This window comes from Rhinolophus sinicus, linkage group LG14 (genome assembly GCF_036562045.2).
Source record: "Rhinolophus sinicus isolate RSC01 linkage group LG14, ASM3656204v1, whole genome shotgun sequence".
Classification (NCBI taxonomy): Eukaryota; Metazoa; Chordata; class Mammalia; order Chiroptera; family Rhinolophidae; genus Rhinolophus; species Rhinolophus sinicus.
This window is the reverse complement of record NC_133763.1, coordinates 41,622,413-41,903,995: the sequence shown is the minus strand read 5'-3', so window position 1 is coordinate 41,903,995 and position 281,583 is coordinate 41,622,413. Positions and strand designations below refer to the sequence as shown.

Sequence of the window (281,583 nt, the reverse complement as noted above, 5' to 3'; positions counted from 1 at the left end):
TCCTTTCTTCCACTATAGAATTTATCAATTTGACTGTTAGATGTGTGACTCCTTCTTTCTGCCCCGGGGTGGAGGCTAGGTTTTAAACAGCTCTGAATTCTCCAACACTAGCACAGGGTTCCTTTAATTAAATGGTTTCTCTGTGAATTTACCCCACCTCTTGCTTTGGACTGGAAAGTTTGGAAGGCAGCTCCTCATTCTTCGTGTCCTCCCCACTCCAGCTTTGCCCACAAGTCCCCACCACTGGGGTAAGACAGATCCTGAGATGTCCCCTTAACTCAGGAAACAGGACCAAATTGGTTGAAAAATAGTGATTCTTTTTTTCACTCAAAATGATTTGGTTATAAGGGCTGTGAACTAGGACACCTGAACTCTAGCAGATTCTGATGCTAATTTGTTTGTTAATATGAAGATCATGTTTCCGTGCTTCAGTTCACTCACCTCTAAAATGGGAATGGCACTTACAGGCTGAGCCTACTATTCCACCAGGACACTGAACTCAAATGTGATAATAAAGTAGAAATGCCAGCAGAAAGGCACAGGAGATGGAGATGGGGGCGGGGGGGGGGGGAGAGCAGGAGGTCACTGGCATCAGGATGGTGCATGTGTAGCAGTGGGTCTGTGCAATCAGAGGCCAGGTGAGGGCCAGGAGTTCTCTTACTCAGCCTAGTTTTGGGAACAGGAGGCAGCAAGCTAGGAAACAAGCAGAAGCAGCACAGAAGTTTGCAGAGGTGGTAGTTGAAAAAGGAACAAGCTCAAACCTTTTCCCCCACATGTGAAACAAGTCAGTCGTTCCTTTAACAAAGCTCAAGTGCTGCTGTTACTAAGCTCACGCATTTGCCTGTCTTTTTTGCCCTAGTTGTTCTTTCACTGGCTGCTTATGTGGAGGTAGTAGAAAGATCAGCTGGTGTGTCTGTGTACTAAGCTCTAGGACCTGGAATGAGTTACTTAACCCTCAAGCCTCAGTTATCCAGTCTGTAAATTGGGGACTAAGCATTTACCCTGACGTCTGGTGAGAATTAACTGGTATGAGCCACATAAATTGACTAGCATGGTTCCTGGCGGTCCCTTGCTGTGAACAGTGCAGGCTTCAGCACAGCTCTGGCCTAGGTGTAAGTTACCAATATTGCAGGAAGGCTAGGGCAGGTCTCATTACTGAAACCTTATAGCCAAGATTCCAAGACACTCACAATTTCAAAGACAAGCTCTAGTTTTCCCTTAAGCCCACAAGCACCTGCCAATTTGTGATTGGGAAAACATGATCACCACGGAAGGCACCTTGGTGGCTGCCTATTTCTCCATCAGCCCTGAGAAGCTGGGCTCCAGGCCCAGTGCTTCGCATACAGATCCCCAGATATGCAGCTGAAAGGAGGACGATGCGATGGTCGTGGCAGCTCAGGGTTCCTGGTAGGTGGGGACCTAGGTTCTACCTTCCCCTTTCTTAGTCCGACTGGCCCCCGGTGCACTATCCCAACTGTAAAACGAAAGAGAAAGTTACAGCCTCTGCGTTCAGTGGTTCCCTACCTGGGCTGCACATTACAATCACTCGAGGACACTAAAAAATCTTCATGCGTGGATAGCAGTCCAGCCCAATTAACTCAGGATTTTTAAAAAAGCTCTGTAAGTAAATTCCCATGTACACGACAAGTTGAGAACAGCTGTTCGGGATCAGGGTTTTTCAAACTTGGCAGATAATGACAATCGCGTAGATTAGTTTAAAAGTTTCTCAGTCTCTGGAATTGGCACTATTACTGGAACTTATGGATTCTAAGACACACCCTTTTAATAATGTGTATATTTGAACATCTTTGCAATCAGAGTGATCTGGCATCTAAGCTTTGATGAAATACAAGCATCTCAGGTGATTCTTACAATGATTAGGCAAGTTTGAGGAAAAGCCAGTTCCCTAGTACTCCCTAGACAGTGCTTCCCAACCTTTAATGTACTTGAAGTCGCTTATGATCCCGTTAAAAAAGCAGGTTCTGAATGAGAAAGTCTGGGTTAAGGCCTGAGATCCTGCATTTCTAACAAGCTCCCAGGTGACCTGTGCTGGGCTTTGCACCACGTTTGGGTAGCAAAATTCTAAAGTATCTCCTTCTGAGGAGACTCCTCTAACAACACATTTAAGTAAACTGAAAGAATTGGCACAGAGATATATGACCAATGGAGAGTCTTTGATACATGTCTGTGAGGTGATTGCTAGACTGCATTCCAGCAATTATGAGGCAGCACGAACCCCCACTCTAAAAATCAGCATAGTTCACTCAGCAAGTGAAACTGGGCCTTGGGTGGCTTTAGTGGATAGAGGGGAAGGAACACCATTCTCTTTACCATATACCCTTTTTCCTTCCTTCCTTCCTTCACCAACTTTTATTGAGTTTATGTCCAGTAGTAAACCACAAGGTCTGAAGGATTCAAAGATGAGTCAAATGCGGCCCCTGATCTCCAGGAGGAGGGAACTCAGTCTAGGGGAAACCCATTTGTAAAACAGACAAAGGACAATGTGGTAAGTGCTAGTAACAGAAGTATGCACAAAGAGATGAGCCCGCCTAAAAACAATGCTAATAGCTTTCGGGTGCAGCAGTCACTGGAGGAGCTGGAAGAAACATGTCTAATCTTTTCAAGGAAGGGCACCACCCCAAACAAAAAGTCCTTGCCAGGACCGGCCTGCGATGATGGAGGAGTGTGCACTGATGCCTCGAAGCCTTTGAAACCAAGACCCTAGAATCTGGACTGAGTGGAGCTTCCTACGTTTGGTGCCTCTAATCTCTAGCTCTGAGATGCAAGGGAATCGGAGGAACGGACTTTTAGGGGATCAGCCTTTCAAAAGGATGGGACAGCCATTATCTGATTCCAGAGCTCCAGTACCCACATCCCATCTTCCTGTGTCAGAATCCAGCAGATCATTTTCCTAGTCACAGAAACACTTGAGTCTCTGCCCTTTGTCATACTGAGCTCTTAATTGGCTTGGCCCATCACACTGCTAGATATAAAAGCCTCAATCCCCAGACTAAGTAGGTCTCCAGCTGGGGTAGGAGTCTGAGCCAAGACGGGCAGGTCCAGGAACCTGCAGCCGGCTCTCTCACGCAGCCCCTACAGGCCAGCTTTTTAGGAGGCCTGAGAACCTGATACTGGATCCCAATTTACTTTTTCCTTATCTTCCATCTCATTGCCAGGAAACCCTAGAAGAGAAGCTTAAGGGCCGGAGAAAGCAGCCCAGGAGGAGACAGCAGAAAGATGGGGAGTGGAATCAGTGCTGAGGACAAAGAACTGGCCAAGAGGTCCAAGGAGCTAGAAAAGAAGTTGCAGGAAGACGCTGACCAGGAAGCGAAGACCGTCAAGCTGCTGCTGCTGGGTGAGCGATGGGAAGATGAGCCAGGGAAGGAGAGGCCCTGCTCCTGTCTGCTTCTCCTGGATGGAGGTGGGTTTTAGCCCATCCCACGGGGAGGAGCGAGGGCAGGTCACTTCTCTCTCCCCATCCAGTCTCAGTCTAGGGGGTCAGGAGCTCCAGGGCAGGGCACGGCCACCCCAGGGAGATGCACAACTCATCCTTAAATCAGGATCAGTGCGAGGCCCAGGACTGACCCTCCCGTCTCCAAATGTAACCAAACCTAACACCTCACGGCTTGGCAAATACCAGGAACCCTGGGCTTGCAGACACTGATCCAATCTGCAGTCAGAGACCTGAGTCAAGGACTCAGAAGTCCTACCATACCATCAGTGTCAGGTAGTCTGAGGGAGAGACCCACTGCCCAGGATACTGGTTCCTTCTCCTTGTTCTCAGTACAAATTTTAGAAGTAGGGAAGCCCTGAGAGGGCAGGAACGGAGTCTTTGGCTACAGCAGTGCTTTCCTGGCTTTCTATTCAGTCGCTGCCTCTAAAGCCCGTGCCAGATGGGAGCTCATCCACTGGATGAGCTCCTAAGCAGATCACAGGTCTGGGCTGAAAAAAGAAAAGCACCTCAGTGGTTGGTCAGAGAAATTGATCATGGATGTAAATAAAACAAGACAACAGAATTTGGAACACACGGCTTAGGGGAGAAAAACCACCACCCAGTGGTAGTACAGAGGCAGGCAGCTGCTGCAGCAGGCTGACTGGCGGGCTGGGCGGGCTTTCCAAGCCCATGAGCTGCCTGGGACCTGGAGTCCCCTGCTCAGGCACCTCCTCCCCTCCGTCCCACCCACTGCTGACCTGTGGCATGACCCTAAGGACACACTGAATTGCGTATCTCTGTAAGCTGGACCCAGACTTCAAATTGCCCAGGAGGCTACAGAAAGGGGAAGGCATAGCAAGGCCACTGAGAGATCTTTTAAGACTAAGCAGCTTTCTTCTCCATTCAGGACTAAGAGGCTTACAGGAAACACGCAAAGGCTAAGTGGGAAGGGGTTAAGGCACAGGGGTAGTACAGACTGGGGGCAGAGGGCTGAAGGGGTGTGTGGGTTTTCGATGGAGGAAGAGCAGAGTGTGAATGAGGATATCGGGGCGTTTTTGTCAATAAAGGGAACAGCACGGTGATGAAAAAAACAAACACAAAACCAACAGTATTTTAGTGAGGTGATCCAGCTCTCCCCAAATCTGCCCTACAATCATTCTCCTGAGTAAAAATGGTCAGAGGAGAAATGTGTTCAAGGAATTCTCCTGACTCTATCAGTGATTCTCAATGAGATTTTGCCCGCTCCCCACCACACCAGCCCCACCCCCACTACCATGGAGACATTTGGAGTTGTCACACTGGAAGAGTGGCGTGCTACTGACTTCTAGTGGATAGAGGCCAGGAATGCTGCTAAACACTCTACAATGCACAGGACAGACCCCCACACAACTGCCATCCAGCCCAAAACGTCAATAGTGCAGAGGCTAGGAAACTCTGCTCTAAATCCAGGTTGAATGGCAGAAATTGAGGGCAGCAATCATCCCTACACGCTGTCCCCTAACAGCTCCCAGGCAAGCACAGGCCATCTCACTGGAGGGCTGGGGAGAACTGGTGGAAATCTGAAGCATAAGCATTTCTTCCTGCAGGTGCTGGGGAGTCGGGAAAAAGCACTATCGTCAAACAGATGAAGTGAGTAGGAACAAAGCCCTGAAGGACTGAGGGAGGGCGAGGAAGTCAGAGCCAGTGGAGGAGTGGAGGAGGGGCTCTTCAGCCTTAAGGGACCCAGATATAAAGGGTATAAAGGACCCAGTGCCCCTCATCCGCACGCCCTTTGCCCCTCCCTCTCCACTTCGGGACAGCAGTAGGAATAGAGCGATTGGGTTCTTATCACCCTATAAGTCCTCCCAGATTCCCAATCCCTTAGGTCTGGTTACTCAGGTCCAGCTAAGGGCAAGGTGTGCGCTGCTTGCAGAATCATTCATCAGGATGGCTATTCGCCAGAAGAATGCCTGGAGTACAAGTCCATCATCTACGGGAACGTGCTGCAGTCCATCCTGGCCATCATCCGGGCCATGTCCACACTGGGCATTGACTATGCTGAGCCAAGCTGTGCGGTAGGTAGTTAAGGGTGGACGGAAGGGCTAACGAGAACAAACAGACCAGTGGCCAACAAGCTATGAGGAAACAGGACAGAAAAGTTTGGTGTAACTAAAATCCCACCTGCTGAGCTCAAATCTTACTTCAGTCCTGAGAAGTATGCAATTCCCAACTTTATGATGAATGTTTGCAAAAGTCTGCTCAGCTTGCTTTGCTTTTTTGTCTTATCATTTAAATTGCTCCCCTTGGGCTCTTCGCCCTGGCCGTGGAACTTTTATAAGCTCAACACCTGGTTCCAGCATTGGCCTTCTCCTAAATTCAACAAAGGTGGTGGGTTCCTGTCTGCCATCTTGTCTATTTCATGGTCAATCTGGTTCTTAACCTTCCAGTCTCCCTGCAACAGAGGACCTATTTTTTGTTGGCGACAGACATTTGGACTAAGGATGGGAGATGGAAACACCACCGAGGAAGCCCCTGGGACAGACTGCTATCTGCTAGCCACCACAGGACTGGATAGATTTCCACCCTCTATGTCTCAGAAGCCCACTCAAAAATTAATCAGTATGTTTCTTTCAATAGGCTTTTCACTGGACACTGTCTCCACTTCAGGCTTTGGGAGCCATGCAAAATGCTTTCCTTCGAGCAGTATTCCCAGAAGCCTCCTGGGAAAGCCCTGACTCCTGTGTGGTTCTCAGCCAAATTTGTACCTTACAGGAGGATGGACGACAGCTCAACAACCTGGCTGACTCCACTGAGGAGGGCACCATGCCTCCTGAGCTGGTGCAGGTCATCAGGAAGTTGTGGCAGGATGGAGGGGTGCAAGCCTGCTTCGACAGAGCTGCAGAGTACCAGCTCAATGACTCGGCATCTTAGTAAGACTGCTTGGGGACGGGGAGGGATGAAGCGCACGCCACATCCTAGGAGAACGTGTACCCAGCCTAAAATCCCAGGCGCTGAAAGCTGCAGGCCCCAGGACTGAATTCAGCCTGTGTACCCGTTGTTAGGCTGCAGCAGTGTTTTACTGTGTGTTGAATTTAATGCCTGTAGGAAGGGACATCCGCCATAGTTCCCACTCCTCTGTACTGCTTTACAACCAGCTCAGTGCAGCCTACAAAGCTGAAGACCCCAAATTCAACAGAGGTGCCATTTAGCAGCCCTCTTAATTCATACCTGCAGCCTCTCCTTTCAGAACCATGAACACTACGCGTAGACTGTTCTTCTGCCACACGCTCCCAGGAGGCATGTGATTCATGATGGCCCTCTCAGGGCTCAATTTTCTAGCTGGTAACCCAGGCTCAGGCCAATAACCAAAAATGAAAGTCTCCTGCACCCACAGCATCTTATGTCAGGGTGCTCGGACATGGGACACAGAAATTGCCAGAGCAAACCAAAGGAAGTTGGTCAGAGAGTAGAGAGAACCATCTTTGCAAAGCTGGTTCCAAAAATGTAAGATACACAGAGTTTATCAATCCTACCTCAAACAGCAAAGTATCATAAACGGGCATGAGCTTCCAACAGACGCGGGCGTAGCCCTTGTTCTGTCACCTAATCTTGTAATAAGGTTCTTATCTTTTACTGTCCCCAGAGCACTCTCACTCACCCAGAGGCCCAGGCACTGCCAGGTATATCAGGTACACCACCTCAGTGCATCTTAGCAATAAGCCTTCAAGGTAGATAGCACTTTTTATTAGTCCCATTTATCGATGAAAAGCTGAGGTTCAGAGAAGTTAACTAACTTGCCCAGTCATATAGATAAATGGCAGAGGCTGGATTTAAATCCAGGTCTACTTGTCCACAAACTTGAATGTTGTTGTTAGTTTTTACAATATACTGCAATCTTGACAATTACGTAACTCTTCTGAATGTTTCCTACATCTGTAAAATGTGACCTGATGCTGTCTTAGGAGATTAAATGAGAATTTAAATGTGAAAATGCCTGGCATACCAGAGGCACTTATTTTCCTTCTCTCTTTCTCTGTCACCTCATTTCACATCTGTCTTCCTCTTGCTTCCACCTTCTTTTTAAAACTTTTTTATGGTAACTGTCAAACATATACAAAAGTAGAATACAATGAGTCACCTGGCTTCAACTGTTATCAACTCATGACCAGTCTTTATTTCTTCTGCATCTCCCACTGGATTATTTTGAAGTAAATCCCAGGTACCCTATCATTTGTCCTAAAAATTTCATTATATACTCTAAAACGAAGGACTCTTAAAAAAGGAACCACAACACAATCATTACACCTAAATACTTAATAATCCCTTAATGTCATCAGATATCCAAGTCAGTGTTCATTCAAGTTTCCCTAATTATCTCAAATGTTTTCCCAACTTGATTCAGGATATAAACAAAGGCCCATGCATTGCAGTGATTCACGTCTTAATGTCTCTCTAGTCTCTTTAATCTATTGCTTCTTGATGGAATTTTTGGCACCCATTTGAGCCACCGAATCTCATTCAAGGGTCTAGAAAACTTTGTAGCCAGGCGAAATGCAAGGAAAAGTTATCTGATTTATGAGTGGAATCCCTGCCTCAACTGGGCTTGGCCCTTGGACCATCCCACACTTCCTTTTGGAAGGACACGAGGATTTGAAGGAAAGAATCCTAGATTTAACAATATGGATTCCAGTCCTGGTTCTACCACTAAGTTAGCTGTATGATTTCGGGTAAGACTCTTTACCTTTCTTGGCCTGGAGAAAATGACATGTCATCAGTGCCAATCCCTTTCCTCTAGCTACCTGAACCAATTAGAGCGCATTGCAGCCCCTGATTACCTCCCTAATGAGCAAGACGTGCTTCGATCCAGAGTCAAAACCACAGGCATCATTGAGACCAAGTTTTCCATCAAAGACTTGAATTTCAGGTGGGTACATGGTCCCCTGAAGGCACCACAAATACCATATGGTTCCCTGAGGGCACCTACCAAAAAAGGACATGGGCATGCTTGTTGCCCTTCACTAAAGCCCAATCTGAATTAGTGTCCCACTTCTCCCCCTTTTCCCATTTCGCATCGTGCTAACTGGCCCCATAGTGGCCACCTCTCCAGGGTAAACACCTGGCGTGTGTGGGTCATAAGCTGGGCATACCCACGAAACAGCTGTTCCTCCCCTCAGGATGTTTGACGTGGGAGGGCAGAGATCAGAGAGGAAGAAGTGGATCCACTGCTTCGAGGGCGTCACCTGCATCGTTTTCTGTGCAGCCCTCAGTGCCTACGACATGGTGCTCGTGGAAGATGACGAAGTGGTGAGTGGCCTCTGCACCAAGCAGCCTTGATGCAGTTAGTTCCCCCATGACCCCCCCGTGAGCTGTGTCACTCCAGTTGGGTGATTTCAGTCAACACTGACCGTCGTAGACCAACTCACACCTCAGACAAACGATTCCACAAACCCTCTTCTGTAAGTCCTAGGTTAGTACTTTAGAGCTCCAGACTACTGAAGGAGCTTGGTCTCAGATGAGACATCCAAGGATCACTTGGACAGCAAAGCTCATAAAAGGAACTGATTATTAAAGGACTATGGGATTATCAACTCGGGAAAGCACAGGAGTTACTTAGTAACCTCCCGGCTGCCTGTGGAAGTGAAGGATAGGTGCAAATGACAGAGCAGAAAAAACACTGTGATGTGTATCTTTATGCAACATGACAGAGGGACTGAACTAGTAACCTCTCTTGGCAGCCTAACTATCCACCGAGTGACTAAGGAGAGACGGCAAACCAGGTTTCTCACATGCCACTTAAATTGGCAGCTGGAGGATTCCCTGAGGGTGATTCTCTTGAGCCTTGCAGTTTTACAAGACAGGAGCTCTGCAGGACAAGCGTCAGCCCAGCCAGTTACCTTCCGAGTTTGAGACAGGATGTCAAAGGCGTGGCTAATGTTAATTTTCCATAAGCACCTGCTCTGTAAACGGAGGCCCACAGCTTACTGATAGAAGACAAAGCTTCTATCCTCCTACCCCTTGTTCCAGTTTCCCCTTCTCCTTTGCAGTTCAAGTTCACATTAGAGCACGCTAAGTGTTTTCTTAAATGTCTTACAGAGCCATTCAGTTTCCAAGATCTCTTCCATCGTTAACCCAAAAGTCTAAGAGGTCTTAAAGGGTTTTGCAGGACTATTAGCAATGAGAAAAGGCTCCGTATTAGATTTTTCTTTATTACTTGAAAAGATTGAGCCCACGTCAGCTAATAGCCTACCTCCAGACCCTAAAAGCCTGCTGGTCTGGGGCACTGGGCAACCTCTGGACTCTGCAGGTAAGTAGCACCGTTTCTTACTCATTCAAAGTGGCAATCAGGAAGGAAATAAGGCCGAAGGGCTTATGGTGCAGCACTAGGAAATTCTCTAGCCCTCACCATTAGGCACCAGGGCCAAAGAATCCCTATGACATTCCTGCCCAAACTGAGATGCAGGACTCTGTAACAGAAGCCTATCCAAATCATGCTGGAGACACAGATGGACACAGGCTAACTCGGGCGCAGTCTCAACCCTGGACAAGCAGCACGCATGAATGTCAAAGTCCTTAGCTGTGCCCTGGCTGCCAAAGATGTGCATAGTGTTTTCTGTACACCTAGATGCCTCCATGATCAGGGCCACTCGACATACCTGACCTCACTTAGCTTTCGTAAGAACACTATGAGATAGGGAAACTGAGACTCAGAAAAGCTCGGTAATTTTTCCCAAGTCACACAACTATGACAGAGAGAGGATTAGAAGGAAACCGGATTTCTCTGGCTGTACTACTCCACGCTAAAAAGAGATAAGCTACTCCCTACCTTTCCTTCTACATTTGGGGCACTAGTCGCTCCAAGAACAGGAGGTGGACACAGACCTTCATAAGCCCAATCTGATATCTCTGATGGTATTTCCTCTTAATAGAATCGTATGCATGAGTCGTTGCACCTGTTCAACAGCCTATGTAACCACAAGTTCTTTGCGGCTACTTCCATTGTTCTCTTTCTCAACAAGAAGGACCTCTTTGAGGAAAAAATCAAGAAAGTCCACCTCAGCATTTGTTTCCCAGAGTATGATGGTAAGTGTCAAGGGCTCGAGACAATGGTAATGCTCTTAGTAATGACTGGTGATTGCCTCACTTCCGAGACCCAGAAGACAAAAAGGAACTTGTCTTTAAGGAACTAAGTGTAACTTCCTTGTTTTGCAGAGGTGATGATCCCTTTTCCCTTTAACACTCATTCCTCTTATGAGCTTTGTGATGTGCAAGTGATACTCGGATGTCTAATCTGAGAAATGCGGGCATTCAGTTATAGGTTTAAATTCAGATGTCTCTGGAATAGAGCAGACATTAAATGCAGGAGAGCCACCGACTATTAAAATGATACCTACCAGAAATCAAGGGTGGAGACCTACGAGTACATACGTCTCTCCTCAATTCCTTTGCTTAAGTGAGAAACACTGAGTGTAACGGAGCTGTCTGACAGCATTGTGAGAATCAAGTCAGTCACCTAAAAAGTAAGTGAGCAACGAAGGAGGGTTCATTTACCCCACTTCTTCTCTATTTTTCTGGAAAACCAGGGAACAACTCTTATGAGGATGCAGGGAATTATATCAAGAGTCAGTTCCTTGACCTCAACATGCGAAAAGACGTCAAAGAAATCTACAGTCACATGACCTGTGCTACAGACACCCAAAATGTCAAATTTGTATTTGATGCAGTTACAGACATTATCATCAAAGAAAACCTCAAGGACTGCGGGCTCTTCTAACCCTCATCATTTCTCAAGTAGACTGTCTATAAACAGGCTTGGAATCTGGGTAATTTCAAGCAGAAAATTACAGGTCGATATACCATGGCATGGAGAATGCATTCTCCCTTGGAGATGGGAGTATGCATGATTGCACTATGTCTCACATTTCTTTTCAAAGTGGGATAGCTAGTGCAGTTTAAAGAGCACAAGGCCAAGAGTCAGAAGACCCGGGTTCCAGTACTGGTTCCGCAACTTACTACAAACTGTAAATACTTCATTTCTTGGAGTCTTGAGTCCCCCACCTATTAAATGAACATAATTTCTCTACTACTTTACAGGGTTATTCTGGTGATCACCAACAAAACTGAAGGGAAGGCACGTAAAGGTCACAGAAAGCAAGCCTATCTAAAAGCTGCCATTTATGAAATCCAACACCAGGTTTTAGATGAACTATTCTGAGCAAAACAGCACAACAAATGAACAAACCCAAAGAAAAACAAAACCTCAGTAAGCTACCACCTGTTTTACTAACAGACCTCTATGTGCCTTAGCTTAGAGACGTGGATCACCAAATAGATGTGGGTTTCTTAGTTTCTAAAGCCCACACCTAAAAACAATCATCTTTATTAAGAATAGACTATCCCTCTGCCCCCAAGCTGCCCCACAAGCCTGAGTTTCCTTTATTTCTGTAAGTACCTGTTCCTCAGCTGTACAAGACACTTTCTGATAAACTTGGAGGACATCAACACACCCCCACTTACCGTACTGATTTTATTGCTGCCCCTTCTCTATCACAGAATTTACAGTAAGTGAGCAATCCTACAATTCTCACTTCAACTGCTTCATGTTTCAGGAGAACAAATAAGGTATCTGATCTTGCTTTGGGCAATAAAAATCTATGCAGTTGGGTCCATGTGACGCCTGGCTGTAAACATTTCTTCTAATAGACCAACAAGAAAATTATTCCTTTGAACGCCTTTGAGGGGAAAGGAAGCTTGTGTTTATCTTGACAGGAGGTGGTGAAGTCAAGTATAGATTTAGCATTTACAACTACTAGGGAGGAAGGCTCTTGGCATCAAGATTTCGTATATAACAGTCAATTAAAATGAAAATATGCTCCTTGCCAGAAACACACATTCACACTTAGGCTGCTACTAGCAATATTGATACTAGAAAGCCATATGAGCTTGAAATACACTGAAGAATAAATTTGCAGCTGTTAAAATTGGCTTCATTTAATAGCCTTTCTGATTCCTTGAAAAGAAACCAAGTTGGGAGAATCACCAGAAAAATGAGGGAAACTACTTTGCCCACTGCCGATTAAAACACTTGAGCCAAACAAAAAACCCCTGGCAATAGTTCTTGCATCCAAGAGCTATTCAGAGACGATTCTGAACAGCCTGCTCCACTATCCCTAACCTGTTTGCTGTAGTGCTTTAGTTTTGCTTTAGCTCTACAGACACAGGTTCTGAGTCTATTTTTTGGTATCATGCATCCCTCTGGCAGTCTGGTGAAATCTATGGGCCTCGTCTCAGAATATTTAAAGACATATAAAATTCAGAGAATTACAAAGAAAACTAACACACTGAATACAGTTCTATCTTTGCTGATCTGCGGCAGGTTTAAAATCCTCACTATACCATGGCCTTGTTTATACAGGTCCCAACGTAATTTATCCCATTTATTCCATCTTCAAATGGGGTAGCCCCACTTCCCCCAAATCATACCAGATTATTTCTAATTTTCCAATTATGTTTATTTTCAGAGTTGCCTGGCATACCATACGTTCCACTAAGTCTTGTTTTTTGTTTTTGTTTTTAATTTACTGAACTAGGTGGAGATATTGTGTTAAACAAAACAAAACGTTTCTACCCTTCACGAGGCCTTTTCTAACATCCTCAGTTTGTTCTCTGTTGGACCCAGTGGGCTCCTATGCTGTTCCTATATACCTCCATCAGAGTACTCATCACTAGTTGTTCAGTTCCTCAATTAATTAGGCACTCCCTGAAGCCCGCGACCATATTTTGTTACCTTAATGTCCTAATTGTTTATTAACTTTTCCTTGATCTTTGACTCGAGGCAGGAACTGGTTGTGGGCCTAACTATAAAGGCCTCACGCGGGCTCCTTGGCTATCGATGTTCATAGAGAACCCACCCTGTAGCACCAGCATGAAAACAGAGCCGATGGGGTGCACCTTCTCCAGAGCCAGTGGGGTAGGTCTTCTGATAGAACAATCTCTAGCAGAATACAACAGGGGTATACTTTAGTTCTCTTTTTCTCTGGTAGACATCTCAATTTTTAACTGGTTTATAAACTCACACATGCCACCTTGTATGAACACTTTATAAAAAGTTTAGTTTGGAGGCTGGATGGGGAAGAAGCAGTGCCTAAAGCAACCGAGTTCTATAGCTGCTTTACTGAGGTTAGGATCTGGCTATTCATCTTATAATGTTTTCAAGCCAAAACTCTTATGGCGAGTCTACATGGGATAAAACGTTGGGGCCCTGTCATCTATTCACCTGTACCTAAGAACAGTCAAAATCATTTTCTGAAACTCTTGGCCAACATCGGGCTGTCCTGTGAGTAAAGGAAGAGAATGTCACCTCAAATGCTCTGCACAGGCTTCCAAAAGAGGCATTACTCCTCACCCCAGTGTGTTTGGCAGGCCCAGGGATGGTTCCCATACTTTACACTGTTAGAGCTCGAGACAAAGTGAAGTGCACTGGTTCTTCTACACAATTGGCTTATTTTTCTTTCATGGACTTTCTGATTAGTGTGCGTGAAAAGTTCTCTTTGCATAAAATGGCAAGTTAGAAAGCCTAAAACCAAAACTAAGCAATGTACTTACTCTGCTGCTTTTATCTTCTTTTGCTTTATTTTAAATTTACACTAATACTGCTGAATTTTATGTACTTTTATAAGTCATTAGAAATTCTTTTTTGTAATAAGGTAGGTCAGAAACAAACATTCAACCCTATTTTCATGAACTGCAATCTTAATTCTTAGAATGCTAAAGCTAGAAGAAATTTAGAAACATTCCAGGCCAATCACTAGCAATTTATAGATAAGAAACTGAGGCCCAAGGTGGTGGAGTATCTTTCTCAAGATCACACTGCTAGAAAGTCGTAGAACAAGAACTCCAAAACAGGTCTTCTGAATCAAAAGCCACTGGTCTTTGTATATGCACCATGCTACCAACAGTCCACCATACACGATATATAAAGTCAAAGCCAATTTTCTCATTCTCTTAAGCGTCCCCCATTCCCAATCAAATTCTTGGTTATTTTTTAATCATGCCATCTCTAAACCATAATATTTAACAAGATCATCTCTAAACTAAATACAAATCAGTCTCAAAAATGGCATGTGAAATTAGCATAAAATAACAAAAATAGAAACAACTTTAAGATCTCATTTCCTGTTCACAGACCTTGGTGCACGTGCCTTGCACAGCATTAGACACTGATGACAGTAAAACAAATGTAAATTAGGTTTCACTTCATATGTAAATCTGATGAGATTTACTATTTTTTCCCCCCACAAAAATATAATGATTGACACAAAAGGACATATACTGTGTGATTCCACTTATATGAGGTACCTAAAGTAGTCAACTTTATAAAGACAGAAAGTAGAGTGACGGTTACCAGAGGCTGGGAGGAAGAGTTAGTGTTGAATGGGTAGAGTTTCAGTTTGGGAAGATGAAAACAGTTCTGGAGACGGATGGTGGTTATGATTGTGCCACCGTGTGAATGCAGTTAATACCACTCTATACTTTAAAATGATTACAATGGTAAATTTTATGCTGTGTATATTTTACAATAAAAAAATGGAAAAAATAGTGTAATTGGAAATGTGCTTTTATGTTTCTGTGGATAAAAGGATCGATGAAAGCAGCACAAAAATTCAGTCTTAAAAGCAATGCATGGAAACGGAGGAAAAACAGAGGGCTGCCAGAGGGGCGGGGGGGGTGGGGATAAGGGGAAGGTGAGAGGTTTTGAAAAATAGTCGGTAACCACAAGATGGTCATGGGGGTTTGAAAATTAATTTGGGGAACGTACAGAGGGATAGTGGATGGGGGAGGGGGGTTCACACAGTGTGAGGGATATAAATGATAAACGTCTAAGTTTTGCTTTGTCTTGTGCACCTGAAACTAAAAAAAAAAAAAAAAAAAAAGCAATGTAAAAGACATTGACTTGTAACAGTTCCTACTCTGATAAAAAAATTCATTTACACGTACCCCACAAAGTCCCAATCAGGGAACCCATCCCCAAGCATTCAAAACCAACGCTATACGTGGAGATGTGCCGTAGTCCAAAGTGTGCCGGCCATGCTGGGTGGAGAAGGTGGTGAAGGGTGAAGCGCTCTTACCTCCCACGGCCCTCTCTACCCGGCACAGCCCCTGGAGCACAGATTCCAGCAGGACTTCAGTGTTGGGCCGGGGACCACAAGTGTGCCAGAGCCTCTGGTGGTCCTGCTAGGTCAAAGTGTGAAGGCATTTCTGTGAAGCCAGACAGACAGACTGCAAATTGCAAAAGGGAAATTCTGCCCTTTGGCCATGAAAAGGTAAGTACTAGTCTAAATAGAAAATAAAGAACTAGATTTAAATGCGAAACAAAGACCCTTTCAACCTGCTGCACAAATTTTAGAGCAATTTATAGCTGAACTTCATTTCAGGTCTTCAAAATGAATATAGGAAGTGATGCTGAGAAAAGACAACCAGGTACAATGAATACAGTTGTTGGTATTAATTTAGGAGATTGCTTTTTTTGTACTGCAGTATGATCTTGAGTATCATAAATATTTACAAAACATTTTTAAATGTCATTCCAATTGGATGAGAACCATAGAACATTATAGCTAGAATGAATAATTAAGTCCATTTTTACTTAATTAATACATGACGGGTTTAGGATTGAAAAGATTTCATAGCTAGTTGGAAACAGGAAAAAGACCACCCAGCATGCCAAACAACTCGCCAACTTCATAAGATTCTGAGCGGTCTCGGCCTTTATCCTACATGAGCCTATGAATGGTTAGAAAGAACAGGTAATTTCTTGCAATTTGTTATATCTACCGGGAATCTCTCGTACATATCAACAAGCCTCTCGGTCAAAATGTTTGGATAACCCAAAGGAATATGGGCACAGGCGGGGGGATAGTGGAGGATAGGAGATAGATAAATCAGGTTATACAGATTTTTTTTTTTTTTAATTGAGGAGGGTGCAGCTCACAGAGGCCCATGCGGGGGATCAAACCGGCAACCTTGGTGTTATTAGCACCACGCTCTAACCAACTGAGTCAACCAGTAACCCCCAGGTTATACAGAATTTAATATTCCAACTATCAAAGATCTTAAAGCTTTAAATGCTGGTGCACTGAGACTGTGTAGCCCAGCAATGTATTTACTAATATTTGATTATTTCTGCTACCTTGTTGATTCCCACTGAATTTCAGGCAGAGAAAACTGGCACAAAAGCCTTTAATATTTGACTTTTCAATCATTCCCTTTACCTACCCCTCCAAGGCCCTCTCAAAAAACTTTCATCCCATGGTTTGCACTATCTAGCTTTGCTTTTTACCCACCTACTGAATGAACAGTCATGTTATTACATATACAGTTACCTCTATCACAGGATTTTATCTTTACTTTGGTGCACCTTTCAATTTTCACTGCAAAAATAAATGCAGTGAAATAAATTAAATAAATGTTTGGAAACCCGAAGTTTCTTGTTTTAATTTTATATAAAAACTAAATATTCTGTATCTAAATGTAGGAATGTTCTTTGACCAAAAAGTCCTCATACTAATTTTTTTGGAGAAAGGCACTTTAAGTCATGTACAAAAGGTGCTTCTTATTGGCAAATAAAAAACAACTTAGTTTGTTACTAATGATTTTGAAGTTATCTGTCTACTATTTGTTGATCTTTAATATTAGGTCCTATTCAGTTTTCCTCAAGTATCGGCCCAGGTTAGCTGCATCAGAACCACCTGAAGGATTTATTTAAAAATACACAGTCCCAGGACCTGCCTCAGACATCTAGACATGTAGTAGTTTAGCCAAGGAATCTTATGTATCTCAATCTTCCACCTCCGGTATCTACTCCTGTATAACATTCCTTATTATCTCTTATTCCTGAGAAGACTTGAGTCAGGCCACATCTAGGCTCGACACAGTATCAGAAATCAACTGTCCTGCCCTGACTTGTTCTGAAGTATGGTCTCCCCAGCAAAAGTAACTCATAAAAGGTTATGAGACAACTGGGGGTGGGAGGGTTGTTTAAACCCAAACAAAGGTAAAGAAGCAAAGATCTCCACCATCCCGGAAGTCAGTTAGTTCTCCCGTCCCTCACTTAATCTTTTACTTGCTGCGAGTTAGTAACAAGCTCAACTCTCAATTTCAAGTCTCAAAGCAGCCTGGTTTTCTCTTCTGCTTGGATGGCCATGAAGCTACGTGTAGAGCCGTGGCTGGTCCAAAGGCAGACCTCTCTGTACTATGAAGCCTGAGGTAGAAACAAAAGTTACCTGGCAATATTGGGAGCTTGAGATAACTTTGTCTTCAAGTCAGTATCACACATGAAAGATTTCACAAGTAATAACAGTGAAGGGAATTAGTGTTGTTTTAGGTTTTTATAAATGAGTAAAAGACTGGTTTTGTTTTTAACATCTGGAAGCGAAAAAAAAATCAAAGGCAAGGTTTAACCGGAATGAGACTAACTTTACCTTATACGTAACTGCCAACACAACAAGGAGCTCTGCAACAGCCAACTCCAAGACCTATGCTACGCTAAATATATGCTAAATATATAAAACTAAATGTATAAAACTATGCTAAATATTTGAAGTAACTAGTCAGGTCAGGCAAGAAATATGCAAAGAAAGTCAGAGCTACAAATCGGAGAACAGTGGCCAGGATAGAAGAATATACGGTGGGCAAATGAACCAGCAGTTATTTTTAAATACTCCAAAACATGCATATAATAAACCACAAATAGAATATATAAGATAAAAAAATAAACAAGAGAACAGTTTCTTAAAATTTGGTCCATTCTTATAATGCAGCACCTTGTGAAAAATAATCCATCAGTGAAAGTAATAAAATGATACACTGAACCAGATTTAGAAATCAAACTGTCCAAGATGAAAATGTCATCTCAAAATCCACTTACGAATAACTATAAGTTTTTGGAATTTTAATGGCAAGAAGTGAAATCTGTTGCAAGGCTGAATTTTATAAGATTAGGGAAGACTGGCCATTAGGCAGCAAAATACTTCCTCTTTACATAAAGCCTAACGGATGGCAATTCTACAGACCAAGGTTTTAATCAGGTGGAGAAGATATGACTGTCAACAAAATAAAGCTATTATTGCAGTCCTTCCTGCTAGGGTCTATTTTTTATTTATTAAAATTTAACTTTCTTACATGTGCTGATTTCTTAGATGGTCCAAAGCCTGGCCACCTGAATTCTAAAACAAGATCCATCACAAATCTCCAGTATTCGCCACAGACAAGACACATGGCAACTTTTGAGTTTCCTTGTTTACAAATATCATTCCTTTTTCTTCAGGCTAGTAGATATGGTGTTTCATCCCCACAATCTGGCTCTGCTATAAGGAAAAAAATCTTTTATTTCAAAATATGATAGTGATTTGCGAGGCTGATGATCAGAATAACCTTTTTAAAATTATAAACTGCCAGCCCACTGGCCAAAAACCAATCTCTGAGATGGAGCCGGGTGATTTTGACTTGAGGCGTATTTGAAAAATCACAGACTTAAATTGTGTCCCTGTGTCTTCAAGGAATGTGCATTTAAGCAAGTTATTATTAATATTTGGGATGGCTGGGCAGGAGGTAATCTTCATGTAAATAAAGAAAAAGTGTAAATGGTGTACAGGCAGAAAAGTGGAGAACTATTTCTCATTAACAGAAAAGCTAAAAAATGAACAGATCAGACAGATGTATTTAAATGAAAATATAAAATGCATTTCAAAGTAAAATTCACTTTTTTTGATAATCTGTTATTTTGAATTATCAACACCACCATCCCATTAGCCCAGACTACAGAAAGACTACAGTTAAAACACTGGACCAGTTCTCATTTCCAGATGATCCCATATTACAGAATACAATAAAGAAAAGATATATTCAAACTGAACAAGGACTATCAACCCTATTTACATTGTGGGCATAAGTCAATCACCAGTTGAAGATGATAATTTCCTTTCTTTTATATCCAGTTTTCCCAACCCTAAAAAAAAAAATTGTTAGATAATACAGTTTACCATCTGCATAGTTAAACTTTTCCAAAAAGGATAAGAAAAAAAAAAAACTACCAACAAAGGCACTGAACTACTGTGGCTTGCTTTCTGAACCAGCTTTGATGACCACCAAACTTTTTTTTTGTTTTAAACTAGTGAAAGGTCACATAGAATCCAATCCTAAAAGATTGGACCCCAAAAGGCACTGCTCAAACTACTGATATGGAATGCTCAAAATGCATTCTCTTCATTTGCCTTCCTCCAATGGAACGTTCAGTATTTCATGACATTTGCTGTACACTGTACAAAAGGACCTGCAGGCTGAGGTGAACACAGCTTTCCACACAACCAAAATGTAAATCTGGAAAATGGATTAGGACTGAATATCACTTACACAGATAGGACGTCAGACCCTCAGTCTGGCCAAGATTCAACAATACTATTACATCAAAAGACTAGACCTTCAGGGAACCCTTCTAGCTAACACCATTCTCAGACAAAGGCCAAAGCACACTGAGCAGGGACAAAAAGAAACAGAAGAAAATATTTCCAGAAAGGACTAGTTACAAACAGGAACAAACCTGGACTCTTTACTCACCATTTTAATACTGCTGCCAACTATAACAGATTAAAATCTGTACACACGACAAAAGTAGAAAAGGTCCCAAAAAGCAACAGTTTCGGCAAAAGAAGGTACTAAGGATTACTACAATTAACATTGCTACAATAAAAACAATGGCAAACAGCGATTTGGCACCACATTTACAAAGTAAAAGCATGCGCTGTTAATACACTTTAGATGCTTCCAACAGAAGAGACCATGGAAGATAAAAAAAAACAAGGGGCATCTTTTACAAAACTCCGTATGACCGAGACAAGCAAGCAAGAATCAAAACGGTCAATTTAGTAGATATGTAGCAGCAAAGTCACTGGTTCTGTTTGAAATTTAACAATTTGCATTTCTAAGTGGCAGATGCCCTGGGTGTGTCTGTATTCAAGAAGCTGACTTTATCATACTACAGAAGCATTTACCTAGTAATCAGCATAAACCAGGTTAACTTTCAACCCTAAGCTTAAAAAAAAAAAGAGCTAGAATCTTATTACAGAGTTCTCCAAAGTAATTACTATTTAGAAACCATAATTGTACTTTTGGCAGGATAGTAACGTAAATTTCATCCAAAAAAGCCGTATTTATAGCCCCAATAACTATGAAGAATTAAGAAATTATGGAAATACAACATTCTGACCATACCAAGAGTTAAAAACAAAGAGTTCCTACTAAGAGGGATATTTTCAAGATGATCTGGTCATACCATGTGCATAGTTAAGACTGTATTTTAATCAAGATTCTTTTGCAAACAAAGAAATAAAATTTAGTAAAGTTATTCTTGATGGGGAAAAAAACTTAAAAAATGAACTACTGATGGTCTGTTAAGAAGGAAAAAAATAAGAGTTAAACTACATATTGAAGTTCTGGAATGCAGCACCTCAATTTCACATCTGCCCTAAACATTTGCGATTATGAAATCCAAGTGACGTCTTGATGAGCGAATCATACTTTACAAATGTTCCAATTCCAATGTCTGGCTTTAGCATCTCGTGTCAATTAAGAGTTCCCTAATACAGAATATTGTGCTAAAGAGTGCTAAGATTCTGCATGCTGCTGCCATTCCCTGGTCCCGTTCATGCTTGCAGCTGCCCAATGAGACAGCAAGAGAAGTCAGGTCTCAACACTCCACACTGTAATAACTAGAAAAGAAGAACATTCTACATTAGAGGAAGTTTACACAGTCAAGAGACATCACTATAGCTCTGTAACCAAACTGCTCCAAGGTTTACCTTTTATTGATATCCATGCTCTTCAATAGAGTCCACATTCCTTTAAGTTGTTTTTAATGATGACATCGGTAACAGCATCAAAAACAAACTGCACATTCTTGGTGTCTGTGGCACAGGTGAAGTGGGTGTAGATCTCCTTGGTATCTTTTCTTCTGTTCAGATCTTCAAACTGGCACTGAATGTAAGCAGCTGCTTCTTCATACGTATTGGAACCTGAAGCAGACAACCAATATATTCTCAGTTCAAATCCTAACAGCTGCCTGAATTCAACTAAGTCAGGCCATCACCACATGTGAAGAGATGGAATACGACCCAACTGAATATAGACAGATTGAGAATCCTTAAGAACGAAGTCAAAATAAAATAGGCTTGGAAGTTCACCCCCCCACACACACACCCAAAAAAAGGGTGTGATATTGAGGGGTCTCTGCAATGTGTGAAGATTTCCAGCTGGAACAGTCAATCAATCCTTTCACTTGCCTTAAGTAAGTCTATCTCTCCCATGCTAACACTTGGCTACTTTCTGTATAAATTCACCCAGCTCACCTCCCTCCTCACTCTGAACAGATGAGCACATTTCCAACTTCCTTGAGAAACAAAGGCCATGGGGCTTAAACTACAATCTCAACTTTTTAGCCCAGCACATCGCTTAAAAAGTTACCAATATCTGCACTTAGTTTTGTACTTCTGATCCCAGAGTGTCTTCCTTCCCCATTCAAAATTCAATTGCTCTACCTAGACTTTTAAGTTGAGGTAAAATTCACACAACACATAATAAACCATTTTAAAGTGTACAATACAGTGGTATTTCCTGTATTAACAATTAACAAATTAAAGTTGCAACCACCACCTCTCTAGTTTCAAAACTTTTTTTTAGCGCCCCAGAACACCCATTCCCATTAAGTAATCACTCCCCATTCCCCCACCGCCCCTAATCTCCTGGTAGCCATGAACCAATCTGCTTTCTGTCTCTATGGATTTGCCTATTTTGGATGTATCATAAAAAAGGAATCACACAAATGTGACCTTTTGTATTTGGCTTCTGTCACTTAGCATGTTTATGGGGTTCATCCAAGTTGTAGCTTCATTCATTTTTATCGCTAAATAACACTGCATTGTCGGATATACCACTGTTTACCCCTTCATCCTTCCTTGACTCGATTCTTCCTTCTCTCACCTGCTTACAAATCTTGCTCCCTCAATTACATCAACTTTTTATTACTTCCCTTTTCTATAGGATCTTACCCCTAAGCCTATAAACATTCTTAAATCTCTCCTTCCCCCGTAATCCAAGCTGTTCAAGAGTAGGCTTCACTGGTCTTCATGTCTTCACTTCCCACTCAGTCAGTAACTCACTGTACCTGGCTCTCCTCTCAGGCGCCCTCTTTCAATGTGTACCTTACTTTGTTTTTCTGCACACGACATCGTACCGCTCTTCACTTTCTAAATTCTGTTTTTGATGCTTTGACTCGCTGGTTCTTCTCTTTGGGCCCTATACAAACCTTTCCTTCTCTCCTGCTGGCATTCTCTCATCCATGGTCCTTTACTCTCCTCACTCTGTGTCATCACCCTAAGTCATTCACTTCGTTGTATTTACACATGATCTCAAGCCAAAATATTTTAACCCCCAACCTCCCCCCAAGCTCCAAAGCCACGTATATAACTAACTGCCTATCAGATAGTTCCCCTGGATGTTCTAGATACTTCAAAATCAACACTCCTAAATATGAATTCGGATCACAGCACCAGCACCCAATCAGACAGTACTCTGAGAGTACCTGTGACTGTTTCCACTTCCTTACCCTCGCTACACCCTTTCACTGTATTACAGTGAGCATGTAGTGTCTGCTGGGCAAATAAGTGTTCCCTTTCCCTGAAAACACCCAGCCCTGGTCTAAAGGTCACCGTGGTGCAGCACAGGCGCTCACGTTTGCGGCCCTCACTGTGACTGACTGACTGAGCTAAGATTTCTCCCTGCCCAGGATCTCCCTCCTAGGAATCTGAATCTGGGGACAACCGATCCCAGTCTAACCTGGTCTTTTAAATGGAGAGACACAGAAACTGTGGCAGGGCCATTTTTTATCACAGAAACTGAATAACTGAAAAAGTCGGTAAGGAGAGAGAAGAATAAAGACATGCAGAGAGGAGGTGAGTAAAGAGATGTGGAAAGAAGTATGTCCAGGGTTCTTGACAGCTATTTCCTAATTCTAACTGCATTCCTGCCCTTGGCTTCTATGATACAGAGCCCTGTATCTTCACCAAAAGTTCTTATTTGCATCCTATGCGAGTCCTTACTAATTCGACTCCCCTACTGTCTATCTTTATGGCCTTATTGTATCATCTTTCTAAAGCACAGTTCCTACTATATCATGTACTTCAATTCTTAGTAAAATCCTCCAACAGCTCCCCAGTCTCAGCATGAGAAACTAGGCCCTCCATGAGCATCCCTGCCCATCTCTCCAACCAGGCCTTCCCACCACTTAAAGCTCCAGCAATACCAAGTTCCTTCCAGGTTCCAGAACAAATAATGCCCTTTTTTAATTTAATAACCCACCTCCATATCGTTACATATGCTATTCCCTCTTCCTACAATGCTTTTATTTTGTCTGCCTGGTGACTGCTAATTCATCCTCTTACTATCTCACTCCAAGTGTCATTTCTTCTTGAAAAAGACTATACCGACCCCAAAGAGAAAACCACTGCTTCTGTTGTTCTATTAAGAACATTTTCTACTACAATGAAATTCCATAGGAGTGTGTGTGTCTCTCTCTACAATCAACGTCTGTTTCTTGAGTGCAATGATTGCACCTTTTCCTTGTATTTTCTCGAACGTATTTATACCATATTTTGATTTTTATCTTTCTCTATATGCCTCAAAAAATGAGGAGGACAGAAATATAAAATCAACCAGTAAATTATGTCTGGAATAGCACTTTAGACTTAAGCGGTCTGAATCACACGCTTAATGTTGATACCTCTTAACAGTGAACACTCTATAAGGATATACAGGCATTGTTCAAAACCACAGGTAGTTGCAGGAATGTCACTTAAGTGTTGACCTAAGATGTATACCTCCAACAAAATCTTTCACGACCCCTTACCCGTGTATTCTGGGTAACAGATAGTTAATGGACTTCTCTTTATTTTTTCCTCAAAAAGGTCTTTCTTATTGAGGAAGAGAATGATTGAAGTGTCTGTAAACCATTTGTTGTTACAAATGCTGTCAAATAGTTTCATGCTTTCATGCATTCGGTTCTGAAAAAGAAAACACAGGATGATAGGTCAGCAGCAAAAGGTAAAAGCAGATTAATGGTTCATGAAAAAACAGACCAACAAGTTTTAAAAGTATGCATGGCACCCATGGAATTAAGTCAGACACTGGTAACACAAAAGCTGGGCCAGTCTCATCTCTGTAATTGTTGGAGGTTGGGAGGTGGGAAGAAGGACTGGCTGACAAGAGGACTGAATCCTCCCCACAACGCAACATGCTGTCGTATCTCTTAAGTGTTACTAGGGCATGGGTTAATATTTTGAAAATCTAATCTCATTGACAAGGAGAAAAATTAAGGATATTAAGTTTTGGTTCATTGAGCACATGGATGTAGAATCTTCCTAAGAGTTATTTTCCATTTGCTGGCTGCATTAGACAGGCTTGTTCCCAGATGCTCCAACATACCATCTCCTCGTCCTCAGCCAGAACAAGGTCATAATCACTGAGGGCCACACAGAAGATAATTGCTGTCACTCCCTCAAAACAGTGAATCCACTTTTTTCGTTCTGATCTTTGGCCACCTACGTCAAACATCCTGAGCAGGGGGGGGGAAAGCACAAATTCAGCAAGGTCACACACATACCGCTCCCTAAATTGAAACTTAGGGAACTTCACACTATTACTTATTCCAAATCCCATTTATAATAGAAAAACAAACAAAGGAGCCGATAAAAATGTAGTCAAAACATTAATAATTATCTGTGGTTAAAAAAGTAAAAGAGAACACGCAAAAATAAAATTTAGGAATAATCAAAATTCTTTTAGGTATATAGTTGAGCCTCCTATCAGAGCTTATCAGGTGTGCTAAAAAGTCAGCAGAATAAGCACTAAAATAAATTAAAGAGGGGAAAAAGACAGGAAAAATAAAGATCTGAGTAATACAACTTATAACAATAACTAGTGTTTTTTAATAAATATTTACTGAGTGTTTACCATAGTGCCTGCCACCACCCTAAAAAAATCTTAAGTACATTAAACTCATTTTACCCTCATAATGCTCCTATAAGTACTATTATTATCCCCATTTTACAGATAAAGAAATTGAGGCACAGATATGTTAAATAATTTGCCCAAGGGCACACTACCAACAAATGGGAACTGGGGATCTGAACCCAGACGCTCTAACTCCAGCACCCAACCTTTTGTTCACACCACCATTCTATCTCTCAAATGGTTTTCCTCTTTAGTTGGAAGAGAACAATGAAAAAATATAAATCCCCAACTTGCATTGTTTCCATAATCTCTCCTTACTGATTCAAAAGTTTGTTTTCCTTACTTTTTTCTTAATTGAGTTATAATTAAGATAAAATCTTACTTAAAAGGAAAACATATTTTAGAAATTATGGAAAAAAGTAAATTGTATTTTATGGTAGGCCTCTAAGACCCTAATATCAAAACAAAACCAATGTTTCCCAACTCCAAGTCTTATCTGAACTTAATTGATAGTAACAAAACCTCAATTATTCACACACTTTATGTTTCACTCTGGATTAATTTTAGTCCACTAATCCCTTCTCAAGGGCTTATTTAATATCCAAAGTAAACTGCTGAACTTCTGTCAACAGTGCCTTCATCTACCTCCTATAGTAAAAGGAACACCCACACAGCTTTGTCCTAAGCTGGTATTAGAGTCTGAGGAGATGTGCATACAAGTGGTTAGATACTCTTAAGATATATGTTTGATGAGAATGATAAAATTTTTAAAGGTTAAACTCTGCCAAGCTCGTTTAGTGTATCAGAGCTATAATGACTAGGGGTCTATTTCCCGAGATTATTTTCCTTCACAGATTAAGAGAAATGAGAGACAGTTGAGTAATTTCTCAATGTGTGTTTGAAAGAGAACAGTCATCTTATCTCTTCATGACCCAACTTTTTCTTTTGATTGATCTTGCATAGTTCTTTTCAACCTTTGTTCATACCTGTAATGATGCAATCACAAGTTGGCTTTAATACAGGGTATAAAATATAAAACCTCACATTACAGGTTTTAGAGACGCTAACATCATATATTTCACCACAGAAGTCTTTCAAGGGGAGACACCACTGGTGGTACACCAATAATTTCAGCTTACTCCTCTAATTTCTTCTATAAAGTCCATAAAACCAGTCAAACACTATGAAGTTCCCAAGGTGGGCTTTTGGTACATATTAACATTTATAATATTATTCACTAACAGATCAACATTTTATAAACATTACCTCATAACTGAGAGGCAAGTAAGCAATTATACAATGCCTTGCATATAGTAGATGCTCAATAAATGTTTGAATAAATGGATAGTGGTTTTGCCTAGAGAGAAGAGGAAAAGGAAGAAATGATAGTACTTCATAACAAGATATCTACATGCCAACAATAAAGTGGGTGCAGCACCTTAATTAGATCTGGTTATTGATCCTGACATAAGACCAGTACGATTTACCAAACTAATAATCAGTCTAGGACAACATCAACAAGAAAGTTTCCCACACTAACTAAAGGTCAGCATTTCATTATAAATGGATTAATAATCTTATACCACACAAAGAGACACCTCATTCTTCTGGTTTCACGGGTGATAATCCATGTGGCCTTTGCTACTCTGGTTAAATAAATTCATCAGTACTAAAGATAAGTAGTTCTTCTACAAACACTCAGCTGAACTGTTCTTTTCCCATACACCAGGTTTCAAATCTGTTTTGGTGTATTAAGATTTCAAGACCCTAAGAGGTATTTATCAAGTAATACCTAAACTCTGTGTGGATTGCACAAATCTTCTGAAGCAATTGTTTTCAAAGAAAAGAAAACAGAGGATCTGGGCTAGAAATTACATTTGCATAAAAAAATAAAAATAAAAATGTTAACTGATAAAAAAGTTACGTATGTGCAATAATTCTCAATATCACATTTCTACATACAAGCATAATGAGGCAGCTAAGAAGAACATCATGTATTGAACGGGAGAAGAGTTCACTCCTAATCTCAAAAGTCATAAAAACAGAAAACAGGAACCAAAAAGACACTTCTAATATTTACAAAAGACTATAAACACAGAGATAAGCTGAAGCCTATTTTAGAGTTAATGCTGATAAGGAAATCTTTTCAATTACAACAGTACTATTTTGTCTCTCTAAAACCACCACTGTTTATGTCATCATGCCTCCCCAAAATGCCTCTATCCCAAGATTGATTTTCCGTCCTGCACTATGTCAGGAACTCAGAGACTGCGCACCAAGCAGTGCAGGAGCCGTGACAACCTCAGCTCCATCCCATTAAACTTAAAGGGAAAGGCAATGCAGTAAGAAAGCACTAACCCTGGTGAGAAAAGCATTTGTTTTAATACCACAATGGCAGAAAAAAGCCATAGAACTAAGCCCCAAAACTGATTTTCTATCCTTTTTAGTATTGCTCGTACCCTTCTAAACAACAAATATTTTATACCTGTTTTGGTGATTCCAACAAAAAAGCAGCTTTTGAAAAGAATAAAATTAAAAATAAATTGGTAACAGTATGATTACTTTTATTGATATCTAAGTTACAATTTAATTTTGAATTTAAGTTCTTCCAAATGGACAAAAATATTTGATGCTATTTGGAGACAGAAGAAATGTTTGGGCCCCCACGTTAAAACATTCAAATACTGACTGATGAATACGGTAAGTTTCTAAACCAAGGAATAAAGCCTAGAGAAATTTTACCCTGATTAAGAGAGACTAACTAAAGGGAAGATATTTGCGTTTGGCACATCTAGCAAAAAGGCTAATGACTTACTTGAAGTACAGGTCTTTGAAAGTGAAATGTGTTTCCACAATGCCTGTGGTCTTCACTCTGGTCCGCAGGACATCTTGCTGAGTTGGAATGTAGTTGGTTTGGGATATTCTATCCAAATCATTTAGGTAACTAAATAAAATACACATTTATTTTTACCTGGTGCAGTCAACCATGTGCAGAGAGTTAACAGATCAAACTAGTTCCTTGCTAAAAGTAGATTCTGAACCTGTCACTAAAGTGGCAGACCAAAATCAGATCTCCATTGTCACAGAAACGATTATTAGGAAAAAACGGGATTCCACTAGCACAGGACAATTAAAGCCGGTTCTAAATACAATATACAGACAGCTGTGCATTGCACAGTACAAAAAACAAACCAAAACAAAAGCCCTCCTACATTTAAAGTGAATGGGTCATCCGTATGTTTAAACATTTGATAGGACATTAGAGAATGATGTTTGAATTACTGACATTTTAAAAATCTATGCTCAACGAGTATTTCGTTTTCATTCACGAAAATAGAAAGTTGTGGGTTGTTTTTAAGCCTAAAACAAACTGTAAATACCTTCAAAGAAATTTAATTTGTCAGTGGAATAATTAAGACTGCTTCCAAGCTAAATTAAATTCTTCATAATTTCAAGGTTTCCTCTAAAACAGAGGAACAGTGGACATCATTATAAGTGAATCATTAATGATCTTCTATAAAACTAAGTACTATCACTAATGTTAAGGAATCAGTCAAGCTTAGATCAACAATTATGAAAAATAAATAAATCCTGTCTTCAAGGTGTAGTTGGAGGATTCAGAGCTTACTGATGATGGAAAAAATTACAATCTAGCTTTGATGACTACTGGGGAGAATTATTTAAACTAAGTATCTGCAATTAATAACTATTATTAAAAGATAGACAAGAATCCTGAAATGTTTCTAAAGTCAAATTTTCATTTTAAAAATGTTTTTCAAATATCATTTAATTTCTTCTTATACCAATTTAAGTTAGAACGAGGATGGGAAAAGTAGGAAAATATATTGGAGAAAATACCTTTATGCTTTAAAAGTGTCTTCATTTAGTGTCTTCCAAGCCCCCAAAATGCATGTTAAAAAAATACATTCTGAATACAGGTCTTATAAACAAACATGTAAAAGAAGCAACATAGGCTAGCATGCTATAGTTTAATGGAAGTGTTAATTCCAAATTTGCTAAAACTACTGGTATGTAACACTCAAGAGAATGTCCTCAACAAATAGATGCTTCAATTTTGTTCCAGGACTCAACATTTTCTTTCTGCATAAAGTCTGCTATTGTGATCTGGCGAAAGATTTGTTAAGTGGTGGCTAGTACCAGAGAAATCCATAGTCACACAAAGTTGGATGCATAAAAAGGGATATCACAATTCTAAATTCCCTCTTTAGCTGGCAATCAATGCAAAGCCCTTATACTGAGGGAACTTACTGAGTTGGAAGAGATCCAGGACCCAGCTGCAATAGATTTTTCTCCTGTTTCATTTGCTTATTATAAACTACCATAGACCTACTTTCATGGTGCCAAGTCTCCCATTGCCATTCCAAGAAGAAACATTTTTCTCTAAGTCATACAAAGCAACTAAGGGTTCCTATAACGAAACTGAAACAATCTTTGTAAGGGATCCTACGGACTTCTAAACACTTCCTTAAGGATAGGCATTCAACTTTCTCTAGAGTCACCATGTTATTTTCTGTTAGTTCCACAGAGAAAAATTGCTTACTATGAAGCAGAATCATTGAGCTGATACTCCCTGGATCTGCAGAAGCAGGCCTGCACCCCACCATCTCGCCACAACCGTTTAATCACTCCTGCGAGTTCTGGAGTCATGATTCCTTCTTCAGCGCTGCCAGCTAAAACAAATAATTGCCGGGCATCGTCCTGAAAACAGAGAGACAGAAGATTCTCCATTTTTTAAAAGACTTGACAAGAGTTTCTTTAAAATACACACACACACATACGTTGTATTATTTCAATGGAAGGCAAGGGCAGTGTGAGAATTTACAATGAAGTCTTGCCCCCTTCTCACTCCACTAGTCAGAAGTGCAGAGCTGAGCTGAGGGATGATTTCACTCCCCCTACCACTTCTCCACACACCACCATCCCCTGAAAAGATCTCTTCTCACTGGCCTGTAAATCTCCATCCTGGTTACTCATAATTTTTGACAGAAAAACCTGGCCTGTGAGAGACACACGTAATTCATTCCTATTCTGTTCAAGGAAACATACAATAAAAATAGAAATGAAAAGACTAGCACTTCAGAGGTAAAGTCTCAACATGTCCAAGGGAGTAAAACAAGTTTAAGGAAAAACTGTTCTCTTCTTCCCCCTGCAGTTCAGATAGAGGCACAGGAAGAAGCAGAGGCTGGGACATTTAAGAAGTCTGGAAACCGAGTGGGGGGAATAAATCTCTCAGGGAACATTCAGTCTCTAGACTTCCCCAAAGGAATGATAGTCCTCTAAATAAGACAGGGAAGAAAGGACGCAGGAGGAAAAGCAAGTTACACAGAGAGACTTATCAAAACTTCATGAGTCATAAACGTAGCTTTGTAAGTGGTTTGTTTTTAAACTTAAAATATGGGCGAGGGAGAGAAAACTGGAAAGGGCCGTGAAACTGACTTGTCTTACCCCTTCCCAGCCCTATTTGCCAGGTTGTGTGAAAACAGAAACCCATCTCATGGGATGATTGCCACACCTCCATTTAATATTCATCTGTCTCAGAGGATTTCTGAGTAATTATAAAAATGCACATACTAAAGGCATGTAATGGGTAAAGGAAAAGGAAGGGAGGAAGTGGAGCAATCAATTCTATCACAAGTTGTCATGAGGACAATAAATGAGCAAGCAAAACATTTCAGACCATAGGGGAAGTGACAACCGAAAACTTCTAAGCAAAGCATAACAAATCTAACCAGAGTGCACGCCAATGAATTCTGCCAAACGGAGTCTTCAGCCTTAATGACTTTTGCCGAGATAAAGAAACTTTCTCTACCACCTACATTCCCATTCTCTCTTTTCAGAATTTTAAATAAAGGAACGAATGACTGAGAAAAGCTGAAAAATTACAGAAACTGGCGAACACACTCAACAGTGAGCACGCCCTCCTACATATATGGCATAATGCTTTATTTAACATTTGACAGTTCTATAGTCCCTTGGTTCTGAAGTTTGACCTGTACACTCATGCAGGAATTCAAAAACCTCAATAAAGCAATTACTTTTTTTTTTTAATAACACCATGACTCTAATTTTAGAAACTTTAAAACAGAGAGCTATTGCTACATAATTTTGCTGTCGCAACTTTGTAAACAGTTTTAGGAGGAAACATTTTGCCTTTACCACTTAATCTCTTCTACTGACCCATCTCATGGGATGATTGCCACACCTCCATATAATGTTTCCCCACTATAAACTTTTATAGGTCTATAAAGAGGCCCCGCTATACAATGACTGTCATACCTTCACCCTAGGCAGACATGAAAAGCAACCTATCCCACATCCAGCTCTATGTTTTTCCATTCGCTCTCTAAACAATCATAAAAAAAACTAGAGAAGGATAAGAGAAGAGCTATAAACTCTTACATATGGAAATAAAAAAGAGAAACTTCAAAAAATTATACAGGATTGTAGATTAGGATGGGTGGACGCTGGAAAGGTAGATGATACAGGAGGCCTGAGAGGAATTATTGATGTCTTCTGCATCTGGTGACACAGGAGTGTTAGGAGCCAAAGATTAATGACACTGATTCGACAAACTAAAGAAAGGAGAGGAGGTCTAAATATGTGTCCTGCCCTGAATTCATGTTGAAATCCTAATGCCCAACGTGATGGTGTTAGGAGGCGGGGCCTTTGGGAGGTACTCAGGTCAGGAGGGCGGGGCTCTCATGAATGGGATTAGTGCCCTCATAAAAGAGACCCCAGAAATATCACTTCAAGACGTCTGCAACCTGGGAGAAGGCCCTCATCCTACCATGCTGGCACCTGATCTTGGACTTTCGGCCTCCAAAAGTGTGAGAAATCAATTTCTGATGTTTATAAGCTACTGAGTCTATGGTATTTTGTTATAGCAGCCCAAACGGACTAAAACAGAAAACGTCAACTGCATCTGGTGACAAAAGAGTGTCAGGACCCAAAGATTAATAATAACCAATTTGATAATGGAAATGAAAGGAGGGATGATCAAGAGATATAAAGAGGACAGAGGGTGAGAAATAAAAAAAGGTAGAAACAGACAAAGTAAATAACTAAGATGGAGAAAACGCCAACAAAGAGAGGGAAGAGAATAAATACAGAATTACTGACTGGTTATCAGATACAGCAAATACAACAGAGAGGTAGAGCTAGGTATAAGAAATGAGAAAAGGGAGGCAGAAAATAAGAACACAGGAGAGAGTTGGTAGGAAGATAGGAAAAAAGAAGAGAAGGAAAGAAAAGCAGGAGGTGAGAGAAGGAACAGAAAGGAGTAAGACAGAAACAAGGCCTGTTCTTGCCTTAGCTATCACACTGTTCCCTGCTCAGAGGCTTAGAAAAATCAAGTTTCTACTTCCTGTGAGTTGGTACCTTTTTACAAAAACAGAAGTCATGCCTCACATCCCTCTTCCATTCGTCTTTTGCTACCTCTGCAACCCTTCCTCCTGCTCCTCCTCCCTAGGCCATTTCTAAGACTTCCTAGTCTAAATACCACCCAATTATAAACACCCTTGTACTATTTTTCCCTTCGACAATTTCCCCACTGGTTTATTGAATATTCATTTGCTGAACTGAGAGTTGCTTAAAAGAGTCCCTAAGCTACTTCACAGACACACAGGCGTTGCCTTCCCAGGAAGGCTCCCCAGGCAGCTCCCCAAGTCACTTCCTCTTACTGCCCATAGCACCTAAGTACGACACACTGAATACAGCTGATAACTTAGTTCTAGAGACTCATTCTATACATTCCCAGCCTTCTCTTGGAATTTAGCTGATGATGATATAAAAGATCCCCTGCCTTCACTATGTCCCTCACCCACTGCATCAAACATCCTAATTTACAAACTAGAACTTTAGGGCCCACTAAGTATTATAATTAATCAACATGACTTTTGACTATGTGACATGTGCAAGAATTGTATCAGGACATGGTAGGACCAATTCTATAGTCTATAGTTCAGTGTAGTATTCGAACTACATTCCTGAAAATTGCCTCTAAAATTTAGGCTTAGTATGCATGACCGTACCAAGTTTATTCTGGGAAACTGGTATTTACCTTTAATCTCTACACCTCAGAAAGCATAGCAACCGCTTTTAGATTCTATCGATTTACTATCATGTGCTACTGTAAATTAAAAAACAGGGCTATAAGAGAAGCAAGTGAATGAAACAGTTATCACAGAAACCTAGAGCATAGCCACAGAATCCCATTTCCTAGAGTCTCCTTTGTGAGGTAATCTAATATCTCCTGAAGCAGATTGCGAACACTTCTCAAATGAGCACACAGAACTTCGCTACATCTTATCTGGTTACTTAAATTCATTTCCCTGAAAGGAGAAACAAATTTTGCTTAACTGCACCTACTGAAAAAGAGCAAGTGAAGAGGAAATAAGAAACACTTACGGCTCGGGCGGCTTCCCCAAAGTCGATTTTCAGGCGTCCCATGGCTCTTATGATTGCAATGATGGACTGTATAGTATTGCTGTAGACAACTACTTTATACTGTTTACATTCTTCCTCTGAATAGCCATCCTCATGAATGATTCTTTCAAAAGAAGAAAACCACAAATCATTACCATGGACCTAAAATGAAAAGATGCTACGGACTTGTGTGTATTATGAGGAAATGCAGTCTTACAAAAAAGGCCATGTTTCAACTTACTTCATCTGTTTCACAATGGTGCTTTTACCAGATTCTCCAGCACCTGAAAGAAAAGAAAACCAGACTTTGAATTCATCTGTAATCAAACACAAAAGCATGAAATCAACATGAGTAATTCCAGATTAATGGAAACCACAGGTCCTAGGGAAAACTTTGGTGAGGCTTTCTATCAGGAAAAACTACTGAGCTTCTTTCTCCATTAGAGTTTTTACTTTCTTTACATAGCTCAGCAAGTGAATATAATTCACTGAGTGTCCTGGGGCCTACCTGGTTTCACTTGTGTAAAGCAGGCACTCTGAGGGAGACAAGCCAACATAAACACCTCTAGGACCTCATCCTCTACATGAAACATCGTGATACAGACATGAACATACGCAAAAATGAAATTAGTTTTTGGCCTATTCACTTTTATCCATTCCTCTATCAATGCCCAGGGACCCGAGGAATGACTCAAGAGCAATCCTCCCAGCCAGGGACCTAAAGAGTTCAAAACAGAAGCAGAGGAGACCTTGTCTGGCCCCACCACTTTTTCACTGCATACTCCCTCAAGGCATTTCCCTCCTCGCCAGCTGGGGAATCACTTTAATGACCACAAATGTCAGCCGGGCTCCGAACTCCTTGACGTTCCACCTGCATTTCTCTAGTCAATTCATTGTCCCACCTCTCAAGATGCCTGCTTCACACTACCGCTTCACACTACCGCCTCTCCCTCAAACCTTACAACCCCCTTTCCACTTCTCTCAGCTCATGATCCTGCCCCTCTTATTGAAAAAAATTAAAGCACTCAGAAAAACAATCTCATTTTCTCATAACCAAATCCACCTACCCATCTTCACTGCCATGAATATTCTCTACCATCATCAATGGACAAGCCGCCTCTGCCAATGTCTAAGACTAACCCTGCCAGCTGTGCACTTACCCACCTCATCGCACCTACTCAAGGGCTTGGCTGCTGCAACTATCTCATGTCACTCAAATATCAAGTTTTCTGTCCCCCTGGGTCACTCTCATCGGCACACAAACTTACTGTATTACCTTCCACCTTAACACCCACCCCCCCCACCTTCCTTGACTCCACACATCTTCCTTTATAGCTACCACTCCGCTTTCTCTCCTCCTTACAGCCAAACCCGAGTTGTCTGTACTCACGCTCTCCAGTTCTGCACCTCATTTTCTCCTTAACCCACCCCAATCAGGCATTCACACCCACCGCTCCACTGAATCCACATCAACGTCTCCAACAACTTCTGTCTTAACAAACCCAGTGGTCAATTCTCAGTCTTCATCTTACTCGATCTCTCAAGCAGAATTTGTCCAAGTTGATGACTTCTCCCCTTGAAAGATTTTCTTCACAATATTTTCTTCCAGACCCCACATCCTCCTGGTTTGACTCCTACCCCACTCCTCAGTTTTCTCCTTCCTGTGTCTGAATTCGAAAGCTTGTATTGCTTTCTTGGCCCTTTTCTCTACCTATATTCATTCTCTAGGTCATCTTATCTAATCTCATGGTTTTAAACTCTCATAAACTGATAATAATGGTTAACCTGTAGCAAGTATTGTGAGCCGGATGCTGTTCTAAGAACTTTGTATTATTTAGTATCATTTAATCCTCACAATAACCCTATGAGGTAAATATTATTATCCCCAATTTATAGGTGAGGTAAATAAAGCAGAGAGACCGCGAGTTAACTTGCTACAATTACACATTAAGTGGCCGAGCTGGAATGTGCGTTCACACAGTTTGGCTCCAAAGGTGTATACAGCCTCTATGCTAACGATTTCCAAGTTTAGATCTCTAATCTTGGCTTCTAACCTTGGCTACGAACTCAAAGATCTGAATCACCTACCTACATACCTCATTAGATTTCTACCAGTAGGCATCTCAAACCTAAAACGCCCCAAACTAAGTTACTGCGTCCCCACCTTTACCCCCGCAAATCCTGCTCCACCCTGTTTTCTCATCTCAGTAAATGCAAATGACACCAGCATTCACTCAGTCGCTCAGGTTAAAAACAGGTAAGTGACATGTAACTAACATTCAGATCAAATGTGGGTGCCAGTACCAATATGTGTAATAAATATTAGTAAAGCTTAATTTTTAAAAGTAAATATAAACATAGTTCTAACAGCTTCTTCTCGCACAATGGATCAACGTGAGCACACAGGAACCCCCAGGCCTCCATCAATGCAAAAGCTTCCTAAATAGTCCCATGCTTCACACCTTCCCTTTCCTGTGGTCAGTTTTCCACTCAGTAGGTGGAACGAACTTTGTAAAATGTAAATCAGATCATGTCACAACTCTGCCCCCAAACTCTCCTATGGCCTCCAATTACACTCAAACCAAAAGCCGTGGGCAGTGAGGCCCAACAGCTCCGGCCCGTCCGCCTCGTCCCCCCTCCTCCCATCAGTCTCCATTTGGTTCTCGCGGCCCCTCAGACCAGCCTTCCTGCTTTTCCTCCAACGTACCAAACTGGTTCTCAGTGAACTTGATCCTGACTCATGGTCTTTGCATTTACTGTTCCTTCTGCCTGGAATAAGTTTTTGCAAAATTTTCTTCTTCATTTAAGTTTCTGCTCCCCCCCCCCACAGAGAACAACAGCCCTCTCAGACTAATCGATCAGAAAAGGCCTGCCCCATCCCCCTCTCCCCCCTCACTCTGGGGGATAATAGTTTTTCAAAGTACTTGTCACTTCTTCACATTACAGATTTGTTCATTTCTTGTCTTCTTCACTAAAATATAAGTTCCATGAAGGTTTTTTTTTTAGGGGGGTGGGGGAAGGGGAACAGGACTTTATTGGGGAACACTGTGTACTTGTTGTCCTTTCAGTCTTAGTTGTGGAGGGCGCAGTTCAGCTCCAGGTCCAGTTGCCATTGTTAGTTGCAGGGGGCGCAGCCCACCATCCTTTGCAGGAGTCGAACTGGCAACCTTGTGGTTGAGAGCCCACTGGCCCATGTGGGAATCGAACTGAAGCCTTTGGCATTAGGAGCACGGAGCTCCAACCGCTTGGGGGCCGGCCTCCATGAGGTGTATTCATTCCCAAGGCCCAAAACTGAGCCTGACATAAATCAGTTATGCAACTAAAATGTTGCTGAATAGATAAATGACTTTAATAAATATGATTCTTTACTCAATATTTCTCAACTCTATCAACCAAAAATGTTAAATAAAAATTCAAATAACTTAAAAATTCCAGACATCTACATTTTTACAAATTCAGAAGGGATATTTACGTATGACTCTGTCTCTGTTCTTATCACCTAATCAACAATCAGAGGTAGCACTGAAATAGTTAATACTTAAGTAGCGCACAGAGAACTTTCTAATGACACTGTTAGAAAGAAATAATTTCTCCCATGCATCTGAAAAAAAACCCTGATGATTCAGTTCTGGAGAAGAAAACACAAAAGCATGCCAGTTATATTTTAAGTAGTTTAAAACAGCATTTCCAGATAATCCCATGTTAGCAATAGCTACTAAATTAACTGGGAAAACAGAGATTAATGAAGTAACGTGCACCATTCTTTTACGTATTGAAAACAGTTATTTCTACCATTTATGTTGGATTATTTTGAGTGGAACAATAAGTTTATTAATCTCAGAATCAATTTCTATCCATTGCATTAATTTGTACCCTGTGAAGGTACGAATTAAATATATTTATATTTACCTCTCCGTTTTTCCAAGGCTACCTGATAAAATGTCACACTGCCCTTTTCTTTATTACGACTATATATTCACCCACACTATTAAGCATCCAGTTCCATCTCTTAAAAAAAGGCACCTCTTACTGACCACAGAATTAAATTGAGGATTTGTTTCAATGGGTGGGCCAGGGCACTTTACACAAATAAAGAATGAATCGCTTTATATCAAAAGTCTTTGACCCATTCAGCTTCTAGATCACCATGAAAAATGCCACCATCTTACTTTTCTTCCAAGTACGAAATCTAAGAATCATCTGGAACCCACTCTCTCTTCTCTCCTTACATCAAGGTGTAACAAAATCTTCTCTTCTTATGCATTTCTCAAATTAATCCCTTCTGCTCCTCACATGTCAGAGCCTGACACTGCACCCACTGTATTTTACTGCTCTCATTTTCTCAAACTTCTAGCTCAAAGCCCCTCTTCCTTCTCATAATTTCCAAATGGCACTATTAAAAAAGCACCAATCTATCTAATAATTATCCAAATTCTTCTAACTTTTCTATAATCCTTTCTTATTAGGTCTGAACTCTCATTTTTACCGCAATCCTTTGTGCTCTATTGCTTCAGTAGTCAACCTCTAATAACATCCCACCCTTAGGTGTTCCACCAAACTGCTTCCCATGTCCCACCTCCCTCTCCCAATTCCTGTGTGGTAATTGGAACTTCCTAATTTTACCTACATTTTTTTCACCTATCTTCCTTCAAAAGTTTAAGGGGAGATTCATTTGTCCAACTTCACTCTACCAGGGTAGTAATCATAAGAATATAAAAAATGGGATCGACATAAAGGAACTGCAAAGACAAAATCTATGTCCTGGAGAGGGAGAAGCTGACGATAAGTCTGGAGGCAGAAGGGATGGGACTGAGCCGGGGACAGGATATGCAGGGGAGAAAAGTCTGAAAGGTGCCAGAGACAGGAAGGAATGGGGAAAGTTTGACTTAGAAGATTTATTCTTAAAACAATATATATGTAAAGGACATCCTATATCAATAAGAAGAAAGGATGAGGGTAAAGCTACAGAGATTTTTGAAAGAAAAAGGGCAAAAGAAGCTAAGCTAGATGGTCTCGTTCTCAATAAAAGCAAGGTAGGTAAGCTGTAGAGAACAGAGGGGTAGAATTAATTTAGAAAATCATCTTCTAAGCAATCAAATAAGAAGTGTGTGTACAGGTGAGCATACATACATCACCAACAATGTCAGATGAAAAACGATTTACCAGTACACACTCTATTCTAGAATCATTATATTTGCCAAATATATTCTAAATATTATTTTTAAAGAGCAAGCACCATATCACATGCCCGCCTATTTCTTTCCATGACATATACATTATGGGGATGAAAAATGAGATGGTGATTTCTTTGCAAGATTTTTTTTAAAGGCTAGTGAATTGCTAATGTAAACAAATCATTATCATATGAGTAAACACCTTCAGCTCACATACACACTGATTTTAAAAATTAACCCTGAAAGATGGCTGACCTTTGAAAAACACCGTGTCACCTGATGCCTTCTCTTTCTTTCATTTTGACTAAACACTTAAAAGCCATTCCACAGAAGGGACCTGAGTATACTATATATACTATATTTTATATTTCTGTGCCCTCAGGCACAATGAATTTCCTCATCCGTAAAATGGGTCGATAGAAGATACTTAGAACAGTACCTGACACATAGTAGATATTCAATAAATGTTAACCAGCTATTATTTGTGAAGGCTGTTTTCACTGTTTGGAATACCAACCAGTGATGCTGAGGCCCAGAGAATTTAATTTAATAAAAACTCCTTAGATATTGATGTTGGTTCAAAATCCCAGTAGAAATGGTATAACTATGTAGCAGCTGTTCCCCAATGATAAAACCCTAGATGGAATCTGGATTCACACTCTTAGAAAGCAACTTGTAACCTAACAGCGACGGCAAACTACGTCAGAGCATGAGTCATTTTCTCCACCCCACCCTGAGGAACAGAAAAGGCTCTCTTCCTGAAATCTATTTTCAACCCTAGATATGCCTGTGTACTACCTGTCCCCCACTTCTCACCCATCTGTCCCTATACAGCTCTCCTACCACATGTACTAGTGGTTATTCCAGGGGCACTTGAAACATCTCCTTCTCCTTTCAAATACTTGCTTGCCGTGAAGAAAGCCTGGCACTTCTAAAAGCCCAGGATTATACCTGGAGCACAGCCCCCTTTCTGGAGGTCGGCATATTCAGTCCCAATATGCACTATTGTGGACGACACTCTAACCAGTGCTAGACCCAGGCACGTGCTGGGTCGCTCTACAGGCCCCCGTTACCAGACAGATGGGGACATATGAGTAGGGTAGGCGTAGACAGCTTCTCTCCACGTAAGGCCGGAAGATTGGCCATCAAACAAATCTGCTTTTTCTAACTTTTTCTCACCTTTCGCATACAACTCAGTCACTTACAAAGATTTTTTTTAGTAAATGATACCATGTAGTAATGAGCTCTATTAAGAGTAGACTTGAGTCCTAGCTCTGCCATGACTAACTGTGTGACCTCGGGCACGTCACCTAGCTTCATGATGCCTGTCTCCTTATGTATAAAATGTGAAGAGCTTTGGCCTAGATGTGCTCTGTTACACTCTAATATCCTGTGACTATAATTATTATAAGGCCAAGAGCAGACTAAATCTCTGACACACAGAGGTTCAAAAATCAAACCATGAACCCATATCTTCCTATTCACTCCACTGTGCAGTAGCTACCACCATAACCCAGGGGTCAGCGGCCTATGTTCTCCAATCACGTACTCCTGATCAAAAGGCACAAAGAGTAGAAAGAATCAGACAGTGCAGCAACAGTAAGGAAGTCAGGGTTGTCTGACAGTGAACCCCCTATATTCAGGCTCAAGGGTTCTCTATAATTACAGTCGCAAACTAGCAGACCATTCAAGTTAGATTGCTATTCTTTAAAAAAAAAAAAGTGAATATCCATAACTAAAGATCACAGTCCACGCTAGTTCCAATCATAAGATTATTGCTCTCAGTGATTCATTCCTTTTTATTGACAGACATAAGTAGCTAACAGGCAAAAATTCAGATTAAGGTGAAAAATGACATTTTGTTCAAATGCTTTTGAAGGTACTACTCTTAAAACCCAGTTGTTTCCTAATTCAGTAAAAGAAAAGGTTAGCAGAATTACAGATAAGAAAAATGTCATGGAACAAATAAAAATTGTTACTAAAAATAAAAATTGTTAGTCTTTTCTTTTTTAACAAAATTTTTTTGTTTGTGTCTGTAACTGCTGGATACTGAGACTTCAAATACAGATAAGCTTAGAAATTTATGGTCTCGTGGGGAAAGTTAGATCTATTTTTCTTGTGAAATTGGCAAGTTTCCTTAGCCTAGAATATCAGAATGGTATTTTTTTGCCCAGCCCACTGTCTCTCTAAACATGCCAAGCCTCTGCATATAAACATCCTTGAAAATCCTATTCAGTTCAAACTTCAGCTCTTTGCCGAAGCCCTCCCCATTCCCTCGGAACTACTCCCACCAGATGGCTGGCATAGTCTTCATTCCCTTCCAGCATCCGTCCCAGAGGTTAATTTCCGCAATTGAGTTCCATACTGTCCTTTCCCAGCCACCTCACCTGATTTTATTTCTAGGCAGCTCTGGCTACTATAAAAAAAAGTCATTTGACTATCTTTCCAGTTCCTACTCTCCTCACTTTTCCTAAGCTGCTAATTAGTTTTCTTGGTTTTAATTAAAATGGTAATGAAAACTCTTTTTGGTGCAACCCGAAACCCCTCCCACACGCATCCTTGTCCCTGAAGTCACTCTGCCCGGGCTCAGCCTCGTCCTACAGGCTCGTGTCAAACACCATAATGTCACTACTTGGTCAAATTACTGTAATTATTTGGGTTTGCACCTACGTAGGACTCCTCGAAAGCACAAAATAGTGCCTTCTTTTTGTGTCTCTCCCTCCCCTGCCCCCATCTAGAGCATAATCTAGGACAGAGTAGGCACATAATCACTATGGGATGAATGGCTTGAGTTTCTGTGAGATTCATTGGTTACCTAATCACATTTTGTAAATGCCAGTTGCAAAGGGTGGAATTTTTGATGTGGGCAGTTAACAGGAACAGATTTCCATTCATCTGCTGTCTTTACTCAGCCCCACACCCAGTCCTGGCTATGCCTTCCACTCTCACCCCACAACTATACCTGACAATACCGGGGGTGCCAAAAACGTACACCAGTGGACACTTTGGTCAGCGTTGCTCAGGCAGTAGTTCGCTGTAATCAGAAGTGTTTGGACGCTGATGGGAACCACTTTGAGCACCTCTTGTAATTGCAGAAGTCACACGTGACTTGTATTCATCTTTTGGTATCAGTATACATTGAGTATTACAATTTTAATAGTTTTCCTTTCTTAAAATGTGTATACATTGTTTTGCCCCTCCTCTGGATATTTGGGTTCCCTCACAAGCCTCCTCCTATTCTCCCTGCTCCCCTCTAAACCCTCCTCTCAAACCCTATCCCAGCTCCCTTGTACCCCCATCCACTTCAGTGCAACTGCTACGAATCTGTCCTGTCCACCCTGTGTCCCAACACTTAAAAGTATATGAAACATAGTGAGTACTCATTAAATATCTGTTCAGTGAATAAATTAACAAATATCTTAAGGGTAAAAGATGGCAGTGAGTTGCGATTAGGACAGAGAAAATGGTCCCTTCTCTGAAAAAGATTTTTCTAGGAAGCAATCACACAACAATCATCAAAAAGGCTTAAAGTGCATATAAGAAATTTCTGATAAAACTTAATTGATATATTAGACAATTTCAGAATATCTCCCTTCCCATAACCCCTTCTAGAGAAATCTCTACTTTGCTTCCTCAGTGGGCAATGGTCTACAGGATCTGGGCCACTCCCCTCCCTGTGACTGGATCAGGAGTAAATACCTAACACAGGAGTCACCCAGTCACAGGCTGACAAAGGGCCTACACCCTGCACGACTTAGCTCCAAACGATGAGTAGGACCAGTCAGATTATCTGACAAATCTGCACAAGGAGATACAGAAAAAATTATCAATCACAATGTGTGAAAACCTACGCTACCACTATAGGGACTTCATGCTTCGTGCACATCAATGTCATACAGGAAAGGATTCAGGAGAAGTTGGTCTGGAGAGAAAAGAGAATAGACAAATGTACAGACTTCAAGATGCCATGAGAGAGGAGAGAGGGCACACACAAACGAAGAGACAGAGAGTGAGGAAACCAAGGAGACAAAGAAGACAAGACAAAGGAGAACAAGAAAAGATAAGAAAGCAAAAAGAGGCAGAAATAGTGAAGACAATGAGAAAGAGAGAAACAGAAGGAAGGCAGAGGCAGCAGCCTGGCCAACACCAGACCTATCCCAGTTCCTGCAGCCTGATTCCTCCACCCTTCCTGCATTCCCATAAAATGTCTCTGAATTCTAACAGTAATTCCCTCCCAACTTTTTGAGCTGGCTTGAATCAGTTTTCTATTCCTTATGACCAAAACAAAACCAAAAAAAAATGGAACTGCCTTTAAGTTAATTAGAACCATTTATCCTTTTCTGGCCTCTAAGCATTTTAAGTTGGTTTTATTAAATATTGAATACATCAAAGGGAATGTTTATGGCATATGCATAACAAAAACACCTGTGCACCTGTCACCAAATATTAAACATTACCAGTTATCTTTGAAGTCACCTATGTATCCCTCCCCAATATAAATTTGTTTTTCATTAAATATTTCTAGAAGGTAAATATGCAATGAGGGAGGGGAGATATTAAAAAAATCCTAACAACCAAAATATGTCCGGCTTACACAGTAATGTATGGTTTGTTCAGTTTCGCATCGTTCTCCGATTACAGGCACACGAGACTATCGTTTTAGGAGCCTTAGAAAGCAGAAAGACAATAGTCATTTTCACACTCATAAATCACCTACAGAAGATGTTGGTTTGATTAAGGACGAACAAAAGAGGCAGTTCACTTAGCCAAGTAGCTCTCCTCAGAACGTTGTCACTTAAGAATATGAACAGTAACCTGAGTGTCGCTACAGATCATTTGTTCTTTTTGGGCACCCGGCCAATTAAGAGGGAGAAATGGGGTTTCTGCCTTAGTTTTGAGGGATATAAAGAGATTGCTGAAGGGAGCAGTCATTTGTGAGTTAGGAAGGGGATTAATTTCTGGGGTGGCCGCAGTGTTCTAATTTTGGCCTCTGGTGAGTAAGTCTCCTTTCACTTCTCTGAAAGCAGGTCAACAAAAAAGCCATTTTGATGCTAACACTAAATTATATGGCATGTACATATGACATGACCAAAAACTAATTTTGCAAAGGTACATTTCTTACTAGCTCTGCCTCAAAACTTTCCTGTGAGACAGAAATGTAAAATACTCAAATCAACACTCTCTGAATGCCCTGCATCCCTTTCCCGTCGTATCTCCTCCACCCCTCCTATACCAACCCTTCATTCCTGGCAAATCTAACTACTTGCTCATTAGTCTTGTTTCTGAGTCTTTGCACATACTATTCTCTCTGTCTGGATTCGCTTCTCTCTAGTCTCTGCCTTGAGAGTTCTTATTCATCCTTCAAGGTCCATCTCAAATGTCACCTCCTTTGGGAGGACTTCCCTGATATGCCTGTTTCTAATTTGGCTCTCCCTTCTGTAACCACATTCCATATATATTATCATTGTTTACTTGTCTAGCTCCACAGCTTGAATTGCTTAAGAGTTCTGTCTATTTCTTATTGATATTGCCAGTCCAGGAAAGTACCTGTGTCCACGTAAGAAATCACATGTAGGACAATCAGATACCTAATCATAAGCAGCTTGATAAATGAGCCTCTTTTGGGCAGCATGACAATGAAAACCAAACGGCATACAGAATAGCTTTCACTAAATGCAATGCAGGGTCCTGGACTGGATCCTGGACCAGAAAAAGAACGTTAGTGGAAAAACTGCTCAAATTCCAATAAAGTGTGAAGTGTAGTTAATAGTAATGCATCAGTATTAATCTCTTAGTGTTGACAAATGTACCACACCTGTGTAAGATACCAACATTAAGGGAAACTTGGTGAAGAGTATACAGGAACTCTATGCACTATCTTTGCAGCTCTTCTGTAAAAAGCTTATTAAAAAACCATTCAAGTTATCTAGAAAAGTTAAAATATTAATGAGGACATGAATGTGGATATTAATTTCAACCATAACAAAAATAAAATAAGAAACATACTTCTCTTAGACATAGAGGAAGGAACGAAACTATTTTTCAACAACCTGAAATGAACCAAAATATGTGACGATTTATTAATGCTGCAAAATGGTGAAAAAGATTTACTCATTAAACTGAAGTAGTTCGATTGTTATTTTCCGAAATACGTAACTCAGAATTGAAATGACGCCCACAGAAAGCTTACAGCTGCCCCATCATATCACATGTATCAGAACGTTATCTGTGTAAGTCAGGACAGTCATGATAGCATTACATCCAGCAGAGCCCCGTTTTGAAGTTAATGATCCCCATGTTCTAACTTCAGGAAACAGAGGGGGAAATGTTCTTTTATTAAAGGTAAGTCACTCTAAAACAATTCTTTTGTAATTTACAGTAATTTGTAAAATGTAATTTTTAAGGTCCTGGGCACAATCTATTTCCATACAACACAATCCATTTAATAAGAAAATAAAAAAACGAGGGCTATCAATACATGACTAAAACAGAAATCCAAATACAGTGTTCCATTTCCATAATAAATTCTTAGAATTAAATGGAATACTATTTTAACTTTAAAATCCAACTATTTCAGGTAGACTAGTTACAAGATGACACAAATCAAGCTACCTCAATAATTTCAAAGAAGTCTGATTTGCACGCTCCCTCTATCAGCCATGTAATTAAGTGTTAACAGCAGGCCACACGATCCACCCAGAAAATACAAACACAATTTAATATATAAATAGAGTGTATGTTTTGATCATGGAGAGGACACATCTGTCTCTACCCAGCTGTAGATTTACATGAACAGCAAGAAAAATTCAGAACACTATCCACTTTTAAGTTAAACCAAAATTTTTTGAGATGTAAAATACTAACATCATTCAAAAAACTAAGATTTCTGTGTGAATGTTAAACATTCACCCATTTGAGAAGTAGATTTGGTAACAAAAAGACATGGCAACGATGAACACAGTAATATCTCAGCTAATCCTTAACAACCTTTCTTAAACTTTCAAGTATCTTCCAAGTTGAACTTGGAAATCCAAGGTCATTCTTATCTAAAGACTACACCCTCCTGAAACTTGTTTCTAAGATCACTAGGCCATTATTCAGGCCCAAGTCAAACAAATTTGGTCTTTTTGGTATCCTCTTTCTTTACTTAAGTTCTTATCAGATAGATTCATTTCTGTTACAACTTAATAGCAAAACATGGAAAATAGGATATTTCATTTACATAGAACCCTGGATCAAAACCAGTACAATTAAACAGATCTTAACACAGGTTATTCAGTTCAAGCAGCTTAAATGACAGAACTGATCCATATGCTTGCAAGCAGGTAACAGGATAGCCTGGATGGATAAAGGCTTAATGATAACTAACTTGCTAAATACTGACAAAGAATTACACCAAAACGAAGCAAAACTGGAGGGGAAATCAAATACTAGAACAATTTCCTTTTCTTTACATTCTCTTGAACATTTACATTATGGGCACTTTATGAATCTAAGTCTTTCAGGTTTCTAACTACCTTCCCAAATAGCTTTATTACGTTAAATTAAGTTCAAACTCAAGAATAAGAGAAATAACACAAAAATAAGCCTCTTTATAACTTGCTAAAATATTCCACCTGGTTGATAATATTAACTCCAAAGACAAGGGACCCCTGAAACCAGACCTCTTGTGCAGAAAAAGGAAACTGAAGCTCAGAGATTAGGGCGGATCTTCCAATTTTCAGTCTTTTTGCTCTTTGCCCTATATCGCGTGGTATCTCCTATTCCTGAATTGAGTTACCAGTTCAAAGAGATATACTTTAATAGTCTACCGTATTCTGTTGACCAGAAAACAAATTTTAAAACAAATTTCAGAAATCTGAACAAATTTAGCGCCCACTGTCTAGACATTTCTTATGAGACCCACGTTTGGTCTTTACTGCTAATATACTAGCTCCCGAGAACTTAGAGCATCTTTTACTCTCCACTTCCCCTAAGCCCCACCCCCCAATACAACAAAACCAAACTAACCAAACAAGGAGAACACAGCATGGATAGCTCATATCTATGAGCAATCTGCTTTGCCAAATGTTTTTACCTACTCCCCAAAAAAAAACTCTCTAAGGAAGGTTATTCACAAGGAGCAAAACCGTGCATTTTATCCCTTCCCTTAGCTTTGGAGAATTTTCTGGTACTCATAAAAATGGGGGCGGGGGGGGCGAAGACAGCCAGGAAAAAGCAGGAATGATGAAGCATAGACCCTGTACTGATTTTATGCATTTAAAAAAATCAATGCCTGAATTAAAATCGAAGGTAATTAAATGCAGGTGACTAACTATTCTGAGTTGGATGTGCTGATAATGGGAGTTCAAGACCCTGCACCCTACCTCAAGTTGAATTTAACTACATCTCTCATCCATACAAAATGGCAACTTAATGTTGAGAATTAGCAGGCATATTCTTGTGAATTGATGAAAAACTAAAGCAGCGTTATGTTTAGTTCTTCAATAATTCCATCCCATTCCATTAAGTCCAACTTCAATGGAATGAGTGCCTACAAGATGCCAGGCCCTGTCATCTATTAATCGTTCACCCTCTAGCCATGCGTGTTAACAGAGAATCTGACCCACCCAGGCCTGGAGAGGGTGAGCCTTGTGGAACTCACAACACCCCCTCAACCTTGCCCTAGTCCCACTATGCTGACAAGATTGTGATGGGCACCGGGCAAGGCTGGGCCAATCTGATATTCTTTCCCGGGAATCTGGGTCAGAAGACGTGAAGCACGTAACTACCAGGTCAGACAGTGTGTGAGCCAGAGGAGGCAGAGAAAGCCGGGGTTGAAAACTGGGAGTGAGCAGAGAAAGCTGATCTGAAGAGGTGACTTAAGCAATAAAGCGGAGCAAGTGACCATAGTGCTGTAGGAGAAATGGGAGCAGGGGGCACGAATCCCATAGCACGTGCATACAACCTAGCTGGTGTTCATTTATCCATCCTTGGATGTCTGATGCCTGTGAAGTTGCCTACTGTGCCCTTTCAACAAACCCCTCCTTGACTGGAACAGGTATAAGGGAGTTTCTATCCTGAAAGGCAAAACATTTTAGCATTATAATAGGTTCTGCAGCAGATATAAAGACAATAAGTAGTTCTCAGCCCTCAGGTACCACATAGTTAGGAGCAGCCAAGTATACAAATAACCATAAGATCAGGCAGAGAGACTATAAGAGGCATAAAAGTACTATAAGGTTTCAAAGAGAAGGACAGATCATATTCAATTAAGAACATCAAAAAGGTTTTATGAAGGGAACTAAATAGTAATCATAATAGATAGATGATGGTCTGGAATATTTTTAAAATGTATTTATAAGAAAAAGAAAATGTTGGAATGATAAGTCACTCAACAATAAAAAAATTACTTTTATTGGTCCATGAATTCCAAAAATCTGGTAACAACTGAGTCATAAAACTTGGCGATTGACTGGTTAAAAATGAGAGCAAGAGTTAAAAAACAAACAAACAAATCCCATTTTCAGCCTAGGTAATTTTGAGATGATGATTCTGGAACAGAAAATTGCATTGCAAGCAGATTTAGGGGAGAGAAGCGAAGAAGGGAAGCAAGTTTGCTAGAAAGATTGCCCTGAGGTAAGTGGCAGTGAGCAGTTCATTATCTCACTGGGGAAACGGGAAAAAAAGGAGCCATCTGACATACAGAAAACGCATTTCTCAAAAATTCCAAGTAAAAAACTGTCCTCTCAAAGAGGAAATAAAAGATTCTTCACAGTGTCTAGATTTTTTCTTTTGCATTTTGAACATTCCTGTTTTGCACAGCTACTTATTTTCCTGGTCCAAGATGAGGGACTTCAAAAAATGGAAGTTAGGCAATATTGTGGAAGAACCTGATGAAACACTATGGCCCCTCTCGCCAGAAAAATGTATGTAACATAAATTTGCTAACCATTTTAGAAAGGTCATGGATTTTCTGAAGCACTAAGGGATACACATACCCCAGGTTTGTTTGTTTCTAATACAGTAATATTTGATGAACACCTATTATGTGCCAGGACAGACAAGGGCAAGTAAATAGATCTCAATGCAGACTAGTTCGATAGCTTCAGAGTGATGAAGTAAAGATGACTTACGTGTACATCAGAAGAGGTATTCTACAGTAAGAAAATTCTTTGTATACTGTGATGGCTATATTTTGCTTATAAGAATAGCAAAGAGGACAACTTTAATTTCACATGTGCGTTATGATATGGTTCAAGCAAGAGCATCTGTCTGTGCAATCTATTTGAACTTGTTGACTTCACTTGCTCAAGAATGTAAAAAAACTTACTTAAAACAATGAAACTGATAAAAATTAAAAGCAAACACTTTAGTAGTTTGATTTTTACTCACTGCTTTTGAAGTTCCCTAAGTCATCATGTGTTTAATTTTGTTTTTAATTAAATGTACTATTTATAAAGTCCTGAATAAAGGTTTTTCTAGACATTTGGACAAGTTCTACTTGTCCAAGTGCTGCCTGCCAAATCCTGCCATCTGGAAGAAAGCCTCAACGTTTACAACTGTATTACAATAGGCTAGGTCCTGAGGGGCTCTCTGGTGGTCAATGTAAATCAAAACACCCACAGAAGATGAGACACACCTTAAATTTCATTAACTAACCGATCAATACAGACAATGCTAATGCCTTGAGCACTGTGGTTTCTATTAAACATATGAAAGGCCCCAGGAGCAATGGAACATTAGTTGGTTCACGCTAGTTAGTTAACAATAAATACGTTTCCCCAAACATAAGACCTAGCCAGACAATCAGCTCTAATGCGTCTTTTGGAGCAAAAATTAACATAAGACCCAGTCTTATTTTACTATAATATGTCTTATAGGACATAAGACCCCATCTTAAGACGGGGTATAAGATAACATAATGTAATATAATATAATACCTGGTCTTATTTTACTATAAGACCGGGTCTTACATTATAATATAAGACAGGGTCTTATAATTTCAAGACCCGGTCTTATATTAATTTTTGCTCCAAAAGACGCATTAGAGATGATTGTCCTGCTAGGTCTTATTTTTAAGGAAACATGGTATTAAAGGAGCACCTACTATGTGCCAAAGACCATGCTCATTCACAAATAATACTTATTATACAGAGACTGGCAATCTAGAAATACAATTTGAATTCACATGTTCTGAAAGATCAGGTATTCAAACTGAAAGCTCAAGCTCCAATACCTAACTTTCCCCCTACATCCAAAAAGCTGTTACCAAGGCTTCTGCAATCTACAAACCACCAAACACATTAACACGCAAAGACTAGCACGGGCACCCAGCTCACACTGGAGTCCAAAATTAGGTTGTGGTGCTGCATCCTGTCCTCTCGGGCTTTACATCACGGAAATTCGGCACTTCTCCTAAAGTGACTTCTTTTTCTCAAAATCCAGTTTTAAAAAGTAAAGTTCTACTGCTTACAAAAACCATTACTCCTACGTATTGTCCAACAGATCTCTAGAAAATACTTATAGTGAAGAAATGTGACTTGATTTATCGGTAAGCGGATAATGCCAGGGCATTCTAGATGGTTTACTGAACTCTAGAAGCCAGTCTCTCAAAAATGTTAAAACTAATCGTGCAGAGTAAAATGCATCTGACTGCACATAAATGCCACTTAAAACGCATATCAAGTAAAATAAACAGTAATTCCTGAAGCCAGGATTTTTAGCTTGAAGAGACCAAAAAGATAAAACATCTCACCAGAAGTCTCTCACAGCCTGTATTGTAAATATGCCAGTTTCTGTCATTTATCCTAAGACAATTCCATTCCCACTGCACATCAGCCCTAACAACTAGTCAACAAATACCAATGTGTATCCTCTGTTCACTGCATCTTTTGCCACAAACCTCAAATAAGCCAGTCCTTAAATTTCCTCAGCTCACACCATCTCCCCTTTATAAAAACAAGCAGTTATAAAACCTTAAGAAAATAAAAATGATCGAAAAAGGTGGAAAAGTATACAGTCTCTGTACTCAGGTATAAAGCTCTTTTTCCTTTATCCCTGAAAACTTTGGATTTATCTCAACCACACACTTTCGTGTTCCTGGATAACCCAGGGTTCCTCCACCTCACCAACAGTTCAAATTGCCCACTCTCTAATAAATGACGGGGTCCTTTTGGGACCACTCTGCCCTAGCCTCTCTTTCTGTTTATAATAATTATTCAAGCGTTCCAGCTACTTACCCTGTCTGAAAATGTCACCACGCTCTCACCTCACAAGCCATCAAACAAGCCCACCACACTATCCCGTCCTCCTAGTTACCAACACACTCCAACCCCTTTCAAACCTTCCCTAACATCCTTCTCTTCCTTTATAAGCTTCTCCCCCATACCTCACACCGTTTAAATGTCCTATTGCCCCAAACTCTTCGCTAAACGCAATTCCAGCACGGTCACACCCTCTCCAGCCTAATTCCTACAACCTCCAAACCCCAACCCTTGTACTTCACGCCCGCCACCCCTTCGGGGTCCTTTCCCTCTGGGCCCCCAAGTGCCTAGGCCCTCCCGACACCCGCCAGCCCCGCCCCCAGCCCCTCACCGAGTAGCAGCAGCTTCACTTCTTTGGCCGCTTTCTCCCCGTCCTCCCGCAAGTTGCGGTCGATCATCTTGCTCCACTCCACCGCCGCCTTGTCTTCGGCGCTCAACGTGCAGCCCATGGCGGCGGCGGGAGAGGGGACCGGGCCCGGGCTCACTCACACACCGCGGGGACTGCGATTCGGATGGCCGAGACCGCGTCTTCGGCTGGGCGGCGGCCCTCTCCGTCAGCTCTCTGAGCGCCCGGAGAAACCGGATATCCGGTGTGTACGACACTTCCGGCAACGCCCAGCGGCCGTTCCTGTTTGAGCGTCTCTAGCTGGAGTCGAAAAGGTGCAACCGGAAGCGGAAGTGGGGGGAGCAGGAGAAGGAGGGCGAGGCCTCGCTGCGGTTCTCGGGGAGTAGTCGGGTCCTGTGGCACTCACCTTGCGGTGCTCGACGTTAGACCCCTTTCACCTTTTCGGCTGCCTTATGTGGATAAATGTAAAAAAACTGGGGACCAGCTTCTTTACTTCATGGCGCCCTCCCGAAGTCACACAACCCTGTTTTGGATGGGTGGGTTGCGGGGGGGGGGGGATTCCCAAATAAGAGCCCATACCCCGCACGGAAATTTCTGCTGGGAGTTTCTCACTGGCCAGAAAGCCCCCTTTGATCTCTGGATTTGGAAACTCGGGTTCCCTGCCTAAGTTAGTGGAGGACACGTTCTCTGCCGGGGTCGTCTAAGCCAGATGAGCGCGAACTCCAGAGCCTGGGCCCCCGCCGCGCGTCACATCCGGTGTCTGAGACCCACCGTGCCTAGGACTCGAGCGATCACTTTCTGCCTCCTCCTCTAGCCTCTTGCCTCCTGCTGTCTGGTCCTTGTGCCGTGATGTACGAATTTCGGTGGGCTTGAAAGTTGCCCAGCCACTAGGTTAGCAAAGGGCCACATAGTAGATCCTACCTGGAAGGTAGGCGTGTCGTTCCTCCATAAAATTTCCATGCTGCTTTTCCCAATATAAGCCTGTTCCATCGCTCACATACCGTCAGGGGCTTAGGACGTCTGCCAAGATTAGTTAATCTCAGTCCTGCACCCCAAAACAAACCAGTGCATCCTGTGAATCTCCTGAAATTTCCTGTTGTGGTACCACACAAAAAGGGAAGTTCTAGTAAAATTGGCCTCTCAACTCTAGCATCATGTGAAAATTAATGAATCCCCTATGAAAGCCCCAGATTGATGGTCTTTTTGTCACTCATAATGTTGGGTACTACCGGGAAGGTGATCCTAAGTTATCTTTACTAACAGACCCACAAATACCAAACATTACAGAGAGGGGAACACTTGTAGCCCCCAAAACCTTTCCCTGTGATTAAAATTACTTCCCTAGTAGAATCTGAACCTTAGAATATAAGGTCCCAACAGAAAAGTCTATATAATGATTGAATAATTAGATGGATTTCTTGAGAGCCACCTTAAACAGCCTCATTCCCCCATAGCTTAATACCAGTTCTTCAAAGTTGGAAGTCTCCTACTCATTCCCTAATACCTGTTAGAATAAAAGGGACTGCTTTCCCCTGATCAGTGCTTACAGGGAGAAAGGGCAAGAGGTAAAGGAAGAAAAACCAGTATTTATTGAGTACCTGTTTGCCAAGTATGGCTAGGTGCTTCCACATATCTCTTAATCCTCACAACAACCCTGTGAGGTAGGTAATGTTATCCCCATTTTTACAGATGAGGAAATAGGCTCAGAAATTAAACATCTTTCCCAACTTCACACAGTGAGTAGGTGTATCTGTCTGACTCCAAATGCACCCCTTTACTACTATGCCACTGCGTTACCTGGGAAAACCTAACAACAAGGTTTTCATCTAGGATTGAGGGTTACCCCAACACGACCAGGATGCAGGAAAAAGTAACTGACAGGACGGTTACTGATTCTTCAGTGGATTAGGGAGGTCAAATTGTGTCCAGGAACAACTTGCACAGCTAAAGATTACACATCGAACTTTACCCAAGTGATCCTAGTGGCTAGAAAACTCTTAGGAGGTTGTCATGGCAGAAACTGTTGGGAAAGTTCTCAGCATAATGGAAACTTTTATTTCCTTTGTAATCTACTCATAATAAATGGCAAACGAACCAGCATATGTCAAATTCTGTAATAAATGCCAGTGAGATCACAGTGCCAGGAAATTTCAGCCTGAATTAGAGTTATCCTTGAATTTAAATTTTTCTTCTTTGATGTATGGGAAGGAAGGATTGGAGGGCAAAGTCAAAGGAAAAGGCAAAATAAATTAACAAAATGGCTGCCAGACAATGTTGAATGTCCTCCCCACACCCCTTCACCCACTTACAGGCACCTTTCCTGTTTCCACTGGACACACACTGCCACCTACTGGCAATGCTTAGGGCCTACTAGCAGATCAGTGATGTTTGGAAGAGTTTTCCCCTATCTAGGAATGAGATTCCTCCGTTATGAGTTTATCTTAAAAGGGAGGAGAGAGGAGAATATGTTTTGCAATCACAAAAGACTCTCCTCGTTGTATATGCTATCTAACGGATTTCCTCAATATAATAGGCGCCAGACTAGAGTAAGTCTAGTGGTAGGAAGACAGAAACCTGATAATTTTCCTAGATCTAAAGGGGGAAAGCTGTTTGCCTAGTTTAATTTAATAAGGTATTTTTTCAAGTAGAGTTTCATTTACAACCCCCACACTTTACGTAGTCTGCAGGGAGCCTCCGTGTAGGTATCTTGCTATAATGGACTGAACTCTCATAAGTTAGAACCACGGACATATTCTCCAGTACATTTCTCACACACATTCACCAGAGGTAAATGCGCTTCACCAGAGGTAAATGCTCTGTAAAAATGCAAGGTACCTGGTCAAATTAGACTGAACTCCTTGAAGGCAGTGACTCCACATCCCCTATGTGGGTCCCAGAAAATATTGGGTATTCAACTATTATACACTGAATTGAACCGAAGGAGTCAAATGTTGATAATCAGTATAACTTTTATAATAAAAAATATTTATTGGCTGTTTAAAGGGGAAACTAAACCACTCCCACCGGGCCGTATTCCCCTTCAATGCTCAGTGAGCCAGGAATTTGTTCAAATACAGACCACACCACCCTCTGGTACTCCCTCGACCCTTTAATGTTACCTGATTCAATTGAGGGAAGTGGATGAACAAGTAGTCCCCGATGGATGTCCTATCCAGTTTGCAATTATTCCCCTTTCCTTGAAAAATACCACCACCGATACCAACCAACACAGTTCCTACAGTCTCAGTCAGCGAACAGCTGAGCCCCACTCCTGTGCCCTCTCTCCAACCCAGGGCTGCAGATAGGAGAGAGGTTTAAGTCTTTGTCACTGAAGCTAATTTTGAGAGCGAAGAATGGGAGTAGGGAAGCATTTTATGGACCATGGAAACCCCACCCTACCCGTTCCCAACCTTAGTCTCTGTACCCGATTGTCCAGGGGGCTGGAGGTGGGTCACTGCCATGAGGATAGAGATCAGGGAGGCCAGTCCTAGAAAGAAAAAAAATATATTTACAGTATTATTGGTCAGGGTGATTGCCTGGCCTCTCTGTAGCCAAACACCTTCGCAGTTTAATGCTAGCCTCTACTTTCAACCATTCAACCCCCAGTCTTTCCACTTCTTTATCCTAAAAGACAAGAAGATGGAGCCACCCTGTCTTATTCTTGCCTCTGCTGAGCTCAAGCCCCAAGCTTATCTCGCATGTGCAGGAGAGAGACAGAGAAATAGAACAGAAGGGCTGTTCCTGGAGGGTGAGAGAGAGCTGCAATCAGCTCTCCTGTCTTCTGCTCTCTGTATTCTGATTGATACTTCCATTGCTTCTAGATAAACTCAGGAAAGGAATGTACCCTGCAGATCCTCTCACTTTAAGGAAACCTTAGGTCTAAAACTAGGCAAAGATCTATTAATTCAAATGGAAACATTTGGCTGTAATTTAGTTCTTTTTAAGGAATTTAGTTAGTTCTTAGCAAGGAGATGGAAAGACATGGGTCATTTCCTTACCTTGCTTGGGCGCAATTAGTGTCCTGGACAATTACACTGACAAATGAAATCTCCTAAAGTGTCCCCAGAATAACTCCAAACCTGGACTGCTGCCCTGGATCCTCCACCTCCTACCCTTAGTGAGTTTCCCTGCTTCCTGAGGCATGGAAATTGCACTCACCTTCGTGACCCTTTACTCTCATCACCAGGTTCCCTCCCCCAGTAGTCAAAGATCACAGCCATGTCCAAGGCATTTGCCACCTGTCCATCCTGTTGGCTCTGTTCCTGACCCAGGAAACACCAAGCAAAAGCTGTGTGCAGAGACCCCAGCCCCAGCCCCAGTGAGCCGGGCAAAGGTGATCCCACAAGGTGCTCCTTGCAGTCCTAGCCACCTCCCAGCCCCGTTTCCCTCCAAGTATCCAGCGGCCCATCATGATTCAGGCCGAGGGGAGGGGGCAGGACGGAGGTAGCTCTCTGACATGATAATGTCGCTGGTGAGTCGTTGCTCCAGGAACTCAGAGGTCTCCTCAGCTATCTGGCCTGGAATTCGAAAGTCAACCGCAGCTGGCTCCTGCTTGGGGCTGGGTAGGGGTCGGGAAACCCAGGACTCCGTGGGACAGCCAGTCCCTTGAAGGAACTGCAGGAAGTTTTCCTCAATGGACCCCTCCCGGCTAGGTAGCCTCAGCTCTTCCTCTGGAGCCTGCTTGAAGAAGCAGACAAACTGCTTGCTGAGCTCCCCCCGGATCTGCCGATTGAGACACCCGTAGAAGAAAGGGTTGGAAGTGAAGCAGAAGTAGCCAATCCAAGTCACCACATTCTCCACCTGCCCAGTCGAAATGGGCTGAGCACTTAGGGCAACGTAGAGGTGAAAAGAAAAGTAGGGCAGCCAACAGAGCAGGAACTGTCCCCCCACAGCCAGGAGGACCACTGCCGCCTTCCCTCCCCCAAACGTCCGGTGCGGGGTGGTCTGGTGGGCCCCCGAGCTGGTGACCATGGTGGAGCGGCTGCTGAGAGACTCAGAGCGTTGCCGGGGCGTCTCCATCCACGTGGGCAGCGGTCCGTGCTGCATGGCGGCCACGCGGGCCACTCGGAACATGCTGCAGTAGACCACGAGGATGAGGAGCAGGGGCACCAGGAAGTAGAGGACAGCGAAGGCCACCACAAAGAGCTGGCAGGAGGTGCTGCGGCTCCACTGCAGCGAGCAGCCCGGGGGGATGCTGGGAGCTCCTTCCTCCCTGGAGACCCTTCCCAGCACTGGCACCGCAGCCATGGCCACAGCCTTCACCCACACCCCCACCAGCACGGAGGCCACCAGCCCCAGCGTCATGCGCACCTCGTAGCGCATGGGGTGGACCACATAATAGTAGCGCTCCACGTTGATGGCCGACACCGAGAGAATGGCCAGGCTGACGAAGCACACACTCAGAAACAAGTAGAGGCGGCAGGTGACCTCCCCAAAGAGGTCATGGTCAAAGAGGGCGGAGCTGGAAAGCATGGCCAGCGGCATGAGGGTCAGTGCAGCCAGCAGGTCCACCAGGCAGAGGTGGAAGACGAAGACAAATTTTCGGAGAGCAGGTGTCTTGGCGATCACGGCCATCACAGCAGCATTGCCGGCCACAGCCGTCACGTCCAGCAGGAGCATAAAGAAGAGGGCCACAGATTCTGAAGCCACGTCCCGCAGCCCCACCTCCGGGACCCCACTGGCAGTAGAGGGACCTGGGGTTTGAGGGAGCCTCCCCAGAGTGGAAGAGTTCCCTGATGACGGGGGGATGGGTGAGGACTCCATGGGGCCGAAAGAGGACACCCAGGACACCTCCTGTCACAGGCCCATCCCCCATCCTAGTCCAGTGACCCTGGGATGGCAAGCCCAGGCCCAGGCTTCCCGATGCTGTGTGTGGGGATGTGGGGAGACGGTGCCTCCTGCTGGAGTCTGTCTCTCAGGCAACCTCTACTGCCAGCCTTCCAGGCTGGGCTGCTGGTACGGAGGGCCAGCCCAGTAACTCAGGGCTCAGGAGCTCATCTCTCTGAGAGGAGGTAATTCCAGGTCTGCGCTGGTGACTGAGAAGACGCAGAATGAGGGAGCCTTGGCTCCTTCTTTCCCACTTCCTTTCCTCTGTTGTCCATACCCTCCCCCCCTTTCAAGGACTGTTATCCAGAGATTCTATGTCCTCTGTTCCCCTTTCCCAGGGTCCTGCTGAGCTCTGGGACAGTGCCCCAGTTTTAAGGTTGCTTATGTAAATTTCCTGATTTCTTGTCTCCTCAGAATGGTCGGCGCTATTGGGGACAGCAGAAGGAGCACAAGATTTGGCTTCCAGTCCCAGGTCTGGGAATTACTAACTCAGTGACTCTTCTGAAGTTCAGTTTCCTCATAAAGGCATCTGTAAAATAAAGGGAATGATACCTACTTCACAATCGTGCTTAGAGGATACTGTGAGATTTAGAAATAATAATACTAATAACAAGCAGTGACATCCACGTGCCAGGCCCTGTTCTAAGCACTCTGTGTATACTAACTCATTTTAATCCTCATGCAACCCTGTTGGGTAGATACTATTCTTATCCCCAATTTGCAATTGATGACACTGAAGCATAGAGAGGTTAAGTAACCTACCGAAGGTCACCAAGCTAGTAAATGGCAAGGTCCAGGTACAGCCCCAGGCGGTCTGGCTCCAGGGCCAGTACTCTCCCAGCCCACCGTGCCATGCCTCACTTGTTGGTACCCTTCCACAGTGGCTGGAACATAATCGGCATTCAGTAAATAGTAGTTGAATTTACACCATCTCTAAAAATGTCTCTCCCTGCTCTGGGACTACCACTGAGAAGACATTCCCCTGAAAAGGGGAAGGATTGTGCTTTAGTCTGACAACACCACCCCTAAGACAAAGAGCTGACACTTTGGGAGTCTTGAGAAGGAGCAGTCAAAAGAACATGTCCCAGCTAGAAGGAAACTGGGAGTTCAGCTCATCCAGCCTCCACTGCTCCCAAAGCCAGAAGGGCATACGTCACTTGAAAGCTGGCCCTCTCCACCCACTCATTGACTTCTCAAGGCCATTGTGTCCCTGCAGGTGGGAGAGGAGGTGGCCCTAACCTCCCACTCCCCAAGGCCCCAGATCTCTGCTCATTGGAGCTGACCACCTGAGGACCCCTGGCCCAAAGCCCTCTTGTTCCGGGACTGTTACCATGTCACAGAACGGGGAGGGAGAAGCAGGCATCTGTGTAAGAGAGGGGTACACGTGAGAGTGGGTAGATGACTGCGACCGTGGAAGTGGGTGAGCATGAAGCAGAAAAGAAAACTGGAAGAAACTGGGAGATGAAGAAGCCTGGGGTTTCAGCATCTCTCATTTCTCCAGATCACATGGCAGATCAAATATGTTTTATATGATTCATTGTCCAGGCTGAGTTTGTATATAATTGGATTAAACGGCCCAACTTTCAATTTCAAAATTTTGAATTTTTTTAATTTCCATGTACTATTCCTGCAGTTCAGATTCCCTCAGTATAGTGTGCTAAGGTATGCAAATGAGAGACAAACTATGGAGATGCCAAGATGGGTTTTCTGTAGATGAGTCACAAGTTTTCTGGGTCCCATTTTCCTCATCTGTAAAATGGGAGGGTTGGACTGGACCACCTCCATGGTTCCTATATATGATAACATTTGATGGCTCTGTGAGTTCCTGGGCTACAGAGGGCCTGGCAGTTGCTCAATTAAAAAAACCCATCATTTCTCTGACTGCAGCAAGGAGGCCCATGTGGGGCAGATGGGTCCCCATCCTCCTCCATAGTTACAACCTACAATCACCCTTGGTTTTAGCATTGCCACCAACCTTGCACTTATTTAACTTCTGGCATGCCAGGCAGGCAATAGGTACTCAACACAATTTTATGAATTTAATCAAACTCAAATTGATCAGTTGAATGTCTGCTGCCAATACATACTCCAAGAACACTCAGTCAGTCAGCTGTGTGCCAGCCAGGAGCCGCTCTCCTGGAAAGAGTAACCTGGGCTCCCACACTCGAGGCAGCCCTAACTTTGGACAACCGCCTAGAAACGTGCCTTTCTCCCTAGGGATAACGGAAAGCTCATGTCACCGTTAAAATGGCCACATAGATTCAGGGGCTGCAGAAAAGACGAAGAGAGAGACCCAAAGTGAAGATATCAGCTTCTCATAAGACAGTCTACCAGAGAAAAATGCAGAAAGAAATACTAGGGAGGCATCCTGGCCCTTTGCTCCCCATGCCATGACTCCCTCATCCCTCCTACCTGAGAGCGGGGCCCAAGAGACGTGGCTCTGAGGCCCTGGGAGCTGAAAGAGCAAAGGCCCACCTGCATGGACCTGCATGGATATCAAGAGTCTGCCAGCAGGGCCTACCAGGGTCCCAGACTGAGGGAAGCAGACATGCTTTCCACATGGGGATGGCGGGAGTGCTGAGCAGCCATAATGGAGCCCTAAGCAAGAAAGCTTTGGATATTTCTCTTTTCCACAGCTCCCTTGGCCTTGCCGGTATATCCACACTGACTCCTAAATTCCAGGATTCTAACTGACCTCCTAACAGGTAGACCGATATACCTGCTCCCCGGCCCTCCCTCATTCCTGGGCTGGGGTGGAGGAGGAGAGGGCTGTGGTGTGAGTGTCATCGGGGAAGCCCGGGAGCCTCAGTCCCTTCTAGCTCAGATCATCATGCCTTCTCAGATGCTCCTCTCCTCCCATTGCTTCCTTCCAACTACACCTCCCCCACCCCCGCCCACCTTCACCTCCAGGACCTCTCAGTATCTGAAGGCTTTGCCACCCTAGGGACTGAGGTTTGGGCCTCTATCAGGGACCTGGTCAAGTTACAAATATCCTCGTTTCAAGGTACAAGCTGCATATCGATACCCAGCCAAAGGCCACAGAGGGTCAGTGGGCTTCATGCACCTGTTTCCCAGATACAGAGCTGCCACCCCAAGGACCCGAGCCTGGCCTTTCTTTAGACAAGAGCATGCCCTTCCTAAGCCAGGGGACGTTTCCAGGGGGCTGCGGCACCTCTCCCTGGCAGAGTTGCCCACACCCAGGACAGAGTTACCCATCGGCCTGGGTGCCAAAGGACCCATTCGTAGGACGTAGGGGACTCATCTTGATGACATGGAGCAAGACAGATGGAGAACCCTGTCTGTCTGCGGGATGTGGGTACCCCTGCTGGCAGGAGATCAACCCCATCTCTAAGCTTCAGAGATGCCCACACCCCAGTACTGCCTCCGGGATACCTGGGAGCCATCCTTGGCATAACTGCCCACCATAAGGTAGGATGGGCTGGTTCCCGGGACGCAGAGCGACCCTGCTGTAGGGAACCTCAGCACCCCGCACCAGGCCCCGGTCTTGCCCCCATTCCTGGCCTAGTCGGCAACTCCTACCTTTGCTGAGCAGCTCCCGGTTCCCATGTGATAGATCCTCTCAGCTGATGCTTCTCCAAGGCTGCTGAAGCCGGAGCCACTGCAGTGAGCGTGAGAGGCAGCCGGCAGAGCAGGAAGCTCCGAGAGCTTCTGGGTCCTAATGGCCTCCTACTTCCCACCCAGACCCTTGGAGCCACTTCAGGCACCCACGCCCTCAGGTGAGGCCCCCAGGATCAGCCCCTGCCCCTCCCACTGCCCTTAGGCTGCTTGAGTGGCATCTCAAAAGCCTAGTGGGGCCAGGTGATGGGAGGCAGGGGAGACCCTCCTGGTCAGCCAGATGTAGTGAAAAGAACACTCGCAGTCAGAACATCCAGGTTTAAGGCCTGGCTCTGGCACTTACTAGCTGTGTGACCTTGAGCAAGTCACTTCCCATTTCTGACCTTGGTTTCTTCTCTGTTCAAAGAGGATATAGGATAGATGATATCTGAGGTTCCTGACAGTCCTGAGATTGCATGGTTCTAGGTGACCTGGGCACCAAGGTGCTTTGTAGCAGGCCAGTCAGCGCAGACACAGAGCCCCGGGGGTAGGCCTGGCAGAGGCTAAGGCTCCAGAACTGGCCCAAAGTCTGGCTCCTTGGAAGCTGCTGAATGTGTATGGAGGACAAGCTTCAGAGTGACAGTCATGTTTGAAGAGGTGCTAAAGGCCTTGTCCTAACCCTGCACATGCCCCTCAGAAAGCACATTATTATTGTTTCCTTAGATTGTATGTTTCCTTGGTGTGGGCCTATGAGCACTGATGGAAATGGGGCTATCTATTAACACCAGCCCTGGGAGCCATTTGTGTTACCACCATAACCTGCTCCCTGAAGGCAGAGTGGGAGCCAGGTACTCAGGAAGCCTCCGATTGGTCTGTAGGACTGGGCAGAGCTGGGGAACATCAAGTATGAAGGGTCCAAAGCCATGCAGTGAGCCTTTGGTGGTGAGAGGAAGGGCCATGGCTTCCCACGAGCTATGAAGAAAACGATTAGTGCCCCCAGGTAGAGGACTGACACCCAAGGACAGGATCCTGACATGATAGAATGAAAGACATCCTAGAAGCCAAAGCACCCACGTTTCTGAGGCCCAGAGAGGTGAGGAGATTGTCCACAACCACACATGGCAGAGCCATGAGCCTAGACAAGGAAATCAGATATGATACCTACTCCTCTGCCCTGAGACGTGCCCATCCAGAAACTCTTTCTGTCTCTAAAAGGGAAGATAGGAAATTCTGGAATTGTTTACCAAACCCAACCCAAAGAGCCATAAAAGAACAATGAATTACCTACCGAGGGAACTCAAGAGGGGCTGCCCCAGGTCAACAGCAAAGAGGCTGCTGACTAGCCCAGACACAACTCAGGAATCTCTACTATCCCCAGTGACCCTTTCTTAAGCCCTTCTGAGTGCCAGGCACTTAACATACAGTCCCTTTAATTCTCATACCAGTTTTATGAGGCAGCCACTATTCACCTTAGTTTACAGATAAGGAAATGGGTGCCAGAGAGTACGTGACTTTCCCCAGATCACATAGTGGGTAAGTTCCGGAGCCAGTATTTGAACCCAGGTCTGTTCGAAGCCAAAGCATTTACTCCTTCCGCCAGGCCCCCATGGCCTCTCTGGAGGCCTGAAATGGGCCTCTGGGCGGAAGCTCCAAAGCGATTCCATGGAAGCAGCTAATGCCTTCCAGGAAACCGCTTACGACAAAACGAGTTATACCTGAGTACAGGGAAATCAAATTAAAATATTACATTAAACCTTGTAGACAGAAAAGTGATTTTTATCAAACTCTGTGCTGTCGTTTGGCAAGATCATCTTGGCGTCAATCAAATCCTCTGGGAGCAGGTAAAGCCCGCCCCTGATCAACACCTACTTCCTTCCCGCAGGGGCCCAGCCCAGACTGACATGGCCCCCTTCCAAGTGTTCAGAAGAACCAGAGCAGACTCAAGGTTATTAGAACAGGATTAGAGAAAGAACACTAGATTGGTCAGAAAACATTGGTTCTAATCAAGCTCTCCTTTGTTGATTAGTGGTAAGAATTGACCATCTGTGCCTTAGTTTTCCTATCTGTAAAATGGGCAAAATATTTCACTCCCCAGCTAATCTAACAGGGATAGGAAGACTGCCATATAAACAGCCTTAGGGGAGCTAATACAGTTACCCTGACTGGTCAAACAACTGTCATGGTGGCCAGCAGGCAAAGTCTCCAGGTACTGAGGCCCCTCCCAGAGAGCTGCTGGGAAAGGTGGTTGTAAGGAGGCAGTGGACCTAGAGCATCCTCTCAGTTACTGGAAGCTGTCTTGGCTCAGGAGTGGGGAGGGGGGAACTGCTTATCCTGGCCTGGAGGCAGCTGATGATGAGGATGATAATAACAAAAAGAACCACAATGATGATGATGGTGTGAGTTCTTGAGGACCCAGTCTGGGGAGGCACTTCTTATGCTCCATCTCATGAAATGATCTCAGTCAGGGTTTGGAATAGCTGTTGACATTACATCCCCTACCCACCCTGTCAATCCTTCCTTTTAGGGCCTAGCATAAGGGAGGAGATGGGAAAGACCAAGGTGGAGAAACTAGGGGTGGTTCCATGAACCACAGCAGAGATCCATGTCCCCCAGGCTGTATGTACACCCAGGACGGGGCTCCGGTTACGGGTCTGGGGCAGTGACACCCCTCCCCTCAGTATTGTGGTAGGACCCTTGGGGCTGAGACCTGATTTCTCCACCCCAGACTGGTTCCTTGGTGCAGCCCGGCCCACCCTTGCCTACCAGTACCTCTTGACAGGGCTATGTCTACCCCTCATCCACCCTTTCCTGTCCCCTCCAATAAGACCTTGAAGTAGACCAAGTTCATCTTTTATTCATCTATCTATTTATTCAATAAGTATCTGTCAAATGCTTTTCATATGTCCACAGCCCCCTCCCTGGAGCCTTTACCTGCTTAATGGCACCTACTGCCCCCCTTCTCTGCTCTCTCTGCCTCTGTCAGAACCTGCTCTCAAAAAAGAGGCTGATAAATCCATTCGCACCGAGAGCAGCTTAACGCGTTCTCTCTCCTAGGAACATTAACAGTTTAACAGGGAACAGAGGGGAGAAGCTGAATGTCGAGATTCCAGCACCGACCAGGGGTGTCCCTGAGATCCCACATCATAGACTGTCTGTTCCACCGCCCACTCCCCAACCTGGCCTCGCCCCCCAGGGCGCCAATATCACATCCTCCCTGCAGCCACGTCCATCCTCATGGACACCCAACCCTCCCCTCCCCCAGGAGAGTAGGCTCAGAGCTGGGACCTTCCCCCATAGACGCTCCCCGTATCCAGAGCCCCCTGTGTCTACTCCCCAGGACCCTGCCCCCCTGCCCACCATCTAGGAGCCAGGCTGAGAGACTGAGGAGGGAGGCAGAAGACAGCAGAGGTGAGAGCCTTTCCATTTCCTTTATTCCCCCACAGTCTGGCCTATACCCCCTGCCAGGAGCCAAGATCCAACGGTATATTCAGCCTGCAGCTGCCACTGGTCATGTGAGCCCATTGCTAGGTTACAGGGACCCAAAAATAAATCCTTCCCAACCAGATTAGAAACTGGGGGCCTCGGATGAACCGAGCTCAAAAGAGTGGCAGGAACACCCACAGTGCATGTGCAGGCCAGGCCTGCTATGAGACCAGGGAGCCTTCCCCACGCTGCCCACCCCCATCCATCACCTGGGGCTCAGTGCTGGACCCTCAGAAAAATTCCCAGAGAGTTCCTGGGTCTTTGAGAACTACACAATAAATACGTCTGCAGGCAGAGTGGCCCTTCCTCATTAGCAGTTGGGGACTGCTTGGCCAATACCCCTGTGTCTGACTTCACATCCAGCCTCCCCCTCCATCGGCCTGCCCTTCTGAATGCACCTGCAAAGCACCATTAACCATTTACCCTGTGGCCTATGGAGCAACCTGTACCAATTGTCCTCTTTCTGACTTAGGAAGCGAGATCTACCAGTAGGCACAGTATGGGTGCTTGCACATGAGTGGTTTCATAACACTCTTCTGAGTTAGTGTCAATAACTCCATTTACTGATGTGGAAACTGAGGCTCAGAGAGGTTAAGTGGCTTTCTCAGAGCCACACAGTTGGGATCCAAATCCCAGACCTATATTTACTGAGTCTGGGGTTGGGGCAAGGAAGTGGACAGGGAAGCACAGAAAGGAAGGGGGATCCCTGAAAACCCTTCCCTGGGACCTGATAACTGAGCACTTTACTTGCTCTGAAATGGGCAAGTGGTCTCGCCCTGCCACCACCTCCATATCCTCCAAGCCAGCCCACCTGCCTCCTTCTTCATGGCTTAGGACTGTCATCTTCTCTGGTCCAGCCAGGTCCTAGGAGGGGTCATTCCTGGTGCTCAGGCCTCTGTGTGTGTGAGAGGGGGCGGGGGGACGTGGGTCATGTACAAATCCCCACTGAGCTTTACCACTCTACTTCAGAACCTCTACATGGAGTAGAATAGCAGAGCTGAAAGGGTCCTAGGAGGTCAGGTACCTAGTTTACAGACGAATAGCCCCAAAGAGGGGAAATAATTCGCCTGAGGCTACGCGGCTAGAAGGCGAAGGAGATGTGAGCAGAATCCAAGCTTCAGGCTCCTACCCCTTTTTTTGCCTGTCACTAAGAATGCAGACAGTTGGGGTCCATCATACCTGGCGCTGGAGCCGATCTGTAGTTCCCCCAACATCGGGGGGCCTTCCTCAACCCACCACATCTCCAAGGCCCTCTCAGCCGCTGCTTCTCTTCAGCGAAGTACTTCTCCTCACTGGCAAGGCTCTGAGGAGGCCCAGACTCCCTACTCACCTCACTGTACAGGTCCTTGCCTCCCCATTCTGAGAACACTCCTCCAGTTTCCTGAAGCCTTGGAGCACCCCACTCCCACCTCCTTCAGCTCCCAGCAGCCCGGACTGAAGGCTTTATTTCACTTAATTCCAGGTATGTTTATTGAGCACCTGCTATATGCAAAGCTCTGGAAAGGGGGGCAAGAGAAAGGGATACACAAATGAAACACATACAGACCTTGCCCTTTGGGTGCTTATAATCTAGATGAAGCAGGTTATAACTTCAAAGGGGAGTCAAAGTGCTGTGGAGAGGCAAAGGATAAAGTGAACACACTCCCTCAGGAAATCTGGGACGGCTTCATGAAGAAATTGGCATGGGTCTTAAAACGGGTAGGATTTTAACTGGGAGTAATTGAAGGAGGAGAGAAGGCGAGTAGTCCAGGTGGAAGATGCAGGCCTAGCAAGAACATGGGGACAGGAAAGTTTACAGAACATCAGGACGCAGCGAGTTGTCCAGTTTGACTGAAAAATAATCTGCCTGTGAGAATAGAGAGGTAGGTTGGCTGGAATGTGGACGGCCTGGTAAGCCAGACGGAAGAATCAGCACAGTAAAATGTTTTCAGCAAGGAAACATAGGGCCACAGAGCTGCCCACCTCCTGTCTTTCAGTGAGTCATTCAGTATGTGTCTACTGAACTCACAAGTTCCAGAGCAAGGCGGTGAACTCAAGGCTGGGACTTCAGGCCCAGAGGGAGGAGAAAAAAAAGCATATGGGTTATCAAGGCGTCAGTGTCTGTGACTACACCACAGGGTGAACTCAGAGGAAAGGGGGGTCAGAGAAGAAGGGAGGCAGAGATCAAATGATACTCATATTTCCCAGGTGGGCTCCCAGAGCAACTGCCCACGTCCCCGGAAGTGACCTGCACGTCCATTCTGTGGGGAGGAGACCAAGGGTGGAGTGGTAATTCGAGTACCTGCAAATTCTCCCCTCTAGATTCATGGCATCACAAGAAGCTGCCCAGCCTGACGTGCAGGGACAGGGCACCCTGGACCGTCCAGCTGCTCATTCCAGCACTAGCCGCCCAGCTTAGGCCGGATCCGCAGCTCTAGCCTACGAACTGAGAGCTGGGCTGGGTTTCTCAACTTGGGAACTCTCAGCAGTGCCTGGTCTCTGACTCTGGGGGGCGCCCCTGCTCTACGTCTCTGGGCAGTCCCCCCTAAATGACCGGTCCTCAGCCCCTTGCGCCCCACTGAGCCTTGGGGCAGCCTGACCCTTCCTTCTCCAGACTGGGCACCGCTGCTGCGTACAGGGATATGGGCTCTGTGACCTCTTTCCCAAACATTTTCCTTTCCTCCAAAGTGCTCACCCTGCATTCTTGACCCTCCAAAAAACAGGACCCCCGCCCCCTTCAACTCTCATGTCCCTATGTCCAAGGAAGCACCCGACTCTCAGACCTAGGACTCCTTAGGGACGTCTTGTGAGTAGCCCTGCAGAGGGTGGGAGTAGTCAGCCCTCGTTCACCTACCTGAGGACACTATCAGAGAACGGTGAGTAAAGCTCGGCCTCTTGGATGGTCTAGTCTGGAAGGGTAGCCCTGGAGGTCTAAATCAGCCCTGCACTGGGGCAGGGGTCCTTGGATGGTGAGGACCTGGATGAGGAAAGAGGAACCAACGGCTCGGTTTCAGGGCCCTAGGCCGCTCTGTCCGCCAGCAGCCACAAGAGGGCAGTGTTGGCCACAGAGCTATAGAGAGTCAACCGCAATCTGAGGGTGTGGGGGAAAGAGGCTTCTCCGTTCCAAACCCACCGGCTTTGTCCCTCCTGGGGTACTTGCTATCCTGTGGGCCCCGATTTTCACCTTTTGACCTCCTACAATTTCGACTGGGAGGGCCAGGCAAGAGGGCCAAGGCTCCCAAGAGAAATATCCCTCCTACTCCTACTAGGAGGTGGTTAGGAAGAGATGGACAGGCTGGGATCCTGGAAGGAGCAGTGGGCTCAGAGTCCAGAGGTGGCATCCATATAAGTGAGCAGTACACTGGGGGCTACTCTTCTAGCTTCTCGGAGCCTCAGCGTCAAATGAGGGGTTGGACTACGCCTGTGGACGCTCTGTAAGATCCTCTGCAGCTCTAGATTTGGAGTCTGAGACAGCAGCTGCTGTCCTTGAGTGGCTTCTCTCTCTAGGGCCCTGACGGTATGAAAGAGTCAGGCCCTGGGGCAGGGGGTGGGTGCAGGAAATAGCAGTGGGTGCCTCTGCTCTCCACAAACCAGGTCATTCTTCTGGGAATCACAGTCAGAAGGAAATTCAGTCCTGGGACTGGGAAGTGGCCCAGGGGCCGATGACCAAGGTCCACTGGGCCCCAGAAAGACCTTTCTAAGGGGCTCCATCTGATTGGTTTGTGTGCAACTGTGTGAATGGTATGATGCTGGAGGTTGGCTGAAGACTGTCCCTTCCTGGCCCAAGCAACCCCAAAAACCATAGGGCCAGACTGGGCTACCCTAAAGTGGAGGCTGCAGAAAGCTTAGACCCCTTCCTCCTGCCTGTGTATCCTAGAGCCCCCAACAGTCACCTTCTCTCCTCCCCACAAGGCTCTGAGTCCTGCTTCCAGCTCCCTGCCTATGCCCGCACCCCCAGAAAGCAGAGCCCACAGCCTTGACTCTAGGGGAGGGCTCCTGCCTGGCCTTTCCCGTCTCTGGACTCCCCATCTCCCCACCCCCACCTTCCCTCTAGACCAGCTCTGTTCCCTGTGTTTCTTTGACCCCAACATTCTCTCCTGACTCCTGTAATTTCACACCCAGCCCCTGGACACAGTCTGCCCAGCACCTCAGCTTCCCCATGGGACTTCTGATCTGACACTTGGGGCCTGACCCCACCCAGCATAGGGTGTCTCCTACTCCTTGCATCCCATCTCCTCTTTCTTCCCTGATGGCTCCATTTCTCACTTTTTCTGTCTCTTATTTTCTCACTTTTTCTGTCTCGTATTTGGCTTCCCTCTTTTGATCTCTCTCATCTGCTCTCCGTATCCTGTTCTCAGAGCTCTCCAAGTCTCGGCCTCTTTGCCATGGGCCTCTGCTCCCCCACCTCTATGTCTCTTTGCCTCAGTGTACACCTTTCCCTTTCCATCTCTCTCTCCACCCTCACTTCCTCCTCCGCATTGAGAACATTGAGAATCTGATCCATCCCTCCCTGGACTGAAGGTATAAATAGCAGAGGGAGGCTGGGTTAGGAGCCAAACTTGCTACCAGCCTCTTCCTTGCAGCCCCAGGCTGGGGAAAGTCCTGCGCATGGTCTCAGGGGCAGGGAGTTGGAAGGTTAGGATTGAAGGCCACTATACAGAGTGACAGACCAGGCAGAGAGAGGGATGTGACAGTGAGCTGGGAGTCCGAAGCTTCACATGCAGGCCGAGTTCTCCCCACCAGCTGGTCCACGCCCACCTAACGTGGTGTCCCTGCTTCTGTTGCTAGAGAAGGGGCTCTGGGTCAGAAGACTCCCCAGGGCCACTCTATGGCCCTGCCCCCTCCTCCAGGGTGCAGATGCGTGGGCCCAGGTGGCTGCCAGCAGACAGCAGCTGGGGACTGGAGTGGCTGTGGTGCCCTCAGGAAACAGGCCGCACTCTCACCCCAGCCAGCTCCCTGGCCTAATTAGAGACCGGAACGGGCATTGATCGTCCCTGAGCTCATTATGTCACAGCTGGGGAACAGCTGGCCAGTTTTTTCCAGGCCATTAGCTGTGCCATGAAGTGGAGAGAGGGAGGGGGCGCACGCACAGGATCAATACCCTGTCTGTCTGCAGGGGAAGTGGCCTGGTGGCTGCCTCCTTTGGCACTCTGCGCTGTGCTTCTCTCTGGGGCTGCCCTATGCTGAGCTCCTTCCAGCCTGGAGTCTGGACAGCCAGACTCTGACTCGTGGCTTCTGGCTGGCCCTGACCTGGCCCATGCAGACCCTCTGAGTCTTCTCTCTCAGGGGATTAGAAAGGCAGGAAAGAGGTTCAGGTTACCCACTCTGGTCTCAGAGGAGACCTTAAAAGTCCAGCTCCCCCCCACCCCCGCAGCAAGATGACACATAAGACAGCTGTTTCTGCTGGCCCCAGGCCCACCTCTCTGTGCCCCTGTGCTTAGCCGGGTTTGGTTTCCTGTGGGTGGGGAGATGGTAGGGGAGATGGTTTTCCTCCTGCCTTGGGGAATGGCAAGTGGTGGAAGGAGGGAGGGAAGAGTTGCTAGTTCTCAGTCTCTCTCCCTCTCCCAGGTAGCGTGTCAGCGGGGAGGCACCCAAGGCAGGAGGAAAACTGTCCACTATGCCCGACCCCAAGAGGGGAGCTGAGCATTATTTAATGAAGTGGCTTTTTACTTTGGGAGTTATAAAGTGTCAAGGCTGGAGGAGACCTCCAAAGTATCCTGAGCCGCGCCCCTTGTTTGACAGAGGGAGAAAGCAAGCTTGGATATGCCTGGCTGACTGCTGTCAACTGCTTCGTTTTAGTTCACTCTGTTCATCTCCGGTTCCATATTGAGAGATAATATAGCCCCAGGGTCTCTCAGGCATATGTTCTCGGGCTGCTGGTGCAGACTTCACTCACCAGTAGAGTTGTGGGGTCTGCTGGGCTCCCCCTCCCTCCTGCCACCACTTCCCACCCCCCAGCACCACCATGGAAAACACCACCAACTGCTGGAAGCCCTGTTGGGTTCAGCTGCTGGGTTCCCGGGCAGTTGCCCCACCCTGCAGAACAGAGACCAGGCTGTGCACAGTGCCCTCTGCTCCCCAAACACCCCACCATAGCCCCCGCTTCCAGAATCAGCAGTGAACAGAGCACAGGAGTCCAAAGGCCTGAATCTCAGACTTGAGTTCTTTTCAGACCCAGCTCCAGCCCTAAAGAGCTGGCCGAAGGATATAACCGGAAGTACATAAAGGCCAGAAGGGCCCTTAGCATTGATTCCTGATGTTATAGATGAGGAAACTGTGTCCCAGGGAGTAGAAGGGATTTGCTCAAGGACACCCAGCTGGCTGGAGGCATAGTTGACAGCAGGTCTGCCAACTCCCAGGTGACCACTGTTGGTTCTGTTGCACCACAGAGCCTTGGCTCCGAGGTCCAAAAGCCACTGATTAAAATCTAGTGGATCACCCTTGACCCTTGCAGCATGTCCTGATAAACCGATCCCTCTTTCTCAGGACTCTTGGAACAGACAGAGGAACCTGGGGCCAATCAGAATGCACGCTGGTCACCCCACTGCTACCAGAAGTAGCCCTTCTCCTGTGTGCCTCTGTCAGGTCAGGAGCAGCTGCTTTCCAAGTGATCGAGCCGACTGGCTGTGCTCTGTTGTCTGATGGTGATCTGTCTGTCTGTCTCTCTGGATCCCAGAGGAGCGTAGGGCAAAGGAAACCTAGTAATAACCCGGCACTGCTGCGGCTTCCTCCCTGCTGATTCACAGAGATGAAGTGAATTAGAAGGAATTAAGTATTGCTCCTTAGGCTAGTGTTGCGATGACACAGCCACGGGCCTGAGAATCAAAGAAGCACATAAATGAATTCTGGAGCCAGCTTGCCAAGGCCACTGGCAGGATAGTCTTATCCTCATTTTCTTCTCTCTTGGCTCCAGAACAGCCTTAAGCAGCAGGAGCTAAGAAGCCAAACCCGTGTGGTTCTAGATGGAATGTGGGGAGTGGGGGTGACCAGACAGCCTGGAGAGGGAACCCTAGCATAGGGCACTTCTGGGCAGGGATCCTTGTGGCAGAAGAGCGCTGAGAAGCCAAGGGCACAGGAAGCAGCACCCCATCGGGCAAGAAAGGGAGTGAGAGAGGTGCCAATGACATCAGTGTCCGTGGTGAAGGGGGTCATTGTTCAAGTCCTGGCTTGATATCTCATTGACGCCATTTCTTAGCCCTGTCCACTGGGAGAGTCCTGATCTCTCTGAGTGATAGGCTGTTGTGACCTGTGAAAAGATGCTGAGAGCAGTGTTTGCCTCACAGGTCGCTGTAGCTTTAAGGCTCACAGGAGGGAATGTTGGAGAGGTGAGTGGCTTTGACAAGTGTATAAAACAGGAATGATGGTTTTTATTACCGCACGCTGCTATCTACCAGCTCACCTGTGGTACGTGGCATTAGGACCCTGATTCCTAAGTTGCCAGAGAATGGTTTGTATCATCACACTGTGTGCACAAAAGCAAAGGCGTTTCCTTCTAGGAGGGGACTACCCAGGCCACGCTAGCCAATGTTTATGAATTTATCACAGCATTCATCCGTCCTCACAGGGTCTCTGCTCACAGAGAAGGCGCCTAGAATTGAGGCTCCCAGGACGCATGTGCGTACACACACACACACACACACACACACACACACACACACACACAGAGACAAATGCACCAGGACAATCCTGGTGGCCTTGCCATCAACCCTCCCCCTTCCCAGGTGCTGGGGCTCCTCAGTTCTCAGTCCTTAAAGGGAGTCATCTCTCTGAGAATAACAAGCTTGTGTTGGTAACTGGATAAAGCACTGAAAGGGAGGTCAGGGCTGAAGGGACAGTTTTACATTCATTAGTTACCGTTTTCTGGAAGAAAGAAGATGCTACTAATGATTTAGACTCAGTATCTGGTTGTGTGACTTACAAAGGACTGTCACATACACTATTATTTAAGCCGCATGGCACTCTTATGAGACACATACTAACGTAGGAGGCTCAGAGAGGGGAAGTGCCTTTTTCCAGGTCACCCAGCTGGTAGGTGACAAGCTCAGGACCCAATCTAGGTCATTTATCCCAAACCCTGTTTGCTTTCTATGACACTTTACTGCTTCTCACCTCTTACCTCCCAACTCTCACCAATCGTCTCTCCTGCTTGAGTCCAAAGGCACAGACGTTCTGTATGCTATACATTCTAGGAGCTTTTAAAATGTTTTATTTTGAAATAATTTCAGATTTACTGAAAAATTGCAAGAAACGTACGAAGCACTCCTGTATACCTTTTAATCAGTTCCTCAAGGTGTTTCACATTTTGAATTTTACCCCACTTGCCTCATTGTGCATATGTCCCCTCCCTCCCTCACTTCCCCCTCATATATACCTACATATGTCATTTCTGATCCATTTAGGAGTGATGCCCCATTAGCCCTTAACACTTCAGTGTGTATTTCCTAAAAGCAAGGAAACATAACCACAGTACAACATCAGAGTCAGGAAACCAACACTGATACAAACCCACCATTTAATCCCGGGACCCTATTCAAATTTTACTGATTGTCCTAATAACATTGTTTATACGCCTGGGACCAAATCCAGGTTCCATTCAGTTGTCTTTTTAGTCTCCTTCAATCTGGAATAGTTCCTCAGTCTTTCCTTGTCTTTTGTGGTCTTGATATTTTTGAGGATAACAGTCCTGTTACTTTGTAGAATGTCCCTCAACTTGGGTCTGGCTGATGTTTCCTGCTGAGTGGATTCAGGTTGTGTGTTCTGTCAGGAATGGCACAGAAGTGACATTGTGTTCTCGGTTCCTCTCCACAAGGGGCACACAATGATTTGTCCTGCTTCAGGGAAGTTAATTTTTATCACTTGGTTAAGATGATATCAACCAAGTTTCTCCACTGTAAAGTCAATGAATAAGTATCGTGCACTAAATTTAAAAAGCATTTTGGGGAAGAGGCTTTGAAATTGTGTAAATATGTTCCTCATCAAACGTTCACCCACAAGTTTTTGCACCCATCAATGATTCTGGCCTACATCATTTATTACTATTATGGTTGCCAAATGGTAATTTTCTAATTTCATCTTTTTTTCCCTGTATTCCTCAATTGGCATTCTAACATAAGGTAGTGCCTTCCCGTCTCCCTATTTATTTATTTACGTCTGTGTTAACTCATTTATTTCTATTTTATTTAATGGGGTATAATACTAAATACTAATACTAAAATTTATTTCGATGTTTAATTTGTCCCAGACTTGGCCTGTGGGGAGGGAGGCCCTTCAAGCAGGATTATGTGTCCTTTTGACATGTTTCTATTATTCTCTGAGCACTTCTTTACTTTCTAGGACAACAAGATGCTCTAGGCTCATCCAGTAATTTCATTGCAGATCAGTCTGGTTCTTTTTAGTGGAACATGGTATTTAGGAGCTGAGACCTGGGTGATTGGTGTGCTCACTGCTGGTGGGGTATCATCGCTTCTAACAGAGCTAGAAATATATATGTACACATACAGACACACACACACATCGACATCTATTTACCTATGTTAAAAACATGAGTTGAAACTAATTATCCCAATTTTCATCTAATACCACAGGGCTTCTTTCCTTTCTATAAATGTAACTCCTTTCATTAACCATGAGAAATACGATTCCCCTTATCCTCAATATACTTTCTATTTTCTCAATTCCTCTACTTGCAATCAATCTCCAAACCACACACACCATCTTCTCTGTCCCAGACTCACCAAACATGCTGGTTAGACCGGCCCGATTTTGGCCCCAGGACTGCTGACCACATCAGCCGTGCTGGCTGAATCCTCCAACCGAATCAAAGGGAAAGGGGAGAGGAAGGGCACAGTCTGTATGAGGTTTGATCAAACAATATGGTGAATATTTAAATAAAAAGAAATGTATTACATTAAAAGACATGTTGCCATTAATCCCCCTCAAAATACTCCCCCTCACTTCAAACACACTTATCCCATTGTCTTGCCACTTTCTGAAGCAGTTCTGGAAGTCCTCTTTCGTGTCTTTAATTGCGCTGTCGAGGCTGCCTTGATGTTCTGAATCATTTTGACTTGGGGAAGAGCCAGAAGTCGCACGGTACCAAAACTAGGGAATAAGTTGGATGAGGACACACAGTAATGTTTTTATTTGACAGAAATTGCCCGTTTACCAGAAGTGTTTTGTGACATAGAACGTTGTCACAATGGATGATTTATGGCACACTTTAAAACACACCTTCTCTCAACCGTAGCTCACACGCAACTGACTGCACCAAACAAGCTGAAACTTGTCACACATTGTTACTAAGGTTCAATGTGCAGCTTCCCATATTGAAGATCCCTGTCTTTCCGTTGGATGGCACTCGGCAGCAGCATTCACTGTATTTTCTGATCACAATGGAAAGGCTCCGTGTCACACATCGCTTCTGGTATGGCAATTTCTGTCAAATAAAAACATTACGGTGTGTCCTCATCCACCTTCTTCACCAGCTCTGGCACCATGCGACTTCTGGTTCTTCCCCAAAGTCAAAATGACCACGAAAGGTAAACGTTTTGAATCAATTTAGGGCATGGAGGCAGCCACGACAGCACAACTAACGATATTCATGAAAGAGGACTTCCAGAACTGCTTTAGAAGGTGGCAAGAACGATGGGATAAGTGTGTTTGAAACGGGGGGGGGGGTAATTTGAGGGAGATTAATGGCAATGTGTCTTTTACTGTAATAATTTTTTAATTTAAACATTCACTGTATTTTTTATCACATCTTATCTTTTAAAATGATTGAATTTATTAAAGAACTCATCTTTATCACATATTGAAATCACAGTCATTCAGACACTTGTCACATAACCCATGACATCTGTCCTAATAACAGCACTTCTAATTGTTTCCAATAGAGTAAGAGCCAGTGTTTTTGAAGCTATTTCTAAATTAATCTGAAAAGCAGATTATGCTATGTGTATATTCTTCATTCTGCATTTTTAAGGCTCTTTCTTAATCTGTTTTCTTATTCTATATTAATGCTAACTTTGTGAAGATGATAAAGCAGAGGCCCTTTGCCCTACTGATACATTCAGAAACAAAATTTCTAAGAAGGTATGTCAGAGACTGATTGGTTGTTTACCAAACCATTTCCTTTCACCTCCTAGATGCATAGCTTGACTATATTTCCCAGCCTCCCCTACAGCCACATGTGGTCATATGACTGAGCTCTGAGCAGTGGATTGTGGGCACAGTGATGAATGCCACTTCCAGACCTGACCCATGAAACCTGCCACACAATTCTGCATGTTCCCTGTCTCTTCCCCCATCTGCTGACTGAATACAGAGGATCCAGTAGAAGATTCCAAAGCCTGTGGCAGTTTGCAGAGCCACAAAATGGACAGTGCTGGGTCCCTGAACCACCTGTGGAAGGCCATCAACCAAACACCTGCATTGGACTGCCATGTGAGTGAGATGTCACCTTCTGTTGTGATAAGCCACTGAGTCTTGGGGGTTATTAGTCACGTCATTTAGCTCACCCTAACTAATACAGAAAGGAAATGAATTGTCCAAGTTTACCCTTTAGAAGTGATAAAGCATAATGGTGAACGGGACCTTCTGACCCCTACCTGAGGGCTCTTCTCATCAAATCAGCCCGGGTCACAGGCACTTGGTACCTCCAGAGGCTGTAAGCCTATCTTTCACTATTCTAAACATGACAGTTTCCTCCTTAGCCCAAGTACATCGCAGCCCCACCTTTTCTCCCTTCCCTTTCCCCAAGGAGACCGTGGCCTGGGTTTGCTCTTTCATGGGTTCATCTTCATCCGATGAAAATATCTAGTTTATCTAACACCTGACCTCTGCCATAGGAAGACGTACCCACCCTGCAGAGGTGAGTTTCTTCAGTAAAAGGAGACAGCCCTCCAATTTCCCACCAATAGATTCTGTGGTTGGTGTGGAAATGGTGACAGGGCCTGTAGCCTGGGAACAGGCCAAATGCCTGGGAGTGAGGATGGGGGCAAGTTGATTTCTTCCTCTGAACACAGTAGGTCCGCAGCAGTTACTAGTCACCTCCACACCCTGGCTTTTCGTAGGCTGATAACTACTGGTTCTAAGTTAGCACAGCCCAGGCTGCTAGAAACTTAAAATCTTTGTGAAGAAGCTGTTCTTTCCCTTCTTCCTCCAGGCAAGACAAGTTTTTAAGACTGAGAGAGAAGTCATAAAAAGGAAGAGGGGAATGCAATTATATGGGGAAAAGGAAAACTCAGCCTAGAGATGTGGACCCAAGAGGCAATGGGGAGCTTTTCTACTATCACAGGCTAAATTTCAGAGTTAGAGTCATAAAGTCATATTTCTAGAGGTAGGCAAAGCCCAAGGTTTCCCTAACCTTCATTGCATAGAAATGCCTCCCCATTTCATAGGACCAGCGTGACTAAGGAGTGTGGCACTAGAACCCAGCCCTCTTGGGTCCTGTACTGGTGCTCTTTGCACTTTTCTCCTCTGCTTGCAGGTCTGACAGCAACCACTCAGTTCAAGCAGTTGGAGTAACAGATGTAATTAGGATACTAAGTGCTAGAGAGCGTGGTCCCTAAGGACCCATCTCTTCACGACCTTGGGCAACCCCTAAACCTCCCTGAAGGCCTTCCTGTGCTCCTACAAGAAGCCGGCTCCCAACACCCATTATGGTCTGACACAAACAGTCTCTCAATTCCAAGGTGACGCTGGAGTGGGAACACCTCCACTTAGAACGCCAGAGCATCTGCGAAGGGAAAGCGTCTCCAGACTGGAAAGGCATGGAAATTTCCCTGAACCCAGAAGCATGCTTGGAATAGTATCAACGGCGGCATCACCACTCCAGCCCGGCCTTGTTAGTGAGCAAACCTCAATCAGGAGATAATTAGCTTGCTGTTATTTATTCCCTGCACTAATCAGCGGCCCACGGTGCAGAGGGCTCCCACCCCCAGAGCGGTGAGCGTTGTTGGGGACCTTTAGTTACCAGCCAGGAAACAAGTAGCAGACGACAAAGGGCTGGGAGAGGGAAAGAGGGAGGAGGAGACCCGACCCTAGGACCCAGATAGGCAGGCTTTTGCACAGCGCACAGGTCCCCCAGGAGAGGCAGCGGGATCATTGGGAGCCCCAGGCAGTGCTACGCTCCTCTGTGTTTTGTTCTTGGGGTTGGATTCTGGTCGATAAAGGGCGGCTGGCGTTCAGCTCCCTGTTCTGCCTCACTGCAGTCAAATTGCCTTTTTCCAAGGCGACTTTCAAAAAAAGATGACATTTATCAAAACCTGCTGAGTGGTGACCTTGCTGGGAGGGAGAGAGGACGGGTGTACTGTCTGTGGAAGCAGGCAAAGAAAATGAGGAAAACCTGGAGGGAAGAAATGCTTTCATACCTCAAAGTTGTTGGAACAATCCTGGGGAGATGGCTCTCAGTTTGAGGACGCGCTGACTGCACCCCCTCCTGCCCCCTTCCTCATCCTCACCAGCACATTCTCACGGGCAGTCCCTCCCTCTCCAGCCAAAATAGTAGACAGATGATGCTCCATTCAAATAACGATCTCTAGGAAGGGTTCAGACGTGTGACTTGATACCTTTGCAAAACAGAACCTTAGCATCAGTAGCAGTTCCAGAAGTTCTATGTAGAACAAACTAAGAGGCTACCATTTGGTTGGAAGGCAGGGAGCGAGGGGAGCAGGAAAACTTGTCCTGGAGCTGTGTTTGCATAGCAAGTACATTGGGGTTTTTTTGTTTAGTTTTCTGACTATTGTACCTATATTTGGAGCGGCGTGGATAAAGCCCTCCCAAGTCACTTCTTGGCCCCAGCGCTGCACAGAATACCAGAGTTGGAAGGGATTATGGGTCATCAGGTCAACCTCTGGCCCTACATAAGACTCCTGCACAAACTTGCTCCCTTCTCTTCTCTGGCTTCCTAAGCCCTTTACACACGGGCTCTTACATCACCTGCCACCATGCATTGTGACCATCTGTGTCTCCTTTTCCGTCACCGAACCATGGCACTTGAGAACAGAGACAGTTTCTTAATGTGTCTATCTTTGTATTTCACTTTTCTACTCCTAAATACTCACAGAAGTTCTTGTTATGTGTGAATGGGGGTGTGTGTGCGACAGAATGAATGAACAGACAAATGAAGGGACATCTGTGCAAAGTAGTCATCCAGCCCCTGCTTCACTGCTTCCCATGATGGTGAATGCATTACGTCAAGATGGGAAAGATCCATTATCGGACAGTAGAACTGTCAGAAGATGTTTCTGTACATGGAATGGAAATTGGCCTCTCTGATACTTCTACCTAGTAGGACAGTTCTTCCCTTTAGAGACCCAGAAGAACAAAGGTCCTCAATCTAGGGTTCCGTGGAGAAGCCTTATGAAGACCCCTACCCCCAAGAAATGTGTGCAATATGATGTGTGTCTGCCCAGGTGCTTAGGAAGATGGAATCCATTGGTTTCACAAAGGAGTCTATGTTACTCTATATTACCAAATTTTAGAGCCACGCTTCATTTGTTTACTCCCTCTTCCTCGTGAAAATGTATACTAGACAAACCAAGAAGCCTCAAACTGCTTACTCTCTTAGATTTTTCCCTCCTTACTTTTCCAAAGAAAGCAGGTCCCAAAGTTGTTACGTATCTTGAGCAAAACTAACTCTGCTACTCTAACCACAGATGATTAGATGGGGATTAATTCACATACCAAAGTTAAGTATGCACGGGGTGGGGCACACAGAAGGCCAAAGGAAAGGGCTTCACAGGGATTTTGCTCAAAAGGGTGTTCCATATTGGATGGTGATAATTTGATTCATTCAAAGCCTCTTATTGGGGAAGTAAACATCCTGGTGGTACCCACAGTAGGTGGGTAACTTTTGGTTTGCAAGCCTCTTTCTGCCATTTCAAACCAAATTTGAGACAAGTTTCCAATTCTCCAAGTCTTGGAAGCAGAGGGCTTAGAGTGACCACAGCTAATATGACAACGTCCTAGCTACAATAAACTACGAATAAAACCTCTCTTCCTGAAACCTATTAGGGATGACCCTTGGCAGTTTCAAACATTCTGACTAATACACAGCCACTCAACTTTTCAGAAGTGGTTATTATGACTTCCTCCCAAAGTAAAATTTTCTCATTGCTAAGCCATCCTTCATCTATGAGCTACCAAAGTATTCACGTACATTCTCATTTAATCCTCAGAAAAATCCTATAATAGTGGTTCTCAGATTTGGGGGTATAAAGAATCAACTGGCCTCACGTTAAGTACAGATTCCCAAGCCCCCATGTCCAGAGGTTCTAAGCAAGTCTGGAGTGGGCCTTGAAATCCTCTTTTGAGACAAGTTCCTTGAAGACCCTGAGGTCGGCAGCCTGAAGCCCACACAGGAGAACGTTGTCCTGCTGATCAGAATGCTTCCCGGACTCCTCCCGTGAAAATTCTGATGCAGTGGATCGGGGGCTCCGGAATTTACACTTTGAATAGGGCAAGTATCATAACTTCCATTTTGTATGTGAGAAAACTGAGGCCTAGAGAGACTTATCCACAGTCATTCAGCTAGTTGGTAACAGGGGTGAGACCAGAATCCAGCTCTCTAGATACTCAGCCCAGTGCTCTTTCCTTTGGACCATGGAGGCCATACATACACCCACACAGAGTCCTGAACGTAACAGGCAATTGATAGAAAGTTACACTGAGTAGAATCCACGTACTTATTTTCTAGGTCCTAGAGAGAAGAAATGATTTCCACAGCATTTCTGCATCCCACTCCACCCAACCTCACCCCAAGGCAGATAACACAGTGGTCTGCCATAGGGGCATAACAGATGTTTGTGAGACAGTACATTATGATATGATTACTGAATTGTTTACTGCTTCATCAACAACCTCTGGCTTTACTCCAGACTGTAAATGAGCTGCCCAGAACCAAACTTGATGCTCTAGCTATGGTCTGACTCAAACTGAGTGCAGCAAGAGCTCCCGTCCCCGTGGTTTTAAGGATTGCTGCCTGTTCTGGGGAACTGGACCTTGCTCCTCCTGCTAACAGGAACTGACTGCTCTCTTACTCACACTGGGCCCATCTCACTCCTCAGCCTTCACTGTGGCCTCCGAATCCTAGCCTCCCGTTCATCACCAACAACACTGCTCTGCCCATAACCTGGGCCTGAAAGCCCTGGAGAGCACAGGCCACAGATCACGGTTTTCTCCCAGTTCTCTCTGCTTTGCACTATCCCTGGAAATGGCATGGTGCATTCAAAAGATGTCTAAACAGGGATGAAGGACACAGTCCACTCCTACCTCCCCACATTTATAGAGCGCGTACTGTGTGTTAGAGACTTTGCGAGGTACATGAACTCATTACATCCTCACAACATAGGTATGCTTAGTACGCCCATTTTACAGGTTAAGTAACTGGCTCAAGTCACAAAGTGAGTGAGTGGCCCAACTAGGATTTGATCCCAACTAGCCTGGCTCCAGAGACAGTGCTCTCAACCACAAAGCTACACTTCCTCTCCAGGTTAACTCAGCTCTGCCGTGAACCAGGAATGAATTTAGGTATCACTGCGTAGGGATCTTTCAGCACTGGCAGTCTAAACTTCTCTCATTATAGGTAAGGACCAGACCCATGAACATGAGCAACCTGAGAACCAGCTAAGAACAGTAAGTGGTTGAAGAGTAGAAACTTCAAACATAAATGAATAGGTAAGAACTTAAAGCGTTAGTCAAATGGCCTTAGATAAAGAAGAAAAATCCTTAACTATAAGCTTAACATTTAGTTTATCTATAACCCTTCCCCAAATCATAAAAGCATTGACTTCCTCCTAAACTGGAATATTAACTTTCGAAATATACTACCAACTAGTCAACGATTCATATCATTTGAATTAGCTGTGAAGTCTCACATTAGTTAGAATTTTAGATATAATGCCTTTAGAAATCAAAAGAGAGGGTTGCATGCACAGGAAAAGAGAATATTTTCAGACTTATGAGAAAACTTAATGAGACAACTTACTGAGCTCCTTTTGGAGGACCTCCTGGTTCTCCAGAGCCACATGGCAGGACCTCCAAGATTGTCTTGTTACAATGCCTTAGAATCAGTCTTCCATCTCTGGGAGGGTCTGGTCAGCTGCAGGCTGACATCAGCCCTAAAGGCTGAAATAACATTTTGAACCATGAATTTATTTGTCAGCGATATTTCCAACGCACATCTATCTGATGACTCAATGCAGGACTATTTTGAGATGACCATATGTGGGTGTCAAAAGTCAAGAAAGTGCTCGTGATTTAGCCATCAGGAATGATCACCTCAACGGAAGCAGAATAATACCCCTGATCGTGAGCATGAGCTATAGACTAAACAAGGTGCCTTTGGATTTATTTGACAAACCTGAGAAGCCCAGGACACTGAAAGGTGTTTATAGCACCCATCCACCTACACCAGTCACTCCTCTTCCGCTCCCTAGTTAATATCCACATCCTTGCGGTTTCTGCAACTCAAGTATAGCTCCTGGAAAGAGTGTGGGGTTGAGGTGGAGAAGGGTAAGAAGTAGCAAAAGGGGAGTCAGATGCCAGTTGTCCAAAAAGAGGGACTATATGCCTCCTGATCAGTAAATAATGGGTAAGCATGCTAAAGGGCAAGTTAAAAGGGTCAGTGAAATAAGCGAGGGCTTCTGGAGGTGGGGGTGGGGGGGTGGCAACAGGAATCCTCCAGATTGAGCGCCTTCAGGGAAAACCAGAAATGGAAATGTGGGTGAACTGCTAGATTTACAAAGGGCTCAACCCCATGGTAAGGGCTTAAATTTCAGTGCTTTAAGCAATATTTAACAAAGGACTCACCTTTATTGCCACCCCTCCCAGATAGCGTCATTTTAGAGCCCCCTCCTTTTGGAGATGCCCCAAGAACTACAAAAAAACTGTGCTGATATTAGTAACACTACTGGGTTCTCCAGAAAATGCAATTTAAAAAAAAAATTTAAATATTTTTTAACATTAACAAAATTTTTAAATTTAAATTATTATTTAAAATTTGTAAATAGTTTGAAATTGTAAAAGATTGCTAAGCCAGAGAGGAAGAGCTTGAACATATGAATGAATGTTCCAAACAGACAATAAATACCCTAGAATGTGGGAACAAGGCAGACAATTGCGCAAGGTAAACTGTATATATGTTGACAATAAGACCAGCGGCCTCTCCTAACTCTCATGGAGAAAACTACTATGTTTAAAAAGGTAATACTTATAAATGATAAACCACTTGCCCAGCTGTTAGTTCAGTTGATCCCCCAAAATATTCCTATGACATAAGCTCAGGTGCTATTCTTGTTCCCTTTTTACAGATAATGGAATGAGGTTTGAAAGAACAAAGTGAAATACCCAAAAAGTCACAGAGCCAGTATGCAGCTGTGACTTCTCCAAGCCCAACTCCTTTACTCCGTCCTTACTCCTACACCAGCCATTGAGACTAATATGTAATAAACATGCGAATGTAATGCAATTATCAAATCAAAAATTAAGTCAACATATTTTGAATGCCTATTAGGAGCCAGACCGAGGGCAAATCACTGCTCTCAAGGAGCCTGCAGTCTAATGAAGAAGCAGACATGTGAACAGACAAAACTGTAGTTTTATAAGGACATATGTATACAATGTGAAATGGAATCACGGAAAAGAACACCTAACTATGCCCAGAAAATTAGACTACACTGTCCTAAAGAATGGTGGCCAGCGGCACAGTCTTTAAAAAGGAGTCAAAATGTAGCTTTTTAATAGGTGTCTTCCTCCAGTGTTCTCCAGCTCTGATTCTGATGGCCAGTACTAGTTATTGAGAAAGAAAAAAATACTTCTAGGATAGAGAAAAGCAATTCATCCAGTCTCGTAACATGGTAGACATAGCCAACCTCTTTTGCTCAAATGCTGAGCTGACCAAACAACCTTGCAAACTGTATTTAAGAACACTGGGTTGACAATCCATTCCAGCAAAAGGAAATAAATACTCATTATTTATACAGTTGCTATTTATACTGCCAAGGTCCTCTTTTTGTTTTGAATTAATAGACAGTTCTGGTCTAGAAGGCAGTTGTGGGAAAGGTATCCTGAGTTAATTCTCTACACCAGTGCCATCCAATGGAATGGAACTTTCCGGGATTCTGTTCAATAGGGTAGCTAGTCACAGGTGGCTATTGAACATTTGAAACGTGGCTAAGGAAACCAAGGAAATGATTTATAATGTGATTTAATTTTAATTAATTTAAATAGCCACATGGAGTTAGTAGCTATGGCTTCGGCCAGCACAGCTCTAGACCCTTGCTATTCAAAGCGTGGCTTGTGGACCACCAGTGTCTGCATCACCTTATTAGCTTGTTAGAAATGAGGAATCTCAGGCCCCACCTTGGACCTAATGATTCAGAACCCTCATGTTAACAAGATTCCCAGGTGGACTATATACACATTAAAATTTGAAAAGGGCATAGTTACCTCTGAATGAGCTGAAAAAAGGGGGGGGAACAACTGAGCACTGTATCTGTGGTGACCTCGCTAAACCGAAGACACCCACACTTGAGTCTGGTGTCCAGCATAAGGGGACTTCTTGTTTCTTTGTATCTGTCTCTTTTCCATCCCTTAAACATAGCAGAAAGAGGGGAAGCGGGAGAGAGAGAGAGAGATCTCAGCAAGCGCCTGGAACACTGGGTCTAAGAAAAGTTAGTGAAAGATATGGGGCGGGGGTGGGGGGGTGAGGTGGCAATGGCATGTGTTTCTTAGGGACACTTTGCAAAATAAAATGATGGAATTTCCTTGATAATTATTGACTATGGATGATGGGCATATGGGAGTTCATTGTATTATTTTCTCTACTTTTGTGTATGTTTGAAAATTTTCAAAACGACCAAACAGATGTGATTTCAGAGCTGATGTGCGCATGTGATAGCTACACTCCAAGGTGGTCCCTGCCTGTCATCCTCTGCGTAATCTCCTTCCACATTGAATCAGGGCCGGTCCATGTGACCAAAGTGGAGGTAACAGGGGTGACCTCACAGAGCTAAGTCACTGTAACTTTTGCATTGCTCTCTCTTGGATCTCTTGCTCTGCGGGAAGTCAGCTACCATGCTGTGAGGACACTCAAGCAGTCTGGTGGAGAGGTCTTTATGGAGAGGAGCCAAGGCCTCCTGCCAACAGCCAGTCACAGGAGTGAGCCACTTAAGTGAGCTTCTGTGGAAGTTGATTCTACCGCCCCAGTCAAGCCTTCCAATGACTGTAGCTCATCTGACGTGTGACTGAAACCTATAAGGGACCTCCAAGCCAAAATGTCCTGCCAAAATGCTCCTGAATCTCTGACCAAAAGAAACTGTGAAAGACAATAAATGTACATCTTTGTATTAAGCCACTGAATTTGGGGTAATTTGTTATGCATCAATAGAGGACTGATGCAATGTCATTTCAGGATTTCCCACTCCCTGACATCCTCCCCACTCTATCACAGGTGCCTGAAATGAACAAGAAAAAGATCTCTGCACACTATGTATAAGGTAAACATGCTAACACCCTTTTAAGAGATTATGCATTCACTTAAATTCATGGCAAAACATGTGACAGATATAAATTCTTTTTGAAACTCTTAGCAGCCTAATGTATTAAGACATTGATTTCAGTCTTGCTCTTGCTGTTGTAAGAAACCAGAAAGAATAAAAAGGTAATTTCTCGCTCTGGGTCTGCCATCCCAAAGCTCAAGTCTTGAATCGTAAGGTCTGGGCTCTTCTTCCATCCCCCTCACCCCATGCCCAACCCCCAACATGCTATGAACAGCTTCTTGGTGTTTCAAGGGCCACCCTAAAGAAGACCCCCCCCCTTCCTTCATCTTGAGGATTAGGTAATAGAGGAACTATGCTGGAATTGCTCCAAAAGGGGAGGGGAATGAGCTGGCACTGGTTCAGGAAGAGAAAAAGCGGGCCAGGCCCAAGGCTTCAATGACTTCCCCAGGCTGGAAAGGGTTTTGAAGTTTCCAGGAATGGAAACCTGTTCCCAGCTTCTCCGTAGCCCGTGTATGTATGTGTCAGGGGCGTAATGAGGCTTGCTGAATGGGGTCTGAGCAAGTGGGATCCCTGGGACCTGGGCAAGCACCAGAGACCCCTCCTTATCCCCACCCCCCACTCCTGCCTATCTGGCTTGCCGACTGCGGAACTGTGCTCTTCACTGGTACCTCAAGGGTGGTGGTCTAATGGCATCCAGACTGAAAAAACAAAAAATCCTTCCCTAAATCTTTTCCTAAAATTGTGGGACTTCATAGTCCTAGAGAGAGGGGAGCAGGAACCTCCGATGGTGACTAATAAATTTCCCGCCAACATTGACAGGCGGGAGCTGAACCCGATTTCTTTAATTTGTAAAATTAAAAGACTTGTTACGCTTCTTGCCCCGGAGTCAGTTGCAGCAAATTCACTTCAGTTAGAGCCACTTTTCCTGAGAGTGGTGTTGGTAAGTAGGAGGGGGTTGGGGGGTAAGGGGATGCAAGATGTGATAGAGAAGTCAAGGGGCCAGATCTCCCTTCCTTACAGTTTCCGTCACCAGGTCCCGACCCCCGACACATTCCAAGAGAGACTGACCCTGCGCGCTGCCGCGGGTCGGGATCCGACACAAACACACGCACGTGCGCCCCGCCCCCGCGCGCGCACGCGCCCCGAGGCTCCGGCGGCGGCGACGGGCACGCGCGCGGTGCTGCTGCCCCCACGCCGCTCCCTCCGCTGGGATCGCGGCGCCTCTGTCTCCCTGCACCACTCCACGCGGGACCCGCGGACCCGGAGGCGGCGGCCGTGGTCTGTGGACTCTGGGGGGGCGCAGCAGTTCAGGCGGCGGCGCCGGGAGGGGGGCGCAGCGGAGCTCGGCAAGTCCCCGGGAGGCGATGTCGCCGGGCGCGGGCCCCTGCGTAAGCCGGGCGCCGCGACAGGCCGGCCGGTGAGGCGCCGCCGGGGGAGGTCGTGACGGAGCGCCCGGACCCGCCATGGGCTGAGACACGTCTTCGCCGAGCAGGTGCAGTGACCAGAGGTCCCCGGGGGAGCCCGCCCCGACAGGCCCAGGGGACCATGAACCCTGTTGGGACGCCCCTACCCAGCCGGTGCCCTGTTGACCTTCCTTCAGCAGCTCCCCGAAGGCCCTGCTGACCCCGCCTCCAAACCGGCCTGAGCAACCCCTGTAAAACTAACAGTTTCTGACATCCCGGGCATGCCTCCATCCTACACTCCTGTGGCCCGGCCCAGCAGGCCCTGTGCCCACCTCCTCTGGCCCAGTATTTTGAGTCCACTGCCTGCACAGTGCCTGGGACTACCCGGCACCTCTTTCTCTTCTAGCCCAAAGGGGGAGGGGGTGCGGGAGTGTCAGGGTGATGGGGAGGAGGATGGAGGAAGACCGAGGGCCAGTCCTTTCCTCCAGCGGCTCTGGTGACCATAAACTCATGTTTTCAAGTCTGTAGTGACAGTGACTCTTCTTACCCCGCCAGAACATGCCCGGGTGACTCCCTCCCAGATCTTCCTAGTGGCCTTCCTCGCCCTCCCCAGTGACACTATGCAACCCCAGCGGGACCTGCGAGGCCTCCGGCTCCTGCTGCTGCCCTGGTTCCTGCTCCTCTTTGAGGTGGCCAAAGCTGGCCGACTGGTGGTTAGCTGTCCTGCCGCCTGCCTGTGCGCCAGCAACATCCTCAGTTGCTCCAAGCAGCAGCTGCCCAACGTGCCCCACACCCTGCCCAGCTACACCGCGCTGTTAGACCTCAGCCACAACAACCTGAGCCGCCTGCGGGCCGAGTGGACCCCCACACGCCTGCCCCATCTGCATTCCCTGCTGCTGAGCCACAACCACCTGAACTTCATCTCCTCTGAGGCCTTCTCCCCAGTACCCAACCTGCGCTACCTGGACCTCTCCTCCAACCAGCTGCGGACACTGGACGAGTCCCTGTTCAGTGGACTACAGGTACTGGAGGTGCTGTTGCTGTACAATAACCGTATCATGGCAGTGGACCGCTCGGCCTTCGAGGACGTGGTCCAGCTGCAGAAACTCTACTTGAGCCAGAACCACATCTCCCGCTTCCCGGTGGAACTGTGTGGGCTCCCCAAACTGACGCTCCTGGACCTCTCCTCCAACAGGCTGAAGAACTTACCATTGTCCAACCTGCAGAAGCTGCCCGCGTGGTTCAAGAATGGGCTGTACCTACACAACAACCCCCTGCACTGCACCTGCGAGCTCTACCGCCTCTTTTCACACTGGCAGTCCCGGCAGCTGAGCTCCGTCGTGGACTTTCGGGAGGACCTGTACTGCGTGAGCTCCAAGGAGCTGCACAATGTCTTCAACCTCAACTGCAGTGAGTACAAGGAGCGTGCCTGGGAGGCCCACCTGGGCGAGACCTTGACCATCCATTGTGACACCAAGCAGCAGGGCATGACGAAGGTGTGGGTGACGCCAAGTAATGAACGGGTGCTCGATGTGGTGGTCAACAGCACAGTGACAGTGTTCGAGAATGGCAGTCTGCAGATCAAGGGGGTGCAGGTTGAGGACGGGGGGGTGTATACCTGCTACGCCATGGGGGAGACTTTCAATGAGACACTGTCTGTGGAGTTGAAAGTGTACAATTTCACCTTGCACGGACACCACGACACCCTCAACACAGCCTATACCACCCTCGTGGGCTGTATCCTCAGTGTGGTCCTGGTCCTCATATACCTGTACCTCACCCCGTGTCGCTGCTGGTGTCGGGGTGTCGAGAAGCCTTCCAGCCACCAAGGAGACAGCCTCAGCTCTTCTATGCTTAGTACCACACCCAACCACGATCCTATGGCCGGCGGGGACAAGGATGATGGTTTTGACCGGCGGGTGGCCTTCCTGGAACCTGGTGGACCCGGGCAGGGTCAAAACGGCAAGCTCAAGCCAGGCAACACCCTACCAGTGCCCGAGGCGACAGGCAAAGGCCAGCGGAGGATGTCAGATCCAGAATCAGTCAGCTCGGTCTTCTCAGATACGCCCATTGTGGTGTGAACAGGATGGGTTGGTGGGGAGATTCTGCCCCAGGAGAGGTAACGCACCCCTGAAGGATTTGAGGGGAAGAGAGGGCTGGCTGCCCAAGGGAGTGGGTTCCCCCTGACCTTAAGGGAATTGGTCATGGTTACAACAGCAGGCAAGACCCCAAGCAGGGTGTGGCCGCCATGATTTCCAAATATGGATATATTCATCCTCAGGCAGATGCTACACCCCTACCCAAAGCCCTGGCATTGGTGGAGGAAGAGGGGCGTGTCGGAGTTGGGTGAGAATGAGGAAGGGGTGGGGGGAAGAGCAGATTCCCTAAACTTTTCCGATGTCATCCCTAGCTCCTCCAGAGAAAATCATTTTGGGGGGAAAATCACTTTTTTTTCTATCTCTGCCCACCCACACCTGTGATGGAGGTGTGTTGGGGGAGCTTCCATAGGAGCTACATTGGGGAAAAGCTGTAGTATCTTCTCTGGCCAGGAAGTCACACTTCACAGCTGGGGACATTGGAGACCTTTAGAAAAATGAGTCAGGAAAAGGCTGAGACCTCAATCAATAACACTCCCCAAAGCTGCTGTGAGACTTTCCACTAATGCCTTCCTTTTTCCCGATGGCTCTGGGTGGATGGATCTTTGCAGGAGCCTGTCAGAATGGCAATGATATGAGATGTGGTATCTGTGCCTCGTCCTGGGACCAGTGGCACAGAGGGGTACAACATGAACTGACGAGTCCGTGTCACAGCACAGGTAGCAGCACAAAACTTGTAGATGGGGGATACACTCCAGATTGGCTAATTTTCTGGTTGGCGAAACCCTTGGCTAGCATTTGGCTCCAGCACCTGTGTGTCAGACTGGGGTGGGGGGTACTGAAGGCAGAGCTATTACAGATGCCTGCCAGACAAGGCCACTTCACACTAGGAGGAGGGTAAACCAGCCTCTCTTATGTAGCATCCAGCTGGACCTACCTGGCTTTCTGTGTATGCCGTCTCTTCATTCAGTCTCCTTAGCAAGCTCAGGTGGGATTCTGAGTTGTCCCTAATGCTGCTCAGCAGAGGGTAGAGTCCTGGAAAGTCTGGTCCCAGCTGGGTTAGACTGAGCTTGGGGATGGAGAGGACCAGGTATGTATCTCCTCTGTGTTGACAAAGCTGCCTTGCTCCTCTCAGAGATCTCACATCTGCCACAAATCCAGAGCATGGGATTCCATCATCCAGGAGGGTGGAATTGGATGCTACTTGCCCTAGAATGGCATTCTGGAATGTGGCTTAGAGTACTGCCTCTCCACAAGGTTCCAGGCAGTCTTGTAACAGAGACAGTCAATGGTACTAAACTTTCAGAAGGGAAGCTCTGCCACCTCCATCCCTTTCAGCCAGAGGTCTGTGCAGTTGTGGTCATCAGGCCAAAGGAACTTAAGAATGGGCCCAACATTCCACTCCATCCAAGGTTACAGAATACTTTGGGTATGGAGATGGCTGCCCCCTTTTAACTTCTCCCTTTGACTAGACTCTAGGTCTTGGGAGATGGCTGCTCTGAGCTTTGGCAAGGGGACGAGCAGGGCAGAGGTGAAAGTGTTCTCTGATGCTGGTCTTTTTCAGTCTCTCCCCTCTCACCAAGTTCCTTGTCCAGTGGAAGTTCTCCAGATTTTCTGGTGTATTGAACTGCTCCTTAGATTCTAAGAGGTATCATTTATCTGCGGGGCAGGGCTGCTTGCGAGGAGGGCCTGACTCCTGCTACCTAGTAAGATTGGGGAAGGGGACTGGAGCTTAACATCTTCCCCTCGCCTGCTCCTGGGAGGTCAAGACTGCTGTCCATCCCTTATTAGTAACCGCGTTTTGTTGAGAGGTGCAGCATTTCCCTCGAGTACTTGCATGCTCAAAGGTACGCATGCTTATAGGTATGCATGCACACCAGCGCCTTGCCTCCCACCAGGACAGTGGTTCCTTAGTCCCACTAATGTCCATTTTCAGAATGGCCTCCACCTATGTTCACAACTTCACGCACCCAACTTTCTTGCCCTATAGGAGAGACAGTGATCACGCCAGGCTCCCCAAATACAAACTCTTAGACTTTTAACTTCTGAACTCTCTGAAGCTTCACCCACATCTCCATGGTACTGAATAACTTCTCTGCAAAGCCTGGACGTAGGAGAACCACAGGTTGAGGACCTTGGGAGAAGGGATGATGAGGGGCTAGTCCATTCTTCAGCCTCCTCAGAAACCTTCCTTGGATTAAAAACAGTATCTATGAGAAATGAAAGTATAGCTAGGTCAATGAAGGATCCAGAAGGAAACTGGCAGAGGACCAAGCAGCTTTAAGTTGCTCTTCCTGTTAACTGCCCTAGGGAGGCAAACAGGAGGGAAAAGTTGTCTGGTTAAATTCCAGAGATTTCTGAAGATTTTGTTACTGAAGCTATGAGAACCAGGACTCCCTCCGCAGACTTACAAGGGAGTCTGGGAAAATGTCACCACCATGCTGCAGTATCCCCTCCAGGAGCCATCTAGGGCTCTGAAAAATCTTTCAAGTGAATGTCAAAGGAAGCAGGCCTTCTGGGGCATTCTAGCTGAGTGCGTGAGGACCAGGAGGGCCATTTTCTTCAGAAGTCCCACCCAGTTAGGGAATAAGAAAAGGCCCTGATGCTCCAAGTCCCCCTGTTTCCACTAGCTTGGCCCTAGGTGGAGAGACTGGAAGATGTGCCTGGCTGATCCACCATGACACTGAACTGATTAGCCTCTGCCATGGTTTCAGCTGTCGAACCCAAAGGTCGCTTTCTACTTGGAGGACTTGGTACTCAGCATATGTAAGCTCACGAGAACCCTGGGTAGGAAACTGCCATATCTGGTTATGAGAAAAGGCTGAGAGATCATCCTTCCCCTCCTCCCACCCACACCCATAAACCAGACGTGTCTCCCAGGAAGCAGGTGTCCCTGGAGACAGAGTACGACAATCTGTCCATGGGACTATTTGTGACCTTTTTTCTTTGCTTGTATTTATGGGTCTCCTAGGAAGGGCCCAGGAGAGGGAACACCCCAGCTGGAGAGAGGGCAAAGCCAAACTGATTCGTTTTTCTGTGTGTTCTTACCTCTGTACTACCTTGTAGTCCTGCTGGCAAAGCAAGCTGGCTTCCCTGTGTCCAGGACGCTATTCCTCCCCCCTGTGTATACCCAGGCTGGCAAACCTTGGAGCCTCTGGGCTCTGAAAACTAGACAATGATCATTAAACCTGGCTTGAGTCTCTGTTCTGGCATAGTCTGTGACTGATTTCTCTCTTCAGCCTGTGGATGTGGGGGTTCAGTGTCCCTCTGAAGGGTGTGAGCTGTGTAAGGAGAGAATATTGAAATGCTGTTACCAGGGCATGGGTAGAATCCGTATCTAGGCATTACGATAGACGAAGCGTTGGCAAACTTGTTCTGTAAAGAGCCAGAGAGTAAGGATTTAGGCTTTGCAGGCCACACAGTCTCTGTGACAACTAGCTGTGCCGATGTAGCAGGAAGCTGGCCCCAGACAGCACATAAATGAATGAGTGTGGTACTGGTCCAAATTGTATTTATGGACATTGAAATTTGAATTTCATGTCATTTTGAGTTTTTTCAACTATTTAAAATGTAAAAAACTCTTATGAGCTCACAGACCATACCAAACCAGGCAGCAGGCAGTTTGGGCCAGCAGACCCTAGTTTGCCAACCCAATAGATAGATTCTCAAAAGAAATGTCACTGACACTTTTGTAGGAGTTTAGAAATTCCATGACTCGGGGCAAGAGCCTGTAGGTAATGAAGGCTTCCTGGATCCCTGGGGAGGAGGGTGGCCTCCCTGCAGAGTTCTCTTAAAAGTCTGGCTCAAGCCGACTAATTGTATTATGGAAAAATGCTTGGACTGGGTTAAAAGAAATGGGGGAGAGCAGCTCACTTTCACAATATTTTGATTATTACCAGTATATTTTCATGTTGTAGATGGTAACCACCTTAGTTTGGCTGAAAGTTTATTCATCTAATGGGCAGGTTAATATTCCTTGACAGTTCATGTGTCCTGGGCCATACAATGGACAGAGAAACAGCTTCCCCACTTTCTTGGTACAGACACAGCCCAGCAGAAACCGGACTGGATTCTATGGAACTCTGAACATGCAAATTCTTTGTCTCCTCCATTGGTACTTCTGGAAGGGCACTGTTATGGTAGATTCCAAAAGGAGAGGAAATGGGTTAAGGAAAAAAGAAATTAAAAGAACCTGAATTTGAATAATTACCTAATTTCTTACATTGAAAAAATCTTGACCAGATGGCAGCCCTACGGTCTGGACAATTGTCTTTTTCTCGTTAGGAGAAACAACCAAAGTGGTGAGGGATGGAGACACCTTACACCCAGCCACATCAGTCAAATCAACCTTGACAGTCAATAAAAGGACAGCTGTTGATGCCACAGTGCCCCATAGTCTACATTTATAAGCATTTTTCATCTTTGCAAAGCAGTTTTTGCTCTGGCTGCGTTTGGCCAAGAGGATGAAACTGGTAAAAAGAACAGGTCTGGGGCAGACGACTGGGAATGACCTTGTGGCCTGTGCCAAGCCCCGTCTCTGGGCCTGAAAAGTTTTTTTAAACTTTTATTTATGTGTTTTTTCAGGACTCATCAGCTCCAAGTTAAGTAGTTATTTCAATCTAGTTGTGGAGGGCGCAGCTCACAGTGGTCCATGCAGGGATCAAACTGGCAACTTTGTTGTTGAGAAGCTGAGCTTTCCAGCTGCCCCAGGGCGGGAACAGTTTTGATACTTCTCTCTCCATCATCCCAAGAAGTCCATGGCTGCATCTCCCCACAACCCAACCACAGGAAGTTCCCTAGATTCTGGCCAAGACGTGCAAGTTTGTTTGCCGTGTCTTGCAGCACTTCCCCTAGTTCCCGTTAGGGTGCGTTTCAGGGGAGTGGGTGAGGGTAATGTGACAGCTGCCTTTGAGCACAGAAGAGGATCGGCCAGCCTCGTCTCTTCTTCCTGATCCCTCAACTCCTTCCCTTTCTGCAGTTGGAGTTCTTGTAGCCCTTATCTTGTCTCCCAGGAAACCACTGGTGAAGCTTCACTTTGCCCACCCACACAGCAGTCAAGGCTCAGGCCTGTGCAGCAGGATGGTTGGCTCTTCTGGTCTGCCTACAATGAGCTTATGCTGGATGCTTCCTCTCCTGGGCAGAGAGAGGAAGGCTAAAGCAGCTGCCACGTGCAACCCCTTCAGGTTTATACATCACTGGGTGGAAAATGGCAAGTGGTAAAGATACTCAGACTTGCCCTGGTCTGCCCTAACTAGTCTACATCAGCCTGGTTACTGCCCCAGAATCAGAGGGCATGGAACCATGCCTTAGAGGAGCAGTCTTCAGGGAGCCAGGATGTGGAGCCCTGCGGGGGACTCCTAGGCACCCCACAGCGCTGGAAAGCATACGGTCAAGAGTCAATGACCCCAGTTAGGGGTGTGTGCACGAGCAGGTGTGCAAACACACACTCAGGTTGCAGAGCACTGTAGCGCCAGAGAACTCTGTGCTGCTTCCCCCCACCTCCCACTGCTCCCTCACTGGGCAGAGTTTGCTTTTGTGTGGGTCTAAACAGGAAGGTCTAGCCCAGGCCTGTATCTGTAGACAGCACCATGAGATAACTGGGAATCTGCCTTAGAGAGAGAGAGGTGTGGGGGACCCCTCATGTATACTCAGTGAGACAGAGTTGAATTCTCTGGTACCACAGAATAGCCTGAAGTAGTAGCTACTTAACCTGCTTTTAGCAGAGGTTTTAAAAATCACCTGGGAAATTCTGACAAAAGCAGGTAGATAAAAAAGTGGGGCTCTTATTCGCTGTACAGTAGCCAAGCCTTCTGGGTGGCTGCGTAGGGGGAAGGTTGTCTTGCGGTCATGTGTGTCTGCTTTGAGCTTTGCCTGGTGCTGGCGTCTGTGTCACACCGCCCTCCAGGGCACTCCTCAGGCACTGTCCTGCCCGTCAGCTGTGTCGTCCCTGTGCTTGTACTGCTAAGAATTGCCCACAGTGCCTGATGAGTGTTTCATTCGTGGATTGCAGGGCAGGAAAAATCCCAATTCAGATAAAGAGATGAACACTGCAGCCTCTGAGCTTCTGTTACTCTGCCTCTCTGTCCACTTTAGGCCGAATGCAGGCTGTTCTCAGACAAATGGAATGGAAAGTATCCTTCCTCTAATTTAAAATTTAAACAGAACTGCTTTCATGGTGTGTGCGTGTGTGTATGTGTATAGTTGTATGTTTTAATTCCTTTGAGATGACTGTGACCCTACTCCAAGAATCTGAAACAAGGAAAGAGAAACCAACCTGTGGACAAGCCTGGCCTGAAGGCCTGAGCAGGCGTGGCTCAGGCTGTGGCATGGGGCCCAGGTGGCACTGCTGTGTCCCTTACTGCTGCTCTCCCCTCCCATCCTGTCTTGTCCCTCAGGAGAGATTTGCATGGACTTGTGACCAGCAGCCCCAGACCAACCAGCTCCAAGAACTCCAGGCTGGACCTGGGGGTTAACCGCACTGCCTCCCAGATTTCCTAGGAACCCCATGACTTGAAAACACCAGAGAGGCAGTGCCTAGGGCAGGCTGCACTGGTCACAGCCTGGGTGCCATTCCTGGCAGGAGTGGATGAGAGCTGACCTTGCATCTAGGAGGGACTGTGTCTGTTCTCTTGTGATGGCAGCAGCAATATAACCCCTCGGAGACACGGGGACCCTAAGCATCATCCATCCGTGTTTACTGCCTCCCTCAGAGAAGCATACAGCCCAGAGCCAGGCAGGGGGTGGGGGGGGGAGAGAGAGAGAGAGAGAGAGAGAGAGAGAGAGGCAACAACATAGTGATACCACCTGTTTACATGTGTTTAATGCTTTGAACTTTCCAATGCCAGGTCACATGCATTCTGTCATCTCACCCTCACAACAGCCCTGTGAGGTAGGTCGAGCAGTAAATGATTTGCTCATGGCCACACCAGTGTGAGGGGCTGAGTAAGCCCACACTGCACGTTTCCTCATTCCCAGGTCAACACTTTTCACTTCATGACGCACAGGCTCTTTCTGCCCACCAGACACAGGCAGCGGGAGCCCCCCTGCTCCCTAAGCCTGCAGAGGACCACCAAAAAGGCTGAGGTCAGGCGTCAGGACCGGAGGTGTGCCCTGGAGGCCGGGACAGGTAAACAGAAGGGAAGGCAGCAGTACTACTAGAGGGTCAGGTCAACAGTCCCCACCGCTATACCTGTGTCAGCGGGGCACACACTGTGTTCCCTACATCGTGACCTCTGTCAGGTGAAAAGGCCTTATTCGTTTACTCAGAGGCATCTCAGGACCCGCTCCCAGAGGACAGAAGCCTCACGCCACGGCTGGGAGGTGAGACTCCTGACCCCTCCTCCCTGCCACAGCGCTTCCCATCTGTGACACTGCAGCCCAGGAAGAGGGGGAAGGCGAGGGCTGGCGACTCAGCCTGCAAGTGCTTAGAGATCTGCAGCTGAAAGGCCTCGCCTGCTCGCCTAATGATTATTATTAACGCTGAACAGGCCTTGGCACCGCAGCCAGCTGGCTCGGGAGGATGCCCAGATCTCCCACAGTGAGGTTTTAAAAACAAGACCCATGGCAGCCATGCACGGGGGTGGGAGGGTGGGGACAATGAGAAAGAAGGGAGAGGCCAGTATCCCAGTGGGGCGGGCCAGTCTGCCCTGTGAGAGGGTGAGGAGAGAGGAGGCACCGGCTGGCAGGACTGACCAGCCTACCTTTGATGCAGCTGAAGAGCCAAGAAGGTGAGGCTGGAAGACTTCCCCAGAGGCAGAGTTCCTGCCATTCGACACCACCGCCAGCTACTGTGGGGCTCAAGAGGGCAGGGGGGTTCCAGGAAAAATGGGGGCCTCTGAACCCAGAATGGTTGTCCTATTACCATCTGGATTTTGATGCAAAAACCTGTCTTTCTAATGTCCTCAAGGTTGAGTCTGAATATAATCATATTTAGAATCAGGACTTAGTGAGCCTGATATGCAAATTTGTGCAAATGACATGCCTTTTTTTTTTTTTTTTAATTTGAGCACCCTGCCTTTTTTAAAAAGGCAAAACCGGCTGACTACTAGCAGCTTTCCTTAGTCAGGGGACAAGGACAAAAGGGCAGCCATTGGCTTCTCCCCCGAGGCCTCTGCTTCATCATTAAGGTGCCCAGCTAATATCCCAGATGGGGAGATAGGAGGAGGTGGGGGGAAGAGAGCGGGTAGGGAGGAGGAAATACACACGCAGGGGGCACATGCAGCCGGCAGCCACCAAGATCCCAGCTGGAGGACGAGTGCCCTGGCACTTAGGTCTAATGGTTGTCCAGCTGCCGCCCCAGGATGTGAGGGCAGGTGGTGATGGAGGGAAAAACACAAAGAGGGGAGGGGAAGTCTCCCCAACAATCTGGCCAGCAGGGAAGCAGGGCTCCTCCTGGTGACCTACTCCCTATGCTGCAGTCAGACTGCCTAAACAGGAGACCAACTGTGCCCTCCTCGCTGCCCTGTGCCCCTGCCCTTCAGGTCTACTGGTCAGACAGGCACAGCTGCAGCCCCTTCCTCCTGCAGAATATAAATGACTTCCCCCTTCCTCCCAGGGCTGGGAATAGACATCAGCTGGCACAGCCCACGCAAACTGCCGGCTGTCAGCCAGCCTGCCCACCCGCCCACAACACCCCACCTCCCACCCCCACGCCCCACACCACCTGGGAGCAGGAAACACCTCAGGCAGGCTTTCTGGCATTGCCTGTTTGGCTCAGAGCAACCTGGTGAACCTTACCCGGCCTCTCCCTGCTGAAGACAGGGTGAGACTCCCAGCACTGGCTGTGACGAGCAAAGAGGAAATGAACTCCCCGGTTAAAGTGACCCCAGGTGAGAATCTGCTCTATGCAGCCTCAGTAACCATCTCTCCCGAGTTCAGACCACCCTGAGTACTTTGAGAGGGGAGAAAGGGCACTAAGACAGGAACAATCACCCTCTGCACAGCAGGGCCCCCTTTAGCTGCTCAGGGCTTAGAGATGCCATCTGACCCAGAAGGAGCCCAGTAAGTCCACTCAGGACGCTTCTGCCCTTGCAGCCCCCATTCCCGTACTGCTGAATCATACCACCCAGACAGGTCTTGCATCTTCGAAAGACCGGGAACATCCAAAACGCTGCCATCTAGTAATGCTTACCTCTGCTCCCAAGACAGGGAGCTCCAGCCCCTACCCCTCAGGCCTCCCAGAGTCCCACTGAGCTGTCTCTCCCGGCCTGGCCATCTTCAGTCCTTGCCATGATCTATGTAGGTCCCATCTCCCCACCTGAGCCAGATCACAGTTAACCAGCCAGCATCCAGCCCTCATTGCTGAGGGCAGTTTGAGGAACTACTTTCAGTTTGGAACAAAGAGGGGTCTCTGCAGGGAAGAGGGCCCAGGCCTTATTTGCCAACTGGTACCAAACTCAGCCTGCTCCCGGGTCAAAGAGCTGGCAAGAGATGACAAGAGAGGAAAGCTTAGCTGACAAGGTAAGACAAGGGCCCAGAGTGACCCTGTTTTCCCTAGATCAGAAGAGCCCTGCTCCACTTCCTTGGTTCTTATTTTGTTCTAAAAGCTTCGGAATAGCTCCACGAAGCTGTGTGCTAAGGCGAGAACCTGAGCCCCAAGAAGGGTAAACCACGAGATGCGCAGGCCTCCTTTGCCTCTGAGAACGGACGTCAGGGGAAGGAGCGCACCCAGGCCCTGCAGCCTCAAGCCCGGATCCTGACGTGGGCTGAAGGAAGACCAGCGGGACCCAGAAGCCCAGCCAGGAGCCAAGGCTTGGGTAAGCCAAGGCCTTTCTGCTCCTCCCAAAGTTTTAAAGTGACTGTAGTGCCTTTACTGTCTTGGAGTTCAGCAGACCCTCACCTGGGCTCCTGCTCTCCGCAGTGCCTGATCCCGTGCCCTGGGCCACGGGCCAAATCAGCACAGATTCCTGCCGGGCCAGGAGGGCAGACCTGTCCCTCCAGAGGGTTAGGGGATGATGAATGTAAGAACTACATCCTGAATCTGCTGAGTGGTCCAGCCCATGGTCCAGAGCTGGGCAGGTGTTCTGTGACACCTACCTGACAGACACTGAATCTGAGAGATCATTTAGAAATACTCATTCATTACACAGATGAAGAAACTGAGGTCCTGAGACACGTGACTTGCCTAAAGTCACGTGATAGAGCCTAGGAGGACCATGACACCTAAACAAGACCCATGGGCTCTGTCCACTACAACACACGGCTTTCTCAAAAGTGACCCAGGGAGCCACAGGTGCTATTCCTAAGTTACAGGACCCCAACTCTTCATCAGGGATGTAAGAAATGACCACACCACCACCCCCACCACCACCACACAACCCTTCTGTCTTCCATCAAGAGTGGCGGCTTCAGGATCAAGCTCCCCATCACCTTTTACTTGCATCCAGTACATGCCCCCATTTCAGCCCACTGAACCATGTCTACAATCGCTGTGTGGGTTTCTGCAGCCCTTGGCCCAGCTAAGAAGTACAAAAACCCTACCAATTTGGGAGTGGATCCCTTGAAGTTCACCAAGGGAACCACTGACGTCCAGGTCAAGTGTCCCATCTAGATTCAGAGTTTGGAGGCACTCACATTTCCATTTTCTTCCTTGGCAAGTAGGAGCTGGAGATCTGGTGCATGATGACCAAGGCTGGATAGAGGGGCAATGCCAGGCACAGGTACCAGGCTGCACCTTTGATCTGGGCCTGGAACCACACTGAGTACATGGCCAGGAGCACCGTGACCGTAGCCATCAGGTAGACCACCAGTCCACATGTCAGATGGTAGAGCTTGAGGCGAGCCACCCTTGAGACCCTGGCTGCCCGGGGAAAGAGGAGGCAGAGCCCACACAGAGCTTGGCCGCCAGTGGCCAGCAGTGTTAGCGCCCCTACCCAGCTGTGCCAGGATACCAGGTGGGGCAGCTCACTGCGGGTCCTGCTGGAGACGATGAAGCCCAGGCCCAGGGCTGCACAGAGGATGGCTAGGGTCTGCCCCGCCCAGTGGAGTCCGATCCGGGCCTTTCGGGAACAGAAGAAGAACGGGGAGTGCTCAGGTGAGAAGAGTAGGATGGCCTCAGCCATGCAGAGGCAGAACTGTGAACACAGGAGAGGTCCAGTGAGCCTTAGGCCCAGCGTGGAGGCCTAAGAAAAAGGAAGTGCTCTCATACATCCAAACAAGGAGGACAAAGGGTGGGGGCTAAAGAACTCCTACCAGGACCTCACAGGTCAGCATTGCCAGGCACGAACGCTTGGGTGGAAGTCTAGTCATTCAGGCTGACATCATGCCCCCACCCCCCTCCTCCACAGACAACGACTCCCATTTCTTGGCCAATGGAAACAGCAAATGTTAAGCTTCCCCTTGAATTGTGGGGGAGGAGTGACTAGATATAACTCCTTCCACTTCCTCCTTTCAGGCCCTAGTGGAGAAACACCGTCCATATCCTCCCACCCCCTTCAACCACCTGATACTACCTACAGCCCAGCCCTCCATGTTTCCCAATCTCATAGGTTGCAGGGGCAGATGGGGCCCTGCCTGTTTCTCGCACCTCTCTGAGCCTTAGCAAGGCTGAGCCCTCTGAAGGCTGGATGCGTCCCTAGGGGCATATCCAAACAAATCAGTTGCAGGTAGAAGCCCAAACTCACCGCCAAGGCCATGAATACAGGGTGCCAGGAGAAAAGACCTAAGAATCAAAGAGAACAGACTGACGGCTGGGCACCACTGTTTACGCCCCTGAGGCTGGCTGGAGCCCAACGAATCTGGCTAAGGGGAAAAAGTCATTGTACTATCCCCTACTATTCCTAATCAGGAATCATGACCTCAGGGCGAAGTGGAGCAGCCAAGGGGCCTTAGGGTGAGCAACTAAGAGGACAAACATACACCAGTTGGGCCTGGGTTCCCCACTGAGCACCTCGCAGCTGTCAGCCCAGCCTTAGAATAAATCCCGCCTCCCTCCTTTAGTTGTACTCTACGTAAAGGGCTCTGCTTTTGATAATGAGTTTAGTTCAGTCGTCTGCTTCTTCTCCCCAGCACCCACAGCCCCCTCCTTCCAGGACCCACACCCCCGGGCCCCGCCCCACCACACCCTTACTACCCTCCACAGTCTGTACCGCCCCCACTGCTGGGGTCCCTGCGCAGCGCGCCCAGACGCTGCCCCTCCAGCATCTCGGCTCCGCCCCCTTCCCTAGCCCCGCCCCGCACTCACTGGTTCCTGGCCGGGACAGCACAGTCAGAAAGATGGTGAAGCCCAAAGCTACCAGATGCGCCAAGATCCCACTGCCTCTCCGCAGCCAGCGAGTCAGTCTCGGCTCCCTCGCTGGAGCTGGAACCAAACCTACCTCCAGAGCCTGCATGGCCGGGCCGGGCCGGCGCACGCTCCCAGCTGCCAGAACGCGTCTTCCGGGTTTGAGAACGCGGAGGCGGCCGCAGCTGCGGTGAGGCTCCTCCCCCCGGACGCCGCCGGCAATGCGGCGGGTTCGCCCACAGCGCCCTCTCGGGCCTGGGGGGAAAGCGCGTCTGCCCCAGAGAGCCCCTAGGGCAAAGGGCACCTGACAGCTCCTGACCCATTGTTTTCTAAGCCAACATCATTGTATCTTTATGTCTACAGGGCTTACGTCTCATGTAGCCTTGGAAATTACATTGATGGCAACTGATTTCACCCAAACCCCAAATCACAAATTTGGTACACTGAAATTTGAGCAGTTTTCCAGAAACACAGGATTTCCCTGGCTGCCCACTATCTCCTACCACCCCTTCTGTCTTGTTAAGGGAATAAGATTCTTCCCTGCCTAAGGGAAGGAAAGGACAAGGCCTGTGCCTAAGTGAATTCAGGTTTCAGGACCAAAGGAGGGAGATGCAATAGTCTGATACTCTTCACCGTAGTTGTCCCCAATGAGATAAATAGAGGAAGGGCACTCCCAGGCCTTGCCACCTCCACTGTCTGCTCAGCCCTGGGGAGCCAGGCCTCCCACACCAAGGGAAGTTCTGTAAATGATCATACCTTTTCCCTTCCTGCCTCCAAAAACGGTGTGGTTCAGCTCAAGGAAGCCTACCTGGCAGAGGCTGTACCCCTTCCTTAAGGGCAAACCCACAGGCCAGGGAGAGAAAAACCAAACAGGCTGCCCCAAAGAAATCACGGACATCCTGAGAGCAGTTACCAACTCAATTCAAGCTCCCCCAGTGGTGGAGAAAATAAGGCGGGAAGGGCAGGAACAGCTGAAGAAACTGAGGCAATTAATTCAGAGATGGGATGGAAGCCCAGGGTTGCTGGAAGACCAGAAAAGGGCCATAGGCTGACTCCTACGTACCCTCAGGGCAAAGATCCAAGAGTAGTGTCAGAGGTGTGGCTTCCCTCCCCGCCATCAAGCTTCCCTTCCCAATGGGACTGAAGTAGTCTCTGGGGTCAAGATTCTGGGGAGCCTTGCTCACTCAGAGCCACAGGCTCCTCATCCTGTCTAGAAAGAAGACTCCCCAGTGATACAAACCCCAGATATTTCCACACTGTTTCAAGGGACAAAAATATATGAGCATGAGACTTTTGTAGGCAAGTGATGGGAGCTGGAGTCTGGCTATCATCTCAGCCTCCTCAGGACAGTAAGGACACTCATTTTGTTACATTTTTTTTCCTTCCTTTTCTATTTCTGTTTTTATATTTTCTTAGCAGCAACAGAACAGGGAGACAGTCTTGAGGTATTTTAAAGAGGTTTTTTTTCTTAAAAAAAATAATATAAAGTTATAAAAAGCGGCAGCAGCCTGGGGCCCGGATCTGGAGGGGAGGAGGTGCTGGCGGCTCCATCACAGTGGGCAGGCACTTTCTCGTTAATGGGCTTTTGACTGTAGGAAGACAAGAGGCAAGAGACAGGGTCAGGCTGGGGGCCTCCCAGTTCTCCTACCCAGTGTGAACCACAAAAGCTAAGGCTTGATTTCCTCCTGCTGGCCTGGTGAATAAAGCTGGGCCAGGGGGAAGATGAATGCCAGCCGAGCAGGGGCAGGGTGGAGAATACCCATGCCCATGTATATACACACATACGCATTCAGGCCCTGGGCAACTGTTAAACTCACTACTCTCATACGCGTGCCCGAGATGTTGGTATGCATCTGGCTGAAACCAGGAGAGCGTTTCTCCTTCCGACCTCCAGCCACGCCCTCCTGGCTGACATCATATGGACAGCTCCTAGCATGCTACTCCAGGGCTCCAGCAGCAGACAAGCAAACAAAACTGAATACTGGCTTGACCAGAAGCCCTGGAGAATTTGCCTGGCACCTGAAAACCCGAAATGGACACATGTGCAAGGTGGGCATTCATGCATATGTGGGCCTTGAGTTATGTCCCCGCCCTTCCATGCCCTGATGCCCAGGGACCAAACCAATGAGCCAGACAGGCCTGCCAGCCCTGCTGCGCAGCATATTAGGCCACAGCTCAAGGACCCAAGCTCAACCTCACCGCCCAAACCTTTCTTATCAGAGCTCATGGAGTCCAACTTCCTTCCCTTCATGGACAGAGGTAGGTAGCTCCAGTTCCCGGAGTGAGGGCCACAGCCAAATCAGAAAGTGGCCCTTTGACTGAAGCAAAAGCAGGGGTTGGTGAGGGTGGGGCAGGAGCAGCATCTCCTTCATCCCAAGGGAGAACGCCCATCAAGCAAAAGGCTGGGATCACCTTACAAGGAGCTGACCCACCTCTCCCTAAAGAAGATGTCCCAAGAACTCTCTCTCTCAGCTTCCTCTTTCTTCCCTTCCTTGTACAAACATATACTCAGCACCTTCTCTGTGTCAGATTCCCACCGTGCACTCCACCCTCTCCCACCTTGACCCTTCCCTGCCCATGCTCTTCCGGGAGCTGGGCTGGTACCTTCAGTGTAGAACACTTCTCCTCAAAGGCCAGGGCCGGACCCGGCTTCTTGCGGCGCACAGAGCAGGCCGCATCGGCAGGGGGGGCAGCCTGGCAGTGCTTGGCCTTCACTGGCCGGCAGTAAGTGGCCAGGTTTTTCCGCTTCTTGGCTACCTCCTCCTCAGAGAGGCAGTTGGTCGGCAGGGCCTTGGCTGGGTGTCCAGCCATTCCCCGGTTGTCCAGCTGAGAAGCCTTGACTGGTGTGGGGGGCTGATGAGGGGAACTCCGACAGTCCAGGGGCCCGGCCCGCTTCACTCTTGGCCCCACTGTCCCATTAAGCCCCATGCCCAGGGCTGTTTTAGTCTTGGCCGAGAGGCCCCGGCAGCCAGAGGGTTTGCCTTTTCCAGTGGGTTCCAGGATGCAGGTCCGTTTGAAAGTCGTGGGGCCAGGGGATAACTTTCGCTTTCGAGAAGGGGCCTCCAACTCGGCCCCATCTTTGCCTCTGGATGACTTGCTGGCCTTCGAAGGCGGGAGCTTGCTGAAGGACGGGGATGGCGTGTTGGCAGGCAGTGGTGAGGTGATGGCCTGGCTTCCACCCATGCATTCCGCCTGGCTGCAGGCGGCTGCCACACTGGGGGAGCCTGCAAGGTAGCTAGGGACAAGGCTGTCCTTGGTGGGGGTTGTGGAAGCTGGGCAGGCAGGTCTGGGGGGTGGGCCTGAAAGGCGGGGGCAGCTGCCCGTAGAAGATGGGCTCAGGGGAGCAGACAGAGGGGAGCTGACAAGGTGGGATGGAGGCTCAGCCGCTGGTGGGATCTTCCTGCAGCAAAAAGAGAGCCCCCCTGTCATGCCAAGCAAACAAGAGGGCCTCTCCACCTACATACACCAGTCTCTCTGCCCCACCTAAGTAATGGCCCACAAGCACAAGCCCTGGCAGTGCTGCCACCTGCTGGCAGATGCTGGAACTGCGGATTAGGAAGAAGGCACAGGGATAAGCAGGAATGAACTAGTAGTAGAGACCCATTAACCACCTCATTTTAAAATCTGTTTGGACAGACCCTACTCCCAGTTACCCAAAAGGTACTGGAAGTGATGGATAAGAGTCAAGAGTCACTCACAGACCACCCACCACTCATTCATGCCCTGCCTTAGCCCAGCTCCAGGCGGCCAAGCTTCCCCACCTCCTCTTCCTTCTAGCTAGGGTCTTCCTGGCAAACGGCCAAGCCACATCTATAGGTATGTGTGAAGAACTAGGGTTTCCAAAGCCCACATATGCCTGGGGCCTGGGGAGGGAAGTTCTGAGCCCGAAAGACTCACTTCCACATGTGTGAGCTGAGGTGCCGTTCCAGCATGGAGCTCAGTGCCGAGCAGAAGCGGTCCAGCCGGCGGCTAAACACGTAGCACCCTGGACTCACCAGCCGGCTCCCAAAGGTGCAGAACTGCAGGCAGAAGGAAGGTACATGGTTAGTGGGGCCTGAGATGACAGGGAGGGCACCTGCACACAGCATCTGACCTCCTCCCCACATTGTGGGCCAGGAGAGCTAGGCCACCCCCCACCCCAGGTTCCTTACCGCCTGTGGCCGTGGCGGTCGGGTTGCATAATGGCAGTCAGAGGGGAGGTGGAGGTCGTCAGATGTCCCCTCCTCCTCACTCTCCTCGCTGGAGGCCTGGGCCCCACCCCGGGGTAGGGGGAAGGGGAACAGGCCTGGGTCCCCATCACCACCACAAGGGCCTTCATCATCCAACTCACTCTCAGAGGAGGCCCGGGACCTGGAAGGGCCAAAGGGGATGTGAGGGGGATGTGACAGGAGTGGGTCAGGGAGGGGATGTCCCTGAACCCGCCAAGCTCAAAAAGCCAGGGCCATACACCCTGCTGGGTAATCAGACAAAGAGGAAGGGAGGACAGGAAGGGAGGCAACAACAGAGCTCACAGAGTCAGAGCCAGAAAGATCAGGGGCCACAGCTCCCGAGGGATTCTTTCCCCAACCCCTTCACTTCCCAGGCCCTGCCTCCTCAGAGGGAAAATCTGCTCCAGATTCGCCTCCTCCAGAAAATCTTCTGAGTTTAACTGCACCCAGCTCTGGGCAGCCCAGTCAATTCTCTCAACCCCCTTCTTGCATCACATATTCCTGTGAGCCTGTCTGTGAGCTGAGCCTGCGTCTTGTGTCTGCCCCTCGTGTTACAGGCAGAGATGCGTGTGTGTCTCCTTCGGCAAGGCAGGCTCTCCCCGGGGTCCAGCGCAGCCTCTGCACACGAAGGGGCCAGCGAATGAATACACAGTAGGACTGCCTTACCCAGGACCCTGACCCTTTCAGCTCCCCAGTTACGAGTTTTGGCCTGTCGGAAGCAACTGGGAAAACGTTTTCTTCCTGGGTGTTGGAACTGGCACACTACAGAGGCTAGGGTACTGTGGCATGCTTGGTTAGAAACAGGGAGTCACCTATTTCCACTCCCACCAGGGGCCCCAGGTCTCCCCACACACTGGGGGCAGAGTGAGCAGCATCTTCTAGGAGACTCCCTGGGCCTGTCTCCAGGGGTCCCTGATGGCTTGCAGCCAAGTGTCCCCAGGTGAGGTTGGGGGCTAGATCCTGGACCGTACCTGGGCAGTGCACAGTATGAGTAGGTCTGCTTGGCACGAGCAGAGAAGATGCTGCTGGGAGCGGCCGCCGCTGCTACAACCTGGCCTGAGGGGGGTTCCTGGGAGGGGCGCTCAAGAGCTGGCTCCTTGCGCCCTGGGCTCTTCTCCTTGGGAGACTCCCCTTTGCGGGAGTTGGCCTTCAGCTCTGCCACTAGCACATCAAAGTCCTTAGCCCGGCCCTGGACCTCCCGGCGCTGGTGCACCGAGTGGATCTAGAATACAGCAGGATGGAGGGGTGGGGAGGGGGGTGTGAGCTGAGCAGGGGTGAGGGGCAGCGGTGTGCTCTGGCCTGGGCAAGCGGAGAGAGAGCGGGTGTGAGTGTGATTGTGGGTGTGTCTGTGTGTCTTTGTTTCACTCCCCTATAGGGTAAAACCCTCCTTTGGGACAGGGGATCTGGAAGCCACCCCTGCCTGCTGCCCCCACCCTGGGCCCACTGTAGGCAGCCTCCCCTCCCTTTGCCTGGTGTGGGCTTCACCCCAGCCCCAGCGCTGGGTCTTAGAGAACATCTCAGCTCCTCTCCCTGCCCAGGGCCCGTGTCTGCTCCGTCCTCCCTCGCTGTGTGGTGGGAAGGGGGTTACCTTGCAGGTCAGCAGGCGGGTACAGATCTTCTTGGTCTCAGGATTTATTACCCCACACTGCCTGTTGAGGTCACACTCCTTCCCTGTGGGGAAAGCGGTTCCCATGAGTCCCAAGGCCATTTCCAGTCGGTCCACGGGAGGAGAGCTTGGCCTAAGGCAGAACTCCCAGCCCTCCATGCGGGAAGGCTGCAGTCTTCCAAATAAACTCCTGTGGGCACCAGCAGCTCTCTCCTGGGCACAAGAACCATTCCCATGCCCATTACCACCCAGGCACTCCTTTTGGGGACTCTAAGCCCCAAAAAGGGCAACACATATCAAAACACAAAAGCTGTCAGACATCTGGGATGCCAGGGAAAGCAGCTGTGGGAGGTGTATGGTGCCCTGAACCTAGGTGAGAAAAGATAAAGGTCACCAGCCCAAGGTGAGGAAGAATAACTTCGCCACGTTAAGCCTGGATCCCTTAGCCTGAATCAGGAGACCTGGGCTGGAGAGAAGCTTCCCACAGAGCAAGCAGGTCAAATGTGTGTCCACGTCAAGGGGTGACCAGGGGCTCCTGGATGCTGGCAACTTGTGATGGCCAGGTCCATTCCCTCCTGCCCACCTCTGCATCGGGACCAAGGAGAGAGCAGTCCAATGGAGTCCCCACTCTACCTTCCTGACCCGAAGACCACGATTACTCACGAGCCATTTTCCGATGGGTTTTGGGGGGCAGCCTGGCCCCACCAGGCTCCTTTTCAGGAGGGGTGACTTCAGCCCGGTGACTAGGGCCCTCGCTGGGGGTTATCTCGATGCTCTCTCTGCCAGGAGGTTCTTTAGAAGGGGGCACCATGGGGGTTTTTCCAGGGGAGTCCTTGGTGAGGCTGCCCGGCTGGCTGAGGAAAGCAGAGGGTGGGGCCACCCTGATTCCGTGTCCATCGGGTTTCGGGAGACTGGACATCTTCTCCAGATTCACCACAGGCATGAAAAGGCTACACATGGAGAGAGGATGTGAGCTGGGGGTAGTGAGGCTGGGCCTGGGCCCTGGGCTCTAGTCCAGAGACATCTCCTTCCCAGACCTGGCACTTAGGTGGGCTCTAGGAGGGGTGCAGAACATGGGAAAAGGGGACCCCATATTCCCTGGACCACGTGGAAGGGAGCTGCAGACAGAGCTGGCTCTGAGCAATGCTCCTGGCTCCACAGCGCCCTCTGTTTGTGTCAATCCCTCCCTGGGCTAGGGTCAGGGCCGGTCTTTGGGAGTCTCCAGCCTCTCCTTACCAGAGGTTGTCCTTCTGGGTCTTCTCAGGAGGCTGGTGGCCACGGCTCCGGGACCCCTGGCCCTTCTCCCTGGAGGAGGTTTTGGTGGAACCTGGGGCCCTACAAGCTGGGCCCTGCCCATTCACTACATGGCATTTCTGAGAGCTGGCAGGGGCTGGAGGTGGGGGTGGGGCCCGGGCGTAAAGCTTGCTGAGGGGCCCATGTCTTCTTTCTGTCACCAGGAGGTGGAGAGAGTAATCCAGGTGAGTGGTATCAACTGCCTCCTTCCCCCACCTTCTAACCCTGCTCACAGACTCGCGATAGAGAATCTGGAGTTTCCATAGCTTAGATTTTAAATGTGCCTCCTTCCCTATGAATTTGAGCCTTCAAGACTCAAAACTGTAGGACCCGGCTTCCTGAACCTCTCAGCTCTTCCCTTAACGCTACCAGATCTGCTAGAAGTTTGTCAGACAATAACCCCAGCCTGCCACAATCTTCCACCCCCAGGACCTTCCTTTCCCCAAGGCCTCCCTCCAGTACACACAGGACCTCCCAACTGACCCTGACCTCAGAGTTCCACATTCCACCTTCCCTTGTCCCCTCTAGCTCCTCCCTAGGGCTCCCCTCACCGCAGTGCTTCTGGAAAGCTTGAGGCTTCACCACTTGGCTGCAGTGGTTACACACAACCAAATAGAAGTCGTCATGGGCAGGGCAGTGCCCGAAGATGGACATGTCTGCAATGACAGAAGCCCTTATCACTGGGGCTGGGGACCCCAGGGTTTCCCTGTAAGATCAGTGAGCGCTCCCACCCCATCACTTAGAAGACACTTCCCCTCCCAGCTGACATGACAGGCTTTATGCTCCCAGCCTCCAGAGTTCAATCTAACCAGTCCCTAGGAATGTGGGCTTTCAGGTGATTGGGCACCAACCACCTATGATTAGGATGTCCCACAACAGGTCACGTGAGCCAGGGGAATGGGTGGACTCAGACCTACCAAAGTGAGGCTCCCCAGACCTGCTGCTTTAAGCAACCACGTCCTGGGATGCGGTGGAACAGAGGAAGGTGGTCCTGTCTGCCCTGGGCCCCAGCCCTAATGTGCGTTGATGCCTACCTTCTTTAATGAGGGTCATGGCATCCAGCTTCTTCGGATTTTTGTTACTCTCCTCCAACTCAGCTCCTGGAGGAGAAACACAGCTCAGAAGGACCATCCCCTTCCCAGAAGCCCCATATCCTAGCTGGCCAGGGCCTGCAGTCTGGAGTCTGGCAGTAGGACACTCCCTGACAAGCTCCTGGGGCTCAGGACCACTTGGAGAACCTTTCGGTGGGTCATTCTCCAGTGCCTGTTCTTCCTACATCTGCTACTTCTGAAATGAGCTGGGCCCATTCTTATGGACCCTTTACTCCAAGGTGCAGTTCACGGTTCCACTGCTGACTTTTCTGGCTTGCTTCCCCAGTTAAATGGGAAACGGTCTTTACCATATTTTACTCTAAATCCCCAAGTCCCTTCTTGAGATTTCTCAGATGGGTCCTTTCTGCTACTCTAGCATCCCAAACAGAAACTCCCCCAGGTCCCCATCCCCATGAACTCAATTTCGTTCCACCTGGGTTACCATAGCACCAGCAAAGTCACACCCAGCTTCTCAGGTCCTGCATTGATAGGACAGCCACAGAGCAGAGCAACTGCTGTCTTGGGGCCCTTTGGCATCTTCAAAGGGTTGCCCTTGTACCTCAGTTTCTGGGTGGATGACAAAAACATGTTCGCTGTGCAAAGCAGCTCTTTCCCCATCCCCCTACCTTACTCCTCTCCCCTCCCTCCTCTACGCCCCCTCCCTGTCCCTTGGAAAAAAAAAATCAATTCTGAGTCACCAAACCCGTCTGATTCCATTTCCGGTTCTCAAAGCACCCAGACCCTGACAATGGCCCCATCCTTGCCCACCCGGCATGGGGCAGTCCCTGGGGTGGCCTGGGCTCCCACTTAGATCTGCTTCTGAAGGCTATTAACAGATTTGCCCCTTTCTAGGATGAGAAGATTGTCGACAGTCTTATATAATCTGCAGATATGAGGGGTGGTGGGTTAGGCATGCCAGAGACAAGGGCCAGCTCCCACTCTTAAGTCCGTTAAAATGCAGTGATGGACAGAACTGAGCTGGGAGTCGGAAGTCTCAGAGGAGAACAAGTGTCATCAGAAACCGCATGGAGCGGTCCTCCTCCTCCACCTCTTCTCACTTGCAAACTTCTTCAGGGGCGTGATGCCTGCTGTTACCCCAAAGGCCACGAGGCCAGGTGCCCCCCCGGGGCCCAGGAGACAAAGATCAGGAGAAGGGCTGTCAGCCCGCTCACCAAAGGCTCTCAGGGGCCTGGAGAAGGTGGGGGTCGGGGAGAGAGCCAGGAGGCAGGGCAAGAGGCCCGGGAAAGGACGGTGGGTTGGAGGCATGGATGGATGGACAGAGGGAGGGAGGATGGATAGATGGATGGACCGACGAACTAACGCGGAGAGGGCGGGGGTCTTGTAGCACGGCAGCCGGCAGGCAAAAGCCGAAAAAGAGCAGGAGGTGTGGGGCAGAAGGCGAAGGAACAAGGGGGGCTGGGAGGGGGGCACAGAAGTGGGGTGCGTGGGAAACACGTGGAGAGGACTACTGCGGATGGGGAAAGCCCGAGGCAGGTGCAGAAGGGGCGGAAGCTGGAGGACAGCAAGCAACGAGAAAGATAAAAGCAAACAGATGTGGAGGCAGGTATTGGGCACCAGCAGAGTCAGAGGTGGGCAGGGTGGGCTGCGGGGCGGTGAGCCGGCGCTAGGACCCGGAGGCGCGAAGGTGGAGGAGCGGGCGGGCACTAGGACCCGGCGGGTCCTTTGTTTGGGGGGCCGGGGAGCCGGACGGCGGCTCCCGTCGGCGGCTCCCCTCTGCTGGCGGGGACCCGGAGTGGGGGAGGGGAGACAGTGATGGGGTCCCCAGACTCTAGGGGAGCTTCACTCACCGTCGGTCGCGGGCAGGTCGGCCCGTTCCACCCACAAGCTCCAGCTCTGTCCCGCGAAGTCATCGAGACTCGGCACCCGCCGCTCCAGAGCGGCCATTGCTGCCGCCGCGCGTTCACGCACCGCCATCACCGCCGCGGACGCGCGCCCGCCCCGGCGCCACCGCCGCGCGGCTCCCACCCCCCCTCCCCGCCGCGGGCACGCCTCCCCCCCCTCCCCGCCGCGGGCACGCCTCCCCTCTCCCTCCCACCTTTCCAGCTCACACTTTGCGCAAGCGCAGCATAGGTCGCCTTCCCCTCACCCTCCCTCCCGCATGGCCTTCTGGGAAATGTAGTCGTGAAGGAGGTGCTGAGGCTTACGGATCTTGCAGCGAGAGCCCTTCCGAAATGCACATTTGAGGGGGTAAAAAAGACCAAAGCCCCAAGATCTTCTCTGCTAACCCTTGTACACACATTCCTTCTGCTACCAACCCACCCTCCTAGGCTCACTGCACACACACCCCAGCCCCACACCTCTCTCTGCTCAAGACGCCCCGCTAAGCCATGCCTCCGCCCGCTGGCTGGCGCCCCTTCCCGGGCTGGCGGCCACGAATCGACTCCAGTCCCCTCTAGATGGAATAGGGTAGGTGCAGGGAGGTGGGCGCTGTGAATCAGAAGGGCAAGGGGAGGGAGTCTGTCGGATGTGCTGAAGGACACAGGGGTTGGAGTGGGGGAGGGTCCAAGGCTGCCGTGTTGTGCCTCCTCTGTGGGAACCCCATGCTCCCCTGATGCGGAACAGAGGGTTGGAGTGGCGTTGTCCGGTTTTGGGAGGACCTAGCTGAGCTGACCAAGATCACCTGTCAGGATGACAGAAGGCTATCTCCCAGCCAGAGCCAGCCCCGGAACTGGGTTTGCAGCATCTCTGCTGATCCGTCTCTCTCCTGAGCACTGCGATCGATACCCTGTACCGCCTCTTCCCAAACCCTGGCTGGATCTTGACTCCATCCATCACTTTGGCTTCTTTTTCTAATGAATATTTTCTATGCTGGAAATGCTGCTACCAGACCTCAGCATAGGGAGATTTCTCATCAGATCTGTCATTTTCCTTGCTAAGGCCTGGAAAATACCTTAATCATCCACCTCTTTTTTCTCAGCTGATAACATTTCTTCCCACTCTCACACAATCGGGACAAAAGCCCACCCCTCCCCATCACATCAAAAAAGATACACGAATTATCTTATCCCTCAACCCCTCACACCTCACCCCATATTCATTCCTTCAGCTAAGGGGGAACCGAATTGGAGGCAAATAAATCAAGGTCTGTGACTTCAAGATCTCAGATTTTCTTCTCACCTTCACCCAAGCGAGGTCTAAGTAACTCAAGGATGATCTATGAGGGCAGAGACTCTTAACCTGAGAACCATAGATAATTCCTAGGGGGGTCCAGGAGCCTGGTGAAATCAAATGTAATATTGTGCCCAAGTGTATTTTTCTAGGGAATGTAGGGTATGATTGTCAGAAGGAGAGAGGTGCAAGTTTGTTCAGCAAGTACCTTTATAGTTAAGAGGGCAAAGCATATGGCCCTCAACTCCTGACAGGAAGTTTGTCTGGGTCACAGATGGTAGGAGAACAAATGGAAACAGCATTGTGGAAGCCACTACTTCTCTCGCCTTTTGAGTTTGCTCTCAATTTGCTAATGAGTCTCGGTTACTTTGGACTAACTGATGCCATCAAAAGAGATGTCACCAGACTGGCAGGAACAACTCCTCAGTGTGCAGACTCTATTGCTTGAGGTGCAGATTAGGGAAGAGTGGAATGATATTTTGGTGGAAATGTAAATATTTGTCGAACAACTTAAAGTAGGGGAGGAAGAGAAAAGAAAAATCCCCATAAGGGCTCCAGTCTTGGCTCCTTTATGGCAAATGCTTGAAGCACTGTTTATTCCAATGTGTAATAACAAGCACCAGAAAACAACATGCAACATTCTCCCCCCACCCCTGATCTGCAAGCCCGGAAGTAGGAGACCTATGACCATAATAATGGAGAGAACTCATGTTCAGGAAGGGTCCTAAGTGGGCACACTGGCAGGGTCAGGGTTTACTAGGGCAAAGGGTAAGTGCCCTGTTTGTTGGCCTCCTGCAGCAGCTGGAGAAACCAGACACTTTCTTCTACCTCTGGCCCCACTAGGCAAAGCGGTGATGCCAGCCCTGGTTGGAGGAGACATGAATCCTATGCGGACAGCCCTGCCCTTGGGCACTTGGCCCAGCCTTCTGGAAGTAATGAAGTGAAGTAGTCTTTCCTTGTAGGGTGGCCAGGGAGAGAGAGGCCGTAGCCTAAATCAAGGCTCTTCCGGCTGAGGACAAGCCATCCTCTTGAGGAGAAAGAGCCTTCTCTGCTCTAGGGAAAGTTCTGGGCTAAGAGTCCTTGGCAGGACTGTGTGCCCACCCACTCCCCTTTCCCTAGTGAATGGCCAGTTGCTAACTCTGGCCTCCAAATGAGAACACTTTATCCATCACATTTCAAATAAATTATAAATACATACACAGAATCCAAACAAAGTTACAGTAGAAGCTGCTCACAGACCCTCACAGGGGCCAGCTTGAAAAAAAAAATGAAAGTCACCCCTTTGTTCTCTCTGTATCTCTGGAGCTGTAGGCAAAACTGTCTCCCCTTGTCCTTGAGTAACCATGGGGACAGCTCAGGACAGAGAGGTTCAGACATAGAAACAAACATTCTCATCCCCATCTCCTTTTTTCCTTCCTCAAATCCCTTCCCCAAAATCCAAAACAAAACAATACAAAACACTAGTTCTTTCACTGAAGGACTCTGGAGCATTTGAGGATGTAAATCTCACACTCCCCCCGTCAAGTGGGGAAACTCTGACTCAAAGAAGAAACGATTGGCCCAAAGGCAAAGGTCCTGACTCCTGGGTCCCCGGGTAATGCACATATTACTATGAATGATGTCTGGGGAAGTGAGGAGGTTAGAGGGGTTGACTCAGTCCTGAGGAGAGAATGGCACAGGGTACATTCACCGTTGGGATAGTAAGTGGGCTAATTGGCACTGGATTGGAAAATGGCTGGATTCTACCTTCATCCTTCTCTGGGAAGCCTTATGGCTAGGGAGGACTGGAGTGTTGTGAGCTGAGGAGGAGACAGATACCCAGTTAGCATTGACTCTTAGGCCCTGGGGTCTAGAGAGGGACTGAAGGAGGTGTCAGGAAGAGGAGACACACCAAAGACACATATGGAACTGGGTCCCGAAGTGAAGAAGCACCAATAGCATCGGCCTGCCCTGGACTGGGGTGTGTGTGTGTGTGTGTGTGTGTGTGTGTGTGTATGTGTTGGGGTGGGGGGGCGAGCAGGATAGAACCTGGGACAAATGAGGAAGCAGGATAGGAATGAGGGCAAAGGGAGAGGGCATGTCCTTTTGTAAAGGTAAGGAGCGGAAGTGTGAAAGAGGGGCCAGAGAAGGAGCAATGAGGTGAGGGTGGGGAAGGTCAGAGAGTAAGGAAGAAATGGGCCCATCCATCCATGTTCCTGGGGCTTTGGGGCAACTTAGCCTCATGATGGTCCTTTGGGCCCTTCCAAAGCCCCTGTTTCAACCCACAGGAAAGGAAGGAAGGCCTGGACAGACTTGGAAAAGGCTCTTGAATGCCTCAGACCCAAGAGGCTGGGGAAGGGAGATGGGCAGAGGTGTTCGATGGGGGAGGGCTGAGATGGAGATGCTCCTAAACCCCACGTGTTGTGTCCCAAGTGTGAGACCAAGCCCAAGAAGGAGGTAAGGGAGGAAGGTAAGGAGTTTCTAGGGCCAGTACGAGTTCAGGGTGTTGGTGGAAAGTGCCCCAGCCTGGAGGGGCGGGAGGACTGAGGGAATAGAAGAAACTGATTCCCGCCAAGTTTCCTGGCTTTAGTTTCTTGAAGTTTCAGCTCAGTTGCAATTTATTTGCTCCCCACTGAGTCTATGCCTCATCAGGACTCCCTGAAGACTGTTTTCCAGGCTAGTGGGCCTCCCCAATTCACACATGGTGGGCTCTGTGTGCAAGAAGAGGCCTGAGGAGTGGGAAGCATACTGAGCTTGGGCTGTCTGGAAATCAGTGCAGACAGAGGGCCTGGAGGGCAGTCACTGAAGAGGGGTCACTAAACCACTTGTGGGCCCTCCCTGCAACGGACCAAGGAGAAGGCTGCCAGCCAATTTCCCCTCCCCCCACTTTTATTGAGGCTGGACAGGTTGGTAGAAGTGGCTGCTAGGAACCAGTCCAAGGACTCTGGTCCCCTGCCCCCAACCCTCTCCTGCAGCAGAGGCTGTGAGGGTCCGAAAGATGCCTGGGTCCAGGCCGTAGACAAGCACTGAGTTCCTGCCATCTGGGACTCCAGCAGAAGGAGGGATAGGAAGCCACTGGGAGGGCTGTCGAGGTTTCTGACAGCTGATACCTGCCCGTCCATCGATGTCTCCAAGCTCAAAGCCCAGAATAACGGGGGAGGGGATTAGAGGAGGAAGAAGAGGGAGGTCCTGGAAGCCGGAGGTGGTGGAAGAGGTGCCGTCCTGTTCGGGAGTAGCCAGGTGAGGGCCGCTTACTGCTTCTCCACAGCTCCCTGCTCAGCTGCGCTCTCCTGGCTGGGGCCCTGGCCCTGGCCCTGGTCCTGGTTCTGCCCATGCCACGGGGTCTCCTTGAACACAAACCAACAGTTCCCAGCCCACAGGAAGAAGTTGATAAAGCCGAAGAGCTGCAAAGACATCAGGAGAGTTTGTGAGAAGAGTAATGGGGCATCAGGGGAACAGGGAGGGGAGTACCTGTGCGGGGGCGGCGAAGGACTGCAGAGGTGCAGAGGGCTACAAAGACTAAATGACCGAGAACTGGATATGGAGGCGGAGTTCGAGGCCGTCACCTGCTAAGTGGTTCCTTGGTGAACGTGTCTAACTCTGTGTACAGCATGCACCCACGCTGTGGCTTGGTCACTAGGAGAATCTGGCCCCCGGAGTGGAGCATCCTGCAAAGCACAGCCAAGGAGCAAGGGCTGTAGTAGCGCTGCCCACAGCACAAGAGGGACCCTGTTCCCAGAGCCTTTCGCAGGTGGGTGTGGCCAGAGCTGTCCAAGGTGCTCCTTCCGGAGGGCCAGGGACCCCGCCAGAGCTATAGTTAAATATTTATTCGAAATCTTTAAAAACCTATCAGCGGGAAGTATTTAGGTGGAAGTGTCCTGACGTCTGCAATTAACTTTGAAATCCATTAAAAATAAGATGGATTGACAGATGAAGAGAGGCAGATAGAAACATGATCGAGCGAATGCAGTAAAATGTAATGGTACAGTCTAGGTGGTGAGTACGTGGCTGTGGGTGTTCGTTGTACAATTTTTCCAACTCTGCTGTATATGTGAAAATTTTTACAATAAAATGTTGGTGGATAAAACCTATCAGCAGTGTTCCAGCAAGGTCGAGGGGCTGCCTGGTGTGCCAGCCATTAAACCCTTCAGTTACTGGGCCTTCAGGGAGGTTCAGGCCGTTTTCAGGGCAGGCCTGAGGCAGCTGGGATGAGAGAGGGGCATTTGAAAAGCTTGAGGCCGCAGCTATTTACCAACTGATATGTAAACAGTCCAACTGGGGTGGCCAAAAATGTGCATACCAGCTGGACCCACTGTGGCCCAAAGGCCTTTTCTAGTCTGGAGGCCTGAGTGACAATGAGCCCCTTCTCACTCACCCTGGGCCTGCTCCCAACTTTAAGCCCAGCCACAGCCCTGCACTCCCCCTTCACACACACACATATGGTAAAGAGGCAGGAGGAGTGGGAGGCAGTCACAGACAGCAAGCCTGGAGGTGGGGAAAAAAGAAGGGAAATGGGAAGGCAGTGTGCAGAAGAAGGAAGGGACAGGAGGCTAAGGCTAAGTGGCCCTCAGGTGCCCCACCCCCCATCCCAAAATGTCTTCTCAGGGTCAGCTAGGGGTCAGCAGCCAGCATTCGGCACTGGGCCACTGGTTCCAGGTACAGGGGATACCGGCTGTGGGGACACCTCTATTCTTCTCAGAACCTGCTGCTAGGACAAGCTTGGGAAGCTGGGACCTCTTCAGTGACCACAGGTCTCACCACAGAGATGTTGGCCAGTCCCATGGAGGGTGTGGCCCCGGCACTGCACTCTACTTCCTCTCCATGGCACACGGACATGGCTGCAGTCAGGCTGGATGGCTGTGTCGCCCCCTTGACGTCAGTCAGGCCCTTGCCCCAGGCAGCTGCTGCCACCAGCCAGAAGAAAGTGAAGGAGACAGTCACACAGAAGTCCTGGGAGGAGCAGAGGGACAGGAAATGCAATCATACCCCATGATTCCCCACTTCTTTTCCTCTTGCCATAATGCACTGGGGCCCTGGGGTCCCAAGCAGCTGCCTCTTTCTATCCTACCCAACACCTAGCACCTCAGGGAGCCCAGATTGTCCTAGAGAATCTGTTCACGGTCACCAAAGGAATTCTGCCACCGGGGGCTACCCCCTGGCCATGCCCTCAGAACTGAGGTCAAGTAACAGTGTACCAAGGCATCTGCTAGTCAGTGTCACTCCAAAACCCAAGTGGCCTAAACTCCCTAATCTCCCTTCCCAGCCTTTCCTTTTTCAAAAAAAATTTTAACGGGTTTTTCTTTTATTTATTTATTTTTCAATGACATTTGACATACAATACTATATTAGTTTCAGGTGTACAGCATAGTGTTTAGGTGTCCCAGCCTTTCCTTTGATCACCACTGCTCAGCTACAACTGGTGGCAGAGCGAGGGCAGACTGTAGGAGACAAACAGGGTCCCCTAAGGCACCCCTTCCACCTTGCATGCCTGGGATAGGGAGAAAGTAAAGTGGGAATGATATTAATAATGGCTAACACTTAGTGAGGCTAACTATATACCAGCTATTTTACATACATTTTAATTTTATCTCCCCAGAGGCTGTGAGATAGGTACTATTTTACTCCCATTTTATAGCTGAGGAAATGAGGTTTAGAGAGATTAGGTAGCTTTTCCAAGAGCATACAGCTAGTAGGGGACAGTGCCAGGATTTGAACTCAGGCAGTGTGACTCCGGAGCCTGCTTCTTGATGCTATTGTGCCTTCCTTGAGCAGAGCAAGCCATGGGAGGTTAGTAGAGGCAGAGTCCTGAGAGGTGGGCCTTCTGCTGGCCTGAAGAACTGTGGGAGCCACAGCACCTGAAGGGACCAACAGCAAAGAGCTGGAAAGGAAATTCAGGAGGCCCCACATATGGGTGTCCGGGACCCAGCAAAGCCACCATGTTTGTTCTCACCTCCAGCTCTGACCTCAGCCTCAGAACGTAGGTCTCCTCAGTTTCTCCCCCCAATCCTTTCTGGCCTGTCCCCACTCACCACCAGCGGGAAGCGCCTGTTCTCCGTGTAGAGGTTGTGGAATCGCAGGTAGAAAACCAGCGCAGCCATGGTGTAGAAGAAGGAAAAGATGCCCAGGGTCACGAAGAACTCGGCGGGGGCAGAGAAATCTCCCATGAGGTGCATGGTCTTAGTGTTGGGGTCACTGTCGTCACAGAGGGGCATCTCATACTGGACCCGGTTCAACCTGCAGGTGGCAGGGGAAGCCACCTTGAGCTCAGGGCAATCCTCTGCCTGCTGAGGGGTGGTCTGAGCTCGTTCTCACCCTAGGACTCTTACAGAGCCAAGACGGGGGCCATGCCGGGAAGCGTGTTTCTGGAGGGAACCTTGCACTCAAGACAGGAACTTCCCTAGAATTCTGGTCAAAACCTGCCTCCCATTCAGCCACCACCCCCATACTCATCCACGCTGCCCCGATATGGTGACCATGTATTTCCCAGTATCTCCAGAGCCCTTTAGGTTACAATCACAATATATATAGTTCATCTGTTTCTGGGATCCAAACCAGCTTCATTCTGCTCCAGAGAAGGCACAGGCCCCAGTGACCAAGTTAAGGTTGGAATCACCCATTCTCAGGCCTACTTTAGGCCCTTCAATGAGACAATTGGACAAAACAAAGAGAAAAACAAAACACCCTAGTATATATAAGAGACAGTTCATCTAACTTGGCTGTTCCTTCTGAAAAGGTGAGAATGTCCTGATTCTCCTCTGAACACCTTAAGCTCTCAAATACCCGGGAAAGACTATCTTCTACCTCCTGCTCAGGTGTGCCTCCTTGTATTCTGGTGGTATCAAGTGTGCAGCCCCATCAACTCTTTGGGATTTAAGTAATAACAAACATCCTTACCTTCAAGGTGGGGCAGAGAATGCCAAGGCTCAGAGGGACCTACCCAACTTGCCCAGACTCCCATGAGCCTCCAGGCCAAGCTGCGTGGGTCCTCTCCGTAGGAGCTGTCGTTACCTGCTATTGGTTCTCTATGGACTGGAACACTTATAACAATGGTCTGAGTTTCCCTTCTATTTTTTTCTGGTCAGTGTGTCTGAAATGGGACCCAAGTCCAGAGGGGCACCCCGCAAATGGGCCGTAGGTTTCTGGACGAGGAAGACCTAGCAGGTCCCGCCGATCCAGGTGAGAGGTTGTGTGGGGTCAGGATCAATTCCTGCTCACCTGAAGGGATAGCCGAATGAGACGATGATGGAGCTCACGTCCTTGGCTTCGTTGTTGCAGCGAACCATTGCTCCTGTCTCCCCGCTGTAGGAGCCGCAGCACCCGAAGGCGAAAATAGCAAAAAGCTGAGGAAGAGTGAAGCGCCTTTGAGTGTCAGAAGGCCACAGCGGGCCAAGGTACATCCCTTCAGAACCACCCTCTGACTCTCAGGAGGTGCACCTCTGGGGTGGGGGCAGGATTCCCTTTGATCAGGTTCCTCCTGGGCAGGGACCCATGACTTCCATTCATCTTTCAGCCTCAGGGTGCTGGATTCACTGCACAGGGTGCTGGACCAAATGGCCAAATGAGTAAAGGTGACTTTGAGTGGTGTCTGGGAGGGAGATGAGGAGAGAGGAAATGGACGGTTTCTAGGTCTCCTCACGGGATGTGACATTCGGGATCACAGGTAACCTCCTTTAGATGATGATTAGCCCAAATCAATTTAGGCTTTTGGAAACTTCTAGCTCAAAGCTGGACTTGACTTTGCTCCCCAACGGAGACGTACCCTGGAAATAGATTCCCCTGCCCCAACCTAGATCTGGCACGCATGGAATTCTTTCTATTTCTCCTCTGAAGCCGTCATTGAACCCTGTCATTCATTACCTTGGGGCTAACTTTGACTGGCTTCCTGCCTCAGTGGAGGTATCTTTAGAGGGGACAACTGCTGCCAAGCCTTCAGAGGGGCCAAGGGGCAGGGGCCATGCTGCTGTCCCATGGTACCGCCAGCCTATCCCCACTTCCCCCAAAGGCACCTTTCCTTTCAGCAGCAGGGCTGGCTGGGTCCTCTGACAGTCCTGGCTCAAGTCCAGAGAAAAGCACCCTCCACTTGCCTCCACTGCTTTCCCAGTGGTGTCTCCCTTTGTAATCTGTTGATGCTGCTACTTCTCAGGGTTAAGAACCGGAGGCGTTTCAGGTCACTTGAATTATTTTCCTCTCATTTTACTAAACCTCCTGTCTTGAGTGAAATGCAAGTCCCTCATGTTATGATTTTCAAATCTCTTTCTGGGAAAACACAATTTGATTAGAAAAGGAGGTGATAAATTGGAATTCCTTATCCTCCCATATCATCTTTCAGGCCCCATGTCCTTGGCTTGTACGTGATGTAATCATTCTTATTTAGCAGGGAGCTTATTCTCTAAATTGTTCATTTTCTCTATGTTTCTCTGTGGCTTAGTGTCTCAGACATTAAGCATCTAGAAGACAGCTAATCCGCACCCCAGTCCTGCATCCAGAGTTTAGAACAGAGTTGTGTGCGTATTTTTTGCCTAATGCTCAAGAGTGTCCTGGAGTGAAAAGAAACCTGGATGAGGAGTCTGGAAATCTGGCTTCTAGTGCTGGCCCTGTCACAAGTTAGCTGGGTGGCCTCAAGTAAGTCGCTCTGCTCTCTGAGTCTGTTTCCTCACCAGTGAAATGAGGGGTTTGGAGTAGGCATTCTGGAGGCCTTTTCCAACTGTGATTCTCTCACTTTCTGAGGGTAATGCTATTAGTGTGCTCTTGGCCGGGCTTGCCAGCAGCTGCACTCAGCCCCCGGGTGGTGTCTGGTGCCACTGCCCCCCCTTGCATTGCCTGGCCAGGCACATCTCTGTGCTGGAGCCAGACCCTCCTCCTGCCCCCTTTAAAGGTCATAATGGGCACCTTTCTCTTTCCAGGAGGTTTTGTTCAGACAAATAAGAATTGTGTCCATTAAAAAAATGTCCAAGAAAGGAAATAGTATAACCTCTCTCCAATGCCTGAACAACCTCCTCATCTGACTTAAATTTCCCAGGCTGCTGTAGGGCCCTGGGGACTCATCTTCCTGACAGAGCTGGAGAGAAGTCACCCAAAGCCTCTGCGTCATGACCCTTGACACACTTCAAGTCGCCTACCTGGCGTCACAATGGAACTTCTCTAGCTCTTCCTCAGAGGAATTCTCTACTCTTTTGTCAGCTCTGTGACTCTCTGATTCCTCTGAAGAGTTTCTTTATTCCTCTTAGCTTCTGGTGTCCAACTGGACATAATTAGGGTGTCACACTCTAGGAAGGGCAGCACAGTTGGATATATTTTTACCTGTTGGCAATTAGTCAGTGAATGGCTGTATACAGGTTCCTTAAGAACACAGGTATTCCGACCTGGGGGCAAGGAATGCTCAGTTATGGAGCCTTCTCTCTGACACCAGCACTCTCTTGACAGACACTCCTGAACATCTTCAGAAAGGTGACATTTGCTGAGCTTCTAGTATGTACCAGGCACACGGCTCTGGGGACCAGTACTTACCGGTGAACGAAAGAGAAAACAGTCTCTGTCCTGTGGAGCTCAGACCCTAGAGCTCTCGTATCCACGACAGTCGCCACTAGGCAAGGGTGCCCATTTAAATTTACATTAATCCAAATTAAATGAAATTTAAAATTCTCGGGCTCCGTCACACTAGCCACATTTCAAGTTCTCAACAGCCACATGGGCTAGCAGGGGCCATACTGGATAGCCCAATAGAGAACTCTTCCACGATCACCAGAAGTTCTGCTATGTCTAGGTGGTATCTTGAGGTTCTAACAATCCTGAACCCTGCTTTATGATTCATTTCTAGGCAAAATAGACCCACAATAACTTTAGTCTTAACTGTATTCTATTCTGATTCTTTGAAAGCCAAGACTCTCTAAACACTTTATATAACTCGTTCTTAACCAGAATATATCATTAAATCTGAACATCACACAGTGAAATAGTGCCAGATGACAGAAAGTTTGCTCTAAGTGGACGAAGGGCAAGATCTGAGGAGAATCTCACAGGTTCACAGAGCAGCAGAGCAAAAAAAGGATCTCAGAGCTTATCAAATGCCACAGTCTCATTACATAGAGGTGGAAACTGAAGTCCCAAAAGATTGAGTGACTTTCCCAAGGTCACATTTAGCCAACGTGAGGTCCAGGCTTAGGATTTGCATATCCTGATACCCTGTCCAGGGCTCTTTCTACTGCATTCATCCATTAATCAACAGTTATTGAGCATCTACTTTGTGTCAGATGCTGGAGACATGAAGATGAATAAGACCGATGGCTACTCTCAAGAGTTTACATCCAGAGAGGAGAATGTCAGGTTCAAACAAACAAACAAACAACAAAAAACTAAACCTTGCTTCACAGAGTTATTAGGGCCGAAAAAAGAGATCTGTACTATGTGCAGGGAGGATTGTAAGGAGGGAGGGAGTAGTTCTGCCCCTGGGATGAAGGAGCAGCGAGACACCCTCTCCCAGCCCCCTCCATCTTTCTGCACCAACTTTGCTTTCTTTCCTAACTGTGCCGGGTGACTGAGCCACAGAGAAGAGCCGGAAAGAACTGAAACCACCCCCTGTCACCAAGTACTAGTGTCTGAGTTGAGTAAACTGCTCATAAAACACAGGGACGAAGGAGAGATGGAGTCCTTGGGACAAGGAGGGATCTCTGGAGTTCTGGGGCCATGCAGTCTCCCTCCTCTGGAACCTGCATTGCTGGGGACAGCGACGGTCTTCACTGCCTGCCGCCTCCTCCTCCTGCCCCTGCATCTCTTTTGGAAGCTATCAGAATAGCCTTGCCAGTTTTAAGGATGAGGCCCCACTTTGGTGCTGACTTACTTTTGGGGATCATCTTGTGTCAGTCCTGAGAACACTAATGTCCCCAGTTAAGGCAGGGTACAAGGAAGACCAGTTCTGCCCCCAAAGCCTGCTCCCACAATTACCTCATTGACTTATGGACTCTGGTGGCGTACTCTCACATTTCCCACACTTACCGAAACAGGTGATTTTCATTACAGAGACCCCCAGAGTCAAAATAAGTGACTTTGGCACCTCAAAGGTGAATTGTTCATCAGGACACCCCCCGTTAATGATACTATGAATTCTTAAGGGAATAGCAACTGAGTAATCCAGAAGATTCTTTTGTACTTGACCCTCAAAGAGAGGATTTGGCAGTGACATTTGAATAATCTCACCAAAGGACAAGTCTAGCTGACAGTTTGCATACGGGGGAAAGTTAAGGGTCAGGGGAGGTTCGAGAATAGGAGGGAAAGGAACCAACACTTACAGAATACCTCCTGGACCGCCAGACTTGCCATGGTCTTCTTGAATGCTCAGATGCTTTACAGATAGTACTCCTAGAATCCTCCCAGTGAGGCCATGTGACAGATCTTACCCTCACTTATAGGTGAGAACTCGAGGCCCATAAAGTTTCATCACTTACCCTATGTTCCACAGCTAGAAAGCAGAGGAGATGGGATTTAAACCAAAGCCCATCCGACCTCAAAGTCTGCTTTTTTCTCTTTTAAAAAAAAAAACTAGTTCTCCAACAGTTGGTCTATGCACGTTATTTCACTAGCTTAGTATAGACTTGGTGAGACCCGAATTGGAATTGAGGTGAGATTAGTTAATTTTTGAATTTCACAAAGATACTCTAAGCCAAGCTCCTGGCTAGTAAAAGAATGAAAGAATAACATTACTTTCTTCTTACCAGGATTGCAGTAAAAAGTTTTCAATAATCATTACAATAACTGCAAGATTTATGCCTCCCCCGGCCCCACCTCCCACCCCTTTTTCAGTCAGGAGCATTTGATCCCTCCAAGCAGGAAATGAGTGAAACTTCCCAAGTGACATTTTCCCTGTCATTTCTGGTGCTGATTCCTGTGTACTTTTATGTTAACTCATCTGCAAAGATTCAAGGCAAGTGAAACTCACGCTCTGAATTTAGGTTACGAGGATGGTAGTAAAAGCAAATCAAGTCTCTTTACGAGGCTGCCCTTCAAATGAAGGCTGAGCTGAGAGTCCAGCCCTGGGTCCCTGGATGGAACATCATGAGAGAGAGGTGCATCCTCTCTCTAAGAAGTTGAGGATCCTAAAAATCAAACAGGTCTTAACTCTTAGGGATCAGGGCTAAGCCTGGGAGGAGACTGCACCACTTCCCTACGCATAGCTTTGTGCAGCCTTTATAGAAATGTTGCGGATACTGGGGCCAAGGGGTGGGGGAGGGGATGAAAAAAGGAAAGAGGGTTGAAAAAGGAAGCTTTTCAGAATCTCCCCATGGAAGATGATTCCATGGTCCAATAACTTCATTGTTCCCCTAGTCCCTTGACAGTATTTCTCCATTTCCCCTTAGATCCATTTGTCTAGTGTAATGATAAAATTGTACTCTTACATTTCAGGCTCTGCTCCTCCAGATTGCTCATAATGGTTCCCTAGTTCTGAGTGGCAGTCACATAGGGCCTTAATATCATCCTTATATGGCCCCCTCTGGTACCCAAGTGGAGGGTCACAACAGGAAAGTGGGGGGAGGTGAAAGAGCTCAGTCAGCAGTCTGTCCAACTGTTCTTGAGGCAGCAGGGAGCGTGGAAAGTCCCCACCAGGTCCCAGAGTTTGCACTTGGAAGCTTCCCAATTTGGCCTGTAGCCCCAGTCAGGGTCTCAGATATCTCAGAGATAACCCCAAATGCACTATTGAACCCTGAATTCCAGATTTGATGATTCTCATCCAAACAGTGATTTAAGAGTCGGTGACACGGTGCAAACTCCTGTCTCCAGTGAGTGAAAAGCCCTTTAAAACTCAATCCTCCTCAGTAGTAAGGGTAACTTATTCCATGGCTGAATTCTGTGCTAAAAGCACATTAATAAGTTATTCACACACCATTTGGTGTGTGGATAGTCTAACTTCAAGCTCTTCTGGGATAGTACACTAAATGCTCCCAACAAGTCTTTATGATTTAAAAGAGCGACTGCACCTGTCCACATGCCTTATACCCAGGAGGCCTTGGGCACTGGGAAGGACAGAGAGCATACCACTGTCTCAAAGTACCAGTGAAGCAAGGAGCTTGTGTTTACCCTAGACCGTTATGGGGGAAACTGAGGTTCTGGGTGAGGATTTTGAATGAACGGCAATACTCTAGAATGCCAACCCATTTATAGCAGAAGGGGATTGGTGTGATCAACACTTGAATAATGTTGGAAACTGAGGTCCAAAGAAGTGACTTGCCCAAGCTCACATAGCTGAAAAGGCAGGTCCAGGTCTGGAACGTAGAGCCCCGGCTTCCCAGCTCAACGGTCTTATTCTACAATCCGCATTGTGGCCACACTGTGAGTTTTACTCTTATTTTTTTTCTCTTTTATTTAATCCTAGAGCCATGAACTCCACTCATTCATTCATCCACCCCCTCAGTCAGTTACAGGAACCCAGATTACTCTAGTGACTTCAAAAGGGCAACAGCCAGCTGGGGGACACTGTCCCCTGAGTCCACCTCCAGGGTCAGTCAGGTCCTGATGGGTTTGGTTGTGGGATGGTTTCCATCACCTGCGTCTTTCCCTCCTCTGTCCTCCGCGGCTTTCCTCATCCCCCTTGTCCTCCTCCCCCCTCCCGACACCGAGGAGTGGTATGTGCAGGATCAGAGTTCTGGAAAGGTTACACCCGAATCCTCTCGCCCGGGTGAAATGTGAGCGCCCTGGGCAAGGGCTCCTTGCACATAGAAGGAACGAATCCCGGACTCCGCATGCCTTGCTACTCACCCTCCTGCCACCAAGTGCTGGAGAAGCAGCCCCAGCCCGCCCCTCCCCCGCCCACCTGTCGCCGCCCCCCACCCTCCCACCGCGACCGGCCGCAGGACCTCCCCGCCCCCCCACTCCGGCCACATTGCTTCGGGTCAGCGTCACAGCCCAGGCTCCCGAAATAGCCCGCGGCCAGGACAGCGACTCACCCACTGGAGAACTTTGATGAAGCCCAGCGGCCCCTCCAGCCGCCGCCAGCGCAGCCCCACTAGCAGGCGGTCCACCTGCGAGACAGGCGGGCCGGGGGTCAGTGTGGTGGGGGACCTCGGGAAGGCGCTGCTCCACCTCGTCCCACCCACACTAGGGAAAGGGGGCGGCATAAGCGGGGAGAAGGGGAGGTGAGAGAGCCCCAGGGGCGCGAGGGGAGTACCTGCTGGCGCGGCGACTTGTCCGCCGGGCGACTCGAGCTCTCCGTCGAGGACATTCTGGCGCAGCGGGGCCGGGGCGCGGCGCTGGGGCTCGGCTCCCTCGCCCGGAGGCTGCGGGGTCCGCGGTCGAGCTGGGGGCTGCTGGCCCACGGTGGGGCTCGCGAGCGGTGGCGGAGCGCTAGCGGCCGGTGGTGGCCCGGGATCCAGGCTGGCGAGGTGGGTCGCGGGGGCGCTGCTGCTCGCTCTCGCCGAGGTCACGGCCGCCGCGCTGCCCCTGCGGCTGCAGAAAGCCCCCGAGCCCGATTCAAACTTCTGTCAAACTCGACAGCGAACTTGGCAGCCGAGTCACGTGGCGTGCTCTCGGGAACCCTCCTCCCGCCCCCCGCTTCGCTGTCTGCCCGCAGGGCGCCTTAAAGGGACCCGTGGCCTCCGTGGGCAGCTGGGCCACAAGGGGGCTCCAGTTCTTTGCCAGAAGCTTTCAGGGCCGATCCCAAGAGAGACTCCCACGGCTGCTCCAAACCCACTGCCAAAGTCGGGCACTAGCCTGGCTCTCTGGGATGCACCTGTTCCTAGCTTATCTTTCCTTATTTCCCTTCCACACCACAATACTCAGAAACTTAAGGATTTTCGTAAGGTAGTGTCAGTGCTGAAATAAGGTTTTAAACCTTACGGTTAACAAAGCACTTGCTTTCAAAATCTTTGAGAGCCGGTACAGATGAAAAGGGCAATAGAATACACATTGCTCACTTTTTATTCGGTCTGGTTAGGCGTTGCTTTGAATTTTTTAAACAACAAAATGCATTTGTATGTAACGATTTAAAAGTTCTTAATCTTTTAAAGGTATAAACTCAACGTCCTTTAAAATAGCCATCACTGTTTAAATGAGTGAAAATAAAGTCTGAGGAATGGGGTGTCCAGAGAATGTAATTTGTATTGAAAAGTTGACGTTGTTGCATTATGATCGACCTTAAATCGGTCTCTAACTTTCAGGAGCCTCCAGTGAACAGCCATGAATTTTACACATTTGGGTTCCCGGATTGTAAATGGAAGGAGTGAAAGGTTAAGTGATTTGTCCAAGGTCACGGAGTGAGCCAGCGGGCGGTGCCAGGACGAGAGAACCCGCCCTTGCCTCACATCCACCTCCTCAGTTATTCTTGGAGGTCTCCTCTGGTACTTCACAAGGACTGTTTTTTGAACAAACCAGTTACTTATTGTTAATCAATTCATTCCCCCCACTGAGTAAGTGCCTTCCTAAGGGTGGGGTAGGAGGGAGTGGCTGGGATCAGGTCACCTGGAGTTGATGGAAACTTCGGTAGATTGCCATGAGAATCTAGGCTAAATAAGGAACAACTGAGTCCTCAATTCAGTTCTTAATACATTATTCTGTAGTCTTAGTTTCCTTTCCTATGGAATAATATTAATTTCTGTCCTACTTACTGTATAAGGTCATCGTGAGGGTGAAGTGGTGCGATGTGTGTAAACGCCCACACTACACAAATATAAAACGATACCTCTTACCAATGTCTACAACACTATGCGTACAGAATACAACACAATCAGAAAAGAATCAGAATAAGACAGCAAAAATCCACATACCCACCAACCAGGCTTGGTAACACTTTGCTTTGTCTCACATCCATTCTTTCAAAGCAAAACGAAAATTGTGTATAAAATCAAGCCGGCTTGTACGTTCGAATCATCCCCTCCCTCTCTCCTTCCTCCCCAGAAGTAACCACTATCCTCTGCTGCATTTGTTTTCTACCAGCTTCATGCACATTTTAACACTTGTACTCTCTGTATAACTATATATAGAAACAACACATAGAAATTCACCACAGTACTATTTTTTAGATTGTTTTAAACTTTATCTAAATATTATGTTTTAGGTAACCTTCTTAAACTTGCTTTTTTAGTTAATGTTGTGTTTATGAGAGTCGTCTAGCCTGACATAGGTACCTTTAGCTAGTTCATTTTAGTTACATAGAATTCCACAACATACCTAGACCACAGTGTACTTACTAATTCTCATATTGATGGACATTTCGGTTATTTCCAAATATGTACTCTTCCACACAGCGCTGCATTGAAAGTGTACACATCTCCTTGTGCACATGTGCATAAGTTGCTACACAGTACTGAATTTCCAAATTTCCTTTGGTTTTTATTTTCTTAAACACAAAGGTAAAAAAAGAAAATTTTATGATCTATTATATAAACTGAAACAAAAGTTTTACAAAACAGTCTCATATTTGCTATTCCATTTCCTTAAAAAAAAATTACGGTCACCCAAATATAGATCCTGCTTTTGGGGGCCTAAAGTTTATAATTTGAGGGACCTCTTTAGAAAAAGAATACAAAATTATAAATAAAAAATTAGTAACCAGGCCTTGGAAAAAGCTTTGCAAGTGAGAGGGCCTGAAACAAGCTTTATTAGTTTTAGGGTAAATATCCCTCTGAGTAGACAAACTAGATTGATTTAATGGTTCACTAATAATAGGTCTCTATAAGCAGTTTGATAAACATTACTCTATACCTAAAAATGAGCTGGCTAAGTCTTAAGATGTGAACATTTCAACTTTGAGTTTTGATAAATGTATATATCCATGTAATCACTACCATGATCATGACATAGAACTTTCCCATCATTCCAAAGAGCTCCCACTTGCCAATCCCCAGGCAACACTAATCTGCTCTGTCATTATAAATTAGTTTTGCTTTTTCTAGCATTTCAAATAAATGGAATTATGCACTATGTACTCTTTTGTGTCTGACTTCATTCACTCAGCATAATGATTTTGAGATTCATCCATATTGTTGCACTTATCAGTAGTTTGTTCCTTTTTGCTGTTGAATAGCATTCCATCATATTATGAAATATTATCCATCACAGTTTGTTTATCTATTCACCTGCCAATGTATATTTATGTTGTTTTTCTCTCTCTCTCTCTCTCTCTCTCTCTCTCTCTCTCTCCTTCTACGAGTAGAGCTGCTATAAACATTCTTGTATAGGTTTCTGAGTACACATAAGCATTTATTCCTAGGGTAAGTACCCAGAAGTGGGATTTCTAGGTTATGTATAAATAAATGTATGTTTATACGAAACTAGAAAACTGTTTTCAAGAGTCTCTGTGCCATTTTGCTTTCCCATCAATGAAGTATTCCAGTTGTTTTGCATCTTTTCTAGCACTTGGCATTATTAGTTATTGCTTTTTTAAGCCATTCTAAAAGTACGTAGTGGTAGCTCATTGAGGTTTTAATTTGCATGTCCCCCATGGCTAATGACGTAAACATCTTTTAATGTGCTTATTTGCTACCTGTGTATATTCTCTGGTGAAGAGTCTCTTCAAGCCCTTTGCCCATTTTTTTAAAAAAAGATTTTATTGGGGAAGGGAAACAGGACTTTATTGGGGAACAGTGTGTACTTCCAGTTCTTTTTCCAGGTCAAGTTGTTGTCCTTTCAATCTTAGTTGTGGAGGGCGCAGCTCAGCAGCTCAGCTCCGGTTGCCATTGTTAGTTGCAGTGGGCGCAGCCCACATGCCCCCTATCTCTTGCGGGAGTTGAGGAATGGAACTGGCAACCTTGTGGTGAGAGCCCACTGGCCCATGTGGGAATTGAACCGGCAGCCTTCAGAGTTAGGAGCATGGAGCTCCAACCGCCTGAGCCACCAGGCCAGCCCCCTTTGCCCAGTTTTATACTGGGTTGTTTGTGTCTCACAATTGAGTTCTGAGAATTCTCTATAAATTCCGAATGCAAGTCCTTTGTTGGATATGTAAGTCGCAAATATTTCCTCCCAGTCTGTAGTTTGCCTTTTCATTCTCTTAACACTGTCTTTTGCTGAGCAAGTGTTTTACATTTTGGTGAAGTCTAACTTATTTTTCAGTGGATCATGCTTTGGACATCACATCTCATAACTCTTTTCCTAACCTTAGGTCACAAATATTTTCTTCTATGTTTTATTATGTTTTATAGTCTTATGCTTTACATTTAGATATTTTTGAGTTATTTTTGTATAAGATTGAGATTTAGGTCAAGGTTCTTTTTTTTTTCTTTTGGCCTGTAGATGTCCAATTGTTCTAACACCAGTTTTTGAAAAGACCATACTTTCCATTTAATTGCTTTTGCACTTTTGTGAAAAAAATCAGTTGGCCATATTTGTGTGAGTCTATTTCTGGACTCTGTACATGATCTATGGGTCTGTACCTTTGCCAATAACAGACTGTGTTGGATACTGTAAATCTTAAAATAGAGTAATATGATTCCTCCAACTTCTGTCTTCTTCAAAATTATTTTAGCTATTCTAGTTCCTTTGCCTTTCAAATAAATTTTAGGATCAACTTATCTATATCTACAAAAACTTCTGCTGGGATATTGATTGAAATTGCATTTCTACAGATCGGTTTAAGCAAAATGAATATCATTACTATGTTGTATTTTCCAATCCATGAACACAGTATGTGTCTCCATTTATTTAGGCCTTCTTTGGTTTCTTTCACCAGCATTTGCAGTTTTCAGTATACAGGTCACATAAATGTTTTGATAGACTTATATATGAGTATTTAATTTTGAGGAGCCATTATAAATGGTATTATTTTAAATTTAAGTTTCCATTGGACAATTGCTAGTACATAGAAATACGATTGATTTTTTTCTGTTGATCTGGTATCCTGTGACCTTTCTAAACTTACATTTAAGTACCATGAATTTTTTGTAGATATCTTGGATTTTTCTATATGGACAATTATGTTGTCTGCAAATTGGGACATTTTTATTTCTTTCTTTGCAACCTATTTGCCTTTTATTTTTTTTCCTTGTCTTATTGCATTGGCTAGGATTTCCAGTCCATGGTGAGAGCAGACATCCTTGCCTTGTTCCTGATCTTAAGAGAAAGTGTTCAGCCTTTCGCCATTTAGTATCATATTTGCTGTTGGTTTTTAAAGATGCCCTTTATCAGGATGAGGAAGTTCCTCTCTATTCCCAGTTTGCTGAGAGTTTTTACCATGAACGGATATATATATATATATATATATATATGTATATATACACACATATATATATGTTTTATAGTCTAATGCTTTACATTTAGATATCTTTGAGGTTTTTTTTTGTATAAGGATGATTTTTAGGTCAAGGTTCTTCTTTTTCTTTTGGAATGTAGATGCCAATTGTTCTAACACCAGTTTTTGAAAAGACAATACTTTTGAAAAGACTATACACACACACACACACACTAGAATTTTTTTTAAATTAAACTTTATTGGGGTGACAATTGTTAGTAAAGTTACATAGATTTCAGGTGTACAATTCTGTATTACATCATCTATAAATCCCATTATGTGTTCATCACCCAGAGTCAGTTCTCCTTCCATCACCATATATTTGATCCCCTTTACCCTCATCTACCACCCCCCTCCCCACTTATCCTCTGGTAACCTCTAAACTATTGTCTGTGTCTATGAGCTTTTGTTTCTCATTTGTTTGTCTTGTTCTTTTGTTGTTTTGGTTTATATACCACATATCAGTGAAATCATATGGTTCTCTGCTTTTTCTGTCTGACTTATTTCACTTAGCATTGAAATCTCAAGATCCATCCATGTTGTCACAGATGGTCCTATTTCATCTTTTCTTACCGCCGAATAGTATTCCATTGACACACTAGAATTTAAGAAGTTTTAGGGTCACAGCAAAACTGGGCAGAAAGTGCAGAGAATTCCCACCTTCCCACCCCATCCCACACAGCCGTTCCCATAATGAATCATTTATTTGTTGCAATCAATAACCCAACACTGACACATCATTATCGACCAAAGACCATAGTTTACATCAGGGTTTACTTTTTGAGTTACATATTCTATGGGTTTTGACAGAAGTATAATGACATGTATCCACCTTTATAGCATCACACAGAGTAATTTCACTGCCCTAATAATTTTCTGTGTTTTACCTGTTCATCCCTTACTGCCCCCAACTCCCTGGCAACCACTGATCTTACTGCCTCCATGGTTTTGCTTTATCCAGAATTTCATAGAGTTGGAATAATTCAGGATGCAGCCTTTTCAGATTGGCTTCTTTCAGTTAGTAATATACCTTTAGGTTCCTCTATGTTTTTTGATGGCTTGATAGCTCATTTCTTTTAGTGCTGAATTATATCCCATTGTATGGATGTATCACAGTTTATATATCCATCATCTGCTGAAGGACATCTTGGTAGCTTCCAAGCTTTTGCAATTATGAATAAAACTGATATAAACATTCATGTGCAAGTTTTTATATAGACTTTATATAGACTTATAAGTTTTCAAGTCATTTGAGTAAATATCAAGGAGCGTGACTGCTGGATTGTGTGGTAAAAATACATTTAGTTTTGTAAGAAACTGTGAAACCATATTCCAAAGTGTACCATTTTGCATTCCCAACCAGCAATGAACTTTTTCTCCAAATCCTTGTCAGCATTTGATGTTGCTAGTGTTTTGGATGTTAGCCATTCTAATAGGTGTGTAGTGGTATCTCATTATTGTTTTAATTTACAATTCCCTAATGACATGATGTTGAACATCTTTTCATATGCTTATTTGCCACCTGTATATCTTCTTTGGTGAAGTGACTGTTCAGATCTTTTCCCCATTTTAATTGGGTTGTTCATTTTCTTATTGTTGAGATTTAAAAGTTCTTTGTATGTTTAGGATAAAAATCCTTTATCAGATATGTACTTTGCAAATATTTTCTCCCAGTCTTTGGCTTGTCTTATTCTCTTGAGAATGTCTTCCACATATCAGAAGTTTTTAATTTTAGTGAAGTCCAACTTTTCAATTTTTTCTCTCTCATAGGTCATGCCTTTGGTGTTATATCTAAAAAGTCATCACCATTGGTGAAAAACAAAGGGGGAAAAATTTCATCAAAACCCAAGGTTGTCTAGATTTTCTCCTGTGTTATCTTCTAAGAGTTTTATAGTTTTGCATTTTACATTTTGGTCTATAATCCATTTTGAGTTAATTTTTGTGAAAAGTATGAAGTCTGTATTTAGAGACACTTTGCATGTGGATGTCCAGTTGTTCAAGCACCATTTATTGAAAAGCCTATCCTTTCTCCATTGAATTGACTTTACTCTTTTGTCAAAGACAAGTTAGCCATTAATATATTTTTGTGGGTATATTGATTCATTATTGAATATTGAATGAGCCTTGAATTTTGGGGCATATGTTATTCTTTATGTATATTCTGCAATATATATTTATATATTATCTATTATATGTCACTGAGTTCAATTTCCTAATATCCATTGAGGACTTTTGCATCTATGTTCATGAGGGCTATTGGTCTGTAGTTTTCTTTTTTGGACTCTCTTTGTTTGGTTTTATTATCAAGGTAATGATAGCCTTCTAAAATGAGTTAGAAAATGTTCCCTTCTTTTATATTTTCTGGAGAGCTACAGCTTTTTATTTATTTTATTTTATTTATTTATTTATTTATTTATTTATTTATTTTTCTCCTGCACACCATTCCTCTCTGCCCTGCTGAGAGCTACTGCTTTTTAAAAAACTGACATCATATTGTAATCAAACCAACTGTACAGTAAAGGTATCATCACTCTCTCAGTACTTTTTTAAATCCATAAAATTATTCCTTAGCAATATTTCATTTTTAAAAAATCCTGCCTGTTTATAGTAGAGGCACCCTACAAAAGGAGATTAACCACTTGCCAAGTTTCTGTCCTAATAATTTTTTGTTCAATTGTTTTAGATAATCTTGGGAGACACTAAAGGCTTCTTGGACTTTTGGTAAAATGAATTCTACTATCAGGAATCCTAATTATGTTGGATTAGGATTTATAAACTATTTATAAAGGCCTAATACACTTCAAAAACCATTTAATCTTCATACATTCTTCAGAAGGAAATAGTTTAAGGGGAAATATACATATGAAAGTAAGAATCAACAGCTGTTATTGTAATGAAAAATAAAAATCATGACAATTATTGTGTGAAACAATGATTTAAAGATTTGTTTTTTTCAGGAACTAGTGACACAGAGAGAGCATTCTTACATAAATAAGGGCATAGACGTGTGAACTACTGAGGGGTATTGGTGATCAGCAAATATTTGTCTGAAAATCAGATGTATGAAGCGGTGTAATAGAAAATCAAATTGGAATGGCAGTTGGGAGTAAGGGCCTTGAGTGACAAGCCATTAGAATTTATTGACCACTCATTCTTAAATTTTGAGCAGAAGAGGTACTATAGAATAGTGGTTAAGGACCCAAGCTCTGGAGGCAGACAGATCTGAGTTCCAAACCTAGTTCTGCCATTTAGTAGCTATGTTTCCTCTTCAAGAGATTTAATTTTTCTAAGCTTTTATTTTCTTACCTGTGGAATGGGGTTAAGGATAGTACCTACTACAAAGGGCTGTGGTGAGGGTAAAATAAGATACTGTATACAGAATCTGGGGTCTGGCACACAGGAAGTATTCAATATTAGTGACTACCTGATTGGAACTGTGCCTCAGGAATACGAGAGTCTGACAGCCATGTGTACCAGTAATATAAGCACATGGCTTTCCTTCTTAAAACAGAACCAGGCCTTCCAAAGTTTATGCCGAGAATATTTCAGAAAGCAGAGTCTCTAGGTGGAGTGGCATGTCTCTGATTGAATTAACAAGATTTAGAGGCTACTCTGACTGAAGATCAGGGAAGAGGGAATCATGATTACATTACTATTTTCTGTATTCCAGTGTTCTGGCATACTGTACTCTTTTTCAGCACGAAAATTCAGGTATTTTTGTTGATGTAATACCATTCTTTTAGACATTAGTCAGCAGTTTCATTTGCTCTTCTTAGCTGTCTTCAAACCTCTGCCCAACCCTTCTCATCACGACCACCACAAGCCCTCTCCTCCCCTCTTTACCACCCAGTTCTAGCAACAACCTACCTCTTTCAAACTCCTTAATCCTCCACTACACTCTCTCAGCAAAAGTGCTGAGCAAGGACTCGGCAGGAGGAGCCTTCAAAGTAGGAAATGTCCCCATAGCTGGCGGGGAAGCATCACCCCACCGTCACCCCCAGCTAGGGCCACCTCTCTTGGACTCACAGGACAAAAATCATCTTCAATCAGAGCCAGTAGTCTTGAAAACTTGGTGAGGAGCTCAACTGGGCAGGGAAGTCTTGAAGCTCTTCCAGACCAGTTCCATCAGTGGTGACGCATGTGTGAGGGTGTATATATGTGGGGGTGGGGGTGGGGCGAGCAGTGAAGGGGCAGAAAGCCACAGAACCAGCAGTGGCCAGAGGACGTTTTGTAATGTATTCACTATAATTTTTGTTTTAAAACATATTCAATAATATTTAGTTTCATTAATTTTTTTTTAAAAACTAAATTCTGAACATGTGAAAAATAAAATACAGTATTTTGGCTTTGCAGTAAATTAAAACAGGAACATTAACAACATAATTTTGCTCTAGTATTGTAACCACTCATTGAGAGAGGAATCAAAGATGGTTTAAAGTGGGAAGGACCATTGAGGACAGTTATACAAACAGGGGATGTCATCAGGACTCTCAAACATTGTCCTGTATTATAAGATATGATGTCATGATTAGGGTTCCAAACTGTTTTTTTGTTTGTTGTTTAATGAGAGAGATTGGTTTTGTAAGTTTTCCTTTGCCTTCCTTTGGCATTAGCACCTAGTAACAAAATACTGAATTTTATTTCATAAAGTGTTCGAATTTATGACATTAAAAAAAAAAAAAATCAGTGAAACTGCTGCTGCTCTGCTCTCCTCTACGTTGGTTTCATTTTCCAGTGGAGTCTCCCCCATGAAAGCTCACATCAGTCCTTACATCTTAACAACCTAGTAACAGTCCCATAAGAGTTTCAGGAAAAGTTCATTGGCCCAGATTGAGCCACAACCCCATTGTGAACCAATCGCTGTGGCGAAGGGACTGGCCAGATCTTGGACCTTGTGGGTGGTACCTAGTACCAAAACCACGAAACTGAAAGTTAGAGAGAACTAGTTTCCCCAGAGGAAAATCAGGGTGTTTTTGCCTAAAGAAGAAAGAATAGATAGTGAACAAGCAAAATCAACAGATGTTCACTACGTCAGGTAAGTAAACCTGTTAAAATTGCATCTAGAATCGTGGCACGTTGGGTCTGAAGATCTAAGAATATTTCCCATAAATAAAGCCCAGGAAACCTGGTGTATAAACTTTGCGGCATCTATTTTGGTAGTTTGCAGAGCTCAGGGCATAGAGGTGTTCTTTTGTGGAATCATCTTCCTATGTCAGCTCTTTAAGTATGGACATTTCTTAGGGTTTTATTCTCTGAATAATTAAGTTGTCACATAAATGATCTTTGGAGAAGATGAGCTGTACCATAATCTGACAAGCTCTATTTCTGTCTTTCGGAATTGCACCAGCAAATCATTAGGTAGCGAAGAGAATCTCACAGGATACTTAAGCCACCTGGAGTAGAGATAGAACAACTGAAGTGTAGAATTTAAGAGCTAAAGGAATCTGGGATTGCTTTCCACAAAGCAGCTAACTTTCAAAATGAGGAATCAATTCAATAAACACCAACTGAACAGTGTTTCATTACTGATTGCTTCCACTGTATTGATTTCTCCCTTTTTCTAGATTTTGCTTAAGGCAAGCCATTCATGGCCAAATGGTTTGGATAAGATAAATTCAACCTCTGGTTTTAAAAGTAGGCTCTGATTGACTTATGGCAACACTTCTGGTCATGGTAGTTCATTCAAGGATGGGCACATGATCCAATTTAGGCCAACTAAACTCAACTCTTGGACATCTATTTGAATGAATAAGAATATGTATCCCTATTTCCCCCACACACACTCCCCCACCCTCAATTGGATGTAAATCCACAAGCACATACCTCAGGAACTACTGGCAGCCATCCTGCACCAGGGAGAGTTTGCTGAGAATGAAGCCAGTCTCAAAAAAAACTAAAAGAGAAAAACGAGGTCCCTATCACCTTATTTAAGTAGCTGGATCAAGCCATGCCTGAAGCCACATACTTGTGGACTTTTCAGTAATATGCATGAATAGTCAGTTTGAGTAGGATTATCTGTTAACCTGTTATTCTGACACCAAATCCAACTGCAATAGAGCTCTGATGCTGATCACCTGGGGTGAGTGTCAGACTACATAGATTTAAGGGCAGAGTCCTTAGTAAGACTGCCCTTACTTCAGGCATCAGACAAACTTTGGGGGACCTCAGCCCATTCACACTTCTGATCAACTGGAGAAAATCCAGGGGTTCCCATGACACCCCTCAGGTTCAATAATTCACAAGAATGACTGACAGAACTCAAAAAAGTGCAACACTTACCATTAGTTTCATTTAAAGGCTACACCAATCAAAGCCAGACAAATGAGGAGACACACAGGGTGAGGTCTGGAAGGATCTTGAACAGAGATTCCATGCCTTCTCCCTGTGGAGTCAGGATGTGTCATCTTTCCAGCACACCTGTGTTCACCAACCAGGAACTCCTCTGAGTCTTCGTGAGCAGAGGTTTTATTAGAATTTCATTATGTAGGCATGATTGATTGGATCATTGGCCACGTGACTAAATCTTCAGTTATGTTAGAGATGTTTCCTCTAGCTCTTCCTCCTTTGTGAGTTCTCTAGATATTTGATTATTTAGGTTTGGAGTTCAAGACAGGTGGGGGCTAGAGATACAGATTTTGGAATGATTAACTATATATGAAAGGGACAAATGTGGGAAAGCATGAACTTGTTTGGAGAGACTGAAAAACAGACACAAGGACAGAACCCTGTAGTATCAAAAATTTTAAGGGAACAAGGGGAGAAATTCCAATAAGGAAGAGAAGGAATTTCCTCTATTTTCCAGTTATTTTTTATGCCCATAAGACATGGCACATGGCTTCACCTCTCATGCCTGTAAAGCCTTCCCTTCCCTTCCCATCTCTTATAGTACTTTATATAAATCTTTATTAGCACTATTTCACTGCATTTACATTGTATGTCTGTTTCTTCCACCAACCTGAAAGCTCCCTCCGGAAAAACTTTATTCATCTTTTTATCTGCAATTCTTAACATAATGCATTGTAGGTGCTAAATGAATGATGCATGGAGCAGGGAGAAGTTAATCCACAAATAGAGTGTGTAACATACAAGCGTTAGAAAGTGTGAATATGCCTTTTATGCCTTTCTAAAAGATATATACATGTTGGAAAGAATTCACCAGTGAAGCCATCTGGAGTTTTCTTTTTAGAAAGTTTTTAAATTATGAATTCAATTCCTTTAAAATATAGAATTTCTATTTATTATTGTTTCAGTCTTGGTAAGTTTTCTTTTTCAACAAAATTTTCCATTTCATCTGAATTGTCAAATTTATTGGTATAAAGTTGTTTTTAATATCCTCTTATATTTTTAATGTCTATAGGACCTGTAGTGATGTCCCCTTTTTTATTGCTGGTATTGGTAATGTGTTTTCTTACATTTGTCCTTCATTAATTTTGCTAGGAGTTGATTAATTTTTCAGTCCTTTTAGGACTAAGTTTTGGCTTTGTTGATTTTCTCTTATCTGCTTCCTATTTCATTGATTTCTGATTTTATTTCATTTCTTTTACTTTCTTTACTTTTTCAGAGTGTTGCCTCTGACTGGCACTTCACCTGTATCTTTAAGAAAGTCATTCTCTTTATGGGTAGTTCTCTAGCCAAAGTGGCCCATTACAGAAGTCCCAAGTCTCAAAGAAATGAGCACGTATTATTACCCCACCATTGCAGCATTAGCTCAGTCATTAGCTAGGAATAGGTTGTGGGAAGTGTGGCCTCAGTTGTGAAGACACTGATATATCCAGATCAGCAGCTGGGGTCATCAATTAACTATGCTTTGCACAGCAGGAAATCCAGTGGCCTTTTTCAGAACCACCACCGTTCACTCCTTTGCCCTATAGACCTACTTCTTTTTCCCCCCCTTTCTTCTGCCTCCTCCCCCCATTCTGGTTCAAGCCCTTGTTTCCCTTGTTTCTCAGTCTAATTGTGTAGGACACCGCTCCCTGGCCCATGCTGGTATTATGAGCCTCATAAGGTTCCCTCTGGCTGAGGCAGTCTGTCGCCAGTCGTCAGTCCGCCGCTCATATCAGCTCATGGCAGCACACAGCAGTCCACGATGGTTGTGGGCCACTCATGCTGGCTGCCAGCCACTCACGCTGTCCCTTGGCTGCTCAAGGCAGCCCAGCTCCAGGGAGAGCTGTTATTCACAAGCTTAGCTGTAGAGGGCGCAGCTCACTGGTGCATGTGGGAATTAAACCAGCGACCTCGGCGTTAGGCGCACGGCGCTCCAACCACCTGAGCCACCAGACTGGCCCAACCTACTTCTTCATGCAGGTTTTGGGAGACGCTCTTCCATGGTTCCCAATGCTCCTCTCTTCCTGAAGGGAAACTTAGAAAAGGAAGGTTAGTGGAATGAACTACAACAATTGGTCTGGAGGTTACAACTGATACTTATTCTCTTCTTTTTCCAGTATCCACTCTAAATTCCCCTCACCCTCAGTTATCATCTTAGCAGGTCTGGGTGGTGTAGGTGGTGGTGTGATCCAACCCTTTATTCCTGAGGGGTCTGAGCTCCTGGTAACCATACCCTTCTCAGGCCAGCTCTGTTGCATGTCTTCAGTTAGCATGGGGTAAGAGAGTATCAGGAGATGCCCGTGTGGACCACAGGGATTCTGTAAAAGAAGCAGTGTTACCTTCTTTTGATCATTGTCATTATCCTTGTCATGATGGTGACTCTTTTTATTTTGCCTACTGGTCTCTGGAATGAGTCCAAAGTACCCCAGTAGCAGTCACAGCTTGTAGTTCAATGGGACCCTGTGTCCCTTAAAAGGAGTGAAACCCCTTTGGGTTTGTGGGTATGGAGAGCGCAAAATCCTTTAGTGGATCCTTGGCAGGGAAGGTAGCTGGGGCTATTCCTGCATCCACTCCTTGGTAAGTGGACCCATGTATTTTTCCTGTTGGGGTAATAAAGACCTCTGGTTTAAGGTGTATAACCCACCCTGAATGATGGCATCCTACTTTTTCAGTGTTGCCTCTGGCACTTCACTTGTGCCTCTAAAAAGTTATTCTGGCTCTCTGAGGTCAGCTTTTTCTGGATGGTGTGGTGTGACCATTGTGTCCACTCCTGCATCTCTTTTACCATGAAGCAGGTGCCCTGGTCGAACGCTATGGTAAGCAGGATTCTGTGCCTGTGGATCAGGCATTCCATAAACCCCAATACAGCAATACTGGCTGAGGATCTGTGGGTGGAAAAGAAAACCCTGTACCCAGAACAGCTATCTATCACTGTGAAAATGAACCACCGGTCCCTCCAGGAAGGGACCCAATGTAGTCAACTTGTGACAAAGTAGCCAGTTGTTCTCCTTGAGTAATAGTGTGATTTGGGGGCTCAGCATTGGGGTCTGAGTTGCTGACAGGTTGGATGTTTATGCACGAGTAGCTAGATCAGCCCTGGAAAGTTGGAGTCCTGCTTTTGGACCCAACTTCCAGCTTCCTCTGCGACACTCTGGTCACTCCACTTATGTACCTGTATTAGTTTCTTAGGGCTGTCCTAACAAAGGACCACAAATTCGGTTGTTTAAATCACAGTTCTAGAGGCTACAAGTCTGAGATCAAGGTGACAGCAGGCTTAGTTCCTTCTGAGGGCTGTGCAGGAAAATCTGTTCCATGCGTCTTCCCTAGCTTCTGGTGGTTTGCTGGCAATCTCTGGTATTCCTCGGCTTCTGCTGCATCACCCTGGTCTCTGTTTTTATCTTCACATGGCATTCTCTATGTGTATCTCTGTCTTCACATGGCATCTGCTTATAAGGACACCAGTCATTTACACAGGGTCCAACCTGCTCCAGTGATGTCATCCTAACTAATTCCATCTACAACCATCCTATTTCCAAATAAGGTCACATTTTGCGGTAGTAGGGGTTAGGACTTCAACATACGAATTTCGGGGGGCATAAACTACAACCCATACAATGTCCATCATGCTGGTCCACGGTGGCTGGTAATGACAACTGCATGAGTCATTTTGTCTACTTGATCGTGTAGTGCCTCTTCCATGGCGGATTCAAGATGTGATACAAAAATTTTCACACTTCATGCCCACTCATATTCACCCATGACTCCACCCCAGACCTTGTCTTGTCTATGATCTTCCGGTCCTTTTCCTTACGGTCCCCTACCAGAATGCCAGACCATTGACACCAGCCCAAGAATCTCTCTATATATTCTTAGTTCAGTCTGCTTCTCCTATACACAAAGCAGATGACCAGGGATAATGCTTCCAACTTCACCCATCAGGAAGATTTTCCCTCTCTGCTGTTTTTCAAAGCCTCAAGAATGTGACTATAATGCAGCCACCATACAATTTTGGTTTGAACCCACATACTGAGCTGACTTATCCATAAATCAAAGTCACCTTTACCCCTCCTCCTCCTTCAGCTGGTCATGGTTATTAGTGCAGCTGTGGTGGGTGACATAGGGGTCTGGGCTACCTGGTCCTGCAGCTTACAAGTGTCCCAATTGCACTTATGGAGCTCCATCTACGATGTACCATTACCATCTTACAATAGATGCTGCTCTGTCTGTCTGAACCAACCCAGCCCATAACAGGCAGTCCTGGACACTTGGTTACTTGGTATCCTATGGTTAAATGTTCTATCTCCACCGAGGCCCACTATCACACTTGTAGTTGGTTCTTATAATGTGTATAATTCTCTGCTGCAGAGTCCCAAGGGCTGTATTGTGATTTTTTTCCCGCTGGTGCTTGCAATAAGTACTGAACATAAATTTACTTCTCACAGTTCTGGAGCCTAGAGGTCCACGATCAAGGTATCAACAGGTTTGGTTTATTCCGAGGCCTCTCTCCTTGGCTGGTAGATGACCACCTTCTTGCTATGTCCTCACATGGCCCTTCCTCTGCACACACATGCCGCTGGTGTCTCTTTGTCTCCAAATTTCTTCTTAGAAGGACACCAATCAGGTTGGATTACCATTCACCCTAACAAATTCATTTTTAACTTAATTGCCTCTTCAAAGAACCTATTTCAAAATAGTCACATTCTGAGGTGTTGGGGGTTTAGGACTTCAACATATAAATTTTGGGGAGGGCACGATTCAGCCCATAACAACATGCAAGAGATTCATTAGGGGAAATATCTGTGAAAGATAAAAGGGAGAGAGTAGGAGAAGGTGGGAGAATCTGCAAACTGTGATACAGGTCTGAGGCCTATGAAGGAGGGAAAAGAAAAGGTTAAGTAGACGGTGTCTCAGACTGTAGCACAGGTCTAAGAAAGTTTCAGCTAAGCTGACGGGTCGTCCTCAAGCCAAAGCTGCCCTTTTGAGGAGTCCCAATCATTGCAGCAATGAAGCTGCAATATACTTAGTCATTGGCCAGGATTGGCCAATTATTATTTCTTGAGGGGCTTGCAAGAGTCAAAGCTAGTTAAACCTTCCAATATCCTTGGCTAAAAACCTTTGCTTATTTTAAAATATTCTTACAAAATGACTGAAGTAAAAAAATCATATACAAGGTGAAGCAGCCAAATCTAACATGTTTTTATGAAAATAACAAATTGTAGCTGCTAAAGACTAATGGACAGTTGGATTTGGGGGACACAATATTTAGGAAGAGCAAAGGGACCAAGTTAGACTGATCTGCAATCACTTATGAAATTCTCCACGTAAGTATATTTTCTGCCAATTGCCCAGGAGTGTCTGAAAAAAAGTGACCATATATGACATTTGCTAACAAATTTGAATATTTCCAATATTTGTTGGAATATTAACTTTACCAAACTACTTCATTTACTTCCAGTGGAATCGTGAGGCTTCTAATCTATGGACAGGAAAATATCACATTTTATTGTAATACAATTTAGACCTCTGTGTTTCATCTGTAAAATAATTACAGCAGCTTTCAGTTAGGGGATTATTTTCCTTTTTCTGGCAAAAAATGTGCAAAAAGTACCAAAATATCTGAAAGTTCTCATTCTGTGGGTGTAGAACTTTCATTAATGTCCAAATGATCGGTATTTCTTCAGGAACAAACAGTTTTTATCTCTCAGTATTTCATCTAAAAAGGCTGTGATCAACAAACTTTTTTTTTAAACCCACAAGGAAATTAAAAAAAAAATACTAGTTTTAAATTTTAAGAGGAGCAATTTGAAATACTGAATTTTCTACTTACTCTTAATTCTCCAAGTGACACATATATTAATCTCAATGTGGCCAGTATGTTCATAACAATCAAGAAATACTTGTCTATTTACTCAACAATTATTTCTACAGCATCTACTATATGCCAGTTTCTAGGCTGAGTAAAACATAGCACTGGTCTTCAAAGAACTCACATTTCAATTACTTTCCTTTTAAAAAAATTATTTATTTTTTTGCAGCAAAATAGAAAACAAACCATTTTACCATTTTTAAGCATGCAGTTCAGTGGTATTATATACATTCACACTGTTGTGCAACCATCACCACAATCCATCTCCAGAACTTTTTTGTCATTCTATACTGAGATTTTGTACCCATTAAACAATAATTCCCCAATCCCCTCTTCCCCTGCCCCAGGCAATCACTATTCTACTTTTTGTCTCTATGAATCTGACTATTCTGGGTACCTCATGTAAGTATCATCATACAATATTTGTCATTTTGTGTCTGGCTTATTTCACTTAGCATAATGCCTTCAAGCTTCATCCAAGTTGTAGCATGTATCAGAATTTCATTCCTTTTTAAGGCTGAATAATATTCTACTGTATGTACACATGTACCACACTTTCAATTTTTGGGGTTTATAACTGATGACTGAATATGGGCTTATATTCAATTATTTTTTAAAATAGCTAATCTCTCGTTTTATTTCTTTCAAAGAGATAGATACCACAAGGCTTTTAGAATGACTTTTTTTATGGTAGTGTCTATAGTAGCTGCCCGGATGCCAGTTCCCTGCTTTTGCTGCCATTACCCAAAGTACCAGGTTCTGTCTTTTATGGTTATAGTCTTAGAAACAATTCCTGACCCTTTTCTTCTGTATTTCTCGTTATGAGTCATCAGTTATACACAGTTATACACACTTTCAGGTGTCTTATATTTATACGTTAGGCAATTACAGGTACATAAAGAATTCAGTTTGGGGTCAGTTCTTACCGGTTTCTTTATTCAGGTCGTGTCTCCACTCTACCCTGGCTATTCTGCCACTGTTTATTTTGCTCCAGGACCCATATGCCTAACTCTCCAAGATGGTTATATACCTTTCTTAGTGTCTGAATCTAGCGGAGGTGGGGGCGATGCTGATAAAATTACCTTGACCATGCAGAAACTTGAAGACTTTCCGACAAACCAAAACTCACCAACTTTTCTCAACAGCCACGGTAGGGGAGGGTTAGGAAGCAAATGGGCTCGCTCACGGCGCCCACTCAAGACTCCCGGTGAGGCACCCCATCACCGCCCAAGGCTAGTTCTGGAGCCCTCCACACGGCACCTCGCAGGAGACTGCACCCGAGCCGGAAGACCGGTGAATCCCGCGAAAGGCTGGGCGGCTGGAGACCATGGAGAAAATGGAGCCAACGTGCTCCGGCGGGGGGACCTGTCACATCAGGGTTCACCCTGCCCAACCGTCCGTACAAATTTTCAGTTGCCAATCTTGGGGCAGGTTCATACCTTCTCTAAAACAGGAACTCTCACCGCACAACTTTGATTCCCAGCGCCACCAGCAACCACCTGCAATTTAAAGCGGAAGAATGACCCCTGTCCCGCCCTCCCTTGACCAACCGAAGCCGGGAGGGGAAGCCCGTTGGCCCAATCACCTTGGCTAGAATTACGACCAACCAATAGGAGGCAGGCACAGGAGGGCGGGCTGAAGAGGTCGTGGGCGCACGCGCAGTTGGGAGCAGGGTCTCGGTTCTGTGGCGGTGTGGGTGAGTTGGGTTCCAGTACACTCGTGTTACCTCTCAAAATCCCCGCGTAGCCGCTGCCGCCTTTTCCTGCCCTCGCCATGTTCCTCACCCGGTCTGAGTACGACAGGTATGTGCGGTGGGGAGAAATGGAGTTGGGGTTATGGGTGGGCTGGCCCGGGGCCCAGCTCCGGCCTGGGTTCTGCCGTGTCATGGGGCTCCCCAGGTACCCGAGTCTGGCCCGGTCTGGGGCTCTCTTGCCTTCCGAGCCGCCCGCTGTGATTCCCCAAACTAGACTCGCGCCGCTCGGCCACACTTGTCCTACCGCTGAGTCACTGCTGGGTCCTAAATCGGTGCGGAAGCGAGAAGCTGCACTTCGTGCTTCGGCAAGAAGACCGAGGGGCAGGGACTGCGACCTTTAACCGGGAGAAGGCCGGGGGTTACCCCCTTCCCTGCTCATCTTTTCGTACCGCCTTTTTAAAAAAATGTAAACGTGCTGCCTGGAAGAAAAAGCAACTAGAGAGTGTTTAATGGGTTTGATCAATCAGCTCCCTTCTCTTTCTGGAACAACTTCATTTTCCATTTCTTAGTGGTGAGAACAGGACAGCCTTTGCTTTGATTGAGATGCGCTAGTAGGGCGTGCTAGGATGTCTAGTTTCAGCAAAAGCGCGAAGGCGCTCTCAGCTATGCCCAGATAGAGCGTCTGGAGTCTGATTTTATAGGAACTGGCATTTAGAGTGGTTCCCAAAAGTTTTCTCATCATGCTGATTCCACTATACATCGAGGCTTTTTTTTTTTTTTAAGTTTTAAAGAGTTTAAAGTAAGTCCATTTAAAGTGTGTTGGAAGCCAGATGTTTTTAAAATCAAGGTTGTGAGATTGTTGTATTTACTTAAAAAGACTTTCAGAGCTTAGAAATGTTAATATTAAATTGCACATATTTATACTGTAGACATTTTAACTTTCAGTTTCTGTTTTGATCAGTTATTAAGTTTCTGTGGGGTTTTTTTTTAATAAGCCAGGAAAGGTAGATGTTTTCTTTGTACTAGGTGGCTTGAGAAGCTTCATTTCTTGTCAAGTATAGTTTGACCCCGTCAAAAGTTTTTATTCCCTGGAACTACCACTTTTTTTTTTTTTTATCCTTTTACTGACTCATAGAAGATGTATGTGAAGTTTTAAAACTGACATCTTTTCCTACTGTGCTATAAAATGACTTTGTTTCCCACTGTGCTATAAAATGACTTTGTTAGTCAATATTAAGCTGCTAGAGCACTGAAGAAAATCATCTTTGGGTGATATACCTTGAGTTAGGGTGTGCATGATGGAAATTGTTAGCCTTATCAGAAAGCCTTTATTAAGGGTTTGTGATCATTTACTTAACATCCTTATTGCTGCATTGTGCTATTCATTTTTGTATCTTCCTAAGAAGGCCTAAAATACAGCTTTTTTATTCAAAACTAGCTAATGTACTTAAGTGTTTACTGTGTACAAAAACTGTTCAAGTTGCTGGTCATACAGCAGTGAACAAAATCAAGATCCTTGCTCTCATATGGGAGACTGTTTTAAAGAGCTATTTACAAAAGTAAGTACAGTATGAATCAAATGTATTCATGTCAGAGAAATTCACATCAACAATTGTGATGAGAGAAGACTATGTTCAATATTAGAGGATCATGGAAAATTTCACAAAGGAGCTGCTATTTAAACTTGAGTCTTGAGAAAGCAGGATTTTAATGAATATGGACAGTGAGAGTCAATATTTGAGGCAGAGAATATAGGATGAACAGAGGGGCAGTGGGAGAGCACAGTGCATGATTGGGAAATTCCCGTCTGTCTGGCACATGTAATACATGTGTGGAAATAGTGGGAAATATAGGAAAAACAGGATGGTGCTAGATATTGAATGGTTTTTAATATAGGTTAAGGAGTTTGGGTAACTGTGACATTAATTTTCATTTTAAGAAGTTGCATAATCATACTTGTGTCTTATAGAGATTAATTGACTGGATTAGGGGAAAGCATGAGTCAATACCAGAAGGCTCTTAACAATAGGTGAAAGGTAATGAGGGCATTGAGAATGGAAGGAAGAGAGTGTTGAGTTACTGTGGAGGAGGAATTGATAAGAATGGATAAGACTCATATGGTTGATATGGGAGAAGATGGGGAGGAATGAGTCAGATCATTCAGAACTCTCTAGCTTCAGGAACTGGAGATTGGAGGTATTTTAAAATAAAAAAGAAGTAGGAATGGCAGGAGATGGAGCTGATTTTGTAAAGATGGCTGGATTTAAAGAGATATTTCAGATAGGAAAATTTTGAGAGTCTGGTGCTAATGGGATATCCAAGTGGAAATGCTCAGATTTAAATTAATAAGGGAAAGAGGTAAAACTGATAACAGAGATTTGGAAGTAAGAGTTGGTACTTGGCATAAATGAAATAAACCCTTGGAAAAGGTGAAATTTGAGAAGAGGGCCAAGAGCAGCAGAGTCCTGTATTAGGGAGGATGGAGTAATAACCTCACTAGGATGAAGTTCCTGAATTAGGGTGAAACTACTACATTCACACAGTACTTTGCACTTTACAAAGTTCTTTCATACTCTATACAGTTCAACTAATTGTCTTGTGACAGAGGCAGGGTAGGCTGCTTTGGTTTTTGTTTGTCCATTTGAGGGAATTACAGCTAGTAAGTAGCGAAACTAGAACCTAATCCCAGCTCTTCTGTCCTCAGACTTTTCTCTCAGTGATTTAAAAAAACTTCCTTAGAGTCCTAAACTTCCTTTTAAACGACCTCAGGGATATTAGCTCTGGGGCAAGAGGAAGGCTTGGATGGTGGGATTCTCCTTTCACCCCAGATTTAGCCAGAACAATTCCCAGCAGTCCAGTGGAATAGTTGAAAGCTTGGGCTCTGTAGTTAGATTGCCTCAATTCTAATTCCAGCTCTGCCTCTTGTGTGCTGAGTAACTTGGGCGAATTACTTAACCTTTGTGCTTCAACCTCCTCATCTGTAAAATAGTATCCACCTTAGACTCCTACTTCATAGGATTGTGTTGGAGAGTAAATGAGTTAAATCATTTAAAAGTTTATAACAGTGCCAGGCATATAGTAAATATGTAGTAAATGTCAACTTGTATTATTATCTGTTGTATATTTTGGGGAGATATATATATATATAATTTCTTTTGAAAAAAGTTTTTGATAAAATAAATTAGAAAACACTGTACTATACTATATTATCTTACATGTTATAAAATCCCAGACTCCATAAACCAAGGATCATAAATAACTATTTTCATTCATTTGTTCAAATATTTAAAAAGTATCCATTGTGTGCTGGAAGCTTTTGTAGCTAAGACTGATTGATGCCTCTTCTCCATAGGGATTTCCAAGAGACTGGAACAAGGAAAGGTGGGGAGTGTTTTAGAGAGAAAAGCAGTCTGGCATGAAATTGGTGTAAATACGTATTGAGTGAATGAACTACCGTGTTTCCCCAAAAATAAGACCTAGCCAGACTATCAGCTCTAATGCGTCTTTGGAGCAAAAATGAATATAAGACCCGGTCTTATTTTAATATAAGACCAGGTATAATATATAATACAATACAATACGATACAATATAATACAATACCGGGTCTTATATATTATATTATATGTTGTACGTTATATTATATATTATAATGTATATTATATTATAATTATATTATAATAATATAATATATAATGTATAAGACTCGGTTTTATATTAGTTTTTCCTCCAAAAGACGCATTAGACCTGATGGTCCAGCTAGGTCTTATTTTCGGGGAAACACGGTAGGTTACGCTTTTAGGAACTATACAAATCTCAGCCTGTTAAGATAAAAATACTAATTCATACAAATATATCTGTATCTGTGACTGACTTTTACTCAAAAGTAAGATATTAACATCAAATGCACGTAATGGGAAGAGGATAAGGATAAATGCATTTTCTTGGGAATTGCCTGATAGTTTTGCCACATGAGTTTACCAGAGGGATTCCAGATTGATTCATGATTGAGGCAGAAAGTCACTTGCTCTCATTTTGATCAGTTTGAAGACTTTCTGGCAGTGGGTAAAAGTGTTGTATACATAGGTTCCATTCCTTTGAAAAGCTGTTACTGTGTAAAAAAATAGCTGTGATTGTTGTGGGCAAAGGAGAATAATGACAGCAGTACATCTTGCAGCCTTCCGAGCTAGACGTCAAGGAACTTGAGTTTAATGAATCTGTGCTTATTTTTTCTGACAATTTTTAATGCCTCTCTCTTTTTTTTTCTTTTTAAATTATAGGGGTGTGAATACTTTTTCTCCTGAAGGAAGATTATTTCAAGTGGAATATGCCATTGAGGCTATCAAGGTATAGTATCAAGTGGCATAATTTTTGAAATTTCATGGCAACCTAACACTTTGCTAGAAGACCATTCAGAGTAAATGTGTTTTTTCTATCCCTTTAGAAAAATGTTCCTTTACCTCCCTTTAATCAACCACGATTAACCATTTTAATAACACTTTCAATCCCATTCCTAAGATCTATTTTGAAACTTCTTAAACAGAGAACTGTTGCATAATTATGTAAGTGGACTTTTCTCAGTGGATTGGGGGGATGTGTTTGTGTTTATAATCTTTTTGGCTATAAAGAGAAGGGTATAGAAGTCCAGAGTTAGCACCTGGGAGATATTTTTAACAAATCACCTGTATTCTTGTAGGTAAAATTGTGAATTTTTACTAGACACTGTCAGGATTGAATAAGAGGTGTGTTCTGTAATCTAGTAACAAAATCGACTAGTTCAAACCAATGTTAGAAAAATTGGTTAGAAAGTAAGCTAAGGTTAGTTATTAACTAGGATCTATATTTGTTAGGTTATGGATAATCTGAATTCCAGGCATCAATATTTTTAAGGACTCCCCCAGTGACTAGTGTCTAGCAACGGTTGAGAATCACTGATCTAGTCTAACCCCTTCACACTGTGCTCAGTCACCTCTATCTACATTCCCAAATTTCCTCTATTTGTATAGTTCTAGTGACAGAATAGTTCTCACTAGATCGCTGCTTCTGTTTTAAAACAATTCATAATGGTTTAGAAATTTTTCCTTGTATTGAATCAAAAGTCGAGCTTCCTGAAGTTTCCTTCAGTTGGCTTTAGTTTTGTCCTTGAACCACACAGGATGTTTAAACTACTTCCATAAGCTAGTTCCTCACATATTGAAGAGAGCTATTGTGTTTCCTTCTAAGCTACCTCTTCTGGAAAGTGTATTGGCGGAAATGGTTATATGAGAATCTTGAAAAGGGGAAGGGATTCTGAGTAGTTGAAAACGTACAAGTGAAGGTGGAAGCATTGTGGTAGATAGTGGAACAGAAGATGATGGGCCAGCTGCAAGTGCCATTTCTACTTTTGATCATCTCTGCTTTTTATTAAAACCATACATTACTGTGAAGTATGGGGCTATCACAGTTCCAAGCTGTGGCATTTATTTTGAGCCTCAGCTAAGACAATAGTTTTGCAAGCCAACAATAATCCTCATTTTGGGGGTTTCTCCTTTAAGCTCCTACTGCTAGTCATTTCCACGTTGCTTAGAGATAATGAGATGGTATCTAACCTGTAGCCAGGTTGGGCTAGGATAGAGATGGTGATGAGGCCCTCAAGGGATGTTTGAAAATTCAGGCTCTTGGGCATTTAAACAACCTGATTGTTGCCTTGGCAACTTAGGAATAGCCAATGAGAAAGCAACTTGATAATTGTAAGGATTTAGTAGTATGAAAGGAGCTGAAGAAATGAGTAAAAATGGCTGACAAGTAGTAATTATCACTAGGAAGTACCATATGGGGGGAATGGGTGAGATACAGCCATCAGAGGTAAGGGCAAAAGTGGCTTTAGAGTACGTTTCTTGGGGAAAGAGTGGAACTCTGGCAGTGTCAAAATTATTGTATTAGATTGAGCATCTGGACATTGGTTGCTAGGCTAGTAAGTTATATTAAAGCAATATTTCAAAGAGTCCACTTACAATGGAGAGTCCCCTCTCCTCCCTTCTCCCTCTCCCCAGTTTCCGCCAAGGAGAGGGTGGGTGGAGTTTAGGCAGAATTGTATTATTGAAATATCTGGGGGTAAATGTAAGTATATAAAAGAAAACTCTCTAGATTTTAATATATTTTATAAGCTAGCCTGTCTCACACAGGCTAGCTTATATATTTTATATGTCAAGTGTGTGATGCATAATGATTCGTAGAATTCTTTGGAATCCTACATAGCAACAGGCTCCAGGAGTCTGTTGCTCACAGTGGCAGCCTTTGCTTTCCAGAACTAACTAAAGATAGTGGTAACTCAGAGGAGAGAGCACGTGCTCTTGGAAAGGCTTCATGAAGGATGGGATGGATTTGGATAGGCAGAGGGAAGCTTGTCTTCCAGGGGAGATAGCATGAGCAGAGGTGAAAGGGTAGGGGATGATACGGCATGAGAAAATGGGTTGGACTGTGCCTGAGGGATTTTGTTGGAGAATAATCAGTAATCAAGTTGGAAGAGAAAGTGGGATTAGGTTTGGAGGGCTCTGGAAGCTTATTTGGAGTTCATGTTACAGGCAATATAGGGAGACACTAGTTCTTTACAGTGAAGAAGGATAATGAAAGTAGAATTTTGTTAGATCAGTCAGGTCATAACATGAGAGATACATTGGGGGAAAGAAATCAAATAGGGAGACTTACGTAGGAGGCTGCTGAGGTAATAAGAATAACTAACCTTTGTCGCTCATTTATTATTCGCTAGGCACCATTTTAAGCATTTTGTTTACCCTTTGTTGAAGCATGTGTTTACTCTTCTTGATGTAGGTATTATTATTCTCCCCATTTTGTAGGTAAAGAAACAGGCAGAGAGGGGTGGGTGACGAGGATGGTGGCATGGAGATGGAGAGATGAAATGAAGCTATATTGTGGACTGCTAGTGACCTCGAAAAATGAAGTTAATACTTTTATGTTGGTGGTGTGATCATCTTAGAGATGATCGTTTTCCAGGAATTTTTAAGACCTTATTGGATTTCCCCCTTAAAGCACAAAATTCTGTACATCAGTGCTCTTAGCTTCGACAGGAACAGTACTTCTTAAGGCGCTCCTCATTCTTTCTCCCTGTGTACTAGCTCTGACTGACTAAAGCATGTGCCTGTGAAGCTGTACAGAGATTCCTGGTGAGCGTGTGAGACATGCTAACTGTAACGTGTTGCTCTTTAGCTTGGTTCCACAGCTATTGGAATCCAGACATCAGAGGGCGTGTGCCTCGCTGTGGAGAAGAGGATTACCTCCCCGCTCATGGAGCCGAGCAGCATTGAGAAAATCGTAGAGATTGATGCTCACATAGGTAAGAGCTTCTCCCGAGGATGTGGCTCATTAGTCTTCCATGTTCCCCGGGAGGGCCATTGGATGGACTTCGCCCGCTTAGCCGTCGCCTTCCAGGCAGTCGGCCAGGGTGACCACAGAGCAGTGGGAAGCAGTTGTAGGACTCACTCCCAGAAGTTCCTTTCTCCCTCACTTTAGACTTGGCAAATGTGACGGTTGTTGAAACACGTAAAGGTTGAATCATAGGCCAGCTCCCTATGATGGCTGCTGGGTCTTCAAGCGCAGGGGATTCTGGTGAAGCAGAAGATGGACGATCTTCAGAGGGACTAAGGCTCAGAGCATAGGAGTAACAGACTTTGGCCAGTCTATTCAGTCCTCTTCCTCTGTTTTCAGATACATCTTTTTACTCCCGGTCTCCTGCTATTTCCCACCCCGCCTCCTTTTTTCATCTTTGTTACCATTCCCCTGCCTTAGCTTCTGGCATCCTTGTAGTGAGTAGTTCTGCTTATTTATAGCATGGCATTTTACTTGGCTATCCAAATTTTCTTTATCTAGTCATCAAATTAATGAAACATTGGTAAAATAATCAACTGTTTGAGGGCATCAGAACCAAATGCTGTGGTGATTCTGGGAGCTTGACACTTCCCCTTTCATAGGTATAGAAACTGGGATTTTGTCTTTTAAGATGAGAATATTGTATCTACTTTATCTGAAGTCACCTATCTTATAGAGGTAGGTCAGTGTCACTTCATTTAACGAATTGAGAGCCTACTATGTGCCAGACATTCTGCTAGTCACCAGGGATGCAGAGAGGAATGAGACATAGTCCTTACCTTCTAAGAGCATACAGTCTAATCGTGGAAGTGAATGTGTAAATAAGTAAATGCAATTAAGTGATGTAAGTATGAAGAGAGGCTGTAGTACGGTATGCGCTCAGTAGGGGTTCAAAGTTGGAAATAATTAGCTTTGCTTGGGGTCAGTGGTAGTGGGGCTTTCAGAAAAGGATTCCGTAAAGGTGATGCTTGAGCTGAGTTGAATTGTAAAAGATAAGGAAGTATTTGCCAAGGGAACGAAAGTCTGGGTATCGCAGGGGAGAGCATTCCAGTCAGAGAGAATAGCAAAGCTTGGTGGTGTGAAATATAAAACACCGGCACAAGTAGTTTGGTACGACTGAGAGACGGAGTGCCGCAAGGAGTGACTCAGCAATCAGACAGTCCTGTTTACCACGCTCAAGAGCTTGAACTTGATGCTTTTGTACACAGGAAACGTTTTAAACATTGAGTAATGTGATCGGGTTAGGATTTTAGAAAGCCGATTTTGGTAAGAGTGTTGAAGGTAGAGTAAAGCGGCCTGAGACGAGGCAGGGAGACCAGGTAAGGAATTTGTTAAAATCCAAACAAAGAGATGATGCTGCTTTAAACAGGACTATGGCCAGAGGATGGAGAGGTAAGGACTGATGCCTGACAGAGGTGGTGGAATTGGGGAGCTGATTGGTTGTGAGGGCAAAGGAAGAAGATGGCGTCTAGAAGGGAAATAACTTGATTTGAGTCTGTGGTATATCCAAGTAGCGACATTAAGGGAGTCATTTGGCTTTGTAGGTCTGAGACATGGTAGTGAGATCCAGGCTGCAGGTTCAGATCTGAGTCATGGCATATAAAGTAACAGTCATAGCCTCGGCATCTTGGAACATTAGGCAAACTTCCCTCTAATGTAACTGGTTGGTTTGTGTTTGGTCAGGGAGGTAAAAAGGCTTTTGATTTTATTCTAAGGTCTTCCATCGTAGCTCACAGTGAGATGGTTATTTTTTTCCTTATTTTTCCTGTTGAATGTTGGTATTTGCTTAGTTTGAAAGTATCGTGGTCTACAAATTGTGCTAAAGGGATGCTTAAGAATGTAATACATGGAAATTCATGTTTGATTAGCTGTCCTTCTCTATCTTCTATCTTAATAGCTGGACTTCTGAGTCACTGTGGATGGTTTTTTACTTGTTCGTAATATAATCCTACTTTGTGTTCAGCGCAGATAATTTCCCATCTCAGCTCTTGGGTATATTGCTATGGGATTGCTGAATGGTGGCCATGGTTCCACTCCAGAATTTCTGTATTTCTTGAGTGGATGAAAGAGTTCTACAAGGATTTGGCCACTGGGTCACTGTTGCTTTTACATTGCAGGTTGTGCCATGAGTGGGCTAATTGCTGATGCTAAGACTTTAATTGATAAAGCCAGAGTGGAGACACAGGTAAAATAAAATTAGCATCATCTCTCCTTTTTACCATGATGCTTGAATTCCTTGTGATGTTATAGCTGCCTGGGCTGCACTACAGGTATCTGTGTTAATAGCAGATGTCGCTCTTAGGAGTGATTTGGGTAGAATCCCTAGTTACAACTTTCTGAGGCTTGGAATCTAGCCATCCAAACATTGCAGCCTTAAGGAAGCCCTGGTAAATAGCGCTGACAGTCTCTTGCTTCTTTTTGATTTGCCTTATGTAAACAAGCGTTGTGCTGCATTCTGTTCCCTAATTGACTTTCTATGGGAGCACCATGGTGGGAGGTAAACACAGCTAAAGGACATTTTCCTCCCAGCTGCCTTTGCTGCTGGGCTTGCAAATAACAGCTCTCCTGTGGTGAGTAATGATATGTACCAAGTGACAAATACTGGTCAGGAATACTGATTTTTTTATTTTTATTTTTTTATAACTGAGCACCTGCTGCGTGGAAATAGACTAGTAAGAAAAAAATATGTGATGGGTAAAAAATTTTGCACTCATTTGCAAATTTACTGCCAGTACTCATGTAAAAATAAGTCATTTAATTTAAACATCAAATGAATGATTCTAAGAGAGGGTCTTTGAGGGAAAGTGGCACTCAGCGATTTGCATTCATTTTTTGAAAAAAACTAAACTTGGTTCTGTGAGGGGTTAACTGTTTTTCAAGGGAGTAATCCTCCAGGCCATCATTGCTTAGAGTCCTTTTGATAAAAGTTTATTTCCAGAGCTATTTCTCTTCCTCTCATGTAGTCCCAAGCATTCGAGTTTAGTGTTAAGGAAAACACACTGGAGCTTAAACCTCCAGTTTCCAAGCACAGTTCACGGGTGTGTGTGCAGTGAGATGGTGGGCTGCTTTAGTGTCTTTCGTATTTGGAAGGTAGACCATGCTTTGCTCTTCTAGAACCACTGGTTCACCTACAATGAGACGATGACAGTGGAGAGTGTGACCCAGGCTGTGTCCAATCTGGCCCTACAATTTGGAGAAGAAGATGCAGACCCAGGTGCTATGGTGAGTGGGAAGCTGTATCAGGTTTTCTTGCTATTCTGTGGGCCTAGGAATCTGTCCTCTGAACATGGTTCTCCCAGCCCCTCTCACCCCCGTTTCATAGCCATTATCTTAATACGTCTTGTTTTTTTATTTTAGTCTCGTCCCTTTGGAGTAGCACTGTTATTTGGAGGCGTTGATGAGAAAGGACCTCAGCTGTAAGAACTATTTTGCCATTTTTTCCTGCCTCTTTTTTGGGAGAATTATTTTAATTTGGGATGGGGACTGGTAGTTGAAATCAACTGAGATTGTGTTGTAGAGTTGTAAAAAGCAAAGGGTTCTTACTGTTAATTTCAGTGATTCTATGCGTTTATACAAAGAGATTTGGGGATTCTCTGAAGAACTCCCTTATTGGAACCAGTGCTACTTCTGGAAAGAACTAGAAGTAACTTTGTTTCTGTAGTCAGGATATGTTTTAGAGCTTTGCTTTGGAATTTTGATTTGATCTCTATCCTCAAATTCTGTGTCTAGGCATACACAAGTGCCATATTTATGTGTACTATACTATAACTACAACTGTAACTATACTTGTCTTCTAAATTCCTGAAGAAGCGATTAGTTTTCTTGAACACTTTTGAAAAGATCTGGTTTCTCCAGGCATAGAACATCTTTGGAATTTGTGCCTTAGTATTTCAGTGGAGTTTCCTGGCTGCAGGCCAAGCATTTACATTTTTTAGTGAGACGTTTGTTACACAAAATGCCACCATTTTTACGCATTTTAATCCTCTTTTGGGGTTTTTGCAGGTTTCATATGGACCCATCTGGGACCTTTGTACAGTGTGATGCTCGAGCAATTGGCTCTGCTTCAGAGGGTGCTCAGAGCTCCTTGCAAGAAGTTTACCACAAGGTAATTAAGCATTCTCAAAAGTTTTATGCTGTTATTATTTTGAATAAAGGTGTAACAGACCTACAATAAAATATACACATCTTCAGAGTTTGGTGCTGTGGGCTTTGACAGTTGTACATCCGCTTGTAACTACCTAAAACAGGATATAGAACACTTCCATCACCTCCTAAAAAAGCTTCAGTCCGTCTCGTCTTCCCGCACAATCACATTTACCACTACAGATGAGTTTTGTCTGTTCTTGTACTTTTTATAAATGAAATAATACAGTTTGTATTTTTGTCAGCCTTTTTTTGTTCAGCATACTGTTTTTGAGATCCATTCCTGTTTTTGCACCAATAGTTTACTGCTGAGTGTTATACCATGGTATAGATGTACCACAATTTGTTTATCCTTTATCTTTATAGCTCTACTTAACAGTAGAGATTTATGCTTACTAATCTGGCTCTTGAAACAAGTGGGCACTTGGCACTTTTATCTGTGGGCTGGGAAGCCTTGATTTTGGGTGACTTGTGGTTAAAGGCTGCCATATTCATCATTCGGGTGGTTCATATAGGGATGCCTGCTCACATCAACCCCTAACAGGATTGATTTTACACGTGGAGAAAAATGAGGTATAAAACGGCGTAAAAAGAAGATTTGCTAAACCATTGGGCTACTTCGTACATCATTTGGTAGTGATTCTTCATAGGATATCACCATTATTATCTTGCTTCTAAATTAAAAGAAGATAACTGAAGAATCATAGACTTTCCCTCCTTCAAAGGTCACTTACCATATGAAAGTTGGTGACTTTGTTCTGATTCTAAATAAGACTTTTTTTCCCTCTGAATAAATGTATTCTACTTATTTACCATTTACTTGAATTCTGGAGATACTTGTAATGTACTCTACTTATTAAAATATTTAATAATATTTGCTAAATCATTTCTTCAGGGAGATGCAGGGGAAATCTTTGAAGGAAGGAGGGATTATGTACAATTAATGGCTCCTCTTCTTACCCTCTATGTTTCAAGTCTATGACACTGAAAGAAGCCATCAAATCTTCACTCATCATCCTCAAACAAGTAATGGAGGAGAAGCTGAATGCAACTAACATAGAGGTATCTTTCTATTTTACTGTTTTTTATTCAGCTATAGCTCCCATTGCTGAAGATTGAATAGATAAGATAATCACATTTTTGTACGCTTGGTTTTTAAGTTACTGATAGCCTCTGAATAACCACCTTAGTGAAGTGGGAGTGGCAGAAGCCAGATTTCCATAGTTAAAGAATGAAAGGGAGGTGAGGACAAAACAAGAGTAGGCTGCTTTCTCAAAATGTTAGTGACAGCAGAAGGCAGCGTTAATGAAAAGGATTTTTGTCTTTAGGGATAGGAAAGACTTAAACATACTTTTATAGACTGAAAAGAAACTACCATGTTTCCCCGAAAACAAGGCCTAGCCAGACAATCAACTCTAATGCACCTTTTGGAGCCAAAATAATAAGACCCGGTCTTATTTTACTATAACGTAAGACCGGATCTTATATAATATAAAATATAAGACTGAGTCTTATATTAATTTTTGCTCCAAAAGACGCATCAGAGCTGATTGTCCGGCTAGGTCTGATTTTCGGGGAAACACAGTAGTGGAGAGAAAAATGTTGAAAGAAATACAGCAGAGGTTAGACATTGATGGCAAAGCTCTAGAAGAGGGAAGGCGTGGTACAAATGCAGGAATTGGTTTGGAAAAGTAGAACTCGTTTAGCGTTATAGTGAATACCCATTGTATGCCAGGTGCTGTGCTAGATGCCAGGGATACAGACACAGAAAATTCTATTCCCATTCAAGTTGTATACTGTGTAGTGTAGAGAACATACAGATAATGCAGCTTGGGGTGATAGTTCTATAATAGCAATAGGAATGGATTGTCACAGAACATAGAACTTATATTGGGGCATTAGGAAAGCCTACTGGAAGAGGTGATATCTGGAGAAAGGAAGAGAAGGGTATTCCAGGAAGCGGGAACAGCCACATGCAGAGGCTCAAAGATGTAAAATAACATTGTGCGTAAAAGGGAACTTGGGGGTTTTGTCTGAATGCTGGAGTGTAAGATGCACGCAAGACAGGGAGATAGTAAGAGATGACGCTGGGGAAGCGTGGACGGGTTCCGAATGCCCTTACGTAGGATGCTAAGAGTATATAGGAGAAAAGGAGGCAATGATGAGTAAAGATAAGGTGGCTTTGGAGGTGAGTGGGGAGAGAGGTTCTGTATTTCTCTGGTGATTGTTAGATCACCTGCTGAGGGTGTGTGAATGCAACAGTGCAAGTAAGAGAATGGGAAATATTTGGAAAATTCCGATGGATAGGGAAAGGGAAGACGGACCAGGATGAGTGAAAGGATTGCTGGGCCACAGTAAAATACTAGCTGAGGCTGGAATCACAAAACAAATTGTAAAAAGTCAGGATCGTGACTACCCTTGGAGGCATAGCACATGTGTATGTAGATTATATTTCAATTAAATTTTTTTAAGGCAACTGAGGCTGTAATCCCAAATCAGTGATTAAAGCAGTCATCACTTCCCAGGATATGTGTCAGCTGTACGCAGCATAGACTGAGAAAATGCATGTTTGGGTTGGTCCCTGGCGGAGGATTGACCCGTTGGTTATGGGCAGAAGAATGGAGAGACTGGAGGGCGGTGTTGGTGATTGTCTCACCCGCGGGGCCAGGTTCCACAGGCTGCAGTGCAAGGGCCAAACTCGGATTCCAAAACAACAGGCTGACCTAAGGAAGGTCTGAGGCGAGTTAGAGAGAGGATTGGGGATGGGGAGCAGGGGATTTGGAATGGAAATGGAAAAACTTACTTCTTAAATAAGTTGTTTTTTTCCCCCTTCTTAGCAATCTAAAAATACTTCCCTTGCCAATCTGAGACCATGAGATACAACATATGCAGTGATAGCCCCATCTGACTCTTAGGAGGGATTTTTGTCAGTTCCTTTGATACTGGATGAGATAGGGGCTTGGCATTGCTGCCACGAGCTCCTCGTTACCTCACGAAGTAATTCAAGTGTAGCTCTTGATTTCACTATGAATGTTTTAAGGCCTGCTTGGTTCATCTGAAACTGCAAAGATAGGCTCTTTCAATTTCACTGCATCTACAGTGCTGCTTTGAAAAGAGGGGTATCTCATCCGTGCTCCACCACCAGCTGCATTAATGCCCGACTAGTTTTTCTGCGCATTAAAAAAGGGCACTTCGGGCCGGCCAGGTGGCTCAGGCGGTTAGAGCTCCGTGCTCCTAACTCCGAAGGCTGCCTGTTTGATTCCCACATGGGCCAGTGGGCTCTCAACCACAAGGTTGCCAGTTCAATTCCTCGATTCCCACAAGGGATGGTGGGCAGCGCCCCCGCAACTAAGATTGAACACGGCACCTTGAACTGAGCTGCCTCCTGGATGGCTCGGTTGGAGCGCGGGCTCTCAACCACAAGGTTGCCGGTTAGACTCCCGCAAGGGATAGTGGGCTGTGCTCCCTGCAACTAGCAACAGCAACTGGACCTGGAGTTGAGCTGCGCCCTCCACAACTAAGACTGAAAGGACAACAACTTGACTTGGAAAAAAAGTCCTGGAAGTACACACTGTTCCCCCAATAAAGTCCTGTTCCCCTTCCCCCAATAAAATCTTTGAAAAAAAAAAAAAGGGCACTTCACTTGTCCAAGACTGTTTAGTCACCAATGCTTTACCTCATGGTTTCCAAACCTGACTGTTCATCAGTCCTTGGAAATGAGGCCTGGCATCTGTATTTTTGAAATGTCCTTGGATGAGTCTGATGGTCAGCGTCAGCAGATCAGGCATTAGGGAGCCACTGCTATAGAGCCCACCGTCCTCCATCTCTTTTAGGACCCTTCTCCATCATTTGTCCCTTGGATCACCAGCTTCTCCTTTACAGCTGCTTCCCCTCAAAACAGGAAAATTTCCAAGTTGCATCTTTCTTGAGAAAAACAAAAACAAAGCCTGCCTTTGTTAACCCCACCCTCTACTTAGTGTCCTGTCTTTGTTTAAAAAATCAACTTTGTTGGGGTATAATACACATCCTATAAAATGTATCCATTTTAAATATACAGTGAATTTAACCCCTCTGCCCACCACCACAGTCAAGATAATAAAGAACATTTCCACCATCCCCAAAAGTTCCCTCCTGTCCCTTTTTAATCACTCCTTCTTACTGATCTGCTTTTTGTTGCTATCAATTTGTTTTGCACGTTCTAGAATTTCATATAAGTGGATCGTGCAGCATGTACTCTATTGTGTCTGACGTCTTTCTCTCATCATAGTGATTCTGAGATTCATCCGTGTTGTGTGTATCTGTAGTCTGTGCATTTTGTTGCTGGGTGCTCTTCATTTCATCCTGGGTTTTAACCTTCATCGTTAGGTCTCTTACAAACACAATCTATATTTATTGTCTTCACTGCCTCACCTCATTTATTCCTCAATTACTACCATTTTTCTGTCCTTACTATTTCCGAGACTGCTCCTTGCTAAGATAACTCCTGTTTGTCAGGGTTCGTGGTCACTTTTTAGACCTGTTATTTGACCTTTCTGAAGCAGACACCTCAAATTTTTTGACAATTGTAAAACTAAATTTATCTTTTCCTGAAAACCATTTTTTTTCTTTCTTTAATTTTATTGGGTAACAGTGTGTTTTTTCCAGGACCCATCAGCTCCAAGTCAAGTCGTTGTCCTAGTTGTGGAGGGCGCAGCTCACTGGCCCATGGGGGAATCGAACTGGCAACCTTGTTGTTCAGAGCTCACGCTCTAACCAACTGAGCTAACGGGCCACCCCCTGAAAACCATTTTCTTTTCCTATATTTCTAATTCTGGTTGATGACATAACCAGTGAACCTGTCAGTCACAGCAGAACTCGGGAAGAGTTCACTTTCCCTTCACTAATTTGTGCCTTTGCCTCCCTATAAATATCTCGTATCAGTGCCTCCTCTTCATCCCTACTTCCAGTACCTTCTTTTGTTCAGGTCCTCATTTCCTTCTGCCTCTAGCCTTGCCTGCCTCCATTTCATTCCATTTCACCCCATCGTGCTACTGAAGTAGATTTTCTGAATTTCCTATCTAATCTTGATTGTTCTCTTAAAAATTTCTTTTCTGGCTCCTGTCACAAGATAAAGTCCAACCTTCTTGTCATGACATGATAATTCACTACTTCTTAAGTCAGTCTTAATCAGTTAGGCACCTTGATAACACGCATTCTCCATGCAATTATTTCTTTTAATCCTCACAACAACCCTGTGAGATAGGTATTCCTATCTCCATATTACAGAGGAGAAAACAGGCTTTGAGAGGGTAGGACGCTGTCCAAAATAACAGAACTGGTAAATAGTAGAGTCAAGATTTGAACCCAGGTCTGATTTTTGGCTCCTGTCTCTCTATGAGCTTTGACCTCCTGCTCTCTCTCCATTTCATCTCATCCCACATGCAGCCTCTGCTCCAGCCATTCAGAATGACTTAGTTTTATAAATAAATCATCTTGTTTCATGATTTTATGCATATACACAGTCTGCCCTTTTGCTCCTCAACTGACCCATTCTTGCCACGCTTTAAAAGACATTGCTTCTCCTCAAAGCCTTCCTGGCCTCCCCCTAGATTACTTCTTGTGCCTCCACTCTATTGTAATGCTTACCTGACACTGAGTGCATTGGGTGTCCAGCACCAGTAGTGAATAAGAAGCTTTTTTCATCTTTGGATCCCTAGTGCCGGGCACAACTGTAATTAGTACATAGGTGCTTAATCATTAATTATTGATTGAATCAATGAAAGAAAATATCTTTTACCTGCTTCACAGAGGTTTATCGAAAGTAAAGTAAGATAAACAGAAGTATCTTTCATACTCGTTATGTAAATAAACTTACCATTATGCAAATACAAGGGGTTATTTTACTCATCTGATGATGAGTACCTTCCTGAAGGCAGGACTTGGTTTCAAGTCCTGTTAGTATTGGTTTGCAGCCTAGTTCTATAGGACTGTTGTAGCCAAGAGTTGGCGCAGTTTCTGGTTTTTAGCCCCTGTAATGGTTTGGGAGGAGAGCCTGTGAGCCATGATTGATCTGACCAAAAAATTCTGTAGGCCCTCACCCTCCTCTGGTTTATTGACCTTATTTGTCTCTCCTCATGTCCTTAAGAGAAGCAGAAATACCATTTACATATGTTAATTTCCTTGGAATAGAACTCATGGTCTGTATGGACATGAGTCAATTGTTTAACATGTATTTTGTAAATATATTTGGAGTCTTCTGACATTTCATGTAATTGGATAGATCTTTTGGGAGAATCCAGTGGAGACTGAAGGCTTTAAGGGAATGGTTTTTTTAGCCTGTTCCCAAACTAGATCTTCAGGTGTTTTAAGATACAGTCTTTTCTAAATTTCAGCTGTTGATGAGGCAGAGAATAATAGACACCATGTAACTGGATTATGCGAATTCTGGAAGTTTTCAAATGACCGTATTTTGCCACGTATAATGTGCACTTTGTTGCCCAAATTTGTGAGGGAAAAATAAGGATGTGCATTATACATGGGTAGTACTAATTCTGTATCTATATAAATGTTTTTAATTCTTTTATTTATGTTATGAGTTATGTAACTCTAGAAATCAATAACGATATCTGTATAATACCCTGGAATACGATAATCGATAATCGTTTTGTTGAACTTAGGACGAACTTGCAACAATGAAGAGTTCTTGGCTTTCTATGATGCGTAAATATCATAAATTTGTTACTCGTACATAAAATTTCTTGTATCTTTTACCTGTTCTTGTGTTTTGTAATTATTTGTTACATAAAATTTCTTGTACCATAATATATTAAAAAATAAACGCTAAATTTCCATTGTAATACAAAAAACTACCTAAATGTAAACATAAAAATTTCAATTAAAAAATTAAAATGAAAGATTTTTTTCCCTGAAAGTTTGGACAAAAAATGTGGGTGCCCATTATGCATGGGAGCACATTCAGTATACGTGGCAAAATACGGTATATTAAATATCAGTAATGAAGACTATTCAAAAAGCCCTACTATGTTTAATTTTAAAGTGAAAAAAAAAAAAAAAGACAACATGAAGCAATGACATTTAAAACAAATTAAACAGAAAAGCTTTTTAGGCAAATGTGAAGTGGCACCTGTTTCTCAGTATTGCCCCAAAACGTGAGACTGTTGTCAACAGAGATGATAGAAAACTCGGTAGTTTTACTTAAAGTTGGAACTAACCAGCTTCTGACCTTAGTGTTTTACTGCTTAAATAAAGAATAACATGGACCGCTGGTTATTACTAATAACTTCAGTCACAACTGATTTCCTGTCACTGGTAATGGAATCTTTTTAGTCCTTTTAAAAAACAAAACAGATTTTTGTTAAGTTGCCATATGAACAAATTAGAGAAAATACTACCAAACAAAAATAGTTAACAATTATGCGGTGCTTATTATGATGTTCTAGGCACTGTTCAAAAGCACTTTACGTATATTAACACATTTAATCATCAGAGCCACTCTTGAGTTGGGTGTTACCATTATCCCCATTTTACTGATGGAAATTAAGACACAGTGGCCATTAACCCGAGGTCACGCACACAAGCTCAACTTGCCAAGTGTGCAAATATGCTTATAATATATTTCTAAAGGAAATAATTTGCTACTTCTTTTGTGATCCCTGTTGAAGTAACTTCAAAAAGGAACAGTGACGGCAGGCATTTGGTTAACTATGATGTGGTGGGTTAACCTCAAAATAGAAAATTTGGTCAATGAGAATTTTTATTTTGGAGTCAGAGCTATGTTGGGAACCTGCTGCCGGAAAGGATATCCCTGGGACAGCAGATCCCTTAGTTCTAGTGAACAGCTGCGTCATCAGCACACTTCTGCCCATGCTGGGGCTCGCAGCGGGCTAATCGAGCCCAGCTTATTGACCCTTCTCTGTTTTCTTTCCAGCTAGCCACTGTGCAGCCTGGCCGGAATTTCCACATGTTCACAAAGGAAGAACTTGAAGAGGTTATCAAGGACATTTAAAGACGTGTGATCCTCAGAGCTTCTGTGGGACAATTTCAGTTCTCCTAATTGCCCTTAACTTTTATTTCCAGCTCCTATTCCTTGGAAAAATCTCCATTATATGTGCATTTTTTTATGATGTCTGTACATAAAGACAGTTCTGAAATAAAGAAAAATTTAAAATATTTGTTAATAGACTATTCTAATGCAGTCTTTTATTCACAATGCCTATGTTAGAGGGCAAAAGGGCTGGAATAGTTGTATTCATATCCCTACCCTCTCAGAGTATCTATTCTAAAATTGTTTTAGCAGCTCGCTACAACAGAATCAACTACAGCATTACATTAGTCCCTGGGTATTGGCAATGAACTCAAACTAATCCAGCTCCTCCCAGTGGTTTAAGATATTAATACCACTGTAAACCTATTCCAGACCTATAGTTAATCTTCAGTAAATAGGCATTTTTCTGCTTTCCTTACATGAAAGAGATACTACTAATTAACCATCAAAAGAATATGTTTTATCAAATATATGGTGATGGAAGGAGAACTGACTCTGGGTGGTGAACACACAATGGGATTTATAGATGATGTAATACAGAATTGTACGCCTGAAATCTATGTAATTTTACTAACAATTGTCACCCCAATAAATTAAAAAAAAAAAAAAAACTCATTCAAAAATGGTCAAAGAAAGGACTTAAATAGACATTTCTTCAAAGAAAATATACAAATGGCCTAAAACTATATGAAAAGATGCTCAACATCACTAACCACTAGGGAAATGCAAACCAAAAGCACAATGAGATACTACTTCACACCCATTAGAATAGCTGTTATCAAAACAAAAAAAATGACTTGTGTTAACAAGGATGTGGAGAAAATGGAACCCTTATGCAAGGCTGGTAGAAATGTAAAAAGTGTAGCTTCTATGAAAAACAGTATAATGGCTCCACAAAAAATTAAAAATAGAATTATCATATGATCCAGCAATTTCACTTCAGGAAATACATATTAACGATTTAAAGTAGACACTTGAACATATATTTACACACCCATGTTTATAGTGGTGTTATTCACAATAGCCAAGAGGTGGGGTAATCCACGTGTCCATCAGCAGATGAATGGATAAACAAAATGTGGCTTATATATACAATGAAATATTTACTATTCAGCCTTACAAAAGAGAGGAAATTTTGACACATGCTACAATAAGCCGGTAACAAAAGGGTGAATACTTTATGATTTTATTTATAAAAGTTACCTAGAGTAGTCACTTCATAGGGACAGAAAAAAAAACAACACGTTTTGAAGTCCTCCCCAAACACTGATGGCTTGGAGTAAGCTAGCTACAATGCTATACCAGTGTCTTAACAGACAATTTGGAAAGACATATACACACACATATATATACACACACACACACACATATATATATATATGTGTTTAATGAAGTTAAGGACAAAAGAATCATGATCTTACCTCACTGGCAATCAATTACAAATGAGTAACGGAATGGTATAATTCAGAACTAGTTTATATCACACTTTGGAATGTACTATGAATTTCCTCCATTAGAGCTGCCATCATGCAATTGGTTGGGAATGGCCATATAAAGTAGATACTTTGATCATACTTAACAGATGAAGAATCTTAGGCTGTTTGTCTATGGACACAGAAAATTAAGCTGTTGGGAAGTGAACTCGGATTTTCTGGTTTCAGATCAACTCTTGATTTTACAATGCCATGTCCCTTGAAGCCTAGACACCTACTGAGTAATAGGGAAATCTCATTGAGATTTGAAATGTACTTACACTATCCACAACATGACTAATCCACATGTGGATAATGGAGAATTGATTGTATACTCATTAACATTTGTAGGAAGTTGTACTTGATATCAAAACGATTTAAGTAGGCTGAATTCATATTACACTCATACTGTATGTCCAGCAAAAAAACAACTTGCGTCGGTCACCAATGTTCTAGAGACTAACTTCTAGTGATTTGAACCCTGTTACTAAATATTGTGTTTCCCCGAAAATAAGACCTAGCCGGACATCAGCTCTAATGTGTCTTTTGGAGCAAAAATTCGTATAAGACCCCGGTCTTACAATAAGACTGGGTCTTTTTTTTTTCTTAAGACCGGGTCTTACATTAATTTTTGCTCCAAAAGATGCATTAGAGCTGACTGTCTGGCTGGTCTCATTTTCAGGGAAACGCGGTATAACGTGATGATCATGAGATTAGTTTCTCTCACGTTCACCTATTATCAAATCTTAATAGAAAATGTCATTGAAAAAATACTATCTCAACTTCCATTTATTCAAATTTAACAAGCTTATTGAGTACCTACCTACTATATGCCAAGTAACGTACTAGACACTGGGGACAGACTTGTGTAAATAGTAGATACGGTCTGTGCTTCCATGAAGCTTCTAAGGGTGAACTAGACAATATTCCCTTTAACTCCGCGTAGGTTAATGCGGAAATGGACAAAACATGCTGCTTTAGGGAGAGGTGAGAACTGTGTCTCTGAATTACATATATTGTGTGGGGAAAACCAAATACTAACTAATGGTTCTTCGTGTATGTCTCTTAGGTTCAGCTTGCACTGTTTTCTCTCTCACTGCCTCGGCAAGTGTATTCATTCATACCTTACAAAAAACTGCTGAAACAGTACATTTCATACCCTCTGTAATTCTAATTTTAGAATTCTTGAAAAGATAGAATTAGAGCATTCTTGAAAGAGAACTTTGGTTTACTGTAGAATTTTAAAACTTTCTACAAGATTTGTTCTTGTGTCCAATTGAAACAGAAATGATCTTACGAGGAAAAGAATGGCTCTGTGATGTCTAACTGCTTTTTCGCTACAGAATTTATCTTGGAGAACAGTATGGTTTTTAGTAATAAGATAACTTGACATACTTTAGTTCTGCAAGTCAGGTAGCATCTTATGTGCAGTGTTTTCACAAGAGATCTGTCAGCAGTGCAACTTTTGTATTTAGTACGTACCCGTGTCACTAGACTGAAATACTAAAACTGTTTATGCACTCAAACATTGTCTCAGTGCCAAATGCAAGGTATCATGTCTCCAGCAACTGATAACAGTTTGAGGAAGGAAATATGTATTCTGTAAGCATATAATGATAACTAAATGCAATATATTAAAAAGTGAAGGTAACAGATAATTACTATTTAATACTGAGTTAAAAAGTATTTAGTAGTTTCTCCAGGAGATGTCACTGTTGAGTTGTGTTTTTTCTTTTCAGACAGTAAGACAATAGACCATTCATCTTTGTGTCACCGAACAAAGAAATATTCCTGTATCGTCCCTCTTCTCTTACCCCCCCCTCCTATCACATGCTACTGGAACTGACTGTCTTGTGATCTACTCCATAGTTGGATAAACTAAAAAATAATCTGTATTTTAAAAAATAATCTGACAATGATGGTTAATAGAAAGGAACAAATTGTTTACTAGTTTTCATGGAGTTTATCTTGTCATTTCAGTAGCTGAGAACTTGGAAGACTATTCTCATGATTTTTCCCATCCTGCTATTCAAAAGTATTTTTCACTTCTGTCTTACTATGGTTGTCCTGGAAAAAAAAATGTAAATTTGTAAAAATCTTTTTGTTTGCTAATTAACGTGACAAAGAATTTTACTGTATTGAGTGAGGTGCAGTGCACCATTTTGCTCTACAATGATACATTTTCATTTATGCTTACCTGCAGTTTATAGTTAAAAGTAATTTTTAGTTGCTTTCTTTATTTGGGAGTAACGTTTTGCACACTTTGTATCTTTCTATTTGCTACATTTTCTACTGAACAACTAACATTCTGAAGGGATGGGATTTGTTAAGATCCAGAACTGGTTTTACCTGCACTGCATGTTCTAGAAGTTATGTGTGCAGTTTCTGAGTTAAAGGGAAAAGCGTAGAGGTTTTGTTTTATTTATTGGATGGGGGATACTAATTTAGGGGACATCATATACTGAAAACCACACTTATGCAAATGTAAGGTTCAGGCACTTTGGTAGAGATAAATATGTATCTATGAAAAGAGCATGTCTGAAGCAGGCATTGGGCAATCGTCTTGCCCGCTCTGACCTGCCCTTAGCGTCCAAGCTACTTTCTACCTCCAGGAAAACCAATAAGCAACCCCATCTTTGGCCTAACTCCCTGCAGAAGAAGGTGAATGAGGCCATAGGTGGTGGAGAGACTTTTCTTATAGCTTGCATGAGTCACGGATGTCCTGATGTCTATCTTCTCCGTAGGCTTTAGCCCACACAATTCGCATTCACCTTTCTGGCAGCAAAAGGCTGCTTCAGTAGACAATGGGCGCTCCAGTGCGCGGAGCTTAAAACCTGAAGCACCGGTTCATGACGAAGCCCCCCTTTTCCAGCTGGGCGAGCTCAGGGATTCCCTGAGATTATCCCGGCGCTGCCGCAACCCAAAGAATTTGGGGGGTTGGGGGGAGGTCTCTGGGGGAAATTCTAAACCAGCCCCGACTTGAGGGTGCCCCTGGGAGCCGCGAGGGCTCTGGGCGCCATGGAGCGGGGAGCTTCGCGGGAAGAGGGAAAAGCTCCTACCAACTCTGGAAGCTCGGCCCTGGAGACGCGGGCGAGGCGGGGGATGACCTCAGCCGTCTCTGCCACGTTCCAGCCAATCAGTCCCGCATCTTGGCATCCGAATCCAGGACCCCCGAAGCCGGAGGCGACGCGAGCCAATGAGGAGCGGGCCGGGGAAGAAGGACAGGCCGCCGGCCTATGGGGGCGGAGAGGCCCGGCTGCGCGTATCCAAGGAGCGCCGGACTGGGCTCGGGGGTGTGGCGCGGCGCCGGCGGGGGTGGGCGGGCGCGCCGGGCGGCAGGTGTCGGCGGCGTAGGCATTCGGCGGCGATGGAGCGGCCCGGGGCAGCTGCGGGCGGCCTCTCGCGCCGGCCCCACGGCCTCGGTCTCCTCCTCCTCCTCCTCCTCCCGCTGCTACCACTGGCGACACTCGGCCAGGACCGGCTGGACGCGCCGCCGCCGCCCGCTGCGCCGCTGTCGCGCTGGCCCGGCCCCGTCGGGGTGAGCTGGGGGCTGCGCGCGGCCGCGCCCGGGGGCCTGTTTCCCCGCGGCGGCCGTTGGCGCCGCAGCGCGCCCGAAGAGGACGAGGAAGAGGACTGCGGCCGGCTCCCGGACTTCGCCGCCAGGCTGGGCAACAACACGCACCAGGTGAGCGGGCGCCGGGCCCGGGCGCCGCCCGGACTGCGAGGGGCCGCCCCCGGCGCCCCCGCCCCCGGCGCCCCCGCGGCCGCCCGCCCCGCCCCGCCCGCGCGTCTCCGCCGAGGGGACCCCGGCAGTTCGCCCCCCGCCGCGCCCCCCAAGGCCGCGGCCCCGAAACTGCGGCGGGCGGAGTCCGGCCCGGGCAGCGGCCCTTTCGTCACAGGGGAGGCCGGTTTAGCCTTTCACGGCATTCCTTTTTTCAAGTTGTCAAAATCTCTTGAGCGTCGTTGTTTTCCGTCTGTATAAATAATCGGGACCCAGTAACGCTGTACCTCACCGGGAAGGTGAGGAATAGTTACCGCTGAAGTGTTTGCACAAGTTGGGCTGCGCAAAAGCAAAGGTGTGTTCTCTGGGTCAGTACTTTCAGGGTGGGTAGGGGGCTGTTCAGAATTCCCGACGCAGTTGTTCGGTTACTGTGTGTTGGCATAGGTAAAGGAGCAAGCGTGGAAATGGGATGGCTGTATCTATGTTCTCTCTCTTTAAAACGCCTTCAGTTTGACCTTCTATGGTGTCATCGGACTTTGACCAGGAAATCTGTGTCCTGTAACAAGGTTTCCAACTGTTAAGAAACACATTGCAGGCACCCTGCTTTGAGCTAGGTCCTAGTCAGAAACTTTTAAAATTGCTGCAGTTCCATCCTTGGAGACAAGCAGCTCAACCTTTGGGCACCACTGGATTGACAGAGCCAGCAGATGGGAGTGTATCCTGGCTCCTGGCTCCAGTGCAGCTTGACCGTCTTCCTCGTCTTTTTTCAAGAACTAACGATTTAATTATGGCTACCCACATTTGCATAACTTATTTTCAATGTAATATATTTTCTCTGTTATATCCCTTTCTCTTGCAAAGAGTTGCACCTGGGGACAGAGATGAGTGGCTAACTGCACTTGTCCTTGAATAGCCACATTCGCATCAGGGAATCTCAGTCTCCCCTTGAACTATCTTTCTCCCCCTGCTGGGACTGACTATACCTGTTACCTGTACAGAATTCTCAGATGTGGGAGCCAGGTCAATTGCAGTCAAGGCACAAGCAGGGATAAGCCCACTTCATGCAGTCCAAGCAGCCTCTGCTTCAAGTTGGCCGAGGTAGTGCTGGCGGGTGGGACAGGTTGGGTGCAGGTAGGGTGGTATGAGTACTGGAAAGTCTTCCTGTTTGATGAAGGGAGAAATAAATCGTGTAGACTTCCACCTCCCAGTGGGGAATTGAGAAAGGCTTTGCGATACTGATGCTTAATTTATAACAGGACTACTTCCTTCCTTGAGCCAGCTGGACACAGCATTCTTACCCCATATTTCAGATTCCTCTCTTCCTGGTTGACATTCCCTTAGGATCTGCTGCTGCTTCTGGATTCATTCCTGTAATTGAGTCTTCCCTGGTTAGTTTGCATTGATATGTCATTTGCAATATACTGATTTCTATAGCAAGGTGGTTGATTAAACTGGCTCAAGGGGTTCTTAGGCCAAATCTACTCAAGAGCATATCTGAAACCTTATTCTTTGAAGTCCATTTGTAAAGACACTTCCCCCGTTTTCTTTCACCTTATTTAGCTATTGTTCCCAATGATTTTTTTTAGCTTATTATTTTTTCAGTGTTCTTCCAGTGACATAATTTTAAGTCACTACTTTTGCATGTGTTAATCAATCACGGTCTCTTCTTCAGAGATCCCATCCTTTTTGGACCATGCAGATGTGGTTAAAGAGCAAGTGTTATTAACGATCTTCACCTTAGAAGTGGTCGAGTAAAGCGGTGGTTCGAGCGGACCACCACCTTAACCCGGAGTTGTCATGTAGTCGTCTGTTCTGCTTTTCAGTTACATCTTTTTAAAAGTCATAATAAATCATTCTGAACTATACTGAAGATATCTAGTATTGTAGGGCCCTTTGTAAACAGTGTGAAATGAAAGTACCAGCGTGACAGAACCACTTTCTATTGGAGAGATTGTATACGTTTGTACAGCTGGGAAAGTGCCATTTAGAGGAGTTTTTTATAAGATGACAGGATTCACTTCGCAGGAAAAATCCAAAGTTCCTGATTTTCTTCTTGTTATAACTTGCTGTCCATGTCAAGTCACATTGATTCATCATGTATGTGAAAACCCACCCTCCAGATGCTGGGAGGCCAGGACACTAAGAAAAGATAACTCAGACTGGAGACTGAAAAGCCTCAGAAGGTTTTAGCCGATCTCCTAGACCTGTTTCTGCGGCTTATTTGGCTTGTGAGGACTTACTGGCATTTAACTTACCTTAAGAAAGCAGAAGTAGAACTAAAACCATGTTAGTGCTTTTATGTTCCTCTGGTATAAGGAGACCTGTGCCCTAATGACTTATATTTCAGGATCCTTCACTCATGAAATCCAACAGTGTACATATATACTTATAAATGCTCTTTTCTTACACTCAATAAATAACCTTCCTTTTGCCTTTTACCACAAACTGTTTCATGCCACACTTTTAACTGATTCTTTCCTTCAAGTTTTTTCCTTCATGCCATGTATAACCTTTGTACATGAGAGGAATTGAGCAAGCCTAGAAGATTCTATTAATGTTGGTTGCTAAGTTGGATTGCTTCAAAACATTCCTCCTATAAGCACCCCTTTGAGGTTAGGCATGAAACTCTGTCTTAAAGAAACAGATGAAATGCTTTGGCCAGAGTTACGGCGGTGGCTGACATAATTTCCTTGCTTCTCATTCCTGTGTTCAGACCATTTGACGATTTCCTTAAAACTTTTAAAATTTATGATTAATGAAGCTCATTCTCTGTCCTCCCTTTGCTCCTGTCACTACCTCTTTACACATTACTTACCAACTTCCACCCCAACATCAAAGCATCTGGTTTCTTAGATAAACAGGCCCCATAGAGAGGCCATGTGGAATGGGGTGTCAGCTTTGAGAAGAATGTGTGTGTTTGTTTGCTGGTGCTGGCAGGGCTGAGTCCGTGCTGACAGGACTGAATGTGCCTTTTGGAGGCTTCAGGGAGCTGCCGCTCTTAGCCTGTTGTGGGTCTTTATCACACCCGGAAATCTGAAAGTCGGTGCCTTTAACAACCCTGCTGTCTAACTGCCTCACTTATTCCAGGGCTCAGTCTCTCTTCATACTACCTTCCCTGGCATTCCCACCTTCACCCTCTAGTTCATTTTCTCTCGAGTCCTGTTTCATCCATTTGTTCTGGGGTCAAGGAACAGAAATTCTGTAGGATCTCCTTCTTGGTCCTGGCTGAGCAGAATGAGCAAATCCTCATGTGCGTTTGACACCTGTGCAGTATAGTGACCAAACCCTCCAACCCAGAAGGGAAGGTAAAATGACGTGTGCATTGTGGATTTCAGTTGGAAGTGCCAGTATCATCAGATTTGAGGAGGTATATACTTACCTGGGCAAAGGTTAGTCTTCATCTGAGGTTTGGTTGAGGTGAGGGTGGAGAGCTAGCCAGGTAGGGCAAATGGCTCAAAGAGAATGTGGTGTAACCAGTAGGTGACTTCTCTGCTGATTTGAATATTTAGCTCTGTGCATAGTGATTTTTAGTTAGAAATCAGATTTCATTGACTGTGGAAATAATAGGAAGATGGCTTATTCTTCTGCTCAATTTCTAATGCCATTTTTTTCATAATAATAATAATAACAATAATAATAATCTCTCCATCCTGCTATTTTGATCTGATCTTTCATGTCAGGTTCACAGAGGCTGTTAACAGCTCCGTCTTTACTCTGCTGATTCTCCAATCAGCTCTTGCCAACAAGCTTTGGATTCTCAGTGACTGCAGGTGCTGTGTTCCCCAACTTTGTCCTTGCTGGCCTTTTACTCTTGTGTAATCCTCACACAAAGGGCATTACTGAACACCAAGTTGTAGTGGTCAGAACAGGAGGGTAACATCACCCCTTTTCCCTCCCTTCCTATCCACCCCTAGCCCTCAAGTCCTGTCTTTAGAGAAAGTGAATTGATGTTCAGATGTTTTATCTGATTAGAAGCTCATATTAAGGTAGACAAAACCATTACATTTGACATGTAATTAAAATGAAAGCCTTTCTAGCAAAGGGCTGTGTGTCAGTGGCTCCAAAAATAATGTGAAATAGATACTGCATTTGTAAACTTCTAAAAAAATGTTCAGTTCCCATTGTCACCAATGTTTCTGTTTCTTCTTTTACTCTTTTTGAAAACCTGTGTGTGGCCTCACTGATCCTTATGTAGGTGGGATTGGAGAGTAATGGGGCTTGAGGAACAAGCTGGTCCATCACAGGCACTTCTAGGCAGGGTTTTTTATTGTAACTGTGGTACAGAGTTGGATTAGTGATTGTGGCTTTGCGCTAGCTGGGCTGAATGAACCCGCGTGACAGACCCTTCAAACCTGTGGTTTGTTAGGTGAATGCTGGACATGTGGGGTTTTTTGTTTTTGTTTGTTAGGGTTTTTTTGTTTTGTCTTTGATTTAAAAAAAAAATTGAGGCTGTTTTTCCCTCTCTACCTTCAACCACAGTCTCAGGAAACCACAGTAAAAACAAAATCTTCCATTCCAAGCCTGTGGTGTTTTGCTGAGAAAGTTTTCTGTGAATGTAATTTGTTTTCTGTTTTGCATTTCAGTATCTGGCCCTCAGTTCTTCATCTACGACATGAGAAGTTTTGGACTAGATTTAAAATGTCTAAAATAATTCTGTGATTCATAAGGAAGAGGAGGAAGCCAGAGGTTATGATCACTAATGTTTATTGGTTGGTTCCAAATTTAGAAGCAAATTGGGGCTGTTCTACTTCCCTGTTGAACTTGACCATAGCCTGGATTTCACATCTGGGGGTAATTTGTTACCACCTCCAGAGCTTGCCTCAACGAAATACGAGTGCTCTTAAAGATAGCAGGAGTATTTTTTTTTCCATATAATTATGAAAGACATTTGTTTTTTGGGTAATACTTTATCATTCCTTTTTGGCTGAAAAATCAAGTGCTGATCAAAGCTACTAGCTTGGCTAGTCCAAAAAGAAATCAAATAATAGATATATAGCAGTAAATTTGTTTTTTTCCTTCCTTACAAGTACTCTGCCAAAACTGGGGCTTTTTTTTTTTTTTTTTTTTAAATTTTTTTGGTCCCAGCTGCTGCCTATGTATTTGACAGTAGATGGTCAGTTTACCATTAGTATTCTCAGCCCTGTGCTAGTTAGAACTTATGTGTGATTCATTGGCTTGATTTATTTTCATCAGAAGAAAATGTATGTTCTTTTCCTTCCAGGGCTTATGAGTACTATCTTTCTTATACTTGCTTTTGGTAAGAATTTTGTTCTTTTCTTCCTGTGTATTCTAAAAAGTAAGTGATAATATTGCACTTGAGCCAGTTTGCAAGTCTGGTTCAACAGTAAGATCACCCTGAAGGACCAAGAGAAATTGAACTGGGAAGGAAAAGTTTAATTAACTTCAAGCAAGATAGTTCAGGTTTTTATCTGGTACCTGCTGTTTGTCAGAGGGATGCAAATCACAGACGTCGCATACAAAACTCAGAGGAGATATTTCAATGACCAGATTTGAGTCCTGCCTCTGCTGCTTCATAGCTTTGTGGTCAGGGACAATCACTTAACTTCTCTGACTTGCATAGATTTGGTTTTTCACACTAGAGAAGCAGCTTTAGGATTATTTGGAGGGGCAAATGGGAAGTTTCGTCAAAATATTTTGTTAAATGGAAAGTACTGTCATTCATTTCAAGTAGATGTCTTTCATTAAAACACGTAGAGGAGTCCAGGCCTGTGCATAAGCAAAGTTAAACAGGAAAAATACCGGCACTGATGCCTTCTTAAGGGTTTAGGTATTCAGAGACCGCTTGCTGAGGGTTTGGAGCAATTTTTGAAGAAGGCATGACCGCTACAGAGTGGTGGTCTGGAAAGCCTCAGGGGTGAGGAGAGAATCAAGATGTGGGGGTAATTCTTAGGGAGATGTGTACAGGCATGGAGGTAGGGAAATCCAAGACATGGCCCGGCAAGGTCAGTGGAAAGCTTCTGTTGGGAAGAAGTGGTTGATGAGGAATATGACTAAGGTTTCCAGGACAACAGACAGAGGGGTCAGAAAAGATAGCTCTTTGGGTGGGGGAAATGGGAAGGGAGGGGGGTACAGGTGGGGAGTTTGGCATTAGGACTTACTGGGGAAGTGTTTTAACAGATAGTGCTAGACAGAAGGGGAGAGCTGGAGAAACCAGAGGTGGAAATGAGGAGCCAAGAAGAGTTATCTTTGTAGAGGTTGCCCATTGCTGTGGTCTTGGAAGAGTGTAGCCAACAGGACAGCAGAATAGAGAGCAGGGCGGGCCATCTTTTGTACTTGAAGCATTAAGCGTTCTAAGGAACACTCCTGGGCCTCCTTGAAGGAGAATGTGAGCCACGGCCTGGGAAACCCAGGAGCTAGGTATAAGACAGAAGCCCATGAACGGACTTCTCTTTTCTGAACATTTATGAACAAGGATAAACTTGAACTCTTGCTGATAATGTGCTTAACGGTTTGAATCATAGATTGTTAGGCTGATTAGCTGGTGAGATTCTTACTTTTACCTCTGAGGCCAAATGACTTGCTTATGGGCCAAGAGCGGGAAGTAGAACACATGTCCCAACATGGTGCTGCTACATTTGGAAGTGTTTCATAGAAAGGTTTTAAATCAGCACATTTGCTTTAGGGATAAGGTAAAGTTATAGACCCTCATCGTAAGTCATGTTGTCGTGAGTTGTTCTCTGTTCCTTAAAGCTCAGAGTACCCTCAACAGAGCTCAGTTAGCCTTCCTAAGCCTCAGGTCCCCATCAGATAAAATTGTGCATTACCACGAGACTTTGAGGGAAAACGTGTTGAAAACCTTGAAGTACTATATACGTAAGATTTATGTCATTTCTTAATAAGATTGTTGATCTCTTACTGCATCCACAGGGCCCAATTGTCAGCCAAATAGTCTTGATAAATACCAACATGTTCCAGAGGAACATGTGCGTAAAAGGACACAGATGCAGCATAAATGTATTTGGTTTTATCACTTGGCAGGGTTGGGTGACAGCATCGGTCGGGGGTGGCAAGAATGAGAGTGAGTCAAGATTGGCAGAAATGTAAGAAGCATATGTCTTCTTCTTCTTCCCTTTTTTTTTTTTTTTTAAACTTTAATGATTTCATCAAAATTTTATCTTGTTAGTGTGATTGATTGTTCTTTGAGGCAGTGGTTAAGAGGGAACACGATCTCACATTGGACCTGGATTCACACTTCAGTGGTGACTGTGGTCTGATTAATCTCAGTGAACCTTAGTTTTTTCATCTATAAAATGGGTGTACTAATACCTGCCTCTTAGGGTCATGTGAAGATTAAATGAGACAGTGTGAGATTTGGTGTGTATCCATCATTTATCGAGGGTATCTTACAGTGAGTATCTCCATAAAGCTTCTGACGCATTGCCAGGCAGACACTCCAATATTTGTGTATGTGCTTTATTTTTTCCCATAGCTGTAGTATCCCTGGAGAATTATTACAGGTATTCAGAGGAATCAAATCTGGATTAAGACATATATACTATTCATGCCCTTGGACTTGGGGTTAAAAAAAGTGGGTGTGGTGAAGGAGAGCTCATCTGGCCAAACGTCTTTCTTGAAGCTGTGGGGGATGGAGGAGAAAATCCTCATCCCACCATCATCAGATACCTGGTCATCTGGTTATAATAGTTTCAAGTATATAAAGTTATTAACTTGTAGTTTTAAAGAACTTGCAGTTACAAAAATAAGACTACTTACAATTTAATAACTATTTCTCTCCTTCATTAAGCTTTAGTTTATTGGAGTTAGTGACTAGGGTTTTACGTTGGCAGCTCTGAAGTAGCACGTTGCCTGTTTCACTTTCATTCATACACAGCTGTGCAGTGTACTGACCTTGGTGAAGTTTTAAAAAACATTAATGAGATGTGGTAGGTCTTCTCAAGAACTTTGCTTGGAAGCGTAGACAACCAGAATGTTGACATTATTACTTTTACGTGCTTATCTCTTTAATATTTCGCCACTTCCTGGCCTATGTTAACCCTGTTTCAGGTAAAGTGACCTTTTCACCAGTCTCTGCCATGTGCTGTGTTGGTTTTTCATCTTTGTTCTCAGGGCATTTCTCTGGTCTGAATGTGCTTCTAGCTGACTTCCGCCCCCATCTCACCTACATGTAACGATGCCGTGTAATGCATGCAGCCCTTCATGGTAGTGTTCGGTCTTGTATTCGCTTTCATTTGTGAAATATTTATTCCCAGATTATAAACTCCTTACAGGTAGGGGCCACACTTGTGCTAGGAGTCCTTCACTTTTGCCTCACACAAGACTGGAGAGAAGGAGTCGCCATTAAGTGTGTAGCCTGGCGTCAGACAGACGTGAGTTGGCATCCTTGCTCTGCCGCTTGCCGGTCGGTCGTGTAACTCCGGGCAGGTTCTCTAACCTCTCTGAGCCGGTGTCTCCTATAGAGTAACAGTGGGTCCTTAATATGTCACAAGTGCTCAGGAAAGGTTAAGTACTCGTATTGTTAGTCTTTGATTCAGCAATTGGTTGTTGAGTACCTGCCACGTGCTGGCTCCTGGGAACTGACTGGACCACAGATAAGATCCCTGGAGAGAAAAAGGACATTATACAAATATGTTATTATAGCTACGAAAAGTAACAAGAAGAAAACAAGAAACTGCAAGAGAATATTTGACGGAAGTCCTTTTGGTCAGGGGCATTAGAAACGACTTGCTGAGAAATGGTTTAAACTGATACTTGCAGATGAATAGAATGTTTGCCAGCAGGAGTATCCCAGGCAGAGAGAACAGCGCGTTCAAATGCCTGTGGCTGAAACGAGCTTAGTGTGCCCTGAGGTCTGGACGAAGGCCAGCGTGGTGGTGGCAGAGGGAGTGGGGTTTGTCCCCACACCCAGTGGGCGAGCAGTGAGCCTTTTTGGTTCAGTCAGCTGGCAACTGGGGCATATCCCTTCATCACTTTCTTTTCTCTGAAATGGGACTAAGATGTAAAAATTAAATGCTAACAGTTTTGAAATTTAGCTCATTTATTGGGCATGATTAGAAATGAATTATTACCATGAAAGTGAATTTTTCAAAAACTAAGCTTACCCTTTTAAGTGCCAAAGGTTTTGTTTTAATGGAAAATTTTCTAAAATACTTATCTGCCTTCTTAGTCAACCATAAGACCCTGGGTCTAAGAAGAGATTGTGCTATACCATGACTCACGGGCCTGAATGCTCTCGAGGACTTTTGACATAGTATGTGGGGCTGTTTTCTCCCAGATTTATAAACATCATGCCATTGTCTTCTTGTTGAAGTTTACTTTTTTTTAAATAAATTTTATTGAGGATATTTGGGAACAGTGTGTTTCTCCAGGGCTCATCAGCTCCAAGTCGTTGTCCTTCAATCTAGTTGTGGAGGGCGCAGCTCACTGGCCCATGTGGGAATCGAACCGGCAACCCTATTGTTCAGCGCTCACGCTCTAACCAACCGAGTCATCCAGCTGCCCCAAAGTTTACTTTTTTTAACTTGCAGAAATTATAGTCCTTTTGCAATAATATCCTGTTCCTTCTTGCTGCCATCCCTATCTCTACGTACATACGCTGTCCCCAAATTTGATTTGTTTTTTCTGTAAGCTAAGAAAACAAATTACTAATTTAGGCAATTCTAATAAACTTAGCAAATTGATTTAGAGTGATGGTCTGCAAGTTTCTCTTCGAGGTCAACTGCATACATTTTTATTGCATGAATAGTATCATCAGCGGTCTCCCTTGCTTGCTTTCACTGAGTGTGTAATTTGTGGAGGTTTCTAGATAATGGAGGTTGCTGTTCTCTGCTTTTAACACTAGAGTATTGTTGAGAAGGGAACTGCTTTTTTTTTTTTTTTTATGAAGACAGAGCAGTGGAAAAGCAAACTGAGAGGTTAAATTATTGATGAGTCATAGAATTGTAAAGCTTATAGGGACTAGAAATGTTCCAGCCACCTCGCCTTGCAATTCAGTTGAGCTACTTAAAGTTCACAAGGCTTTAGGCAGAGCTGGAAATAAAATTCAGGTTGACTGTTTTCCCGGTGCTCGCTTCTGTATCATCCTGTTTCACAGAAAACTTTGAATAATTGAATAGGTTTGAAAACCTGTGTAATAGTTTATGTTTAGCCTTTCATTTCTAAGAATAGTTTCCGTGAGAACTGGAACATTCGTGACTTATTTTTGGCTCATGTTTTTATGCTCCTAGCAGTGCCATACTTGAACAAAACTGTTCTGGTAAGACTTTCTTCCTGCCTGCAAGAGCCTCGCCCAGGTGGCGTTCCAGCAGACCTCTCTTGCATCTTACGGTGTCCTGTCTATTCCTGTGTTCCCTCGGTGGGGGTTGGAAACCTAAATTTTCAATTCCAAGCCTTTATGGGATCACCAATGCCCTGCCTTTGTAGGTTATTTCATTTGATTCTGATTATTCCAGTGAGTAAAGGAGCATCATTCAGGTTTACTTCTGAGGAAATGGATTCCCAAGAGAGAAAATGGTCTATGCCTCCTTCCCTAACCAGTTAGGTCCTGGACTAGTCTTTTTTATACCCTTTTGTAGTTTTGTTTTCACTCTGACAGGCTGTCTTCTGTAGATTAAATGGCTAGCATGGTTAGCCTTAATTTTTATCCTTCTGTGAGAGGTGTTCATAGGGTGCAAGCTCCGTGAGCACAGAACGTGTACTATCACTGCTGTTTCCCCAGTGCCCCAAGTCTCATAAGCCAACGTGTTTGTCAGGAGCAAGAATGTGTGAGAAGAATGGCATCCTTGAATCCACTGCCTTATTTACTTGCCAGAGAGGCTGTTCCTGAAGGCATGACGGTCGGGTCTTTGGCAAGTGTCTTCTAGCCTGGGGCCTGCCATGTGAAACTGACCCACGCTTGGTTGTGCCAGTGTCAGTTCTTCCAGTATTTTACTTTTGATCAGGTGTGTAACTAAAGATGGGCAGAAGTTTCTCATTACCAAGTTTTTTTCCAAGCTACAGTGACTCTTGGGACCAACTTCAAGTCCTCCAAGCTATAGTAACAGTAATTTAATTAGACTTCTGACTTAATTAGATGTGAAGACAGTTTTTTCCATGGAGAATGTGGTTTTGTGGCCTTTCTCTTTTTCCAGGTGGAAGTAGGGATTAGCCACAAGACCACAGAAATGGACTTCTGTGTTAGTTCATGGTCTCTAAAATGTGTGGCCCTCTGGCTTTAAAATGGGAGGCAGTAAATCTGTGGGGTCTTACATCCGCAGCTATCAAGGTGGATGTATTTCGGAGGAGGCAGTACAAGCTCTTTCCTACTATCTAACTTAATGAATCTCCGAAAACTCATTTGGTTATAAATGCCAGGCAATGACTCCTGCTGTCTAGAGCTCCCCTACAGAGGTCAGTAAATGGCTGTGGGCGCCATCTGGGGCACTAGCAATCACTTCAGCAGGTGATGAACAAAAGACTGAATGTGACTCTGAAAAGGTTAATGTGTCAGTGAATAACGTTAGATGTGGCCTTAAGTCTACCTTAAAAATTAAGTCAAGACCACCTGTGTTAGCAGGCGCTCTCTGACTTATCCTGTAACTTGCTGTGAGCCAGTGTAATGCCATGTTTCCCCGAAAATAAGACCTAACCAGAAAATAAGCCCTAGCATGATTTTTCAGGCTGACATCCCCTGAACGTGAGCCCTAATGCGTCTTTTGGAGCAAAAATTAATATAAGACCTGGTCTTATTTTTGAGGAAACACAGTAAGAATGACCTGACATGGTCTGTGTGTACTTCTTATACCACCCTTTCATATATCCTTTTTTTCAGAATAAAAATAAATTATATAGTTTTATTTTTTAAAAATGATTCCTGCTAATTGGAGGTGCGTGGCAAGTAATTCAGTCAGTCCAGAAAAACTATAAAGAAAAAAACATCTCCATAAATTCTGCCAGTTAGAGATAGTTGCTGTTAATGTTTTGAAGACCATCCTTCTGGATATCATTTTAATCATAAACACACACACACTATTTTACATGCTATTCTTAACCTACTTTTTACTCAACATGCTATGAATATCTTTCAATGTCAATAAATACCTGAAGATTTTCAGTACAGTCGTATCTGGTGTATTGTTTTATTGCATAACATCTTATTTAACGAAGTTTCAATTCATCTAGAATATACAAATACGGTAATATGGCATGGGGTTGTTGTATGGATTAAACAATAATGTGTGTACGATGCTTAGCATAGTAGATGGTGTCAACCGATGGTCATTGGCGCCAATTCAACACCAACAGGAATCCCCAATTTGGGGTGCAGTGAAGAAGGAAACGTTAGGCGGTGCAAACAGCTCGTTTGTGATAGTCTGGCTGTGAAACAGCTGAATAGTGTTACAGCTCAATTATGAAACAGCACGGCTGTGAGGCGGCCCTGCTCTCCTCCAGTCTGCTCCACCTGCTCCAATCTGCTCCCCTCTGCCCTGCTCTGCTTTGGTGAGACTTTTTCAGTGTTTCAGTTCCAGCTGGTGAAACACAGCCTTTTATCTTTGGTAAAAAGGGAAAGTGCACAGCCAGTTGGAAGGGAGCTGACTTATATAAGTCCCTGCCTCTGGTCCCTGATTGGTCAGTACTCCTGTAAATGAGGATTCCAAATCTTTGCAGTTTGATTGGTCCAAAAGGCACTGTCCTGATTGGTCATAATGGAGCCACTCTGAATGGTTGGTGAAGATGCCGATGGGGATATAGCTCCAATTGGACAGGGGAAACCTCAGTCTTATTGGTTGAAATCCAATTCCAGGAACTCCTTCATAAAGGTTGGCTCATCTGGCAGGAACACAGTGTGGGCAGGCAGTTCAGTGCAAGAGGCAGGCAATTTAGTGCGGGCTTCCCTTGAGGTGTACTTTGTGTGAGAGGCCCCTGTTCAGGAATGGCAGCTTGGCTCTGTTTTTAAATGAGCCCAAATTAGCCTCCAGGAGTCTTTCTTGGTAGTTATCTTTCTGAAGACCTACAGTGGCCTACAGGAAGTGCTCAGCAGTTGTTCGCTGCAATAAACACCCAAGTGCGTAACATCTTTTGTAAAGCTGTGTACTTATCCCCTTATGATGAATTCCTAAGAGTGGCATTGCTGGGTCACATGGTGTGGACACTTTCAGTTCTGATTCACGTCACCAGATAGCTCTTCAGGAAAGTTGTGGCAGTTTGTACGTCTACCCACAATTGCACACAGGTGCTCTGCTCACCATCTATTTTGTTAAGCTTTTTTTCTTAAAGGTGGAAAATGTCATCACATTATTTTTCTTTGATTTTCTTTTGCTTACTAGTGAGATTAAATAGCTTTTCAGGTTATTGGCCATTTCTGTATCCTTTTATGAATTGCTTGTTTGTGTCCGTTGCCTGTTTTCTTGTGAGGTGGGTTTTGCCTTTTTCTTATTGATTTGAAAACTCTAAAATAACCCTTTGTCATGGTTACAAGTAATTTTTCCCAGTTTTTTTTTTTTTCCAACTGCCTTTTTGGTAATTTGCTATTAAAAGTTTTTTATATAGTCAAAGTAATCCCTTTATTATATTATGGGTTCTGGTTTTTGTATTATTTTTTTGTAACAGTCTTCTTGTTCTAAGATTATAAAAATATTCACTCATACTTCTAGGATTTTTATGATTTAACGTTTTGTATTTAAAATTTCCCTCTGTGTGGAATTTATTTGGGAGTGGGGTAAGAAAGGAGTTTGAAATCCAGCTTTTTATGTTTTCCAAATAGCTAGTTCTTCCAAACTCTTTCACCACTAATTTGCAATGCTAGTTTTATCATAAACTAAAAGAAACTTTGGGCCAGCCCAGTGGCTCAGGTGGTTGGAGCGCCGAGCTCCTAATGCGGAGGTCGCTGGTTCGCTTCCCACATGGGCCAGTGAGCTGCTCCCTGTACAGCTAAGACTGTGAACATGAACAACGGCTCTCCTGTCGGCGTGAGCTGCTTGGGCTGCTGTGAGCTGCCATGGGCAGCCCTGGGCTCGGGGAGCTGTGTCCTACACTAGACTGAGAAACCACGGCTTAAACCGCGGGGGGTGGTGGGGTGGTGGAGTAGAAGAACGGGGGGGACTTTGCCCAGTCTTGGACTTTAATTCCATTGATCTGGCTTTTTCTGTGCCTGTAACTGTGCTACAGGATTAATATTATCTCGCTCTAGATGTGGCAAGTTTTGTGCTCATCTACTCCTGATAGATCAAGTGACATTTTATATAGTTTTAAATTTCCTAGCTTCCTACCCTAGGGTATGATTAAGTAATCGGAATTACTGTATTTACTCTGTGGTCTCTCTGGATACTGACTTTCGGATTGTTAATCACACAAACAGCATACTTACGTGACTTCCCTTAATTTTGACTAGCTTCTAAATCATACATTTAGCTAACAGCTTAGCAATACGTAGTGGCCAGATCATGTTCCCTTTGTGCTAAATAATCTATGTCTTATGAAAACTATGTTACAGCAACACAGCTATTGTTCCCCAGAAATAAAACATGCTTCACAATCTCCCCCACCTTCTCCATTTAAATTGTCGTGTATACCGTAACACATAACATGATTTTTGTAACAGTGCTGGAGATAGACATTCACTCCACTTTCTGTTGGCTGGACTTCTTGACTCCTAAATGTTTTTATATGTTCGGTATTTTAACATTTTTATATGTTCAGTATTTAAATATTACCGTTTCCCCGAAAATAAGACCTAGCTGGACAATCAGCTTTAATGAGTCTTTTGGAGCAAAATTTAATATAAGACCCGGTCTATTATTACTATAATACAATATAACGTAATATAATTATAATATAATACCAGGTCTTATATTGATTTTTGCTCCAGAAGATGCATTAGGCTTGGTCTTATTTTCGGGGAAACACTGTATAAGCTATTCATTGGTAGTATTGTGTTGGAGGTTTGAGGTTTTCTTTCCCTAAAGGGATTATTCTGCCTTTCAGTTCTTTCTAGCCACACGCTTTGTCCTCTGCTCATATTTCTTTTATTCATCTTACTTTGCCTTGATTAGAACAATTGAGCCATAACTTATTGGTTGATTACATTCAGCTGTATATACCATTGGAAACCATGCCTGTTTTGAGTATATGATCCTGTGGTCTCTTCTCAGCTTTCTCTGGGTATTTCAAGCAGAAGACTTTTCTTCTCACACACCTTTCCTTTCTCTATTTTTATTTTCCTTTGATTCCCACCTTAACTTTTTTATCCTGATTTTGAAATTCTTATTTAACAAGTACTTAATGGTATCTACCGTATACCCAGCACTTCATTAGTTGGTGATACTAAAATTGTATTTCTGTTACCCTTTAAGGTTTTTCAGAATACTTGCCTGTATATTCATGTTTGTCCTACCTGCACAGCTACCTTCTACCAATATCTTGTTCTTGCTTCTTTGTGCTCCCGCCTGCCTCTGTAAGGCCTGCTTAAATCTCAGTATGCAGACCTTTCTTTCTCCATACTCAAATATTTGAATTTCTCTTCTGTATAGTCTGCTTCTGGCCAGTGCCCTCAAACACTTTGGTGTGTGCAGGACCCCTGGACCACATTTTGATATGTGGATGGAGTTGATGGTAACTACAGCCTGTGTGGCCTCCCCAGGCAGCCCACTCATCTCTGCAGCTGTGGGAGACACCTGGGCTCTACCTGGGTCCCCTCCCTACACTGTGGCCTGATAGTCAGCCAGGACAGATGTAGGCTTGCGTTTGTTTCCTGTCTCTCAGGGATTATTGTCCTTCGTTGAAGTCCAATGTCTTGAAAACTATTGTTTTATATATTTTGTGGGTTTTGTTTCGTTTTGTTTTGCTTTCCTAGTTGTTTCAGGTGGGAAGATAAATCTGATTTCCTGTTACTCCATCTTGGCCGGAAGCAGAAGCACTCTCAATAGAATTTTATATTTCATGCCCATTTCTGTCGTGGGGAAATTAAGTGGGTCTGGCCTTACCTTTTCACTTCATCATCCACCTTTTTAGAGCTTCACAAGTAGTTCTTAAAGAAAATGAATTTAATATTAATTGAGTGCCTTCCATGTGCTATGTTACATATTAGGCGCTAAAATGAGTAGGCTGGATCCCTGTGCCAGATGGGCTCCAAGTCTAGGGAGGGAGGCGTCGATGTTCTGGTTGCTATTAATATAATAAAAGTAACACCTATTTTGCAATATCTTAGATGCCACCACAATGTAGTGACATGTGTGCTATGTTAAATATAACAAATGATTAAGCATCAGAATTGATGGCCTTTTGCTGACACTTGTGCATTCTGTCCCACCCGACCGTGACCAGGTTGCCCTCCCTTTCCTGGACATCTGCAATCCTCCCATTAATCGGGTGGAATTGTACATATGCTCTCGGTCCCCCAACTCTCCTGAATTTGTCTCCTTTCCTCCATATGATCTTTTCTTTCCATCTGAGCTTTGGTCTGTTGTTAGATCTGATTTCCGTTTTCACCAGCATAAGAATGTTAAACACTGAAATGTAAAAAAAATAGCTTCATTTGCTACAGATGAATGAGTTTTCTTCATTGAGTTTGTTTATTTTCAAAAGTAAAATTTAACTGGCTATTGGGAAGGGAAGGAGAAAGGGTTAAGAGTAGCAGAAGACCAAAATTATAGTTAATAGATCGGTCCTACATTTCCAAAGGAACTCTTTGGATGATGATTGAGGTGAGCTGTCCTTTGAGTTGTTTACGTGAATCCGCAGGTTGCTAGTGACATCTAATCATCCTCCCCCTTCTGTGAATGGCCAGTAGGAAACTGTGAGTAATGCTAGTGTGCACTGACTGGGGCAGGTGTGTGGAGAATTGTGCAATGCGCTAGTGAAAGGTGCACGTCCTCATTGGCTCACGACTATCTCTATTGTGGCCTGATCAAGGTAGTCAGAACTCCAGTGGTGGATTTTTTTTTTTTATCCTAGTTGGTTGCTGTAACCAGAACTTTCCTTGGAAAGATAGCCTCTGTTTTGATGACTGCTAGCCCTGTGTGGCCTCTGCAGTGCTTGTGACAGCTCTGGATATTTCTGCTTCTCCTCAAGGAACTCATTGATGTGATTTCAGACACTGTATCCTTACTCAAGAGAACATGCCGTCTTGCTCTGTGTGGAATATCTTACAAGACACACTGCTGTGTCAGTTTTTAAGCTTCTGGTTCCAGATGTCGCTCGCAGCCCTACTTTTTCTCAGATGCTTGGCCGGCTTGCACATATGAATAGCCTTTCTGTCCTGCAGAGGCTGTGAGAAGCTCTGCCTGAGCGTGTGAGAGTTAACCAGCGTTTACTGAGAAAGCCCTCTGTGAGGCACTGATTGTACTATTTACAGATTGTGCAGGAGATTCTGCTGACCTCAGAGGTCCTTACAGTCTGGAGGGGAAACAGCATAGGTGAATTTAGAGGCCCATTCAGGAAGACCACAAAAGAAAATAAGAAGATAAGCAAAACAGTTATGTTTTGAGTTCTGTTTCCTTAGGCGTCTCTGTTGGGGATTGGTGGCTTGAGTGACCAAGCGGCTGGCACCCCACCATTTACAGACATGTTCTATTTTGAGATTGTTTGTGGTTTGGGAAGGCTGTATAACCATTTTCAACAGATGCTTATTAAGTGCAGAACATTGTGGTACGCGCGGGGAGCACCGAGAAGTATGAGGTGATCCTCTGCTTCTGAGGAACTGTCATATTTGGAAAGGCAGGGCATGTTGAAGGTTTTTTAAAATCTTAATAAGATGTAAGTCTTTATAAGAGAAAAGAATAATCTTCAACACTTAGAAATACATACTAAACTATTAATCCCTCCGGGGAGCGGGGCTTGGAGTGGTGGGGCCTGTGGCAGGGGGAGAGGAGGCTGTTCACTTTTTCTATGTACATTTCTGTATGGTCAGACATTTTTACTAAGTGCCAATCTGGCCTTTTTGGAATTATTTCTTTGTCAGTTGAAAAAATGATAAGAGACTAGAATATTATACATACTATGTTAACCTTGAATATCTCTGTGTGATAGGATTATGATTTATGTTTTCTTATACCTCCCTATTCTTGTGTACATTTTCTATATTGGATATGTACTATTTTATAAATAGAGAAATAAAGTATTTGAAAACGAAAACCCAGAAGTACCTACAATGATTATTAAAACTACGTGCTTGCCATATTTTGGATACAATATATTAGCTTTCCCTTTTTTATCTCCTCACTCTCACCATAATTCTCTTAAGGTTGTTCTATTATTATTATTAATTGTTATTTTAAAAGGTGAAACAAGGGCATTTGCTCTTGCTTCTGTGCCTTGTCATTTTGAGTTAGCCTAGAAGCAAAAGGAATCCAACTATTAACTATTCAGCTACACTGTGAAGGCTGCCTAGAAAATTTTAAATTATGCTGATAGGGTTACAGTTATATCTGTCAATGTGGGCTGTGATCTCTTGTTTCCAAGCATCCTAAGAATACTTTCTGTATCTTTATATTTAGTGCTGTTGGAGAAAGCAATTAGATTGTCCCATGTCCCCATCTGGTGCAGTGAAGAAAACTCATCTGCTTGGCTTACTTTTGTACGAGAGAGAATTAAAATTTCCAAGTTGTTTATAATTCAGATTAAGTAGTTAAATCCTGTGTAGCTCAAATTTTGTTCTGGGAATCCATCTCCCCTTATAATTATGAACTTAATTACTTCGAAAGTAATAGTGTTCTGAATTATTTAAGGAAACCAAAGGTTGAAGCAGAGGTGTCATTTCTAAATGAATTTCTCTTTCTTTTTCCTGTAGCACGTGTTTGATGATCTCAGTGGCTCGGTGTCCTTGTCCTGGGTTGGAGACAGCACTGGGGTAAGTATATTTTGAGGCTATGAATTCAGCCTGGCAGGAGGATGGAGATTTGAGGAGTTTGAGCACTGAATGTTGCTACTTTCCGAAACTGTTTCCAGCCTCAGTCACAGAAATGCATGTTTGCGGGACAGACTGGCAGGAAGCTGTGGGGGGTTTGGTTTTGCTTCAGAACTGGAAACATCTGTGACCACTTTCTTCCATAGTAGGAAGATAGACACCTTTTGAGTCCCTGGGGGCTGCTTGGCACCAAGATGGGCAGGAAGAAGGAAGAGGAAAGAGAGTGCTATGTGCTGAGCAGGGAGCCTCACAAGACTTGGGGAAAACCCCTGTGTAGAAGCAGAAAACTGCATGTTACACATCTTGGCCTTTTCCCTCCAAGTTGTACTGTTCCTGTGTCCTTTCCCACCGTTATTGTTGCGGGACTGTGGTGCCCGTGGGCTCAGTGTTGTTCAGCTTCATCTGTTGTCCCTCCCCTACCACGAAGGAAATGCTGCCAGAGCTGGGGATGAGAGGGTAGTCTGTCAGCGGCTTTTCCCTCCTCATATGCACGTAGCGGGTCTCCCAGTAGGAGGCTGTGCTGAGGGTGATACATGGGCCTCAGGCTTTGAATCAGGGCTTGGTGTTGCCTGGCTCTGTGATCCTGCCCGGCCCCAGCTCATACCCTCCGGCGCTCCAGTAATGTATGTACCACAGCACTGAGGCACAGGATGGCCATCTCAGGAGCCTAAAGAAACAGAATTTTGGTGCTGAAGAGCAAGTTATAAATTTCTTTAACTAATTTTCAAGCTTCTGGTAGAATTTCTTTAAGCATGTCTCACTCAATTCCTTGTAAAATTTGAGTTGTGCTCTAATTTCCATGATTTGTCCATTTAGTTAAGATAGTCAATATCTACAAGATTTCTTGCTGTATGGCTATTTGAGACTTCCTAGCTTCTTGCACTAATCTATCAGAATCTTTTCCTCATGCATATTTTTATCTAGAAAAATATTTATTTAAGAAATTAATTTCATGGAGATCTAACAGCTGGGAGAAGAAGAAAAGGAGAGATATATGTGACACAGTGACCTCTATGGCAGCACCCACACTGTTCTAGCCTCTGTGAGCAGGAAGAGATGACTCTTGCCTGAGAAGATCTTATAATAATATGGATACAAATAGTTAAATCCTTCCTTTATTGTACTGTGTAGTTGATTAGCTCTACCTCACTGCCTCAAGTGTAGGTAAAATGGGACCATCTCAACAAAATGAGTTGAGACCTTGCGTCATTGCAAGCCCTAGTAACTTGGTCCTTCTTGGTTTTCTGACACATTACAAGATAGGCTACTACAAAGCAGGGCTGTTGGCAACCTCTCAGATGTTGATTTAATCCCATCACAGACAAACAATTGGACTGCCTTTCTTACTGACCGAATGCTTTTGTCTCTCTCCAGATCATTCTAGTCTTGACCACCTTCCATGTACCACTGGTAATTATGACTTTCGGACAGTCCAAGCTCTATCGAAGGTGAGATGCATGATATATGGTTGGGGCATAGACTGAGTAACACATCGTGAATATACAGTTTACCAGACATGATGGAGTCTAACAGTTGGTTTAAAAGATCTTCTAGGGGCCGCCCGGTGGCTCAGGTGGTTGGAGCTCCATGCTCCTAACTCCGAAGGCTGCCCGTTCGATTCCCACATGGGCCAGTGGGCTCTCAATCACAAGGTTACTGGTTCAATTCCTCGAGTCCCGCAAGGGATGGTGGGCTCCGCCCTCTGCAACTAAGATTGAACATGGCACCTTGAGCTGAGCTGCCGCTGAGCTCCCGATGGCTCAGTTGGCTGGAGCGTGTCCTCTCAACCACAAGGTTGCTGGTTCAACTCCCGCAAGGGATGGTGGGCTGCGCCCCCTGCAACTAGCAATGGCAAGTGGACCTGGAGCTGAGCTGCGCCCTCCACAACTAAGACTGAAAGGACAACAACTTGACTTGGGAAAAAGTTCTGGAAGTACACACTGTTCCCCAATAAAGTCCTGTTCCCCTTCCCCAATAAAATCTTTATTTAAAAAAAAAAAAAAAATCCTCTAGCCACCTGCAATTTTGACCAAACTGTCACATTCAGCACACTTTTAATATTTACTTAGCAATCTGAAGAGGTATGAAAAGGAATCTAGTTCCAAGGAGATTCGGTTGACCTGACTGGATGGCAAAACAATAAAGGAAGATGGAGGAAGCGTCTATAGGGGAGTGTGTTTATTAATTTAAATGGTTATTTGTGGGAAGGTAGCATGGAGTTCAACTGTCTTTTTACGAGCACAAAATGGTTTTCATATCCCTGAAGTAACAATTCTCACTGTACCTTCCAAGTGAATATATTTATCTAATTTGTTGAGCCCCAAACAGACTGTTTCTAGATCAGGAGGAGGCTCTGAGGTCAGACCTCCCAAAGTGCCTTGCAATGTTCGCGCTGGTAGTGATGGTGGAGCGTTTGTTCTAGAGCTGTAGCCTCTCTGGTGCCATTTACAATGTTTGAGAATTGTCTTCTCAAAGGTTCAACTTGATTCTTTTCCTTAACGGTAAAATTCAAGACCAGCTAACTCCCAGAAATTGCTGATGGACTTCTCAATTTGTGCCTATTCCATTTTTCCCCAAGGGATCTAAAGAAATATGGCATCCTTGCAGGTGACATAGAAACTATCTCCAGGGCCTAGGGATCTCCCAGCAGCCATCGTACTTTCTCAGAGTTCTTTATTTGACTTGATCTTGGCCCAGTGGGAATAAACCCACGTTGAAGTTCTGAGATGGATCAGCCCAACCTCTCTTCCCCAGTCGGTGTGATTCGTGACTGCTGCTCCTGAGCCTGGAGCCAGTGCTCTCTGCCCTTCAACACAGCAATGTTGGCTTAAAAATAGTCCAAGAAGGAATTGCCATCTTGGAATCGCTGTAAGCTTCATGAAGACAAGGTTCTTGACTAACTTGGGGTTCACCAGCTACTAGCCAAACCATTGACACAGAGTAGGCAGGCAGTCCTTATTAACTGAATGAATGAGTGCCTTGGCTTCGCTCTAATTTTTAGACTGACAGTATTTTTTTATTTGTATGATAAGAATTAACAGTGGACTGTAGAACTCTAGTGCTAGAAAGGCTATAATTCGTAGGTGATTTTGTTTGTTCAATTAAAACAATTGTTGAACCATCAGATAGGTGAAAAGTATCCTGTTTGGGAGGCAAAAAAAAAAAAAAAGCATAAAAATTGTAACTTCAGTAACTCCAGTGTTTAAGAAATCTTGCTGTCATAAATTTTTTCCTTATGATACAGTTTCTCTTACCAATTTATCTTTCATTATAAAAGCAATACAACCATATTATAAAACATTTGTAAATTTCATAGGAAAGAAAAAATTCACCCTAATGTCAAGTGTAATCTTCATTTATTTACAATTCATTATCTTGATTTTTCCCCTTTAGTATTATATCATATGGCTACATAGTCTTGGGAAGTAATATGGTTGCAGCATAAAGTTGCCAGGTTCTGTTGGCAAATAGGCCTGGGATTGAATCTCAGCACTGTCGTTTGCAAGTAGAATGAACTTGGAAAAGTCATTTAACCTCCCTCCTGCCGAGTCTTTTTTGTCATCTGTAAAAGAAAGATGACAATAATGGCCACCTTAGGGCTGGTGTGAGTTATGCTTTGCAGTGCCTGGCGTAAGAACTTGGTGGGGTTAGCTGCTGCCATGCTAACAGCTTGGGATGGCATGTAACCAGCATGTACTGGCACTGCATAGCAGCAGCTGTTAAAAAGAGAAGCGTTTCATGCCAGTTGGTAAAATGTCTGCCCCCGGATGCCTCCGTGGCTTCTACGGGTGCCCCTCCCAGCACGTAGCTGGCATTACGACCCATATCCATTCTGATTGGCAGTGCTCATACCGTGATGTTTTTCACATTCCCTCTGCTAGTAACCAGTCATTTTAATTAGATTGACAGAATTTATTTAATCATTATTCTCTTGGACACTTAGGTTGTAGCTAATTTTTTTCACTATTATTAATGCTGCTATGAGTATCACGCAAATATGTGTCATAGAGGATGCTAATTTCAGTTCACTTTTTAGTAGCAAATGAAAACCTCTTCTCTGATTGACCCCTATATGGTTTGAAGGCTATTTACTGATCTCCTCCTTTCTAGGTTGAATTATCTTCTATACCTGTTGCTTCAGCCACTTTTTTGCTTGCCTTCTGAATTCACTTTTTCTTCTCTACATTGCTCTTTAATCATGTGGCCAGAACTGGACCTGACAGGTTCCTGAGTCTGACACATGAGGAGTAAAATGGCTTTTCGTGACTTTCTTCCCCATCCTTTGCTTTTCAATATTGTGCTTACCTTAAGACAGCCAAAAAAACAAAACAAAAACGATATCCCTGTATTACTGTTTAAATATCTACCACCATCTGACTCAGCCCTTTTCATCCTTTGTTTGTCTAGTCTGTGAGAAACCCTGAACATACACTTTACTAAAGAGCAATCCTATTTGTTTCTGGTATGTGACCATGTTACTCAGGTGCTTTTTCTGCATGTTGCGTGGCAGTATTTTTTGTTGGTGGTGTTTGTTTTTACCAAGGTCATTTTGAGTTGTAGTTATTTCCTCCTTGCTGCGAATGGAAAAGTCTTCCAGAGTTTAGGTGGAAGCTGTAAATGTGTCCCGTTGCCTTTCCATCTGGGCTGCCCTGGCCTGATGTGACTCATGTTGTTGAACAGACGTTGTGAACAGTCAAGAGGCACACGTCGCTCCAGAAATGGGAAAGGGAGGGAGCAGTTTGATCAAAGTGGGTTCTGCCTATACTGAGGTTGCCCAACAGAGAAATAAAATAAAAGCCTGTTGAATCCACTCTGAAGACTCTTCTGTATTTCACAGTTTTAAATGATGATATTATTTACAGGATTATCTTTCTCCACTAAATCTCATGTGGTCAAAGGTTCATTTGGGATTCAAATAATCGCCACTTGCTCTGAGTAGTACAGCACAGAGGCTCACAAGAATAGAAGTTAGACGGAGTAGACTTTAGTCTTTCGATTGTGAAAAAGAATTGGTGAAAGGTTTGGGAAATAATAAATAGAGCCCCTAGGAGTTAATGATTAGATAAAATTGAATATGTTAATATCTTCAATTTAAAGGAGTCATGTTTGAATAGTACAAATTTTGATTCTCTGTTAAGGAATATTCATATAATTGATTGGAAAGTCCATTTGTTTCTCACTTGGGCACGTATGAAGTTAAAAAGGAAGTAAACTAGCTATAGGTGAGATGATAATTTGATTTTTGGCAACTGAAAGATGTTTTGTACCTTTTGTTTTATGGCCTCTTATAAGATCATTAATGAAGCACATGTAAACATTATTCTATACCAGCATTCATACCTGGTTACCACAAAATCGCTGGGCTATTTTGTTTGTGATTTTTGTTTCCCAATGACAGTTATTGAAATTTTGGAAATCAGTAAGGGAATCTCTAACAGATTTCACATCAAAGTTTATTCCATAGTTGATGTAAGTTTCTCAGGATGTTACTTGAGATTTAAAAAAAAAAAAGTATAACTTAAAGATATGCAGTAGATAGTGAAGCAAAGTACAGTAAACCACCTTCTCCAAGCCATCCTGTATGATAGCCTTTTTAATGATATGCTTGGTTCACTTTTCACTGCATTAGACAGTTGGAGTAAAAAAAAAAAAAGAAAAGACTACAGTATTTGGAGTTCAGTTTACTGTAAATTCAAATTCTGCCAATTTTACCTGGAAACAATTTCAGGTCAGTGATTCCTTTGGCACATTTTAATAAGCTGCATTCTCCCTACTGATATTTTAACTGGAAATCTCAATCCAGCCAATTCTCGTTCTTGACAATAATTATGTTCTGCATAGTCTGCACGAATACTGAATTAGTGAGTAGTGAACCATCGCTCCTAAGGGAAATACGGGGTTAGGTTCCTGCAAACCTCTGGTCACAATGTTAATGTTTGTCAGTCGATCAATACATAACCTTGTTTTATGTGTGTTTCTGGTTAAAGTTACCTTATTTAATATTGTGGATTCCCTAACGTTGAGCTCACAACTCACTCATGTCCAAAAGAAGCTCATCTAACCCATACATTTTCTGTACAAGGCACATCGCAGCCTTGCGCTCAGGAACACTACACAGCACGTCACCGCTATGCTTGGGGGCTGTTTTAAACAGCAAAGTCACCAATAAAAGCACAGGAATACAAAATGTGGGGTACTAAATAGACCGTGAGGAGGACATTTGTTTATAATACAAGAGCCGAAGCAAGAAGGCAGAGCATTCCCTGACTGGCCCTCAGCTGGGAACAGGTTTGCTGGGTGACTCAGGTATTTCCCCGCCCTGTGCATGTCTGCAAGTGACCGCAAAAATGCCACGAGTATTGATTTGGGGATTACACAAACATGTTAGCGAGTAGGCAAATTCACAAATACAAAATCCAGGAATAATGAGAATCAACTGGATAAGCTTTCTCAATTAGTCAAAACTGCAGTTGTGTTGTTAAGAGTTTGTTGTCATCCTTATTGTTTTGATGCTGCAATTTATAGTGACTTAATCGTGGCAAAAATGAACTAAAAGGAAAAGAGAAATGGTTAGGCCTGAAAGCCCACCACACAAGGATATCTGTTCTTGTTTGATTGTTGAGAAAGGTAATAGGCAGGAGTCTTTTACTGTTACTTCTCATTACATTTCTGCAGGTTAAATGACTATGTCACAAGTTCCTGTATATTGTGAATGAAAAGTGCTGAAAAACAAGGGTGTGATTCTAGGCTATTGACATTTAGGTTGAGTGCCAACCATGTGAGTGTGAACATGTGAGTCTCCTGGAAAAACCCCCTCTCGCGTGCTTCATTCCGTAAGAATGTTGACGCTGTGTCTTATTGGAAGCCCATGTGGTGATTACTTCTCTTTCTTTTTTTTAAAAAATAATTTCTAGATTTTTCTGGTTCTTTGGGGGTATTCCCAAAATATTTGTATTCTACCACTATTTTCTTGAGTTCTAAATGTGTGCGTATTCTTACGCATGTTGACAGGACAAATATATGCAAAAGTGATCATTTATTGTTGGAAAGCAGAAGGAGCAGCCATCAGGATTGATGTATTGAATTGTTATTAAAAAGACTTGTTTTTAAAGCAGATAGTTTCACAGGGTTTTGTTAACCTTTCTTTTGACGGCTGTTCATTGCTCTTATTATTATCTGGAATTTGCAAAGTAGAGTTGTTTGTCAAGGAGTTTCGTTGATTTCCTCTTCGTCACGTATGTTGTATGTTGATATATATGCTGATAGAAAATGAAGCTACTTTTAAATAAAGTGCTATATGAAAATACATCCCTGAGCCCAGCGAGACCTTAACAGAACCGCACTCCAGTGCCAGCAGGTTGACCCTAGTCCATTGTGCCCCATTTGTTTAACTGGCTAAATTACCAGAGTGTTGTAGCAGATGATTTTTTGTTTTGCTCAGTGTTGCTCTCTTTTTCTGAAGGGCAGGGATGTATCTGTTGTGCCAAGTTCTTAAAAAGCCAGCATACTTGCCAGCAGGTTTGCAAAGGTTCCCTGGAGATACCGTGAAGGAGGGGAGGTTTGTAAGGCTGCTGCCAGCCCCTTTAGAAGGTTGTCTGAGCTGTTGACGACATATGCACACGGCAGGGCATGGAGTTATTCATGCACATGTCTTGGCCTGCTGTCAGGGAGATAAGAGCTCTTCTTGCACTTCAAAGCCAAAAAAAGGGGCGGGGCGGGTAACACAGGAATCTTTGGGTGGTGCCTGCTCCCTGTTTTATTTATTTTCTGTGTGAGTGTGCTAAGAGATGGGAAGAGTCATTCAGACAACTTAAAGTCCCTTGTAGTTTACGTTAGCCTGTTGTCAGGGACCTAAATAAACACTCAGAGGAGCCTCCGTCCTGTGTGTGTCTCCAGGGTCCACGTCGCTGATTGTTACTGCCGGGCCACAAGTCCTGGCACAATAGAGGGAGACTACAGGTTATAAGGGAAAAACTTCTCACAAATCATTAAAGAGTGCCTTTAGTTTGGGGCTGAAAGTGAAGAGAATTTGATTATAGTTTCAATTTTGCCTATAATTAACTGTCTGGCTTTTGATAAATTGACTCCCCTTGAACCTCTTTGTGAAATGAGGGAGTGGAACAAAATGTTCTGTTGAGTCCCTTGGCGTCTCTCGTGTTCTCTGGTTCTGGGATTCGTTATTTGTGGCGGCTGCTACCTGGATTAAGTCATATATTCTATCAGTGAGGACCACGGCACATTGCGTTTATCCCTGGGCACCTAACTTGCAGTACAATGTTCTTCTCTGATGGATATTCAAATGTAATGAATATTAAGATTTAGCAATCTGTATCATGTTCTAAAAGAACAGCATGTAGTATTAAACCTCTCAGAATTAGACAGCTACTGATTTTTTTGCTTGTATTTTTCAAAATCTAAACATGGAATTGAATTATCTCTCAAAGATATTGTTGGAATGAACTTTTGGGAAAAGCTTTGACAACCCAAGAGCTGAGATTAAGTTTGTTTGTTTCCCTAGCTGTGTTTCACATGCTCCATGTGTTAGAGACGTGTGCCCAGGGCTGGTAACCTCGGGGGGGTTGAGGGGGCAGGAACCTCGGGACTCCTATTAACTTACCACTTCAGCATGAGTGCTCTGCATGAACAGGTTCATTAGGAGGCCTTTGGCTACACTTAGCACAGATCCCAACTCAAACTAGCTTGACTAGTGAGGAATTACTGGCTCCTAACTAAACACAGAGGAAGAACAGGCTTTGGCCTCAGTCCAACTCAGTGTCACAGGTGCTGCTTCCCTGGGGTCTGGAACTGCTCTCCACTCACGTTGACTTCATCTTCAGGCTGTGCTTTCGTTGTGTCAGAATGCCTACAGCAGCGGTTTTGCTTTATATTTATATGCTATCGTGTTGGGGGTTCTCAACCTGGGCGCTGTTGACGTTTGGGGCCAGATAATTCTCTGTTGTTGTGGGGCTGTCCTGTACATTGTGGGGTGGTTAGCAGCAGCCCTGGCCTCTCCCACAGATGCCAGTAGTACCCAACCCTGAGCTGTGATAATCAAAAATGTCTCCAGAAATGACCAAGCGGTTGCTTAGAGGGGAGGGTGTGTATGCAAAAATACCCTGGCTGAGAACCACTGGTCTAAAGGAGGACAAACCATTTCATCAGGTGGCTGTCTGAAGGGTGAGGAAGCGTGCTTCCTAATAGATCCCAAATTTCCTTTTGTCTTACGGCCTCAACCTGGGTCACTCCTCCATTCCCAACTCCGTCACCTGCGAGGAGGTGGAATTTTCTTTACACGCATCAGGCACAGCATTGGAGCTAGGGATGGAATCAGCTCCCCTGTGGCAGGTGACCATGCAGGGGGCAGTTTGAGTGCTTCAGTAAAGTCAGCGAAAGGGGGATGCAAGCTGGGAAGGAACCCAACAATGTCTACGACCACTGCATTCTCATTTTGTCTTTATTTTTCTTCCTCTCAGTGAGGACTATGGAAAGAACTTCAAGGATATTACAAATCTCATCAATAACACCTTCATTCGCACTGAATTTGGCATGGCTATTGGTCCTGAAAACTCTGGAAAGGTGAGACTCATTCATGCATATATAGAGCTGTGCCTGATACCACATGCGGGCTGTCAAGATATTACTGTTGGTACCATCCAGTGATACGCAGCAGTATATTTAGTTTACTTTTACTGTATTTTAAAATTTATTTAATGCAGATCACAAAAGAATGGAATTCAGCACACAGGTTCTTTTTTGGTCCCTGTCCAAGATGTACCAAAACTCTTCACATGGCAGTTGTTTAGCATTACAACGTACACTCCTTAGGACAGCATTGTAGTCTTTGGGAAACTGGCTAACCTCAGACTGACCAGGCTCAAGTTCATAGGTACGATGCACTAGCTTGATTCAGGATAATATTTTTTGATAAGACTAATCCTTGAGGAGTGGGGTACGTCAGCTAATCTGTTTTTATAACTCTTCTTACTTTTGGAACTAAAATTTTCTTAACTAATGTCTGCTGAAAATGGGGCAAGACCTTCCTGTGCTTTTATAGTGTTATATCCTGAATTTGAACTTTCTTCTTCCTAACCAGGTGATTTTAACAGCAGAGGTGTCTGGAGGAAGTCACGGAGGAAGAATCTTCAGATCATCAGATTTTGCAAAGAACTTTGTTCAAACCAATCTCCCTTTTCATCCTCTGACTCAGATGACGTATAGCCCTCAGAATTCTGATTATCTTTTAGCTCTCAGCACTGAAGTAAGTTTAGTTAAAGAACTTGTCTTGCCTTTTGCATTTTTATTGTCTCAAAATGTACTATCTTAAAAGGACCCTGTAAGTAATGCTTTTATGCAGTATTGGACTGCTTTCCAGTGACTTCTTATGTCATGACGCATGCGTTTTTTGCATTTTTTTCCTGTTTGGTAAAGGGCACAATATTTTATGTGCTATCTATTCCAAATAAGTATGACATCTAGATATCATTACAATTTCTTTTCAGTGAATAGATGTGTGCTATTGGAGTTATGAACGAGAAAACTTTAATGTAATCATTCTTGTTCTGCAAGGGACAAGCATAAATTGTCAAAGTCCTAATGTTGTTATTGTTCCTTGTGGCCAAACCACATCCTTATAATTTTTCTTTTTTGTTAGTTGCGTAGTACATGAAGCATATTGATTTCTGTCTTTGATACTCGTGTATTAAGTATCTGGAGTCTGAAATCCTGTGCCCTACACATTCCTATACTCTCCTCAGAAACCAGTGTCCCTCCTACCTCTCCTCCGAAAGTTCCCCTTCCTAAGGCCCAGTCTCCTTTGTCTTGGGTGTTAAGGGCCCAGAGGCTGAGCTGCTGGACTGTGATAATCACAGTTATACTTTATATGGCTCTCTCTCGTCTCATCTCTTAGAGCGTGGTCTGCTGACCAGCAGTGTCAGAAACCCCTGGGAGGCTGGTTTGATATGCAGATTCCCAGTCCCCGATCCAGATATAGTGTCAGTGACTTCTGGTTACGAGGTGGCTAGTATTTTTAACAAGCCCCCCAGCCGAGCCTGCACACTAAAATTTGAGAGCCATTGTTGCATTGACCACTCTGGTCACAGAAACAGGATCATCAAATGTGGACAAGTGAGGCTGAGCATGGGGTGGCAAAGGGCGGGGGAAGGGCATAGAAGAGAGGTCTGCATTCTGGGCCTTGTGAGGGCAGATCTTTGAACAGATGGAAGACGGGAGGCTGAAGGAAGGTCAGAGTGAAGCTCAGCCAGAGGAGGCCAGAGGAAGGAAACTAGCCTGCTGGGTAGGCTTCAGGTCTCCAGAAACAATTCCTGGAAATTGGCCTCCAGCACCTTGAGCTGAAGGCCTTTCAAGGGAGCAAAGAGATGAGCTCACTTAGGAATGGACAGAACCATCAATCCCCCCTTTGATCACCCCATCACCATTACTAAGTAGGCACAGTCTGCTTTTATACCTGATATTTATTCCAGGTAAGGGTAAGTCTGAAGTACAAATAATTAGGGTACAGAAGAGGGACCGGTTTGTATGAAGTGCAAATAGGGGCTATCAGACCCTTTCCTGTTTCTGAGTAGAATTAGGTACATTAGAAATGCTGGGAGGCGAACGTTACAAGAGTAGGAAAAGTTGAAGAAATAAGAAGAATGGTGGGCGGGGGGGAGCACTGAAGGCAAACTGCCTAGATCAGCCCCATGTAATTTCAGGACATCTCTGTCCCAGGACCTCTCTGTCCCACCGCCACTGAATCTGGGCCGACTGGGTTATGTTGCCAGTGTAACTGACATTGTCAGTTCTCAGCTTACTAAGTCTTTGCTGCATTTGAAAGTTTTGGCCAATCCCTCCTTTTGGGAATGCTGCTCGCTTGCCTTCTGTGACATCATTCCCTTTGGTTCTTGCCTTCCTTCTGACCATTCCTTCTTGGGTCTCTTTCTTAAACTCCTGTCAACCTACCCTTAAATCACTCTGCTCATTTCACTCTGAGCAGTCTCTTCCCTCTTACCACTTTAACTGCCACCGAAATGTGTAAGATTTTTGAGTCCCTGTCTCTGGTCCTGGCTTCCGATTCCTATCGTGCTGCCCCCTGGATGCCTCTAGCTGGAAGTCTCACAGGCACCTCAGACTGAATCTAAACCGACTTCTTCCTGCTCTTCTCACGGACACACTCTCTTCCCTTAGTCCTTATACTGGCTAAAGATTCCACACTGCATCTTGTCCCTCAGCCAGAATCCCAGAGTGATGAACTTACACACACACACACACACACACACACACACACACACACACCATCCTGCCCTACAGGAAAGGTCGTCCAGTTCTATTGGATGTAGCTTCTAAATTCTTCCTGCGCCTATTCCTCACAGCCGAGGTTTAGGGCCTCACTAACTCTTAATGAACTAATGTGACAGTTATTCACTGCTTTTCCCACTTCTGATTTGGACCCTCTGAACCTGTCTTTCCCATTATCATCCTAGTATTCTTCCTAAGAAACTAAAACCAACTGTGTCATTCCCCTACTTAGAGCACCTCCTCCTTCGAGTACCTCGTATGCAGACCAGGCTCCTCAGCGTGGCATAGGAAGTGGTCTCAGCTGGCCCTGCCTGCTCCCTGCATGTGCTGCTCCTTCCTTCACCTTGGAATTTGTGCTCCATTAGCATCTGAAGGCTCTGAGCTCCTGGCACACACTGAGATGCTTTAGCACCCGTCTGCCTTTCCTAGTTCTAGTCTGTCTCTGTGCCGTAGCATCTAATCTCCCACTTGCCTTCTTTTGGTTACACTGCTCATCATTTAAGACTCAGTTCAGCTTTCTTCTTCACAGACTGACTCTGGTGCAGTGTACCCCCTCTCCTGACTCTTACCCCAGCGACCCCGTTTCCATAACACCACATTGTTTCAAACTTGCTTATCTGGGATCCTCATTAAACAGTGAGCTCCTTGAGAGCAGGGAGTGTGTCTTATTCGTCTTTGTATTCCCAATGCAATGTCTGGAACAGTGCCTGGCACATAGTAGGCACTTCATAAGCATTTGTTATTCTGAACTTCCAAGACCCGGAAGGGGCCCCCGTAAACCGTGTGTGTGTCTCTGGAGCTCAGGCAACTCGGACAGAACTTCAGTGTGTGTTTACTGTCCTGAACGATTAGATATGAACTATTAAAGGTCATATAAGCAGCTGCACAGGATAAAGCTGGAATTGTGATAAGTCATTTATAATCTTTCAGAATGGCCTGTGGGTGTCCAAGAATTTTGGGGGAAAATGGGAAGAAATCCACAAAGCAGTATGTTTGGCCAAATGGTGAGTAACAGAACACTGCATCTGTGCAGAGCCCTAAACCTGTCCTGACAGTGCTGCCAGGAGTCACGTGGATGAACACTGAGCACTTACTGTGTGCCAAGTACTCTTCAGGGAGCCACAGGGATACAAGAGAGGGGTATGACACAGACCTTGACCTGGAGGAGCTTCTAATTCTGCTGGGAAAGAAGACTTAGCCTCACAAAATGTTAGAATGTAAAGTAGAAAACAAGGCATGTGACTGAGTAGCTGCTGCCTGCAAAAGGTTTATTCTCCATAAATGGTGACATCAGTTGGAATAGCATAAAATACAGCTGTGTTTTGGGGACTTACATACCTCTCTGTGCCCAGATTTACACTCCGTCATCTAGAGCTCCGTTTCAGTTATGAGGCGTATAGCGAGGAATGGGGAGGAAAGCCCAAAGAGCTTCCGTGCCAGAGCCACACTGTCCGTGCACAAAACTCATTCACTTCTCTCAGTGGGCCCCCCACACCCCCACCCAGGTTCCTGCTTAAAGAAGACACAGTGGAGGGAACTCTTCCTGGGACGTCAGGTCACCTTTGTTCTAACCTGGCTCTGCTGCTAGTCAGTGGCTTAACCTCTCCGGGCTTTAGTTTTTTCCTTCTGTCTATGAACAGAGATTTGTTTCAAGAATTTGGGGGATGGTTGAGCAAGAACTGAATTAAGAGCCTTCATGCCTCCAAAATTCTGATTAGGCTCAGACCCTTGTAGAGCCTCTCGGTTCTTTCTCTTTGACTAATTTCAGCAAATTTGTTATTCTGGTTTCCCAGCTAATAGCAGATTGCTGCCCGAGGTGGTGTGTATGAGTGCAAACAACAAGCAGGAGAACTGTAAGAGCAGGCAAAAGCTGAGAGAGCAGAGCGGGATGAAACTATTTAGTGCTAGATCAAGAGAGCACACACACCTCAGTAACTTCTAATGGGAACACTGTGTTCGAGTTTCACATGGTGATGTTCACAGTGAGCCAGCCTCCCAAGGAGGAATTTCATGTGTAATGTCCTCTACTTAGGCAGTCAGAGAAACGTGTAATATAGACATTGCCAAATACGTCTACCAAAATTAGCTAAAATATTAAAAAATGTTGCTTGACTAAAGTGGGTCTTTTCCAGAAAATGCTGGTTAGATGAGGTTTTTGCCATACCACTACGGTACAAATGCCACCTCTGCTTTTATTTTATGTGTTTTAATGAATTGTGTTTGTATCTTATGTGGTCTGTCAGGAAGGAAGTAATTTTTAAAGTAAGTTGACAAATTGTTTCGCTCTTGATGGACCTAAAATACATAGGATGTGTTCAAGAAAGACTATATAATTTTGATCATTAAAACTCATCTTTACGTATGTATCACCACAATGTACATTTTAAATAGCTCACAGTTTTGTCAGTTATACCTCAATAAAGCTAAAAGAAACAAACCCATCTTGAAAACTAAAAAGTTATTTCAAAATGGTATTTTATTTTGTATGCTATACAAGATTTTTTACTTTTGTAACTCGTTTGTTTGCTTAGTGTCTCAATATGAGATAATGGGGCTGCTGGTCACTGTTTGTTCACCTTTTAGAGGTTTGAGTTCCAGGAATGGACAACCTAAAGTTCTGAAAAAACATGCAGAGGGCCAGCTCCTTTTGCTGGTGCCAACCTATAAGTACTATCAGGGTCTGAATCTAGTTCTCTGCAAACTCCCTTTCCAAGTTAGAATTTAAATAATTCAACCTAGTCGTCTATTCGAGATGAAAGAACTAAATTATTTAGCTCATGCAAAGCATCACACTAGGTTCTGAGGGGAAACAACAGGGCGTAAAACTTAGTACCTGCCCTAAAGAACCCAACAGTGTGTAGTAGGAGAGAGAAGGCACAGACTATGTGAGTAAAATAACTCAATGGGAGACAAAGCAGTGCCAAGTGGCTTATACAGCATGGCCCAGGGCTCTACAACAGTTTCTCCACCTCAGCACTAATGACATTTTGTTGTGGGGCCCATCCTGCGCATTGTACCATGTTTCCCCAAAAATAAGACCGAGCCGGGCCATCAGTTCTAAAATTAATATAAGTGTAATAACATAATATAGTATAATATAATATAATATATAATGTCATACCGGGTCTTATGTAATATAATATAAGACCGGGTCTTATATTAATTTTTGCTCCAAAAGACGCATTAGAGCTGATGGTCTGGCTAGGTCTTATTTTCGGGGAAACACCGTAGGATGTTTATTAGCAGCGTCCCTGGCCTCTACCCAGTAGATACTAGTAACAACTCCCCTTCCCCCAGTTATAACAACTAAAAACGTCCCTTGAGCAAAATCACCCCTGGTTGAGAATCACCACTAGAAGTTTGCAGCAAAGAAGACTTCTAGTTGGAGTGACAGGGAAAGCTCCCTGGAGGAGCTAGATTTTAAGCTGGAGCCTGAAGATTGTGAGGGTAAGATTCAGTTCCACGAGAGAAAAGCATTTAAAGAAGGAAACAGTGTGAGCCAATGCAAGAGGCAGATTTGGAGAACACGAGTGTACCGGTTTGATCAGCTGGGAGCGCTGACTTAAAGAAGTAGTGGACTATGAAAAGTGCCTGGGGCCGGGCCGTGGGGAGCCCGGGCTGTGAGCTGTGAAAGGATCAGGTGTGCAGTGGCCAAGCAGGCTGCTGGCCAATACCTGTGGATGGAGCTTATTAGACTTGCATGGAGCTTTGCGGCTAAGGCTGACACCAGCCATTAAGGTTTGAACCGTGTCTTTTCCCTTGTTTTTGCCTCATTGCAGGGGATCAGAAAACACCATCTTCTTCACCACCTATGTGAATGGCTCCTGCAGTAAGTATATTTCAGTCCCAGAGGAGAGTGTTGTCCATTTGTGGTAGAATATTCTGGGTGGTAAGGCTAGAAACATCAAAGATCCTTCCATTCTCCTGTAGTTTTAATAGCTAAAAATAGCTGTTAATGATTTTTAAAATCTTGAAAGTACAACCAAGTTGCTGGACCGTGCCTAGATCAAATAAGAAAGCAGGCTGCGCACAGAGACGGTATACTTGGTCTTAGCAATGTATTTACATAAAGTAAATATTAGGCTGCAAACAATAACAAATTGAAACGTATAGTGAACATGGATTGTATTCGTCGATGGGAGCCATTGGCTTTTCAGTCAGTGGCACAGTTTCAAAGCACAAAGCATAATCTTTCACTTATTCATTCAACAAATTCACTTCATTCATTCGAGCACCTGCAGTAGTGTGCTAGACCCTATTCTAAGAATGGAGAGAACGAGACGCCCAGGGCCTGCTCTCATGGAGCTAAATGGAACTAAATTCAAGTAGGGTTGTGGGAGGATCGACAGGAAAACCAAAACGCAAACAAGACAACTGAAAACAGGGCAAGATCATTTCAAACCGCGTCGTGAAGAAAGTAAAGCAGGAGCCGGGGCTGTGATGTTCTCGTGTAGCGCTCTGCGGGAATTAAGTAAACTCCATCTTTCTGTCCAGGGTGAAACCTCACATGTATAAAAATAAAACCCAAGCGTGAACTGTTTATGTCTTAATGCCGTATCATTTTATATTCTTACTCGATTAACATGCATAAGATTACAAATGCTGGAGCTATAACATTAAGGACATTGCCAAAACAGTTGTTTGAACTAAAGACTCAACAGTAAATGGAATTTTGATTAATATTTCGTCTTGTTTAAGAAGCTGACCTTGGGGCACTGGAATTATGGAGAACTTCAGACTTGGGGAAAAGCTTCAAAACCATTGGTGTGAAAATCTACTCATTCGGTCTTGGGGGGCGTTTCCTTTTTGCCTCTGTGATGGCTGATAAGGTGAGTGTGTGCCTCTTTGGGTCCTGATATTTCTGTAAACCGGCCGCATATAGATCCTTTTACGACTTGTACTGTCAGTGTTTCTTGCCTTTTTGCAATATTTGTATGACTGTAAGATTTGGGGGTGGTCCTTTCTCCAGAGGCTGATTGATCCTTCTGGGCTCCTCTGCACTTCAGCCTGTCGTCACCACATGAATTCTGGGATAGATCCAGTGGTTGGTTGGGCTTTAGTCACACATGGCAATCCACTTGCTCATTATCCATTAATAATATTAGATATAGGTAACATTAATTGACTACCTAATACACACACACACACACACACACACACACACACTAGGTACTCTTTAAGTCCTGGGACTAGAGCAGTGAACAAAACAGATAAATGTTCTGTTCTCTGAGCTTATATTTAAGTAGGGGAGATAGATACTAAATTAATAAGTATAGTATCAGGTAATTATTAAAGCTATGAAGAAATCTAAAGCAGAGTAAGGACATAGAAAGTGACAGGAACTGGAGCAGGGCTGTTGTAGGTGGGGTGGTTTCGATGGGCTCTCTGAGACCTGCCTGAGGTGAGAGCACAGCTATGTGGACATCTCAGCTGAGGAAACAGCAAGTGCAAAGGCCTTAGGCTGGAGCTTGACGTAGCAGAGAAAAGTGAGAAGGGGCAGTGTGGCTGAAGCACAGAGTGAGGTCCAAAGAGAGGGAGCCAGCAGCCAGAGCATACAGGGCGTGATGGACACCTTGGCTTTTCTTCTTCCTGTGTTGGGAAGCTGTGACAGGGTTGTGGGCAGGGGAATGGTGTAATCTAACTTCTCTTTTGACAGAATAGGTGTGTGCAGACTAGTCTGACGAAGCAGAAAGGGAAGCAGCAAGAGCAGTGGGAGCCTGCTATAGTAAGAGTGTAAGAGGTGGGAGGGCGGACCAGGCTGTCAGCGGTGGAGGAAGGGACAAGCGGTAAGGTGGTGGGTATACCATAGTGTAAACGTATTGCCAGTAGGATTTGCTGATGGGTTAGTGTGGATCGTGGGAAAGGAGAGGAACAAGGATAACTTGATAGTCTTTGGTCTGAACAGCTGGGTGAATGGTGGTGCCATTGACTAAGATGGCAGAGACCACAGGAGAAGCAAGTTTGTGAGAGGAAAATCAAGAATTCAGTTGTGGATATGAGGTGCCTATTGGATACCTAAGTGGAAATGTCAAGTAAGCATTTCGATATATGAATCTCCCCAAATTATATGGTGTTTAAAGCCGTGTGACTAGATGATATCTTCTGGAGGAATGAATAGGTAGAGAAGAGGTGGGAGGACTGAGCACGCCCTGGAGCTCACGGCACCGAAAGGCTGGAGAGAGACGGAGAACCCAGCAGAGAAGGCGGGCGGGAGGGGCCAGTGAGACAGGGGAACAGGACGGTGCCATGTCACAAGAGCCAAGCGAAAAGAGGATTTCAAGAAGGAGAAAGTGATCAGCTGTGTTAAACTCAACTGAAATGTTGAGTTATTGTAGTTAGAGGAGTGCTGAGAATTAGCCACTGGAGTTGGCAGAGCAGTTTCACTGGAGACTGAGGTTAAAAGACTGATCAGAGTGGATTCAGAGAGAACTGGAGATGGGGAAGCAGACACAGTAACTACAGGTAACTCCCTCAGTGACATTATAATAATTCCCCCAACAACCCTATAAGCTAATGCTGTTATCTTGATTTTTATTTGAGGACATTGAGTAACTTGCCGAGGGCCACACAGAGGTGGAGCCCTGGTGGAAATCAGACTATGTGATTCCACAGGTAGCCGCCTACACGACACTGTTCCTGTCTTACAGAATTAAAATTCCACTCTGTGCTTTTGAACTCTAGTTTCTAGCTATAATAGAGTAAGATTCAAAGTAAACATTCAAAGGTATAAGTGAGAAAAATAAGGTAAATATACTTGTCACTGAACTTTAAAGAGTATTTAACATAAAGAGGCCTTGGGACTAATTCTTGTGCCATGCCTAATTGTGTCTAGTAGCTATTTTAAACTGTTTGTCAGAAAGTAGGTGTTAATTGCATCCTTAACAGACTCCTTCTAGCAGCTAAATACTCCCTGATCAGCTTCCTTTTATTAATTTCTGACCTCCTTGGCCTCTTCCCAGCCTGTGCACATTCCCCTCGTTATGGCAGCTCTGAGATGTGTCACATCCGACTTCCCTTGAAATCTCCCAAGCATGGGATTCAGCTTCATTTTCTAGACCCTTAATTATCTAATTCTTTGGATTATGCTAGGACTATCTCATAGGGACCAAACCTTTATGCAGCAATCAGCATTTTAAGAATTATCTGAGCAAGTAAGTGTACATGAAGGGCTGTAATGCCAAATATATGATGCTCCCATCACACCCTTGGCTCTACTGAAGGAAATTGGAATGTCAGAGGTTGGGAGGCTAGTATGTTACGGCCACACCAGAATGAAGAATCCAAAGAGGGAGCCAGGATAGCCTTACTCACAATGGAATGGATTGTCCCCATTGCCGACAACTTTGCTAGAGGTTAGAAATTGCTTTGCTAGTTGGTAATGGGACCTTTGGTTTATAACAATTGTACCCAGTGAGGAAATGGATAATGATACGTGTAATTATTTATAATGTTCCTATTATGTCCCTACACATGGCACCTTGGCGGAAAGTTAAAAAGATAAATGTTGGCCTTTGTTCCAGGATACAACAAGAAGGATTCATGTGTCAACAGACCAAGGGGACACGTGGAGCATGGCCCAGCTCCCCTCCGTGGGGCAGGAACAGTTCTATTCTATTCTGGCAGCTAATGATGACATGGTGTTCATGCACGTGGATGAGCCCGGCGGTAAGAGCTTCCCCGCGGCCCAGCCTCGAATTCATAGATTTAAGTTTCAAGTCCCACTTTGAGTAGGTTTTCTTCTTATGTGTAGGTTTTTCGTCTTACTACTAGGAATTCATTAGTGTCCTACTGCATATTCTGTCTTAGAGATAAATGGAGCCTCTGTTTAAAAGGCCACTTATTTTGACGTTATATGGTGTGTATGTGTGTCCAAGTGTTCTGGAGCAATGCTGCTCAAAGAATGGCTGGAGGATTGGTACCGATTTGCAGACTCTGTTACCAAATAAGGATAAAGTGAGAGCAAGCACTTAGAAACTCTTACAAGCCATTTGACAAAGTAATTTTGTGTCTGTTGACTCTAATGATAAAAGAGTTGATGAATATATTTTGTCTGTCTTTTGTATTTCATTTTGCTAATGACTAATTTGATTATGTTTTACAAAAGCATTGGTTTGTGACACAATGGAAATTTAAAAATTGTTCCTTCACCACAGATAGTTTGAGAAGCATTGTTCTAAAGAGTTAGAGATGTGTAAGATATAAATCTAAATACAGTATCTCTGCCACCACAATATAGTTGGGTAGAGCTTTTCTATAATATCTGATTAATTCATTCAACAAACTGAGCGTCTACCATATTCCAAGCACTAAGCTGGGTCCTGGAATTAAAGATGGACATGAAGATCTTGCATATCGAACCTTCTTTAATTCTCAGGTTTCCGTCTACATCATGAAGCGAGCCAGTTGGCTAATGTGCAGTCATTCAGTCATGGTTCGACTATTGTTGTCTCTCTGCTCCCTCCCAAGACTTAGTGTTTTTGTTTGTTTGCCGATTTCAGATACCGGATTTGGCACCATCTTTACCTCAGACGATCGAGGCATTGTCTATTCCAAGTCCTTGGACCGACATCTCTACACCACCACAGGTGGCGAGACAGACTTCACCAATGTGACCTCCCTCCGCGGGGTCTACATAACGAGTGTGCTCTCAGAAGGTGAGCCTGGGCACAGCGGTCCGTCAGCAGAACGCGTTGGGAGTTGAGGCTTTTGGGGAGAGTGATGGTCCAGTCCCCCCAGTAATGTTGCTTACGTAGCCCACAGCCGACGCATGTAAATTCTGGCTCTTTTCTTTAAATAAGTTCTGATAAGTAGAACTAAGAAAGAGCAAAGCATCCACAGGTAGAAAGAAGTATTTTGGGGGTTCTATGTTTAGTTTGTAAACTAAGTCTTCTGTATTGGGAGGTTCAGACCGACTGAATGAGGCTACGTTTGAACAGCTTCCTGCTTTTCTCTTCGCGGAGGGCGTAGCAGCAGCCAGCCAAGGTTCTTCTTGCGTTCTGTTCAGTGGTTCTGCACTTTATCTTTACTAAAGCCCACTTATACAAATAAACACATGACTCTAAAGTAAAAGACTCGTAGGGTTTTGTGTATTTATTTTTTTGGTAGGAGGTAGGGGATGTTTGTTTTTATTTTCTAAAGAACTTGCAGTGGTCTGCAAGGTCCTAAGTGACATTGGCCCAGTTTCCTCCCTGACCTGACCTCCAACTCTCCTCCCCTTCGCTCACGCTCCGCCAGCCACTCCAGCTCTCGGCCAGTCCTGACACATGCCAGGTTCACACACCGTGGTTTGACTGTCCTCTCCGTTTCCGCAGATAGCTGCCAGGCTGACACCTCCCTCCTCCCAGCCTTTGCTCATATTTACTTTCTGAATGAGACCTGCCCCAACTATCCTGTTTTAAATTTCAGTCTGCCCTCCCCCACTCACACGCACTCTTACTCCCCCTTTAGCTGTGCAAGTTCTTTCCATAGCACTTATTTTCTAACATACTATATAATTTACTCTTTACAGCACTAGTGTTTGTCTGTCTCACCCACCGGAATGCATATTTCACAGAGTTTTCTTTTTCTGTTTTGTTCACTGAAAAATTCCCAAAGGCTTAAAACAATGTTCACATAGTGGGCACATAATAAATATTTATTGAAAAAATGAATTTTCCTTCATTTGCCTTCTTGTTTGATTTTCCTTGAAAGACTTAAAGCAGATCATCTCTGAATTTAAATCTGCAACAGTTTATGCCATTGAAAATAGAGAATGGGGAAGAGACATGAGAAAAAAAAAAGTGTAAGAGAGGTAGGATACGGGGTAATGGAGAGACAAGAATTAGGAATTATTAATTCAGACTTGGGCACATACATTCAAATCTTGAGATTCCCTAAAACAAGCCCAGTTTCATGGCCTTGTCTGAGTGAAGACGAGGGTGCCTTCCCCATGTACATTTTACTTCTAAGACAAGCAAGCAAGAAAGGAGAATGGACATCAGTCTGTGTTAGTAAGGAGATAAAAAGTATCTTTTTTTAAGAGTGTCAGTCTAGATGATTTCTGGAATCAGTTGGGTCCTGTTCAGGTGGGAAGCCTTCTTTGGATGTCATATTTAGAGTGCTGCTCAGTTACTCACTGACACTGAGCCGTTTTGTTGGGGGTCACAAGCTGACAGGACTCCAGGGTTATAATGGTGCTATATAGTCTCAGGAGAGAGTTCTGCAATAATAAACTGAATTTAATAGGCTGCTTCCTGTGTATCCTGCTCAATGTCATTCTTTTCTCATTCAGATAATTCTATCCAGACCATGATCACGTTTGACCAAGGAGGGAGGTGGGAGCACCTACAGAAGCCCGAAAACAGTGAATGTGATGCCACAGCAAAAAATAAGAACAAGGTTTGTTTTCCTGCAGTTGTCCTATATATTTGGAGCAAAGCAGCCATTCTGCTCTGCCCTTCCTGTGCCAGGCTCGTGAACAATGACGTTTTGTTAGGGTTCACAGGGAAAGGTGGAAAGTTTGGAAATGAGAGTAATGAAACTAAACTCAGAAAGTAGGAAATAGGAACTGTGAAGAAAGGCCAAAATACTGGGGATTATTCGTCTTCTAAGTAAAAACAAAACTGAGGGCACCAATTTATGTTTGATTATAAACTGCTGACTGAAAACAGAATGGACACATGGGCCAGTGATTAGTGAGGACTCAGCATGACAGCTGTGAGATGTTAGGAATCTACAAAAACCATAGATAGCCAGCCGTTCTGAGCAGTGCAGAGCCACGCTGGCGAGAAACAAATAGAAGAGAACTTGGCCTTCTCTTCCCCTCGGCCGGCCGGGGCGCCACAGGGCCAGGTGGTGTGTGGTGACCTGGCCGTGCATGTGAAAGCAGGAGCCGACCCTTCTGAGGAAAGACTGAGAACTAGAAATACAGAGGTGTTGCTCCAGGAGATCCTGGATTCCAGGAGCGACAAGTCTTGACAGGCAAGAACAAAAGAAAAGGAAAACAAGCTTTGTGTGTGACTCAGAATTTGAGAGGAGCTTAGGGGAACGCTAAGAGTTTTCTTCAAAAAATGACAGTGTTGGTAGTTCCGCAGAATACCTGTGGCTGATATGCTGTTCTAGGCAGGGTTTTTGTTTTATTTAAAGAGCCTCAGTGTGAGAGAAGTTGTACCTACACCACCCCCAATGCTCTCTGTCCCATTGCCCCATACGTGTATGTGCTGTTAGGTCTCTGTCCCTCTGCTTCCTTTTTCCCATCCCTCGGCCATGGCCTGGGCCTGGGCCTGCCCTCCTCACTTTAAGCCTGGGCGGTACAGGGGCCTCCTTACGCGTCTTGCCAGCCTCACACGCCCACGCCTCTCTCCCCTCAATGCTTTTCATGGCTCCCCTTTGCTGTGAGTAAAGGCGGTGACTTGGTAACGCAGGTCCTGTCCTCCCGTCAGGCTCTCTTCTGCCTCTTCCTTGTCATTGCTCATTTGGTCACAGACGTACCCCTTGTTGTCCTCTGCTGCTCCGTGAACACCCCGTATGTACCTGTGCCTCTGTGGCCTGCCCACGCTGTTCCCGGGGAAGCCGTGCCCATCTCCCCGACCCCCATTCATTAGGATCCGTGGAAATCCTAACCATCCTCACTGCCCACCTTCAGTTAGGACTAGTCATTCTCGTTCATTTCATTAATAGTTTGCTTGGATCTTGTATTGCAGTAAAATATACATGACATAAAATTAACATTTAGCTAATTTAAACCTCTTTTAAAGCACTGACTTTAGTTCTGCTTTATACCTCAACTAGATTCTGAGGAATATTTCTTCAAGACAGAACTCGGTCTTACTTCTAATCACCACCACATCTTGTACAGTATCTGAAATACGATAGGCGTTCGTCATATTTATTTGTGTGGAATCATACTTTAAATATTGATCAGAGGTTTTGGTGTAATGCAGGAATAAAATAAACTAAGACAGATTACACATGAGAAAATAATTGCGTAATTTGCTCCCAAATGTACTAATGTATTTCAGAATCAAGAATATTCCACTGAGCTTATAACTCAACAACAAAAAAAACTCAAAAGAAAATATACAAATGGCCCATAATCACATGAAAAGATGCTTGGCGTCACTAATTATTAGAGAAACGCAAGTCAAAACCACAGCAAGAGATCACCTCACACCATTAGAATGGCGACTATCAAAAAATAAAAGTAACAAATAACAAGTGTTGGCAAGAAGGTGGAGCAATTGGAACCCTTTGTACACTGTTGGTGGGAGTGAAAAGTGGTACATCCACTATGGAAAACAGTATGGTGGTTCCTGAAAAAATTAAATACAGAATTGCCATATGATCCAGCAATTCCACCTCTGGGTATATATCCAAATGAATTGAACAGAGTCTTAAAGAGATATTTGCACCACATGTTGATAGCAGCATCATTCACAAGAGACGAAACATGGATGCAATCCAGGTGCCCACTGACAGATGAGTGGATGGACAAAATGTGGTGGATACGCGCACAATAGGCTATTATTCCGCCTTAAATAGGCAGGAAATTCTTACAGATGCTGTAATATGGATGAACCTTAAGGACATTATGCTAGATGAAATAAGCCAGTCACAGAAGGACAAATACTCTATGGTCCCACGTATACGAGGTACCTGGAGTAGTCATGCATAGACAGGAAATAGAATGGTTGTTGCTAGGGGCTGGGGGTGGGGGAAGGGGGAGTTATTGTTTAATGGGTAAAGAGTTTCAGTTTTGCAGGATGAAAAAGTTCCAGAAATGGTTGGTGGTGATGGTTGCACAACAGTGTGAATGTACTTAATGCTAGTGAACTGTACACTTAAAAATGGTTACGATGGTAAATCTTATGGTATATGTATTTTATCACAATAATTTTTTTAAAAAGGAGTATCCCATAAGGTCTGGGTAGGTTCAAAGTTTTATTAGAAGGCTCTGTGGGATTAGTAAAAAATTGTGCCTTTGGTTTTAATCTCCTTTGGTTTCTTTTCACAGTGCAGCCTTCATATTCATGCTTCCTACAGCATCTCCCAGAAACTAAACGTTCCAATGCCCCCCCTCTCAGAGCCTAATGCTGTCGGCATAGTCATTGCCCATGGTAAGCAGCCCTCCCCTTCCCGCCCCTCCACAGGAAAAAGTAGCTGACCACACTGAAACTCAGTCACAGCCTTGAACCCTGTGAGAAAATCAGCATTATGTGGCTTTTACCGTCCTTTGTAGAATTTCTTGCATAATAATGGTACTTTGGGTTTTTCATAGGCTCCCATGATAGAAAGCAACATGACTTCCCACTTTTCCAAATTTTCAGTGGCCTTTTTTCCTATCACACGAAGCATGATGGGAAATAATAAATTCATTCAAAATTATTCTCTTGGCAGCAAATCCTTTCTGTTCCATTGCTGATTTGTGCTAAGGAGATGGGGGTTGTGTTGCAGGTAGCGTGGGGGATGCCATCTCGGTGATGATCCCGGATGTGTATATCTCCGATGATGGGGGTTACTCCTGGGCGAAGATGCTGGAAGGACCCCACTATTACACCATCCTGGATTCCGGAGGCATCCTGGTGGCCGTGGAGCACAGCAGCCATCCTATCAATGTGATTAAGTATGCATGAGCTCGGCTCCACCCGCACGATTTGCACAGCCCACAGCTGGGGAAGGTTTCCAGTTTGTTGGGGAAAGTTACTGACCATCACTCAAATTTGTGCATTCTGCAGAACCGTAGGGAAGATTCTTGAAGGGATTATGTTGAGAGGAACTCAGATTAAATGGCTTTGCTTTTTCCTCTGACTCCCTCTAGTTAACACTTTTTGTCACTTGTAAAAATATTCTTTCCACAAAAATATTACGGAAATGTTCATGCATTCTGGATGGGTAATGACTCCTTAAGCACAAGTTCTTAAAAAATAATTTCTGTTTTTGATTTGGAAGCCCATTTTTGCATAGTCACTACCCTCTTTCTTTTGAAAGAATTTTTATAAAGGCATGTTCTTCTGTACTCTCTGAATGAACCCCTTTCCCCTACCCTGTTAACTATAGGCATTAAAAATCGATATATTTGTCAGTCAGTAAGCCATCTAAATATGAGGGTTTTTCTCAGGTTTGGGATCAAAAAGCCAGAGTGGTTTCCTGATATTCCCTTAAGTGTCCTCAGTCATGATCTCTCTCTGGCGGGGATTTCAGGTTTTCCACAGATGAAGGTCAGTGCTGGCAAACCTACACGTTCACCAGGGCACCCATCTACTTCACCGGCCTGGCTTCAGAGCCTGGAGCAAGATCCATGAATGTCAGCATCTGGGGCTTCACAGAACCCTTCCTCACTCGGCAGTGGGTCTCCTACACCATTGATTTCAAAGATCTCCTCGAAAGGAACTGTGAGTGTCGCCTTTGACCTTTTCTACCAGAAACTTGTAAGCCCCTTCTTCTAAATAACCACCTCAGCTTAATTTCTTCTTGCTGAAAGAAGAAAATTCTTATGAAAGAGGGTTGAAAGATGTTCCATGTGGAATGGTATCAGAAAAGCAGCTCCCTCTTTGGATGAGCTCTATCCAAGAGAAACAAAAAATGAGGGCCATATATGTAATTCAAATCAACTGCATTATAAAAGTAAAAGAGGTGAAATTAATTTTAATAATATCTCAATATATCCAAAATGTCATTTTAACATGTAAGCAATATTAAAAATTATCAATGAAATACTTTACATTCTTTTTCTTCTAACTAAGTCTTCAAAATCTGGTGTATATTTTACACTTATCCTTATAATAAATTTCAATTCAGACCAGCCACATGTAGCTACAGCGATCACATAAGAAAATACAGCTTTGCACTGTTAGGTTTCTGTAGCATTTAATGAGACTTTTTCTGCTTATAAGGATAATGCATGCTTGCGTTTGTCTAAAATTATTTCATAACATTTTCAGGGTTTTCCACCCCTCAGTATAGCATAACTATAAAGAGGAAACTTTAGAGGAAAGTGGGTTGCAAAGAGCACCTAATTAATTGTGCCACTTCCCAAAATGTTGATAAGTGAGGAAGTTTTCCTGCAGAGCTTTGGCTTTAATGTCAGTCACAGGCGAGGCTCTAGGATGGCTACTGAGTAGGTGTGAGGCCCACATTGACCATTTCAGAGCTCTGTAACTTCAATCTAGAAGGCATGTTACAGGCCCAGAAAAATGGCTTCGGAAAAGGAGTTACAGTGTTCATTGCAAGAATCACAAGCAAACCCAGGCCCCAGAACCAAGGATGCTGGTATTGAACTGAAAACTATGGAGGAGAAAAGAAAAAACTGGAGAAGAGGTGACCATCCTATGACCTGTAGTTATTTGTTGGCATAATATCATACAAGACTTAAGGTTTTAAGGCACTTTGGTTGAATTTTGGTCCTATTATTAGACTGTATTATGGGTCCATTTCCTCAGAATGTTAATTCAGTGACTCCTGGAGGAAACAGAAGCACTCGTTTGGACCTTACTTTTCTACAAGATGTTTAAACATGATTTAATACTGGAGCCATCGTTGTTTAAATTCATTAAATCGGCTGTAAAGGAGCTGGCGTGTGAGTTTTCCTCCAGCAGGCAGCCACAGTTATCCTATAGTTTCACATCATTAGAAGATTTGTTAAGCGCCTGTTCTCTAACAGGCTCTGTGCTGGTCTTCATGTCGCAAAGGATAAACCCTAATCCACAGTGTTCAGGCCACAGCCTCTGAGTCATTTTTCCAGGAGTGAGGAGACGATATGAGCCAGGTTGACTTGTCAGAATCTTCATTCGACAGCCAGTCGACTAGAGTTAAAAGTCTAGAAAGAATGTTTTCCCTCCTGCTTGAAGCAAACTAACCCATAGTGAAATTGAACCCATGCTTTTGGCTAATTGGTGTCTTGTCCTAAAGGGAAACATCTGGTTGCTGACCTCTGACAGCTCCTGCTGGCTGAGGGCACCGGTGTACAAGACACAGACAGCAGCCTCTCAGTTTGGAAGGAATCCTTGAGGTCATCTGTCCAGCTTCCCACTTCCAAACAAATAAGGGTTTTCCTAATACCCAAATGAGTGGTGAGATGCAAATGACCCTCCTTTGGTATGAGGAAATGCTAATCGCTAGTAGGCTCTAACTAATTAATTATGGTTTGCAGTTCCAAAATGAAGTGGTAGGTTGAGTCAGACAGCCCCACTTTTCCTGTCCCTGTTCTTCCTATAGCCTGGCAGCTGCATCATGTGGGCGGGTTCTGTGCCATGCAGTTTCCCGAACATTCTGTCTTTCCTTCAGGTGAAGAGAAGGACTACACCATATGGCTGGCGCACTCCACAGACCCCGGGGATTATGGAGACGGCTGCATCCTAGGCTATAAAGAACAGTTCCTACGACTGCGCAAGTCATCCGTCTGTCAGAATGGTCGGGACTATGTGGTGACCAAGCAGCCATCCGTCTGTCTCTGCTCCCTGGAGGACTTCCTCTGGTATCAGCGTCCCTGTCAGCCCTTTTCCCATCTGGGGGAGATGGAATCCAGTTGTCTTATAGGGCTGAAAAGTGTTTCAATCTTTTTCTTCCCCAAGAGTGGAGAACTGCTTCTTATTAAGGAAATTGAGGCACAGAGACAGAGCCAAAGTTGTTAATAATTGGACAGATAATATCATATCGAGCAGTTAATTATTGGGCAAAACCAGCAACAACCCCCAGAAATTCTGACTTAGCAATGGTAGGAAGGAACAAGGTATACAAGGAGGAAGAAAATTTTAAAAAACAGAAGATGATAGGACAAAAACACAAAGAAAAGTGGTACAGGAGCTAAGAGGGCATTGGACTTTAGCAGAAAGCCCGACAGCCTGAGTTCGGCATGTAGGGCGCTAGGTGTTGGGTCATCTGCAGGACTAAAGGCAGAGAGAGTGGGCTTATGTCCTGAGGCACGAGGTGACATTGGTATATTTATGGTCCCTATGTCCCTTAAGGTTTAGAGGCCATCACGGTGAACTCCCTAGAGTTCAGGACCATCCAAATTTAAGTATCAGTTATGTGGCTGGTATGGGGGTTATACAAGGGCAAGGGAGTCCCTGGGTAGCCTCAGCACGGTCACTTAGGGCAAGTCAGAGGAGACGACTTCACATCACAGGCAGTGGCTTTATGGAACTCGTCACCTGCAGAAATATACTGACGGGAGGGAAAGGTGGATCCTAAAGGATCTGGACCAGAGGCAGATAGATAGCGGTCATGTCTCCTCCATCATGTTCTCTCAGACCGCAGGTGGAGTGGCCAGGGGTCCTCCCTTCTCTATTTCCACAGGGAAAATAGCACTTGTATCATTTTGTTACCGTAGGGCTAGAGCTCACGGATACTGCAAAACTCTAAGGACTGTCTCCCATTCTTGACTGCACGTAGGCGAGGCTCTTAATTACTGAGCTTCACCTGATTTGCAGACATGCTTCAGAGCTGCACGCTACTGCCCCTGCTGCTTCCTCTACCTGGAAAGTCCACATTCCCTGCTTAAGCCCCAAGCCTGATGGATTCGTGTTTCGCACAGATAGCACTTCTTTAAGCTTTCCCCAGTTTCCCCTCGTCAGGGCTCCCACAGAACCCCCATTACAGCACTTACTGTGTTTTCATCGTTGGGTACAGGTTGGATTCCACCACTAAACCCTCGACTCCTTGAGGACATCCTATATTTGATAATCGTATGGTAGCAATGACACAGCTGACGTTTATTGAGCACTAACTGTACCGGGCACGGTCCTGCCTTACACTTAACCTCATGGCACTGTGGTCCTATGGTCAGCTCCAGTTCACACAGGGAAGAAATGACAGTACAGAGAGGTTACGGCCGGCTTGCCCACTGAGCCAGGAAGGGGCGGAGCTGGGATGTGAGCCTGGAGTCCAGCTCCGGAGCCCAGACACTGTGTCACAGGTGCTGAGAAGTGTGTGCTCTGGGCGTGGGAAAGGACGTTCCCTCAGATTTGGGATTGAATACGTAAAATTTTTACCGGCAGTTTCCCTCTGCTATTGGAGGGGTGGTGTTCTCTGCACCTTAGGTTCTCCCTACTCTTGCCCCTAAATATTTGTCAGATAAACCTTGAAGTACAGGCAGCATCTGTACGTTCCCCAAATATTCACTGAATACTTGCTGTGCACAGGGCAGCACAAAGAACAAATAGGCTTTCCCAGTAAGATGCACAAAATTGTGTTGTGAAACAGAAGGTGGTAAACGCCTCGGGGATTTAGAGAAGGGAGGGCCTGTTCTAGCTAAAGCTGAAAGGAGGTGTGTCAAAGAAAGCTTCGTTGAGGAGGTGGCATTGGAGCTGAGCCCTGACGAGCAGTCGGCTTTGACCATGAGCGTGTGGGAAGCAGCGGATTGTTAAAGCCAGTGGACGCCCGACAGTGTGAGGGGAAGGCTGCGCTGGAAGATAGGCCTGAGGGGAAGTCACAGTCGTCGCGATAAATGTGGGAATAGGGTCCAGAAGGGGATGTTCTGGCTAAACTTTCAACTGAGCTAAAGGGAAGGAGGGTAGTGTCGTGGGCAAACATAAGGCAATGATGGGACAGGCTGGCATGACGGAGAAAAACCATGTGTTTCGGATATTTTATTTATTTGGGGTTGTGTCAGCGGATTTAGCTGTGACGTCTAGCAGGCATTTAGAAATGGAAGGTTAGAGCTCAAGAGACATAAAACCTGGATGTTTTAATTGCAACAAACAGTTCAGCTCACAAAGGGAAAGCAGATACAAAGTAAGAGAATGAATTACAGAACCTTGGAAAGTGTCTGCATTACGGATTAGGAAAAGAGGAGAGCCGTCAGTGACCAGAAGGACAGACACGTGCAGCTGCGCAGCGGGCTGGGGAGGGGCAGCAGGTGTCAGGTGCGGCAGAAGAGGGGGTTACAGTAAGTGAGGCCAGAGAGCGTGCCCCTGGGTTGGATGACTAGTGAGCCGGGGGGAGGAGGGGCCTGGAGGGGGGGCTCAGACGGGCATTTTCAAGATTGCAGAAGAGGTTGAAGCCGAAAGGCACAGAATTAAAAGTAAATGAGTAAAACAGAACAATTAAAAAGTGTTCTTTAAAGAAATTTGGCCAGTAAGACAGAGGAGGAGAAAGAGGACAGGTGCCGGCTAAGGGGAAACCAGCAGGTGAGTGGGCCTGGTGGTCCCAGGGCAATAGGACGGATGGGCCAGGATGCTCATGAAGGGGTAGCTGGGAAAGGAGGCGGTGTGTCCTTTCTTCAGGGAAAAGAGGTGAGCAGAGGGGTGGCGTGTGGAGAGAGAGGAGAGAGCAGAGGGCAGGTCAGCACGTTCACATTGGAGGCAAGGACATCTGAGAAGCTAGAGGGTCCGAAATGGGGAGGCAGGGGAGGTTTGCAGGTCCTCCCGTGGTCTGTCTGCAAAGAACATAATGACTTACTTGAAGGTGAATGAAAAATTGCTAAGTGTCCCTGAGTTTAGCTCTGTCACGGATGCCACTGTTTCTCTGTGTCTTAGTTGCATGAGTCCCTACTCCCTGCAGGCTGTAGTCATTCCCTTCCCAGAGCCTGAGCCATCTGTGTAAGGCTCCCAGCCTTGGGGCTCCTAGCTCCTGAGTCCTACGTCTGCCAGGCCCAATCGATAAGCTGTTTTGCCCCCACTTAAGCCCTCTCCATGTCTGTTTTCCTAAGTGGGCATCCTATGTAGATGGCACAGGCCTTCCTGCGCTGCTTTCAGGTAACCCAAGACTGGCACCTTAACCATCCACCGCCCCACATAGAACCTTCGTTGATAGTCACTTACGACCTTTCAGCAACTGTGAAAGCTACTTTCTTTGCTGATTCTTGCAGTGATTTTGGCTACTTCCGCCCAGAAAATGACTCCAAGTGTGTGGAACAGCCAGAGCTGAAGGGCCACGACCTGGAGTTCTGTCTGTATGGCAGAGAGGAGCACCTGACGACAAACGGGTGAGGTGGCTTTTCTTCCTTGTCGTGACAAACGGGTCACCATTATTCAGAGTGAAAAACTTCTCTCCACAGCGAGATCTGAGCCATGTTTTAGAGCACTCTAGAAAAGTACTGCCTTATAGAACCTTCCTGATGATGGAAATGTTCTATAGTCTGCTGTGTCCAGTATAGTAGCCACTTGTCCTGTGTGGCTATTGGCCGCAGTGCGACTGAGGAACTGAATTAATTTGAATTGATTTAAATAGTCTCCATATTAGACAGTGCTGATTGAGAGGAGCCTCGTTGCCGCCCTCCCTTGATAAACACTTCCCCTTCCCATTTTCGTACCACATGTTAACGTGCTTTTCCAGGTTACAGTTCTTTGACACAGTCTCCTGAGGCAGAAAGGTGGGCATGTCCCTGCGGCAAGGCCAGGGATGCTTAGCCTGTTCGAGGCGAAACTACACAAAACATCCCCAAACCTTCCTGTGGATCTCTCCCCAGGCCTGAAAGATGGCACTGTGTTTCCCCGAAAGTAAGACCCAGCCAGACAGTCAGCTCTAATGCATCTTCTGGAGCAAAAATTAATATAAGACCCAGTCTTATTTTACTATAGTAAAATTAGTAAATAAAAAATGGTAAAATAAGACTGGGTATAATAATAATATAATATAATATAATAATTAATATAATATAATATAATATAATATAATATATAATATAATATAATATAATATAATATATAAGACGGGGTCTTATTTTACTATAAGACTGTATAACAGAATGTAATAGAATATAATAGTAGGAATATAATATTTTACTATAAGACTGTATGATACAATGTAATAGTAGGAATGTAATGTAATAATAGGCAGGAATCCAGGAATACATCTTTGTATTCTGTTAACAAATTTTCTCTGCCTTTCAGGTACCGGAAAATTCCAGGAGACAGATGCCAAGGTGGAGTGAATCCAGTTCGAGAAGTAAAAGACTTGAAAAAGAAATGCACAAGCAACTTTTTGAGTCCAGAAAAACAGGTATGTTAAAATAGATCTGGTTTAGGTACAAGTGGAGTTTCATGTTCTGCCAGGAATAGTCAAAATTATAGCATCAGGAATTTTATTACTTAATACAAAGTGGCCAAACTACTTCTGTCAGGCTTCCCTTTGCACAGGAAACTGTTAGGGTGAAGGACGGGTCACATAAGCCAATGATAAGCTCATCTACTGGAAATGTGTTTGTTGGGGAAAAGATAGTATTCCGTAAAGTTGTTCCAAGTCTTAGAAACATAGAGTTGAGGAAATTTCTGAGGCTCAGGGTTATTTAGGAAAAAGACTCAGGAAGGTTGGCTGTAAAGGGCTGCAGTTTTGCACGTGTGGAGAAGGCCGGGTGGAGCTCTGCCGAGTCGTGCCAACTGTGTTCAAGAAGAAAAAACCAACTGGTAATAATAGGCTGGTTTTGATGTAGAAGCAGTTCTGGGGCTGATTACAGGTCTGTAGTACTGAACTATCTGGCTGGGTTTAGGGACATGGTAAAGAGGAAACTTCTTGATAAAGAGGCACTGGACCAGCAGTGTGACTTGGGTCAATAAACTGGGGGCCCTAGTTTCCTCATCTGTAAAATGAGAACTGGACAATCTGCAGTCCCCTCCTCTCTAACTTCAAAAAGATGAGGGCCTGACAAGAGGTGGGACTAAGACAGCAGTGAGAGAAGAATGTGTGGGTGTGTGTACTCGTCAGGGGGCAAGTTCCGGTCCTCTGGGCCCCCGCCCTCACTTCTGGTGGCTCTCCCCAGAGAATAGTGTGTGTGATTGCACAGGACTTCCCCCACAGGGACACACCTTGTCCCAGAATCCAGCTCAGCCTCCCCTTGGATACACTGAAAACACACACTCCCTGTCCCCCACCCAGAAGCACGTAGGTCACACTCAATGATATGAAAAGGCATATTTGTAAAAACATACCAAAAATTAAGTGAAAAAATAAATCTTGGTGTCATATGATGGCCTTCCTGATACAGCATTGGCGCAGATTCCTTCAGCTCACTGTTATCATAATCTCCCTTCCCTGCTCCACCCTTCAAAGCTCTAAGACTTATAAACAGTTGTCATGGGGAACAGTCACAATTACCATTTGACTGCAGTTCCCAAGGCTTTCATGTAAATAACATTGAAGCCCCTGCGTTTGCACCGTTCTGAGGTTCTGGTGACCCTCTGCCAGCTGCGATATCTGGGGGTTGGAAGAGTATCGTCGTGAAGTGTCTAGAGACGCAGGACATTCAGAGAAGTGAGCGGATGAGCAGCCTCTTTGAGTTCAGCCCTAGAATATGCACACCTGAAATGTTTTGTTTGTGTTTTAATTTATCAAGAATTCCAAGTCAAATTCTGTTCCAATTATCCTGGCTACGGTGGGATTGATGCTGGTCACAGTCGTAGCAGGAGTGCTCATTGTGAAGAAATACGTCTGTGGGGGAAGGTAAGGAACGTGGAAGTCACTCAGAGGTGCTGCATGCAAACCAGAAAGTCATCGAGCGGCATACGGTTGAGTCTGCCCGTGGCAGAAGCCAGCTCGCCAAAGTGATGGTCTTTAAACATCAGGCTCGAATCTCTCAGCTCTTCTATTTTCCATATGCCAGCTATGGGTTGTGCTCCCTGGTGTGTGACTCATTCTGTGGGGTGCAAACTCGGAAAACCCCCAGTCCCGTAAGAAGCACAGCCCTCCTCACCACGTGGGGCTTAACGGAGGCTTCCGTCCGCAGGTTCCTCGTGCATCGGTACTCGGTGCTACAGCAGCACGCAGAGGCCAATGGCATGGACGGGGCAGACGCTCTGGACGCAGCCTCCCACACCCATAAGAGTGGTTATCATGACGACTCGGATGAGGTGAGACTATTTCTTCTTGAAGGGTGGTCCAGATGTGCAGAAAGAAAGAGCGATTCTTTGCCTGGTTGTGATCAAGCTATGACTGAGGCAAAGGAGGGAATAAGCTAGAAGCAAGAACTTCATGACTATAAGACTTGGTCAGCCAGAAACGAGGTAATTGCTTTCAAAATAGGAATTTTTCAGTCTGTACATATGGTCTATGTCTGTCTTTTCAGGACCTCCTGGAATAGCTCCTCAAAGAAACTGGGATCGAGCATGGATGATGGAACCGCAGTACCTCTTACACTCCCTGTGGCTCTGACGTGGGGAAATAAATTTCCCATTGCGAGGGACCCAGCTCTGTTTCTGCTGCTTCCGTCAAAGCCAGAAGGACCTCCACTAAAGAAATGCAGGGGGTGGGGTGGGGGCAAAACCCTAACACTCTTGCAATTGGCTCTGAGAAGAGGGGAAATTTTCAGTTCTTTAACCTCTTATTTCAAGTTCTGTCTTTGCAAAGTATGGGCTCTTTTCTTTCTGTTTTTGTTTTTTAAGGGAAATGAAATGGAATTTGAAGGGAACGCTTCACTAATCCCACTCTTGCATGTTTTGCCTGGTGCCTGCCCCAGGGCATCTGCCAGCTCCAGCATCAACTCTCTCACAAAGTACTCGGTGCTGTCCCTGGGCTCTGGTGGTGACACAAAGCAGCTGCAGAGACGAACACAGAGGCTGCAGTGACCTTTCTCCGTCTGGGGACAGCCGTGCTCCAAGAACATTGCATACCAGCTCCTCACGCAAATCCCGCTTTTCTTTTTTTTTTCAGGGACCATAGATCACAGTGATTTTTCTTTGCCCTGTTTAAGCAGGCAGTACCCTTGTTAATTGCCCTTTGGCGACTAACTTAACCATGTGCTTCCAAGACAGTAAATCAGGAAAACTTAAAGGGCAATATCTTTGACTTGGGGCAGGAAGAAGGGAGCAGCAGAGAACTGAGTAGATATAGCACCTATTAAAGGAGGAATTCTTCCTTCTTCTGCGGTCTTTCAAGCCACGCTTTGTGTGTGTGCCAGTGTACTCGCTCGAGGACAGGGTTCAGGCCTGCCCTGGCTGTGTGCCCAGCTGAGGGATCTCTTCCCTAGAGCTGATGGTGGCATGTACGGTGCAGGCCCCGAGGACGGAACATGGAGTCTTCCATATGCCATTCTACCTGCTGTGTTGGCCCTTTGGTGAATCGTTAGAATGGCTGCTTATTTGCTTCCCCTTAGATGGCTATTGCTCATGGAGCCAGGACCAGACATGTTTTCAGATTTATAGGCTGTCTTTAAAAATCAGAATTTTATTACCAGGCTCTCCTCCTCACCTCTTTTTCCCAGCTTTGCCAAGTAATGTATTGGCATGAAACTTGGCTGAACCAACTGAGAACTTCCAGTGTAGACGATGTTTTGTGTGATATGTTAAGTTCGTATTTTAAAGTGAGTTTTCCATTTGACATTTTTTCAAATATAGAATATAGTGAGGTGGATTTTTGGGTGGCCATATAGTAATGGAAAGCTGCAATAATTCATTTTAACACAGCTTGAATATTTGCTATACAGGGATATAGTATAGTACATTTTTGGTCTTAGCATACCAACTGTGCTGGTCACAGTTTCTCCCAATAATTATGATTGGGACTTTCTTTGGTAACTGCCATTTTGCTGCTAGTTCATTTTATGGCTAGAAAATCAGTAAAAAGTAAATGTGCCAAATTAGCTTTTGTCAGAATGCAAGAGCAGATGACCAAATTCTCTCCTCACCAGAATAGATGAACAGCAGCAGGGAAAGTGGGGGTGGGAGTGGGTGGAGAATTTAGAGACTCTGAAACTGCAGTAAAATGAAATGAATCAGGGAGCTTCAGTTAGTAAATAAAGTTAGGGCAGGTTTTGTGAAGAGAATTAATATTTGTTAGAGCCAGAGAACACTAGTCTTTTAGGAAAAGCGCATTCATTTTTCATCTTTTTTAAGTTAAAAATAATTCCAAAGATTAACCAGCTCACAAGTGATCCAATGTCAGCCTCTGTCCTGGACACCCTCACCTCCTGCCCGCAGTGAATTTGATGCCCAGACAAGACCTACTTACGCTTCCCCCTTTGCTCTCAGCGTATACTCACTGGGTAGGTGTGCCGGTACTTGTTGGTTCTCTCATCAGTTTTCAGATGGAAAGTTAATATTCTCCAACCATATAAGAATAGGGCTCTTTGTTGATGGTGAATCTGGGATTTTCAGAGCACTTTCACTTGCATTATGTCATTTGAACCTCACAACATTCTTGTGAGGTTAAAAAAAAAGGCAGGGGTTGTAATCCCATTTTTTTAGGAGATGGAGCTGAGGTACAAAAATGGAGTAGATTGTCCAGGGTCTTTGGTGTGTTACGAGCAATCCTGGTTGGTCGTCTTCAGAACTCATGAGCATTTTTATGCGTGCAAGTGGCAGGGCTTCTTCCTGACAGACTTGCTGTTCTGTAGGGCAGGGATCAGTGGCATTTGTCTCAGAGCAGCATTGAGCGCCCTCTTGCCACCTTGGTAAACAGAAAATTGTATTCTCCTGTTTGTCATGGCTGGAAACAAAAGTGATGATACTTTTGAATATGTGATTAGAAACTGCCCCTCACCTCACTGAGGGTCAGTGTTCCAAGAGTGCAGGAGTGGAATCTCCAGTCTGCTTGTTTCCTGTCCCTGGCTGGCTAAGCTTGCTTGGTTGGTTTAAGGACTGCTAGCAAGCGTGACTCATTCCGTTTCTGCATCAGCCTGCTTGCTCACAAGTGGATGCCCTCAGCCAGTGAGTAAAACAGCCTAAATCGATGACAGCATCGAAGGAAAACAGATTTCGACTTTGTCTTACCGATGTTAAGTTAGGAGCATTATCTTTGGAAGTAAAGCATAACGTGTCATTGTGGAAAGTCCCAGGCTTGTTGGTATCAGAGAGATTATTTCTGGAGGTTTCAGTGATAGAATTTGGCATCATAAGATAGGTTGGACATATCAGACCATCCAAAGTGTTCTGAGTTCTTAAATCCAGGTGGAGAACTGGCCATTTTTCCTGCTCTGTGGATAGGTGTCTTGGACCTGAGGGGGGTTCTGGTTTGTAGTGACACGAGACCACAGATGCGCCCATGAATTGAATGATGAATTGAATGGCAACAGCACTTAGAAGAATCAAAGTGTTTAGAGGGTGTGGCCGCTCTAGGCTGGGCTCAGAAGATTCAATAGTTTAGCCATAACTGAAATTTAGCATTTGCCATCTGCCTCTGCACAGGCGTTCCAGTGTGTGTCTCTCACTCGTAGGTTTGCCTCTGGGCCTCTACGTGCCCAAGCTGGCCTTCCATCCCTAACAGATCAGTACTGTGCTGGCCACCTCCATCCAGCTCCTGCTGCTTCTCCCATGGCCTTTGTCATGACACCAGGATACAAAGTGGAGTGCAGGCTCGTCCACACCCACCCCAGGGGGCAGGGCTGGTTTGGCTTCAGTCATTTTTTTTATTTTCCAGGCAAATCATCCTGGAAAGAGACTTCCTTTTAGGAGAGCCCTGCCCCTACGGCTCAGAGCACGCCCTGCTCGTTGCTGGTACAGCCCCTCATCCTGTACGAAACCTGGATGCTTGGCTCTAACGTAGGAAGAGATTCAGCTTTTCCATTTTGCTACTACCTTCCCTTGAGCAGGAAAATAAACATGGACTTAAATATCCTTTGAACAAAACCAAAGTTTTAAGATTTGCCACATGATGGAGTGACAGGGAGGGCCAGCCTTTCAGCACTGGCACTCAGCAGGGGCCAGTGTTTGTGTTCCATCTGCCTCCAGTTTGCCCGGCTCAGGCAGCTCTGGGAGCACCGTCCTGCCTGCGCGGAGCCCAGGCCTTGCCCTCCTGGAGGAGAACCGAAATAGCAGGAGCATGTTGACTTCTTGGTTACGTCGCATTAGAACAAGAATCAGAACATGAATTTGAAATTGTCTGCAACAGCTTGCTGTATGCATTTTTTCACACCAGTACATTCTTAAGCATCCTTGTTTATAGAGAATAACATAAGCTAATCTGTATCTTTATATATATGTACATATATACATGTATAAACTGTATAGTGTACATGGTAATGATTTATTGATACGTCCCAAATCTTTAATGCCGTCCTCATCCTCTGCATGGCCTCGGTTTGTGGTCAGGTGACTTGAATGTTCCCTGATGACCGCCCACCTCCCGTGTTTGGACGTCTCGGAAGGAGGGTTTGATCGGACCCTCCTCCTCCTTGTGCACAGAACTGCTCAGGGCCCCCATGTGCCTGTCGTTCACGCTCTCGTCCCCTGTTCCCTTTCTGCGCATGGTCCTTCCCTCTTCTCTACTCTGCCTTTTCCCCAAGCTGTGGGACAACTGCCTTCCTACGAAAGTGTAAAGCAGTATTAAGATCATTACTGCATGTGCGTTACAAAACCAGTTTTCTGTTCCCTCGGGACAGAAAATTGCATGTGAGGTGGAATAATCAAGTCTCGATGACCTGTCAGTTACACAACAAAGCCAGACCCCATAATAAAATTTCCACAAAATGGAAATAAAACTCAAATTTCTTTAGCATTGTGTAAATAAATCTGGATGTGTTTAACTTTGTACTGGTAATTTTCTGTATATTTGCAATATTTGGGTTAGAAATAAAACACACTGGGACTTTGTTACCTGACCTGCTGAAGTGACTAAGCTGCCATGTGTTAACATAGCTTTTCCCGTGTTCTAGCTTCCGCAATCAAACCAAACCAGCAAATAAGCCAATTAAAGAGCCAGGACTGTGCATTTATAGCATGGAAGGTATTGGACCATGTATGAGTGAAACTACTCACTCTCTTCTTCCTCTCTGTGCTCATAACGATCCACTTCCCATGGGTATTTGTCAGACCAGCTTTCTTCTCCCCAGAAAGTCTGACCCATCCCACCCACCTTCTCAGGTTTCAGTTGCTGTACTGTTCCTGTGGACACAGCAACGTATAATTACTCTCCTGAATTGTGTGTTCCTTATAGCAGGTTTGACAAATGGCAACACTGAAGTTTAACTTGGGTATCTTTCCAGTCGCCCCTCTTAAATTTCTCTGCTCTCCTCGTCCTTCCTGATCCATTGCATTTCAGGACCTTCAAAGCGTTGCAGCTCTCCTCTCTTCCAAAGTACTTCTTCTAGGAGAGGTTCCTGTCCTGTCTCCTTGAGCCCTTAGCCCAGGCTGAGCTGGCTCCGCAGCCTGCCATCCTCGGATGATACATCCGTAGAATATATTCTGGCATCCCAGTCTGAAGCTGACGAGGCAAAGACCTTGCTCTTGAGGAGCCCGTTGTCTGGTGGAGCAGTTCCTCCCCCAGGGGGTGATCTAAGGTGGCTCTGTTTTCAGGAAGTTACCGAACGTAATGTTCTAAGACTGGCTGCACCAGAATCACTAGGTTGCTGTTTATTTTTTTTAGTTTGCCATACAGATTTCTTTTTTATTAATTTATTGGGGTGACAGTTGTTAGTAAAATTACATAGATTTCAGGTGTACAATTCTGTATTACATCATCTATAAATCCCATTGTGTGTTCACCACCCAGAGTCAGTTCTCCTTCCATCACCATATATTTTATTAGGTTGCTGTTTAAAATGCGGGTTGCTGTGTCCCACCCAGACCTATTAAATTAGACTGTTCTAATGGACGGACCCTAGGGTATGCATTTTTAATTTGATTCTTTCACACCTTCACTGCAACCAATGGCTAAGACTGAAAACCTGGGCCAGTCTCACCAGAGCGCAAGTGGGGTGTAAGGAGCGGGGGTTGTCTGTACTTACGTACGAGGGCCTTGGCTGGGTCAGGCAAGAGCAGTCGGTTGGAGAGCTTCACACTAGTCCTGATGGGGCCTCATAACCAGCCCCATAGGGCAAGCTCCACAGTCACCCTCTTCGGCCATCCTAGCTCCTGATAAACAGGCCTGGGCCCAAAGTGTGTCTACAGGTTGTCCTGGCCCTGAGCCCCTGTGCAAGTTGCAAAGAGGACTTCTGGGCTTCGGTCCCACACCCCAACACAGGCGCCCGGGATCCTACTGATCCTGCCCCCAGATTGAGGGCTAAAGGGGAAAATAAGTAAGGAGCCTATTCATTCAACCACACTTTCCCATAACAGAACAAAGGCATGGTGGAGGGTTGTGTTATATATGGGAACTTGGTGCTTTCAGCTCAGCTTTGCTGTGGACCTAAAACTGCTCTCAAAGTCTACATAGAAATATGTGTACACGTACACAGAGGGGATGCTGCCTTCTGGAGATAAGAAACAGTATGACGGAGCCAGATAATTCGGATGGAGCGTGTAGCACGTGTAGAATGATGGTTTGGTAAACCTGGGACTCACAGGACCTTTAGTATGTAAGTGACACCTGTGGGTTGGCCACTTTCCTATATTTTTGTCATTTTATCCTCAACACAATCATAGCAGCATTGTCCCTTGTTTCACAGACTAGAGACTTGAGGTTCAAAAGGAGTGACTTGCTCAGGGTCACCTAGGAACGGGTGCGTGGTGTAGCCAAAAGTCACACTCGCGTCCCCCGACCTTATGCCCCGGCTCTCCTCCCTTCTTCACAGCTCTCTCACTTGATCTCACAGGCAGGGATCTTTCAAAGGGGCAAGTGCTGGCCTCACCTAAAAATAGCTTTCGTTTATCAAGCACTTAGTCGGCCACACTCTGCTAAGCACTTTACACAGATTACTTCTTAATCCTCACAACAAGCCTATGGTTATTATCTCCATTTTTTAGATGAGGAAACACCTAAGAGAGAGTGGGATGTGTTTGCAAGTCACACAGAGTTGGTGACAGAGCCAAAGTGAGGCCTGGTAGCGTCTCCAGAGCACAGATAAACCTTCCACTGCCACCAGGGGGAGGTGGACAGAATGGGGATACACCCTGTAAAGGTCGAGTTGACAAAACTGACTCACTGAATGTGGGAGCAGAGAGAGAGAGAGAGAGTGAAAGGTGTGCCTGTGGATCAGCTAATCCTGGGGCCCCTTTCTCTGGACCTGAGCACCCGTTGGATGAGCTGGAGAGCAGGAGTCGAGATGTCACCCAATCCTCCCAACACAAGCCACAGGCCCCCTGTGGACGGTGTGCGAGTGGGGGACATGGGGAAGCTATTTGAAGCTCAAGCTCCCAACTCCCTCCCTGGTGTTGGGTGAGGGATGTCATCTCACTCCCAAGATAACAGGGCCACCTCAGCCCTCCTCCTGTGGCTATTCTGGGCTGCTGTCTGATCCCCCTGTCTTCCCCGAGCCCCTGCTTTAGCTCTTTTGCTGGGAGTAGCTGGGTGGGGGAAAGGCCAGCCCAATTACATAACCCGGTGGCAGGGACCCCTGGAGAGGCTGGAGAGCAGGTGCTCAGTCCCTCCCTCACCACCAACTGTGAAAACCTGCCCCTGGAGCCCAGCGTGGGGTGGCCCAGCATGGAGGCAGCCACAGCACTGCAGGTGGCATCGGGACCCGCACTGAAGGTGAAAGAAGTCGGCCCAGGCGATGCTGAAGAACCCCAGACTTCGCCTCGACAGGGGGCCGGGAGCCCCATTCCCCAGCTCCTGTCCCCTGTAGAAGGTGACTGTGGGGGTGGGGAGCTGGGTGGAGGGAATTGGGAGGATAGCTGCACTGGACCGCTCGTCCGGAGGCTGGTGCAGAGCTGCGAGGTTTCGAGGTTTCGTGGGTGGGTTCTGAGGGTGCAGGAGTACTGCTGGGGGCCCCACTCCGTTCCTGGGTGGAGCTCTCCTTGCTGCTCAAGTGTCTCTGCTGGGTTTTTGCTTTTTAGCTAAGAATTCAGTAAATGGTGTTTGGGGCACTTTACAGTAAAAATGACCTGTTTCTATTTTTACCTTTAAGAAATGTCTGTCACAGGGAGTAGGAGGACCTGCCACTCAGAAAGGGACTGAGGCTTCTAGAGCAGGAGAAGAGGGAAACGAGCGCTTATAGCCACTGGGCGGCGAGAGTGAAGTCCATGACCCTCTGTCTCTCGCTCGGCAGGGCCGTGGGTCCAGAGCCCACCCAACACCCCCCTGGCTCCCGTGGGAAATCCCCACCTCAGTGTGAGTTCCACGGAAGCAGAGTCCTTCTGGGAGACGCATTTGGCTTCCCCTCCCTGGTGGTCCCTGTTTGCCCCTCGGCAAAGAGACATTTTGGAGCTAGGAAGTGGCGGGTGCCCCTTCCAGCCCCAGCTTTCCCCACCAGCAGCCCTGCCGCCCAACCCCAGCTGCCCCTGGCTGAGACTTCGGTAGCCGACAGCTCTGTGACACTTGCCTGGGGTGTCCCCCATGCGCCTGGTTCAGCCAACCAGAAGTGGAATGAGAAATAGAGAACACGTTTCTTAAAATCCTTGGCTCAGCAGTGATTCTGATCATTTCTACTCATGTATCATTGGTCAGACAGCAAGGGGAGCAGCTCCGTCTCAGAGAGAAATATACTATGGAAGAGATCATGTAAAGTTTGGTGGGCAATTATCCACTGAGGTGGTGATGAGAGTGGGATGCTGGAAATTCAAATTATAGGGGGCTTGTGGTTATTGGTCTAGAGAATGGCCAAGGAACCAGGGTGAAACAGGGCAGGACAAAATCACCGAAGGAGTGGCAGGAACAGACGTGAGACCCTGCAGGGATTGGAAGGACAGCTATTGAAATCACTGGGAATCGTGACTAGAGCAGTATTGGAAAGAGCGACAGGGAGCCAGGGCTAAAGCCATCAGCATGAGGGGAAGACCACAGGGGAGGGGTGACAAGTCTTCTCCTCAGAGAACTGTTGTCTATTTCTATGTCCTCTGATTTTCCCTGAACTTAGTTTCATGGTCTGCAAGGAGATGACACTTTTGTCCTTCACAAGGTGCTCCCAAGGTCACTACACTCCTTTCTCATCCCACTTCTCCAGACAGGTTTCTGATAAGCCCAAGGCCACAACCGAGACATCTGTTAATGTCTAAGAAATGCTGGTGCGTTTTGGATCCCTGGAAATCTCTGGTTATGTTTGAAAGCCACAGCTCACCTTGTGCGTTCATCTTCTTCTGGTAACCGTCCACTGACACGCTTATACTGTCTCACACACACACATACACACTCTACACATGTACACACACATACACTCTCTCACATACACTCACACACACGCCTGAGTATTCACACCCCCTTTCACTCTTTAAATGTATCCATCTTGTTTCTTCAGTCTCAAGGCTGTAATTAAAACACATCAATTTGACCTCCAGCCCTTAGGGAACTGCAAAGTCTTGAGCCATGTGAAAGGAAATTATGAGAGGACAATTTTTCCCATGAGCATAGAATAAGAAAATGGGCATAAACTTCAGCAGAATTAAATAGGATAGAACTACGAGGAATTTTCTAATTAAGAGGAGTCGAGATCTGTGTCGAGACTACTTTAAGTCTCCTTCTCTACTAATATCTAAGAAAGACGTAGACAACATCCTGTCTGAGAGAAACATAGCGCTAAGAGGGACACAGCTCGGAAGCCAGTGGCCCTCAAAGGACTTTCCCAAGACTCTATAAAGGGAGAAAACCAAACTGTGGCTGTCTCAAACCTAGTCTTAGAAAATCTAGGTTCTGCTTTCGGGCTCTAGGCTTTGGTTCACACCCTTTCTGGCATCTGAGGAGGAGAAAGCCATGCTGCTCCAAGGTCAGTACAATTAGCACCTCGCTGGACTATGGAGGTGTGAAAAGAGATGCCCCAAATGAGCCTTCCTAGTACCAGTCTCAGCAAAGGGTCAGATTGCTCTTGTTTGCTGGGCAGACAAGAAGACCTGGGTTGCGCTGGGGAAGGGCTTGCTGCTGCCCAGGCACCTGGAGCTGTCAAACACTTCTGCCACCTCCCGCACTTTGTCAGCTGCTTTAGTCTTAAGCCCATCCTCTGCCCTCCCACCCGGGTCTGGGAGCCTGCTGAAAGCCTTATCCTCACCTACTTAATTCTCAGAACATTCCAGTAACTGAAGTTTGTCCCCCATTGATTCATCATGTCAGGGAATCCACTTATAAGCAAAGAACTGGGCCAGGAGCCCTCCAGGGAGGAGGAAACCGCCATCCTAGCTGTCGGCCTTTCTTCACTGTCTCTCTGCCCCCACGTGAGGCCCCTGCATCTCAGAGCTGCTCATGCTTCTCCGAATCCCCCTATTGTAACTTATGTTCCACATAAAATACCCCCATTATAGCATATGTTCCTATTTCTTTAATTTTTCTCTTTAGTTCAGGTAAAACAATGCTAACATTTTCCAAGATATTTCTGTAAGAAACAAAAGAAACACTAAGTGGGAACAAATATATACCTCAGCGTGCACCAAGCTACAGAAGCCCATTTCCTGCCTGAGGTCTAAGCAGAGCAGGGCTCAGTTGGGACATCTTCCAGGCATTACCACCTGGGCTCTTTCCCTCACCTTAACCTTTTTAATTTTTTTTTTTGGAGGGGGGAAGGGGAACAGGACTTTTTTTATTGGGGAACAGTGTGCACTTCCAGGACTTTTCCAAGTCAAGTTGTTGTCCTTTCAATCTTAGTTGTGGATGGCGCAGCTCAGCTGCAGGTCCAGCTGCCATTGCTAGTTGCGGGGGACACAACCCATCATCCCTTGCTGGAGTTGAGGAGTCGAACCAGCAACCTTGTGGTTGAGAGGACGCGCTCCAGCCAACTGAGCCACCTGGCCACCCAGGAGCTGAGCATCAGCTCATTGACTTCATTCTAGTTTTGGAGGGTGCAGCTCGCTGGCCCATGTGGGAATCGAACCCTGTTGCCCAGAGTTCACGCTCTAACCAACTGAGCCACCTGTCCGTCCCACCTTTTCAATTCTTGAGGGTGTCCCTCTGCTTCCCCCTCTTTGCCGCCTCCCTCCAGGGCAAGGTCACGGTTAGAGCGCTGACTGTGGTGCCCAGTCCCAGGTGGACACCGGAGGACAGGTGAGTGGACAAATACGCCATGCTCGGAGAATGGGTCCCTCAGACACACATTCCTAGATGGGAGGCAGGAGTCGTGGTAGCAGCACAACCTCACAACCAGCCAGGACACCTTAGCAAACCTGTTTCCTCTCTCAGCCCTTTCCGTCCACTCCTCTCCTTGTGCTAGGTGCTCATCAAGGCCCTTCATAGCTCAGATATTCTGTAGGCAGAGCAAGGGACTGCAGAACCCGGCTTCTCTCCAGCCCTCTGCCCAGCAAGTGTGAAGGGCGATTCCCTCACCCAACAGTGGGGAACCAAGCCCAACAAGATGAGGCTTTGACCCTCCTTTTCAATTGCTGCTCTCTTTTTTCAGAAAACTCTTAAGTCATATCCGCCTGTTCTCAACTCCTTGGTGGCTTGCCAAGATGGCCCCAGGAGAGGAACACATCACACAAACACTTCTTCTGTTCTTCATGCCCCGCCCCCTCCCAAACCGCCAAAGTCAAACGGAGGGCAAGCAGAGCAGGGTCACTCAGCTGCCTGGGGCTCCGTGGCTGTAGTGCTCCTACTAAGGCAGCCAGGCCACAAAGGCAGGACGGGCCTCAGTGCACTGGACGCCCCGTATCCCTTAGTTCCTGCTTTTGTCAGGGCAGCAGTGAGGTCCAGCCTAAGACAGCACAACCCAGGTGAAAACATAAGCCACACAGCAGAAAGGGAAGCTAGATAAATGGACAGCATGCACTGAATATGGGGGTTTATATTCATTTACAAAGACCAAGTGGTCTCGAGATCATAATGGGGTGGGAATTGTGGGAGTGAAGTTCCTGGTCTCCAAACAATGGTCTACAATTTGAGGTATAGGAAGAACATAGCAAAACCTCCGTTTATTGTATTTTAAATCTCACCATTCAAAATTTTGCATTATGTAATGCATACATTTAAACAGTTCAATTTATAAATAAACATACATATGCTGGGGTGAATGCTCAGGAAAGTATTTACAGGGAAATGAATATTATCAAAAAGTTTGGAATCCACTATCAAGCAGTTGTGCTCTTTTCTGCAGTTGTGTGCTGGCGTGGAGTTTTTCCAGCTGCTAGGAATGAACTGGGGGGAGGCCGGGGCTTTGGTGGGAACTGAGGCACCGTCACATTCCTTAAGACAACAGCAGCAGGGGACTGTCTCTGCCTGAGAAAGGAGGCGACAGAAGACCCAATAAAGCTAGAAAATGGTGTCAGTCTTAGCCAGGCCCCCGAGGGAACCCCGGTGAGATGTTTGCACTTTCTCAGCCAAGGCAGCCTGAGGCCGAGGAGAGAAATGACTCCTGGTCATTCTCCAAACCTCACTCAGCACTTTCCTGAGCATCTCCTGTCTTTATCCTGGAAGCCAATAAACAAGATCTAATCTCTCTTCTCACTGAACACACCTGGGAGACCAAGGGGAAGTGAGCAGTGGAGCATTTCATCTTTCCCAGATTCTGGTTGCAAAAGTGATCCTCCACAAACTGGGAGAATACTCCACAGGCACCGAGCAGGGCAGCCATGCAGAGGAAGGGACCTAGACGCCCGCTCCCTCTGCAATGATATCCGTGCTGTCCTAGTGGGTCCAGGCTGTTGACTCTGCCTGTGGAAGGGAAAGCTTTCTCCTTGAGTCTGGCACCAAACTGGGGGAGCAGGGCTGATACTTGGAGGTCAGGATTACCGTGTTTCCCTGAAAATAAGACCTAGCTGGACAATCAGCTCTAATGTGTCTTTTGGAGCGAAAATTAATATAAGACCCGGTCTCATTTTACTATAATATAAGACCGGGTCTTGAATAGAATAGGATAGAATAGAATAGAATAGAATAGAATAGAATAGAATAGAATAGAATAGAATAGAATAGAATAGAATAGAATAGAATAGAATAGAATAGAATACCGGGTCTTATATTAATTTTTGCTCCAGAAGACTATTAGAGCTGATTGTCCGATTAGGTCTTATTTTCGGGGAAACACAGTAACATTGAAAGTGGCCCTGATAAAAGGAGAGTTGTTAAGGACAAATGTAGAAAATGGGTGGAAAGACAACCCACACCGACTGGACTGGCCTGTGCACCAACAGAAAAAAAGAAATCTCAGTTAACGGAAAGTTGGGAGCTGAGAGTTACAAATTAAAAGACGTGTCAGACTCACACTCTAGTGCTCTTCCTGCCAAGACTTTAATGCTCTTGAGAATCCTTTGCCAGTTGCTCATCCCTAAATCCCAGCAAGACAATGGGAGCGATCTTCCCATTCCCACGAGAGGACTTCACTTGCTGAGTGATGCCGGGCTCACTTGCCCAAGGAGGATAGCTGAATGCAGTGCCCACTCCCTCTGAGTGTTACTCTTCCCTCCACAGGAGGCTCACCACCGTTCTCTCTCTTTCCACCACTCAGAGCACCCGAAGATCTGTCTGCCTCGGGCCCTGCGGCAGACCTATATCCGGAAGGTTGGAGACACTGTGAAACTACTAATCCCATTCCAGGTGACCGTGTCAGCCCCATGCTGGGTCTATGGCTGGGAACAGGACAGGGTTTGATTTGGAAACAGATACCAAGAGTCCCGCTAGCAGTGGGGCAGTCGTCCTGGCCTTGAATGGAGAGAGCCATGTCACCAGAAGTGTGGGGCCAAATGGGCCTTCCAGCTATACTCCTGAGGGTGGGTCGGGTCAGGGCCCATTTGATGACGTAAGGCTAATCCATGCCCTTCAGTCAGCAGAGGTCTGGGAGCTCTCAGTGGGAGGGCCCTCCAGAGTTTGGGCAGCTATTGTTAGTCCCAGCTGCCCTGGGTATCCATGACCTAAATTCCCAGCGAGTGGGAAACCCAAAGCCATCCCCCTTTTCCCATGATCCTTCGGCTATTGCTAAAAGACAAAGTCCCCTGGGAGAGTCCATCGACCTCTAACTCAAGGAATTTGCAGCTGCAAGCCAAGTAAGTCACCATGTGGAACTGGGGGGAAGGGACTGCTCACAGCTCATCCCTATTTCTCAGGGCAAACCCAAACCTCAAGCCACCTGGACACATAATGGCGGTGCCTTGGATGCCAGTCGTGTCAGCGTGCGGAACGGGGAGCGGGACTCAATCCTCTTCATCCGAGAAGCCCAGCGGGCTGATTCCGGTCACTACCAGCTCAGAGTGCAGCTGGGTGGCCTGGAGGCCACTGCCACCATTGACATCTTGGTGATCGGTATGGTGTGGGAAGTAGAAGATGGAGAGGTCCTCAGGGGCTCCCTCTCCAGGCTGAGAAGGAGCCATGGCAGAGAGCCGGGGAGGCTCGGGTGCCTCCCCCACACTGAGCGTGGGACACAGTGGTGTGTGAAGGGAGGGTGGCTGAGCAGAGAAGGGGCAGGGGACACTGCTGGGGTGATTTCCACCCATGTGAGTTGTACCATGCCCACTGTTGCGCTTGACCCTTTCAGAGAGGCCAGGCCCTCCTCAGAGTATCAAGTTGGTGGATGTTTGGGGTTCCAATGCTATCGTGGAGTGGACACCTCCCCGAGATACGGGCAATGCGGCACTCCTGGGATACATGCTGCAGAAGGCTGACACAAAATATGGGGTGAGGCCCAGCTAGGAGGGAGGGAGGGAAGCATAGCACATTCTAGAATGGAGCTCTGGGAGCTCCACGTGGTGGGCTGAGGTGGACTGAGTTCACAAAGCAGGTGTCTCATTCACGGCATCTTCTTGGGACCCCGAAGCTGTGGTTCACGGTGCTGGAGCGTTATCACCACACCAGCTGCACGGTCTCTGGTCTCATCGTGGGCAACTCCTATGCGTTTCGAGTCTTTGCTGAGAACCAATGTGGGCTCAGTGAGACAGCCCCCATCACTGCCGACCTTGCCCACATCCAGAAAGCAGGTAAGGCATGGAGACCCTGAACTGGGAAGAGCTAAGGATAAAGAGTTGAAGAGGGATGGGATCTCAGACACCACAGTGTGGCCCTTCCTGGTCCCCTCAGCTACTGTTTATAAGACCACGGGGTTTGCCCAGCGAGATTTCTCTGAAGCTCCAAAGTTCACCCAGCCTCTGGCAGACTGCACTACAGTCACCGGCTATGACACCCAGCTCTACTGCTGTGTCCGCGCCTTTCCCAAGGTGAGCAGGGAGGTCTCGGGGCTGGCTGCGCCATGCTGCTTCCTGCTCCTGCTCTAACCTTAGCTATGGTGAAGAGCGTTCTAACCAAAACGTTTGTTCCCGTCACCATCATCTGCCTCTTCCACTGCAGGTTATGTAGAAATAGCCAGGGCACTTGGAGTCCAAGACAGGCTGATGTGTATAATGTTCCCAGTTTTCCTTTTAGTGTCTGCTCCTCATATATGCAGATGTCTTGCTCTGACTGGCTGGCAATTGGGCATGAGCTTCAAAGCTGTCTCTCTGGCAGGGGTGATGGAGTGCCCTTGGTTTCTCCTTACTCACCCCACTCCCCACCAGCACCACCACCACCAGGCGTCATTTGGTCAGGGCTACACACATACAAGCTGCCTAGAGTTGAGCCTTTAGCCACAACCCTTAACACTCTAGCCACTGTATTCCACACATGGCATAAAATGCCACTAACAACCTTTACCAAGTACCTTTTGTGTATGAGTCCTGGACCAAACTACGTAGGGATAACATCTCAGAAAGAGAGTATCAATAATCCCATTTTAGAAACTACTTTCTAACCAGAGGGGACAGGACTGGCTTTCCAAGCAACAGTGGGACTAGCATAGGATTGGTTCAGCAATGTACATACAGAGAAGATGAGATCCTGACGCCCAGGGCCTTGGATCCATGACGGGGCTGCTTGAGCAAGGTGGAATAGAAGTGACTGCCTTTCTTCTGATCAGAAATACATACTTGATGAACGAAACAAGGTTTCAGGTGCTCTTTTCAACCAACAGAAGGAGCATGGGGGCTGTTGAAGGTACTGGAAGTGGAACCCCTTCCCAAATATAAGGGATGGAGGCCATTATCTCTTCTAGATCCATCTGTTTTTAAAGCACCCTACTCCTGCTTCTCTGACCGGTGTGTCCCCAAACCTGTCACTGGCAAAGAGTCTCAGAGACTAAGCATGAAAATGACAATTGGTTCTTAACCACCCCTGCTGCCCCCTCATCTTTATCTTCCAGCCAAAGATCATTTGGCTGAAGAACAAGATGGATATCCAGGGCAACCCCAAGTACAGAGCCCTCACATGCCTGGGAATCTGCTCGCTAGAAATTCACAAGCCTGGTCCCTTTGATGGGGGCATCTATACCTGCAAGGCGGTTAACACCCTGGGAGAGGCCTCGGTGGACTGTCGGGTGGATGTGAAAGGTAAGGGCAGGATCTATGCCTCAGGGGACAGTCATCTCCTGTCTCCCAAAGGGGGGAAGCAGGGGCAGAGACACAAGCCTACATGGAGAAGGGCTTGGTTTGCTTCCCCTTTTAGGCCTTCTCATCTCTGTCACCATCAGGATGTATTTGAGGAGCCATTTTTCTTATCCACTGTCTCATTTTTTTCCACTGTTAATTCTGTAATATAGGAAGAATAGCTATTTCCATTTTGCAAAGGAGACACATGAAGCACAGAAGGTGATTGGTTTACCCAAGATTTCTAGTGTTGGTTAAGTGAGGAGCTGGCACTATGGTGGAAAGAGCCCAAGTCTCCTCACCAGGTGTTTTTTCTTGAAACTATACAGTCTTCTTCTTAGTCAGTCCAGGAAACCTGCAGCTGTTTGTTTGAACCTGCAGCTTTTAGACAAACCAGAGGACTTTCCCCTTTGGTTTGTGAAAAGAAAATATTGCACATCTTCTCTACTTCTTTTAAAGTATTCATTCCTTTATCCATTCCTGTCACCTTGTTAGATCACTGCATTTTAGCACATTGTTTTTATAATTGTCTATCTACTGATCTGTTTCCCCAGGAAAGTATGAGCACCGTGAGGGCAGGGACAGTTTTATTCACCTGTGTTGCCCCAGTATTGAGCCTAGTTTCTGACACAACAGGCACTCTCTAAGTGTGTGGAGCATGAATCAGGAATAAATGGGTCATTACCTGCCCTATTATTCCCTATGCCCAGACACACCCCTTGTTAGCACCACGGACTCCCAAAAAATCAGAGAAGTATACCCCTCCTCAGTACTCCAAAGGAAGGTTTCCCAGAGATTTCTGAGATATTAACATTGAGAAATGTCGGGATTCTTGCAGCTCCTGAATGAGGCTCTCTAAGAGGCATGGGCAACTCTGAAGAAGGTAAGGAAAGAGAAGCAGGGTGTCTGAGTGGAGTGTTTGATGTTTACGGCTAGTGTTGTTGAGATAGATGTGTATTCCTGTATTCCTGACCCTTCCAACCATATGCATTCACTGGTGACAACTTTTCTTTTATCCATTTTTTAAAAAAATGTAAGTTAATAGTCTCATCCCCATGGAGTGAACTTACCACAGATGAAGTCTATTTTTGTCACATCTTCTACCTGTCTTTACTCCTCAAGTTCATGACAGGAATTAAACCTAATGGTCCTCTGAAGAAGAGTGATAGCATCTAATTGGAAGGGGTTTCTGTGGGAGGGAGGGAGGCCGGTGCTATAAGAAAAGATGTCAAGGGAACCATCAAGAGTGGAGGACGGGTGAGAGTCACCACCACTACACGGCAGCAGCGTGGAAAAGGGGACAGGAAGCTGCTCTTGTCAATTAAGTGTTTCTACCTCAATATCGTAAGCATGGTGAGAAACAGATTTATTGCCTGTTTTTTAACTTTGAAGGTTATGGATTCCTTCCCCTCCAAGAAAAGAAAACCATCATGATCATTACATGTCAATAATAATTGAACATTTGGGTACGCGGTTCCAAGCAGCACATTACTGGCAAAGGGCAACCCAAATCATTGTTTAGACTTTGACAGCACTTTCAGAGTCTAAATCATTCATAGTAGAAATCTTGTGTACAAACTGATGAGTCGGGTGAAAAGCAGCTCGTGAGAGAATTAAAGAGGACTGTTTCCCAATGTCTCCTCTGACTTACAGCTCCTAGCTGATAAAAATTGAGAATGCATTCAATCCCAGAAGCCATTTATTTCAGCCTACCATTGCTAAACAGCAAATGAAAACCCTAAGGGATGCATTAAAAGTACAGGCTTCTCAGGAGAGCGGTCTCTGCCCGTTGGCTTGCAAAGACTGTCCTCTCACCATCCCCTCAGCTCCCCATCAGGATGATGTTGGGTTAATGGTAGCCTTGTTAGTGTTAATTGTCCTTTCACCTCTCTCCCAGCTGCTGCCCAGCAATGAAGCCAGGTAAGTAGAGAATTCATAGCACAGAACCCAGGGACCATGAAGAGGGGATGCCTCGGCACATTGGATATGCTCTGGCTGTTTGCTGTTAGGGCCACAGTAAATTCTTTCTTTTCTGTGCCTCCAGGAAGCCTGACTGCGATGAGATTGAGCTCCAGCACAGCGTCTGGTTTGGACTGGTCTAAATAAATGTGTGGATTCTCAGTGCATAAGTGTCCATCTGTTTGAGCTTTTCCATATGGGAAAGCCATTTAGGAAGTTGGAATTCTTTAGCCAGACTCTATGGAATCTCAGAACCCTCAGACTCCTCTTTCTCTTTCCATATCTACATTCTCTTCCACAAAGGTTTCTAACAGTGTCTTGTCCCTAGATAGTCATTACAGAGCTGAGTTCAACTCTATACAGTGTGAGGTGTTGAAAGACGCTGAAGACGGCTTGCTCTCTTCCTCTCTGGGCTTGCCAGTAAAAGTTGGGTAACAGGATGCACAGCCATCACAGAGATCAGACAGCAAGACACACATATATATATACATAGCTAATTAAGGACAGACCCCCTAAGTCTTGAGGGCTGGGAGATACTGAAGAAATTGGAGCAGTCTCATTAAGCCCTCAAGAAAGAATTAAGGTGAGGTGCCCTTGCTTACGTTTGTTTTCATTCTTAAACAAATAAGATACTGAAGGTATTCTGTGATGGAATCTGCAAAAGATAGCAACAATTCCTCCCATCCTAGTATGGGTGGGCATGGTACTCTTCCCATCAAGAGTTGGGGTCTATTTCTCCTCCTCTTGAATTGGAGCTGATCATGTGACCTGCTTTGACCAAAAGAATGTAGGGGAGGTGATGCTGGGCCAGTTCTGGGCTTAAACCTTAAGAGGTGAGGTAGTTTCTGCTTTTGCTTCTGGAAGTCAGCTCCCATGTAAAGAATCTCAGGACAGATTACTGAATTATGAGAGGCCACATTATAGAGGACAACCAGGTATCCCAGCTGACAGCCAACACCACAGCTCTAGCTATTTGTGGCCACCTTGGACCCTTCATCTATGCCTTATCTACTCCTTGTGGAGGGAAGACAAGTTGTCTCTGAAGAACCCTGCCCAAATTGTAAAATTATGAGCAGATAAATGGTTGCTGTGGTTTCACTGAATATCAGGGTGGTGTGTCACATGGTAATATATAACTGAAACAGCCCTCTATGCATCAGTCATTGAACTAAGTGCTTTGTCTCTTGTGATCTTCATTTTACAAATGAGTAAGTTTAGCCTTATAAATAGCTCCAAATATGCAGCTGGTAAGTAGCAGAGCTAGGATTTGAACCAGGTCTGTTTGACCTCAAGCATTCCCTATTTCCTCTCATCTCTTTTGCTCAGTGACCTCCACTGTAAGTAGATATGGGCTTAAGAATGAAAAGATTTCCAGGATCCAGTAAATATTAGGCAAGATTTTGAGGAGGAAGGGGATGTGTTTGGGCTGAGAAGAGTGTAAAAGGCTTTTTTGTTCAGACTATTTTAAGGTCTATTTTACGTTGAGGAAAATGAGCATGTTTTCTAGCCTTTCTCAACTGGAGTTCTATGAGAATTAAGACCCAATGTCCCAAGGCATCCACTGCGTGTCATAAATTAACTTCTTCCTATGCATCTAGAATGTTACTAGTTATGTACCATCCTTGGGTAACCTGAGAAAACAGTCACACAAATCATTTGTAGGGTCTAATGCACTTAAACCCTGCTGAGAATGTTGAGGGGTTGCAGCAGAGTCCAGAGCCAACCAGTCAGGTACAGGGCAGCCACGAGGCCTCCCTCTAGCAGTACTCAGTCATTTTTTACATTTGACCCCTCACTTTATCTATGAAGTGAGGATTATGACCGTCAGTTTCATGGTTCGGATGATAATTATGACTATCAAGTACTCTCAGCTATGATGCCCTATGCATCAGTGAGACCTCTGGCCTCAGCCCCCAGCTCCATGCCTCTGCTATTTGTTGAAGTACTCAATGACTATCCCTTAAAGTTCACATATGCTCAACCTTCATGGTGAAGGAACAAAATCTTCTGCATTCAAGAAGACCTGCACTGGAATCTTAATTTTTTTGATTTATGTATTTATCACTTTGGAGTACCTTCTGAACTAAGGCCTACCATGTGCCTGGGCGGGAGTATAATTCATTATAATTTCTTCATTAATTCACTTATTTATTATTTATCCAAAATCTTAAACACGTGTTCATACATATCATTTTGGGGTTGAGCTCCAGGGGACAAATATTTCCAGGTTAGTGGCCTTACGCTAAGTGAAGAATTCTTGTACCTGAAATCTGTATTTTTCTTTGTTGTCATTTGGAAGAGAAAGTAGTTCTGCTTTTTTTTTTTTTCCTGGTACTGCAACAGTTTTCCAAATCATAATTTGGCGATGGAAAAATGCAGATAAATTACCTTAGGAGAAACTAACTTCCAATTTGCCAAAACTGCTTCCCCCAATTACCTGAATACGGGTGAAGAAGTGCAGTTTCCCCACTCAAGCTGTTCCTAGGGAAAGAAAGAATGCAGTTAACTAACAACTTCTTTCCCCCAGATCTCCACTTTGCCACTATTTGCCTGGAGAGGGAAGATACTGGCTCTGGTTTTCCCACCTCCATAGATCCTGAATCCTACAGGCAACTGAAATTTCACCTTCACTAGCAATCCTATGGAAAAAGAGGCAGTCCTCTTGTCTCAGCTCTTTCTCACATAAGCTTGCAAGTTCTGAGTCTCCCCACCCTTTCCCTTATCACCCCATTACATTTCAAGGCTCCTTTGCTTCTGGTGGCGTTTATTACAGTAATATCTCACTCCTGCCAACCTCACTACCTCAACTTCATAGCAGCTAAAAACAAGGAAGTAAACAAGAAAGCCTATAAATGGCCCACAAATACTGGAGATTAGCGCTCAGGCTCTTTGTTTACAGGACAGCTCTTCAGCCCATTTGTAGGACCTTTTTGATTTAATTTTTAGAACATTTCTGAACTCTGTTAACTGGTGACCCAGCCTATTCACAGGCAACACTTGGAAACAACAGAAAGGAAATCCCTAATAAGTGGGCTTAAGTGTTTTATAAACACAGCTTTGAGTTTAGAGAAGTAGCAAGTTACAAACACACCCTCAAAAGCCCCTGACCTGCAGGGTATAAAACTTGATATTCGTAATTATCATCCAACCATGAAACTGATGGTCACGATCCTCGCTTCATAGATAAAGCAAGGGTCAAATATAAAAATTGACTTGGGGCGGCCAGATGGCTCAGTTGGTTAGAGCACAGGTTCTCAACAACAAGGTTGCGCGTTCAATTCCCACATGGGATGGTGGGCTGCGCCCCTACAACTAAGATTGAAAAAGGCGTCTGGACTTGGAGCTGAGCTGCGCCCTCCACAACTAGATTGAAGGACAATGACTTGGAGGTGATGGCCCCGGAGAAACACACTGTTCCCCAATATTCCCCAATAAAATTTTTTTTAATTTAAAATAAATGCAAATTGATTTAAGCTTGCGCCACTTGTAAACGGAGGGGTCACGGTTGAATTTGAACCCCAATCTCCCTGTCTGAATCGCCCTGTCTAAAAAGACCGTTGTTTTCTTTACACCTTGGCTGCCTAAGGGTCTGAACGTTCTCTCCTAAAAAGCCATGGAAAAGGTACTTCCTAGAGAACCTCGATATACCTAACGTATCAGTGTTTAGATACTTCCGTAGCTTGGAAAAATCGCCACTGAGGAAATCTAGCAAACGCGGCGCTTGCATGTGGAGTGAGCCAAAGAAAACGAATTTTCTCAGTCAGAGCGTTAGCTTTTGGGCCGTCGGCCGCGAAAGGCATCAGGTGATCATGCCGGTCCCTGGGGCTACAAACCCCGGCTCCGCCTAGCAGTTCCGGGAGGGAGAGAAGAAGAAGGGATGACAGGGAGCGAAACCCACACTCATTGGCCAGCAAAGGCCTCCCGGGCACGCGCGCGCGCTCGCGACCTCCCCGCTTCAGCCCTTGGGTTGGAGTCTTTCTTGGAATGGCTTGCGCTCCAAACGGCCCCACCGGCGGACTTCCGGCCAGCGGCCCGCCGCCGCCCCGCCCCCTGGGGGCGGGGGATGCTGGGATCCACCAATCACTGTGCACATGTGGTAGGAGTGGGTGGGCCGGAGAGATTCGAAAGGAGCCCCGCCCCCTCGGAGCTGATTCCCGGGACTGAGTTGTGCGAAGAAAGCACAGTTCACGGGAGGTGAGTCGGGGGGCGGAAAGTGAAAACTGAGGTTGAGCTGGAGGTGTGGCGGGGCGGTGGTGCTGCGGGGAGTGGAAAGGTGGCTTGGGGAGAGGAAGAACCCGGAGGATGGTGGCAGGGAGGAAAATAGAGCGCGCAGACCGCCCCCAGTGAGGAGGCCGGGTCGCCTGGGGGACGGGAGGGCAATCTGCGGAGAGGGGTAGGAGTGCACGGGGAGCTCTCCGCACCTTCCCGGGAGGTAACGGTAGTAACAGGGGCAGGTGCTGCTCCTGGGAAGCTTGCTTTATTTCCAGCATGACTCCCAACCCCCTGGCTTGCACCCTAGCTGAGAGCCTTGGGTAGGATGGAGATCTGAGGGAAGTACGTTTTCTCTCCAGTTCAGATCTAAGCTGACTCCTACCCCTGCTGGCTGGAACATGGGAGATTTGCAGGAAGGTAAGGAAGCCCTGCAGGGAAGATTGAGGCCCTGTGATGGAGAGCCACGTTAGGGACACAAGGCTGGCATTCCTTCTTAACTCCCCTACAGATGTGAAGTTTATAGTGGATGAGACCTTGGACTTTGGAGGGCTGTCACCATCTGACAGGTACCAGCCTCTTTATCCTACTTACTTTCCTCCACCGATGCCTCTGTCTCTAGCCCCTTACTGGTGAATTTTTGGTCTCAAACCTGGGTCTCAAGGCTGGATGTGCTGGGGCTGCTGGGTGGCTGGTTCTCTTGGGCCTCTATGACACTACTACTGGGAGAAGGAAGAAGCTGGAATGAGATTGCAGGGTGTTAAGAAAGAGGGTAAGTGGATTTGCTGCATCTCCATCCTGGCATAATTTCCAATGTCAGTAAATGCTAAAGGCCTGTCAGGCCTCACGGAACCCGGTCTCTCAAACCTAGAGGCCAGATCTCACAGCCAACATGGGCGTCAGAGTTTGGGGTTGTGTCTCTGGCTCTGCGTGGTTTTGCCCAGTCTCTCTTGTACAGTCTCCTGTTCTCTTCCATGTGGGCACAGTGCCTGGTTTGTTTTCTGTCTCAGTCGTGAGGAGGAAGAGGTAGCAGTGTTGGTGACGTCAGAGAAACGCCCCCGACGCGGCCTCTCCCACCGAAGTGACCCAAATGCGGTGGCCCCCACCCCCCAGGGTCTGAGGTTCAGCTTAGGCCGCCTCAGCCCAGAGAAGCTGGAGGAGATTCTCGATGAGGCCAACAGGCTGGCAGCGCAGCTGGAACAGTGTGCCCTGCAGGAGCCGGAGAGTACAGGCGCGGGCTCCGCGCCTCGAAGGGTGAAGCCCAGCCCTCGGCGGGAGACCTTTGTGCTGAAGGACAGTCCTGTCCGAGACCTGCTGCCCACTGTGAGCTCTTTGGCTCGGAGCACCCCCTCCCCAAGCAGCCTGCCACCCCGACTGCGGAGCAGCGAGAAGAAGGGGTCAGTCAGGGCTTTTCGGGCAACCTCTGGAAAGAGGCCCTCCAGCGTGAAAAGGGTGAGTTTGGAGGGTCTGGGCTGGATGTGTGCCCCCAGACATAGTGTGTGACTTGGTACAACCATGAAGTAGTTTCCTTGTTTGTAAAATGGGGATAGTAAAATTCTACCTCGTAGAATTATTGGAATTACACGAAATCCCATAAGCCATGCACTTACCACTGTGTGCATAGCCCTCTAATGTCTGTAATAAGCTCTCAGTAAACGGTACTAGTGATGATGATGGTGTCGGCAGCTAACTTCTGCCGTTCCTTACTGGGATCTAGGCAACCCTCCACCTCTATCCCTTAACCAGCCAGCAGAACAGATTCTTTTTCCATTCTAGTCCCTTTTTTTTTTTTTCGTGTCTCTTTTTCTGTTTCAGGAGTCGCCCACTTGCAATCTGTTCCCCACATCCAAAAGCCCAGCCTCTTCTCCTCTTTCCCGATCAACTCCTCCAATCCGGGGAAAAGCTGGGCCCAATGGGAGAGCAACAGCAAGTGAGAAGACCTGGGCAGCAAAGCTGTGGGTGAGTGGCAGTAGGGAGGCTGTGGAACTTAGCCTAAAATTCCTCTGTTCCTCTGCACCAGGCCCGCCTACCCCCGTGGTCAGACCAGTCTTGGCCCCACAGCCTTCTACCAGCAACTCTCAGCGCCCGTCTCGGCCACAGGGAGCAGCTGCTAAACCTTCCAGTCGACTGCCTGCTCCCTCGGCCATCCCCAGGCCTGCCAGTCGGGTGCCACTCACCAGCCGGAGTATACCACCCAGCAAAGGTGCCCTCGCTCCAGATTCTCTGTCAACTCGGAAAGGACTTCCAAGACCAAGCACCACAGGGCACAGAGGTGAGGAAGAATGGACCATAAGGGTAAGAAGTCAGGAGGAAGAATACCTACTCTTGCCCAGGTAGATCGTACCTCCCAGAGATGGTAACAATGACCACTTTCTCCATCTTCATTACAGCTCTATTTGAAGATGGCCAGACTGAGTTAAGGAGAGAATTTGGGCCTGGGCCAAGAGTTTTGAGTCTTGGTTTTCAAATACCGTGGGTGGGAGGAAAGGCAGTAATCCCAAACTCTGCCTTCATCCAGTGTTTCTTTTTGGAAGGTCCCGTGAACTTGCTGCTAACTCATTTCTTTTGCTAACTCCCGTCAAGTTCCTGTTTCCCAGCGACCAAATCTTTCTGTCACTGGTACCACTCGCAGTAATCTGCAGCCCCCCAGGAAAGTTGCAGTTGCAGGACCTACCAGGTAAGACTGGGCGAGATGCTATCTCTTTCTCCACTGTCGTCTGGGCTTCTGAGCTGTTATGTACAAGTCGTAGATCAGTCCTGATTCCTGCGTGGCAAGCTGGGGACAAGGAGGGGAGCCTGGAGGGTCGGGGGTGTCCCATGTCTTCCTACCCTGAGAATTTGAACTCAGCCGGGTAACATATGGGCTTGAGGAAGAAGAACAATAAAGCAGTTCGTCCTGTCTCTCTAGGTAAATAGATCAGGACAGCAAGCAAGGATTCAGTAGCAGACACTACAGTCACTGCCTGGACTCACTCTCCTCGGCCTCCCGAGCCCCTCTCGTTGGAGGCAGTTCCTCACTTCAGCAGATTCTGGCCCAGGGGCAGGAGGAAGAGATGCCACCTGGGCCGGTGCCCCAGTAGTAGAGACCATGAGAGATGGGGTGGATTGGGGTTGAACTGGAGGGGGTTGAAAGAAGACCAGGGAAAAGAAGTTGCCTCCCAGCAATGAGATTCACAAACAGGAAATAAGAAATGCGGAAGAGTGGGTTGTCCTCATCTACCCCCACTCTTATGTTCAGCCCCTGAGTTTGATCTTCTTCCCAGGCAGTGGTTCCCTGGACATTTACATGTGAATGACCTCTAGATAACCTCCCTGCTCTCCTCCTGAATTACCTCCTCTACTGAACTCCATCCAGCCTGTCTGGAAAGGCAGAGGCAGCCACTTGGCTTCCAAACTTTTTCCCTGTGAATCCGGACTTTTAAACAGGCCAGTTTATGATAAGCTTACTCTGTTGGCTTGCATTTTTCTAAAATAAAATAAATGTATTTTTATATTCTCTGTATATGTGAAAGAGAATCCTCTCTAATTTCTAACAGATTGGGAATAAATACCTATGTAATTCCAATGAGGGAGCCAGGAAGGGCTTCCCAGGCAGGGCCTAGATAGGGCCACCTAATCAAGCTGTGACGACCCCCCTTTTTGACATTAGATAGGAACAGGCTGTCTTTTCCCAGGATTTGTATGTTATTAAAAGGTCCAGATCAAATTAAGTATAGCTTGCTTCACAATATGTGAGGCTATTAAGCCATGGTCTATATATTATTTATATGCTAAAGTTGGGTGTCCTTTCGTGACAAGAGAATGGATCTTCCTAGGAACTCCTCAGCATCTTGTCTGCTGTGCTTGTGGGGGGAAGGGACCTTTTGTTGGGTACTCTGGTATTCCGCTTCGCTGGTTGCCTCAGGTAGAAGGTATCGGGAAAGCCTCTCACGTTCTACCTCACTTCACTGGCGTCGTGGGTGCTCTCCTCTTGTTTCCCCTAATAGACTTGAGGGGCAGCCCCAGGATTTATGATCCCCTGCAATGTCTAGTGTTGTGATTTGTATGTGGCAGAGAATTTCATTCATTTATGGAAAAAATATGTGAGTGCAAGATGAGTGTTTGTTGAATGAACAACAAAGACTCATTTAAGAGATTGAACTAAGGGTCTCCCTTTTCCCACAGCCTTTGACTCTTGCAACCAGAACAAACTCAATTCCTTGTGAGTTTTGAGAGAATGTTACTCTTTGAAGGCCAGGCCAGGACTCAAGGAAGCCAGCCGGCAGCTGGGCAAAGAGTGGAGTGCCAGCTGGTGCCACCCCCCACTCTTATATGCCCATAAGCACCCAACTTATGCACTGAAGTGCCTCCCTCTGTTCCCAGGCCAGGGGCCTGTCACTGTTTTCTTCTCCTTTTTCTGGCTGATCTTCAAGTTCATTTCATACATTCACCTATGTCACAGTGACAGCTGCCTACACATTCTCCTTTCTCTTCAGCCTCTTGCAGCAACTCCTGCAGCCTCTGGGATTCCAAGAATTGAGTTAGGGGAGAGGGTGTGGAGACACATTGAGTATTTGGCTTTGGAGCAATTTGGTAGAGGCAAGATCACCTCAGGTGTGTTTCCCAGCTGCGTCCCACACTAGTGAGTAGGGCCTGTTGGTGACTTCCCGCTCTGACAGAAGCACTGGAAGGTGCGCAAGCGAGGCACACACTTAGGTGTGGCCAGCAAATGGCAGGCGTGGCCTGCGTGTGGGCCAGGCCCTGGCAGGTCCGGTCGTTAGAAGCAAAAGGAGCAGCAGACCCATGTGCTGTCGCCACCTGGTGGCCGGAGAGGACAAGACGTCCCTCTGGCCCTCCATCAGTCTTGAGTTTTGTACCCACCCCCAGCCCCATCCCGCTCCAAACCTGCTTGAGCAACATGCAGTAGGCAGAGCCAACTAGGGAGGAGGCCTGCCGGCCACAGCAGCCCTTGTTCAGCTACTTGCTTATTTCCCTTTGGTCTGGCTTTCTATTTTTTTCTTTATGCACTCCACCCCTGCCCCCAACCAGTAGCAACAAAGAGGGAAGCCAACATTCACTGGCCTCTTTCTATGCACTATGAACTGTTCTAAGTGCTTTACATGTGTTAACTCATTTAATTCTCATAAAAGCTCAATTAGGCGGATGCTATTATCATCCTCATTTTACAGGCAAAGAAACTAAGGCCAAGAGAGAGGAAGTCAATCTAGTTCCCAGGTCTGTGTTCTTAGTCACTACCCTCTGTTGCCCCAAGGTTAACTCCCTATCTAGTTTATTGAACAGAACTTGGAAATAGAAGTAATTCCCCAAACTTGGGAATAGAAGTAATGTTGCAGGGCACACAGTTGACTAGGTTATGAGTAGCTGCTTCATTTCTAATGGGGAGAAAAAAACTGTTGGGGGTATCGGTCGAGGGGCTAGCTCACCAGCCACTTGCTATCTGAGTCCCATGACCTCTGGGCCCTTCCTGCTGTGGTTTTCCAGGGGCCAGGCCTCCTTCCCTCTGGAAGGACAGGACACCAAACAGGAGTACATGTTGACACTGCTCAACCCGCACAGAACTAGTTTATTCAGTAGTATGGGAAAATGAAACAAAAAACAAAAAACACAAAACCCTACCATATTTACAATCACAATCAAACTGTACAATCTGACGGTTAGTATCAAGTTAGCATCCAGCATCTTTGTATTTTTTTTAAGTCAAGTCATCAGTAGTAAAAACCAGTTAAATTTTTAACCCTTTGCAGGAATTGCTGAGGGGAGAGGTCGGGGAGGATCCATGGCAGGAAAACCAGAAATCAGCCTTACAAATGAGAAACGGGAGCATGTTTTCTGCCCCAATCCTTTTTTTCTAGCCACCTGTTCCAGAGGAAAGTCTGTGACAAGTCTGGAATACATGCTTAGCATAAATGGTGACTCAAATGGATAGCAATTGGCAAAACCGAGGGGAGGGGAGAGGCGGGGAGATGACAGTCTGTAGCAAGGGGAAGGGCCTCAGCTCCCCAGGCCAGGACTGCTGGGTACACACCCCACCTGTAACAGCCACATCACACCCCCTGGGACTGGACACAAACCCATCCCAACACAAAAGGCAAATAAATAAAATATATATATTAACTCTCTCTTCGCAGGGAGCTGGGAGTCGGGGGAGAAAGAGGAACAGGACCTGGTCCTTTGAAGAAGAGAGCCAATTCCCGGAAGGGGTTAAAAATAGAACGTCTCAGTGGCCACAGCAAGTCAGACAGAGTGGGGTTTATCTGATCTTGGGGGGATGGGTGAGGGGACCCCAGAACCCAGACTTGAGACCTGTGCTTGGAGCAACTGAGTCAGCACTGTATTTCCTCTTCCTGTCCGCCCTACCCACACAACAGTAAAGAAGCGCAACTTAACATGACTGGCCTTCCCCACGTGCGGGTCGGGCAGGGAAATGAAGCACTTTTGGGTCAGCAAACTGAGCAAACACCTGGGCTGCAGCATGTCGCAGTCCAGGGAGAGGAGAGGGGCTGGGGTGGCCCGGCCGCCGCCCAGGGGCACGGGTTCCCCTCAAAATGTGTTCATGCAGCATTTGGGGGTCTGGGGGCTCTGAGTCCTTCTGCCCCCTCTCCAAACAGGGCTTTTTCAGTTCCTGGGAGGGTGGCACAGGCAGGGTGAGGAGCACACTCTGCCCTGACACCCCTGCCATACTGAGGCCCGCCGGGTACAGCCTGCAGGGCTCGCCGCCCTGGGTGTGTGTGGCTTTGTCCTTTCCTTTTGGTGATGGCAAATGAGGGGCAGGCCCCCCAAGAGTCCCTCTCCTCCCAGAGGCACAGCAGATGGGAAACTGAGGAGAGGCTGGGGAGCATCCTGGGAGGTCCTATCCTCTTTGGGAAGGGAAAGGGGAGTCAGTTTCCAGCATATACAAAAAATTAATCCCTGAAGTCATGAAGAGTGGAGATCCTTTTTTAAATTCTTTTTTTTTTCCTCTTTTCTGAAAAACTTTGTCTTGGAGATGTTGGCCCCAGGGGTCCAAAGTGCAGTGAGGGGGATGGTGGGGGAGGGAGTTGGCACTAGATGGCCTTGGGTGGGGTGGGTGCCCCTCCTGACAAGGCCCAGGCTCCTCAGATGGACGTTTCGTCGCTGCTGCGGGCAGGCGGTGGGGAGCAGGGCAGGATAAAGCACAAGACAGGAGTGGGGCATGAGTGCAGCTGGGGAAGGTAAGGGAGCCTCAGGGTGTAGGAACCACTGGCCCAGGGTTAATGCAGGAAGTTAAAGAAGAGAAATCTGGAGAGGCAAGAAAGGAAAGTGACAGAAAAGGCAGACAGAGGGTTAGTTGGAGCAGAGGAGACAGTGAGAAGCTTCCACCAGAAGAAGGAAACAGAAAAGCAACCCCAGCTCCCCACCCTCCTCACTTTGCCAGATGCTGGGCTGGGTCAACCCCATGGGCACCATAGTTTGTGGGCATGTTGCTGTAAGGGAGCTGGGCCACACTCCACCCGTGCGTCCACTGACTGCCAACCAGAGCAGGCCGGGGAGACCTGGAGGCAGCTCGGAGCCCAGCGGGGGCCTCTTCAGGCTGTACCCTCACCGCCCGCCCGGCCACACTCACTCGGAACCTGATGAGTCCTCATCCACTGTGCCTGCCTTGATGCTCATGGCGATGGGCATGACCCCGTTCAGCTGCTCCTGGAGACTCTGCCGGGGTGGTGGGCGGGGAGGGGGCCCAGCCCTGCTGCCCTCGCTGACTGAGGAGCCCCGAGAAGACCCCGTGCCCTGCTCCAGGGGCAGCCGTAGGAGGCTGCTCTTCTCGCTGATGGTGGGCAGACACTTCTTCTTGAGGATGCCTGTGGGGCAGGAGGCCAGGCGCCATGAGGAGCAGGCGGGGAGAGCCCCATCGGCTGCAGGGCAAAGGTGAGGCGGGAGGTGGCCCACTCACCTTTGTGAGGTTGGGCAGAAAGGCCTGGAAGGGGGCCCAGGGACCCCTCCCAAGGCAGGACGTCTCCATTCTCCCGCGGCCGCTCCTCACAGGCCCCACTGCCACCACTCTCCTTTGCTGTGGTCCCAAAGTCTCCGGGCCAGGGGGCCTTCCCAGGCCCGGGGCCCCCATCTGGTGAAGAAAGGCAGTAGATGAGTCCCAGAGAAGGCAGACGGCTACGGTAGGAGAGTCACCACCCTAGTTACCTCCCAGGAATCCCTCTGCCCTCCCATTTCCCCCAAAGGCCACAGCCCTGGCGCCGGCCCACCCTTGGGGGTACTGTGCAGGGGCAGTCTCTCGGCCCCAGGCCCCAGCAGGCTGTCCCAGCCCGGCTCTCCAGGAAAGGCGGCTGCCTCCTCCTCTTCCTCTTCCTCCTCGCTGTCTGACGAGTGGGTAGAGGCATAGGAGCCACTCTGGTCATCTTCCAGGGACAGGTCACTGTCAGAGTCTGTGTCAGGATCTGGGAGGTGGGAGAGAGATCACAGCTGGCCTACCTGCCTCTGCCTACCCTCAGCAAAACCCAAGCAGCTGCACCCCCACCTGAGGGGCTTCCGTCCTCACCATGCTGCTGGTCTTGACCTTCCAGAAATAGGCTGCCTGGGTCCCCCAGGCCAGGGGGCCCTTGACCAGGGTTCAGTGCGGACTCCTCCCTAAGAAGACAAGGCCATGCTGGAGGGGTCCGCCTGGCCTCTTGCTCAGTGTCCCATCCTCATCTCTCTCCTGGGTTTTTCAGTTCCTACCCCATGTGCTTTATGGCTCCTAATCCAAGCTGCCGCCAGTGTCAGCCATGCTGTACCCTCCCAACAGCTGCCTGGCCTGGGCCTGGCACACATGCATGGTGTTCTCCCCTCCCCGGCCCTCCCGTCGCCAGGGCTCACCTCAGCAAGAAGGGGATGTAGCTGGGCTGGCTCTTGCCTGAGCGACTGGCACTGTGCAGAGAGCCAGCCGAGTCCCCGTAGGGCTGGTACAGCCGCCCATCCACGTACGGGCTGGGGCAGTTGTAGGACTAGGCAGGAAACAGAGAGGTGGGTAAGTGGAGGAGCAGGATGGGGTGGCCCCAGGCTGGAAACGGAAGGGCCGAGGGAGCCTGCGCTAAGTTCTACCTCCCACACACCCAGGTCTGGAAGAGAGAGGCACATCTGCTGCCTCCCATCCCAGGAGCTAGTAGTGCTTGTGGCTCTGCCGTAACTGTGCTAGTCTTACGCACACCCAAGTACCCTGGTATAATGTAAAAGACGGCACCAGGAATCGTCTCCTGAGAGCATCCTGGGAGTGTAACGGGATTCTCAGGCGCTGGGCATTCATGAGCTCATGACTTGTCTTGGCCACGTCCTCACCTTCTACTTCCATGCTCCACACCCACCGCTCCCGAGTCAAATCCTCTTCCTCACCCCCATGCCGCCTTCTCCCCAGACTACACGTACCATTGCTACTTCCCTCCCTCCTTCCCAGGAAAGGATGTATGGATGGAAGAAACGTGGGGCCAAAGCTCAGAGAACAGGCTCCTTGGGCCTCTTGCCTCTCCCTCCACCCCTCCACCCCTCCACTTCCCTGAGCCCTGGCTCCCTCACCGAGGTCAAGGTAGACTTGGTGGTCAGAGCAGGATCAGGGCTGGGCTTGCGGCTGCAGGCAAACTTGAGTGCTTTCCGGACCTCCTTGCTAAGCACCACGTAGGAGAGGAAGATGAGGGGGCCCTAAACGGCAGGAGGCAGCAACTGTCTCAGTGCTTATTCGGGCACCCACCCGCCTCCATGGATCTCCCACAGGGAGGGTCTAGGCCAGGTACCTGGATGCAATTGCAGGCAGCAAAGAGGTAGTGGAAGAGGAGGGTGTCGCTGTTGACGGAGAGCAGTGCCAGCAGCCATGCAGAGCTCAGCAGCAGGAGGACAGTGAAGGAGGGCCGCAGGCCCGAGCTGCGGAGAAGGGCAGGCTGTGAGTGCGGCCAGGAGGCCTCCCACACCACTGCCTGTCCACGGCCCAGGCACTCACACCCCGTACTCACACAGGGCCTTTCTTCTCAAAGCCCTGCCGCTGGGCAGCACAGGAGGCCCGGGTCGCCAGGATGTACAGGAAGACACTCATCTAGCAGGAGAGGGGGGGATCATCAGAGGACAGACAGCTTCCACCCCACAGGGGCCTGGCAGCCTCAGCTGTTCCGAACAAGGATTCTGAGGACACACTCAGCCCGCTCACTTTCTAGCACTTACCGAGACAGCGAAGGCCACAGGGCCAGCAAAACTCCAGATGAGTGTATCATAGATGGAGAGCCAGCAGAAGTCAGGGTTCCCATAGCCCTCGGGGTCCAGGCCCACAGCGAGACCTGGGAGCATGGTGACAACAGTAGGGGAAGGGGTGGTCAGGGCTTGGGAAAGTCAGGCGGTCAAGTGGGCTCACAGGGCCAGGCACGGGGAATGACGGCTTCTGTCCACCATCTGTCCCTGCCGTCCTCTCACCGAGGGCTGCGTGTGTCAGCATGGGGGACCCAGCTCTCAGGTGGGGGCCTCCGGGGCCAGGTTAAATCAGAGGGACACCTATGGAGAACTTAGCCTGTGGCATTGGGATGTGGAGCCTGGGACATGGGTGGGGACAATGTGGCACGGAGGTGGACCTCGGCATGCAGAACCGTGAGGCCCAGGACGAGGGCGGGTACCTGTGATGAAGGCAGGCACACCCCAGCCCAGCATGTAGTAGAAGCGCATCGGGCCGGCATTGACGTCGCGCACCTCCGTGAGCGCTCGGTACAGGTGCAAGGCCTCCAGCAGAGCCCAGGAGAAGGTGCAGAGGAACAGGAAGTGCAGCAGGATGGCGATGACTGTGCAAGCGAACTGAGGCCCCAGGCCAGGTCAGGGACTGCCCGGGGAGCCCCCAGGACATGGAGTCTGCGCTCATCAGGCAGAGGGGGAGGGCCTGGGTGTAGGGAGGTGCTTCAGGGGGAGTCTGAGCCAGAGGAAGGCACTGCTGGGGTGCTGGGGAGGTAAGGGGCACTGAAGAAGAGGAAAGCATAGGCTCTCTGTCAGTTACTGCTGCAGGAGCAGGGGTTGACAGGAGGGGTGGGGAGGACTCCTAAGGGAGCCTGGGAGGGCTGGGAGCTGGGCGAGGAGGGACATCTTACAGGGAGGTCAGCCTGGTTGATTCCCAGGAGGAAGACCAGCTGAGCCAGACCCAGGGCGGCAGTCAGGTTCCTCCGGATGCCGTGCTGGTTGGAGCGCAGGGCACGCAGGAGAGCGAGGAAGAGGAAGGTAAGCAGCAGGGCAGCCAAGGTGACCCCTAAGGCCACATATGTCAGGGTCTTCAGTGGCAGGATCTCCCCATTCTGCAGGGTGGGCAGCAGAGGACCAGGGAAATTAGGAAGGGCCGGGTCTGAGCACCCAGCCTGGTGCCCTGGGCTCCCACCCCCGGCTCTGCAGCCACCCCTTGAGGGTCCAACCTCCCGCCGGGACACGTCCATGAGCACGGCGAAGCTTGTCATGTGGTTGCACTGGCAGCTGACGTGGCTCTCATTTCGGAAGACGACTTCGCAGCCTCGGGCTGACCAGCCACCTGTGCCACTGACCCTGAATGAGGGAGGCTGAGTCAGGAGACAGGCGGGTGGGGAGCCCAAGGGCCTGGGCTCTTGGCCCGAAGCCTCGGGGGTAGGGCAGCGCAGGCTCACAGGATGGAATGGTTCCAGAAGACACAGATGGGCTTGGTCCGCTCCTCTGTCTCCAGCAGCCGGAACTGCACGGTGACTGGCTTGTCCAGGGCGCGGGGCAGAAGCTCCTCGTCGTCATGGACGCTGATGCTCACCACCGGCGTATTGATGATGGGGCGTTTGGGAACTCTGATGGGGGGCAGGCAGGTGCACGGTCACCATGGGAGTTGTGTGACTGCGGCACACCCCTCACACTCCAAGAGGCCCCCAAACCCTGGTGCTGCTCTACGCCTCAGCACTCACCCTCCCAACCCGCACCCCCGCCACCACCAGTCCTACCCCATCTCTGCTCACCTCAGGCTGCGCTTGTCCGGATCATAGTTATGGGGCAGCAGCCCTGCCAGCGTGCGGTAGATGATGACACTGGCTACAGCCTCCCCCTGGCTCAGCTCCGGGTGCCGCCGCTGACGCCGTGCCAGCTCCTCTGGCTCCTGGGCCTCTCCAGGGCCCGCGGGCCTGACCACGGGGGGCGTTTCTGGGAGCAGAACAGTGTCCACTCAGCTGGGCCCTGCACAGATGCCCCAGCCTGGCCCCTGACCCTCCCCTGAGGCCCCCACTGACCTCTGAACACAGACTCAGGAAGAATGACCGTCGTCTCGAGGTCCGGGGGCCGCTCCCCCCGAAGTGCCTCGTAGTGGGGCAGCTTAGCGCCAGCGAAGTTCCCCTTGTCCAAGCGCACTACAGAGATGACTAGGGAAGGGTCACAGGTCAGACCCCGGTGAGGCCGGCAGGTCCCCAGCCGGCCACCCTCCCCCGCCCCGGGCACCAGTCTTACCGATGTTGGGCGTGACGATGGTGAAGGGGCTCAGGTAGGTGTGCCGCATGTTCTGGGCCAGGGCGCTGGCATAGGCCTCATAGTGCTGGAGCAGCCAGGCGGTGCCACCCTCCGTCTGCTGGATCAGCTCCCAGTGCCGCTTGTTGGCTGCGTCCAGGAGGGCGCTGCCCACCCGCAGCAGATTCTGGGGGTGGGCATGGTCACAGTGAGCGGTGCCCGTGGCCCCACACCTTCTCATCCCACCCCCAGGCCCCAGCGTGTGCCTAGACCAGCTCCGCTCCCCACCCACCTTCCCTTCCCTCTAATCCTTCCTTCCTCCTCACTCTTTAAGCTGCCCAGGCTCGGTGCCTGGACCTGCACACAGGTACTAAATGCGAGCAGGGCCTCTGCTCTGAGAAGCCCGGTCAGACCAGGCCCCATGACAAACATTATTTTCTATGGGCACTTGGTGAAAAGGATTGGGAAGAAGTGTTTTATATTACCCCAGTGCTGGGCCACGGCTCGGGAGATCTCATGGAGGCCTCATGCCAGCTGGGAGCTCCCCAAACGAAGGGGTGTGGAGTGCTCCCCACGCTGCCCTCAGGTTGCCAGGAGCAGGCTCACTCACCGTGACCCCACCTAACCATTAGCCAGCCCTGCCCCCTCCAAGCCCCACCTCGGTGAAATGCACATCCTGTGTGGCTGACAGCCCGAAGCCCCGCTGGGAGCTCTCATGGGCCAGCAGCCGTGTGGCCAGCTGGTAGGCCACCTTGACGTCACTACCAAAGTAGCCCGCCGTGTGCTGGGTGGCATTGCGCAGAAGCAGGGCCAGCTGCTGAGAGCGCCCGGAGTCCAGGCCTGACTCGTTCCGCTGTAGCCGCTCAGCCTAGGACGGGGCCAGACAGGAGGGGAGAGGGAGAGGGTCAACGCAGGAAGGTGGCAGTGAGGTACCCAGAGGGCAGAACTAGAGGACAAGGGCCTCCGGAAAGGGGACAAATGGCCTCTCCAAGAGGCAGGGGCTGGAATTCCAGAATCCTTTCCTCAAAGCTGGGTGGGCCAAGTGAGACTGGGTCGGGGAAGAGGAGGGAGGAGATGGAGACGAGGAGGTTCACTTACAAAGCCCTTCAGCTCTGAGAAGGTGACTGATGTACAGTTGAAGAGGTTTGGGGGGAGCCATCCCCTGTGCTCATCACAATGGCGCACAGCGGTCCCTGGAGAAAGGAAGCCATGGGGGCTGCCTCAGGGAGAGACACAGGAGGCCACCAAGACCTGGCTGAGAGGTTCTGCTGGGGGCCAGCACCTCTCGGCCAGAGACGGGAGACAAGCAACCAAGGGCCCTTCCTTTCTGCAGCCCAGGTGAAAATGGGAGGACAGGTGTGGGAAATGGGAAAGCCTCTGCCAGATAAGCCCAAACAAGGGCTACAGGAGCACAGGGCACGGGGCCTCCTTGAGCCGCCAGACGTCGCTACCCCTCTCCCGCCACCACCTCGTGCTCTCAGCCGCTCTCTGCTCGTGAACTCCGTTCATTGTCAGTCTGAGGACCAGCGCCAGCCTCCATCCCAGGCAGGGTCCCCTGGGACAGCTCCTCACATCCCCTCCTTCCCAGACTGTCTGGGGCCATAACTGCAGGACCAGGCGGTGAACTGAGTCTGGGAACCACGTGGGATTCATCTTAGAATCACCAGCACCCAGCCCCCTCTGCCCGGCACCCTGCTGGTTTCTCAGCACTTTTGTTAAAAGTCTAAGATTTAGGTGCCCCTCATTGGGGCACCCTTGGGAGCAGAGGAACTGTGAGCTAGGAAAAGATGGTATGTGGAGTCTCCAGGACCTGGAGGCCAGAAAGGGGGTCCCAGGATCTGTAGCCAGGGGCTTCCCACCCTCCCCCCACCAATGAGAGGCTAAGTCCTCCATATCATATCCTAGGCATCCAGCACCTACCAAAGGAGCCTTTGGGGCAGGGGGCAGCAGCAGGCAAGCCGAAGCGGGTACGGGGCCACCAGATCCCAGCCTCGATGGCCCGTGGGCAGCTGTCATAATTCACTGCCAGGAAGCACACACAGTCATTCAGGAGCAGCTGTCCCCCTGCAGCTCTGCGCAGGCTCCCCAGCCCTCCCTCACCATCTTCAGGCGTGCCACCAAGCCCTGCTCCTGGCCTCCCTGGGACTCCAGGACCTGGCACACAGTGGGGAGGGCCACCCACCCATCGTGGGAGCCCCACCTTCACAGCCATTGGTGGTGACCTCAGCAAAAGGGTTGTCACAGCGGTCGCACTGGCGCCCAATGACCCCTGGCTTGCATGGACACTGGCCGTCCTCAGGATCACAGACTCGAGACAAGGAGCCCGTGGGGTAGCAGTCACATAGGAGGCAGGTGGGGCTGCCAGGGGGCCGGTAGTGGTTCTCCTGGGAGGGAGGAGGAGGAGGAGGGGGATGGGGTCACTGGCTCAGGCTCTCTTCCCTGGATTCTCATGGATCCTTTCAGGTGTGGCCCCTCTGGACAGAGGCTCCCTGACCTCAGGTCCCCCTGAGAGTGGTTCAAAATATTTAACAACTGGTAATGATCGGGAGTTTGACCCATCCGTGAGACACCAACCAGTCAGAACAGATGTGAAACAACAAGTCCACCTGGCCCAGAGCTCACTGCTTAGGTATCGGTCTCGGGTCCCCCCAATCCCCAGACACGTGAGGACAAAGAGTCACTTGCCCACCCTGTTAGAGCAAAGGCACAAAGCCCTCAGCTCTCTGCAGGCAGGCTTTCCCCACTGTCCCCCATCAAGGGTCCAGGAGGTGTAGAACAGAGGCTGAGGCAGCCACTGTGGAGGCCTAGGGTGGGGCTGTCACCTTGCAGTGGCACTCGCCACTTGTTTTGTTGCAGTCTGGGTCAAAGCCTTTGCTGACGTCACAGTTGCATGGGCCGCACGTGGGGTGTCCCCACCAGCCTCGGGGGCAAGGCTGGTCAATCCTGCAGAGAAAAGCCAAGGCAGGCATGAGCTCCCTCTGCCACCCCCACCTGGTATGGCGATATGTGGCCCTTCTGACACTGGCCATAGCTCAGCCAGGTTCTCAGTTCTCTGAGGGACACACGAGAGATAGGCTGGCCACTGAGACCTGCTGCTGCCTAGTCCACTTACCTGGTCTCACAGTACGGCCCAAGGTAATTTTGGGGACACTCGCAGGTGTAGCCATGGGGGGCACTGGGCTTTCGGGTACACGTGGACTGGTGCTCACATGGGTTCAGGTCACATACATTAGTACAGTTGTCACCATAGTAACCTAGGGCCAGAAGCACAGGAGACACTCAATCCCCACCCTCCCTCGGCACTTTCTTCAAACCGGCCTTCATCCGCTCCTTCCACTCTGACCATACTAACTTTGTCATGAAGGAGACTGGATCTGAGCGATGTGACGATTGGCCCCAGGTCACACAGCAGAGCCAGAGTAAGACCCCGGGCACCCGCTATCGTGCCCATTTCCCTGGGTCCCTGACACACCTGGATCACAGCTGCAGGAATAGCTGTCCCAGTCATCGCTGCAATAGCTGTTAGCAGGACACGGGTTCGAGTCACAAGGGTCTGGCAGGCTACAGCCTGGCTCCACATTGATGCTTTCCCCACGGCTGGGCTCCAGGCTGCTAACACCCTCGGGTGTCTCGCTCACCCGCACCCCCTGGGAGGAACAGGGGCAGCGTCAGTCCTCCACAGAGTGGGCTTCCAGGTGTTGGTGGGGCTGGGGAGGCCGGGCGAGATGCTCACCTGCAAACAGCCCCGGAAACCACGGGCCACACCACTGGCTGGCCCAGGCACGCCTCCCACCGTAATGTTGCTCAGGTGCAGTCCATGCAGCCGGGGGCCCAGGTTGCCCTCTGCCTGCTGCTGCCCATAGTCGAAAGACAGGATGGCGTGGCCGGGACCCCCGCTGGCTCCAAGTGCCAGCTGTGCATGGTGCCAGTCGCCATCATTGGCCCGGCCTGGCTCCAGCTGGAGAGATGAGGCCTGTAGCCCTGTGCCCTCCACACTCAGCACCACGTGGCCCTCCCGCAGCTGGCACCAGGAGGAAAGAAAGGAGTGTCATCAGATCGCCTTAATTGGCTCTGCTTCCAGCCTATCGTCCCCGTTTGCAGTTTGCAGTTTGCAGGACCACCAAACCCATCCTGCTGCGCTGAGGCCAGAGGACAAGGTGTTATTTCCTCCAGGCCCAATAGATGGAAGCAGTGATCCACTGAACGGATCCAGCTGCCTTTTTATTTCCAGCAAAGAAAAGACCCCGCCCAGCCATCTCTGATCAGCCCTCCGGAGGCTCCAGCAGCCTTGGCCAGGGCCCACCTGCCCCCACGCCTCCTGCATCACCTGCAGGGTTATAGTGCTGCGCCCCCTGGTGACGGCCTGCAGCAGGACACCGTCGGCCTGGCGTGTGCGGAACATGAGGCTGAGGTGCCAGGGCTGGGAGATGGGCAGCGAGAGGCCGTGCCAGGCCACCAGGCTGCTGCCCAGGAAGCGCTGAGGGTTGGCCATTTCTGGGGAGGCAGATAAAGGCAAACTGAGGGGAGGGTGCAGCCCAGTGCCCCAGGAGATATGGTGCCCAGTGATGGCGGCTCAGTGGGAGGCAGGGCACTGCCTCTCCTAGTGCCCCCTCCCTTGTCAGCCACGCCCTCCAGAGAATCTACCTGCCCTGGACCCGCCCCACACTGTGCCCAGGCCTGCCTCTGACTGGGCCCTTTGTCTCCTGTGCTACCCTCTCCGAGCTCTGCCCAGACACGCTTTTCCACCCACAGCGGGCTGGGCTGGGCCCTGCCCAGTGCCTGCCCCGACCCTGCCAGTGTTCCCAGCACTGTTGACAGCTCCCCGGCCTCGGCCTCTGACACCAGCCCCTCCTACCCTGGGCACAGCTTTTGCCCCCGAAGCCCAGAGGGCACTCGCAGCTGAACGCATCCCATTGATTCACACAGGTGCCCCCATTTTGGCAAGTGTTGCTGTCACACACATTCTTCTTGGCAGGGCAGCCTAGAATGGAGAGAAGAGGGCTCAGGCGGGGGTCCTGTGGCAGTGGCTAAAAGGGGCTTCAACACCCTGCATGCAGATGTCCCGTAACAGGTGTCCCCTCCTTTTTTGCAGGTGGCTCCTGGCCTTGCTCCAGCCCCAGGCTCCCATACCAGGCACAGTGCCATTGTTGGCGATGAAGTTGGCCATGTCCACGTGCTGGCTGTCCACTTGCAGGTTCCTCATGCAGCCCACAAAGTGCCGTGTCCGGACAGGAAAGCTCTCAGGCAGGTCAGGCACCCCGCCCAGCAGCAGGGGCCCTGTCAGGTCCAGAGACCTGGAGAGAAACAACAGTGGCGACGTGACGCAGAGTGGGCCACTCGTGGCTCTTCCTTCTTCCCATGTCCTGCCGCCAGGCCAGAGACGGGAAGGGCCTCAGAGTCCAAGGGAGCCTGCAGGGCAGCACCACAAGGAGGGGAGGCACCCCAACCTGGACTTGCTCTCCTCTTATACCCACCCCTCCCCAGACAGCTCCACAAGGCCCTGCTCTAATGCCCCAATCTTGCCAGCTACCACGCACCACCCCAGCCGCCTGCAGAGGGCTGAGCGGGGACTGAGGGAAGCAAGGTGAGGGCAGGCCCCCATGTGGTTTGGCTCCCATTTCAGTGCCCCCTGAGGCCCATCTCTCAACCATCAGTCCCTGCCTGGCCCTTCACCTCACCCTGTCCCCCTGCGGTCTCCCCTGCTTACTTCTTGCTGCCACCCTGGGTGCCCTGGGCAGCACAGGAGTAGTTGCCCAGCACAGCTCCAAAGCGCAGGGCCACCCCTGTGTCACAGCCATCCACGGTCACCACAGCCACCTTCTGCTCGGATGGGCCCTGGGGGAGCCCTGTCTGGCCCAACAGTGGCTGTGGATAGGGAAGGGCAGAGAAGGGAAACAGTGGGCAAGGAGCCCACGAGGTTCGTGTGGACCAGACTCAAAGACACCAGTGTACAGACACCCCTCTGTGCATACACATACATATATGTGCATATACACGTGTGCTGACAGGACTGATGAGCTTAAGTCAACATCCTTCCTCAATGTCCATTCAAGTTTGGCTGGCCTGATGGAACGGGGAGTATCGAGCACTACCCAGCGGAAAGGAAACGGCCCAGCAAGGTGGCAAGTGCCCACCTCCTCCCCCCCGCCCCGTTCAGCCAGAAGTGCCATGACCAGCCCCCCTGAGGCAGTGCCACCCAGGTCTGGGGGAGCACCTGAGCCAAGGACAGAACCCTCCAACTCCTCAACCCCCTCCCACACTCACCTTATTGTAGTATTTCAGCTGTACTGTGTGCCACTGGCCGTCACTGACCCCTCCAGGCACAAATGGGGACACAGTGGTGGTTGATTCCCCTGGGGAAAGGACCAGGTGAGCTGGGACACCAGACGAGGACTGGGCATGGGGAGGGTGTGCTCGCGCGCGGCACTGGGCCCAGGTATGGCTAGGAGAGTGAGTCGGAGTCAGGGGCCAAGAGACACGGGGCCTTTGGGAGATGGGCAAGGACATGGGGTACCCGGGTCACCTGCAGAGAAGGTGAGCTGGACCTGCTCCTGGATCACCTCGAGGGCCACAAAGTCATGCTTCTCGTTGAAGCGCCCGTTGTACAGCAGCAGCCCGTCACGCTCCTTGGTGGCAAACCTGAGCGGGAGTTGGGGGTAGGGGCAGGGAATGGGGCACCCACCTGGACGCCAGCACCCCAGCCACCTAACTAGCCCTTGAGCTTACACAGTATCAATCAGAGGGCGGGTGCCCTGGCCACGGCCATGGGCCATGGGGCTAGGAAGTGGAAGATGAGCCCAAAGCAGGAGCAGAAGCAGAACCCTAGCATCCAGGGTGGGGTAGGTGGGGTAGGTGGGTCCCGGCGGGTGAGGAAGATTTGCTGGCAATGTGCACAGACAACTCCAAGTGCCGACCTGGCTCTGGCAACCACCTGCTCCAAGCACATTTGCTACCTCACCTCTCCCGTTGTCGGGGGAACAGGAGGCACCCCAGGCTCCCACCACGCTCCCTCCCCAACAGTGCCAGCCACTCACGAGAGGGCCAGGGTGAAGTGGAAGCGCTGACGCAGGCCACGGAAGGTGATGAAGGAGCGGGCGGGGAAGCTGCGCGTGGTCACCTGACAGTAGGGCTTCTCGAAGTCTCCGGATGGACAGTCGCACTTGAAGCCGCCCACCAGCAGGTTGACGCAAGTGCCCCCATTCTTGCAGACACCAGGGGTGCAGCGGCCCGAGCGGGCACTCACCTCGCAGTGCCCACCTGGGCAAGAGGAAAGGCAGGGTGAGGACCAAGTCCCTGAAAGCAGGAGGGGGACTGCGACTCCTCCCCACCCAGCAGTACCTCCCATGGTCTCCTGTGGGCCCCACAATATTCCCAAACTCTCCCAGGCATCCACTTCGTCTCACAGGTCCATCTTCTCTGAGAAAGCCCAGCCCTTCCTGGCACTGTGCTTGGCCCACTGGGCCATTCTCACCACAATCCCGTAATACCGCTCTCCCACAAGTTCCTTAAAGCTCCCAATCCCAGTTCCTGTTTTGGAGCCTAGAGAACAGGGCTGTGAGGTCCCTGACCATAAGGCCCAGGTCCCAGTAGCCTTTGGTGTCAAGGCTACCAAGCAAACTTTCTGGCCGCTGCAGGGGTGAATGCAGGTGTTCTGGCCCCTGCAGGGGTGAATGTGCATGGAAGAAGGGCCTGCAGGACAGCATGAAGGCTGGTGCCAACCCCCACTTCCTCCCTCCCTCCCACTGGTGCTTTTGTCCCCGTCAGGCGCCAAGATCACTTTCCCTCCCTGGGGATGAGACCAGGCTTCCACTTAGATTTGTCAGAGTTATGGGGTGTGTGTATGGGCGGGGGGAAGCTGGGAACTCTGCAGGAATGGGCCAGGGAACTCTGACTCTGAGCCCTGGGGTCCAGACTGAGGACCTCTGTGCATTTGGGAGATGCTGAGAGGGAAGGGAACTGAGCCCTGGGAGCAGACCAGGATTCAATGGAGGAGCTGAAAATTCCAATGGGAAAATCTACCCCTTTCTCTCCCTCACCATTCCCAGATTCTAGAGATAGGTTCTCAGCTCCTGTGCCTAGTGACTGGCTCTTGTTTCCATGGAAACTGTTGTTCGCCTACTCCAAGCCCCCCCTTACCATCCTCCTGGACAAAGACTCTCCTCCCCTCCTACAAGCCCACCCTCCCCTCCCCCCCACCCACAGCAGCAGCTGAGAGGAGTCAAGTCTGGCAAGTTCTGGGCAGGAAGATGCAGCAGGGAAGGCAGTGGCGCCTGCCTGCCACTGCTGGCAGAGCTGTGGGCATGGCTCTGGAGAAGAAGGAGTGAGGCCCAAGGCACTGCGAAGGAAGGGCCCAGGGGGGTGGGGAGCAGAACGGGAGTCCTGAGGAGAAAAGGGAGCCTGCAGGGAGCACAACGCAGAGGCAGCGAGCAACCCCAGGTCATAGGACAACAGGAAGGCCTCCTGGTCAAGACCCTTTTATGCACCTGGGCACAGTATAGTTCGTCTGCTCAGGGTCACCCAGGTATAATGATCTTCCAAAACACACCTACCCCCCGCATCCAAACCTCTCCAGTGTCCCCTCAATGCCTAGGAGAAAAGCACTTGCTGCAGCTCAGAAAGGTAACTCACTCAGTGCGGGGAGGGGGGGGGATCAGGCTCTAGGCCCAGTGTCACTTCTAATCAAGCTGTGAGGTAAGACCTGGAGTAAGTCACCGGATCTCAGAGGTCCCTTAAATCACAGCCAACACTTTCTACAGACCAGCTCTTTCCGTGTATTAAATTAATTAAATTAATCCTCACAACTGCCTTATGATGTAAGTAGACTCATTATCTCCTTTTTAAAATTAAGGAGGTACTGAGAGGGTAAGTAATTTGCTCAAGGTCACATGGCTCCTAGTGGCAAAGCTGGGTTACACACCCAAGCAGGTTTGCTCTAGAGCTAGTGCTGACCTCAGTTACACCGCCTGGGGGGAGAAGGGTGGCGGAGAAGGTCTCCCCTCTCTGCCTTCCTCAATAGGTTGTTGTAAGAGAGCAAGTGGGATTTGTGAATGGCCAATGCAACCTGGACCTTACTCTGTAAATGAACCCTGTTCTTAGCCTGGTTTGTGCTTGCACCATACACAGCCCTGCTCCCCCTCCCCCTCCACGCCCCACCCCCCACCTTCCCAAACCCCCCTACCCCCCAAACCCCCCAACCCTGTCTCCCTCCAGGGACACCCTGGGGTCCCCCTCCCTTGGCTCACCCGTGTAGCCGTCGCGGCAGAGGCAGGTGTAGCCACCCTCACGGCTGCGACAGCGCCCGTGGGGGCCACAGGGCCGCGAGTAGCAGAGGTCTACCTCGGTCTCGCAGTAGTCGCCTGTGAAGCCGGGTGGGCAGCGGCAGCGCAGCCCCCCAACCGGGTGGATGGGCCGGAAGAGCACCGAGGAGGAGGCGATAAAGGGCGCCGAGGAGTCGAAGCGCAACACCGACACACAGCGCATGTAGTTCTCGCAGGGCTCACGCAGGCAGATGTTGTCGTCGAAGGGCAGCACGCGCTGCGCCGAGATGGCTGTCAGCAGGCTGCGGTTGAGGTACAGGCGCTCCTGAAGGTCTTCCGACGGCAGGAAGGGCGGCCCGCCCCCAGGCCCCGGCGGCTGGCCCACAGACAGGCTCACGTTGAGGATGTGGCCGCCAGGGGCGTCGGTGTCCCGCTGCACGTTGAAGACCACCACGTGGTCTGGGGGCGTGGCCAGCGTGGCCGCCACCGCCTGGATGAAGAGGCCCAGCAGCGGCGACAAAAAGCGCTCCGGTGACATATCCTCCAGGCGCAGTGTAATGCTGTGCGTGAGCATCTCGTCGGTGATGATGGTGACCCGCAGTGCGCACTGGGCGGTCACACTGTGCACACCATCTGCAGAGAGGCGACATAGGTCAGGACCCTGCCCATGGGTCAGGCTGGGGAGGGCAGGGGTGCCAAGCCATAGACCTGTCCCTGAGTAGCAGCACGTGAGGGGGCCGTGAAGGAGGGCTGAAATCCAGCCAGAACACTCCTGCCTTGTTCAGCTGCCAAGAAGGAGCTCCCTTTTTCAATTGGCATAAAGGTGTCCAAGGAGGTCTGTGTATGTCACCTGTGGGCAAGTCGCTCCTTGAGGATCAGCCCCACAGATGCACTGAGATTCGATTTTCAGAAGTTCTCTTTGCATACTTTCCCCAAACCCTCTGTTGTAAAGCATGGCACGTCTTTTAATGTTTGTGCACCTTTTCCTGCCCAAGCCATGGGTTCTGCTCCCTTAAACCATGGGTCCTGTTTCCTTATACCAAACTCGGGTATTCCCTGCACACGAACCCTATTTCGCCTTTTTCTTCCCTCTCTACAGGGCCAGAGCACCATGAGAGACCCAAAAGTGTAATCCTCTTGCCCCCTTAGCCCCTGTATCTCAATGCTACCATAACCCTTACCCTGGCTGTGCTCTCCCCTCCCCCACAACCGCAGAGAGTGGGGGATGAACTGGGTCAGTGGGCCACCCGGTCCTCCTCCCACTGAGCGCAATAGCTGCTTGGGCGCAAGCCCACTATCTCCATGGCAACGCCCCACACAAAGCATTCTTCCCGCCCAACTCTCTGGGCTGCTGAGGGTAGCCTGGGGGGCCCCACCCCAGGAAATTCAGCTGAGCCACCTTACCAGTGGCAGCACCACCCACTGTCCTGATGTTGATGGAAAGGTCTGGGCAGCTCTCCTCCGGGAGACCCCAGACAGAGGCCCCACTGGGTTGATCTCTCCTCTGGCCCTAGGGCCTCTAGCTACTCATCACCCACTTAGCTCAATACATTACATCGAGTTCCTGCCACACCCCCAGGCCGCACACTCACTTATAAACAGCTAAGTACTAACACTCTGCTACCTCACGCCACCCACACACCCTAAGCCCAGAAATACCACACACACCTGAAAGCACACAATGACATGGGAATGGATTTTGTTTAGGTCAATAATACAAGCTGGAGGCCAAGGGGAGGGGGAAAAGGCCTGGCAAGGATATCATATTTTCATTTACTACAACGTCCTGCACATAGTAGATGTTCAGTAAATATTAAGATGTTGATGAGAATCTATTCAGTATCCATAGTGAAGAGATGGTCTTAAAAATATAGCAGGAGGAGCCCTGAGCAGATAGAAGGAAAGACATCCTAGGAGGAATGGGGCAGGAGATGTTTCTGGGTTGGGGTGAAAATAGAAGAGGGGTCTGGAAATAGAGTCTGCTTCCATGTCACACCTACTTGAGGGGGCTGACTATACTGGGCAGCTCAGTTGAGGCTGGGAAGCCATCTCAGCCATATCTTCAGCTCACTGCCCACCTGCCCCCCAGCCTCATGGCTGGAGACAGCTGAGGCTGGCCTGCTCTCATCAGCAGGCCTGCTTGTCACTACCCACTTCTGCTCCTCCCACTCATCTCGCAGCTACTGAACAGGCTACTCCTTTCTACCTACCCTAGCCAGCTGCCAGCCCACAGTCCTCTGAGTTTTCTAACCTGCCCTCAGCTCACCTACTCCGGGAAGCCTGTCCAGATTTATGACCTTAAGCTTTACTTTCCTCCCTCTTTTGGACCCCTGTGTACTCAGGTTCAGAGCTGGCACAGGGCTCTCGTGTACCTGGTGGCTCTGACCAACTGTTCCATGAGGGGAGAGTCCCTCCAGGCAGAAAGCAGCCGAGGAGTCCACACAGAGTGCTCCGAACTGATTAGGGAGGGGAAGAGGCTAGTCAAGGCCAAAGAGCAAGAGGACCTCACTATCATTCAGCCCTGGGAACAAGCACTGCTCCCTACATCCCCCCTCTGCCATCCCAGGCCCCGCCTACTATGCTCCTCGCCCACTGTATCTCTGTTGCTCCCCATCTGGTCCACCATCTGTGGCCACCTGCCCCCTCTGCTATTGTCCCCCATCCCCAGCAGTTAACCTATTGCTCTCTCTTTCCTTTTGTTCCTCTCCCTTGCCTTGACCTGAGTCGCCCCTCAGGTGCAAAGGCAGTGGTGGGAACAGGGATAGGGGGTGCATTGCCTGAGCCATCCTCCTGGACATGAAATGGTTTGGATGGGTTGTGACCCCAGGAAACACCACCTGTGCACAGAGCCCAACCAGCCACACCTGGAAAAGTGCCAGGTCCCAGACTGTGGCAGAGTCAGACGCCAAGTCTCTCTTCCCCTGGCAGATGTGCCAGGGAGGTTGCAGGCCTGGAGGAGGTCTGCCACTCTTGGCGTCAATAGACCATGGACAGGTGCTCCTGTGTGTCCTAGCAGAGTAAGAAAGAGGCAGGGAGAATTCAGGCTTGAGGAGAGACCTCCAGCCCAGGCTAGGGCAGCTGCAGCCACAGGGCACAAGAGAAGGGGAAATCAGAAAGGCAGAAACACGGAAGAGACCAAATGGTAAGACAAAAGCCCAGGAAAAGAGCCAGCAATGGAAGAAGTGGGAGAGGAGGAAAGAACCTCACAGAAGATGGCAAGAGGGTAATGGAGAGGGGCAGTGCAGAAGGGCACCCCTGGGCAGAGGTAGGAAAGAAAGAAGAGACAAAGAACAAGAGAAGGAAAACAAAGGGGCAGTGGGAGTCAATTCCCCCTCACCCCAGCCTCCCTGAACTTTGGGGTTGCCTTGGTGACTGCCTCCAAGGGTCAGGGCTGGAGGGAGCGGGTGCGGCTAGGGGTGGAGGGCCAGTGAGACCTTCGTCTCTATCCCAGAGGAACTGAGGTCTGGTAGGACTCAAAGTCTGGGTGGCGCCTCCTCTGCCCCCATCGTCAGTGCCCTGCCTCACTCATCTAGGGCAAGCTGAGGAGAGGACGAGACGGAGAGGCTGTCCTTCCTGCTCCTTCCCAGGGCCTCACCTCCCAGCACAGGGAAGGACAGGGATACAGGAACTCCAGCCTCCTTCAGCCTCCGCCTTCCTCCTCCTAGAGGGGAAACTTAAGCTTTGAGAGCCACAGAGCGATGACCTCTAAAAGCTCCCACACCCTGGCTCTCATGGGCACCAGAGGAGTGGGGCAGGAAGGACCATGAGTCGGAAGGAGGCTGAAGCCATACCCTGCCTCTCACGCCTCTTACTCCCTGGGGTGGAAGTAGAAGCCTGCCAGGCCTTCCCTCCCTGGTGCGTCTGGAGTGGGGGTACATGACCCATCCATCCCCAGGGTACAGTTAACAATGGATCCTCACAAGTATCCCAATTGTTCCCAGGCTTGGGAAAGGGGCTCAGCAACCTAGGGCCGGCCCCTCCTTGCTGCTGCTGCTCACTGCCCGTAGCTGACAGAAAAGACACAATGCCGCCCCCATCCCAACTCTCCTCCTCCAAGCCTTCTGTCCATGGAGTCTGCAGGCTGAGCGCTTGGCCAAGCAGCAGGAATGCCCCTGCCTGGGTCCTGGCCAGGCTCCCACGCCCCGGGGCTCTGTTCTTTCCCCACCAGATCAGGGGGTTCTACCCTCACAGGACACTGGTCCCCTGGCTCACCCTGGTCCCACACCGTATTTCCCAAGCCCAGGCTGTTACAACCAGCAGGAAAGGCCTGGGGTCCTAAGAACAGCTCATGGGGTGGAAAGCGGGCCCAGGAGCCCCTAGCCTGCTCCTGGCTTCACTGCAGCCCCTCCCCCAAGCCGGACCGAACCATAGCCTGTGACAGTGGGGTCTGTTTGGACAGAGAAAATGAGCTTTAGCCTCACTTCCTGCGAGATCTCTGAACGGGGAGCCAGGCCAGGCTCTTTCTGCCTGGAGGGAAAAGAATGCTAGAGACAAAGTCCCCCTCAGCTGGGAGCCAGAGGGGCCCAAAGAAGCGAGACAGCAGGGTCCTGACCCCACAGCAGCGGCAACCCTGTGCCCCATAGCCCTCAGCTCTGTATGAGATCACAGGAATATCCTGCTAGCGTGAAGGGGTGCTGAGGGGACCCTCTTGCCTCTCCCTGTCACAGTCCTCTCCCCTCCCCTCCCCCAGCTCCCCTGGCCTCTCAGTCTTCCACGCGCCTTTTTTCACAATTCTTGGCAGCCATAGCCAGGGCAGTCTCACAAAACTTCCTCTAGCATGTCACAGGCTGGTAGGCAGGGGGCAGCCAATCGAAGCAGCCCAGCTCAGCCGGAGCTGCAGACTAGCCCAGCGCAGCCCTGGGCTGCAGACGAGCGGGTGCTTCAATTGCTGCCAGGACTCCAGGGGCTTCTTCCCAACCTGCTTCTGCCCCTCAACCTCTGTGCCAGGCACCAGACCGAGGGGCAGGTCAGCGGTTCCTCCTTGGTCAGCCGCCCAGGCCCTCCCCTAGGGGCCAACCGCACCCCAACATCACCTGGGCCCTTCCTTACCTGATACCAGCACACTCATGATGGCCTCCAAAGGCCGGTTGTTGTCCAGGGCCCGGCTCAGCCTCAGCTCGCCTGTGGAGGCGTTGAGTAGGACCAGGCTGAGTTCATTTCCCCGCTCAAAGCTGTAAGTCAGGCTGTCTGAGACGTCAGGGTCGTGGGCAGGCACACGGCCAATGGCACCTCCAGGGAAGCTGCTCGAGCGGTTGGTGACATAGTTGTTGAAAAGGATCTCAAAGTTGCCCAGCACTGGGGGGTTGTCATTGCGGTCAAGCAGACGGACGTGGACGGTGGCGCGGCTCACCAGGGGCGCCGACGTGGCCTGGATGACCAGGATGTATTCAGGCCGGTCCTCGTAGTCCAAGTCCACCAGAGCCGTCAGCTCCCCGGAGAAGATATCCAGCTGGAAGACCTCAGGGATGTTTCCCTCCACGATCTGGTACATGATCTGGGCATTGGTGCCTTCGTCAGGGTCCGTGGCTGTGACTCGGGCCACAGCCAACCCAATGGGGCTGTTCTCTTCTACAAATACATCAAACTCATCCTGCTCAAAGACAGGTGGATTGTCGTTCACATCCAACACAGTGACTGTCACTTCCATGGGCGTGCGGGCTGGAGGCATCCCCTTGTCCACTGCATAAGCCCGCAAGATGTACTGGGCCACATTCTCACGATCCAGCCTCCGCAGCGTCCGCACAATGCCAGATGTAGATTCTATGATAAAGTCACCATCTCCATCATCGCCCCCTTGGAAGGTGTAGAAGACCCTGCCGTTAAGGCCAGAGTCACGGTCAGTGGCTGAGATCTGCAAGACGCTGGTGAAGGGGGGCACATCCTCGTAGACACTGCCCTGGTAAGAGTCCCGTAGGAATTGAGGGGCATTGTCATTTACGTCATTCACCAGGATCTCCAGATAGGTCGTGTCCGACTTCTGCGGAATGCCATTGTCCCGGGCGGTGATGGCCAGGGTGTAGGACACCTGGTCCTCATAGTCCAGCTCCGCTTGGGTAGTGACGGCCCCCGTGTCTGCATCGATGCGGAACTGGGGGATGCTATCCTCCATAAAGTAGGTGATGCGGGCGTTCTCACCCGTGTCCTCGTCCGTGGCACTGATTAGCACCACCGTGGTGCCTGCTGGCCGGTCCTCATTAACATTCACCGTATAGTGGGAACTCTGAAAGACGGGACGATGGGTGTTGGCGTCAGTGACATTCACCACCACCTGTGCGGTGTCCTGCCGCGTACCGTCAGAGGCAGTGACAGCCAAAACATACTGCCGCTCAAGTTTGTAGTCCAAGGGCAGAGCGAGGGACACCAGCCCGCCACCACTCTGGCTGGTGATGGAGAAGCGGTTCCGGGTGTTGCCGCTGGTGATCTGGTAGGTGATGACGCTATGGGCATCCCGGTCCACGGCCGACACGGTCACCACACTGGTGCCCACAGCTGCATCCTCATTGAGCCGCACTGTGTACTCTGGTTGGGTAAAGGTCGGGTTGTTGTCGTTGACGTCCAGTATGGTCACGCTGACACTGGCCGAGGCAGTGAGCGCCGGGGTGCCATGGTCTCGGGCTTCCACCCCAAAGCTATAAAAATCAACTTCCTCCCGGTCCAGCTCAGCAGCCACAGAGATCCAACCTGTGCCATTGTTGATGGTGAAGGGGAAGTCGTGACCAACTCCCTCAAGGCGGTATTCCAGGCGGGCATTGTCACCAGCATCAGCATCGATGGCCTGAACGTGGAGAACCAGGTAGCCTAAGGGGACACTCTCCAGGACAGTAGCCTGGAAGGGGGTGCTGACGAAGATGGGGGCATTGTCGTTGATGTCCAGGACCTGTACTGTCACCAGCCCAGAGACATTGGAGAGCGGAGGCCGGCCGCCATCCTGTGCCCGAACCCGTAGAGTATACTCTTTAGTCGTCTCATAATCAAGAGGGCTGACCACATCCAGGGCCCCAGTCTGGGCGTCCAGGTAAAACTGGCCCCGAGCATTGCCACTCATGATGCTATAATGCACCAGGGCGTTGCTGCCCTTGTCTCTGTCTGAGGCTGTGACTCGGAGTACCGGGGCCCCCGGGGTCACATCCTCCCGCACCTGGACCACATAGCGCTTCTCACTGAACTGGGGGGCATTGTCATTGTCATCCTCCACAGACAGGAAAACAGAGGCTGTGGCCCTCCGTGGACCGGGGTCCCGACCCTGGTCACTGGCCTCCACTGTCAACTGGTAGGATTCCACCTCTTCCCGATCCACAGGGCCACGGGTTCGGATCACCCCAGAGCGAGGGTCAATCTCAAAGACTTCTGAGGGGCTGCCGCCAGGCCCCTCCAGCAGCCGGTACAGAATATTAGCATTGGGAGGGGCGTCACCATCTGTGGCTCTGACAGTCAGCACCTCATAGCCAACCTCCAGGTTCTCCCTAAGACTCTCCTTGTACTCCTGCTGCTCAAAAACAGGGTCGTGATCATTGGTGTCCGTCACCAAGATGGTGAGCGTGGCCAGGGCACTGCGCCGGGGCATGCCATGGTCCTGCGCTGTGACCCTGAACACATGGGTGCTCTTGGTCTCACGATCCAGCTCCTCAGCTGTGGTTACAGCGCCAGTTATGGGGTCCAGGGAGAAGAAATGGTTGGAGCGGCTATCAAAGAGGGCATCCATGGTGTACTCAAGCCGACCTGCCTCACCCTCATCTGGGTCGATGGCTCGCAGGGATGCCACAGGGGTACCTGCTGGCTGGTTCTCAGGCACTGTGGCCTGGTAGCTGGGGGGCTGGAACTGGGGGGCTGTATTCACATTCCTTTTCCGTCGCCCGCCGGTGGATTCTTCCGCTGACCTTTCCCCTGCCCTGAGCCCTGGGTTCTGCACCAGCTTGCAGGACTGGCATCTCAATCGTGGGGCCTTCAAGCACGGGTGCTTGTCAGGAAGGGTGAGCTTGCCCTGAGGGGAAAGGTGGCCTCCAATGCCCAGGAGGCGACAGCTCCAGGGGCAGCCTTCTGGAGCTGGTGGCAGAGGGATGTGAGCCCCGGATTCTGGACACCAGACCCTCAACCCATCGTGGTGGGGCACCAGATGGCCAGTCAGCTCGGTCCCAGCTTCCCTGCAGCGGCTGGTGTAGAGCCAGAGGTTCGAGGATGAGGCCGGACAGAGCCAGCCCACGGGGGCACAGGCCCCCGAGGAGCCGCGTCCCCCGGTCCCCAGGGAACGACAGGGCCCCACTTCGTCTCCCAGTAGTGGCGACAGCAGCAGCAGTAGTAGCAGCAGCGGCAGCGGCGTGGGAAGGGGGGTGCGGGCCGCCCGGCTCCGCATCTCTCCCAGCTCCCGGCCGGGCGGGTCAACGGCGTCTGCGGCTCCTCCTCCGGCTCCTGCCGGCCTTGCCGCGCCTCATGCCCGGGCCGGGGTGCCGGTCCCCGGGGGCCACTCGTGCGCCCCTTAGGGCCTGTGCGTTGATGGCTCGGCGGGGCCGGCGCAGCGCTCTCATGCGCCGGGGCTCCCACCGTTCGCCGAGCCGGGCCTGCACCCGGGTCACCCCGACCACTGCGGGCTTCCGCCGCGTCTCCACTTGCGCACCAGGCTCTCGCCACCTGCGCCCTCAGGCCCCGCGCGCCCCAGGCCTCGCCGGCCCCCCGATCCCCCGGGTGTCCCCTCCGCCCCCGCGAAATCGCCCACCTGCGCCCGCGGAGCCGCACACCCGGACCCCGGCCCGGACCCTGCCGCCCCCGACTGCCCCGCGCCGCCCTCTCACGCCCCGCGTCCCCGCCGCGGCTGCTGCTGTCGCCGCGGCCGCGGGCCCAGCCCCAAGCTCCCTCGCCTACCCGGCGGGCGGGCGAGCTCTGCAGAGCCGCGGCGGCGGCAGCGGCGGCTCATTACCATAGACCTGCTCGCGCCGCCGCCGCCTTAAAGTGGCGACGCCAGCCGCACCGAAGGAGGTGGGCCCCACCCAGCGCCTTCCCCACACAAGCTCTAGGATTCTCGTTGTCTAAAACCACCCCTCGTCCGTCTGTCCCAGATCCCTACCACCTCCTAGAGGAATTAACAATCAGAAGCCAGATAGACAACGATAATAATGATGGTACTATCCTAAGCATGCTTAGAGGTTTTCAAAACATTTTGAAGGGCTCTCAGCAGCCAAGTGCCCACCTTACAGCATCTATGCCGGCTGGCTGCTGCTGACTGCAGATAAGAGCCCTCACTGCTGCCTCTCCCACAGGTCTCTGGTCAGACTGAGCTAAAATGGCCTTTCTGCACAGTATAAAGCTTCCTCACACCCCACAGACACCCCACCTCCTGGGAATGCACAGTGCATGCGGTCCTGAGCTCCACCCCTCGGAGAGGGTGTTGTGTAACCAGGTTGCCCCCTGGGAGTCCTGCTGCTGGGCAGAATGACCCCAGCCTCAGTTGGACACCACCTAGGCTTTTCAGGGGGAGGTAAACTGGGAGCGTCAGGGCAGAAGCCCGCTGGTATAAACAGGCTGATGTGGCCAGGTTCAGAGGCCCAGAGAGGGTGAAACCTGTACAAACTCACAAAGATGGCTAGGGATGGAGCCAAACTTCAACACAGGCTTCCTGGGTCCTAGACCAGTGGTTTCACTGCCCAACAGGGCCTCCCATCTGGAGAGATGACCTCTTGCCCCTTCGCTTCTTCCCCGTCAATGTCCAACTACCACTCTCCTCCTTCCACTGCAGCTTTGTGACCAGCAAACAGCCCGGCCCCGTGCACGCACAGGGCTCCTGAGCCTCTTCACGTGCAGGCGCACACACTGGACCTTCCACCTGAAAGGGGTGTGGGGATTCCAGGAGTCCTGGGGGAGGTCCTCTCGTGGAAGCCGACCATAAAGAAAAGCCAGGCAAGAGTGATCCAAAAGGGGATCCCCTCTTTCATACCCCAACCAGGAGTCCCCATCTAGGGTCCGCAGGGTCAACTGGGTGAGCAGCAAGAGACCTGTTCAAGTGGTACAAGGGCTGGGCTGGGGAGACAGCCAGGGCGTTAGTCCCAGGCCCACCACCTTCTAGCTGTGACCTTGGCCAAATTCCTGTGCCTCAACTTCACCTTCCAAAAATGAGGGGGGTGAATCAAGTCAATGGTTTTCAAAAGTTTATTTAGCAGTAGAATCCTTTTTTTTTCAAATAAAATCCAAAGTAGAGGCCTAACGTATAAAACCAATAATAAAGGTTGTGCCACGGGATTGAAGTGGAGGTCAGGGTCTTGCCCCACTGCTCCCGCAACCAAGAAATCCCTGGGCCATCCTGTGCAGCCTGAGGGTCTAGAGGGACCCAATTTGAAAAAGCGTTGGACCAGACGCTCCCTTCCAACACTGTGCTCTGGTCACAGCAGTGTCACTGTCAGTGGGTCACAGCTGAAGAGCCATGGATCCCTTCTCAGGGGCCCCAGGGCCAAGGAACTTCTGTGCGACCACCCAGTGATGCCAAGAATGAGAAACCAGCTTTTCTCTTTCTCCCAGGGGAAAGGAAAGGAGATGGGCCTCAGGGACCCCAAGAGGGATTAGGGTTAGACTACATTCCTGGCATTGTGGGGGATGGGATGAGGAGGAGAAAGTGGGTGAAGAACCCACGGCTCAGGGGAATTCTCTCCCCTTTGATAGAAGACGAGCTCTTTCCCTGTGGTCAAGGCCGAGGGCAGCTCCAGTGGCGTAAGCAGCCTCCACTGGGCTCTTCCTCTCAGGACTTCCTTTGAGGATTCAGGGGTTGTGTGGGCATTTTGCTCTTCACCTAATAGCCATGTGGCATGGGGAATGTTCGGAAATTATACCGTGTGTTAATTATCCTTTGAATCAGGGTTGGGTAATGAGACTCTCACTTCTGTGGAAGGGCCAAGCCAACACATGGAGAAATTGTAGCTCCCCGTTCATCTCTCTCCCTTTGTACTAAAATGAGCTTCTGGGTGGGAGAGAGCAGCAGCCGTGGCTCTGGATCCTGGACCGTGGCTCGGGAGCCTAGCACTGAGGACAGGGCTGCCGTGAAAAGCTTGGTCAGGAAGGGCCCCTCCAGGACTTTGGCCTTCCAGCCTAAGGGCAGACAGGTTGGGGGAGGCAAGGAACCCCTCCCTTCATCTCCAAGCCTGTTTGGCAAATAGTCCTTATCTTCTCCCCACCCGGACCCCAGGGCACAGGACAGAACTGCCTCCGCCCCCCCCCCCCCCCCAATCCACTGTCACTTCCTCAGCTACTTCCCCCTCCCAAAAGCAGGAAGGAACTTTCCAGCTGTAAGGAACATTTAGACCTCTCTCCTACATGGGAGAAAACCAAGGTGCAGCAAGATTCTGGAGTCTGTTCAAAGGGAATTTACTGTTTTTCTAGGCCAAACCTTCCACTTGACAGTGGAGGCTCTGGAAGAAAAGTAACCTGTGGGGAGAGACCGGGGCTCTCCCTCAGCTTTTATGGGATTTCCTCTAGAATCCCCCAGGGATATGGAGACTACAGCGTGCACAAGGCATGGCTCTCAACGGGGTAGCATGGGTGAAGTGCTCTAGGAGCAACTGAGACAGAAAAGGCTAAAGGAATTCAGAGAAGAGAGCTGTGAGGGTTGAGGAAATCCTACAGGGCTTCCAGGAGGAGGTGGGACTTAGGTTGTCTCTTGAAGAATCAGCACCTGCATTTCTGGCAAGGGGAATTGATCATCAAACTCATTTAACCTATAGGTTAAGAGTCTTACCCAAGGTTACACAGCTAGTAAATGGCAGACCTGGGATTTGAACCCAGGCAATCTGGCTGCAGAGTCCGTGCTCTTCTTATGTAGTTACTATGAATGAATAAAATGTGAGTAATGCGTTGGTTGAAGCTAAGATTGGATTGGGACCAATTGCCTGCTTAGAAGGAGGGGTGTGGAGGGAGGCTGCTGATGGGGACCGGTCATAGTGACCTTTGGTGGGTGGGCAGGGCAGTTTCTCTGGCAAGAGAGCGAGGTGGGAGAGGCCCTGATGCCTGATCCTATTTCTAGGCTCAGTGTTGCTTTATAAAAGGCACAGACATGGGGACGCGAGAGCCTGGCCATGTGGCACTCCAGACACTGGTGCTCTGGGTTAGTGGGGTGGGGTGAGATGGAAGGTGACTAAGAGCCAGCAGACCTGGCAGGCCAGGACCTGAGTGCTCTCTTTTCCACACTTGCCTTTCGTGCCCAGTCTGCTTCCCCCCACTTTTTTCTGTGGCTCTTTCAGGGTGGGCACTGTTGTTTCTTGGCCACCCACTCCCTGCCTGGCACAGAGGGGCACTCATACAAAGTTGTGTGGTTGCTTCCCCTCCAAACCAGTCTCCACTCAGTGGCCAAAGTAACCCTTTTTTTTTTTAAATTAATAAACATTTTTTTTTTTTTTTAGATTTAAAAAATCCCTTCCAATTTTTTATTTTGGAAAATGTCAAGATTCAGAAAAATGGCCAACATAGGACAATGCATCCTCAGCAACTGTCCACCTCGATTCATTAATTTTTGACACTGTGCTTTCTCTCACGATTTTTGGAGGATGAAGTGAAAGTGAGGTGCCAACATCACGGCACCTCAACCCTCTGCCCCTCAGCGTGCAGCTCCTGAGTCAGAGCCTTCTCCCACATCCCACAGGACTGCTGCCACGCAGGGGAACACGAAAGATGAATCCTGCTACCATCTAATATCCAGTCCGATTCAATTCCTTACTGTCTCTCAAAGGTCTCTGATAACTGCTACTTTCAAACCAGAAGCGTATGCATTACATTTGGTTATGTCACTTTAGTTTCCTCTCTCCCTCCCTTCTTTTTCTCGCTCCTTCCGCCCTGCCTTCCTTTCTTCTCTCTCTCTCTGGATATTAACTGTTTGAAGAGTCCAGGCTAGTTTTCTTGTTGACTGTACCACATCTGGATTTATCTGATTGAAGGACCCCCACGGTGTTTTTCACAGAGCAATACCGGTCCCAAATCTAAGCATCTTGCTCCCTCCCTAAAAACCTTGCACCAGGCTTTTCTGTTGTTCTTTGAATAGCTGGCCCACAAAGCCTGGTGTGGAGGGGCCCAGACTCTTCTTACTGCTTCTCCTTTACTCTATTCTGGGCACGTTGGCTTCCTTCCAACTGTTGACTATGGCGGTCTTAAATGTCCCCTTCTTCATGGCACATATAGCAATTTGTAATTACATAAAGTATTTATTTGTAAATTTACTGGTTAACAGCTGTCTTGCCCACTAGCAGTAAGGTCCAGGAGCAGGGACAACATGTGTGCCTTGAATACCTAGCACCTGGCATGGTACCTGACACATAGTAGGTACTTAGTAAATATTGATCAACTGGATGGATGGATGGATGGATGGCATAGAGGGGTGACCAGGTGTACCCCCATTTCTGGAGCCACTATCTGGGAGGCCAGTTGGGTATCTAGGCTCCTCTGTGGACAGCTCGGAATTCATTCACTTTAACCATAAAATTTTATTCCTAGTGCCAGCTGCAGCCAGGAGTTGTAGGCCTGATGTCTCAGACAAGTTACATAGACTTTCTCTGAGGCTCATTAAAAGATGGTGTTGGATGCCTCAACCCAGTGATAGGGTCAACCCACAGTGCCAGCACTGTTTGCTGAGGGTGGCTCAGCAGGCCAGCATTCCATACGGATGTACAGTCCGTCTAAGATCCCACTGAGATCATTTTTGGCTCCTGAGCACAGAGAGGGAGAGATGGCGC

The 281,583-nt window shown here is 46.7% G+C and overlaps 12 protein-coding genes across 34 annotated transcripts; 6 read left to right on the top strand and 6 right to left on the bottom strand.

Annotated features, from left to right (window-relative positions):
- The first annotated feature begins 3,237 nt into the window (after positions 1–3,237).
- Positions 3,238–11,183, top strand: GNAT2 (G protein subunit alpha transducin 2). Its single transcript, XM_074318977.1, has 8 exons — positions 3,238–3,355; positions 5,020–5,062; positions 5,346–5,487; positions 6,185–6,342; positions 8,208–8,336; positions 8,587–8,716; positions 10,339–10,492; positions 10,993–11,183. The coding sequence occupies exons 1-8, from the start codon at positions 3,238–3,240 to the stop codon at positions 11,181–11,183; spliced, it is 1,065 nt and encodes a 354-aa protein (XP_074175078.1).
- Positions 11,184–19,128: 7,945 nt separating this feature from the next.
- Positions 19,129–51,922, bottom strand: GNAI3 (G protein subunit alpha i3). Its single transcript, XM_019730495.2, has 9 exons — positions 51,664–51,922; positions 34,155–34,197; positions 33,896–34,037; positions 30,030–30,187; positions 28,284–28,412; positions 24,941–25,070; positions 24,366–24,519; positions 21,265–21,477; positions 19,129–21,174 (listed from the first exon to the last, which is right to left on the bottom strand). Exons 1-8 carry the CDS (start codon positions 51,779–51,781, stop codon positions 21,287–21,289), a joined length of 1,065 nt encoding a protein of 354 aa, XP_019586054.2. The 5' UTR covers positions 51,782–51,922; the 3' UTR covers positions 19,129–21,174; positions 21,265–21,286.
- Positions 51,923–53,244: 1,322 nt separating this feature from the next.
- GPR61 (G protein-coupled receptor 61) lies at positions 53,245–61,155 on the bottom strand. The gene is made up of 3 exons (XM_019730496.2): positions 61,045–61,155; positions 55,837–58,033; positions 53,245–55,165 (listed from the first exon to the last, which is right to left on the bottom strand). Exon 2 carries the CDS (start codon positions 57,439–57,441, stop codon positions 56,086–56,088), a length of 1,356 nt encoding a protein of 451 aa, XP_019586055.2. The 5' UTR covers positions 57,442–58,033; positions 61,045–61,155; the 3' UTR covers positions 53,245–55,165; positions 55,837–56,085.
- Positions 61,156–86,198: 25,043 nt separating this feature from the next.
- On the top strand, positions 86,199–91,723 carry AMIGO1 (adhesion molecule with Ig like domain 1). The gene is made up of 2 exons (XM_019730497.2): positions 86,199–86,514; positions 86,981–91,723. The coding sequence occupies exon 2, from the start codon at positions 87,046–87,048 to the stop codon at positions 88,504–88,506; it is 1,461 nt and encodes a 486-aa protein (XP_019586056.2). The 5' UTR covers positions 86,199–86,514; positions 86,981–87,045; the 3' UTR covers positions 88,507–91,723.
- A 3,596-nt stretch (positions 91,724–95,319) lies between these two features.
- On the bottom strand, positions 95,320–102,069 carry CYB561D1 (cytochrome b561 family member D1). Of its 2 annotated transcripts, none has more exons than XM_019730502.2 (3): positions 100,836–102,069; positions 100,143–100,180; positions 95,320–99,593 (listed from the first exon to the last, which is right to left on the bottom strand). In XM_019730502.2, exons 1-3 carry the CDS (start codon positions 101,062–101,064, stop codon positions 99,090–99,092), a joined length of 771 nt encoding a protein of 256 aa, XP_019586061.2. In that variant the 5' UTR covers positions 101,065–102,069; the 3' UTR covers positions 95,320–99,089. The 2 variants fall into 2 exon arrangements, with proteins under 2 accessions (XP_019586061.2, XP_019586062.1); XM_019730503.2 differs by having other exon boundaries at positions 100,703–100,960.
- Positions 102,070–102,187: 118 nt separating this feature from the next.
- Positions 102,188–110,917, bottom strand: ATXN7L2 (ataxin 7 like 2). 5 transcript variants are annotated; one of them, XM_074318409.1, is made up of 11 exons: positions 110,748–110,917; positions 108,883–108,948; positions 108,400–108,504; positions 107,792–108,002; positions 107,219–107,505; positions 106,538–106,620; positions 105,921–106,171; positions 104,893–105,091; positions 104,639–104,760; positions 103,346–104,141; positions 102,188–102,330 (listed from the first exon to the last, which is right to left on the bottom strand). In XM_074318409.1, exons 1-11 carry the CDS (start codon positions 110,872–110,874, stop codon positions 102,316–102,318), a joined length of 2,262 nt encoding a protein of 753 aa, XP_074174510.1. In that variant the 5' UTR covers positions 110,875–110,917; the 3' UTR covers positions 102,188–102,315. The 5 variants fall into 5 exon arrangements, with proteins under 5 accessions (XP_074174510.1, XP_074174509.1, XP_074174511.1 ...); XM_074318408.1 differs by lacking the exon at positions 102,188–102,330 and adding an exon at positions 102,351–103,059; XM_074318410.1 differs by lacking the exons at positions 102,188–102,330; positions 110,748–110,917 and adding exons at positions 102,351–103,059; positions 109,373–109,528.
- A 1,716-nt stretch (positions 110,918–112,633) lies between these two features.
- Positions 112,634–126,561, bottom strand: SYPL2 (synaptophysin like 2). 3 transcript variants are annotated; one of them, XM_019730507.2, is made up of 7 exons: positions 126,311–126,560; positions 126,203–126,277; positions 125,982–126,056; positions 119,263–119,387; positions 118,077–118,281; positions 116,806–116,997; positions 112,634–115,451 (listed from the first exon to the last, which is right to left on the bottom strand). In XM_019730507.2, the coding sequence occupies exons 2-7, from the start codon at positions 126,254–126,256 to the stop codon at positions 115,299–115,301; spliced, it is 804 nt and encodes a 267-aa protein (XP_019586066.2). In that variant the 5' UTR covers positions 126,257–126,277; positions 126,311–126,560; the 3' UTR covers positions 112,634–115,298. The 3 variants fall into 3 exon arrangements, with proteins under 3 accessions (XP_019586066.2, XP_019586065.2, XP_074174873.1); XM_074318772.1 differs by adding an exon at positions 115,614–115,715 and having other exon boundaries at positions 115,317–115,451; positions 126,203–126,561; XM_019730506.2 differs by having other exon boundaries at positions 126,203–126,560.
- An 18,527-nt stretch (positions 126,562–145,088) lies between these two features.
- Positions 145,089–164,812, top strand: PSMA5 (proteasome 20S subunit alpha 5). Its single transcript, XM_019730508.2, has 9 exons — positions 145,089–145,246; positions 149,416–149,482; positions 152,342–152,468; positions 154,618–154,685; positions 155,615–155,722; positions 155,858–155,916; positions 156,503–156,605; positions 157,619–157,705; positions 164,571–164,812. The coding sequence occupies exons 1-9, from the start codon at positions 145,218–145,220 to the stop codon at positions 164,646–164,648; spliced, it is 726 nt and encodes a 241-aa protein (XP_019586067.1). The 5' UTR covers positions 145,089–145,217; the 3' UTR covers positions 164,649–164,812.
- A 4,623-nt stretch (positions 164,813–169,435) lies between these two features.
- On the top strand, positions 169,436–228,475 carry SORT1 (sortilin 1). Of its 3 annotated transcripts, none has more exons than XM_074318968.1 (20): positions 169,436–169,844; positions 188,623–188,682; positions 190,114–190,187; positions 198,213–198,315; positions 198,833–198,997; positions 201,964–202,037; positions 204,813–204,862; positions 205,732–205,862; positions 208,554–208,698; positions 209,532–209,687; positions 211,304–211,410; positions 214,025–214,127; positions 214,465–214,633; positions 215,212–215,402; positions 217,294–217,483; positions 220,817–220,933; positions 221,841–221,949; positions 223,280–223,386; positions 223,670–223,793; positions 224,009–228,475. In XM_074318968.1, the coding sequence occupies exons 1-20, from the start codon at positions 169,527–169,529 to the stop codon at positions 224,021–224,023; spliced, it is 2,508 nt and encodes an 835-aa protein (XP_074175069.1). In that variant the 5' UTR covers positions 169,436–169,526; the 3' UTR covers positions 224,024–228,475. The 3 variants fall into 3 exon arrangements, with proteins under 3 accessions (XP_074175069.1, XP_074175070.1, XP_074175071.1); XM_074318969.1 differs by having other exon boundaries at positions 169,454–169,844; positions 205,735–205,862; XM_074318970.1 differs by lacking the exon at positions 169,436–169,844 and adding an exon at positions 170,213–170,235.
- A 2,552-nt stretch (positions 228,476–231,027) lies between these two features.
- On the top strand, positions 231,028–242,179 carry MYBPHL (myosin binding protein H like). Of its 3 annotated transcripts, XR_002137269.2 has the most exons (10): positions 231,028–231,382; positions 237,113–237,201; positions 237,708–237,903; positions 238,136–238,275; positions 238,415–238,574; positions 238,675–238,811; positions 239,828–240,014; positions 240,889–240,933; positions 241,948–241,970; positions 242,095–242,179. XR_002137269.2 is itself a non-coding variant. In XM_074318934.1 (9 exons), the coding sequence occupies exons 1-8, from the start codon at positions 231,238–231,240 to the stop codon at positions 240,897–240,899; spliced, it is 1,065 nt and encodes a 354-aa protein (XP_074175035.1). In that variant the 5' UTR covers positions 231,028–231,237; the 3' UTR covers positions 240,900–240,933; positions 241,948–242,058. The 3 variants fall into 3 exon arrangements, 2 of the variants coding, with proteins under 2 accessions (XP_074175035.1, XP_019586070.2); XM_074318934.1 differs by lacking the exon at positions 242,095–242,179 and having other exon boundaries at positions 241,948–242,058; XM_019730511.2 differs by lacking the exon at positions 241,948–241,970 and having other exon boundaries at positions 231,029–231,382.
- Positions 242,180–246,063: 3,884 nt separating this feature from the next.
- PSRC1 (proline and serine rich coiled-coil 1) lies at positions 246,064–252,609 on the top strand. Of its 12 annotated transcripts, none has more exons than XM_074319108.1 (8): positions 246,064–246,203; positions 246,586–246,638; positions 246,730–246,787; positions 247,205–247,670; positions 248,034–248,148; positions 248,239–248,513; positions 248,802–248,895; positions 249,127–249,270. In XM_074319108.1, exons 1-8 carry the CDS (start codon positions 246,073–246,075, stop codon positions 249,132–249,134), a joined length of 1,200 nt encoding a protein of 399 aa, XP_074175209.1. In that variant the 5' UTR covers positions 246,064–246,072; the 3' UTR covers positions 249,135–249,270. The 12 variants fall into 12 exon arrangements, with proteins under 12 accessions (XP_074175209.1, XP_074175207.1, XP_074175214.1 ...); XM_074319106.1 differs by lacking the exon at positions 249,127–249,270 and adding an exon at positions 252,347–252,609 and having other exon boundaries at positions 246,069–246,203; XM_074319113.1 differs by having other exon boundaries at positions 246,087–246,203; positions 246,581–246,638; positions 247,229–247,670; positions 248,239–248,490; positions 249,127–249,720.
- A 543-nt stretch (positions 252,610–253,152) lies between these two features.
- Positions 253,153–276,367, bottom strand: CELSR2 (cadherin EGF LAG seven-pass G-type receptor 2). Its single transcript, XM_074319102.1, has 34 exons — positions 272,936–276,367; positions 267,872–268,519; positions 265,664–265,886; positions 265,153–265,268; positions 264,894–264,982; positions 264,337–264,494; positions 263,760–263,923; positions 263,485–263,610; positions 262,957–263,123; positions 262,363–262,650; positions 262,102–262,276; positions 261,742–261,883; positions 261,452–261,572; positions 260,830–261,013; positions 260,550–260,651; positions 259,728–259,822; positions 259,288–259,497; positions 258,633–258,816; positions 258,419–258,547; positions 258,152–258,332; positions 257,819–257,986; positions 257,594–257,720; positions 257,279–257,479; positions 256,817–256,991; positions 256,374–256,486; positions 256,169–256,248; positions 255,953–256,079; positions 255,738–255,860; positions 255,045–255,172; positions 254,728–254,816; positions 254,435–254,626; positions 254,128–254,298; positions 253,801–254,035; positions 253,153–253,475 (listed from the first exon to the last, which is right to left on the bottom strand). The coding sequence occupies exons 1-34, from the start codon at positions 276,234–276,236 to the stop codon at positions 253,448–253,450; spliced, it is 8,760 nt and encodes a 2,919-aa protein (XP_074175203.1). The 5' UTR covers positions 276,237–276,367; the 3' UTR covers positions 253,153–253,447.
- Between the last annotated feature and the right edge of the window lie 5,216 nt (positions 276,368–281,583).

Bases quoted from the DNA above. Each gene is read 5' to 3' on its own strand.
- GNAT2 (XM_074318977.1), top strand. From the start codon at position 3,238: ATGGGGAGTGGAATCAGTGCTGAGGACAAAGAACTGGCCAAGAGGTCC. The intron at 5,063-5,345 runs GTGAGTAGGAAC...CGCTGCTTGCAG, and splicing joins ACTATCGTCAAACAGATGAA to AATCATTCATCAGGATGGCT. The intron at 8,717-10,338 runs GTGAGTGGCCTC...TCCTCTTAATAG, and splicing joins TCGTGGAAGATGACGAAGTG to AATCGTATGCATGAGTCGTT.
- GNAI3 (XM_019730495.2), bottom strand. From the start codon at position 51,781: ATGGGCTGCACGTTGAGCGCCGAAGACAAGGCGGCGGTGGAGTGGAGC. The intron at 34,198-51,663 runs GTGAGGGGCTGG...CTTTTCTTTCAG, and splicing joins AGTGAAGCTGCTGCTACTCG to GTGCTGGAGAATCTGGTAAA. The intron at 30,188-33,895 runs GTAAGTGTTTCT...CTCTGTTTTCAG, and splicing joins TTGGGGAAGCCGCCCGAGCC to GACGATGCCCGGCAATTATT.
- GPR61 (XM_019730496.2), bottom strand. From the start codon at position 57,441: ATGGAGTCCTCACCCATCCCCCCGTCATCAGGGAACTCTTCCACTCTG.
- AMIGO1 (XM_019730497.2), top strand. From the start codon at position 87,046: ATGCAACCCCAGCGGGACCTGCGAGGCCTCCGGCTCCTGCTGCTGCCC.
- CYB561D1 (XM_019730502.2), bottom strand. From the start codon at position 101,064: ATGGGTCAGGAGCTGTCAGGTGCCCTTTGCCCTAGGGGCTCTCTGGGG. The intron at 100,181-100,835 runs GTAGGTTTGGTT...TTTGATTCTTAG, and splicing joins CGGCCATGCAGGCTCTGGAG to GTCTTTTCTCCTGGCACCCT. The intron at 99,594-100,142 runs GTGAGTTTGGGC...CTGTGTTCACAG, and splicing joins CTGTATTCATGGCCTTGGCG to TTCTGCCTCTGCATGGCTGA.
- ATXN7L2 (XM_074318408.1), bottom strand. From the start codon at position 110,874: ATGGCGGTGCGTGAACGCGCGGCGGCAGCAATGGCCGCTCTGGAGCGG. The intron at 108,949-110,747 runs GTGAGTGAAGCT...TTTCTCCTCCAG, and splicing joins CGACCTGCCCGCGACCGACG to GAGCTGAGTTGGAGGAGAGT. The intron at 105,092-105,920 runs GTACGGTCCAGG...TGGCCCTTCCAG, and splicing joins TCATACTGTGCACTGCCCAG to GTCCCGGGCCTCCTCTGAGA.
- SYPL2 (XM_019730506.2), bottom strand. From the start codon at position 126,256: ATGTCCTCGACGGAGAGCTCGAGTCGCCCGGCGGACAAGTCGCCGCGC. The intron at 119,388-125,981 runs GTGAGTCGCTGT...ACTCTTCCTCAG, and splicing joins TCATCAAAGTTCTCCAGTGG to CTTTTTGCTATTTTCGCCTT. The intron at 115,452-116,805 runs GTGAGACCTGTG...ATGTCTTTGCAG, and splicing joins GACTGGCCAACATCTCTGTG to CTCTTCGGCTTTATCAACTT.
- PSMA5 (XM_019730508.2), top strand. From the start codon at position 145,218: ATGTTCCTCACCCGGTCTGAGTACGACAG. The intron at 149,483-152,341 runs GTATAGTATCAA...GTTGCTCTTTAG, and splicing joins ATGCCATTGAGGCTATCAAG to CTTGGTTCCACAGCTATTGG. The intron at 152,469-154,617 runs GTAAGAGCTTCT...TTTACATTGCAG, and splicing joins AGAGATTGATGCTCACATAG to GTTGTGCCATGAGTGGGCTA.
- SORT1 (XM_074318968.1), top strand. From the start codon at position 169,527: ATGGAGCGGCCCGGGGCAGCTGCGGGCGGCCTCTCGCGCCGGCCCCAC. The intron at 198,998-201,963 runs GTAAGTTTAGTT...ATAATCTTTCAG, and splicing joins TTTTAGCTCTCAGCACTGAA to AATGGCCTGTGGGTGTCCAA. The intron at 209,688-211,303 runs GTGAGCCTGGGC...TTTCTCATTCAG, and splicing joins AACGAGTGTGCTCTCAGAAG to ATAATTCTATCCAGACCATG.
- MYBPHL (XM_019730511.2), top strand. From the start codon at position 231,238: ATGGAGGCAGCCACAGCACTGCAGGTGGCATCGGGACCCGCACTGAAG. The intron at 231,383-237,112 runs GTGACTGTGGGG...TCCACCACTCAG, and splicing joins GCTCCTGTCCCCTGTAGAAG to AGCACCCGAAGATCTGTCTG. The intron at 238,575-238,674 runs GTAAGGCATGGA...TGGTCCCCTCAG, and splicing joins TGCCCACATCCAGAAAGCAG to CTACTGTTTATAAGACCACG.
- PSRC1 (XM_074319106.1), top strand. From the start codon at position 246,073: ATGCTGGGATCCACCAATCACTGTGCACATGTGGTAGGAGTGGGTGGG. The intron at 246,204-246,585 runs GTGAGTCGGGGG...TCTCCAGTTCAG, and splicing joins GAAAGCACAGTTCACGGGAG to ATCTAAGCTGACTCCTACCC. The intron at 246,788-247,204 runs GTACCAGCCTCT...ATGTGGGCACAG, and splicing joins GGGCTGTCACCATCTGACAG to TGCCTGGTTTGTTTTCTGTC.
- CELSR2 (XM_074319102.1), bottom strand. From the start codon at position 276,236: ATGCGGAGCCGGGCGGCCCGCACCCCCCTTCCCACGCCGCTGCCGCTG. The intron at 264,495-264,893 runs GTGAGTGTGGGA...CCCTATCCACAG, and splicing joins AGCTGAAATACTACAATAAG to CCACTGTTGGGCCAGACAGG. The intron at 255,861-255,952 runs GTACCTGGCCTA...CCTGCCGTTTAG, and splicing joins CTGCCTGCAATTGCATCCAG to GGCCCCCTCATCTTCCTCTC.